General features: G+C 42.0%; 4 protein-coding genes, 1 non-coding gene and 1 pseudogene across 12 annotated transcripts in view; 4 read left to right on the top strand and 2 right to left on the bottom strand.

The window, feature by feature from the left end:
* BAG3 (BAG cochaperone 3) overlaps positions 1 to 20,489 on the top strand; it is a 23,574-nt gene extending 3,085 nt beyond the window's left edge. The window contains exons 2-4 of the mRNA XM_070363883.1: positions 13,364 to 13,687; positions 15,489 to 15,893; positions 19,094 to 20,489. Of these exons, the coding sequence (XP_070219984.1) occupies positions 13,364 to 13,687; positions 15,489 to 15,893; positions 19,094 to 19,933 (1,569 nt within the window). The 3' untranslated portion in view covers positions 19,934 to 20,489. The remainder of the gene's footprint in view (positions 1 to 13,363; positions 13,688 to 15,488; positions 15,894 to 19,093) is intronic.
* Positions 20,490 to 64,760: 44,271 nt separating this feature from the next.
* TRNAY-GUA (transfer RNA tyrosine (anticodon GUA)) lies at positions 64,761 to 64,832 on the bottom strand. The gene has a single exon. It is a non-coding gene; the product is annotated as a tRNA-Tyr (tRNA).
* A 9,945-nt stretch (positions 64,833 to 74,777) lies between these two features.
* On the top strand, positions 74,778 to 168,671 carry INPP5F (inositol polyphosphate-5-phosphatase F). Of its 3 annotated transcripts, none has more exons than XM_070363763.1 (20): positions 74,778 to 75,079; positions 99,266 to 99,346; positions 122,258 to 122,394; positions 136,580 to 136,708; positions 136,933 to 137,097; positions 137,215 to 137,271; positions 138,871 to 139,069; positions 140,196 to 140,375; positions 141,263 to 141,330; positions 146,989 to 147,113; positions 148,134 to 148,211; positions 149,117 to 149,237; positions 150,228 to 150,356; positions 154,410 to 154,527; positions 156,333 to 156,531; positions 162,384 to 162,455; positions 163,440 to 163,513; positions 163,967 to 164,095; positions 164,661 to 164,752; positions 166,407 to 166,535. In XM_070363763.1, exons 1-19 carry the CDS (start codon positions 74,983 to 74,985, stop codon positions 164,750 to 164,752), a joined length of 2,250 nt encoding a protein of 749 aa, XP_070219864.1. In that variant the 5' UTR covers positions 74,778 to 74,982; the 3' UTR covers positions 166,407 to 166,535. The 3 variants fall into 3 exon arrangements, with proteins under 3 accessions (XP_070219864.1, XP_070219863.1, XP_070219862.1); XM_070363761.1 differs by having other exon boundaries at positions 74,780 to 75,079; positions 164,661 to 164,748; positions 166,403 to 168,670; XM_070363762.1 differs by lacking the exon at positions 162,384 to 162,455 and having other exon boundaries at positions 74,779 to 75,079; positions 164,661 to 164,748; positions 166,403 to 168,671.
* Positions 128,947 to 129,086, top strand: LOC138985866 (U2 spliceosomal RNA; annotated as a pseudogene).
* Positions 168,672 to 169,232: 561 nt separating the features above from the next.
* Positions 169,233 to 209,023, bottom strand: MCMBP (minichromosome maintenance complex binding protein). Of its 3 annotated transcripts, none has more exons than XM_070363766.1 (16): positions 208,687 to 209,023; positions 192,753 to 192,838; positions 192,010 to 192,150; positions 191,849 to 191,890; positions 188,908 to 189,009; positions 188,318 to 188,462; positions 185,600 to 185,751; positions 184,095 to 184,195; positions 182,851 to 183,023; positions 182,381 to 182,504; positions 181,069 to 181,186; positions 176,848 to 177,013; positions 175,777 to 175,910; positions 174,738 to 174,902; positions 171,742 to 171,830; positions 169,233 to 171,110 (listed from the first exon to the last, which is right to left on the bottom strand). In XM_070363766.1, the coding sequence occupies exons 1-16, from the start codon at positions 208,742 to 208,744 to the stop codon at positions 170,984 to 170,986; spliced, it is 1,923 nt and encodes a 640-aa protein (XP_070219867.1). In that variant the 5' UTR covers positions 208,745 to 209,023; the 3' UTR covers positions 169,233 to 170,983. The 3 variants fall into 3 exon arrangements, with proteins under 3 accessions (XP_070219867.1, XP_070219866.1, XP_070219865.1); XM_070363765.1 differs by having other exon boundaries at positions 182,845 to 183,023; positions 208,687 to 209,021; XM_070363764.1 differs by lacking the exon at positions 208,687 to 209,023 and having other exon boundaries at positions 169,233 to 171,095; positions 182,845 to 183,023.
* Positions 209,024 to 224,428: 15,405 nt separating this feature from the next.
* On the top strand, positions 224,429 to 288,156 carry SEC23IP (SEC23 interacting protein). 4 transcript variants are annotated; one of them, XM_070363977.1, is made up of 19 exons: positions 224,429 to 224,657; positions 229,472 to 230,004; positions 232,150 to 232,372; positions 233,373 to 233,566; positions 236,440 to 236,529; positions 239,703 to 239,823; positions 240,424 to 240,513; positions 241,360 to 241,501; positions 242,914 to 243,122; positions 243,502 to 243,620; positions 244,018 to 244,170; positions 245,892 to 245,987; positions 250,676 to 250,873; positions 254,776 to 254,931; positions 255,313 to 255,415; positions 256,572 to 256,757; positions 257,630 to 257,792; positions 258,278 to 258,379; positions 288,138 to 288,156. In XM_070363977.1, exons 1-18 carry the CDS (start codon positions 224,495 to 224,497, stop codon positions 258,357 to 258,359), a joined length of 3,021 nt encoding a protein of 1,006 aa, XP_070220078.1. In that variant the 5' UTR covers positions 224,429 to 224,494; the 3' UTR covers positions 258,360 to 258,379; positions 288,138 to 288,156. The 4 variants fall into 4 exon arrangements, with proteins under 4 accessions (XP_070220078.1, XP_070220079.1, XP_070220077.1 ...); XM_070363978.1 differs by lacking the exon at positions 288,138 to 288,156 and adding an exon at positions 262,275 to 263,778 and having other exon boundaries at positions 257,633 to 257,792; XM_070363976.1 differs by lacking the exon at positions 288,138 to 288,156 and adding an exon at positions 260,644 to 261,707.
* Positions 288,157 to 288,358: the final 202 nt, after the last annotated feature.

Below are 288,358 nucleotides of genomic sequence, written 5' to 3'. Positions count from 1 at the left end.
TTCCTCCCGCCTTCAGTCTTTCCCAGAATCAGGGTCTTTTCCAGTGAGTCAGTTCTTCTCATCAGGTGGCCGAAGTATTGGAGTTTCAGTTTCAGCATCAGTCCTTCCAATGAACATTCAAGACTGATTTCCTTTAGGATGGACTGGTTGGATCTCCTTGCAGTCCAAGGGACTCTCAAGAGTGTTCTCCAACACCACAGTTCAAGAGCATCAATTCTTCGGTGCTCAGCTTTCTTTATAGTCCAACTTTCAAATCCATACATGACTATTGGAAAAACCATAGTCTTGACTAGAAGGACATTTGTTGGCAAAGTAATGTCTGTGCTTTTTAATATGCTGTCTAAGTTGATCGTAACTTTTCTTGCAAGGAGCAAGTGTCTTTTAACTTCATGGCTGCAGTCACCATCTGCAGTGATTTGGGAGCCCCCCTAAAACTTTAATATGCTGTCTAAGTTGGTCGTAACTTTTCTTCCAAGGAGCAAGTGTCTTTTAACTTCATGGCTGCAGTCACCATCTGCAGTGATTTGGGAGCCCCCCTAAAACAAAGTCCCTCACTGTTTCCATTTTTCCCCCATCTATTTGCCATGAAGTGAATATCCTTCACTAGCACTTTATATCAGAGATTGGTTTCTTAATGTGGATTGAGAAAATAATTCTGGCAAAAAACAAAGGGTGATTTTAGAGGAACTGAGCTAAGAGGATCCTCTGAGCATCCTTACCTTCCAGGGAAGATGCTGTCAGTCAATCAAGGGCTATTCACTGAACATGAAGAACAGAGAAAGCCCTCTTCAGGGGAAGACAGTTTCTGGGGTGTTTGCAGTTTAGTCATATGGGTAAATGAATGACTTTCTTGGAAAGAAGAAGACTAGAACTTTGTGTATGGTTTAGTTTTATTTGCTGTTGTCTTAGAGTTGATCCTCTCCCATTTCCCTGAGGTGTTTAGAGTGACCTTTCATCCCATTTTTAAAGAGGGGGCAAGTGAAAGTATCTTGCCCTTCACTGCAGAGGCAGGGCAGCTAAAGGCAAAGGCTTTGGGCTTACTCCAGCTCCACTCTGAGAATCTGAACCTTCCCACCTGCAGTCTTCCTGGATATCGATTTTCTGCACACGTTTCTTGGCAAGTTCCTACCAGTCCAGGCCCCTTCTCTGGCAGAGGGCTTGGCATCCTCTTTGAGACGTACAGTTTCTATGCGGGCCGCTCCTCTGGCTCGCCTTGTGAAATAAACAGAGGCCAGATGCTTTGGAGTGTGGTGCTGTGCCGCTCCCTCACAAACCTCCCTGGGCAGAGGAGCAGGGCGGTTCTAGCTTTTCCGGTCCCGGAGGTGCCTGGGCACGGATTCCCGAGCCTGGCAGTCTCCAGGGAAGCCTGAGGAGAACACAGGTTGCCAGCTGTGCGTACTCCCTTGTTGGATCCCGGTAGCTCAGGGTAGGACCCAGAAATCTGTATGTCAGAAAAAGCTGCCCTGTTGGTTCTTGATTCTGGCACCTGGGCACTTGAGAGTCACCAAAGGACAATGATCCCACATCCTAGAGGGGGTGGCGTGGGGGAGCTATGACTTTGTGTGCACCTGTGTGAGCCTTGGCATCCTCAAAGGATCCTGCTTCACATCTAGACCTGCAGAGCCATCTCCCGAGCCTCCCTTCCTTCCTGGTTAAACTCAGCAGGTGCCTGAGTTTCTGGGGATGATGATGGGGATGGTAGGGGGAGGGATGGACCTGGCAGGGTGCCAGTGCCAGGTGTGGGGAGGTGATCCCCAGACCCTTGGGAACCCCAGGAGAAGCAGGCCAGAGGCTTGCCCTGCCAGCTGAATCTCACCGCAGTCGTTTGACAGATTATCCTCAGGCCCTATAGGAAACAGATAGGAGCATCCTTGCAGAGGAACTCAGAGCTGGTTTGAGTTTCAGTTGAAGCAGAGACCCATTTGTTCCCCTTCACGTTCAGGAGAGCTTCCTGAATATTCCGAGAGATGAGATCATCTTGTGGTTTGCAGATCGATCGCAAGCTCTTGTGCCTCTTAGAATCAGAACACAGGAAAGGAGCGGCCATTCTTTCCTTTATATTTCCAGCCAGTTGCAGTGACTCTGGAGCAAATGTCTGTATCACAGATGAATAGCAATTTGCTGAGGGTTTAATAAAAACATGGCCAAACAAATGCCTTTGGAGCCCAGCTCATCCAGGACCTTCGTTCTCCCCTCTGAAGAACAGTCCATGTTTGGCCTATGCAAGACCTGACCAATAACTTGTCGCCTGTGTCGTGGTGTATATTTGCCCTTTACAGGGGGTAGAGACAGCGCGCAGGAACTGTGGCGGCGGTTGACGTTAGCCAGGGCCGGGAAGGCTTAGCTGTTTGATGCTGTTGGGGCTGCCTGTGAGTCAGGAAGCCTCATACCACCCATGAGGCTTGATTAGGTTGTCCTCGTTTCTGGAATGACACACAGCTGCCTTATATAAACCACTCTACACGTTGGTTCCTTCCCATTGACATTTAAAAACGACCTGGCATTTTTCGTAAAAATTAGGAAGCCATGCATCAATCCAAACCTACTCTTTCTGCTTCATAGTTCTGCTGTGTTAATGTTGCTCTTAACATGTTTAAGACGCCTTACATAGAGAAACTGGGAGCAGTAGCTGAAGGCTTTGCTTATTGGGAACCTCTGAGGATCCTCCAGTGCTGATGAACCGCAAGGAAACCTCTCTGATACCTGACAGAGTTCTCCAGGCCCTCCCGGCTCCCCATGGCTTGTGAATCAAGTCCGCGTGCCCATGATCCTTTTATGCCTCAGCTCTCAGACAAAAAGCTGGACTTGTGAAGCGAGGCTCCAAGTCCCCTCCTTTTGCAGATGTGAAAGTTGATCTCCAGCCCTTGTTTGGCATCGTGCGGCCTGGTGAGATAGTTGGTGTTGTTCAGTCTTCACATATTTCTAGGACGATTTCTTTGGGGGCCTTGGCAGCTTTTCAGCCAGTCAGGCAGCTCTCAAAAGCTTGATCAGAGAGAATTTCTGTAGGAAGGGAGGAACTGATTTTTGCCGTCTGTCAACACCTTTGTAGACATGTGCCAGACACAGGTGGGTGCTTTTACAAACCTTATCTCTTTAAACCCTCAAAGGCGCTCACGAAGGTGGAAGCTGTCAGATTCACCTTATACACGAGGAGACAGACGTGCAGAGAGGGGAGGTCCCTGGCCTGAAGCCTGTCAGCTGTGACAGAACAGACTGTTGTGAGCAGAGCTTTGCCCCCACCCCAGGTGACAGACTCGATGCTAGCGGGCCTAGCCGCTTCTTTAAACTTAGACCTTTATGCTCTGAGCTCGCCAGGCACAGCCCCGATTTTAAACAGCCTTGAGTCCATCTCCTACAGCTCGTCAGACACATTGGCTCCTTTCCTGAGCCTGGGTCTGAGCTGAGAAGACAAGCCCCAGTCTCCGCTCATTCATCTCTGCCGAAATTTTTTGACTGCCCGCTCTCTGCGAGTCATGGTGTTAAAATGTCACACAGAGGACAGTTCTGCCTCCTTCAGGGCCATTTTCCACAAAGCGTTTCCCCCATCTCTCCAGTTGGAAGCAGCCCATCCCGGCTCCAGATGCCACATTACTTCAATTTGAAACTTTCCTCTAAAAGGCAGCACGTTCCTGCGTTGCCTCAAGGTCACGTCCCTGTGGGCTGAGCGTCCCAGAGGCAGACTCTGCGACTCTTTCATCTCTCTGCCTCTTCAGGGCCTGGCAAGGTCCACGGGCTCAATATGTACAATTCTCTGTGGAGAAGAGGAAAACATGGGCCTGGGCTCCGGGCTGTTGAAGACAAGCGTCCCTTCCTGACGTGTGTGTTGCAGGAAGCCTTCTGTCGGTTCCTAAGCGGCGTCAGCCTCGTCCCCAAACGTCTCCCAGTTGCCGGTTCCTTTTTATTGAATTTCTGAATGGCCTTTTCTCCACAGGGGACTTGGGTATTGATTCCCTAAGTTCATCCTTACGTGTTTGGAGGCGGTCTTTTTTTTGTCCCCGCCAGTGACACAGCATCTTAGAGCCGGCCTGCCAGGGAGGTTGGTTGCTGTCAGCAGCCAGATGCCACTAAGCCAGGGCTGTGCGAGGAGTCTGTCTCCAGTTTTTCCGTTTGTGAGGCTGGCAGTAAGGTCAGACACTGCAGAGCGGCAAAGCCTCTTGCTCACTGTCGGTTCTGAAGACCAGGATTGCAGATTGTTTGCTGCCTCCATAATATTATGTATAGCGTGTGTGTGTACTCAGTCATGCCCGATTTTTTGCAACCCTGTGGACTGTAGCCCACCAGGCTCCTCTGTCCGTGGGATTCTCCAGGCAAGAATACTGGAGTGGGTTGCCATTTCCCACTCCAGGGGATCATCCCGACCCAGGGGTTGAACCCACATCTCTCGTGCCTCCTGCACTGGCAGGCGGATTCTTTACCCCTGTGCCAGCTGCGAAATCCTGTGTACATTAAGTGCCTCCTGAGAGCTCCCCTACCCAGAGCTGCGTCCTGAGTGGGGGAGATGAGACTTAGCCCTGAAAATTCCCTAGCATCCTGTTGAAGAACAGGCATTTCCTATTTTGAAGTAACTTCCTTGGTTTCTTGAAAATTTAAAGTAGAATTGTTGTAATTTTTTCAATTACGTTAAAAATTCTTTCTTGGACAAAGAATGAATGAATGAATGGTTTAGAAGTGGAAACGGCAGGAAGATAGGAAAGAACATGTGTGTAGCAGGGAAGGCAGCCACATGGCTTTTTTAAATGTTCCAGATTATCCCACGGAGCCTGAGGGTCAGAGTAGGACCCGGCTCTGCTGCTGGGCTGGACCTGGGTTCACTCCCAGCAGAGGCCCTGGGCTGGGCCTGAGGAGTCTCCGGTCTGTGGTGACTCAGAACTGAGTGCCCCACTCTCGCTGCCCTGCCTTAGCCAGGCGGTGACTCAGCATTGAGCCTTGGCTCCCTGGCCCGGAGCACACTTGAACTGAATGTTCCAGGTCTGTGCCTCAGCTCAGCTCCACCGGGTGAAATGAAATGCTTTCCCTCCTGCTGCGATTTCACCCCCAGGAAGACAAAGGGTTTGCAGATGTTCATTCGTCCTTAGCCATCAACAGTTATTAATCCCACAGTGTACAGGTGTGACAGGAATAGTGAAAGTGTTCACGTGTCCGGTGGTCTCAGGTAAAATCACTCACCTCCCCCCTGCCCAGCCTCAGTCTCCCCTTCTGAGAAATGGGCGTACACCAGTACTCATCCAGCGGGATTGTGAGGAGCCAGGGCCTGACCTGAGGCGTGTGTGCAATCTGTGGGCCCCAGCCTCCACCAAGAAGTCGGAGGGGATTCTCGGAGAGGCACTCGGCTTCCCCACACAGTAGAGAGTGCTGGCTGGATGTGGGTCTGCCGATTCCCAGATGGGCATGAAGTCGTTTCCTGAGGCAAGGCCTCTTATGGCCCCTGAACCACCTCAGCTGACTGTCCTTCCACCAGTGTCTTGACGCCCTCAGCACCCTTCCTTGGGGGTTCCTATGCCCCTCATGGGGGATACACAGGAGCTGGGCAGGAACTCAGTGCGGACGTCAGCCTTCTGGAGCCTCAGCCAGACCTGTAGCCCACAGCCCCAGCAGCTTGTAGCCTTGGCCCCAGATCCCTGCCCGAGACAGGCCAGGGCAGTTGTGTGTTCTGTGTTCTTCAGGGAGTGCTGTGTTTACCCTCAACCCTATGATCGAGGGGAGGGTCTCTGCCTGGGCCTGAGGACAGTGCCAGCAGGAACCAGATGCCCAAGGGTGTTGGGGGGTCATCAGCCGTGTGCACAGGTGGTCTGGACGCTACCCTAAGGGGCAGAAGGAGAGGGGGGGGGTTTCTAATTTTCACCACCCTCTTGAGGGAGTGTGGTTGTTGGGAAAGGAGTGCTTTGAGAAGCCGCTTAGGGTGGGGAAGGAGTCCCCCGCCCCAGAAACTCCTCCCAGGGCTGCCACCGTCTGTCAGTCTCCCCTTGCTTGAGCTGTGGTTGATGAATTGGAGATGTGACTTTTTTTCCTGTTGGGGAATTGTGTTTTGTGCAAAATGCATGTCCAGTAAAGCCAGCACCCTGCTACCAACAGATGCTATGCATGGCTGGCCTCTGAGACAGAACCTTGAGAAACCAATGGAAATGTACCCATGGGGGTAAAGGGGTCTCTTTATCTAAATTCAGACAAGAGTTTGCTTCCAGATACGGAGATTTCAGGTACTTTTCCGTCTGTGGCTTGTGGCTTTAGATTGATTAAAGCAGATCCCTACCTTTTTTAATTTTTTTCCTGAGGAGGAAGTAGGTAGTTTTTTAAATACCCTGAAGCCACTGAGTTCAGGAGCTGAACTCCCAGGATCCAGGGTTTTCTTCTTGGTTTTGCAGCCACTTCCCCTGTGACCTTGGGAACCCTTGAAGGGGGCTCCAGGGAGTGAGGAACTCTGAGCCCCAAGCACTCTCTCCAGCAGGGGACATACTCCGCTGTGGCCCACGACTTACATGCCATGGAGGGACACCCTGGGGATGTTGAAGGGACATTAGCAGACTTTCTACTCCTAGGCGACTCCTTCTGCCCCAGCCTGGCTTGACTCTTCCCCCTGGGCCTCAGGGGCACGTGTGCAGGCATTACAGTCACTGCAGACTGGGTGTTGATTGTCTGCAAGGCAGCCCCTCCAGGGTTGGGGGCCTCCTGAAGGCAGAGGAGAGTGTAGGGCTCAGAACTCTGGAGTTGTCTTTGGCTGTGTTTGCTTCCAGTATGAAACATTAGATAACATGTCTTAACAGAGAAAATGGCATCCCTGCTAATTAGTGCTCTTAGGACTCTCAGATAAAAGGGCTTCAAACTTTTAACAGGCTCATTACCAACTTGGGTGAGACCACTGAGGAATTAAACCTGAATTTACAACTTTCTGAACAGTAGGCCCAACCAGCAGTTGCTTGGGAGAAGCTGGGTCCATCAGTAGCTATTTGTGGGATGGAAGAGCGCGGTTATACAGGGCACAGGACCGCTCAGAGTTCACGGAGACTTTCTTGTGCCTTATTTCACTTAAATTTGGCAACAGGTCCTGGGAGGCAGGGGATTTTTATAAGCTAGGGGACCTGAGTCTCAGTAGGAAGGAGTCCTGTCCGAGAGCACGCAGTTGGCAAGCCACGGGGCGGGATTGGAGTCCAGGATGGCAGCTTGGAGATGGGGGCTCACGCTGGTTCATTCCTACCTGTTGGGACACAGCTGCAAAGAGAAGCAATGTCATGTTTTTTTAAAAAAGTTTTCCCTAGTAAAAGCGCATAGGGACACCCATCTCAGTAATCCCAGGATCAGGGCCACATACTTCTTTAAAAAAGTTGCTGTTGGAATATAGTTGATTGACAGTACTGTGTTAATTTCAGGTGTACAGCCAAATGGATGAGTTATACATTACCTATATCCACTCTTTTTTAGGTCTTTTCCCATGTAGGCCGTTACGGATGTATTGAGAAGAGTTCCTTGTGCCATTCAGTAGGTCCTTATTAGTTATCTGCTTTATGTACCATAATGTGTATATATCTTTTCAGTTTATCCCCCCTTCCCTGCCGGTGACCATAAGTTTATTTTGTACATCTGTAGCTCTGTTTTGTAGAGAAGTGTACATACTCTAATAACGGGTGTATTAGATAAAACCTTCGATCACCTGGGACTAGATCGCTTAGAGTGTAGACTCTTGTCCCACCAGGAGCGCTGTAAGCAGACTGTGGTGGGTGTGGACTTTGCTTATTATTCAGTTTGCCCAGTGTCTCTTATGGACTTTGCCTGTTATTCAGTTTGCCCAGTGTCTCTTATGTGCCCCCAAACAGGGTTGGGAGCAGTGGAAGAGACCCTTTACCACACTCTAGTGGGAGCTTCAAGTTTGGCTGTGGGAATGTAGGTATCTGTTTATATATCACATTGGCAATAATTCCTGCTTCTTTTCTGTGGCCTATAACACCAAACGGAAGGTTTTGTAGGACCTTGAAGCTCAGGTCTCTGTGTGCGCTTTAGAAGGAAGCTTTTCTTTTGTTTTGCTTCCTGCCTGAGAGAGGCAAGCCCAGGCCACTTTATTTTGATCCAGGTCCTCACTAAATGGGGAGTCCCAGGATTCTTATTTCCCTTCATCTTTTTTTCCCCCCTTGTTTTAGAAGTCTTGGAAGTATCATTAGTAAAAGTCACTAGCTGACAGGCATGAGGCTCTTTTGGCCTAAAAACCCAGTTAATAGAGTGTGTCCTACTTAAGACTCCAGGGCTGTCAAGGCGGTGGTGTTCCGGGTTGCCTTTGTGGCTGTTCCCCTTCATTCAGAGCGTCGTTTGTAGCTGCTCAGCCCACGTTTTAAAGAACACTGCGCTGTGGAGCTGAGGTTGGGGCTCATGGGGGCACGGTTTTCGGGGCTTATGGTCCCAGCCTGCTTTTCAGGTCCCGAGTCTACTGTATAGCACAGGGAACTCCTCCTCTTCCTGAAACTTCGGGGCACCTTGAGTTCCAGCGATTACTGATGTGATTTAACTGAGTACAGTTAAGAGTGATCATTTTTAGATTTCTGCAGCATCAATTTTTCCTTGTTTTTGAGCCTTATGTAGGTGTTTACAGCTAGGAGAGATCTTGGGATCAGAGGTCAGGGAGAAGGTCATCTGGAAGGACCCTCGTTTAGAGCTGTGCTCCCAGGGCCGTAGGGGCTAGGTTTCCCCACAGACCTTCTGAGTCAGACTTTGTTAGGACGGAACAGTGAATCTGCATTTTTTTTTTTTTTTTTAATTTCCTGGGTGTTCCACATGCCCCTAGTCTGAGAACCACCGCTTTATAGCACATCATTTCACAGCTCAGGAAATTGGGGGTGGGAGGGTAGGAGTAAGCTGCTTCCGTAGTGCCTCCTTAGGGGCAGAGCTGACTCTGGGACCATATGCAGTCTCTTTGCAAGTCTGCTAGCTGTCCCTTAGTGCCCACGCTGTTAACTAAAAACCAGTGGTGAAGCGTAGTCATCCTCTCAGAGTCTTTTGGACTGCAGGAGATCCAACCAGTCAATCCTAAAGAAAATCAACCCTGAATATCCACTGGAAGGACTAATACTGAAGCCAAAACTCCAGTACTTTGGCAACCTGATGCAAAGAGCTGACTCACTGGAAAAGACCCTGATGCTGGGAAAGATTGAGGGCCAAAGGAGATAGGGACCGCAGAGGATGAGATGGTCGGATGGCATCACCAACTCAATGGATGTGAGTTTAAGCAGACTCCAGAAATAATGGAGGAGGGAGGAGCCTGATGTGCTACAGTCCATGGAGTTGTAAAAGTTGGACACAACTTAGCGGCTGAACAACAACAATGAGTAAATAAGACCTGTTTGTAAGCCACACCCTCGTCCGAGCTCAGAACCTGACCCCAGGCTTATCTAGTAATAATACCTGATATTTGTGAGGGCAAGTTTTGGCTCATCTGAGGCGATTTTTCCCGCTTTTCATCCTGGCCTTCTCATGGAGTTGTTTGGCACCTGCAGAGGATTTTAACGTAATGCCCAAAGAAGAAGAATTGGCCGGTTCATTTTATAAATTAGTGCAGTGAGATAGGCAGTGGAGTCAGGCTCTGATTTCCTAATTGGATTTTGTATGAATGTATTCCTGATGGCTCTGCCCACAGATAAGGATAATGAGCTGAGCTGACTGGAGGGTAATTCTGTGATGCTGTCACCGCTCCTCAGGAAGCGAGGCAGGCGGTGATGGGGAGGCCGGGCCGGCCGTCGTCCGCTTGGTCATCTTGCTGGCACCCTGTCCCTGTCGCCCGGCCTCACAGAAGCGAAACCCCCAGGAGACGGAAGCCCCGTCCCCAGCGAAGTCAGGGCGGGGCAGGTAGTGCGTCTTCTATGAAAGATGCCGGCCAGCAGAACCAAGAGGCTTGGGCTTGAACTTGAGAACACTTCTTACGGGACTAAGGAGACACGTTCTAGACGTTTCCTAGGATAATTATAAACATTTATAATATATATTTATTATATATATTTGTATAGAAAGAAAGTGAAGTCACTCAGTCGTGTTCGACTGTTTGCGATCGCATGGACTGTAGCCCACCAGGCTCCTCCATCCATGGAATTTTCCAGGCAAGAGTGCTGGAGTGGGTTGCCATTTCCTTCTCCAGGGAATCTTCCTGACCCAGGGATCGAACCCAGGTCTCCCGCATTGCAGGCAGACGCTTTACCGTCTGAGCCACCGGGAAAGCCATTTGAATGTATACTTACTTTAAATACATAGTCATATAAATACTTTAATATAAATTAAACATTTTAAAGTCTTCCCCGCCCCCCACCCCGGAAAAAAAGTACATCTTTCCTTTCACTAGACTCTGATGAAACACCACAGAAGGTAAAAAGGGCAGTGTGGCTCTTTTGGGTCCTCAGTTTGGTTCGTAGACCTGAAGCATTTACTGCTGACAGGGCTCTAACAAGAGCAGAGTGGGAGCGGAGGCGGCATCAGCACCCCGTGCGGACCTTATCGCGGGCGGGTGTTTCACTCAGGTTTAAATTTTTGTTCACGTAGAAGTGTTAGTTTTCTAGTCCATAGACGTGAGATGGTTTTTTAAAACTTACCTCAGGCAGTGTTTTCTAAACAAAGCCCGCCACACACCCCCACCACCGCCCACCAGAGCATCAGGGCTGCCTGCCTTCTTTTAGATACGACAGTTGTGAAGAGATGCGTGGGGTTTTTATTAAACGGCATGAATGAGCCATTTGTTCACTCGGAACCGGGAGTACAGACCTCAGAACTATAGGAAAGCAGCCTCCGGGCCTCTCCCAGCCTCCCTTCTTTCCAGCTTGGGCCCCTGACGCCCCCGCCCCGGCCTACAGCGACCACGCGCTTCCCTCCACTGACCCCAGCGCCGCACTGCTCCCAAGACCCAGGCCGGGTATTGGCTGTGCTCTCACAGCCCCGGGGCAGGCAGGCTGTTCCTCTGCCCTCCTCCCCTTTTTCCTTCCCTTTTCTTCCCTTTCCATTTTCAATTGAGGCACAAAATATATTCAGCAAGGTGCATAAAATGTATTGGCAGGCCCGCCCTCAGACCTTCTGGATCCAGGGGCTTCCCCCAGGAGTGGCCAGGCCTCTCTAAGGTTTCCAGGCCCCGGAGGGTCTGAGGCGGAGGCACAGCTCACAGCAGGGTGGTGGGGGGTGGCCGCCCTCACGGGTTCAGCCTGGGTGGTGTGGGTGGACTGAGGCAGGAGATGGGCAGCGTGGGGGCTCCCGAGACGAGGAGACTGAGAGAGACTGCTCTTACATATGGGTGTACACATTTATCTCCACCACCCAGAGAGAGAGAGAGCTTTTGCATCTCCTCAGAGGGTCCCTTCCCAGACGATTACCATTTCCTCCAGGTGCGTCCACCTTCCTGACTCCGGTTACCACTGGTTAACTGAGTCCTTCAGATTTGATTCCTTTGACCCTTGGGCGTCTTGAGTCGAAGCATCCTGTGCCTGTGTAAGAAGGGACTGCCTTTCAGCCCCCTGGGCAAACCCCTCTCCATGGGCTCTCGTAACAGCTTACTACAGACCTGTAAAGTGGGTGTTGCTAGCTCCACTTTCTAGCAAAGGGGATTAAGGCTCAGAGAGGTGAAGAGACTTACCCCCAATGAAAGAATGGTTACTAACAGAGGTAAGAAAGAAGGCAAGCCTTCTTTAGGAAACCCCACCTTACTAGAAAAGCCCAGGTGGGCCCCTGTGCTCTCCAGGTGGTCATCCTGTTTGTTTCACGCAGACCCCGGCCTACAGGGATTGGGCCTTGCTGGTGTAAACCACGGTACCCAGTAGCTTGGGAGCAGGGTGTTCACCAGGGGCCAGCCAGCGGACGAGGGCGGCTAACTTGCCCATCTCTGCTCTAGTGTGTGGCCAGGAGGAGGCCAGCAGGGACACCGCCCCCCGCACTTGTCCAGGCTCCGCTCCAGGCTGGAGGGATGGTGCCCCAGGGCGAGGACGAGGTGCCCAGCCGGCCTGTGATGAGTCAGCACTCGGCAGCACAGGCCTCCTTCAGCGCTGCTGCCGCCTCCCTTCTGGTGCCCGTCTCGTGGCAGGAATGCGCTTCTGAATGTGACGCCTGGACCCACTCCCTGCTCTTGGGTGACCCTAAAGTTAAGCAGGCTAAAATAATGCCGCCACCCTGAGCACGTGGGTATTCTAATCTGAGAGTACCGCCTGTCTGCCGGTGTCCCCAAGGACATGGCAACACCCGGGCCTCTCCTGAGTGCTGGGAGGCCCGCTGGGGCGGCGGGCTCAGCAGGAGGGCAGAGAGAGGTTCACGGGTCTGAAAGATCTAAGGTCCAGGGCTTGCCCTCCTTGTGACCAGCTTCGCCTCAGCGGGAATAGAGCCTCAAGCCTTCTGGTGTTTGCCGTTCAGGGGCATGCCTCGTAAGGAGGCATAATAGTTTGTCCACTTGGATGCGTGGAAGTGGCACGAATCCTCAGCCCCCTCCTCTGTGAAAGGACCCTCTAGATGGTCAGGACAGGAAGCCACAGGGGTCCCTGGCTTCAGTCACCCAGCCTCTGCTTGGTGAGGAGTGACATTGCCTGGTGAGTGACTGGCCAGCCTTGTTGTCTGAAACAGGATCTTTCTCTGTGGTACATCTGGAACTTGGCCTTCTCAAGGGTCCCAAAATAGCCAGGCCACTGAAGGGAGAACTTCATGAGAGGACATAGGAGGGACCCCAGCCGCTCCTCGCCAAGCAAGCTTTGTTGGCATCACAAGACCGGCACAACTAATCCCCGGGTTTTGTTCTCATCCTGTGCCTCTTCTGCATTCCTTGGGTATCTCCCTTTCTTGCCTCTTGTTCTGAAAATATTCCTGAGGAAGCTGCCTGCCCGCCGCTACCCCTTCTCTGCAGATTTCTGGGCTGTGGCCTGTGTCAGGGTCCCACGTGAATCTGCGTTGTCAGGAAATGTGAGGACCGTTTAGGAAGCCGAGATGCTGGCTGTAATCCCCTTAGCAAGTTGGCATTGGACCCTCCTAGCATCTTCTGATCTGGGTCTCTGAAGGTTTGGGAGGTTGTCGGGAACTCTCCTGTATGCAAGGCTGCCTTGTCATCCAGAACAAAAACCTGTCTTACCAGTTCGGGAAACTGGAACTTCTCCTGTGCTCCACAGATACCTTACTTGTCTCTTACTTTCTCTTGATGCTTCTGATTCTTAAACTCCTGGGCCAACAGCAGCTTCAGCAAGGGAGGAGAGGTCTGGAAGAAGTAGGGGATCAGGGGAGGTACCCACAGTTTCTGTGCTCAGCTGTCCTAGCTGGCACTGTGGGGCCCAGAGTCACTCTGGAAGATCGGAGCACGTGGCATTATGCTTTCTCCTGCTCAGGGCTGTTTCCTTCCCAGTTTCTAACAGGTCTTTGTGTCTCCTCTCACTTTTAGGAAACCGCATCCTCTGCAAATGGGCCTTCGCGGGAGGGCGCCAGGCTGCTGCCCACTAGAGAAGGTCATGCCGTGTACCCCCAGCTCCGGCCAGGCTACATTCCCATCCCCGTCCTTCATGAAGGCGCCCCGAGCCGGCCGCACCCTGTCTTTGCATACTCCCAGCCCGGGACGCAGCGCTTCCAAACCGAGGCAGCTGCGGCGGCTCCCCCGAGATCCCAGTCGCCCCTGCGGGGTGTGGCGGAAGCCAGCCAGCCAGATAAACCGAGTGCACCGGCGGCAGCTGCTGCAGCGGCCCAGCCTCCAGCCTCCCATGGACCCGAGGTAAGGAGAGGCCTGGCTCACAGGCCTACATGACCGTGACCTGTGCAGGCAGGGGGAGGAGATGGCGGGGAGCTGGGTTTCGTGCTTCCTGGGCTGCCCCAGACCACAGATGACCCCAGACCCTCATGACAACCCCGTGAGATGTGGGGCATCCGGGCCTGGCCGGCGTCACCCAGCAAAGATCGCTTGCTGACAGCCCCATGTCCCCCCAGCATTTCACAGGCTGGTTTTTCAGGTGAGCAGAGATTGTAGTTTGTTTCTGAAGCTCCGGAACTGGGGCTCAAGAAGGGGTAACAGCTTGGTCCAAAAGCATAAAGTCGGAAGTGGCATTGCAGGGCCTGGAAGCCTTGCCTTCTGGCTCCTCCTATGACACCTCTCATTCCCACTGAGCTTTGTGTGTCAGAAACACAGAGAGGCTCTGTGTCATTTCACTCAGTTCAGTGTTCACGGGTGAGTGTTAACTGCTCGGAGCTACGCTGATGTGAAAATGAGACCGCATGCCTGTCCTCACAGTGTCTGCTGTTTAAAACAAAGCATAAAATTATTTTTTCAGGTTTTAAGCCTGAGGTCAGCACTTCCTTGTACTAACAGTTAAAGCATAGTCCTTAACCTGGTTCTTAGCTGAGACTTGAAGGCCAGTGGACCCCAGCAGGAATCCTGAGCCATAGGCCCTCTGGGTTTTCCTGTTGGGACACCATCCCACTGTGTCCCCCGCGCTGCTCTTGAGCACAAATGCTCACTCCACGTGAAAAACATAGTTAATAGAGGCATCAGGTGGTGCGGTGGTAAAGAACCTGCCTGGCAGTCAGTGCAGGAGAGGCAAGAGACGTGAGTCGGATCCCTGGTTTGGAAAGTTCCTCTGGAGAAGGAAATGGCAATCCACTCCAGTATTCTTGCCTGGAAAATTCCATCCACAGAGGAGCCTGATAGGCTACAATCCATGGGGTTGCAAAGAGTCGCACATGACTGAGCACACACTCACACAGGAGGCACTTACCCTTTCTTGGAGAGGCAGTACCTATATTTGTAATGTTTTTGGTGTAAAAATCAAAAGTGATGTGTCAGTCAGAGAAATCTTCACAAATTTAACCTAGCAGGGGCCTTAGAAGCCAGCTGGGGAAACACTCTTCTGCTCTTCCAAAATAGAAAGTAGGCTGTCAGGAAGGGAGAGGGGCCTGGCCTGCCTTGGTCCACATGGGGACGTGGTTCCCGCTGGCCCCTGGGTTCTCTGGGGATAAGCAGGAAAAGAGTTCAGGAAAGAGGAAAGGAAATGACAACAATAATTAAAACTTAGTGAGCACTTCCTGTGGGTGGTGCTGGTGCCAGACACACCCACTGATTCTTTTACAGAATCTTCAAGTTAGGTGAGGAGGGGTTACTCTTTTCTGTACTTTAAACGTAGCTCATTAACAGTAAAGAATCTGCCTGCAATGCAGGAGACCAAGGTTCAGTCCCTGGGTCCGGAAGATCCCCTGGATGAGGGCATGGCAACCCACTCCAATATTCTTGCCTGGAAAATCCCATGGACACAGAAGCCTGGTGGGCTTCAGCCCACGAGGTCACAAAGAGTCGGATGCGACTTTGTGACTGAAACAACAACAAAGCTGTCGGGCTGTTGAGAATTTGAGCCCAGGCCTCTTGACTCCTGAGTTCCCAGTCTGAACAGTACATGTGGACACTGGAAAGGCTTAACGGGAGGTTGTATTAAGCCTGCCACCCTGAGCAGGCACGTACTGCAGGCAGAGTCGGAGAGCCAGGCAAGGGTTCACAGGGCCATGTGTCTGCATTCTGTGTCTTGCAGCGGTCCCAGTCTCCAGCGGCCTCAGACTGCTCCTCGTCCTCCTCCTCAGCCAGCCTGCCCGCCTCCACTGGCAGGAGCAGCCTGGGTGGTCACCAGCTCCCCCGGGGCTACATTTCCATCCCTGTGATACACGAGCAGAATGTCACCCGGCCGGCAGCCCAGCCATCCTTCCACCAAGCCCAGAAGACACACTACCCAGCTCAGCAGGGCGAGTACCAGACGCACCAGCCCGTGTACCACAAGATCCAGGGGGATGACTGGGAGCCCCGGACCACGTGGACCGCATCCCCCTTCCGGCCTCCTGTCCGGAGTACGTCCAGCCGGGAGGGCTCTCCAGCCAGAAGCAGCACACCAGTGCCACCCCCGCCATCTGTCCGTGTGCAGACCACGGTCGACAGGCCTCAGGTATGGGAGTCGGTGTCGCAGATGGGCTGGGGTGGCATCTCTCCAGGGCCGGAGGAGCTCTGTGCAGGTGTCCTGGGTCCCCTGCCCTCATCAGCCCTTCCTGGGGAGACCGAGATCCCGGAAAAATGCTGGTCACCAGCAGATGTGGGCGAGGGCTGTGAACCTCTGGTGCCTTCTATAGCTTTTGCTTGTTCTTTGTAGCAGCTGCCTCAGGGGCAGAGTTCCAGCCACCGTGATGGGGAAAGGTGGGCAGAGCATGGCGTCACACATCTGGGGCCCTACCCTTTCAGGGCCCTGCCGCACCCCACTCCACACTCCAGCTGCAGCCTCCATCTCCTGCCTCACGGATGCCCCTTCTGCACCCTGCTGGCCCTTTCGTCTGTTGTCTCCTCTCTTGTTTCTTTGCTCACACTGAACCCACTTCCCGAGATGCCTCCACAATCTAAACTTTTCCCATCCTCCAAGGGACAAGCCAGTCTTGCCGCTTCCATGCAGCCTGATCTTTTCTCAGGGTGCCTAGTCTCTTACAGTTCAGCATCTGATTATTCTCTGCATTTCAGAAGTGTTCATCTGTTCTCTTCGGCTCTGCTCTGACCTTGACCACAGGCAGCATGTCTTACCCTTTGCAGTAAAGGACTGTGTTGCCCAGCTGATGCCCGGCCGGCTGGGTGGCTGGGAAACCTTCCTGCCTGTCTGGTGAAAGTCACAGGCAGTGCCCGTTTAACCTTCAGTAGAGGCATGCACTAGCTTTCCAGGTGGCACTAGTGGTAAAGAACCCAGCTGCCAATGCAGGAGATACGAGATGCAGGTTCAATCCCTGGGTCAGGAAGAGTCCCTGGAGGAGGGCATGGCAACCCACTCCAGTATTCTTCCCAGAGAATCTCATGGACAGAGGAGCCTGGTGGGCACAGTACATAGAGTTACAAAGAGTCGGTCGTGACTGAAGCGACTTAGCACAGCACACAGCACAGAGATGTGCAGGCACTGATTCCTAGGGGAAGCAGTCTTCTAGTTTTAGAGCCGCAGAATACCCAGCAGCCAGGGCCCCTCAGCTGCTGAGTGAATTCTTGACCACTGTTCTTGAAAGGAAAGTCCCCTGTAAACAAATGGAGGGCATCTTCTTCCTACAAATGGGGACACTGTCCAGGGCCCTCTAACAGAGTGCTTTCCTGTTACTGGCTTTTGTTTTTGTTTTGTTTTTGGCTTTTCTATTTGGAAATGATTCCAACCTTACAGAATGGAAGTCCAGTATACGTGAAGGTCATGAAAGCAAAGATTCAGCCATACTCACTGTTAATGTTTTACTCCACTTGCCTTGTCATTTTTCCTCTCTCCATATATTATCTATATTTTTGTTTGAGATTTAGTTATAAATAACATGCCCCTGTCCCCTAAACATGACAGCAGGTGTTTTCCTAAGAGAGCTACCTTCTCATTGATAACTACATTAGAGTGATCAGATGTAGTACAGTTAACATCCTTACGACATTACTGTCTCATACACAGTTTGTTTCCACATCTCCTGTAGAGCAGTTTCCCCTTTGTTCTAGGATGCAGTCTAGGATCGTGAGCATTGCATGCAGGTGTCATTTGCCTTTAGTCTCCTTTAATCTGGATCAGTTTCTCGGTCTTTTTCTGCTATCATGACCTTGAAAAGTTTTTGAAAAGTACAAGCCAGCGGGCACACCCCCTCTTAAGTGTTTCTAAAGTCACTTATTCAGCTATTGCTTTAAAGCCCAAGGAGAGGCGTGTGGCTAGTTCATGAATGCCAAGGGCCAAAGTTGAGGACTGCTGGTTGGCAGAAGAGATTTGATGGAAAAGGAGGCTAGTGGTGTTCAAACAGCCACGCGTCCATCAGATCTTTAACTTAAACTCAGTAATCCTTTCAAATGGGAAAGAAGTGCTCATTTGCCAAGCTGGCAATGTTTCCTCTCATATCTTTCCTATATATTTTGTGTAATTGGTGAAACAATATTTCATCCTATTTCCACTTAATCTTATTGTTTGTAGTGGCCTCCCTTTCACAGGTTATTCAGAGATCCCATGTTGGAGGCTTGCAAAGATTTGACCTAATTGAACATTATAGTGGGATATAATGTTTTTAATATGGAGTACTTTACAAGTATTATAGTCTAACTCCTGTTTCCCAGCTGATGAAATCAGAGTGTGTGAGTTTTTTTTAGATATTCACTTGAATGCTGGGTGAACCAAGTTACTTCTGTTGCAGGCATAGTTCATTTGTTAAAACACGCCTCTGGCTTATAGTCACATTAAAGAGCATCTCAGCCTCTGTAGCCGTGCGGTCAGTGTGGAGGTGCTGTGCTGTGCCAGTATCAGCTCTGGCACAAATGCGTCCAAGCAGAAGTCTTATAGGGTTACCCATTTGGGGCATCTTGCTTATTCTCAAAAAAATACATCAGTCTGGGCAGAAACCACAATGCTGTCATAGGTTTAAAAAAAAAAAAAAGACGATTATAACTTTGCTGAAACAGGAGATGGGAAGGTCACACCTTGAGCAGAGACTTTCACGCAGAAGGGGGCAAGTGGCAGTTATTACTCCACGGCTCCATCCCCTGAAAGTCTGAGTCACCCAGGACTTTGCTTTGAGCTGAAGTAACTCAGGAGTCAGCATGAGTTTGAGGTATTTTCCTTTTTGAAAAATTACGTTGGTTTTCTTTTCATTGCCGTAAGAATTCCATCTTCAGAAAAAGTCAGTAAGAGAGAACAGACTGAGAGACCAAGGTAACAAACGGAAGCGTAACAATGGTTTGGTTACATACAATGCATGTGTGCTTGTCATGCTAAGTGTCTTCAGTCATGTCTGATTCCTGGGGACCCCATGGACTGTGGCCTGCCAGGCTCCTCTGTCCATGGGATTCTCCAGGCAGGAATACTAAAGTGGGTTGCCATGCCCTCCTCCAGGGGATCTTCCTGATCCAGGGATCGAACTCAACATCTTTATGTCTCCTGCATTGGCAGCTGGGTTCTTTACCACTAGCCCCACCTGGGAAGCCCCATTATACATGATGAATACCATATTTTATTCTTGTAACTGGTGTCAGTTGACTTTGAAAATCTCTTTTATACTGTTAAACTTTTTAAAAGTCGTTCCCATTTCCTTCTAGTCAGTACTAGCTACAAATGACCACCTGTGACTCTCAGCCATTAAAATTGTCTGTGTCCTTGCCTCTTTCCCACAGCCCATGACCCATCGAGAACCTTCGCCTGTTCCCCAGCCTGAAAACAAGCCAGAAAGCAGGCCAGGCCCAACTGGACCAGATCTCCCTCCTGGACACATCCCGATCCAAGTGATCCGAAAGGAGGTGGATGCTCAACCTGTTTCGCAGAAGCCCCCGCCTCCCTCTGAGAAGGTGGAAATAAAGGTTCCTTCCGCTCCGGTGCCTTGTCCTCCTAGCCCCGCCCCTCCTACCGTCCCCTCTGCCGTTCCCTCTGCCGTCCCTTCTGCCGTCCCCTCTTCCCCCAAGAATGTGGCTGCAGAAGAGAGAGCAGCCCCTAGTCCTGCCCCTGCAGAAGCTGCACCCCCTAAACCAGGAGAAGCTGAAGTGCCCCCAAAGCATCCAGGTGTGCTGAAAGTAGAAGCCATCCTGGAGAAAGTGCAAGGGCTGGAACAGGCTGTGGACAACTTTGAAGGCAAGAAGACGGATAAAAAGTACCTGATGATAGAAGAGTATCTGACCAAAGAGCTACTGGCTCTGGATTCTGTAGACCCAGAAGGACGAGCTGATGTCCGCCAGGCCAGGAGAGATGGGGTCAGGAAGGTTCAGACCATCTTGGAAAAACTTGAACAGAAAGCAATAGATGTCCCGGGTCAAGTCCAGGTTTACGAACTCCAGCCCAGCTCGCTTGAGACCGATCAGCCGCTACAGGAGATCATGGAAATGGCTGCAGACAAGAGCAAGAAGAGTGCTGGAGACGGAGAAGACCCCAAAACCGAAACCCAGCCGCCGGAAGCCAAAGCAGCAGCAACTCCAAACCCCAGCAGCACAACAGACACAACTGCTAACCCGGCAGCACCATAGTCTCCACGAAGTGAAGAGTCACCCCGGAGACTGGGAACTGATTGTGTGCTTTAGGAATTATAAGTTGCATGCATTTCAGGGACTTAAAATCATTTGGTTTTTACTCTTCATAGCCGCTTGGTACGCAGTAACTTGGGTGGAGGCAAAACACACTAATAAAAGGGCTAAAAAGGAAAATGATGCTTTTCTTGTGTTCGTATTCTGTACAAATAAAGAAGTTGCTTGTTACAAGTTTAATAACCCCATAGCTTGTTTTGGAGCCTTCTCTGTATGGGCCCCATGTGTTAGCCATGGATGTGAACTGTCTTTCTAGCTCTGGATTGAAGGAGTTTTTTTTGGCAGGGGGAGTAGATGGGGAGTCAGTTTCTCATCACTAAATATGAAGCCCGTTTTTCAGAAATGTTGCCATTTTAATGGGATGATTTTTGTCATCTAATAGCTATGATACTTTAGATAGAATAAAATGTGTAAGGAGCCATAGAGATATCTGTATGTGGGATGGCTTTAATGCTATGTGTAAAAAAAAAGGAAAATAAAGTAATAATGTAACTCAAAATGTCTTCTGTGGTTTCTGAATTTTGAAGAGTGGCAGCATCAAGATAGACTTGCACTGGCTTCAGGAAAAATAAACAGCGGATGCATTTACAAGCCTGCTCTGGGATTTGTGACACCCCTACTGGTGTGGCCCATGAGAAAATGAGTCTTGGTCATTTTTCTGTCTCAGGTTGCAGCCGGAACCTGGGAAGACCCAGGGCTATAAACCCAGGTAATGGGAATGTGCCCATCACACCTCTCTGACTGCCGCAGCTGAGTGCATCTCTGCCCACTTGGCCCCAGGCCACCTGCAGGTCTCACCAAGCAGCTGCGTGGGTTCAAAAGTACACAGAGAAACCAGTTTCCAGTATTGCCTGAGGTTGGCCCACGCCTTCCTGGAGTCCAGGTCACTGGGGCTTGGGCACGTGTTCTGTGAGTGTCTTGGGGTCATCTTGATCTGACATTTCTCTGAGTCACCAAGCCAAGCTGGGACCAGGTATATCTTCCCAGATTGGGTTCCTCGAAGTCACTGGGGTTAGGGATCAGATGCACTGTGAAGCCACTGGAGGGGAAAGGATCTTTCTGGACTAATGTATTTTAAGAGCTTGGGAAGTATCCCAGCTCCAGAATGTGGAGATACGTTTTGTCACATAAGTGGAAATTGAGAAGAAAGAGAAAGATGGGCCTGAGATCTCAGCTGTGAGGAAGCCTGCTGAATCCCTGAGCTGAATTCCTCATGACTGTATTGAGTTTAATATTGGTGCCTGACAGTGCTGCACAAAAATACACGCTGGTGTGCTTGCCACTCAGCCTGATGAGAAAGGCTGAAGTCATTCGCATGGGAGTTCGCCAACATCTTTACGCGGTGAACTCATTTGAGGAGTATAAGCTGACGGCTAACAACAACAACGATTCTAGAAACACAAGTGTGTAAATAAAAAGAAGCAAAAAGCCTTCTGGACTGTTTTTCACTAGATGAATCAGTGTAAAGAATGCGACCATCTTTTTGATGACTTGGGCATCTATGCTCAGTTCAGTCGCTCAGTTGTGTCTGATTCTATTTGACCCCATGGACTGCAGCACGCCAGGCTTCCCTGTCCATCGCCAACTCCCGGAGCTTACTCAAACTCATGTCCATCAAGTCGGTGATGCCATCCAACCATCTCACCCTCTGTCGTTCACTTCTCCCTCTCCTTCAATCTTTCCCAGCATCAGGGTCTTTTCTAATGAGTCAGTTCTTCTCATCAGGTGGCCAAAGTACTGGAGTTTCAGGACTGATGCTGAAGCTGAAACTCCAATACTTTGGCCATCTGATACGAAGAACTGACTCATTGGAAAAGACCCTGATCCTATGCTCAGTGGATCTCAACGTAAAGGGTTCTTATGTGGTCACTGAATGAGGTGGATATTTTATCGCTGAAGATCATCAGCAGGTAGCCCTTTGGTGCAGTTAGAATGTTTTCAGCCATCAAAATTAGATGGCACGTGGGTATTGGGCAGGAGTTATCCAGCCTGTGTTGGCGGTCCCTTGGCCTTGCATGGTGGTGACAGGCTGAGTGTAGGGCTGGCTGCAAGGCTCTTGTTAATGTGCCTATCTTGCCTCTGTGGGAGTCAGGGACATAAAGCAACTGTCTTGCTAGTGTCAGAGGGGTTTGGCTTATTTAATTATGCCAATGCTTTTTAAGAGAACGTTTTAGTTCAGAACAGTCTTGATTTAGAACTCCTGGGATCAAAGCCTCATGGAAAAGCTCTGGAACAGTGGGCAGTTACAGAGCCTTTTCTTTCCTGGTTTCCTCAGCTGTAAAATAGGGGGTGGTTTAGTCACTAAACCACCTGGGAATCTTCCCCACCCAGGGACTGAACCCAGGTCTCCTGCATTGCAGGTGGATAGCTTAGTCCGTAAAGAATCTGCCTGCAATGTAGGAGACCTGGGTTCGATTCCTGGGTTGGGAAGATCCCCTGGAGAAGGAAATGACAATCCACTCCAGTATTGCCTGGAAAATTCCATGGACAGAGGACCCTGGCAGGCTGCAGTCCATGGAGTCGCAAAGAGTTAGACATGACAGCGACTAAACCAGTAAGCCAACACCATCTTTACCAACTGAGCCACCAAGGAAGCCCATAAATGGGAGGTGGGGTGATTAAATCAGACAAGGGAAGCAGTGAAAGTAGTGCGTGGCACATGACAGACGTTAGCTGTAATTGACGTCCTTGTGTGACGAGTGAGGGAAAAGGAAGTGACAGGTGCCCGCAGACCTAGGAGCAGGAGAAGGATTGAACCAGGCCCCAGGAGATGTGAAAGTGCACTCCGCTCTCCTCATCTTTAGCACCAAGACAGAAAGGACTCTGTGTAAGTACCACAAAAATTTGAGAATAATCCCTCACCTCTCCCTTGGTCAGAGAGTTGGTTCTTTTTTAAAATGTATTGTGTCAAAATCCTATGAAATTATTCCTGCTTCCCAGATAAGGGACTTGGAAATTTTATTTTTCCTTTTGGCTGTGCCAGGCATCTTGTCAGATCCTAATTCCCCCTCAGTGGTGAGAGCAAGGAGCCCTGACCACTGGGAATGCCCAACTTGAAACTATTCAGTAATGGTGTCTATGCTAGGGTCACTTGCTGCCCAGTGTTTCGTTTCCAAAGGTTCCTGGAGCTCCTCTCCCCCCTTCACCTTGCATCTGCTCCCCTCCAGGCATTCCCACCTGAGTCAACACCCAGCCTGGGGGCCCACCTCTCTGTGAGACCTTCTCTGCTGGGACAGAACCCTTCTTCTCAGACTTTATTTCCCAAAACTCCCACCAGCCTTCGGCTTGTTTGCCAGGGGTCAGTTGTCGTCCAGCTGTTTTAGCATCTAGTCATTTCCTAAGCAAGACTCTTAAGTCCCCTGAGGGCAGGTCCATTGTGACACCTTATACCCACCTTGTTGTCCAGACCTGGCACGTGGGCACCCTAGCTGACCACGAGGCCCTCAAACTTCCTTGACTTAGCATTCCAAGGCTAAAGGGATGATGACTTAGGAATAAACATCTGTATTAGCTACCAGGATACATTGTAAAACACAAGGAATATAGTCAGTTTTGTTTATAGTAACTATAAGGGGAGTAAAACCTTTAAAAGTTGTGAATCATTATACTGTACACCTGTAGTAAAAGTGTCCAACTCTTTGCGACCCCATGGTGTGTGTAGTCTATCAGGCTGCTCTGTCCATGGGATTCTCCAGGCAAGAATACTGGAGTGGGTTGTTATTCCCTTCTCCAGGGGATCTTCCCAACCCAGGGATCGAACACAGGTCTCCTGCATTGGTGGGCAGATTTTTTACCATCTGAGCCACCAGGGAAGCCTTAACACCCCACTTGTATCATATTGTACAGCAGCTATACTTGAATTTTAAAACAGGAAAAAAAAATCAGTATTATTTGATGAGCAATTAGGGCCAGCTCTTCCAACAGCTTTCTCTTGTAATCCCCAAACTGTAAGTTTGGGTGTACCACTTCCCTCTCTGGGTCTTTTTCTCCCCATCTATGTGAGGTAAGCACTGACCCAGGCCCTGCTCTGTGGGCTGGATGATTCTGGCGAGTCAGCACTTCTCCGTGTTGTGGTCTCTGCGCTTCCTTTTTCTACAGCACGGAGCCTCATCCTGGGCTGTGCATTCCTGCAACACCCATGTGAGTGTGGCCGCTGCCCTGTAACATTATACCAAAGTAATCATATGCCAAGGGACAGGATCCAGGGTTGCAGTTATTTTGGGACGAGCAGAAGCCTGTGGGAAAATGCTGGAACATGTCTGAGTCACCCAGGCAAATACCTTTCTTTCCGTGTTCCAGCGTGTTTTGAACTTTGAAGCTGTGCAAAAAAAAAAAAAGCCCCGGCGAGGGCACACGCCCTGTGTGTCTTTGAGCCCTTCCTGGGCTGCGCCTGTTTCTAGGCTGTGCCACCACATCCTCTGAGCTCTGAGCAGTGTGAGGCAGGGCTGGATCAAGCCCTCGGAGGCCCTAAATGCTGTGATGCCTCCCACAGTGAAATTTAAGATAAAAACTAAGCCACCAAAGAAGAGCAAGAATGATCCGAATCTGCCAGGTTATACGTTGTTACTTTTTAAAAAATCTCTCCATCTGTGTGTGTGTATGTGTGTGTGTGTGTGTGTGTGTGTGTGTGTGTGAGGTTGGGGCGTCCCTAACTTTCCCGATACTCAAACTGCCTGCTGTCTGACACTGCCCACTGAGAACCAGTGGAGATCAGGGGAGAGTGCGGAGCCGCTCGGCAGTGCAAGGAAGGTCCAGGAGCAGAGGAGAGGGCAGTTGAGGCCAGCACGGTGCCGTCTGCTTGCTGTGAAAGGGAGGAGGGGCAGCCACAGGTCATCTGCTGGGGTCCCCACACCTGGGAGCCCAGGACAGCGGTGTGGGGGGAGAGCAGAGTTCCCGAAGCATCTGGAAGGCAGCCTAAAGGAGGTACAAGGAAGTGGGGAGGGCACTGGAAAAAGAATTCCAGGCAGAAGGGACCTTTTTCTGGAACACGCCTGTCCTTCGCTGCCCTAGCCAGCACTTGGTCCTGACTGTCCTGGGCGGCCCATGTGGAGCTGTGCTTTCTTCTCAGCCCTGTTGCTGAGGGACAAGGTCTCCCCTCATCCACAAAGAAATCCCACCACTCTGTTCAATGTTATGTGGCAGTCTGGATGGGAGGGGAGTTCGGGGGAGAATGGATACATGGATACATGTGGCTGAGTCCCTTCGCTGTACATCTGAAACTATCAGGGCATTGTTAATCAGCTATACCCCGATATAAAATTAAAAGTTAAAAAAAAAATAAGACTAAGAGAAATCCGACTACCAGCCTCTCCGTTTCTACCTTTCCATTGCACCTCTCTTCCTCTCCCACCTGTCTCCTTCCTTCTCCTGAGCCTACAAAGTACAAATGAAAAAAACCACTTTCCCTCTGATCCTCAGTTTACCTTATTATTAAATATCTGGGAAGTGCGGATGAACTCACAGCCTGGTCTCCAGGCTCTGCCCCTCCCACAGTGATCCACTCCCCTGCCCGGTCCTTTCCAGGCTGCAGTCCCAGGGTGGCCCTCCCAGCAGAACTACCCAGACTCACCTTGGCCCCCGCCCACTCCTACTCTGAGGTCTCCCAAGCTCCTGTCCTCATCCCACTGCTCCCATCACGGCGTGACAGTTCTGTGTCAGCCAGGCTAGGTGATGGCACCTAGTTATTAAGCAGACGCTAGGCTAGGTGTTGCCGTACAGGTATTCCATACACGTGGAGGAATCACGACCGTCATTCATGTGCATGGACCTTATACAGTTGGTGGAAGGCCTTAACACCACTAACAGATTTCTTGGAAAACAAGACATCCTACTTCAAGATTGCAGGATCAGCTCCCGCTGAGGAGGTGGTGTATATGATGAGGGAGGTGTCTTTCCCATCAAAATCGCTTCCCATTCCCCTCCTGCCTGCTCTGCTTTTGGTCACTTCCAGAAAGCAAAGCGAGATAAAAAAACCAAAGCACCCATTTATTTCATAACTGCCTACCTGATAAAATCTAAAGCATCGGTATCCTCTCTTTACTAAATAATAGAAATAAATTTAGAAAATATATACACATAAGCACACACACATTTTCTGGAGAAGCCCAACTAATGATACATCCTGTTTACGTTCTCACTGGATACTGACTTCTGCTTCCCAAACCCCATTTACCGCTGGGTGTGTGTTTCTGGTACCTACTTCCTCCTGAACACCAAACTGCTATGTGCAGTTGCCTCCAGGGCACCTGGGAAAGTGAGCATTCACTTCTGCCTTCCAGGAACCCAGAATCCCGATTGCATGGTGCCTTCAGCCCCGTCAGCGCTCTCACACCACAAGCCTTCCAGGGGGCACAATCCCAAATGTTCACAGAGGCCACTGGCTGGAGGGACAGCAGACCCAGGTCCCACAGTGGCGGGTAGGGACATCCCTGCTCAGTCCAGCCCTCGGCTGCCACGGGAGGACGTGGGGCCAGTGTTGTAAGGGCTTTCTAACTTCCAAGAAAGCCATAAATCTGTTTTGTGTGTGTGTGTGTGTGTGTGTGAAATCTCTCAATTTTAAAATATTTTTAAATGTTTAAAAGTACAGGGAAGCCTGGCGTGCTGCAGTCCATGGGGGTCACAAAGAATCGGACGCGACTGAGTGACTGAACAACAAATGTTTAAAAAAAAAAAATTGGATCCAACAAAACCCATCTGCAGGCCAGATTTGGCCTCCAACTGCCCATGTGCGAGGCTCAAATCCTACTGTACTGTGAATACTTAATTCTGTCTCGGCCCCCTTCCTTCCCTGTATGCCTGGGAGTTGAGAGAGCAAAGCCCTGTGGCCTGGATTCTTGGAGCCCTGTGCCTGGGGTGGAATGCGTGACTGGGAGAAATGGCAGCAGAGACAGAGCTCGGCTCCCTGCTCCCCTCTCTGCATCTTGCTGAAGTCCTGTTTTATTCCCCACCACGTCCAAGCCTTTCATCCTACCCCTCAAGACCACGAATGGTGCCAGCAGTGTCTACTTCAGAGTTGGCCTGCCTTCGAGGTCCCCAGCCCCCGACCACGCTGTTCCAAAGAAGTCAGCAGGCTGCCTCCAGGTCCCCTTGTGCAAACACACTTTCGAGTCCGGCTCTTTTGCTGGCCCACGTGCTTCACACATGTTTTAGGGTCATCCACTGGGAGTCGGCTCTGGTGTCAGGTAGGCTGAGCCCCAGTCCCAGCTTCCTCACTCAGTAACTCTGCCTCCTTAAGACACGTTCTTGACCTTTATGAGACTGGTGTCTCCCTCAGTTAAAGTGAAAGTTGTCGCTGTTGGTCAGTTGCTCAGTCGAGTCCAGCTCTCTGCGACCCCATGAACTCCAAGACACCAGGCTTCCCTGACCTTCACCGTCACCCAGAGTTTGTTCAAGCTCATGTCCATTGAGTCAGTGATAAATACCTAATTCTATTTTGTAGTGATGTGGATGGACCTAGAGTCTGTCATACAAAGTGAAGTAAATCAGAAAGAGAAAACAAATATCATATTAACATATTGATGCATATTTATGGAATCTAGACTAATAGAGTTTTGCCAGGAAAAGGCACTGGTCATAGCAAATACCCTCTTCCAACAACACAAGAGAAGACTCTACACATGGACATCACCAGATAGTCAACACTGAAATCAGATTGATTATATTCTTTGCAGCCAAAGATGGAGAAGCTCTATACAATCAATAAAAACAAGACCAGGAGCTGACTGTGGTTCAGATCATGAACTCCTTATTGCCAAATTCAGACTGAAATTGAAGAAAGTAGGGAAAACCACTAGACCATTCAGGTATGACCTAAATCAAATCCCTTATGATTATACAGTGGAAGTGAGAAATAGATTTAAGGGACTAGATCTGATAGATAGAGTGCCTGATGAACTATGGACTGAGGTTCGTGACACTGTACAGGAGACAGGGATCAAGACCATCCCCGTGGAAAAGAAATGCAAAAAAGCAAAATGGCTGTCTGGGGAGGCCTTACAAATAGCTGTGAAAAGAAGAGAAGTGAAAAGCAAAGGGGAAAAGGAAGGATATAAGCATCTGAATGCAGAGTTCCAAAGAATAGCAAGAAGAGATAAGAAAGCCTTCCTCAGTGATCAATGCAAAGAAATAGAGGAAAACAACAGAATGGGAAAGACTAGGGATCTCTTCAAGAAAATTAGAGATACCAAAGGAACATTTCATGCAAAGAGGGCTCGATAAAGGACAGAAATGGCATGGACCTAACAGAAGCAGAAGATATTAAGAAGAGGTGGCAAGAATACACAGAAGAACTGTACAAAAAAGATCATCATGACCCAGATAATCACGATGGTGTGATCACTCACCTAGAGCCAGGCATCCTGGAATGTGAAGTCAAGTGGGCCTTAGAAAGCATCACTACGAACAAAGCTAGTGGAGGTGATGGAATTCCAGTTGAGCTATTTCAAATCCTGAAAGATGATGCTGTGAAAGTGCTGCACTCAATATGCCAGCACATTTGGAAAACTCAGCAGTGGCCACAGGACTGGAAAAGGTCAGTTTTCATTCCAATCCCAAAGAAAGGCAATGCCAAAGAATGCTCAAACTACCGCACAATTGCACTCATCTCACACGCTAGTAAAGTAATGCTCAAAATTCTCCAAGCCAGGCTTCAGCAATATGTGAACCGTGAACTTCCAGTTGTTCAAGCTGGTTTTAGAAAAGGCAGAGGAACCAGAGATCAAATTGCCAACATCCTCTGGATCATCGAAAAAGCAAGAGAGTTCCAGAAAAACATCTATTTCTGCTTTATTGACTATGCCAAAGCCTTTGACTGTGTGGATCACAATAAACTGTGGAAAATTCTGAAAGAGATGGGAATACCAGACCACCTGACCTGCCTCTTGAGAAATTTGTATGCAGGTCAGGAAGCAACAGTTAGAACTGGACATGGAACAACAGACTGGTTCCAAATAGGAAAAGGAGTACATCAAGGCTGTATATTGTCACCCTGCTTATTTAACTTATATGCAGAGTACATCATGAGAAATTCTGGGCTGGAAGAAGCACAAGCTGGAATCAAGATTGTCAGGAGAGATATCAATAACCTCAGATATGCAGATAACACCATCCTTATGGCAGAAAGTGAAGAGGAACTAAAAAGCCTCTTGATGAAAGTGAAAGTGGAGAGTGAAAAAGTTGGCTTAAAGCTCAACATTCAGAAAACGAAGATCATGGCATCTGGTCCCATCACTTCATGGGAAATAGATGGGGAAACAGTGCATATTCAAAAGCAGAGACATTACTTTGCCAAATAAGGTCCGTCTAGTCAGGGCTATGGTTTTTCCTGTGGTCATGTATGGATGTGAGAGTTGGACTGTGAAGAAGGCTGAGCGCCAAATAATTGATGCTTTTGAACTGTGGTGTTGGAGAAGACTCTTGAGAGTCCCTTGGACTGCAAGGAGATCCAACCAGTCCATTCTAAAGGAGATCAGTCCTGGGTGTTCTTTGGAAGGAATGATGCTAAAGCTGAAACTCCAGTACTTTGGCCACCTCATGTGAAGAGTTGACTCATTGGAAAAGACTCTGATGTTGGGAGGGATTGGGGGCAGGAGGAGAAGGGGACGACAGAGGATGAGATGGCTGGATGGCATCACTGACTTGATGGACGTGAGTTTGAGTGAACTCCGGGAGTTGGTGATGGACAGGGAGGCCTGGCGTGCTGTGATTCATGGGGTCGCAAAGAGTCGGACACGACTGAGCAACTGAACTGAACTGAACTGAACTGATGGATCTAGAAAAATGGTACAGATGAACCTATTTGCAGGGCAGGAATAGAGATACAAACATAGAGAACTGACATGTGGGCACAGCCAAGGAAGGGGCATGCATACTAAGTTGCTTCAACTGTGTCCAAATCTTGGCTACCGTATAGACTGTAGCCCACCAGGTTCCTCTGTCCATGGGATTCTCCAGGCAAGAATACTGGAGTGGGCTGCCATGCCCTTCTCCAAAGGAAGGGGAGGGTGGGACAAACTGGGAGAGTAGCGCTGACATATATACACTACCAGGTTAAGAGAGAGAGCTAGCAGGAAGCTGCTGTGCAGCGCAGAGGGCTCGGTTTAGTGGTTTGTGATGGGGGTGGAGGGACAGGAGGGAAGCTCAAGAGGGAAGGGATATGTGTATATGTATATATGCTTAGAGCTGATTCACTTTGTTGTACAGTAGAAACCAACACAACATTGTAAAGTGATCATACTCCAGTCAAAAATAAATTTCCTAAGTCTACACAAAGTAATACATTTAATCCTGGGGACAACCACTTGCCCAATTGGGAGCATTGTTTCTACCATCCTTCCCTACACATGCCCTGATGGCAAGGAGAAGAGGGCCAAGAACAGGTCCGCAGGTCCTTCTGCTCTGCAACCTCAAGATGGGATCTGGGCAGAGTCCAGGGGAGGAATAATTGCATACGCCTCGGTTTCCTCTCGCCCTGCCATCCCCATCCATCTCTGAAACCCCCTGCCCCCAACCACCACCACTCAGGCCTGGATGGCATCTTTTAAATTTATTTATTTATTATTATTTGGCTGTTTCAGGCCTTAGGTGTAGCACATAGGATCTCCTATCTTTGGTTGAAGTATCCGAACACTTAGTTGCAGCATGTGGGATCTAGTTCCCTGACCAGGGATTGAACCCAGGCCCCCCGCATTGGGAGTGTGGAGTCTTAACCACTGAACCACTAGGGAAGTCCCCAGATGACGTCTTTTTATAGTGAGTTCCAGGCAAAGATTCCCCAGTTCCCAGAAACTAGGAACTGACCCCTTCCCCTCATAGGACCTCAAGCAACAGGGTTTACTGCAACGATCTCTGATCCCTGGAACCCGGGAAACACCCAGGTCAGGCCTTGAGGCAATCAGGAGCTGGAGCAAGGCCGGGATCTGGAGAGGCCCAGGGTCTGCCATTGGAGTAGGCTGCCAGCTCTTTCTTAAACTGCTCTGCTGTTCTCTCCCCAACAAAGATTAGGACATAAGAATCAGGGCACATGATGCCATCAGGGAAGCACTCAGGCTGGCAACCACTGGCCATTCCAACCTCTGTGAGATGGAACCTTTGCAAAGAGTGACCTTGGCAAGGAGACCAGGAAACAGCATGGTTCCTGGGAGCTGGAATCTGCTGTTGGTAAACACAGGAATATACAAATGGGGGCTGGGCTGTACGAGCACACCCACCCTTAATGCCCCTGACAGTTGGTACCTAACCATGGCAGTCACCATTCAGGGCCCCTCAACTTCGTGTGTATGGAAGGGGACAGTCCAATTCCAAAACTGAGACACAAAAAGATGCCCCTTTATACTTTTCTAAACAAAATGTAACCAGTCAATCCCAGGTGGTGGCGTGTTGAGCCAGACAGAGCATGCATGAGGGCCAGCTCGTGACCTGGAATCTTCAAGGCATCCGTGCCCAAAACCCACCTGCTTTCCTAGCAGCCTCCCATGGATACAGGAAGGATGTGACAGAACAGACAAGTTTCCAGCAAAAAAGCCTTGGTCAGGAATCAGCCACCTGGAAATTCACAATGGACAAGCTCCAGGAATACCTATCATGAGACTTCTCGCTACCTATAGACTCTTGGAACTGCTTAGCTTCAAACAACCAAGCCAGTGTGGTAATAATGTGAACATCGGTGTGCATGCGTGCATGCATGCTCAGTCATGTCCAACTCTTTTGTGACTCTATGGACTGTAGCCTGCCAGGCTCCTCCGTCCATGGGACTTTCCCAGCAAGAATACTGGAGTGGGTTGCCATTTCCTCCTCCAAGGGATCTTCCCGGCCCAGGGATGGAACCTGATTCTTGGAGGATTTTTTACCACTTGAGTTATCAGGGAAGACCATGGACATGAGCATTAACTCTCACATGAGAAGGCTATTCTGGAGGACAAGGATGTACCTCTGCTGGCTCGCAGCCAGGTGAGACAGAGCACTGGAAAGTTGTAGAGGAGTCTTTAGAGATGGTGGCAACCGCACTGGGAGCAGTGAAGACTTAATCACGCACCTCCTCCTTTCACTTCTCCCTAGAGATTCAGCTTCTACACACTCACAGCTTCAGTTTACACAGGCTGCTCATGGCCAATTGGTCTTTCATTGTATGTGAGCCTTTTTGCTTCCTCTGCCACTGTTCACTGTTTCATTACCTACATAAGCTTTTTGGGTTTGTTTTATTCGGGAGCTCTGCTGGGTCTTCATTGCTGCGTGTGGGCTTTCTCTCATCCAAGCGAGCAGGGGGCTATTCTCCATTATGGTGAGGATGGTGCACGGGCTTCTCATTGCAGTGACTCCTCTTGTTGTAGAGCACAGGCTCTAGGCATACGGGCTTCAGTAGGTGCAGTGCATGGGCTTAGTTGCTCATGTAGAGTCTTCCCGAACCAAGAATCGAACCTGTGTCCCCTGCACTGGCAGGTGGATTCTTATTCACTGTACCACCAGAGAGGTCCAAGTTTGTTTTTTTTTTTTTTTTTAATAGTTACATTTTTATTTGACTGGGATGGGTCTTAGTTATGGCATGTGGGATCTAGTTCCCCAGATCAGATCAGATCAGTCGCTCAGTTGTGTCCGACTCTTTGCGACCCCATGAATCACAGCACGCCAGGCCTCCCTGTCCATCACCAACTCCCGGAGTTCACTCAGACTCACGTCCATCGAGTCAGTGATGCCATCCAGCCATCTCATCCTCTGTCGTCCCCTTCTCTTCCTGCCCCCAATCCCTCCCAGCATCAGAGTCTTTTCCAATGAGTCAACTCTTCGCATGAGGTGGCCAAAGTACTGGAGTTTCAGCTTTAGCATCATTCCTTCCAAAGAAATCCCAGGGCTGATCTCCTTCAGAATGGACTGGTTGGATCTCCTTGCAGTCCAAGGGAAACGCAAGAGTCTTCTCCAACACCACAGTTCAAAAGCATCAATTCTTCGGCACTCAGCCTTCTTCACAGTCCAACTCTCACATCCATACATGACCACTGGAAAAACCATAGCCTTGACTAGACGGACCTTTGTTGGCAAGGTAATATCTCTGTTTTTGAATATGCTATCTAGGTTGGTCATAACTTTCCTTCCAAGGAGTAAGCGTCTTTTAATTTCATGGCTGCAGTCACCATCTGTAGTGATTTTGGAGCCCCAGAAATAAAGTCTGACACTGTTTCCACTGTTTCCCCATCTATTTCCCATGAAGTGATGGGACCAGATGCCATGATCTTTGTTTTCTGAATGTTGAGCTTTAAGCCAACTTTGTCACTCTCCTCTTTCACTTTCATCAAGAGGCTTTTTAGTTCCTCTGCACTTTCTGCCATAAGGGTGGTGTCATCTGCATATCTGAGGTTATTGATATCTCTCCTGGCAATCTTGATTCCAGCTTGTGTTTCTTCCAGTCCAGCGTTTCTCATGATGTACTCTGCATATAAGTTAAATAAGCAGGGTGACAATATACAGCCTTGACGTACTCCTTTTCCTATTTGGAACCAGTCTGTTGTTCCATGTCCAGTTCTAACTGTTGCTTCCTGACCTGCATACAAATTTCTCAAGAGGCAGATCAGGTGGTCTGGTATTCCCATCTCTTTCAGAATTTTCCACAGTTTGTTGTGATCCACACAGTCAAAGGCTTTGGCATAGTCAATAAAGCAGAAATAGATGTTTTTCTGGAACTCTCTTGCTTTTTCGATGATCCAGCAGATGTTGGCAATTTGGTCTCTGGTTCCTCTGCCTTTTCTAAAACCAGCTTGAACAACTGGAAGTTCACGGTTCACGTATTGCTGAAGCCTGGCTTGGAGAATTTTGAGCATTACTTTACTAGCGTGTGAGATGAGTGCAATTGTGCGGTAGTTTGAGCATTCTTTGGCATTGCCTTTCTTTGGGATTGGAATGAAAACTGACCTTTTCCAGTCCTGTGGCCACTGCTGAGTTTTCCAAATGTGCTGGCATATTGAGTGCAGCACTTTCACAGCATCATCTTTCAGGATTTGGAATAGCTCAACTGGAATTCCATCACCTCCACTGGTTTTGTTTGTAGTGATGCTTTCTAAGGCCCACTTGACTTCACATTCCAGGATGTCTGGCTCTAGGTGAGTGATCACACCATCGTGATTATCTGGGTCGTGATGATCTTTTCTGTACAGTTCTTCTGTGTATTCTTGCCACCTCTTCTTAATATCTTCTGCTTCTGTTAGGTCCATACCATTTCTGTCCTTTATTGAGCCCTCTTTGCATGAAATGTTCCTTTGGTATCTCTGATTTTCTTGAAGAGATCTCTAGTCTTTCCCATTCTGTTGTTTTCCTCTATTTCTTTGCATTGATGGCTGAGGAAGGCTTTCTTATCTCTTCTTGCTATTCTTTGGAACTCTGCTTTCAGATGTTTATATCTTTCCTTTTCTCCTTTGCTTTTCACTTCTCTTCTTTTCACAGCTATTTGTAAGGCCTCCCCAGACAGCCATTTTGCTTTTTTGCATTTCTTTTCCATGGGTGAGATGATACCCTCGTCCAAGGTAAGGAGCAATGGCTGTGCTTTGCTGGAGCAGCTGTGAAGAGATACCCCACACCCAAGGTAAGAGAAACCCAAGTAAGATGGTAGGTGTTGCAAGAGGGCATCAGAGGGCCCCTTCTGAAACCATACTGAAGTACTGTTCCAGTTCTAACTGTTGCTTCCTGACATGCATATAGGTTTCTCAAGAGGCAGATCAGGTGGTCTGGTATTCCCATCTCTTTCAGAATTTTCCAGTTTGTTGTGATCCACACAGTCAAAGGCTTTGGCATAGTCAATAAAGCAGAAATAGATGTTTTTCTGGAACTCTCTTGCTTTTTCGATGATCCAGCGGATGTTGGCAATTTGATCTCTGGTTTCTCTGACTTTTCTAAAACTTTATTCATATATAATTCATGTACCATGTAATTATCTCATTTAAATGTACAATTCAGGTTTTTTAGTATATTCACGGAGTTGTGTGACCATAAACACAGTCAATATTAGAACATTTTCATTACCCCCTAAACGAAACTCCATACCCATTAGTATTACTCCCCATTTCCTCTTAACCCTCTCCCTACACCCAGCCCTTGGAAACCATTAATCTGCTTTCCGTCTCTGTAGATTCATCTCTTCTCAACATTTCATAGAAACGGAATCACTCAATATTTGATCTTTTGACTGGCTTCCTTCACAATGTAATGTTATCAAGATTCATCCATGTTGCAATATGAATCCAGACTTCCTTTTATTGCTGAAAAGCATCTATTGTGTGGATACACCACATTTTATTTATCCATTCCTCAGTTTGAGGACATTTAGGCTGTTTCCACTTTTGGGGCTATCATGAATAATGCTGCTATGAAGATTTGTGTGTAAATTTTTGTGCAGACATATGTTTTCATTTCACTTGAGTGAATATACTTGCTGGGTCACATGGTAACTCTTTAACTTCCTGAGGAACTGCCAGACTGTCTTCCAAAGTGGCTGCACCATTTTTACATTTCCACCAGCAGTGTAGAAAGGTTCCAGTTTCTCTGCATCTCATTCTCTATGTATCTTAGTTGCAATGTTTGAATATAGATTGGACTGACAGGGCATCTCTTACCACCAGGAGATACAGTTCACTGTCTAGTCCATGGAGTCTGCCTTAGGTTGGATACTCAGTGTTGGTCAAGTCACCTAGGGCCAGGGTGATGAAGCAGAGTAACATATTCAAAGTAAAGGTGCAGAGCGCCCATACCTTCAGCACAGCCCACAGGGAAGAAAAGAGGTTTGAACGATGTGATTCCCTAAAGACAGAGGCCTTGAAGATGAAACCAGCTTCATCTCAGGACCATTTGTGCACAGAGGGCAGCTGGCTACAGAAACAAAATGGTATTGCTTTTTCTTGAGACTCTCAACAAGGCAAATTAGGAGGCCTCATAATGAGTTTCATCTGCTTCAACCAATGCTGTGGAGTCTGCATACAGTCAGGTCTCTAATTTTTCCCTTAGTCGCTAAAGCATCTGCATGCCGTTGTGGGCAAGCAGCCCAGTGTCTCCATCGCAAGCCCTCTACTTTCCTCCCTGAGTTGTCCAAGAATCTCAGGGGGCTCTCACTCAGGTCAGGGGGGTCCATCCTGCTGCAGTTGCGGAAAGAGAGAGAGGACAAGGGGTTGGCTTTGTTTACCAGCTAGTGTCTCATAGGCACCTCAGCATCACCACTGAAAGCAGGCCTTCTTTACCGGGTGGACACTTGCTCCTTTTGCAGAGACCTGACCCAGAAGCCTAAGGCCACCACCTGCAGCTGCATTCCAGGCTCCAAGTTCAAGGCTGTCTTGGATCACACTGATACAACCAGCGGTTGAGTCCAGAGCTTCCTTCTCAGCCATACCTGCTGTGGGAACCAGCATGCGGTCCCCATGAAGATTCATCCCAGGATGAGGCCCAGGGCTTACGGACACGGACCTTTCCAGCTCACTGGATCACAGACTCACACAACTATTAGCATAAGCAGATAAACAGCTTACTTGTTGTTGTTCAGTCACTAAGTCATGTCCAAGTCTTTGTGACCCTGTGGACTGCAGCATGCCAGGCTCCTCTGTCTTCCACTGTCTCCCAGAATTTGCTGAGATTCACATTCATTGAGTTGGTAATGCTATCTAACCATCTCATCCTCTGTTTTCCCCTTCTCCTTCTGCTTTCAATCTTTCCCAGCATCAGGGTCCTTTCCAATGAGTCAGTTCTTCGCATCACGTGGCCAAAATATTGGAGCTTCAGCTTCAGCAACAGCTTTCCCAATGAATATTTAGGGTTGATTTCCTTTAGGATTGACAAATTTGATCTCCTTGAAGTCCGAGGGACTCTCAGGACTCTTCTCCAGCACCATAATTCAAAAGCATCAACTCTTCGGCACTCAGCCGTCTTTATGGTCCAGCTCTCACATCTGTGTACTTTGACATAAAGAATATGCCTGCTGAGAAGGGTACTAGGCAGATGTGCAGAACATGCTTCGCTCACAGACGAGAGTGGAAATTCATTACATTTGTCAAATGGCAAAACCAGGAGGGGCCCTGAGATACCCTCCCCTGGGCTGCACGTTGACTGTTTACCTTCCTTCCCAGGTGTGATGCAGAAGAGGTGTTTATCACCGTAAGAGGACTCTTCAAACAAACTCTGGGAGATGGTGAAGGACAGGAAAGCCTAGAGTGCTGCAGTCCCTGGTTTCGCAGAATCGTACATGACTTAGCAACTGAACACAACTCTTCTCAACACCTTCACCTGAACAAGCCTCTTAGCCAACTTCGACAGAACGCAGCTGAGAATAGTCAACCAGTTTTTCCTGTGGACCCCCACCTCTGGACCTCCAGGTATGTCCTCCTGTGAATCCTCGCTAAGCTCCTTGCAGTCTTCCAACCATTTCCCCATCCTCACACTCACACCTCTGGTCTCCAGTTCAGAACTCTCTTACACAGTTTCCCTTGGGGCTTTTGGTATTCTTTTCTGTCAGCAACCTTTCATTTATCCCAACAGGTTTTCCTGTCTTTGAATCTCAGAGAGAAAAGGCTGAGATTTGGAGATTTTGCCCTGACAAATCTCCTTTACTGTTGAGTGTGTGTGTGCTCAGTCATGTCTAACTGTTTGCGACCCTGATGGCAGCCCACCAGGCTCCTCTGTCCATGGGATTCTCCAGGCAAGGATACAGGAGTGGGCTGCCATCTCCTGGGGGACTCTGGGGGACCTTCCTGACCCAGGGATCGAATCTCCTGCATTGGCAGGTGAGCTCTTTACCACTAAGCCGCCTGGGAAGCCAGCCTCCTTTACTGTTGGGCAAGTTTATATTCTTTCTCCTCGGCTACTGGATTTGCTTATTAAGAGTTATTCAGGGAGAAATGGGCTTCATCAACCCTTTAAAAAAGCTTTATCACCTTCCACTAGGGCAATGAGCGCCTACTTGCTCAGAATTTTCATAACTGAAAGAATCTACATGAAGACTCTTGCCTGAAGATTCCACCCTGTGGCATAATCATAATTATGGCATAATTTATAAATTTCTCTCAATAGGTGCCCAGTTGTATTTTTCAAAATTTTTAGATAATTTTGACGAATTATTGTGTCGCAAAGTTCTTTCAGACAAAAAGAGACAAATGATCATTAATCTTCATATATTTTTTAACTCTCAGGATTTAAAAATACTAAAAAATATGGTAACTTCCATTTTGTTCATTATGTTTCACCCTAATGATCAAGATTTTTTTTCTAATGATCAAGATTTTATAAAATAGTTTAAAAATAAAACATTTCATAATCATATGATGAATGGTTTTAAGGATTAAGTTTCTTAGAATGAAAAACAAGAGAGAGATAAAAAGAGGGGAAGGGAGGAGGTAGGGGGGAAGGAGGAGAAAAAAGGGAGGGGGAGGGAAGGGGTCCCAAGAATAACTTTACTAATTAGTACAAAATGTATGGCTGAGATGGTTTACTTTATTATACATGTGATTTTATTTGTGGTACATTGGAATGCAAACCTTGAAATAGTTCTTTAAAGTAAGGCTTTACTAAAAGCTATTTGAAAGTTACAAATCTCCAGGGGAGTTAATTTACAAGCACAGGCTAAAGCTGGCAGCTACTGGCCTGGGTGGATGGACTGTGACTATTACATTAGGCCCTAGAGTCCTGAGATCTTGGCTCTTCATGCCAGAATCCTCAGTAACTCACTGTGTGTATTAGGGACTCGCTTCCCTTGGGCCCTTGAAATTCTGCTTCAGTTCCATGACCGCTAATACAAGACTCAACGCCACAAATAATCAAAATCTGAGGTCAAGGATTTCACCCCACTGAGCGATAGGGGGCGACTCATGACTATGCCTTTTGTTTTTACCCCGGCTGGAAGAAAACCTTTCCCGCTTTCACAGGAAGTCATTCCTGAGATCGTGGGCTCCATTTCAGAATGAATTCCTTCTTTCATTGTTTTTTATTTCTTATAGCACAATCGATCCACTAACAAAGACCAAAGCCTTATTTGAAGACCAAGTTAAAAAAAAAAAGTACAGGATGTGGTGCTGATCTAAGATTAGGACACCGCTCTAGGATGGGAGGGCTTCCCTTGTGGCTCAGCTGGTAAAGAATCCGCCCGCAATGCGGGAGACCTGGGTTCGATCCCTGGGTTGGGAAGATCCCCTGGAGAAGGGAACAGCTACCCACTCCAGTATTCCGACCTGGAGAATTCCATGGACTATATAGCCCATTGGGTCACAAAGAGTTGGACATGACTGAGTGACAGTCATTCATGCTTTCATTCCATGAATCAATGAGACACCCCCATTTTCTAAAATTGGAAAGATTTATGAATCAGAAAAAGTATACAGTCTGATTATAATTCTACTCCAATAATGAGAAGTGACCACTTGCATTTGAGATGATATATGGTATGTTATGGCCCATTCACATCTTGGTTGATTTTCTAGCAATGTAAGCCTGATTTTGAGGGAAAGGCAAGTGGTCTTCGCACTTCTGTTTTTGTCTTTTAGCTGCTAAGTCGTGTCCAACTCTCTTTTTCGACCTCATAGACTATAGCCCTCCAGGCTCCATGGGATTTTCCAGGCCAGAATACTGGAGTGGGTTGCCATTTCCTTAGGCCAGGCTTGTTCTTTCACAAAGAGCAGGGTCAAAATAAAATGTCTTTGTATGAGATGGGGCTATTTTATCCTTGTATGGGAATGGAAAAATTAATGAGTCACATTTATTTCTTAGATAACTAGTAAGAAACCCCATCACCCCACGGCTCTCTCCCATAGCTCTTGCTGGTGGCAGCAATTACAGGAAATCGTAGCATCCATCATCATTCTTCTACAGGGACTAGAGCTGTCCCTCTCCAGGCAAATGGACAAGGTTATGAGCAGAGAAGAATCTCAGCATCATGGCAAGGCCTAAAACCTGCATTTGAAAGACTGGAGAAAAATGAGAAGCAACTCCTTCCCCCTGGGGAAAGTGGTGAGTCCATAATGTCAGATGAGTTCTATTAAGAATAGTGAGGATTATTTGGCAAAACTAATACAATTATGTAAAGTTTAAAAAAAAAAAAAAAAAGAATAGTGAGGAAAGCTGAACAAAACATCGAAGATAAGGGTGTGAAGGTGAATTACCAAGGTGGTGAGGGTTTGAGGGCCAAGGTCCCAGAAAAAAGGGTTAGAGGAGAATTTACTTTTGAGATATTTGCCCATTCTTAAGAGGTAGAGACGTTTCCAGCCTCTTACGCTAAAGGGACAAAAATTGGAGTTCAGAGCCCCCAAGGAGGAGGAGCCCACGTGATCACCTGGGCATTCAGCTGGGGGTTCCAATGCGCTACACCAAGGACTGGGGTGAAAATAGAGAAACTCTCCCAAAGATTGAAACCCAGCTTCCAATCAGCTCAGTTTTTGATTGGGTTAAGGCAAGGTTTCTCAGCCTCAGTGTTATTATCATTTGGGGGCAGCTAATGGGCTTCCCCAGTAGCTCAGTGGGTAAAGAATCTGCCTGCAATACAGGAGATGAGGGTTCCATCCCTGGTTGAGAAGATCCCCCGGAGAAGGGCATGGCCACCCACTCCAGTATTCTTGCCTGGAGAATCCCCATGGACAGAGGAGCCTGGCAGGCTGCAGTCCATAGGGTCACAAAGGGTGGGACACGGCTGAAGCGACTTAGCACGCACACACAAATGGGACCAGCCTGTGCCTTGTAGGATGTTGAGCAGCCTCCCCTGGCTTCTACCCACTAGAGGCTAGCGGCACCCTCTGCCAAGTTCTGACAACCAGAGACATCTCCAGGCATTGCTAGTGTCCCTTGGTGAACAGAATCCTTTATGATTTAAAACCAGAGTGTGAGGGTATCTCCCTAGACCTTACTGCCTGCCAGAAACAAAAGTAAATCCTTCCATCATCCAAAGCCTCAAATTGTATCTGTAATTTTTTTATACATGATATCCAGTACCTAATAAAAATATCACTCTAAAACAGATGATAAAGTTGATAGACATGAAAGGAAATAGACAATCCACAATCATGGTGGGATATTTTAGAACACGTTTTTCAGGAATGGATGGAATAAATAGGAAAAAAAAAATCAACAAGGTTTGGGTAATGGGGTTAATAACCTGTGAAGAAGGGAGAGTTTCTGGAAGGAAAGAGGAAGGCAGTTCCACAAGGGTGAACGCGGGGGTGCTGGAGGAAAAGGAGGCATTAGGGAAGATGAACAGATGGCGAGCAAAGACACATCTTTGTGGCCCACTTATGCTGAAAGCCTAACGCTATAAGACCTCCTCACTGTGGGTGCTACAAGGGAACTGCCCAAGTGAAGAGTTTTTTTGTTCCTTCCTCTAAAGTCTATACTAGCTGCTCTGTGCGATCTCTGTTCATCTCAGTCCACAGCTGTGGCCTCCACTGTGTTCAGTGATGCTTGTGTTAGCAAAGACTGGTAAGGCAGGCAAAGCAGTGGTAAGCGCTTTCTGATCAACTGCAGAGTATGTCTCCAACACACCTGCAGCTGAATTCTCTTTTTCCCAGCCCCCTGCCATGGAGGCGCCACCAGGTATCACCAGACTTGGCATCCTATTGTCTCAGGGCTTTTTCCAAATTAGGGCACAGTAGGACTGACTATCTGATTCCTGTTTCAACCCTCCCCTCAAAAAGCCCTCCAGGACACAGAAGAGGGGCCTGTCCCACCTGGGTTTCACGGGTATTATTGATACGTGCTATATGGCAGACATTATTCTAATTGCTGCCGAGATGCAGAGAGTATAAGACCGGGACATAGAGATGGGTAAGACCAGCCCAGTGGGAGTGAAGGGGTGAGTGGAGCAAACCAAGTAAACCAGTAGCTTGAACACAGTGTGTGGAGGCTGTGCATGGCGGAACATAAATTGCTCATAAAATGCAGGTATAATCGGGACAAGTAGTTCATGGAGACAGAGGACAGTAGATCAGGGGAATCTGGCTTAAGCGTCTTCTGGGGAGCAGGAGTAATATGAACAAGAGTCTGCAGATGGAAAAGCAACAAGTTCATTCAGAGAAAATTTTTTCTTAATATTTATTTTTATTTATGTGGCTACACCAGGTCTTAGTTGCACATGGAGAATCTAGTTCACTGATCAAGGATTGAACCCAGGTCTCCTGCATCGGGCGTGTAGAGTCTTAGCCACTGCGCCACCAGGGAAGTCACCATTCAGGAAAACTTTTACCCAGTAGTCGTTGAGCACCTACTCTCTACCAGGCATTGTGCTAGGAGGGAGATGGACTTCGGCGAGCAAGACTCAGTCCTCCTCTCCAGGTTGCTTAGGGCTGATCCAGTAATGAAGTTTGAAAAGGAAACAAGAGATTTCCAAGCCTTGATGGGGAGAAGTTCTACAGCGAGCTGTCTGGAGTAGCTAGAGCATGGAATGCAGGCAAAGAAGAGGTGGGAGATAGTGAATCCATCTGTCAGGCTAGGCCTTAGGCTTCCCAGGTGGCACAGTGGTTAAGAATCCGCCTGCAGGAGGTGCCAGGAGTTGCAGGTTCGATCCCTGGGTGCAAAAGATCCCCTGGAGGAGGGCATGGCAACTCACTCCAGCATTCTTGCCTGGTAAATCCCATGAACAGAGGAGGCTGGGAGGCTACAGTCCATGGGGTCCCAAAGAGTCCGATACGATTGAGCATGCATGCATATTATGCCTTAAAACTTAAGGTGAAGGAATTCCCTGGTGGTCCAGTGGCTAAGACTCTGTTCCCAATGCAGGGGGCCTGGGCTCGATCTCTGGTCAGCAAGCTAGATCCCACATGCCATAACTAAGAGTTTGCAATGCTGCAACTAAATATCCCACATGCTGCCACGAAGACCTGGTGCAGCCAAATAAATAAATATTTACAAAAAACCCCTTAACTTTGTGTGTGTGTGTGTGTGTGTGTGTGTCAAATGATTGGTAATAGGGAGCAACTGATGTCTGTTGGACAGAGAATTTGTGCATTACACATGTGAATTCTTTAGGCAAGATGTCATCTTGTCCTTGATTCCTGCCTCTATCAAAGCCAAGTCAGAGGTCAAGGTGGAATGGACAGCAGCATGTGTGTGATTGACAGGGTGGATCTTGAGGCCTGAGTTCAAGCTTGTAGGGCATGGAGATCCCCTGTTAATATCCATCCTATTCCCACTGCCTGAGAAGATAAGATACATGGCTTGACAGAGAGTCGATACTCAGTAGCTGACACTCTCAGTTTTTTTTCTGGAAAAACCTTTTTTTTTAAAGCATGATCGCTCTTTATTGTCCCAACTCATCTGCTAAAACCAGCATTTATAGTACATATGTGAACTATGTATATAAACTGCCAGAACATAACCAACCCCATCTTTGAAGCTCTGTGTTAGAATCGGGTGCTACTGAAGTCCAACAGGAAGCATTCACATATAGCGGTCAAATGTTACTAGCCAGTGACTCAGCAAGCCTATGAGGCATTTCACATGATATATGATACCTTGAACCCAAGCTGCCAACAGCCTGCTAGAATGGCATGGTGGATTATGACAGAGCAGAGTCCTTGTGACTCCTCTCTTACTGGGAGGCATCGTTAGTGGGGCAGCTGAGAAGAGACTCACTCTGACCTGGGGAGCAGATGCTAGTCAGATGCATCCATGCTGATGACACTGGGCTCATGGGCTCTGTTCGTGGATGATCTCACCACACACCTCTTCTGAGACCTTTCTTTATCCATTATCTCAACACTCTTGTGTGTCCAGCTTCTGTCTCTCACTTGATTTTCCCATCAGCATTAAAATATCCTCAAGTCATCCTCATCCCTCTATTCAGTTACTGCTCCATCTCTCTCTTCCCTTGCAAAACCAAGTTTCTGGAGGGAGTTGTCTGTACTCACCACCTCTCCGTCTTCACCTCCTGTGTTGTTCAAGTTCCTTTAGAATAGAGACCCATCTGGCTGGCATGAGGGAGCTGCCTCTTGCAAGGGCACACGAGAAACCGTGTGCAAATCTAGAGTTAAGATAATGAAATAAAGCTAGTCCCATAGAAACTGGGAATAAGGATGGCACGTCCATCAGGATCAAATTCTCTTCACCTTTCCTCCCTTCCACTCCACTCCCTTCCCCTTCCCTCCTCTCCTCTCTCTCTCTGTTTCTCTCTGACCATCTCTTCTATTCTCCCATCTCTCTACAACTCACCTAGTGCCCTCTCGTAAGGATGTCATCAGCTCCAGCCAACCTCAGAATCTTTAGCCTGGCTCCTACTGTCAACAGACATATGCCCAAGAGAGATGCAATGTAATTAGCCTGGTAATTTCCTCAATAGAGGAGAGGAGTCAGGTCTCTGACCTCATATTACAGGATGTGACTATTTAGGGCCAAGGGATCGTGCACAGGGCAGCCTCCGTTAGAAGGGTCTGTGGAGGAGGAGAGCAGACCATCAGAAGCATCTTTGTTTTCCTCCCATTCACTCTTCAGCTCAAGGCAATTGGCTTATGTGCTCAGCAGCCCAGAAGCTGCCCTCACTGAGGTCATAAACAATGCCTTTGTGGTTGAATCCAATGGCTAGTATTCATTTATTTCTGTCTGTGAACGTTCCAGGGCTTTTAGACTCTTGACCCTTTTCTACTTCCTTTTCCTACAACTTCCGTGACATTTACACTCCTTAATTCTCCCCTTACTATTCTGGCTGCTCTTCTCCAGCCTGTCTTGTGGGCAGCTCTTTCTCCAGCTCTCCTTTCAATGTCGGCCTCCCCTGGGCCCAGATTTCCTTTCTTCTCAAGAGTCCTTCCTTCTCCAGGCCACCTGGTCCTCTGACACAGCCTCAGTCACCAGCTCTATACTAAGAGCTTCCAGTTTTCTGTACCTGCCTGACCTCCTCCCAGAACTCTTCACCAACTGGACTGCTCTACCTGGATGCCCCCACAGGTACCTCAAAGTCCCTGTGTGTACGTCTGAACTCACCACCTTCTCCCTCAAACTTTTTCCTCCTTGGATGTTTTCAAGTTCACAAGATGGCACCACCCCCTTGCTCAAGCCAGAAACTGGGCCTCATACTTTATGCCTCTCTCTACCTCACTCTCCGCACCCAACCAAATACCAAGCAAAAAAAAAATTGATAATAACCTTAATATAGCAAATACCCAGTATTCCACTTTCTAAGTGTCTCTCTGCTTTTTTTTTTTTTCATTTTCCCTCCTGCCATCACCGTTACTTCTAGGGTCATTCAAACAGCCTTGAACCCAGGCTTTCTACCTTCAGTTTTCCAACCTGTCCAATCTAGTCACCCCACTATGGCCAGGGTGTTCTTTTTCTTTTTCATCTTAAAAAAATATATAGTTTTAGTGCTTTTTAAATACTCAAAGACTCAAACCACTACAAAAATTGGAGGCAGGGGACTTCCCTTGTGGTCAAGTGGTTAAGACTAGGAGCTTCCACTGCAGGTGGCATGGATTCCATTCCTGGTGCCTGGATGGGGAATGAAAATCCCACATGGTGTTTGCACAGCCAAAAAAAAAATGGAGGCAGGCTGGCCTTAATATGAATATGTATATGTACTTTTATTACTTTTAAACTTTTTATTATGCAGAATTTTGAACATATATTAAAGAAGACAGAATACTATGATACTATATGTTCCTATCCCCCCACTCCCAACAGTCATCAGCCCAGGACAGGTCTGCTGAATTCCTGTCTCAATCTGCTCCCCACTCACATAATATTTTGAAGCAAACCCCATATAACCTATGATTTTATTCCTAAATAGTTAGTTCAGTTCAGTTCAGTCCCTCAGTCATGTCTGACTCTTTGCGACCCCACGAACTGCAGCACGCCAGGCCTCCCTGTCCATCACCAACTCCCGGAGTCCACCCAAACCCATGTCCATTGAGTCGGTGATGCCATCCAACCATCTCATCCTCTGTCGTCCCCTTCTCCTCCTGCCCTCAATCTTTCCCAGCATCAGGGTCTTTTGAAATGAGTTGGCACTTTGTATCAGGTGGCCAAAGTATTGGAATTTTAGCTTCAACATCAGTCCTTCCAATGAACACCCAGGACTGATCTCCTTTAGGATGGACTGGTTGGATCTCCCTGCAGTCCAAGGGACTCTCAAGAGTCTTCTCCAACACCACAGTTCAAAAGCATCAATTCTTCGGCACTCAGCTTTCTTCACAGTCCAACTTTCACATCCATACGTGACCACTGGAAAAACCATAGCCTTGACTAGATGGACTTTTGTTGGCAAAGTAATGTCTCTGCTTTTTAATATGCTGTCTAGGTTGGTCATAACTTTCCTTCCAAGGAGCAAGCATCTTTTAATTTCATGGCTGCAATAACCATCTTCAGTGATTTTGGAGCCTAAAAAAATAAAGTCAGCCACTGTTTTCCCATCTATTTGCCATGAGGTGATGGGACCAGATGCCATAATCTTAGTTTTCTGAATGTTGAGCTATAAGCCAACTTTTTCACTCTCCTCTTTCACTATCATCAAGAAGCTCTTTAGCTCCTCTTCACTTTCTGCCATAAGGGTGATGTCATCTGCATATCTGAGGTTATTGATATCTCTCACGGCAATCTTGATTCCAGCTTGTGCTTCCTGGATTTCTAAAAGATAAAAGATTTTTAAAATACCATTATCAGACTTAAAATAATAATATAATTCTTTAGCATTAAATATCTAAAATATCTAGTGTTCAGATTTCCAATTGCCTCATAAATGTCACAAGTTTTTAAAAACCTAGGATCTAAATGAAGTTTATACATTGTAATTATTGCTGTGTCTTTATCTTTTTAATTTTTTTTGCTTAAAAAATCTTTATTTGCTTGGCTGTGCCTGATCTTAATTCTGGCACGTGGGGTCTTTGATCTTCATTGCAGCATGCAGGATCTTTTAGTTTTGGGATGTGACCTCTCAGTTGCGGCTTGTGGGATCTAGTTCCCTGATCAGGGATTGGACCTGGGCCCCCTGAGTTGGGAGCAAGAAGGCTTAGCCACTGGACTACCAGGGAAATTCTTGCTGTGTCTTTAAATGTCTTTAAATCTGTTTCTTCTTCTCTCTCTTTCTTTTCCTTGCAGTTTATTTACTGAAATTAAGAGAAAAGAGACATATTGTAGTGATTCCCACATTCTGGGTTTTGCACCCCATGGTATTTAACTAGATGCTCAGTCTTTTGTATTTCCTATACATTGGCTATTGGACTTAGAAAATCTTTTAGTCAGTTAGGGCTGTCATAACAAAATACTGTAGACTGGTTGGCTTCAACAGTAGAAATCTATTCCTCACAGTTCTGGTAGCTGGCAAGTCCGGGATTAGGGTGCCAGCATTGCTGGGTTCTATGAGGACCCTATTCCTGGCTTCTTGCTGTGTCCTCACATGGTGGTGAGAGAGCTCTGATCTCTCCTCTTCTTATTAGGATGCTAATTTCATCATGGGGGCCCCACCCACATGACCTCACTTAAAGGGCCCACCTCCAAATAACATCACACTGGGAGTTAGGGCTTCAGCAAATAAATTTGGTGGGGAGGAAGGAAGGGAGAGAGGAGTACAAACATTCAGTCCATAACAGAGAATATATTTTTTTATTAGCAGCATCATTGCATCAGACTCTTAATATTTAGGATCTTAAGGTTGATTGGTTTTCCTTAGTAGTTTGAATTTCTTGGACAAGTAGACGTGTCTAAATCTTATTACATCCTCCCCTATTTAAAATCCTTGGGCAATGCTCCCCTTTTCCTCAGGTTAAAGGCCACAGGAATGATCTTGTTATTGTTCTCTGGCCACTGCAATTGGTCAAGGAATGATTATGTGACCAAGCCGTGCCAATCAGAGCCCTTTATCAGCTTTTTCTTCTGGAGCTGCTAAGACTCTCTTGTGCTGTTTACTGACCCTAGGTGAGGCACAGAGGAATTCTTGTGAAAGTTCTCTTGTTTCCATGAAGAGACTTTTGCACATGTTTCTTAATCCTGGCTGCACAACCAGAGAGATTTTAAAAAATACACTAGCCCATGAAAGAAGCCAGACACTAAAGACCGCATATTATGTGATTCCATTTTATGAAATGTCCAGCAAATCCATAGTGAAAGAAAGTAACTTAGTGCTTACCAGGGGTTAGAGATGAGGAGAAATGGATGGTGACTGTGAATGGATCTGAGGTTTTTTTGGGGGGATGATGAAAATGTTCTGAAATTAGACAGCAATCATAAATGTATGACTTTGTGAATATATTGCTGCTGCTGCTGCTGCTAAGTCGCTTCAGTTGTGTCTGACTCTGTGCGACCCCAGAGACGGCAGCCCACCAGGCTCCCCCACCCCTGGGACTCTCCAGGCAAGAACACCGGAGTGGGTTGCCATTTCCTTCTGCAACACATGAAAGTGAAAAGTGAAAAAAGTGAAAAGTGAAAGTGAAGTCACTCAGTATCACTTTTGTGGGGTTTTTGTTTGTTTGTTTGTTTTGTTTTTGGCTGCACCTTGCAGCTTGTGGCTTCTAGTTCTCTGACCAGGGATCGGGTTCAGGTGCTTGGTAAGTGAAAGTTCAGCATCCCAACCACTGGACCACCAGAGAATTCCCTGAGTTGTATACTTTCAAAAGCGCATCTTATAGTAAATGAACTATTTCTCAACAAAACAATTTATAAGCCTAGACTCCCCCCAGGCGTGGATACTTTTGGAAAGCTCCCCAGATCATTCTATTAGCAGCAAGGCTTGAGATCCACTGTTAGAGTAACACACCTACTCCCTCCCTTCCCCACTCTCTTGCCTCCAGGAGAAGTGGAGTAACTAGAGAGAGAGCTTTGAGTCTGTTTGCTTGACTCCCGTCTCTGTACTTTCCTCTCTCAGATCAGTTCTGCAGGAAAGATCTCAAGAAGCCCAGTTATGGCTGTAGATCTTAGTCTCTCTTATGGGCTGAATTGTATTTCTCCCCATTCACATGTATTCACTTGGTGTGAATGTCTTTGGGCATAGGGTCTTTAAGGGCTTCCCTGGTGGCTCAGTTGGTAAAGAATCCCCCTGCAATGCCGGAGACCTGGGTTCCATCCCTGGAAGATCCCCTGGAGAAGGGAAAGGCTACCCACTCCAGTATTATGGCCTGGAGAATTCCATGGACTGTATAGTCCATGGGGTTGCAAAGAGTCGAACACAACTGAGCAACTTTCACTTTCACTGGTGACTCAGCGGTAAGAAAAGAAATCCCCCTAAAGGAAGGTGGTTTTGATCCCTGGGTTGGAAAATCCCCTGAAGAAGGAAATGGCAATCCATTTTAGTATTCTTGCCCAGGAAATTTCATAGAGGAACCTGGTGAGCTACAGTCCATGGGGTCCCAAAGAGTCAGACATGACTGAATATGCACACAGGGCCTTTAAAGTGGTAACCTTGGTGGCTCAGTTGGTAAAGAATCTGCCTGTAATGCAGGAGATCCTGTTTTGATTCCTGGGTTGGGAAGATCTCCTAGAGAAGGGATAGGTTACCCACTCCAGTATTCATGGGCTTCCCTGGTGGCTCAGGTGGTAAAGAATCTGCCCACAATGTGGGAGACCTGGGTTCCATCCCTGAGTTGGGAAGATCCCCTGGAGGAGGGCATGGCAGCCCACTCCAATGGAGATTCTTGTCTGGAGAATCCCCATGGACAGAGGTGGCTGATGGTCTACAGTCCATGGGGTCGCAAAGAGTTGGACGGAGTGACTGAGAACACAGCACAAGGTTAAATGAAGTCATCAGGGTGGGGCCTTGTCTTCATCTAAAGAGGAAGACACACAAGGGATAAGTTCAAACAGAGAAAAGACCATATGAAGAAAGAGAGAGGGTGCCATCTGTAAGCCAAGGGGAAAGTCTCAGGAAAAATCAAATGTGCCGACACCAGCCTACAGCAGTCTGTTACTGCAGCCTTAGCAGACTAATACAGTCTCTAATCCAGTTGTTTTGGTAATAGCGCAGGAGGTAGGCAGTCATATCTGTATATAATGATAATTTTGTCTTATCTTTTCTAATTGTTATACCTCCAACTTTAAAAAATTGTGTTATTGTGGTGTCTAAACTTCCAGGAAAAATGCTGAATAATATGAGGAATAACAGACTTCCTTGTCCCGTTCCTTGACTTAATGAGACTGCCTCTAGTGTTTTATGGATAAATATGACGTTTGCTTTTCATTTTTAAGTCAGGTTGCTATAACAAAGTACCACAGACTGGGTAGCTTATAATCAACGAATATTTATTTCTCAGAATCCTGGAGGCTGAAAGTCAGGGTGCCAGCATGTTGGGATGATAGCTCTCTGCTGGGTCACAGAGTTCTTATTGTGGCTGAAGGTGTTAGAGATCTCTCTGGACCCTCTCTTAAAAGGGCACTAATCCCATTCATGAGGACTCCATCCTCATGACTTAACCACCTTCCAAAGACCTCACCTACTAATATCATCACTTTTGGAGGTTAAGATTTCAACATAAGAATTTGGGAAGGTCACAAACATTCAGACTGTAGCAGACACTTTTCTTCCAACTAACCCATCTTGACAAACCACCTTCTTCCTGCCGCCCTGTCTAGACACTTCTAAGGTTTCCTCTGCACACTCACCAGGCTATAAACAAAAGGAACTATGAGCTATTTTTTGGACTTGCCATGCCCTTTCATGGCTTCATGCCTTTGTACATCCTCTTCTTCATTCCAGGAACACCCTTAACAATATTCAAACATCTGGCAGATGAAGAAGAACCAGATAAAATTTTATTTCCTCTTTAGACCTAGAACATAAGGAAGAGGGGCTTCCCAGGTGGCGCTAGTGGTAAAGAACCCACCCGTCAAGGCAGAAGACTCAAGAGATGTAGGTTCAATCCCTTGGGAAGATTCCCTGGAAATCCCAAGGCAATGGAAACCCACTCCAGCATTCTTTCCTGGAGAATCCCATGGACAGAGAAGCCTGGTGGGCTACAGTCCACAGGATCGAACACAGCTGGCACAACTGAAGCAACTTAGCACAAGAAAGCACATAGGGAGAAAGATTCTTGCTTCTCTTCCCATTTGGGATAATATCAGAGGAAACAGTCTCATCACCCTTGCTCTCTCCCAGGGGAGAGGTGGACAGGCTGATGGCACCACTCTCATCAGTGAGTGGGGTGACTGGTCTTTAAGGCAGGGCCCAGGCTCCACCCTGCTTTCACTTCCTGAGTTCACATATGGTGCTGGCCACATGAGTATGGTTAGCACCTCCTGACAGGGCCACCTTCCTCAGGGAGGGGGAAGCAGGGATCTGTCTTTGTCTCTTTTCTAACATCTCCCTGAGACTGGATGGGTAGATCCAGTGACCCTGCTCTGTTCACTCAGCGGAGGGGTAGGAGGACTATGTCTCCCTTGGGCCTAGGTTTAAGCATGTTCAAGTTCAGCTTTTACTGGAACTTTGAATGAAGGCTGGTTTTCTATTTCCTGTTTGGCTGGAGATCCTCAGACATACCCTATTCAGTTGGTGTTCAGCCTGGTGTGCGGGGAAGGTGAGAGACTCTCACCCAGTGATCTCATCAAATGCTTGCTGGGTGAATGAGGGAACTGACGGAGGTACCCCAGGCTCTCCCTGCTCTAGTCATAGCTACTATTTACTGAGTAACTTCCATGATCTCACTGCATCCCCTCAACAAGTCTATTGGCTTCCCAGGTGGCTCTGTGGTAAAGAATCTGCCTGACAGTATAGAAGACTCAGGAGATGCAGGTTCAATCCCTGGCTGGGGAAGATCCCTTGGAGGAGGAAATGGCAACCCACTCCAGTGTTTGTGCTTGGGAAATCCCTGGCAGACTACAGTCCATGGGGTCACAAAGGGTTGGATGCAACCGAGCACGAGCATGCAACAACTCTATCAAATGTGTATCATTGTTTCTATTTTGTAAAAGAGGATATCCTCTATACCACTATCATATTAACTCTCCTAGAGAAATTCTTTTTTTTTTTTTTAGAAGCATCCTCCAATGTGGAGAGAAGGGAACCTTTCCATACTCTTGGTGGGAATGTAAATTGGTACAGCCACTATGGAGAACAGTATGAAGGTTCCCTAAAAAGTTAAAAATAGAGCTACTGTATGACCCTGCAATCCCACTTCTGGGCATATATCTAGAGAAAAACATGATCCAAAAGGATACATGCACCCCAGTGTTCATTGTAGTACTGTTTACAATAGCCAAGACGTGAAAGCAACCTAAATGACCTAAATGTCCATTGACATAGGAATGGACAAAGAAGATGTATGTATATATATATGTATGTATATATATATCCACACACACACACACACACACACACAATGGAATATTACTCTGCCATTAAAAAGAATGAAATAATGCCATTTGCAGCAACATGGATGGGACCTAGAAATTTTCATATTGAACAAAGTAAGTCAGACGGAGGAGAAACATCAAATGACATCCATTATATGTGGAAACTAAAAAGAAATTACTCTAATGAACTTACTACAAAATAGAAAAGATACTCACAGACTTAGAGAACAAACTTACAATTGCCGGGAGAAGGGATAGTTTGGGAGTTTGGGATGGACAGGTACACACTGCTATATTAAAAATGCTAACCAACAAGGACCTACTGTATAGCACACGCAACTCTTCTCAATGTTGCGTGGCAGCTTGGATGGGAGGGGAGTTCGGGTGAGTGGGATGACTGGTGTGTACATATAGCTGAATTCTTTTGCTGACAACCTGAAACTATCACAACATTGTAAATTGGCTATATATACCTCAATACAAAAGAAAAGGAGTACGTCAAGGCTGTATATTGTCACTCTACTTATTTAACTTCTATGCAGAGTACAGCATGTGAAATGCCAGGCTGGATGAAGCAAAAGCTAGAATCAAGATTGCTGGGAGAAATATCAATAACCTCAGATATGCAGATGACACCACCCTTATGGCAGAAAGTTAAGAAGAACTAAAGAGCCTCTTGATAAAAGTGAAAGAGGAGAGTGAAAAAGTTGGCTTAAAGCTCAACATTCAGAAAACGAAGATCATGGCATCCGGTCCCATCACTTCATGGCAAATAGATGGGGAAACAGTGGAAACAGTGGCTGACTTTATTTTCTGGGGTCCAAAATCACTGCAGATGGTGACTGCAGCCACGAAATTAAAAGATGCTTATTCCTTGGAAGGAAAGTTATGACCAATTTAGACAGCGTATTAAAAAGCAGAGACATTATTTTGCCAACAAAGGTCCATCTAGTCAAGGCTTTGGTTTTTCCAGTGGTCATGTATGGATGTGAGAGTTGGACTATAAAGAAAGCTGAGCTCAGAAGAATTGATGCTTTTGAACTGGGGTGTTGGAGAAGACTCTTGCGTTTCCCTTGGACTGAGAGGAGATCCAACCAGTCCATCCTAAAGGAGATCAGTCCTGGGTGTTCACTGGAAGGACTGATGTTGAAGCTGAAACTCCAATACCTTTGGCCACCTGATGAGAAGAGCTGACTCATTGGAAAAGGCCCTGATGCTGGGAAAGATTGAAGGTGGGAGAAGGGGACAAGAGAGGATGAGATGGTTGGATGGCATCACCGATTCAGTGGACATGAGTTTGAGTGGACTCCGGGAGTTGGTGATGGACAGGAAGGCCTGGCGTGCTGTGGTTCATGGGGTTGCAAAGAGTCGGACATGACTGAGCGACTGAACTGAACTGAACAATACAAAATAAAAAGTTTTTTAAGAAGCAGACCCCATTCCTCACAAAACCCAGCCCTAGTGCCATCAATCTTCATTTTGCCTGCTTTTTGGCAGCTCAGCAACTGCCTCACCTCTATACTGCCCTAGGTGTTACTGATCTTGCTGAAACATGCACTTTTCTGCCTTAGTTCCTGCTTGCATGCATTCACAGATATTTATTGAGCACCTACTATGTGCTTGGTACTCAACCAGGTGCTGAGGACATGGTGGGTCATGAAGAAAAATACAGTCTCTGCCCTCATGGGGCTTTCCTGGACCAGGCCCTCAGATTTGAACAAGCCCAGTGAGTGTTCCAAAGGAGAACTGGGGGCTGAGTGGGTGTGAGACAGAGGGACATACCGTAATTTGGCAAGCCAAGGAAGGCTGTTGTGAAGAAATGATGAGTTTAAGCCTAGTTTTCCATGTGCTTGCTCAGGCCACCCTGAATATCTGGTGAATGGAAGAAGCTCAAAACTGGGGACTCTGCCAACAGCAAGGTCCTACTGTACAGGGAACTATATTCAATATCCTATGATAAACCATAGTAGAAAAGAATATATGAATCACTTTGGTGTACAGCAGAAATTAACACAGCACTGGAAATTAACTATCCTTCAATAAAGTTTTTAAAAATTAAAAAAATAGAAAAACTGGGACTCTATTGTCATTGTTTAATTGCTAAGTCATATTTGATTCTTGCAACCCCATGAACTGTAGCCCTCGAGGCTCCTCTGCCCATGGGATTTTCCAGGCAAGAAAAATAGATCGATTTGCCATTTTCTTCTCCATAGGAGCTTCCCAACCCAAGGATCAAACCTGGGTCTCCTACATTGGCAGGCAGATTCTTTATCCCTGCGCCACCAGAGAAGTCCAGACTATTACTAGCTGGTAATACTGCTTTGGCCAAAAAGTTCATTTGGGTCCCCGAACAATCTTTCTGGCCAACACAGTATTTTTGTGCTGCTTTTCAAAATCAGAATTACAGGTAATTGCTGTTAAAAGAACCCTGAGCCCAGAGTTAAGGTCATCTTCCAGTTTAACTTTCTGTAGGCACATATCCATTTGCCTAGCATTTATTCGATGAAGAGTGTTGAGCACTTATGATGCGTGAAGAACTCTGAGGACTGTGGTGACGCCAGACTGAATAAAATTTGACCCCATCCTACAGAGCGGAAAATATTGTCTTTTCTCTGTTGATTGTAATTACTTGTTTGCTCTATAACCCAAATGTTTTATTGTTAAATTGTGTTCATGAGGGAAATTTATGAGCATACCATGAGTATATTTTTGAGTTGGTATAATTTCACTTCTTTCTTTCTCAAAACGTTTACTATTGATAACACTGCACCAAAATTTCCCCTTTTTTTTGAAAGCATGGCAGGGATATGGAAATTTCTTATATGAATGTGGAATTAGGTACAAAGAAGGAATCAGTGATTGTGATCAAGACACCTGGATTGTAGTGCCAGATCCACCCACAAATTAGCTGCATCACTTTGAGCAAATTCCTTAAATTCTGTAGACTTTGGCCCTTTTCTGTAAAATAAAGCTGTTAAACTAACCAAAAGTCCCCTCCCCTCTTAAATTTCTATGCTTTCATGATTCTAGAGAGAATCATAAGGAACAGAGAGTGAAACAGCTGGGACAATTAGGAAACTGTTCAGAGAAATAAAAAAAGAAAATGAGGGGAAAGGAAAATTCCAAGGACAAAGAGCCAATACAAAAAATTTAGAACAGCAGAAAGATAGAGAATCCACCTGCTAATTCAGAAGACTTGGGTTTGATCCCTGGGTCAGGATGATGCCCTGGAGAAAGAAATGGTAACCCACTTCAGTATTCTTGCCTGGAGAATTCCATAGACACAGGAGCCTGGCAGGCTACAGTCCATAGGGTCACAAAGAGTTGGACACACGCACATGCATGAAAAGTAAAACAAGGTAAAAAGGAGGAAATGGAAGCTAAAATGTCTTCAAAGGCATTGCAAATATACATCATATGAAACTTCATTTTTAAGCCAAAGAGGAAGAAGAAGTCTGGTTATTTATATTTCTCTTACACTGAGATGAAATCTTTAGAAGTTCCTATGACTTGCCTCTCTAAGCAATTCTAAAGAAAAAAAAAAAAAGCTGGTATTTTGTAGCTACTTTGAGCTCTCAGCTTGTTAATACTAGTACATAGCTGTTATTGAGTGAATAAATGGTTTTTAAGGAGAAGAGAGACAGAGAATGTTGTGGCTAAAATGAGACAAAGTGGGGTCACACGTGAATGAATCATTCAATTTTACTGGTTCTCCTCCAGACTAAGAAAGAACGATTACATTTCCCGACTTCCTTCAGCCTTCCAACAAAGCACAGTACAGAGGAGGGGAGTACGGCTTAGCTCACAGCCACCTGACCCGCATGACAATGGGGCCTGTTGCAGGGTGTTGTGTGAGTGGCTTACTCTGATTCCGTTGGTCCATCAGAGGCAAGACTGCACAAACAGCAACGGCAGTCCCTGAGCAAACCATCACTTGGTACAGAAAGGGGGAAGGAAGCATCTCTTCTGGGCTTTTCCCATCCTCTCTGCTCCTCTCTCGGTCCCAGTTATCTTGCTCTTGTGGTCAGAAATAGGGTATAGCTGTCTGTCTCCTTCATCCTCTTAGGGGCTCAGAGACCTTGACAAGTTCCTTGAGTCCTCTCTCTCTCATTTTCCACATCCCTAAATAGGGGTGCTCGTGTGCATCATCTGAGGGTGCCTACCACAGAGTCTCATGCAGAATGAATGCTCCAAAAGGTTAATCATTCTTAGAATATGTTTTCACTCCATGGACATTCTTTTTCCTTTTCAAAGAATAAGATGAATTGTTTGGAACAGAATACCACATTTTGAAAGAAGATTTCTCTGAAAAGTGCTGTTGCTAGCGTTGCTGCTGCTGCTGCTGCTAAGTCACTTCAGTCATGTCCGACTCTGTGCGACCCCATAGACGGAAGCCCACCAGGCTCCCCCGTCCCTGGGATTCTCCAGGCAAGAGCGCTGGAGTGGGTTGCCATTTCCTTCTCCAATGCATGAAAGTGAAAAGTGAAAGTGAAGTCATTCAGTCGTTTCCTACCCTCAGCGACCCCATGGACTGCAGCCTACCAGGCTTCTCCGTCCATGGGATTTTCCAGGCAAGAGTACTGGAGTGGGGTGCCATTGCCTTTTCCAGTTATTAGCATTAGGGACAGGAATATGTAATTTCTGTAATGGAAAAGTCATACAAGATATTACAGATAGATTCCATGGGACAATAAGTGTTAAGTCATAGAATCATGAATTTTGGATATGGGAAGAATAGAGAGCTTATTCAGAAAGGGATTCTAGGCCATTTCACCGGTAAATACATTGTTAATCTCCCTTTTGCTTTGGAGAATCATGGCTGTTGGTGGTTTTGAGTAAATTGACCCACAATAGATGTGATCAAGTTAAGATGGGGTCATACTGGAACCCTAATCCAATGGCTGATGCCTTTATAAGAAAAGGGACAATTGCATACAGACATACAGATCCACTTGGAAGAACATCACATGACAATAGAGGCAGAGTTTGGAGTGATGCATCTACAAGGCAAGGGACACCAAGGATTGCCGGCCAACACCAGGAGCTAAAAGGACAGGAAGGATTCTTCTCTAGAGCTTTCAGAGGGAGCATGTCCCTAACAGCACCTTGATTTTAGATTTAGTTTGCAAAACTGCAAGAGGATAAATTTCTGTTGCTTTAAGCCACTTGTTACGTGGTGCTTTGTTGCAACAGCCCCAAGAAACTAACACATTGACCAAATAATATTTGCTTGTCCCCTTTCTTGTCTATCAGTTCAGTTCAGTCGCTCAGTCATGCCCGACTCTTTGCGACCCCGTTGACTGCAGCACGCCAGGCCTCCCTGTCCATCACCAACTCCCGGAGTTTACTCACATTCATCTCCATTGAGTTGGTGATGCCATCCAACCATCTCATCCTCTGTTGTCCCCTTCTCCTCCCACCTTCAATCTTTCCCAGCATCAGGTCTTTTCAAATGAGTCAGCTCTTCCTATCAGGTGGCCAAAGTATTAGAGTTTCAGCTTCAACATCAGTCCTTCCAATGAATACCCAGGACTGATCTCCTTTAGGATGGACTGGTTGGATCTCCTTGGAGTCCAAGGGACTCTCAAGAGTCTTCTCCAACACCACAGTTCAAAAGCATCAATTCTTCTGAGCTCAGCTTTCTTTATAGTCCAACTCTCACATCCATACATGACTACTGGAAAAACCATAGTCTTGACTAGGTTGGCAAAGTAATGTCTCTGCTTTTTAATATGCTGTCTAGGTTGGTCAAAACTTTCCTTCCAAGGAGTGTCTTTTTGTTTCATGACTACAGTCATCATCTGCAGAGATTTTGGAGCCCCAAAAATAAAGTCTGCCACTATTTCCACTGTTTCTCCATTTATTTGCCATGAAGTGATGAGACCAGATGCCATGATCTTCGTTTTCTGAATGTTGAGCTTTAAGCCAACTTTTTCACTCTCCACTTTCACTTTCATCAAGAGGCTTTTGAGTTCCTCTTCACTTTCTGCCATAAGGGTGGTGTCATCTGCATATCTGAGGTTATTGATATTTCTCCCAGCAATCTTGATTCCAGCTTGTGCTTCTTCCAGTCCAGCATTTCTCATGATGTTCTCTGCATATAAGTTAAATAAGCAGGGTGGCAATATACAGCCTTGATGTACTCCTTTTCCTATTTGGAACCAGTCTGTTGTTCCATGACCAGTTCTAACTGTTGCTTCCTGACCTGCATACAGATTTCTCAAGAGGCAGGTCAGGTGGTCTGGTATTCCCATCTCTTTCAGAATTTTCCACAGTTTATTGTGATCCACACAGTCAAAGGCTTTGACATAGTCGATAAAGCAGAAATAGATATTTTTCTGGAACTCTCTTGCTTTTTCGATGATCCAGCAAATGTTGGCAATTTGATCTCTGGTTCCTCTGCCTTTTTTAAAACCAGCTTGAACATCTGGAAGTTCATGGTTCTCTTGTCTATAGAATAGGACTAATTCTTGTTCTCACTAGATGTGGGATTTCTGATGGAGATAATTATCAATACTTAGTATTTTATATTAGGATATTATACATTTGGGTTGGGGAACCTTTCAGATGGCTGAGTTGGTAAAAGCCCAGGAGAAAGCGAGACGCTCTCTCTACAAGCCCTCTTTTGTGCCGCTCCATTGAGGGCAGGAAACCCTGCCAGAAGAAGCCAGGCACCACAAAATCATCTGTGAAGGCTGCTGATATTTTCACCCTGCTACTTCAAAATAGGAGCTTCCCAGGTGTCGCAGTGCAAAAGAGTCTGCCTGCCAGTGCAGGAGAAGCAGGTTCTATACCTCAGTCAGGAAGATCCCCTGGAGAAGGAAGTGGCAACCCACTCCAGTATTCTTGCCTGGGAAATCCCATGGACATGGAAAAGCCTGGAGGGCTACAGTCCATGGGGTCGCAAAGAGTCCGGCACAACTTAGCAACTAAACAACAACCACCGCAAAATAAAAATACATGTTTTAAGTTGCTTGGAAAATCCCATGGACGGAGGAGCCTGGTAGGCTGCAATCCATGGGGTCGCTAAGAGTCGGACACGACTGAGCGACTTCACTTTCACTTTTCACTTTCATGCATTGGAGGAGGAAATGGCAGCCCACTCCAGTACTCTTGCCTGGAAAATCCCATGGATGGAGGAGCCTGGTAGGCTGCAATCCATGGGGTCGCACAGAGTCGGACACGACTGAAGTGACTTAGCATAGCATAACATAGAGACTGCTGTGGAAAATTAAAGGTAACAATATCTTCCTTTGCCTCCTTTTTTTTTTTTTAAACTGGATTTCCCCTCTTCGAGTTTGCTATTCATATCTTCCCCTCAAGACATCTTCTCCTTGGTACCTGGTGATAAATAATTCTTGTCCTGATGTCATTGGTGATTCCACAGCTGAGCAAAGGTATTATTTTTCCATTCTGTCAGGAACTCAGCTATTTATTTCCATTCATTCTAGACTTGTGGCTGAGAAGGATATTTTGATTGAATACATTCCCTAACTTGTTAGGTTGTAAAAATGAGTGTTAATGAAACACATCCCTAGTATTGTGGGCTTTTTTTAAAAAATGTGAAACCCTGTTTTACTATGTTAACCCCTGTTGACTTTATGCTTTTTTTTTTTTAAACATCTCTCACCACTTACATTGAGTCATATAGAACCTGGAACTGATACTAAGCCAATGATCCAAAAAGGATCTGTGGCTTAATTACATTAGTATTAGTGCTTTAACTCTCTGGTCTCACTTTCTAACTCCAAAAAAGGTTTTGTTTTGTCTGTTGAAGGAGGACTCCTCTCTCCTGGTGTTGAGAAAATTTTTCTGTGCTTACTTTCCAGCTTCAATGCTAATCCTCCCCTAGGACATTGCTAGTATTCTTTTTCTTTGAGCCCTAAAGAGAAATATGAATAGCTATTTGGTTTTCTTTTTTTCTCTCCACATGACCCTTTGGCTTTCATTCTTTATCTGAAATGTAGGCTCTTTTTTGGCCCATCATTAACCTTTTCTCATGGGCTTTAAGAAGATGCTTTCTCACATTAGGTGCTAGTTATGCTTGAGGATTTTATGATTTAAAAAAAGTGATATTCACACTCATCTTGTCATTCACACTCTGTGCTATTTTTTAGCAGACAGCAAGCTTGTTGTTTTAGATTTAATTAATAATGGAACTGAATTTCTCAACTCTATTTTTTTCCATTTTCTCAGTGAGATACTTGTAATAGGTCTCTAAAATCATCATTTTCAATAGATACTTTCATTTATCCAATAACCTTAGAGAACTTATCGCTTATGGGTGGAAGTGAAAGTTGCTCAGTTATATCCGACTTTTTGTGACCCCAGGGACTAAACAGTCCATGGAATTTTCCAGGCCAGAATACTGGAGTGGGTAGCCTTTCCCTTCTCCAGGGGATCTTCCAGACCCAGGAATTGAACCAGGGACTCCTGCATTGCAGGTGGATTCTTTACCAACTGAACTATGAGGGAAGCCCCATCACTTATGGGTAAATTGTTATAAGTATCTTGTTTATATGTGTCTATATTACTTTGTATGTTTCACATTATACTTAGAGAAAAGAGTCCACATCTTTTAGGGTGACTGGATGGACCCCAAGAATGGGAAGGGGGTGATGGGAAGAAGAGAGAAGAGTAGATAAGCTGATGATGAGCTCTTTGGCTGATATTAGTAGCTGAATTGTGTCCCCTGCAAATTCTTATGCTGAAGTCCTCAGATTGTGACTGTATTTAGATACAGGGCCTTTAAAGAAGTAGTCAAGGTAAAAATGAGGTTATGTGGGTGGGCCCTAATCCCAAATGAGTGGTGGCATCCTTATAACAAAAGAAGATTAAGACACATACAGGGACTCCCCTGGTGGTCCAGTGGTTAAGATTTCACCTTTCACTGCAGGGGGTGAGGGTCTGATGCCTTGTCAGGGAGCTAAGATCATACTTCTTGGTCAGCAAACCAAAAACATGAAACAGAAGCAACACTGTAACAAAGTCAATAAAGACTTTTAAAATGGTCCACATCAACATATCTTAAAAAAAAAAAAAAAAAAGACACATACAGCACACAACAGAGAGAGTTGTGTAAGGATACAGCAAGAAGGCAGCCAATTGCAAGCCAAGGAGAGAGACCTCAGAAGAAATGAACCCTGACGACACTTTGAGCTTGGACTTCCAATCTCCGCAGCTGAGGAAATAAATTTCTACTGTTTAAGCCACGCAGTCCGCAGTGCTTTGCTATGACAACCCGAACTACTCCCGCAGCTGGACACTGACTGCAAGGCCTTCCCTCCAGTGGAGCTCAGCTTGAAGGGCAGTGGGAGGGGCTTGGAGGAAAAGAGCAGTGGGAGGGGCTTGGAGGAGATGGGCAGTGGGAGGGGCTGAGTTGTCAATTTGGAGATCCGCTTAGAACAACCCTGAAAGCTCAACAAAGAGTGTCATCATGCATAGGCCAGCTTGCAGAAATGGGGCCCTCCTTGAGGGTAGAGAAAGGGAAACAGCGCAGGTAAGAAGAACATATCCTAGTATACAAATACACACTCCTGGGTCTAGGGGAGAGGGGTGGCTGAGGGGTGGCAGCAAATAGCAACCCACTCCAGTATTCTTGCCTGGAAAATCCCACGGACTGAGGAGCCTGGTAGGCTAAAGTCCCTGGGGTCCGCAAAGAGTCGGACAACACTGAGCCACTTCACTTTCACTTTCACTTTCCCTGGTGGTTCAGTGGTAAAGAATCTGTCTGACAATGCAGGAGACTCAGGTTCAATCTCCAGGTCGGGAAGATCCCCTGGAGAAGGAAATGGCAGCCCACAATCTCTCTGTCCATAGACAGAGGAGCCTGGCGGGCTGCAGTCCATGGGTTGGCAAAGAGTCGGACACGACTGAGTGACTAAACAACAATAAATTGGTTGCTGTCATACTCGAGTCCCTGATGACCGATGACTTTCCTAAGTAGTAAATAAATCTCGACTTTCTAAAAATAGAAGGAAACAATACAATTAATTTGTACAGGCTTCTGTTACTCTCTGTATAGCTCTTTCTTAGTGATATGAGGAATCAGTATATTAAAAGGGACAGTAAAAGAAAATCAAGCCGTCCCAAAGAGACCTGTAAACCTTCCTTGGGTAAGTGCACTTGGTTCAACAGCGTCCCTCTCTCCTCCAAATTCACATCCAGGAGGAAACTGTGAACGTGACCTTATTTGGAAACAGAGCTTTTGGCAGATATAACTAGTTGTTAAGATGATGTCATAGTGAGTTACAATGGGCCCTAAATCCCATATGACTGGAGTCCTTATAAGAAGAGAAGAACCCGAGAGAGACACAAAGAAGTGGAGCGGGAAAGGCCATGTGACAGCAGGGGCAGAGACTTGGAGTCCTGTAGCTGCAAGCCAAGAAATGTCAAGGATTGCCGGAAGTCACCAGAAGCTTCGAAGGCCCCAGGAAGGATGCACTTCCAAGCCTCTGGACAGCATGTAGACCTGCCAACATCTGGATTTTGGACTCCTAACATCAGGAGAGATGGATTTCTATTGTTTAAAACCTCCTAATTTGTGGGACCTGATTACAGGAGCATCAGGAAACGGATACAGAAGGTGAGTAGGGCAGAGACAAGCATAGCAATTGACAAGTGCTTGATGGCTTGAAAGTATCCTACAGGTCCCAGTGAGAAACTTCACACCTGTATTGCGTATTGTATATGTTGGAAAGTGTCTAGCACAGACCCTCAGAAATAGCTCTCCCCTTTCTTTCATCACGTAAATATGGTAAATGAAAACTGCAGATTGATGTTCCGTGAGGACACCTTGAGGGTATCCATTGTCTCAAATAAGATAACACATGTAAAGAATTTTAGGGGCTTCCCCTGGTGACTCAGTGGTAAAGGATCCACCTGCCAATGCAGGGGACATATGTTTGATTCCTGATCCGGGAAGATCCTCCACAGGACAGGACTAAGCCCATGTCCTGACTATTGAGCCTGTGCTCTAGAGCCTGGGAACCACAACAGCTGGGTCCACGTGCCACAAATACTGAAGCCCGCATGTCCTTGAGCCTGTACTCTGGAACAATAGAAGCCACTGTGGCGAAAAGCCTAAGCAATGAAGAGTAGCCCTCGCTCCCCGCAACTAGAGAGAGCCTGTGCAGCAACAAAGACCCAGCACAGCCAAAACACAAGTAAATTTTTTTTAAAGAATTTTAGAATCAGAATGCTTCACAAACTGGGAGGTGATTATTGCACTTCTAGCATAAAGAATCTTCTATATTCTCATACAGAATAGCTGCTTTGGGATGTAAAATCTGCTAACTTTTGAGAGAAATCTTTCCCTTTATGAGAAGAATTATCATTTAGCAAAAGGTACAGAAATGGAAGTATTTGGGACTGTACTGTTTTCTTACATCTTTCAGATGTAAATTTGAAACATGAAGCCCTGGTTTTAAAGTTTAGTGTACGATATGCTTGTCTTTTCTGCCAAAAGCAATTGTGTAAATATGAGTGAGGTGTATATTTGAAGTTGGTTGTGAATGAAATAGCATCGTCCCTAGGTAGGGAATTAGAGAGAGGCTAGGCGGTGTGGTGGGAATCATGCTGGATTAGAAAATCCAAGGTTGGTTTCTGTGAAGCCTGATGTTGAAATGTGCTGCCTGATCGTATGGCAAACTACTGCAGCTCGCTGAGGCTTCATTCAGTTCAGTTCAGTTCAGTCGCTCAGTTATGTCCAACTCTTTGTGACCCCATGGACTGCAGCACACCAGGCTTCCCTGTCCATCACCAACTCCCAGAGCTTGCTCAGACTCATGTCCATCAAGTTGGTGATGCCATCCAACCATTTCATCCTCTGTCATCCCCTTCTCTTCCTGCCTTCAATCTTTCCCAGCATCAGGGTCTTTTCCAGTGAGTCAGTTCTTTGCATCAGGTGGCCAAAATACTGGAGTTTCAGTTTCAGCATCAGTCCTTCCAATGAATATTGAGGATTGATTTCCTTTAGGATGGACTGGTTGGGTTTCCTTGCAGTCCAAGGGACTCTCAAGAATCTTCTCTAACACCACAGTTCAAAAACACCAACTCTTCGGCGCTCAGCTTTCTTTATTAGGCTAGGTGATTGCTAGAGCTCTATGTCATTCCACCACTGAGTGGGGAGGGGTCTGGCCATTGTAATGGATTGAATGTATGTGTGTGCTCAGTCACTAAGTTGTGTTCGACTCTTTTGCGACCCGTGGACTGTAGCCTGCCAGGCTCCTCTGTCTATGGAATTTCCCAGGCAAGAATACTGGAGTGGGTTGCCATTTCCTTCTCCAGGGGATCTTCCTGACCCAGGGATGGAATCCATGTCCTCTGCATTGTGAAAGTAAAAGCGAAAGTCGCTTAGTTGTCCAGACTCTTTGTGACCCTGTGGACTATACAGACCATGGAATTCTCCAGACCAGAATATTGGAGTGGGTAGCCTTTTCCTTCTCCAGGGGATCTTCCCAACCCAGGGATCAAACCCAAGTCTCCCGCATTGCAGGCGGATTCTTGGCCAGCTGAGCCACCAGGGAAGCCCAAGAATACTGGAGTGGGTAGCCTATCCCTCCTCCAGGGGATCTTCCTGACCCAGGAATTGAACCAGGGTCTCCTGCATTACAGGCAGATTCTTTACCAACTGAGCTAGCCGGGAAGCCCATCCTCTGCGTTGGCAGGTGGAAGGCAGGCGACAGACCCTCAAAAACGGGAGCGATGGAAAGGAGGGAACAGGGGGAACAGGTAGTGTCCATTCAGAGTATTCCCTGAAGGCCTAAACTGAGAGGCCTTGCCCTACCCACCCCAACCTTGAGTGGCAGGAGGACTAAACTAAGTTAGATGAAGGCAAGGCTTCCTGCCTTACTGCTGGACTGCTTTAGGTTGCTTATCCGACATTTCTGTAAAAGCTCAGTCTAAACCCCTGTAGCCGGCTATACCACAACAAATGCAATCACATGCATGCTATCAAGAAGGAGGTTGAGGTAGATCTTAAAAGTTCTCATCATGGGACTTCCCTGTTGGGAAGGATACATGTGATTGCATTTGTTGTTATTCAGTCACTAAGTCATGCCCAACTCTTTGCAATCCCATGGACTGCAGTCTGAGAGGCTCCTCTGTCCTCCACTATCTCCCAGAGTTTGCTCAGATTCAGGTGAGTTGAGTCAGTGATGCTACCTAACCACCTAAATGTGACCAGTGTAGGAGCCTTAATTACATCTCAAGATATCCTATCATACTTTCAAAGACACTTTTCTGTATACAGTAACATTTGCAAGTTCCAGGGATTGGGCTCTGACATCTGATATCGGTATAGCTGGCTACAGGGGTTTAGACTGAGCTTTTACAGAAATGTCAGATGAGCAACCTAAAGCGGTCCAGCAGTAAGGCTGGAAGCCTTGCCTTCATCTAACTTAGTCTAGTCCTCCTGCCACTCAAGGTTGGGGTGGGTAGGGCAAGGCCTCTCAGTTTAGGCCTTCAGAGAATACTCTGAATGGACACTACCTGTTCCCTCCTTTCCATCTCTCCCATTTTGGAGAGTCTGTTGCCTGCCTTTCTTTCTTTACTTTTTATATTTATTTGTTTCTTCTGGCTGCACTGAGTCATTGTGGTGGCATGCAGGATCGTTAGTTGCAGGATTTGAACTCTTAGCTACAGCACGTGGGATCTACTTCCCTGAACAGGGATTGAACCAAGGCCCCTTGCGTTGGGAAAATGGAGTCTTAGCCACTGGACCACCAGGGAAGTCCCCTGCTTCCTTTACTTCCCCTCCTGTCTGATGTCTCCCAGCTCCAGCTTTGAAAATTTCAACCCTTTCAACAGATTAGGACCTACACTACCTCCCCAAATACCCATCACTTCAGGTTTCATCCTGTTGTGACTTAGAATGTTCTTCTCTTGGCTCTGGGTTGTGTTTGGGGGGCTGGTGGGGAGTGAGCCTGGGTGCCTGTGAACCAGGGGAGGACCTGGTGCCTTGCTTGCTTCCAGAGATTTCCTTGACCAGGTGTTGTGTGACCAGGTTCCTTCTGAATTCCACAAAGTGAAGTACACCTGGCACATGGAGTGTTATGTTTCTTCCAAAGACAGTCTAGTCTATTATCACAAGATGAAAACAATTTCTTCCTATTAATAGTACTTCGGGATCCACTCCCGGAACATCTGCAACCCTAGCATTATTGAATGAAAGACTTCTTCCTAGCTCTATTTTCATGATAAGGGCTCCATATTTAACTGGGAATAGCTCTCTCTGAGTCATTTGGGATGAATGGTGCTATCCTTGAACATACTGTTTCTGATCTCTAAATTTATCTCTTGATAGAAGTGTGTGTGTTAACAGCTACACAACTGTTAGTGGATTAGAGAATTAAGGGTGGGACTTTGCTGGACTTGGGGAACTAAGATCCTGCATGCCACATGGCATAGCCAAAAAACAAGAAAAAAAAGACAGAGAGAGAGATTTAGGGGTAAGAGAAAGTATATCCAAATTTAGAAAGAGGGGAGGGGCTACAGTGACGCAAGAGAATGACCAAAGGGGGAAAGGCAAATCAAGAGACAAAGAGCAGGCCCCAAATTCTCCTGGCATGTAGAGCATAGAACATTCTTTTGTGCTAGTGTTGGGATCATGGTTTGTGGCACCGGAAGCTTTCCAACATATGGAGGTTCCTCTTTATAGAGAAGAATACAAAGTAATGAATACAGAATTATGCAGAGGGCTTTGGATGAAATCCAAAAGTCCTGAAAAGTGAAAGTGAAGTCGCTCAGTCATGTCCGACTCTTTGAAACCCCACGGACTGTAGCCTACCAGGCTCCTCTGTCCATGGGATGTTCCAGCAAGGGTACTGGAGTGGGTTGCCATTTCCTTCTCCAGGGGATCTTTTCAACCCAGGGATTGAATCCCGGTTTCCTGAATTGCAGGCAGATGCTTTACCATCTGAGCCACCAGGAAAGCCCCCAAAGTCCTGAAGCTTAATGTAAAATAAGTAAGCATCCAAGATATATATTATACGGTACAAGAAAACAGAGCCATTATTTTGGAATAACTTAAATGGAATACTAAAACAAACAAAAGTCCTGAAGCTTAAGTTTTATTAGCCCTAGGGCAGATCCTCTGTCTCTGGTGAGGAATTGTACAGTTAGGTCATGACAGATGGCTGTTCTCTTGCTTTCTGTACATGTCCCGCTTGACTAGGTCCTGCTTCTCTCATGTGATTATCCAATCCTCTTAATTTTAGGACTTAATTGGAACTGTCTACACGCTTGCCCCTGCTGCAGCCACTGGTTTGCCTGGTAACTGATAAACCAACCTGACATCAATCCTATATCTATATACTGAATCATACATACTAACATATTTCATCTTTAGTATATATTAATATACGGGCTTCACAGGTGGTGCAGTGGTAAAGAATCTGCCTGCCAAAGCAGGAGACACAGGAGACTCGGGTTCCATCTCTGGGTTGGGAAGATCCCCTGGGGAAGGAAATGGGAACCCACTCCAGTATTCTTGCCTGTATATTCTCATGGACAGAGGAGCGTGGTAGTAGGGCTACGGTCTGTGGGGTAGCAGTCAGCCATGACTGAGCACAGACACATGTATGTTAATATATACATAGTAGGTATATCATATATGTGTTAAAATATATGTAATATGTTAGAAATCTCTCAGTTGAGGTCTAGAGGGAAAAACTTTACACATAAAGTACATTTTTTGAAAGTTATACAGTAAGAATTCTTTAACACTTTATAGCTTAGGACACTGTTTCAAAGACGAATTCCCTTAATCCTCACAATAAACTTGTGAAGAAAGTTATATATATATATTTTTAATTAATTTATTTTTAATTTGAGGATAATTGCTTACAGTATTCTGTTGGTTTCTGCCATACAGCAATAGGAATCAGCCATAGGTATATATATGTTCCCTCCCTCCTACCTCCCACCCCACCCCACCCCTCTATGTTGTCATAGAGCATCAGATTTGAGCTCCCTGCTTCATACAGCAAATTCCCACTGGCTATCTGTTTACATATGGTAATGTATATGCTTCCATGTTACTCTCAATTTGTCTTATGACAGTTTTATATTTTATCTCTAGTCTACATAAGGGAAATTGACTTGGAGAGCTGGGAGATTTGCCCAAGTACATTAGGCTTCCATTAATAGGGGTAGTGGGCAGGGACCTAGGGCTCTGCTAGCTATCTGTTGGGGCTAGGATGGGGGTGAGGGTAGAGAGAACGAGGCAAAAGAGTTCATCTAAACTGCCTGACTCCTGACACGGATCCTTCCTGTCTGTCTCTCTCCATCCCTTTGGACTTCTCAGTTCCAAGCTGGACAGACAGAACAGTAAGTAATTTGCTCCAAATAGGCCAGGTCGGCAGAAAACAAGGGGCTGGTGTTGCTTTAGGGAATGCCTTCAGATCCAGAGCTTGTCCATCTCTGCAGGCAGAGTTCCCCGAAGCTTGCTCTCCTCCTCTGAGACAGACTTCCAAACATGAAATCACAACAGAAAGAAAATCCAGATATTAGTCAGTGGCCTTTAAATGTAAAAGCCCCAGATAAAATTGCTTATGGGCCATGATTTTTTCCCATCCAAAATAAAAATAGTTTTACAGAATCCCAAGGGAGAAATAGGCCCATGCAGAAGTGATGGCATAGACTTTTTAGTGTCTGAGTGTCCCCAGCCTGTCCCCTTTTTCCCACAGCTGGAGAGCTAGCCAGTTTAGCCTTCTATTTTTCCCCCCTCTCCCACCCTCCAAGGAGGGCCAGACCTCTCTTTGGGAAATAAGCCTGAGTCACCGTGTGAGCATGCTCAGTTGCTCAGTCGTGTCCTACTCTTTGCAAGCCCACGGACTGTGTAGTCCGTCAGGCTCCTCTGCCCATGGAATTCTCCAGGCAAGAAGAGTGGGTTGCCATTCCCTTCTCCAGGGGATTGTCCTGACCCAGGGATCGAACCCAAGTTGCCTGCATTGCAGGAGGATTCTTTACCATCTGAGCATGCGCCTCATTAAAAACATTACCTTGGAGACTCTGCAAATCACATTGTATTATTCGCTGCCCCACTCTCCAACCCTATATACCCCTCACTCCCTACGCTCATCCAGTTGGGAGCAGCCCAAACACCCTTTCCCCCAACACACACCCTTCACTGTGTTTCTGCAGGCTCTTTGAAGAATTGATGTAAAATTCAGGGTAAAGAATGGAGCAGTATTAGGAAAATCCAAACCCTCAATTTCCTTGTCACTAGTGCTACTCTCATGAAAAGGTGCAACACTGTGAGCGGTTATTATTTAACCAGCGGAAGAAACAATGGGTTGGAAATGCACTGGGCAGCTTTTCCAAAGGCGTACCAAATTTCTACAGTCTACAGTCCATGGGGTCGCAAAGAGTCGGACACGACTAAGCACACACACACAATTCCACCTCTACCCCACCCCCAGCCCTGTCGCCATTGTTTTCCCGTGCAGCACAAAGCCTTCTCTGAAAAACCTTTAAAATGACTATCTAACAGAAGGCATTATTGACAGTCGTTACTGATTTACAATGGTAAAGGCCCCAACAGGCCATCAGCTTGAGAATTACAATTGGCAGAGGCTGGACAAGCCACAGCTATTGCTGTGGTTTAAGTAAAGGTGCTAAAGGAAAAACTCTCCCTTATATTCTATTTAAAAGTGGATACAGGGCAGAAAAATGGCTTATATACTTAACCACAGCTCACTTTGACAGCATTTAAGGTGTTAGGAAAACTCAAAAATATTAAGTAGCATGTGTAGAATAAAAAGAGCTATGCCCTGGATTCCTGACTTGTCAAGGCAAAAGGTTCTAAATCCTTAGGTAATAAGTTACCTAAAAATACGTTTTTGTGTGCGGTGGAAGAATATGTTTTAGACACACACATATTTAACTCTGTATTTTAGTTTGAGGCATTAAAAACACATTAAAAAATCAAAAGAATATACAGAAATATAAAGTGAAAATTAAGTTTCTATTCTCTTTCATGCCATTTCTGAGTGTCCCCCCCAAGCCCTATTCCCATTCCTCAAAGGTAATCACACTTCCTGTGTTTTGTTTCAGAAATGTTTTGGGCTTATAAAAACATAATATCTCTCCCACTCTCCCCATTAAAAGCCCAAGTGGGATACATTCAAGTCTCTCTGCAACTTGGACCTTTTCTATTTAACAGTATCCTTTTTTTTTTTTAAATTAGCTTATTTAGAACTCTCTAATTTTTAAGCTATTTTTAAAATTGAAAAATAAATGCATAACAGAGAGGAAGTGAGAGACAGCTGTTTTTGGACAAATATGAAATTATCACTGTAAAAGGCTAATTTTCTTTCCTCTGGAAGGAGAAAGACGAGATACAGAAAACACATTCCATTCCCTCCCCCTCACCCCCCCCCCCGCCAACTCCCCCTCCCCTCACACACACACACACACACACACACACACACACACAAAAGCATCATCACTGGTTTAAACAATAATGTGGGTCCTTGACAAGTTTGTCAGACTGTGCAACTAAAAAGCAGAACTTATTAACCCCCAAAGTATAACAATGGAGGAGAGATGATCTTCTCTTTTAAACAAAAGTATCATTTAGACGAATGTTAACTGTTTCCAGAGGGACTTCAGGGACTTTCTTCTGGTGCTTCTCAAATGAACAATATTCAGTTCAGTTCACTTCATTTTAGTCACTCAGTCGTGTCCAACTCTTTGCAACCCCATGAATTGCAGCATGCCAGGCCTCCCTGCCCATCACCAACTCCTGGAGTTCACCCAAACTCATGTCCATAGAGTTAGTGATGCCATCCAGCCATCTCATCCTCTGTTGTCCCCTTTTCCTCCTGCCCCCAATCCCTCCCAGCATCAGTCTTTTCCAATGAGTCAACTCTTCACATGAGGTGGCCAGCGTATTGGAGTTTCAGCTTTAGCATCAGTCCTTCCAAAGTACACCCAGGACTGATCTCCTTTAGAATGGACTGGTTGGATCTCCTTGCAGTCTAAGGGACTCTCAAGAGTCTTCTCCAACACCACAGTTCAAAAGCATCAATTCTTTGGCACTCAGCTTTCTTGACAGTCCAATTCTCACATCCATACATGACCACTGGAAAAACCATAGCCTCGACTAGACAGACCTTTGTCGGCAAAGGAATGTCGCTGCTTTTGAATATGCTATCTAGGTTAGTTGTAACTTTCCTTCCAAGGAGTAAGCGTCTTTTATTATATATGTTAAAGTTCCAAAATGGTTGTTACAATTTCCAGTTGTCCTTCATAAAGTTATGGGAGGAGATATGGCAGTCAAATCTAGGAAACATTGGTGATGATTGGTTAAATGTGAAAACTTGGCTTGTGAGTATCTTAGGCTCTTTATGGTCCCAACTGCTGACTGAAGAAATCAGCAGTCTCCTGACAGGCAGAATATACATTTAACAAATATATATCTTCTCTGGAATATTTCTCATGTACAAATAAGACTGAAGAATGTTCTTGTAGACAAATAGCATACAAGACTGTAGACAAGTAGACAGAAGATGATGTTAAAAGCCCAATTTCACCATAGGACACTAGAATCTAATAAGAACCCTCAAATCTCAGAAACAGTAAATGTGAGAATGAAAGACAAATCAATAATCACAGTTGAGTCATTTACCATTAATATTTGTGTAAGTTTAACTATGTGGACACATGTCCTCACATTCACTGATTTTAAGGCTAGAAGAACACTCAGTGATCATCTCTTTTAAAAAAGTAAGGAAACCAACGCTATAATACAGAACAGGCTAGAACCTAACTTCCTAGTGGACATACTTAAATTAGTATAAATGTATGATACATGTAAAGATACATAATACACATGATGGTTATTCATTTTTAAAAAACAGCATCACATGAACCTTCTACCATAAACTGGGTGGCATCCTTCAAGTGCAGGAAGGTCTTGAATTAGGAAGTTGGGGGAGAGTGATGAAGGATGGGGAGACCAGCCAGGTCTGGTAGAGTTGGGAGCACCTGGCAGGTAAGCAGTATCCAAAGTTCAGGAAGTCTCTAGTGGACAAGGCAAGGCATCTGTGACTGGAAACTGAGGGACAACATGAGAGACACAGTGTTTACTCTTTCCACTCACTCTGCTTGGCCAGGCCCTGCTACCAGGTCCAGGCTCCAGCTACCCCAAAGTCAAGCATGCTTTCAGAGTGAGAAGAAGAGAGCCATGTGCATCTGCGTCAGATAGATTCCAGGAGCATCTTCAGCTTCTCTCTCCCTTTTAAGAGCTCTGCTTGTTAAACCTGGATTTACATACAGGTCATAAACCCCATTCCTGGGTATTAGTTGATAACTGACAGGTGTGTTCTACTAAGCTGCTGTCAGGCAGATTTTTTCCAATTAATTTCATTTAAAACAGTGGTGCTTAATCCTGGCTACACATCAGAATACTCTGGGGAGCTTAGAGAATGAAAATACTGCTGCCAGAGCCCATCTCAACTAAATTCTGCTTTAATTGTTCTGAGATCCATTGGTAAATTTGAAAAACTCCTTAGGTGATTCTAAAAAGTAGCCAGCGCTGGAATCACTGATTTAAAACATCAGAGAAAGTTTCAATCAACTAATCAGTTGACTCAAAATGGTTACAGTAGCATTATTTTCTTCACATCTGGCAATATGATTAAAAAAATAATGAAGTAATTTGCAGAACATCCTGTCTTCTTAAGACTTTCTCACTATCTATTCCCTGTTGCTAAGCAAAGTCCACACATGACTGAATTCAATAATAAATCTGACACTGATGGTTCCACCGAATCTTCACCATCTTACTGCCATTATCTTCTTTGTCCAACTCATCTCATTTGCCATAGTAATCACTCCTTTTGACCTGCAGGCTGAACTGTTTGGGCAGTCCAAAAGCCATAGTACTTACCAGAGATTCCAGGAGAGTTTGTCATCCTGGGACTTTCTGTACTATGAAAATTCAACAGAGAAATCAGTGTGGACTGGAATAATTAGTAATCTGGAACTCCTTCCTACTTTTGGGGCCTCTCACTTTTATCTGCTGCTGCTACTGCTAAGTCGCCTCAGTCGTGTCCAACTCTGTGCGACCCAATGGACAGCAGCTCACCAGGCTTCCCAGTCCCTGGGATTCTCCAGGCAAGAACACTGGAGTGAGTTGCCATTTCCTTCTCCAATGCATGAAAGTGAAAAGTGAAAGTGAAGTCGCTCAGTCGTGTCCGACCCTCAGCCCCCATGGACGGCAGCCTTCCAGGCTCCTCCATCCATGGGACCCTCCAGGCAAGAGCACTGGAGTGGGGTGCCATTGCCCTCTCACTTTTATCTAGCAGAAGGTTAAAAGAATTGCCTTTCTCTTCTACCTTTTGTTTGTTTTACTTGTTTTTTCCTTCTTCCTTTCTAAGGCATTAGAAAAGGCAGGAGATAGGCCTAGAAAGACTCACTGACTCATAAAAGTGTCTTTTAGTTCAGCACCATCTGAGACCAAGACATCTTCCCAAGATCACACAGCTAGATCACCCCTAGAGTGGGACATGGAACTGGGGATCTGACTCCCAAGCCCCATTCTGTTCAATAGACCACCTGGCCTTTCAAGAGAGATCAGATATTTGGGAGGGTCTCCATCTTCCACAAGATGTTCTCCAGACATCTCATCCCTGTCAAAATAGACCCCTTTTATTTCCTTGACATTAAGTCTTCTCACATGCATCCTTCTTAATTCGGGACATGATAGCTTATGAACTTTGCTCTCTTCTGCCTCGTTATTAGAGCCCTGTTTAGTATTCTTGCCTGGAGAATCCCAGGGACAGAGGAGCCTGGTAGGCTGCTGTCTATGGGGTCGCACAGAGTCGGACACAACTGAAGCGACTTAGCAGCAGCAGCAGCTGCTAATACTTAATTTCTATTGTTACATGCTTCTTGTTGATTTGCATTTATTGAATGTTTGCTGTTGTCAAATGTCACAAGGTTCTAAGAGGAAATTCCAAAAGAGAAGACGTTCCCGCTCGGAGGAGGAGAGTCTGGTTCTGGATAGACCCCTGCAGCCAGCCCTATGGGTCGCATTTCCCAGCTCTCCTAAGTCTAGGTCTCTGCAGCTCAGGCCGGGGAACGAGGGGATTTCAGGCTGTATTTGGGGATTCGGCCTGGCTTTTCTCAGAGCTGGTGAAAGTAACAAATAACCTGACGCATAGGAAGGAGAGGAGGTCCCAGGAGGGGGCTTCTGCCCCAAAGGCCGCAGAGCAGCTGCGCTGCCAGACTCAACCAGGCCCGAGGTTCTGACCGTATCAGCCAGGGGAGGGAAAGAGGGCCCGCCAGGGGCGGGGCTTGAGAGGAGCTGTAGGAGAAGGGGGCTGCCCGGAGGGGAGAGAAGAGGCAGGAGGAAGAGCCTCGAGGGAGGAACCAGGAGGAGAAAGCCAGAAGAAACCAGTGAAAAAGGCCGCGGGAAAGGGCAGCAAGAGGAACCGAAAGGTGAACTAGGCGAAAGGGGCGGGGAGGAAACGGGGAGGGGGCGGAGCCTGGGGGAAGTCGGGGGAGTGGCCGGGAAGGGGTGGGGCGAGGAGGAGCCAGGGGAGGTGCCGGGGGCGGGGCCGGGGAAGGGGCGGAGCCGGGGAGAGGCCTCCAAGGCCGCCGCCGCCGCCGCCCGGGCGCGTTCTCCACCCGCGGGTCGGGCAGCCGGGGCGCTTCCTCAGCCGCCGCTCCCTGAAGCGCGCGGGCTCAGGCGGCCCCGGCCAACGAAGACTGCCCGTGCGAGCCGCCGCCGCCGAGCCGCGGGCGCACCGGAGCCGCCGCCGCCTCCCTCGGCGTCCGGGGCCGGCATGGAGCTCTTCCAAGCTAAGGACCACTACATCCTGCAGCAGGGCGAGCGCGCGCTGTGGTGCAGCCGCCGCGACGGCGGCCTCCAGCTTCGACCGGGTGAGGCTGGCGGCGGGGGGCGGGGGTCGCCCTGGGCGGGTTGGCGGGGGCCGGTGAGGGGGCGCGGCCGGGCCCCTCAGCCGGAGGCTGCGGATCGGGCGCCGCCGGCGGCCGTGGCGGGCGGGGCGGGCGCGAGCGAGGGCGCGAGATCTGTCATTATTTCCTGAGGGGAGGGAGCGCTCGCCGGGCCCCTGCCCCTCCGCGGGGGACAAAGGGCCGGCGACCCTCGCCCCTCCGAGCGCGCTTCCTCGTCGAGATCCGCTCCGCTGTCCGGAGAGAGGGGAACCTGGGATGAGGCGCCCGCAGTCAGGGTCGGGCCGGCGCCCACCAGAAAGTTCGGGTGAGGTGCGCCTGGCTTTAAAGGCCGCCTCCTCTCTGGAGTGCCCTCTGACCCTCCTTCCGGGCAAGTTCTGGGTTCGAATCCCGGTCGCGCCAGTTTCCGTAGAAAGTCCTGCCGGAGCTTCAGTCCCTGTTGACATCTCTGTGTTTCTGGTCCCTTATCATTATGGGCATGGCTTCATTCTGATTACCTCATAAGCACTCGATTTACAGCACCTTTAAAAAAATTTTTAGTATTACAATTAACCTGTAATGTTCAACTTTTAATGTTTATATGTGACTCAGTATTGTGCGACACAGTCTCGTGGGTCCGTGTTTCGGTGTCGTGTAAGCTGTCATGATATGCCTCACTCTACAACATTAGTTTGCGTTAGGAAAACTAGGTCACAGTGGTGAGTTAAGCAGGACAGTCCCTGCCCTCAGAGAGCTGACAGTCCAGGGGGCGGTCCTCTGGAGGGGCTCAGTAGCCCCTCCCCGTCGAGGGTGCCGGTCCTTTTTCCTAATCCCGCAGAGATCTTTCCTTTTAGGAGATGTGAGAGAATAGAGTTCTTTAAGGAAATCGCGAGAGCATTTCGAGTTTACCTGTAGTTCTTGTGTGTAATCTAGACAAAGAATTACGTGGTATGAATTGGAAAGTATGAAAGGTACAAATCAACCTTTTGTATATATCATAGCAGTTACCGTATATAGGAGGGTTTCCAAGGATTTGATCCCTTATTATTCCCAATCCTCACAACAACCTTACCAGGCAGGTGGTGGTATCCTCATTTTCAAGTGAGGAGACAGGTGTGAAAGGTTGAGTAACTTGCTGGAGGTCACAGAGAGGAGAATTGGCCCCCAAGACACTTGCTGACCGGTTCTACTACTTGTCTTGGAAGCTCTGGTGGTTGATTTGCTAGAGCAGTGAAGGAGAACTTAGCTGTTTTCCGCCCCCCTGCCCCTAGTTTTGGGGTGTATTTTCTTGCTATTACATTTTATTTCCTCAATTCAGAATGGAAGAGAAACTACTGCACCCAGATAAGGCTCTTGATAATCTTGAGACAGACGGTGTTGTAGATAGGCTAATTTTGGCCAGTCTCCAGTCATTCTTTTCTGTTTTTCCTGATTTGATCATTTGCCTGGTCTTTCCCCCCATCCCTGCCCCCAATGTTTGGGGAAGGCTTCAAGTGCAAACTGAGGGAAGGTAGATTGCAAAATTCTCTAGGCTGCCAAAGATCCAGCTCTTTGGATTCTAAGAGCTTAAAATTAACTATTTCAGCTGGATAGAACTTGACATCATCTTTAACTCACTTCTGCACTTCATTTCCTCAGCTATAAAATGAGGGTTTGACTTTTTTGGTCTTTGTACATAATGAAACGTTTTTCAAACAATGCCAGTTTAAGTGTTTGGAATACCTCTTTGAGGACGAGAATTGACGTGTTTCATGGAAAACACTCAGGAAATCTCTAGGTCACTTGTGTATCAGTATAGTGAATTGAGGCAGATATTAGTAGAGGTGGGCGTGGTTGTCTCCATTTCTAGGGCTACTCTCTCCTTTTCTCTCAGCCCCTAAGATTTATAGAGATGAACCAGACTGGTGGAATTACATGAAAGGAGATAAGTCCTCTAAATAGACGACTTTAAGTGAATTATTTGTCATTCTGTTTGGTTTGTGTTCATTTCTTGTACACAGAAACCTGTCCAGTCCTAATAGCTTTAGGGATAAGTTGCTTCCCTCAAGTGAAGTAAGTCAGCCCTCTTCCAGGGTTTCCTTGGTGGTTCAGATGGTAAAGAATCTGCCCCCAGTGTGGGAGACCTGGGTTTGATCCCTGGGTCGGAAAGATCCCACAGAGAAGGAAATGGCTACCCACTCCATTATTCTTGCCTGGAGAATCCTATGGACAGAGGAGCCTGGCGGGCTACAGTCCATGGGATTGCAAAGAGTCGGACACGATTGAGCAATAAATGCTGATACTGATTAGAGATAAGTTGCTCCCCTCAAGTGAAGTAAGTCTACTCTTATAGGGTGCTGGCTAGTAGCTTACCTTTCTAGTGGAAGAATACTTAAACCCATATTTCTGAGCTGAGGAAGCTCAAACGGGCTATAGGCTTAAGACTTTAAGGAAAGTTAAGGGAAACCTGGGCCTAGATTTTGAATTAAGCTATGTAATTTGAGTTACCATTTATGTATCCAAAATCCCTATCAGAAGGCAAATTAACTTTTTTTCTGAGTAAATTGGTTGTAGTCTTGGCAATTAGGTTTATCTCACTTCTTAGGATATAGCCAACCACAGACTAAAGTAGACCAAAAATACAGAGGAAGGAAGAGGCCATTATCTTACAGAAAAGCCTGTTTTGATCTTCAGGTGTTCAAGTACATATAGCAAGCAAATAAAGAACCTCATGCTCTTGACTTTAAATAGTTTATCCTATCTAGTACTCAAGAGCCTTTCTAAAGAGTGACCGAAGAATAATGAGCCAGCTCATTGGAAAAGACCCTGATGCTGGGAAAGAGTGAAGGCAAAAGGAGATGGGGTCAGCAGAGGGTGAGATAGTTGGATGGAATCACTGACTCAGTGGAGACGAGTTTGAGCAAACTCTGGGAGATAGTGGAGGACAGAGGAGCCTAGTGTGTTGCAGTCCATGGGGTTGCAAAGAGTTGGACATGACTTAGCAACTGTACAACAACTACAAAATGGAATAATGGCTTTTTAATTGTTATCAGATCTCTGTACACTAACTTAAAATTCTCCATTTTATTGGATCATTTCCCTCTGCTTTTACAGCCAGTTTTGCTGTTGTTTATAATTAAAGCATTTATGATCTTTCATAGTTTCTTATTGATTATTCAACTGAATATATTACTAGCCAGCTCCCTTTTGTTTCTAAAGGGCAGTATCATAAAACCAAAAGAGCCTGTGAACATTGTGATTTTTATGTTTGTGGCTATTGAACAACCTGAAACAGTACTCTTTTCTAGTGGTATCAGACGGATCATTATTGATACTTAAGGTTAAAATGATCATTTTCTTAGCTTTGAATGTTTGTTACTGTTGGTCTCTTTTCCTTATTTTGTAAGATCCAGTTTGGGTGCCACCCCTTCTCTGTGCTCACCACACTCTGCATTCCTGGGGCAGAATTATTGGTCACCTTTTTGTGTTTCCAGGTGTTTTTTACACTTGGTACACATTTTGTTTGTAGCTCTTAACTGCTTCATATGAAAATAGTTTTCTTCTTCCCCAGTGGACAGAGCATTCCTCAAGCAAGGACTTTATTCTGCTTATCTTGGTATCTCTGAGCTTGAGTGTTAGGACACAGAAGGCATTTTTGGTTGAGTTGAACTGAGTTAAATTAAGTCCAGGTTTTCTCTCAGTAATATCATTGTCATAAATATAGGATATTGTGTTATACTCAGTCATTTCAGGGACTATTTTGAATATCTTCTAACCGGGGTGGAAAATCTCTGTCCAGCTGAATAAGGACATAAATGTGAGGAAAGATGCATTTCCGCTTGTGATGTTTTTCTGATTTAATGTCACTTAGAAAAATTCTTTGTGATGGTATTCCTTATTTTCTTCTTTAATGTTGTTTACATTTTTTCTTCTAAAGAGTTGAATATTTTTTCTGGTGTTTCCATTCTTTTAAGTATAATGTGTAGTCTGGGATCATACTTAGAACTGCTTTTTGGGTTAGGGGCTTCCCTGGTGGCTCATGCGGAAACCTGAATTCTATTCCTGGGTCAGGAAGATCCCCTAAAGAAGGGAATGGCTACCCACTCCAGTATTCTTGCCTTGAGGATTTCTCGGACAGAGGAGCCTGGCGGCCGACAATCCATGGGGTCATAGAGAGTCGGACACGACTGAACGACTTACCCTTTCACTTTTTCACTATGTCTCTCTCAGGGTAATGGCCACCAGAGGAAAGTATTTAGTTTTATTTTTAACCAGGGAAAATGGTAAAGTACTGTGTAAACATTCAGTAATCTTCTGAGAGTGGAGTTTCACTATCTGAGAATAAGGGCTGTAATTTAAAGACTTAAAAAGCAATGTAATACAGTCCACCGTTGGGGAAGGGTGATATGGTCTTATCTCTTTAATCTTAAAATTGCTTCCACTTGTCCTTGTAGGTTGTTCTGATAGAGAGTGTTATATAATTTACTGCTGTGTATTGCTTCATTCTGAGATGAAGTGACCACAAAAAGATGGTAGAGCATGTCATACACGTAACATTCATAAGCATGTAAACTATTTAGAGATGAAACTCGGATAAATACTGGTGAATGGTTATTGGGGGGGATGCTAGTTATCTGTTAGAATGCACAGAAGCATAAAAATGTGTTCATGTTTTTCCTAGTTATTTTTTGATAATGACATTATATTTAATATGTCATGAAAACTTTTTTGAATGAGAGATTAGCTACAGAACTGACATCTAAATAGAACTTTTATCTCCTTTGCAAAATTATATTTTATGAAACTGTTCAGTTAAGCATTTTGTGTTATTTAGTATTTACTTTGAAAAAAACTTTAACTTTACCTTTTAAAAAAATCATGTTTACTAAAAATTCACAAAGCACCATGACAAAATATAATAGGGCATTTTAATTTAACAATTAGTTGTTAAATATATTGTAAAAATCTTTTAAACCAATTTTGTTACTGTTGAATAATCAGTTTTTTCTGGTGTCTGTAGTTTTCAGTTTCTTTTAAAGCTCACCAGGTTTATACCTTGAACACTTCTTACCCCATATTTTATATTTCTAACAGGTCAGCAGTTGGATTGAGATCTGTAAACTTATTTTATGAATATTTATTGTTACACATGCAAAGTAGAAAACACATCTTTCCAAAAACTTTCACCCTTTCTTTGGCTTTCAAAAAAAATAGTCTTTGTAAGGTGAATGATGACAGTTTTCAGAATCAAGTTTTACAGATAGAGGGAAGTTTTTGTCAGCTAAGATTAATAGTAGGTAATAACACTCTGTGACAACCTAGAAAGTTGGGAGGTGGGAGGGAGGTTCAAGAGTGAGGGGACGTATATATACCTATGGCTGATTTGTGTTGATGTATGGCAGAAACCATACATGACTTCCCTGGTGGCTTAGAGGTTAAAGCGTCTGCCTGCAATGTGGGAGACCTGGGTTCGATCCCTGGGTCGGGAAGATCCCCTGGAGAAGGAAATGGCAACCCACTCCAGTATTCCTGCCTGGAGAATCCCATGGACGGAGGAGCCTGGTGGACTACAGTCCATGGGGTCGCAAAGAGTCGAACACAACTGAGCGACTTCACTCACTCACTCAACTCATGGCAGAAACCAACATAATATTGTAAAGCAATTATCCTCCAAGTAAAAATAAATGCATTAAAAATAGTAGCTAATAACAGCAGCTTTTATTTATTATTTTTCTGAACCAGACACTGTTCTAAGCCCTGTATGTGTACTGTTTCATGTCATCCTCACAATAAAATTTAGTTTTTTCTAATTCTTATTTTACAGGGACAGAGAAGTAATTTGCCCAAGTTTAAAGAATAAGAGGGAGAGCCAGACTTCCAACTCCATACTGACTCCAAAGCCAAGTTTTTCTCAATATTGACAAAAATGTTTTATAAACCTTTCTACCTTCTTGACTGCAAAGTTATAGGATTTATATATATATTTAATAATATTTATTTATGGCTGTGCTGGGTTTTCATTACTGCGTGGGCTTTTCTCTAGGTGCACAAGCCTCAGTGGTTGTGGCTCCTGGCCGCAGTCATTGTGTTACCAGGGGCTTAGTTGCTCCGTGGCATGTGGAATCTTCATAGATCAGGGATGGAACCTGTGTCTCCTTCGTTGGCAGGCGAATTCTTTACCACTGAGCCACCAGGGAAGCCCTGGGATTTATATTTTTATAGGGAATATCTGAAACATATTTGTAACAACCATACTCATTATCATGTAGTCTATGTAGAGAATAAAATAGCCTCTCAAATGTCAAAGTATGCTCATTGAGGAAGGATCTATGGATCGATAGAATAAAAGACTGATAATGGGACTACTGGCTCTTGGACATTTCACCTGTCCTGACTCTTTTCTTGTAAAACTAGTTTATATAGTTACAGGGAATATTGTTTTTGTAATAGATTGACTAGTTTTTCCAGTTATGGTCAGTTTATCAGGTTTCTCAAGTTTTTAGAACATTTGGGGGTTGGGGAGGGAATAGATAGAGGGAAGATCTTGAAGCAGAAACACTGATAAGTACTGGATGGGAACTATTTCAGCTGGTGATGAGCAACCTGAAGCCTTCCCAGTCTAGCTTTGCAAGAGTTCCAGATCCAGTTTCACAGACATCCTTTCAGAGCACATAAAGCAGAGAGGGAATGGAGGAGGAAAAGTCTTTAGGGCACCCGCCCCCGAAAAGGGGAGGGACTTTCCTAGCATCACTGACTCCGAGATGCTTATGTTCTGACCAGGCCATGACAGCAGAGACCAGGACTTGCCAAAGGCTGGCTTCAGAGGAGAGGCAATATGCAGGCCTTTAGGGCAGAGCATGAACGTGTCAGGAACCAGGGTGCCCAGAGAGCTTGGTCTTTCCAGAATGTGACTACATTGATGCTGTTCCAGGATGTCCAGCCATATGGCTTCCCTTGTCCCACCTGGCCAGCCTGACTCAGCCCACTCAGGGAGAGGGAGATGGAGATTCATTACTGTGTCCCTCCACGTGGCCCACTGCTGGTCTTCTGTAAAAATGGTAGGAATGAATTGAAGTAAGTCTAGTTTCTGGTTGACCCCACGTATCTTGAGCAGCAAAGAGGTTGTTGTGAGGATTAAATAGAGAACATAAGAACAGAGGACTAAAATGCTTCTGTCTTAAGCAGCTTTTTAAAAGATGCCAATTTCTCATCATTTTATTCAGGAAAGGGAGGAATCTGAATTTTAGTTCTGTGGGGTTCAACAGATCTTTTTTTGTTTTTAAATGAAAATAAATGAGACCCAAAGACATTTTTTATTTTTCTCTAGCTGGCCCTATGTCCAAAAAATTGCTTGTTGCTGATTTTGGTTTTTATGATTTATGACAAAATTAGCTGATATATTTGCAAATAGATACAAGGCTATTGGAAAATCAAACTAATTTGGGTATAGTATTGATTGAGTGTATTCTCAGAGCCATAGTCTAACCTTGGTGTGGTTTTCTGGGGATTTAAATGTATTAGGTCTTTATATTGGTGGGAATGCAAACTAGTACAGCCACTATGGAGAACAGTGTGGAGATTCCTTAAAAAACTGGAAATAGAACTGCCTTATGGTAGATGGGAGGCTCGGCCGGCGGGGGCAGGGGCCGCGCAGCCGGGGAGTTTCAGGAACTGGAGGAGCGGGGCGGCGGCTGGAGTCGCCCAGAAAAAAAAAAAAAGAACTGCCTTATGATCCAGCAATCCCACTGCTGGGCATACACACTGAGGAAACCAGAAGGGAAAGAGACACGTGTACCCCAATGTTCATCGCAGCACTGTTTATAATAGCCAGGACATGGAAGCAACCTAGATGTCCATCAACAGATGAATGGATAAGAAAGCTGTGGTACATATACACAATGGAGTATTACTCAGCCATTAAAAAGAATACATTTGAATCAGTTCTAATGAGGTGGATGAAACTGGAGCCTATTATACAGAGTGAAGTAAGCCAGAAGGAAAAACATCAATACAGTATACTAACGCATATATATGGAATTTAGAAAGATGGTAACAATAACCCGGTGTACGAGACAGCAAAAGAGACACTGATGTATAGAACAGTCTTACGGACTCTGTGGGAGAGGGAGAGGGTGGGAAGATTTGGGAGAATGACATTGAAACATGTAAAATATCATGTAAGAAACGAGATGCCAGTCCAGGTTCGATGCACGATACTGGATGCTTGGGGCTGGTGCAGTGGGACGACCCAGAGGGATGGTATGGGGAGGGAGGAGGGAGGAGGGTTCGGGATGGGGAACACATGTATACCTGTGGCGGATTCATTTTGATATTTGGCAAAACTAATACAATTATGTAAAGTTTAAAAATAAAATAAAAAAAGAAAATGTATTAGGTCTTTATAAGCTGTATTATTATCTCTTTGTGCACCTTTTTGTAAGCTGTATTATTCCTGTTCACATGTTTTAAGATATGACCTTTTACAATCTAGCAAACACAAGTCTAAGAAGTAACAGTAGTGTTTTAGAAAGTGAAAATCACTCAGTCGTGTCTGACTCTTTGTGACCCCATGGACTGTAGCCCGCTCCTCTGTCCGTAGAATTCTCCAGGCAAGAACACTGGAGTGGGTTGCCATTTCCTTTTCCAACAATGTCTTAGAATCTCTAACAAATTACTCCTTAGCTGGGTTAAGTCATAATCATATGTGTCAGCTGACCGTAAGTGAGCTGAGAATGTTTGAATTAGATTATGTTTACCAAAAATAGAGAAATAATACATTACTTTATTACCAGTAGCTGTTGATAATACATTAAGTGATATTGAAGTAGTATTTAAAAGGTGAGGGCTAACACTGAACATTCAGCATCATAGTACATCACAACACATAGTGGTAGTATCTTAATTAAATCCCATGCTCTGTTAAGATGGCTCATTTTCTGGTTGCTGCGAGACCCTTAAAGCAACTGCTATCATTCACAAAAAAGCATCCTCTCCTGACAGCTTTCTTTGAGGCTGGTTGAAGGAAGTACAGGTTGATTTTAGGTCAGTATTCCATGTGTTTTCTCTTAAGTTACCTCATTTTAATTGCAGATTCTTTCAAATTTAACCTTGAATTTCTTTAACTTTATAGTGGGATATTTAAAAATACAAAGTGCATTATTTTATCTTTATGAACATTTATGAATCTTATTCTTTGAAACCACATTTTTACTTATACTGAACTTCAAATTCCAGTTTCTGCAATGGTCAACATACATAATTTGAAATAGTCCTAACATCTAACTGAAATGTTGGGGCATTTTAAATATGCTACAGTGCTCTTAATTTTAGCGGTTTGCATGTATAATATTAATGATTCTTCATGGTGTCATTCATACATTGTTTTTATGCCAGATATAAACATTCTTCTCCCCATTTCCAGCATAATGGTCCTCCCCTCCCCCAGGAAACAGTTGTGGTGGGCAGAACAAAGAATTTGGCAGAGTTTCTAATTTGCTACTCTCTCTCTGGGCACTTGTTTTTCTTGACTTCCAGGATTCATCTCTTGTAGCTGTATTTATCCCCCTTTGCCGGAGAAGGCAATGGCACCCCACTCCAGTACTCTTGCCTGGAAAATCCCATGGACGGAGGAGCCTGGTAGGCTGCAGTCCATGGGGTCGCTGAGGGTCGGACACGAATGAGCGACTTCGATTTCACTTTTCACTTTCATGCATTGGAGAAGGAAATGGCAACCCACTCCAGTGTTCTTGCCTGGAGAATCCAGTCCCAGGGACAGGGGAGCCTGGTGGGCTGCCGTCTATGGGGTCGCACAGAGTCGGACACGACTGAAGCGACTTAGCAGCAGCAGCAGCACCTTTCAAAAACTCCCCACCCCAGCAACTAATTTAGTATTCTATTTTGTTCTCCATCCAAATTATATTACGTCTGAAATTCTGTTAAGTCATTTACTTATTATTTCAACAAACCTTTGTTGAAGATCTGACTTCTAGGCATTGTGCCTATATAAAAAGTTGGATAAAATATTCTCTCTGCCCTAGCCCAGGTAGTGGTCCAACAAGAGAAAGCCATACATAGGATTCTAGAGTGACAAAATCCCTTGGACTGCAAGAAGATCAAACCAGTCAATCCTAAAGGAAATCAGTCTTGAATATTAATTGAGAGGACTGATGCTGAAGCTGAAACTCCAATACTTGGGCCACCTGATGCAAAGAACTGACTCTTTGGAAAAGACCCTGATGCTGGGAAAGATTGAAGGCAGGAGGAGAAGGGGACAACAGAGGATGGGATGGTTGGATGTCATCACCGACTTGATGGACATGAGTTTGAGCAAGCTCTGGGAGTTGGTGATGGACAGGGAAGCCTGGTGTGCTGCAGTCCATGGGATCGCAAAGAGTCAGACACCACTGAGCAACTGAATTGAACTGACTCAGAGTGACAGATACTGTGATAGAGCTGAGTTCAGTGGGAGATTTTAACTGGGTCTTGACATTCAAAGCCTCTGCTTTTTTCTAAGATAATGCAAATATATTTTTCTCCCTAATAAAGAAATGGGAAGAAGGGAGTTCTTTGATTCCATGAAGTTCCTTCCAGCTGTAAATAGTCTGTGATTATTTCTTATCTAAGAGTGGAAAGTCTTGAAAGAAACTGTCTATGTGACTAGTGAACTTTAATGGATTTTTTTTTTTTTGTCTTGCCAGAAATAACTTTGTATGCACAGTGCCTTGGTTCTAACTAAGTACTCAAAAAAAAAAAAAAAAAATTATGGGGATGAATAGTGCCTAACTGGCCAGACTGAAATAGTACAGGTTCTCCCCTGTACTCCCACCCCCACAGAACACTCTGCTGTGGCCCCTGCTTGATCTAGAAGCGGTTCTTGACTTGAGGCCAATTAAAATAGACCTGCTGGTGTGTTTGAAGGTAGAGCTTTTTGGTGGTAAGGACCTATGGTATCAGAATGACTATACAGACAATCCTAGATGGAAGAGAATAAGTTTTGAACAGTTTTTGGGAAAGCTAGGAAGTTACTTAAACACTGACAGAGACAAAGGTTACTTCTGTTTTATGTTCAGAGTGCTAATTTTATGCTATTTTAATCTGTTACCAGCTCTAAAATGAGCTAAGGAAAATACCAATTGTTAGCTCCCCTGTGCTCTTATGTAGCTCTCAAATCCTATTTCTGAAAGTCATATTGTTCTGAAGAACAGTTTTTGGGAGAGCAGAGGTCAGGAGTGCATCACAACACACTGCCGTGTTTCTTGGGTGATGCCTTATGAATTTGTTATCCAAAGGTTTAGCTAAGCCTTCTTTGGACTGGTTATATTTTCAGTTTCCTAAGGTAATGAGTTGGGAAAGTTGTCATTTAAGCTTGTACTTCCCTTCATTTATTTTCAAACTGTGTCTTTTCAATCTCTGTGCCCTATACTGGTATTCTGAATGTACTGTAAAGCCCACATCTTTTATAATCTTATATATATTCATCAGATCCTCTCAGGACCTAAGTCTTTTTCTTTAGTTGTCCTCTGTCCTTTTTTTGAGTTGCACCGGGTCTTTCTTGAGATGTGACAATTAGAACTTTATACTTCAAATAGAGAATCATAACAATTTTTAGTTTGGATAGTATAGAGTTAAAAATTTTTTTTTAACTATTTTTACTTATTTATTTGACTGCCCCAGGTCTCAGTTGCAGCATATGGGATCTAGTTCCCTGACCAGGGATCAAACCCTGGGCCCCCTGCATTGGGAGCATGGAGTCTTAGCCACTGGACCACCAGGGAAATCCCCCTAAAAAAAACAATTTTTATTGAGGTATAGTTGATTTACAATGTTATGTTAATTTCTACGGTGTAGCAAAGTGACTCAGTTATATATTCTTTTTTTATATTCTTTTCCATTATAGTTTATCACAGGATATTGAATATGATTCCTGTGCTCTACAGTAGGACCTTGATGTTTATCCATCTTGTATATATCCTAGTTTGATGCAGGGTTGAGAAGATCCCCTGGAGGAGGGCATGGAAACTCTTTCCAGTATTCTTGGCTGGAGAATCCCATGGACAGAGGAGCCTGGCGGGCTACAGTCTATAGGGTCGCACAGAGCCAGACATGACTGAAGCAACTTAGCATGAACGCATGCATGCATATATTAGTTTACATTTGCTAATTCTAAACTCCCAGTGCTTCCTTTTTCCACCCCTCCTCTGACAGCCACAAGTCTTTTCCTCTGTGTTGGAGTCTATTTCTGTTCCGTAGATTTGTTCATTTGTGTTGTATTTTAGATTGCACATATAAGTGACATCAAATGGTATTTGTATTCTCTTTCTCTTTCTGACTTCCTTTGCTTAGTGTGATAATCTCTAGGTCCATCCATGTCGTAGTCCATGGTATTTATATATACACCACATCTTTTTATAACCATTCATCTGTTAACGGGCTTTCAGGTTGTCTCCGTGTCTTGGGTATTGTAAATAGTGCAGCTGTGAGCATAGGGGTGCCTGTGTCCCTTTGGATTATAGTTTTGTCAGGATGTATGCCCAGGAGTGGCTTACTGGATCATATGGCAACTGTATTTTTAGTTTTTTGAGGAACCTCCATGTTCTTTTCTATAATAGTTGCAGCAATTTACATTCCAATCAACAGTGTAAGAGGGTTCTCTTTTCTCCATACTCTCTCCAACATTTGTTATTTGTAGACTTTTTAATGATGGCCGTTCTGACCTGTGTGAGGTGGTACACCTTCTTGTAGTTCTCTAATAATTAGTGATGTTAAGGATCTATTCACATGCCTCTTGGTTACCTGTACGTCTTCTTTGGAGATGTGTCTATTTAGAACTTCTGCCCAAAAAAACACTTCCAAATATCCTTCATGATCAAAACTTTGTAGCCCTGTTGCTGCACTGTAATTATTAATAAATCCCTGTTTTAATGGAGAAGTCTAGAAATTCTTAGGATCCCTTTTCTTGGTATGTATCTCATCTTTTAACTATTCTGAGGTTTTTTTTTTTGTTTTTCTATTTTTCCCTTAGGGTTACTTTTTTAAATGTATATATTTTTTATATTAGCTTAACCAGCTTTTGCCAGTTCATTGTATTATGAGCTCTTTCTGCAGTTTATGGTACTTAATTATATGAAAATAGTTCAAAGCTGTATATGGACAGGCATCATCTTTGAATCAGACTGGTAGGATAAAACTAAGCTACTAATGCAGAGTCCAACTAGTAGCCTATAATCAGTTTGACCTGTAATTCTCAACCTAGCTTACCTTAGAATCATCTGGAAGAAATTTACAAAATACCTATGCCTGGGCCCCACCCTGACCAGCAGAGTCAGACTCTCCAGGTGTGGGGCCCAGGCATCAGTATTTATAAAGCTCCCAGATGACGACAATGATGGCCAGGGTCCAGGGCCACTGAGCTGGAGTTGACACTGGGAAAGCAGCAGCTGCTAGAACTTTTAAATTGGATTAGCTCTTTAGCTTGCTGAATGCTGGAAAATAATTACTGTTAGAGTTGAGAGAAATGTATATCAAATTTTGCATTTATAAGAAGGCAACTGAATCAGATTACTCCTTAACCTTTTCTTCTGGCCTAATTAAATTTTGAGAATTGAAGTATGGATGAGCTAACCACTGGACCTTCTAGTTCCTCATTGTAGAACCCTTTCCCTCATCTGTTTGACTTTGGCGTTGGTAATTGCCTTTTCAGAGCAATAATACCATTTGTCTTTAGCAGGAAATGAAACGAGTCAGATTATGTATGCATACCTTGGACCTTTTTTTTTTTTTTGACACGAGAGAAACTTCAGCAGCTGTGCAAAGCCCAGGGTTGTTCTTGGGCTCAGAGAGCAACATCAGTTATGGCTCTTGGAATGAGTGACTCATGCTGTCTGCAAGCACACAGTACTTAATCACTTGTTTTCTGTATACCAGGAGGAGGAGGGCACATGAAAATAGAAGCCATGGACTGCCAAATGGGATCTGAAATAAGAGTGGAAATGTTGACCTAATGGGTCAGACAGTTGAGCTTATGACAAAATACTTATGTTTTGTGTCTATGTTCCTTTAATGATTTCACTTATTAAAATTTGTCATTATTTCCCAAACCCTACGCTTTTGTAATTTGTAAGCAACTCTACTCTTTGCTAGATAATTTTGATAATCCTAAAATTTAAAACCTATTTACAAACTTCAAATGTTTCTTTTTTGAAATTGTGTGCCACGTTGGAATATGCCTTTCAAAGGAAGGATTAGAAAGCAGTACATTTGTTGGAGCAGATAAATTACCTGGCTATTCTTTGTGGAAGGACAAGCCCACTGGCCATTTTCACTGCCATTCCCATGCCTTCTGCCTCCAAGTAACCATTAATAATGGTGACAGGGTGTCCATTAACAAGCATATGCTAAGTTACTGCATGCAATCCATGGGGTCAAAAAGAGTTGGATGCAACTGAACTGAAGCTACTACATATGCTTAGACCAATATGGTTTATACTGATCTCTATGTGAACACCCTGCTAGTGCTTTTATTTTTATTTCCTTAGTAACAAAATAAAAACTACACACATATTTTGAAGTGTCTATTGTGTGTTAGACACTGTACCAGGCATAAAGTCATAGCAGCTCAAAAAGACACACTTAGCCTCCCTTCTTGTGCCAGTTACGTATCCTGCTTCAGACCTTCCTCCACTGGCTTGTCTCTTGTCTCGTTATTGGCTTGAGAAACTGTGAGCACTTCTTAGAGATTTTAAGATAATTTAAAGTTTCCCAAATTTTAGTTGTCTTTCATTGTTAGAAATCACATGAGAAATCATCATTTATTACATTTATTGAAAGAGAAACGCTTTTATTATTAAAAGTACCCACCTAGCAGAGACTTGTGTTTTGGGACTTTTCTTATTTTTTAATATTTATTTTTAATTGGAGGATAATTACTTTACAATGTTGTATTGATTTCTTTTGTACAGCAGTGTGAAGCAGGAGTTGACTCATTGGAAAAGACTCTGATGCTGGGAGGGATTGGGGGCAGGAGGAGAAGGGGACGACAGAGGATGAGATGGCTGGATGGCATCACCGACTCAATGCACATGAGTTTGGGTGAACTCTGGGAGTTGGTGATGGACAGGAAGGCCTGGCGTGCTGCAAGTCATGGGGTCGCAGAGTCAGACACGATTGAGCGACTGAACTGAATTGAACTGAGCCTCCCTCCCTGTCCCCCATCTCACCCTCTGTCGTTACAGAGCATCTTCCCACTGGCTGTCTGTTTTACACGTAGTAATGTATATATTTCAGTGGTACTCTCTTAGTTTGTTCCATCTTTTCCTTCCCTTCTGTGCCCAGAAGTCTGTTCTCTCTATCCACGTCCCTATTCCTGCCCTGCAAATAGGTTCACCAGTAACATTTTTCTAGATTCCGTATATATTTATTTTCTCTCTTTCTGACTTACTTTACTCTGTATAACAGGGGTCTAGGTTCATCCACCTCAGTTTAGCTGACTAAAATTTATTCCTTTTATGGCTGAGTAATACTCCTTTGTGCGATTCATGGGGTCGCAAAGAGTCGGACACGACTGAGGGACTGAACTGAACTGAATACTCCTTTGTATATATGTACCATAACTGCTTTATCCATTCATCTGTCGATGGACACATAGGTTGCTTCCATGTCCTGGCTATTGTAAATACTTATGCAATGAACATTGGGGTACACACATATTTTAGAATTGTGGGCTTTTTTCAGGGTATAGTCTCAGTAGTGGGATTGCTGGGTCGTATGGTAGTTTTATACTTAGTTTAAGGAATGTCCATACCGTTCTCCACAGTGACTGTATCAATTTGCATTCCCACCCACAGTGGTTCCCTTTTCTCCAAATCCTCTCCAGCATTTATTGTTTGTAGACTTTTTGATGATGGCCATTCTGACCAGTGTGAGATGATACTTCATTGTAGTTTTGATTTGCATTTCTCTAATCAAGAACAGTGTCAAGGGACTGTCTTTTAAAACAGCAAAAACTTAGGATGTTAGTCTTATTAAAAGTCAAAGACAATAAGCAATTGGTGGGAGAAGATCTCCAATTCACTCTTCCACGCTTGTTCCTATTTACTTGTTCATCTGGTAAGGTAACTATAAACGGTTCAGTAGCCGTTGAATGAGTCCCTGTTGTGTGTCAAACCCTGTGCTAGGCTGCAGGCATACATCCCATCCTTCCACGAACAACAGCCGTGTAATTGATCTGCTGCAACAAATGTATTGTTTCCTAATCTTCTTTTGAAAAGTATATTCTGTAAACAAAATAGGTCTAGAATTAAATTGATAGAAAAATTGAGATTTGATAGTCTTCTTTTTGAGTCTTTAAGAGTCTTTTAATTGGTAAGTTGAAATTTTACATTTATTATAATTAATAACAACAACACTGCTTCTTACTCATCTTTTCCATTTATTGTGCTTTTCTCAGTTTTTTGTTTTTTTTTTTTTTTGGTTCTATCACCTTTTACTGTGTTCCACTGGGTAGTATGATTTTTATTTTATTTTGTTTTTGTTTTTTGGATGGTGTGAAATTTTTCAGATGCCTTTCTGTTGCTGATTAGAAGTTACCCATCCTGTTTTTCATTCTTGTGTTTCTCAGAAATTCAGACCAGTACTTATTTTCACATATACAACTGAAGTCTACTGATGTCTGTAGCATATTAAAAAGCAGAGACAGTACTTTGCCAACAAAGGTCTGTCTAGTCAAAGCTATGGTTTTTCCAGTAGTCATGTATGGATGTGAGAGTTGGACTATAAAGAAAGCTGAGCGCTGAAGAATTGATACTTTTGAACTGTGGTGTTGGAAAAGACTCTTGAGAGTCCCTTGGACTGCAAGGAGATCCAACCAGTCCATCCTAAAGGAGATCAGTCCTGAATATTCATTGGAAGGACCGATGCTGAAGCTGAAACTCCAATACTTTGGCCACCTGATGGGAAGAACTAACTCACTGGAAAAGACCCTGATGCTGGGAAAGATTGAAGACAGGAGGAGAAGGGGATGACAGAGGATGAGATGGTTGGATGGCATCACTGACTCAATGGACATGGGTTTGAGTAAACTCCAGGAGTTGGTGATGGACAGGGAGGCCTGGCGTGCTGCAGTCCATAGGGTCACAAAGAATCGAACACGACTGAGGGACTGAACTGAACTGATGTCTGTGTCTTTTCCCAAGCGATATTTCAACCTCCATTTGGACTTTATCTCTTCTAGATTTTTCCTCTCCAGTGTAAGGAACTTCGGGGAGGGGAGGAAGCTGGCAGTCACGCTTGATTTGCCATTTGGACCTGAATTGTGTTGCTAAGACTGAGACTGCATGCCTAATTTTGAGCTGCATCAGAGCCCTGTATCTGTTTCACATTCTGAAGAAACAGAATTTTGGGGGCATACATAAGCATTGAGATATTTCATAAAACCTTTATTACTCTCAGAAAGCCTTTAGGGATTATGGCCTTACCATAAATTTTAATGCAAAAAAACATTATTGAAGTTGTTTTTTTAAATATCCTTTTCTTTAAAAAAGCCATATGTAGACCCTTGATATAAAAATCTATAGAGAGATTTATTGAGTGGTAGGAACCTGGAATTTTAAATGCATATACATTTCCCAACTTGAGGTAAAAGTTATTGAACATTTATGTGCCAGACATTGTGCTGGGTACTTTCACATAATTCTTTCATTTAATCCTCATGAAAATCCTGTAAGTTAGATGGATTCCTGCTTACGAAAGAGGAACCTGAAGTTGAAAGAGGTTCCGAGACTACAGTAGAGCTAGTGGGACTTTCTCTCGGGACGTGGACCGCAGGTTGTGCCTGCATCGTGTAGAATCTCTTGGCTCTCTCCAGCCTTTCATTTCCAGCCGTGGCGCCAGGCCGCCCTTGTGCACACTCCTGTCATTGGATCTCTGGCTTTAGGCTTGCCTCTTTGGGTCCACTCTGTACATAGTGGCCCTAAAGTTCAATCTCACATGCAAATCTGCCCTCTCTGGAGGAGAATTTACTGTCTGTGGTCCTCCTGAGTTGGTCCCTGTTTGGTTTTTCAACCTTATTCTTACAACTTCCTGCCTTTTACCTTAGGGCCTTACTGTACCAAACCATTTAGTCTACATTGCATTCAGTAAATATGTGAGTGCCTGTTATGTATTAAACAACCTGCTGGCTGTGAGGCTGCCCAGGGCTTTTCTCATGACCCAGGTAGGGGAGGTCCTAATTCCCAACAAGGACAGCAGCAGTGGGGGTGGAGAGAAGTGAAACATTAGATATGAGGAGGTGGAGTCAACAGGACTTGGTGAGGAAGGAAAGCATTTTGAATGTCTCCCAGGTTCTGGCTTGTGCAGCTGGAATGATGGTGGTAAGCTGGAAGACTCCATATACTTTTAAAATGAGAGCATCATATCTGAGTAATTACACCTGGTAGGGAAGCTTATGGTGTTAGAGGTATGATAGAGCACTGGACCGAGAGTGAGAAATGGGGTTTCGGTTTTCACAATATGGGTAGTAAGTATCAGACACTTTAACCCCTGCCAGCCATGATTATGTTTGTTTGAAATACTGCAGATAACTTTCACTTTCCCACTTCAGATACTGAACGCTTCTAATGTGATTCAATGCAAATTATCTGACTCCAACCTATTTCTTCATTCTGAGTCATATGTTCAGTCAGTTGTCCATTCAGCGTTTTGCAGCCTGCGGTGTATGTATCACGCACCTGAGACATAAAGCTGAATGAGACCAGGTCTCAATGAATTTTCTGTTCTCGATGGGCTTCCTGTTCAGTCAGAGAGACCGGCAAATCAATAATTAGGTGCATTAAACCAAAATGATAAGTCACAAAGGGTATATGAGCAGGGTCCAGGGGGCTCACAAAAGAGAGCCTGATCAGCTCTGCTGGGTGGGTGGAGAGGGGAATGTGTCAGGGAACACCAGTGACCCTTGTTCTGAGTCAGGAATGAAAAGCAGGCTGAAGTGGGTGGGGAGCAGCATTCCAGGCCCAGCCCTCGGACACTTCTGGAAGATGAAGGATGCTGGGGGTGGGGAGGCAGGAAGAGAGTAGACAGGAGCAACCCATGCACAGCCTTGCAAGCTTTTCCAAGGAATTTGGACTTTGTTTCTCAGGCTTGGGATGTAGGAGAAGTAATATGATTAGATTAACAGTGTTCTGTGTTGTATGTACTTATTTTTTTTAATGCCTGATATATTTCTTTTACAATATTAATCTTAGACAAACTAGACTTTAGGGCAAAAGAGCAGTATTTGAAATAAAGGCAGTTATTACATCCTGATGAGCAGAGCAGTTCACCAGGAAGATATGATAATTCTGAATCTGTGTGTGCCTGACAACATAGTTTCAAAAAATATAATGCAAAAATTACAAAGGAAAAATGGGAGGGGGGAATACATAAAGCATGAGATCTAAAAAACAAAGCAAAACAAAAAACCCTCTCAAACTGTCAATATTAGGCTAAGCAGTCAAATAATTAGCAAGTACATAGAGCAGTTGAAGAAAATAACAAAGTTGATAAAGAGCCCTTACCCCAGAGTTTAACAGTGTATTCTGTGTTTGAAGTAAGAAATACTTTAAATATCCTGACCTGAACAGACACGTATGTATGTATGTAGCGGAAACAAAAGTTTTGTGAAATGTTTTTCCTTATGTGGTGCAGTTTTTCTGTTTTCTGTTTCATTAGTGCTGATCTCATTGTACAAAACTGATAAAATGACCCGCTAATGGATTGAATTGATGCCCTTTTTCTTGAAAACACTAAGCAAATATACATGCGTTTCAAGTACACACAGAACATTTACAAACGGACTTTCTGGATTCTCCTCACCACGCCTAGCATCTGCTGCTACTCTTGTTCTGCCTCTGTCCTTCCCCCTGCATAGAAAAGATGACTTGGACTCCTATTTGTACTGAGTCAAGGCCATTCGATACATGCATCTGCTTCTCAGCTCCATTTCTGTATTTAGCCTTTTCATCTTTTCTTCCAGACTTAGTAAAAAGTAATATCTTCTCCCACTCCCCGGGTTCACTTTTATACCTGTACTTTTGATTTCCTTTTCTTCTGTTTTCTTTTCCTCCTTTAATATCTCCTCTGGTTCTTATACCTAAACATTTCCCCTTGACCATCCCATCATGAACTCAGTCTTAATGAACTTACCTGGTTCTCTCTTTGAATCTCAAAGATTATCAGTGACTATTATTTTTAGTCAATTAGACCACAAAATATAGCTTTTTCTGTTTTTTTTTTTTTTTTTTAGTGAAATTTAAATTTTCTTCAATGGCTGATATAGTCAAACAGTTCAAAATACCATAGGTGCAAAAGGGTATTATTTGAGTTAAGAGGTTTTCACCCGCCTTTTCTCCCAGCTCCTATATACACTGCTTTTTGTGCCTTGCTCCTTCTTACTCATCTCTGTCCTCATCTTATCCCTCTCTGGAGAGGATAGCTGTTTCACTGTCATTTGTAAGTTTACCCTCTTCCTGTCCTTAGTGTAGCTTCCTTTAAGGTGTTTCATGTTAATCTCCTTCTGTGCTTTCTTCACCTACTGCCCACCCTGCTCCCCAACTACCATATCCTTTCAAGCCAACACTCTTGTAATAAAAACCATCTAGCTCCTTTCCACCTCCTTTCAGTGCTGTCTTCTAATCCCTGGCTGCAGTCTTGTTTTACTTTTGTTATTATTTGCCTGCCAAGGCCTCTAGGAAGTAAGGTTCCTTAATGAGTCTTTTATTCAAGTCTCTCCTTATTGGCCTCAGTGTACTTTTTCTAGTCTTCCCAATGAAGATCTCCACCATACTCACCGTACTCCTTGGTCTTCTGATCTATATTGTTTGCTCCTTTATTTTCATATCTTCTCAGTACCTGGTTCCTGAAATGTACTTGATAAGTATTTCCCCAGTGAAGGAATGGATTCCAAAACAAACCTTGTACTTTCTTTCTGCCACATCATTCTTCTTTCTGATTTCCTTATGCTTGAAGTTCCACTTCCTCTGTGCAGCTGTTCTATGACTGCTTTAGCACTGACTTTTCATACTCCATATTCCTCAAGCTCATTTGATACCCAAGGGATAGAATCCTGCAACTGTGCTTGTTCATTTGGGGTCAGGGTGAGATTATGAATAGCTGGAGCTCTTTCCTTAGCAGGGGCATCAGTGTTGGCAGAGGTTGAGATGTGGCCTGCCTGATGGGGATTCTGGTTATTTGAAAAGAAATCAGGATACTTCTAGTTTATATACCAACATGAATTCCAGGGTTAGGGTTAGATTTTTATAAATTAACAAAGGGGTAAAATTAATAAATGATTGATAACAGATAAGGAACAACTTAGTGATCTTCCCTGTAGCTCAGATGGTAAAGAATCTGCCTGCAATGCAGAAGACTTGGGTTCGATCCCTGGGTGGGGAAGATCCTCTGGAGAAGGAAATGGCAGCCCACTCCTGTATTCTTGCCTGGAGAATCCCATGGACAGAGGAGCCCGGCAGGCCACAGTCCATGGGGTTGCAAAGAGTCAGACCCAACTGAGCGACTAACACTACTACCCCTAAGGAACAACTTGATAAGATAATAAGGGAAATAATGATGGATAATGAAAGTGATTTGTATAAAAATTTAAAACTGAAAGTATTTACAAACATGTCAGAGTTGATGTCCTTAGTATAAAAACTCATAAATCCATAAGGAACATAAAAAATTCTTAGGAGATCTGAATAAGGAAATCATAGAAGAAGAACCATAAGCAGCCAGTTTTATAATTAAATGTTTAATCTTACAAGCAATGAAAAGAAAGTAAACATCATTTAGGCAATGGATGCCATCAAAATAGCAAAATTTACAAAGAAATTCTAAATGATAGCAAGCATAAGAAGCATTTTTATATGCTTCTAGCAGAAATCTAACTTGGTGTATAACCTTTGTTGATAGTATTGAAAGCTTTGTTTTTAAGTTTTCACCTACTGATTTCATCCCTAAGAGTTTGTCCTAAAGCTATTAATTAGCAAATAAAATACTTGCATAATATTCATCATTTATCACAGCATTTTTTATAATAGGGAAAAACTGGAAATGACTTAAATGCCCAAGAGTGAGACAGTGCTTCCTTAAGTGGAAAATTAGACAGCTGTGAAGTTATAATTTTGAAGAATATTTTAAAGATGTGAGAAAATACTCATGAAATATTATAAGAAGTTAGCATATAGTGATATTGCAATATTGCAGTTGGATATGCACACAAATATATGATGTGAAATGTAGCAAAATAATATTCTCTCTGGATGACAGGATGGAAGTGATAAAGTGTTTTTTCCAATCTTACAGTGTATTACTTTTATAAGAATGCATGTTACTTAAAATGTAAATATTGTCTTATTGATTAGTTCCATGTGTGTATAGATTCTGTGTTTGGACGGTTAAGAGCACAGGCCATGTGGTGTAGACATGGCTTTGAATTGCAGCTCTGGCCTTGGCCCATTGTGTGATATGGCCACTTTACTTTTCTAAGGCTGCATTTCCTCATCTGTGATTTGGAACCTGGTACCTAACTCAGAGAAGGCAATGGCAACCCACTCCAGTACTCTTGCCTGGAAAATCCCATGGGTGGAGGAGCCCAGGCTGCAGTCCATGGGGCTGGGAAGAGTCAGACACGACTGAGCGACTTCACTTTCACTTTTCACTTTCATGCGTTGGAGAAGGAAATGGCAACCTACTCCAGTGTTCTTGCCTGGAGAATCCCAGGGACGGGGGAGCCTGGTGGGCTGCCGTCTTTGGGGTCGCATGGAGTCGGACACAACTGAAGCGACTTAGCAGCAGCAGCAGTACCTAACTGCTAGAGAGTCATCAGGATTAGAAATGATAGTATGTATAATAGCCTTTAAAAAATTAATTCTCTATTTTACTTTAATTCTTGCAATAAAAACAGGAGTCAACTTTTTTTTTTGCTTCCCACTGAATATATCATTAATAACAAAGATGTTCAAGATACAGTAGTCAAAACTCAAATGAATTTGGAGACTATTAAGTCTTTTGTAATTACCCACATGAGTTACAGATTGATTATACATTTCATTAAAATAAAATTTAAATGGTAGTAATTAAAATGTAATTTAAAATTTCTGCTAAGAGAAATAATGTTTTCATTCTTGCTAATCTTTTCCTGCTATTGAACCACCACTAATATTACCTTTATCTGCATGGGTATAACAGCCTTTTGTAGCCTGCGTTCCACAACAGAATTCAGCCCTAACGTCCTCAGGCATCTGTTGTGTGTAATGAATTAGCTTCTCTTCTGTGTGTCTAGAATGGTACAAATGATCTACCATCCTTGGGAGAATTGAGAATACAGTCATCCAAGTCATTGTCTTGTTCTGTGGTTCAGATGAGAAACCCTGACTGGGATGCCTGGCACATAGTAGGCACTCAGTATAGATAGAAGTGATTCCTGTTGTTGTTGCCATAGAAGTCACATGAAAGAGAACTGGCTTTCCGAATTTCTTTGTTTGGTGTTAGCTTCTTTGGGAAAGGATATTTTCCGGAGTGTGATTCAGTAAGTGGACATCTCTGGGGGGGTGGTTCTCAGTTCTTGTCTCTGGATCTGAGACTGGCTCTGGCAGTAGGACCTTGGATAACTCCTCTCTTTGCCCTCTTATATTGTACCAGCCTCCTTCCTCCACTGCAGGGCGCCAAAGTACTGCCTCCCATCCAAATAGAGTTTTAGAATGTCAGTTATCTTCCCATAACTGTCCTTATGTTAGAGAACTTACTCAGGCCTCGGATTTAATGCCTCTCTACAATGGCTTTTAGTAATGTATTCAGTTCTGGGTGTTGATACCTGCTCTTTTGGGTTGCTGATCATTTTTTAATACATTGCTAAAGACACTTTGTATTTTAAATCATTTTGTGACTTCTCTGTGACATTTATTTTAAAAATTTTTTATTTTTATACAGTGTTAAAGGTTACTTTCCATTTACAGTTATCAGGAAAGATTGGTTCTGTCCCGTGTGCTGTATTATATGATCCATCCTTGAGCCCTCTTACACCCCGTAGTTTGTGCCTCCCCTTCCCTCACCTTTATCTTGTCCCTTCTCTCCCCACTGGTAACCACTAGTTTGTTCTCTATAAAGATATTGTTTTAATGTTTTCCAATGAATACTTTCTCATGACTGCTTCTTATTTTATTTTAGCTACCGATCTGCTTCTTGCGTGGAATCCCATCTGTTTGGGGTTGGTAGAAGGTGTTATTGGAAAAATTCAGCTTCATTCAGGTATGTTTCTGTAAACTCTTTAAGCTTGTCAAATTTAATGTGGCATTCTGTGACGTTGTCTTCTTTGAGGATAAATGTAGATTCTGTAATGGCCTGGATTCCTTTACCTTAATTTTGGATCTACCCAAAGTGGGTATATTTCCGTGTTGCAGAAGCCAGTACTCGAGAAGCCAAGCACCACACTTGGAGAGTTGAAGAACTCAAGTTTATTATGCCAGCGGGCCCAGAGGAGTTAACACTCCAAGCTCTGAGCCCCGAACAAAAGGATTACAGAGCTTTTATAGACAGACTGTAGTGGGCAACACTAGCTGTTAATAGGCTGGTTTAAACTAAGGAGTTTCGTGAGCACAGGAACAGTGGTCAAGATGGGGAGGGGGATGCCTGACCTGGACAGGCATGATTAAGCAGGTTTGCAGAGGCTGGGAGATTGCAAAGAGCAGGACAAGGGTGAGTGAGATAAACTCCAGTTCCTAGTATTGCAAGTCCCCACTTTTTGAAACTACGTGACCTACGTGATCTAGACTTTGCAAGGGGCAAGCTGAGTTATAGAGGCAGAAGGAAAAGGAGGTTATGTAAAATTTTAACTTTTCCTCTTCATCCATATAAGGGAAACAAAAAAAACAGGCATCCCTCATTTTATTGTCCTTTGCAGATGTTGTGTTTTTTTACAGATTGAAGGTTTATGGCAATTCTGAGTCCAACAAATACATTGGTGCCATTTTTCCAGCAGCATTTGATCATTTCATGTCTCTGTGTTACATTTAGGTAATTCTTACAGTACTTCAAACTTTATATTTGTTATGGTGATCTGTGATCAGTGATCTTTGTTACTGTTATGATTCACTGAAGGCTCAGATGACGGTTAACATTTTTTAGTAAGAAAGTATTTTTTAATTGAAGGATATTTGATATACAGTGTTAGTTTCTGGTATACGGCAAAGTGATTGTTATGCATATATATACACACACACACACACACACACACTTCCATGTTCTTTTATATTATAGGTTAATATAAGATACTGAATATAGCTCCCTGTGTAATACAGTAGGATCTTGTTGTTTATCTATTTTATATTTATATATAGAAGTTTGTACCTGCTAATCCCAAACTCCTAGTTCATCCCTCCCCTATCCTTCTTCCCTCTGGTAACCGTAAGTTTGTTTTTTAAGTCTATGAGTCTTTCTCTATTTTGTAAATAAGTTCATTTGTGTTATATTTTAGATTCCATGGGTAAGTGATATCATATGGTGTTTGTCTTTCTCTTTCTGGCTTATTTACTTTATGATGATCTCTAGGTCTATCCATGTTGCTGCAAATGGCATTATTTCATTCTTTATTAAGGCTGAATAGTTTTCTATTGCCTATATACCACATCTTCTTTATCCATTCATCTGTTGATGGACATTTAATTGCTTCCATGTCTTGGCTGTTATATGAATAGTGCTGCTATGAACTTTGGTACATTGCTATGTATCTTTTCAAATTATAGTTTTCTCTGGATATGTCCCCCGGGGTGAGATTACTGGATCATGTGGCAACTGTATTTTTAGTTTTTAAAGAAACCTCCATACTGTTTTCTTTGTGGCTGCACCAATTTACATTCCCACCAACAGTGTTGGAAGGTTTCCTTTTCTCCACACCCTCTCCAACATTTGTTATTTGTGGACTTTTTAATAATGGCCATTCTGACTGGTGTGAGGTGGTCCCTCATTGTTTTGATTTGCATTTCTCTAATAATTAGCATTGCTGAGCATCTCTTTCAACTGCCGATTGGCCATCTGTATGTCGTCTTTGGAGAAATGTTAACTTAAGGTAATTTTTTGCCCATTTTTGACTGAGTTGTTTTTTTGTTACTGAGTTGTATGAGCTGTTTGTGGTATTTTGGAAATTAAGCCCTTGTCAGTGACATGGTTTGCAAATATTTTCTCCTATTCTATAGATTGTCTTTTCATTTTGTTTATGGCTTCCTTTGTTGTATAAAAGCTTATAAGTTTGGATTAAGTTCCATTTGTTTATTTTTGGTTTTATGTCTATAGCCTGGGGAGACTGACCTTAGAAAACAGTGGTATGCTTTATGTCAGAGAATGTTTTGTCTCTGTTCTCTTCTAGGAGTTTTATGGTGTCATCTTATACTTAAACCATTTTGAGTTTATTTTTGTGTAGAGTGTGAGGGTGTGTTTTAACTTCATTGATTTACATGAGCTGTCCAGCTTTTCCAACACCACTTGCTGAAGAACCTGTCTTTTCTCCATTGTAGTCAATATGTTCATTGAAGAAGTACTTTTAATTAAAGTATGTACATTTTTAGACATAATTCATTGCACACTTAGTAGACTACAGTTTGGTGTAAACAACTTTTATAGCCACTGGGAAACCAAAAAAATTTGTGTGACTTGTTTTATTGATGTATTTGCTTCATTGCAGTAGTCTGGAACTGATCTCCAAGGGATGCCTATAAAGCTTTAGAGAAAGGAGGCATAATATTAAAATCCTTTCTTCCTCTTAAACCCAACAACTTATTAAATGCCTACTCTCAGGAATTGCGTTAGTTGGTGGAATACAATAGTGAGCAAAAACTGACCTGTTCCCACTCTCATGGAGCTTTCGGTTTAAGAGGGAAGGCTAGACATTAGTGATTAATCACTGAAATAAATGTATAATTATTTGTTAATTGTGATAGGTGCTCTGACAAATACACCAACTTCAGTGGTTTTGAGGGAGAGAATAGTGGAAATAAGGCTGGAGAGGTAGGCAGGTGGCAGATTAGGACTGATGGGCTTTGGTCAGCTGTCTATTCCTCATATAGTCAACTCTGGCCAGGGAAGAGAAAGGGTCTGTTAGTACACAGTGCGGTGCTCCTGGGAGTCCTGTCCAGGAAAAGCAAATTGATGGAAGGTCTGGTTCATTCACCAGACCCTCCCTTGGCAGGACAGGCACCTGTGCCCTGAGTTCAGAGGGAGTTTTGTTAAAAGATAGGTGTAACATAGGCTTCCAAAAAGTCATGAAAAGGACTAACTGAAATATTTTAAGCACAAAATTTAAATATATATTTTTTCACTGTTATTGATTTTAATGTGAGTTAAGAGCTATAGGAAGCTTTGCTATTACTGCTATGCAATCAGGAGTGTAGCCACCCTTGTATGTTTTAAAAAATTCTTTTAAGGTAAAATTATTGCACATTTGGAAGCCAGGTTGATTTCTGAATATAAAGCACAAATTGCCATAGACAGTCTTAATTTCTTTTTGCTAATTTTTTTGTTTATTTAAAAAAATTGTTAAATATTTTATTGACACAAAGAGCTATTTGTCACCGATACACAGTATACTTGTTGTAAATTAAACACATTTATCTACCATGTAGATTAAGAAATGAAACCAATGTTTTTGGAACTCTTGCTGCCTTTCTCCAAGAGTCTTGTTCCCTTCAAGAGAACCTGTGATTTTGAATACTGTACTTATTAGCCCATTGATTTTCATTATTGCTTTTGTTACATATATACCCCTAAATAATATATTGCTAAGTTTTATATTTTGGAAATTTGGTATAAATGATGTTAAGCCACTTGTGTTCCTTCACTTGTTGCCCCTACCCACACAACTGGATACTTTTGAGATTTGTCCACTTTGATATATGAAACTTTAGTTCCTATCTTCACTATTGTATTACTATATCATAATTTGTCCTTTTCCCCATCATTGGGTAATTTTTATTTTTGGGGCTTTTTTTTGCCATTAGAAATGAGACCACTGTGAGTGTTCTTGTACATTCTGTCTTTGGTAGTTTTGAATTCTTTCAGTACAAAGGAGAAAAGCATTTAGACATTGTGTAACATGCTAATAAGTATTTTAGTCACACTCTCCTACCTGTCCACATTTACATACTTATATTTTTAATTCATTTATATGCTGACAGGATAATTTCACAGTTGAATGTTCTGAGCTAAAATTCATTTTCTATTGTTTAAGTGAAGCATATGAAACTTTTGAGTTATTTTTCTCCAATTTCAGTTACATCTTGAAACAATGAATAAATCACTGACATGAGTCAAGAGACCTAAATTCAAGCTTTATTTATTAGAGCTTTGAGATATGAGAGAAATTATATAACATCTGTTTCATCTGTTGCTGTGTAATAAACTGCCACAAAAGTTTTAAAGCCTTAAGTAACAGTTTAGAGTATCTCAAGTTCTGTGGGTTGACACATGGCTCTTCTGCCCTTTTTGCCTGTTGGCCAGGGTCATCTGAGTGGCAGCACTCAGCTAGGGGTTTGCCTGGGGCATCTTAGTTTTCCTTCATGTGGCATTTCTTCCATGTAGCTCATCTCACGAGGCCTCTTTTTGGGCCCTCTCTGTCTCCTGGATACCTGGACATCCTTTCAGGGTGCTGAGGTGACAAGTTCCAGTGTAGAAGGGCTTATCAAGCCTCTGCTTGCATCACTGACTTGCTAATATCCCATTGGTCAGAGGAGGTCACACAGCCAAACCCAGAACCAACATGGGAAGGGGCTTCGCAAGGGTTTGCATCCCAGGAGGCTAGTTCATTGGGGCCCCCAATGCCCCAGAGCCTCTACTTCCTTGTAAACTATAAAACAAGAATGAAAATAACTGCTCACTTTTTTTTTCCGGAGGGTATTGTGGGTCTCACGTGAGGTAGTATACCTAAAGGTGCTTAGTAAATTATCACTATTTTATCAATTCTTTTGGTTGCAAATACAAACCTATCAGTTTATGCAAACAAGTTTTTATTAGAATTCAAGGGAACAAAACCAAAAAGTTGATTTGTTCAGGATCTGAGATTACATTTTTTGGCAGACAGTCTCTGACCATCACTTGTGTCTGAACATCTCTTATACATTCTTGTCTTTTTTTGGGTTTCTCTGTGTTTGTGTATGTGGGATGAAATTTCTGTCCTTATGTGGTACTCAGACCGACCTTAGCCCTCAAGCCAACCAGCATCTGATGTTCCCTATAACTTCTGGAGATTGACGGGCTCTCTAGTTAAGACCCTAGGAAAGAGACCCTTTTTGGCTCAGTCTGAGTCAGGGGCCTCCCCTGGTCACAAAGTTCAAACATGCCCACTACACTAAGCAGGACAGTCGGTCAAAGCAGGAGGGTTTGAACTTGGCAAACAAACCCCAAGTCATTTCCTAAAACAGTGTACAAATATACTACTGGTTGGTGAGTTTGATGCAGTGAAAGTATGGTCTTTAGGCAGGTGGGGGCATTTCTTATGGTCTTTTGTGGTCAGCTCCTGTTTACATACACCTTCCCTCCTTGTAGGACCTTTCTTTGGACCAAAAAGAAGTTGGTAGGCAGTGTAGATACCTGTCATGTAGGATATTTTGGAAGAGGGAAAAGTGAGGGAATAGAGTGAACTAGAGAAAATAATAATAAAAAGAAGTAAATGGAGCTGGGAAAGTTTTTCACGCTCCTAATCTCTGTACTTCCCCCCCGCCCCCGCCCTGTCCCCTCTTGCCGCATCACTTCTAAGGTTTGGCTGTTAAGAAAGGATACAGGGGAAAAAAACAAAGGAAAATCTCTTTTCTGGGCCCCCTGCTGCTCTTTCCCTCACCCGGAGAACTGCAGCCCCACCCTGGGTACCACTCCACCCCGGCTTCCATGCTCTGAGCATCCAGCTTGCTCTTCCCGCCTTCTCTTTCTTCATCCTCTGTCCTGGGCATGCCTCATTTCCTCCCCACCCTGTGTTCCACCTAAGCTCTTGCTTTGACCACACTATCAACTTGCCCGCTGGGAGTGTGGTCCTGATATGTGTTAGAACTGAAATAATCACTCCAAGTGCACTTTCCCATGGGAGCATCTTACCTTCTGGGGTAGAAGATGAGGGGAAGAAAATGTCTGTACTTAAACTCTTTCTCACTCCTCTTTCCCTCCTACTTATTCTCTACATATTAATGCATGAATTTCTGTTCTTGCCTAGTGAGATGGGAACGAAGTTTACTTGAACAGTTGTCATTGACAGTCTAAAAGCGGCGTGGGTGAGCTGTGACTGTCATCAGGCAGTCGTGACTTTGGAACGGCATTAGTTTGCTAGGCTGCCGCAGCAAAGTTCCTCAAACTTGGGGGCTTAAACAAATTTATTTTCTTGTCGTTCTGGAGGCTTAAAGTCTAAGATCTAGTCATCAGGGTTGGTTTCTTCTGAGGCCTCTTTTGTTGGCTTGTAGATGGCTATCTTCTCCTTGTGTCTTCACATTATTTTCACTCTGTGTGTGTCTCCAGATTTCTTCTTATAAGGACACCGGTCATTAGGGATTAGAGTGCACCCTAATGACCTCATTTAACTTAATTACAGCTTTAAAGATCCCATTCTTTAAAACAGGCTCACATTCTGAGGCTCTGGGGGTTAGGACTCCAACATAATGAATTTTAAGGGGACCTAATTCAATCCATAATAGGAACCTAACATCCTCTGGAATGCTCACTACAAAAGCATGTCCAGGAGAATTCTCACCTTTGCATCTGCCCTTTTCTCTTATAGGCCATTCCCCAAATAGCACTGGGTAGGCACTGGCCCCAGCACTGGACTGACCTTGAGGTCACATGATTGCCTTGGATCAGGTTATTCATCCAAGCCTCGGTTGCTGGGTGATGATACCACCTAGATAGGGTTATGGTAAGTTTAATAAACTCTCATTAAGTGCTTAGCATGGCTTCTGATAATAGTAGGCATTCAGTAGATGCTGGCTATTATTATTTTTTTTTCCTTAGTTTTAAAGGTAAAACATATCACTAGAGAACACTTAAGTTCTGAATGTATAATTTTGAATAAATGTTAAACTTAGACTGTTTTTTCCAGTAACACTAATTTTTACTGAAACTAATGATACTAACATGTCACTAAAAGATGACATGGTGGGGATTATAAAAGCAATGTTTTTAGAAGTGAAATATTAGTAGCATTAATGAAGGTTATATTTTATAAGTTGTGTGCCCATTTAGAAAAATGTGTGGTAGAAAAGAGTTTAGAAGTATTATTTGGTTGTGGAATCCTTTGCTGATAATTGCCCTTCCTTTTATAGCAAGCTCTGCCCCTCAAATGGTTCTATTAACCCTGGTGCCTAGAAAGCAAACTATTTGGAATAGTTGGCCTTTCTTCATTTTGGAAGGTCTCTTCCCCCAGACATTTGCAGGCAGGTAGACTTTCAGCCAGGGTCTAATGAGTCTATCTTTGACAGCCTGAAAGTGTCTGACTCTGCTTTGATCGGTTGGGCTTTATTAGGATGAGGAACAGAAAGTCGAAGGAACATGTAATGTGCTAAATAGATGAAGGAAAGGTAAAGCTCCATGAAAAATCATTGTCTTCTATTCCTTGTAGTGTCCAGGAGGAAGTCAGAATGATAGTCAGCTCTTACCACAGTTGTAACGACACATGAATTTTTTGTTTTCTTCTTTTCTGTTTGTCTTCTTCTTCCCTCTCTAGAGGATAAGCTCCAAAACAGGGGCTGTGTTTGTTGTGCTCACTGCTGTATCCCCCTGTCCAGTGGCTATTCAAAAATATTCAGTACAGAATATTAATATTTAACAGATATTTACAGAGTGCCTGTTGTATGCTGGGGGCTACAGGGTGAACAAAATGCAAAGCTTCCAGGAGCATAGAGTCAAATCCAAGAGCTAGACATTAATTGCCTGATCAGAGTTTTATCATTAAACTTAAGCTTCTGAAGAAGACAAATGTGGGATATTGTGAAGCACGTAGCAGAGGGGCGTGACTGGTGGGGATGGGGTTCCTGGATGGAAGGCATCCCTGAGGAAGTGATGTCTCAGCTGAGGCCTGAAATGTGTTTTCTCAGTTACAGGGATCTTTTTGCACACGGCTTACTCTGCCAACAACTGCTCTCCTCTCACTTTCCTCACCCTGACCCTGTCCAAATTACCCTACTGAAATAGTTCTGACTTCAACTCAGACATCACCTCTGTAGGAATGCCCTCCATCCAGGAGATAGTATATCATCACACAGATAACCTTGAAAAGATGGCGTACATGCTAAGTCGCTTCAGTCATGTCTGACTCTGTGTGACTCTATGGAGTGTAGCCTGCCAGACCCCTCTGTCCATGGGATTCTCCAGGCAAGAATACTGGAGTGGGTTTCTATGCCCTTCTCCAAGGGGTTTTCCAAACCCAGAGATTGAACCGGCCTCTCTTATGTATCCTACACAAGCGACACCTGGGAAACCCCCAAGATGGCTGAGGCTGGAGGTTTTAAATGTATTACAAAAGCTCTTTAAAATATACAGTAGTCCTCCCCCTGCCACACCCGAGCCCGTAGTTTCCCTTTCTGAAGTTTCAGTTACCTGTGGTCAGCCATGGTCCAAAAATATTAAATGGGAAATTCCAGAAATAAACAATTCACGAGTTGTAAATTGCATGGTGTTCTGAGTGGTGTGATATCTCTGTGCCCTCTGGCCTGGGATATGAGTCATCCCTTTGTCCAGCGTATCCACACAGTATGCTTCCAGCCCATTTAGTCACATAATTGGTTCAGTTATCAGATTGGCTGTTGGTATCATAGTGCTGTATTCAAGTAACACTTATTTTACTTAGTAATGACCCCAGTGTTCAAGAAAGAATGTGTATATAAGGTTTGGTTCTATCTGCAGTTTCAGGCATCTGCTGAGAATCCTGGAATGTATCCCCTGTGGGTATGTGTCCTGAAGACTGTGCATGCATGGGTGCTAATTTGCTTTAGTCGTGTCTGACTCTTTGTGACCCCATGGACTGGAACCTGCCAGGCTCCTCTGTTCATGGTATTCTCCAGACAAGAATACCGGAGTGGGTTGCCATTTCCTCCTTCAAGGTATCTTCCCGACCTAGGGATCAAACCTGTGTCTCTTAGGTCTCCTGCATTGGCAGGTGGGTTCTTTACCACTAGCTCCACGAGGATAAGCTTGTTAGGGTATGAAATATCTGACTATAAAATGCAAATATATCCACCGTGTATTCAGAACTAGTTTGAAGAGAGAATTGTCAGGAATCCTGATTTATTTAGCAATAGGGGCTCTTCATTTAGTAGTTAGGAGAATTACTACTCCTAGTATTGAATAGCAACAGACACAATTCACTCAAGTCTCTCCCATTCATTAAAATAGTATCACCATCTGCTTCTCCACTTTTAAAGTGGTGAGGATATCGAGATCCTTAAAATGGCACAATGTATTATGTATATGATTTTAAAAGTGTGATTTTGGTCCCTTGCTGTCTGTGGGGACTTTGCTGTGACACTCATTGATATGAAATATTTTTATACCTACAGTGTGAATGAATGGAATTTCACTAGCATTGCTTTCATACTTTCCTAAAAAGCCATTAGAAAGGCCCACCCCTCAGGGGCACTAGAGAAAAGGGAAGAGAGGCCTGGCAGGGCCCCTGCTTGAGGCCTGCTTCTTGGGCACAGCCTTTAGATAGTACTGGTGTTTAAATATGAGTTTCATAGTCTGTGTACAGTTGCATTGTGGGAGAAGATTGTTTTATTGTCTACTGATGACTCATAGAAACATGTAAGGATTGTGATAATGGTTGCACAACTATAAATTCATTAAAATCATTGGCTTGTTTATATTTAAAATGAGTGAATTTTATGGTATATAAATTATATCTCAATAAAGCCACTGAAAATATTTGTCAGAATACTTTTTTGTATCCTTTTGTCACTACTTCTGATTTTATCTTATTTTAATAATCTACCTTTTGATACCTTAAAGGTGACTTTTTTCAAAAGGTCAATTTTCATTCCAATCCCAAAGAAAGGCAATGCCAAAGAATGCTCAAACTACTGCACAATTGCACTCATCTCACATGCTAGTAAAGTAATGCTCAAAATTATCCAAGCCAGGCTTCAGGAATACATGAACCGTGAACTTCCAAATGTTCAAGCTAGTTTTAGAAAAGGCAGAGGAACCGGAGATCAAATTGCCAACATCTGCTGGATCATCAAAAAGGCAAGAGAGTTCCAGAAAAACATCTATTTCTGCTTTATTGACTATGCCAAAGCCTTTGACTGTGTGGATCACAATAAACTGTGGAAAATTCTGAAAGAGATGGGAATACCAGACCACCTGACCTGCCTCTTGAGAAATTTGTATGCAGGTCAGGAAGCAACAGTTAGAACTGGACATGGAACAATAGACTGGTTCCAAATAGGAATAGGAGTACGTCAAGTCTGCATATTGTCACCCTGCTTATTTAACTTATATGCAGAGTACATCATGAGAAACGTTGGGCTGGAAGAAGCACAAGGTGGAATCAAGATTGGCGGGAGAAATATCAATAACCTCAGATATGCAGATGACACCATCCTTATGGCAGAAAGTGAAGAGGAACTAAAGAGCCTCTTGATGAAAGTGAAAGAGGAGACTGAAAAAATTGGCTTAAAGCTCAGCATTCAGAAAACGAAGATCATGGCATCCGGTCCCATCACTTCATGGGAAATAGATGGGGAAACAGTGGAAACAGTGTCAGACTTTATTTTTCTGGGCTCCAAAATCACTGCAGATGGTGACTGCAGCCATGAAATTAAAAGACGCTTACTCCTTGGAAGGAAAGTTATGACCAACCTAGATAGCATATTCAAAAGCAGAGACGTTACTTTGCCAACAAAGGTCCGTCTAGTCAAGGCTATGGTTTTTCCAGTGGTCATGTATGGATGTGAGAGTTGGACTGTGAAGAAAGCTGAGTGCCGAAGAATTGATGCTTTTGAACTATGGTGCTGGAGAAGACTCTTGAGAGTCCCTTAGACTGCAAGGAGATCCAACCAGTCCATTCTAAAGGAGACCAGTCCTGGGTGTTCATTGAAAAGACTAGTGCTGAGGCTGAAACTCCAATATGTTAGCCACCTCATGCGAAGAGTTGACTCATTGGAAAAGACCCTGATGCTGGAGGGATTGAGGGCAGGAGGAGAAGGGGACGACAGAGGATGAGATGGCTGGATGGTATCACCGACTCAATGCACATGAGTTTGGGGGAACTCCGGGAGTTTGTGATGGACAGGGAAGCCTGGCGTGCTGCGATTCATGGGGTCGCAAAGAGTCGGGCAACTGAGTAACTGAACTGAACTGAGCAACTGAACTGAACTGAAAGTTGCTTTGAGGGAAGAATCTTAAAGATTAACAGTATTATTTGTCATATAACATTTCTACCAGATAATCTAAAGTGTAATTGAAAAAGTCATTTTATATTCAGTTTTTCATTCATGGCTTCCCTTGTGGCTCAGCTGGTAAAGAATCTGCCTGCAATATGGGAGACCTGGGTTTGATCCCTGGGTTGGGAAGATGCCCTGGAGAAGGGAAAGGCTACCCACTCTAGTATTCTGGCCTGGAGAATCCCATGGACTGTATAGTCCATGGGATCACAAACAGTTGGACACGACTGAGCAACTTTGATTCATGAGGGTCTCAGAACTCATGAATTTTGGAGGTAAGATTCATGTTGGTTACTAGGTTCCTGGTTAACCCTTAAAAGATTCTTTCACTGTAGTTTAGCTGATCTATTCAGTTAATAGCTTTGGGTCTTGGAAGCAGGTGGGCTAAGCGGCGAGGGGCTCCTTTCTTTGGCATCTTTTGGTTGCTCTTTTTTGCTTCTGTCTTTTACTCTCTCCCCAGGTACCTAAGTGCTGAGTGACCCTTCCCTCCTCTCTTTGCTCCCCTCTGTCTGCTCCATTACTTTATGCTTCAGAATTTCCCATCACCTCCCTTGTCCCTGATCTGTGCTCCAGTCTCCTTGGTGTGGATGGTTCCACCTCCCTGGTAGGAGCAGTGCTTGAATGAGACACATGAAGGTGACCCACAGTTCTGAGCTTTCCCAAGGGCATCAGACAAGCATGCTGCTTAGTTCTGAGCATATCTCTAACTGACAGATTTTTATATCCTCAGGCAGAGAGATACGTTAGAGGTAGGCCAGCTTGCCTCTTCTGTTTCAGTCATTCTGCTGTCCAGTTATAAATGAATTTGTTCTTAAACTCCAGTTGTTTTCTCAGTGATTTCTATGGCAGTGATATTAAAAGTTCCTAACTCCATAAAGAGAAGAATCTTGTAAAGGTAAGAGTGACTGAGTGTATGTATGGGCCACCTATAAAGGTGTTTCCTGTATTTATATTATTTCCTCCTTTATATTCTTATTAAGGTTTTTATCTTACTGAACATTTTATCTTCCTGAACATTTTGAAATGATTACAATCAAATTATTATCAGGTCTAATTGTGTTTTAAAAAGGATATTTTTGATTAAAAAAAAAACCCTCACTTATCAGTATCAGCCATCCAGGGCAGAAAATGAAGGTTATTCATCTAATTGACTTTGACTTGGCTGTCAGGTTTGTTACAGCCTGTGGGCTTGTGTTCCTTCAAGCAGAGAGGCCTGTAACCTCCAGCCTCACAGCATACTTGTGTCACTCCTCAAAACAGTGGTTTATCTTCATGATGATAAACCTTCACCATAAATAACCCCAATTATATTTAGTATGCTGGGGTTTAATAGGTAAGAAAGTATGTAATACATTAACGTTTTAAATATGTAAAGAAGCATCTTAGAACTTTAGCAAGAGAAAGACACAGTTATATGGAAAATGTACTCTTGTAATAGAAACTCATTTTGCCCATTGATACTTAGACTTTTGTAGTTTCCTAGGACTGTTATAGATAGAAAAGCCTTTATATTTTTATAGATTATAATAGATTAATTTTATGGCAGGTCATTATTAGGGATTTTGTTATTAGGCTGAGTTTGAATTCGTAGGTTAAGCTGAGTATGCTTCTGATTGCACCATTTGGTACCTTTGAAAGGGACCCTAATAAATGTACCTCATGTCCCAGACACTCTCCTTATGAGTCACTGTCGGTTTTCTGTATGTGCAGACTTAGGACACTTTAGTAGGCAATAGAGCAATCAATTAAGAAACACTGAGTAGCTACTATGTTTGGAAGATGAACAAATTAATGACTGACTCTGGTCCCTGAGAATATTAGAAGCCCAATATTATGTACTTTTAACTACAGATATCTGACAGTGGAAAAAAACAGCATTGTTGTGTGGTAGTATTACTTGTATTTCTACTTACTTGATGTACAATGGTGTATGATGGTCCTTGAAATATAGTCAAAGGAATATACTACTTTATTTCTGTTCCTATTAGGAAAAGTATTTTTCTTGATATAGGTTTTTAAAAATAGAAAGGTCCTTAAATAGAAAGCAAAAGATTAAACATACCGTGAATCCATATCTTTTAGTAGAAATTTAAATTCATGCTGTTTAGTTGCTCAGTCACGTCCGACTCTTTGTGACCCCATGGATTGTAGCCTGCCAGGCTCCTCTGTCCATAGAATTCTCCGGGCAAGAATAGAGTGGATAGCCATTCCCTTCTCTAAGGGACCTTCCTGGTGCACGGATCGAACCCAGGTCTCCTGCATTGCAGGCAGATTCTTTGCCATCTGAGCATAAACTTACATACGATCTATAGACTTATGGTTATATTCATTTAAAAGTACTAAATGGCCAATTAATAGCTTATGCAATAGGTATCAATGAAACAGATTTTATGCACACAGTGGACTGAATTTAAATTCCTACCAAAGATTTATTTAAAAAAAAGAAAAGGCAGGATCCTTCAAATTGGAACATAATTTATCTTGAGATAAGCCATGGTGGCTCAGTAGTAAAGAATTGACTTGCCAATGCAGAAGATGCAGGTTCAACCCCTGGGTCAGGAATATCCCCTGCAGAAGAAGACGGCAACCCACTCCTGTTTTCTTGCCTGGGAAATCCCATAGACAGAAGAGCCTGGCAGGCTACAGTCCATGAGGTCACAAAAGAGTCGGAAATGACTTAGTGACTAAACAACAACAACAAAGCCATTAGGATATTACCCAATGATTAGATTCTCTTAGAATGCATAGTGTGTTACTGTGCTATATAACAGATCATTTAAAGATACTTGGTACATTTTAAAAAATGAGATCAAGAGAAACTAGTCAGAGATTGTTTCTTACAGTCACAATATCAAGAAATACTTTGAACTGCAAGAGGAAAAAATATGAAGAAAACCACACTTGAGCATCTCATAGCAAAACTGATAAAAGCTGAAGTCAAAACATCCTAAAGCAGCCAAAGAAAAGCTACACATTAAATTCAACGGTATTCAATAAAGCTTTGGTAGGAACAGTGGAAGCCAGAAGACAGTGGAATGATACCTTCAAAGTGCCTGTCTAGAATTTTATACCTTCAAAAATTAAGGAAAAAAAGACATTTTGAGCCAAACAAACTGAATTTGTCACCACCAGTACCTGCACTAAAATAAATACTAAGGAGTTCTTCAAGTAAAAGGGAAATGATTCCAGATAGGAGTGTGGAAATGTTGGAAGGAACAGAAAATAATGGAAAGAGTAAATGTTGGTAAATTTAAACAAAGTTAGCTTTATATGAGGCCTAAAATTAACACAGAATGAAAACACACAACAATAATAGGTCTTTTCCCTGTCCAGGAACTGGCAAAAGTACTTATTTACATTAGGTTTTTGTAAGTTAGGGCTCATGTTATCAGACCCTGCAATATAACCAGTAATAGAATAATAAAATATTATAAAAAACTAATAAAGGGAAGAAATGGAATAATAATTTTAACACTCAGTCCAAAAGAAGACAAGGAAAGAAAGTATATAGAACAGGTGAAGAAATGGTAAGACAGTAGAATGATTCTTAAATATTTTAACAATTACATTATATATAAATGGACTCGTTTAGTCACTAAGTCAAGTCTGACTCTGTGATTCCATGGAGTGTTGCCTGCCAAGCTCCTCTGTCCATGAGATTTCCCAGGCAAGATTACACCTGCTTTGGCAGGCAGGTTCTTTACCTCTGAGCCACCAGGGAAGCCCATGAATGGATTTAGTAGTTTAAAAGCAAAGCTTTTCATAATAGAAAAATAAAATTCATCTACAAGCTACTTTTAAGACAAATACCTTAAGTATATGTATATGTATAGAGAAAGGCCAAAAGTAAAAGGATAGAAAAAAGAGAAACCAAGCAAATGCTAACCTACTGAAAACTGATGTGCTCATAATAATATCAAAACAGACTTTAAGGCAAGAAGCATAAACAGATATACATTTCAAAAACAGCCAAAGTTCAAGTCACCAGAAAGATAAAGCAGTGTTAAATTTGTAAACACCTAAGCCTTAAAGTATAAAAGGAGCAGTGAGTCATTTGGCTTAAATTTATTAGTTCGGAGTGTCAACTTGAAATGGCAGAGAAACACATAAGTATTCTTATTGTCAGCTTGACACAGAAGAAAGGAAAAGTGAGCCAACTGTAATTGCCTTTCCTAATTCTCTTTTTCCTTCACAGCAGCACATTTCCATCCTCTGATTCGTCTGGTTCGAATGCAGACTCTAAGCTCTTCAGAGGCATAATCTGCAGAAGCTCTTCAATAAGTTACATATTGGTTATTGAATATTATGTTAGGACTTTGGAGTATGTAGTAAATAAATGTTAGTAATTTGGCATGTGGATATAATTGTAAATTCTTTTGTGTATAAGCTGGCTTGAAACTCAACATTAAAAAATATTAAGGTCATGGCATCTGGTCCCATCACTTTATAGCAAACTGAAGGGGAAAAATTGGAAGCAGTGACAGATTTTATTTTCTTGGGCTTCACGGTGACTGCAGCCATGAAATTAAAAGGCTCTTGTTCTTTGGAAGGGAAGCTGGACAGCGTATTAAAAAGCAGATACATCACTTTGCCAACAAAGGTCCATATAGACAAAGCTATGGTTTTTTCCAGTAGTTGTGTGTGGCTATGAGCATTGGACCATAAAGAAGGCTGAGTACCGAAGAAATGTTATTTTTGAATTGTCTTAAAAATCCTGCTGAACCGGTCAAATCAGAAACAGTCTTGGAAAAAGGCAAGCCAGAAGGAAAAAAAAAAATCAGAAAAATAAAATTATTTTCACACAGATACTTTACTCACTTCAAGTGTCTGGCACAGAGAATATGTATTGTGTATGTATTTCTGTCAGTAGGAGCTCTTTTAATTGAACCTCACTTGAGATTAACCAGCATTCCTCACTGCCTCTGTGGAATATATTGGTAGATGTGTTGGATGCTCTGAAGGCTGGTGGAGACTGGGTAGGAAGCCCTGTCTTCTGGTAGATTGTGGGTTGTGTTTATTTCCATACCTGTTCATACTTGTTTTACTTGATACTGTAATTACATAACTAAATAATCCCATCAACTGTAAATACAAAAGGAATGACTTCCGGTTTCTATGAAGACTAAATTGAATGCTTTGAAAAGATTAGATAAAGCTGTGTTGCATTAAAAAAAAAAATGCTAGGGGCTCATTCTCAAAGAACATAGGATTTTATTTCCTGGACTAGGGACTGAACTATGGCCCTTGTAATGGAAGCTCGGAGTTCTAACCACTAGACTGCTGGGAAATTCCCTAAATTATGCATGTTTAAAAAGTCATTGGTGGTACTTTCTCAGTGGTCCAGGGGTTGAGTCCATCTTCCAATGCAGGGGATGTGGGTTTGATCCTTGGTCAGGGAACTAATATCCCACATGCTGAGGAGTGACTGAGCCCTTGAGCTGAGACTACTGAGCCTGCACACTGCAACTAAGATCCAGTGCAACCATAAATAAGTAAATATTTTTAAAAAGTCGTTGTTAAGCTCAAGTAGGATTGGAAGGACTAATGCCAGCAGTGGTAACCAGTTGTTCTTTCTCTGCTAGTCTTCTTATATGAGAGAACTCATAAAATGGGGTTTGGATTAGATTTAAAGAATTTCCATGGAATGGGGAACACTGGTGAAAGGGAATATTAATTTTATATGTAATGTTTACATTTTTAAACATGTGGAATGTATTCCTTTATTTTCTGTATGATTAACATTAATAAAAATAAAGGATTGCTAGACATGCATTGTTGGATCAAATGCTTTTCTATTGATGCATGTCAGTAGAATGGGTAGCCATGTTGAGAAATATTAAATGCAGTACTTAGAGGTGAGGTGGTGAGTAGGGAGAAAAGATTTTCATACGGTGGTGGTTTAGTCACTAAGTTGTGTCCGACTCTTGCAACCCCATGGACTGTAGCCTGCCAGGCTCTTCTGTCCATGGTATTCTCCAGACAAGAATACTGGAGTGGGTTGCCATTTCCTTCTCCAGGGGATCTTCCTGACCCAGAAATCGAACCCAGGTCTCCTGCCTTGCAGGCAGTTGATTTATCGACTGAGCTATGAGGGAAGCCTCTAATTTTAATTTTAGAAAAAAAGGTTTTTTTGGATAAAAATCTTTCTCCTGCGATTGCTTACCCTAATTAACTGAGTCAGTTATTGTATATGGCAAGCAATTGAATCTTTTCCAGGACTATTGTTTTACTTGCCCTAACTGGTCATGCTTTTCAAGATAATCACTTCCTAGTTAGTTTTCTTATCTGCCTGGGAAAGTCACATTTTTTGTCTTTTTTTTTTTTTAAGGAGTCAGGGTTGCAAAATTGACCTTTATCCCCATTGTAATATATTTTAAAAGTTGAGGAAATATCTTTATACCAAAAGACCTTGCTAGAATAAATTACCTTTGACTCCTGTTTATACTACATAGCCAGATCTCAGTGTGATGGCTTTAATTAAGCCAAGTTTCTTTTTCTGGTGGGTGATATAAATTAATGCAGTAACCTGCTTTGGTGCCTTTAAAAGCTTCTTTACAAAATTGTGCTTGACTGGATATACAGTGCTAAACAATAGTAATGCTATACTTTTGCATTTTTCTTAGCTTAAAATTCAAACTAGAGAAAATATATTTGGACCATTTAACCCTGTAACTAACACTCATTTTTGCTGGATTTCCAGGCTTCTATGTGTTTACTGTTGTGTTTGTTTCACCTACGGCAAAATAGTTACAGGAATACTCCTTCTCCAGGGGAACTTCCCAACCCAGGGATCGAACCCCGGTCTCCCTCATTGCAGGCAGACGCTTTAACCTCTGAGCCACCAGGAAGCCCCTAACAGGAATACAGATTGCTGTTATTTCCCAAGAGGTTTTTTGTTTTGCTTTGTTTTCTAGAATCAACCTAGAAATATCTTAGTTTCCAATTCAAGTTTTACATTTTCTTTCCATTTTGATAATTTTACTTGTTTCTTTAAACACTATTTCAAGTACCTAAATCTCTGTGTTTGGTAGAAAATATACTTTTTAGTTTATTCACTGTTCTAGTAAGTAAGACTCCTAGCAAGTTTTTTTGTTCTTTAGAAGCTTTTTTTAAATTGAGATAAAATTCACACACCATAAAATTCACTCTTTTAACATTACAATTCACTGGGTTTTAGTATCATCGTAAGGTTGTATTATCCTACCATCACTGCTATGTAACTCCAGTGTATTTTCATCATTCCAAGTTACTTAGATTATAACTAGTATGTATCAGTTTTCTTGTCTATCTTTTAGTTTTTTTGTTTTGATCAGTGTGTGAGACTGAAAACAGTAAGGCAGGAAACTATAGTGAAAGACTTATGAGACATTAACCCAGTGCAATTTGTAGAGCTGGTTCCAAGTCAACTACAAAAAGGTGCTTTTATCCATCATCTCCATATTCCCAGCATCTAAATTATTTCAAAGTAGGTTCCAGGTAGATACATTTGTCTGCAGATACTTCAGTATGTATTTCAACACCAGTTATTGACATACCATACTTTCCCCCTCTTTATCATTGTTAACTTAGATGCCCATTTTCACACGGGTCTCTGTCTGTTTTCTTTTCTAGTACTCATTTGTCCATTCCTATACCAGTACCACATTGTTTTCTTTACCATAGCTTTGTAGTATGTTTTGCTACCTGGTAAACATTAACTCTTATGCAGAGTACATCATGAGAAATGCTGGGCTGGAAGAAGCACAAGCTGGAATCAAGATTGCAGGGACAAATGTCAATAACCTCAGATATGCAGATGACACCATCCTTATGGCAGAAAGTGAAGAGGAACTAAAAAGCCTCTTTATGAAAATGAAAGAGGAGAGTGAAAAGGTTGGCTTAAAGCTCAACATTCAGAAAACGAAGATCATGGCATCTGGTCCCATCACTTCATGGGAAATAGATGGGGAAACAGTGGAAACAGTGTCAGACTTTATTTTGGGGGCTTCAAAACCACTACAGATGGTGACTGCAGCCATGAAATTAAAAGACGTTTACTCCTTGAAAGGAAAGTTATGACCAACCTAGATAGCATATTGAAAAGCAGAGACATTACTTTGCCAACAAAGGTCCATCTAGTTAAGACTTTGGTTTTTCCAGTGATCATCTATGGATGTGAGAGTTGGACTGTGAAGAAGCCTGAGCGCCGAGGAATTGATGCTTTTGAACTCTGGTGTTGGAGAAGACTCTTGAGAGTCCCTTAGACTGCAAGGAGATCCAACCAGTCCATTCTAAAGGAGATCAGCCCTGGGATTTCTTTGGAAGGACTGATGCTAAAGCTGAAACTCCAGTACTTTGGCCACCTCATGTGAAGAGTTGACTCATTGGAAAAGACTCTGATGCTGGGAGGGATTGGGGGCAGGAGGAGAAGGGGACAACAGAGGATGAGATGGCTGGATGGCATCGCTGACTCGATGGATGTGAGTCTGGGTGAACTCCGGGAGTTGGTGATGGACAGGGAGGCCTGGCGTGCTGTGATTCATGGGGTCGCAAAGAGTTGGACACGACTGAGCGACTGAACTGAACTGACATAGTGGAGCTAAAATTTGAGTCTGAGTTCTGACGTCTAAGTCAGAACACATTGAGGCTTTTCTGAAAAGGGAAACTATTGTTCACAAATTTTGTTCCTTGTTGTTTGAGATCATTTACATTGTATTTTCTCAGTTTTAATCTTCATTATAACCCCTTAGGTATTTTGAACTTAAGTCTGTAATGTTTTAAGTGATTTTAAGTTTGTAAGTTGAATTTCAGTATTGACAATACCAGCATTTTCGTGTAAAAAGCGTGCTTTTTGTTTTCCCAAGTGAGTCTATGTATGGGGTAAAACCTCTGTGTTTGAAATTTGGTATTTTTGGTACTATGCCATGAGATGGCATATGAGAAAGACATTTATCACATTTGATTATGCACATTGTGTTTTTGTCATTGCTGTAATTTTTTAAAATTGCAGTTCATAATGTTAATAAGAAGACAAGAAGGCATAAACTAGGAAGAGGGCTTCCTAATGTTGGCTTGTCTTATCCTCTGCCAACACTCTAAATTGTTCCATGTAAAATAAAAGTTATTCTTGTAAGGTTAAGAGATTTGTGGTAAGGGCTTCCTTTTACTCAGCTGACTGCAGTAACATTCAAGTGTTCTGTGCATTATGTGCTTTATTATGTGTTGGGTTTACTGTGTGTTAAATGCTTGGTAACCTTAATCCGTGCCTGACGTACTTCCCAGCACATGGTGGGTCCTTGGTTAAAGTTTAATGATCGTGAATAATGAAATGACTTATAAAAGCCTTGAAACTTTGGAGTGAATTTCCACTCTACTTTATAAAGACTTATGAAACATTTCCAAACTCTTGTATTTATGAAATGTTTAATGCACATCTCCAAAGCACTATGCCTAAAATGAAAGTGGATTAGTATTTGGGAGAAAAATGGAAGAAATTAAAATACTGTGTCTTTTTAAAAAATATTTTTTCATAAGCACAATATATATCCACCATGTTGTTTTTCTATAATAAATTTCTGAAACATTGTTTCAATAGTTTTGGGTGTTTTTTTTTTTGGTAGTAATTAGGTAGTATTTTTAAAGGGTATAGTCTCAGAATGAAAAATTGCTTTTACATGCTGGCTTTCATAGACTGTTTCTTATTTAAATAAAAACCTTTTGTGAAAAGTAGAAATTCAGATTGAAAAGATAACTGTTGGGCCTCTAAGCATTTTCTTTCCTTTCTTTCTTATATTTATTAAGTATTTCTTTGTTTTATACCCCTCTCCCACTTACATCAATATGTTTACTTATTTGCTCAGTCCTAGTGTGCACATGAAGTAGTTCTGGAATTGCTAACCCATACTCTTCTGACAAATAACTTGCTTCAGTTCAGTTCAGTTCAGTCGCTCAGTCGTGTCCGACTCTTTGCGACCCCATGAATCGCAGCACGCCAGGCCTCCCTGTCCATCACCAACTCCCGGAGTTCACTCAGACTCAGGTCCATCGAGTCTGGATTGATGCCATCCAGCCATCTCATCCTCTGTCGTCCCCTTCTCCTCCTGCCCCCAATCCCTCCCAGCATCAGAGTCTTTTCCAATGAGTCAACTCTTCTCATGAGTTGGCCAAAGTACTGGAGTTTCAGCTTTAGCATCATTCCTTCCAAAGAAATCCCAGGGCTGATCTTCAGAATGGACTGGTTGGATCTCCTTGCAGTCCAAGGGATTCTCAAGAGTCTTCTCCAACACCACAGTTCAAAAACATCAATAATTTGCTTACCAGAGTACAATATTGTATACAGTTCTTTTTGTCTTTATCTCTACAAAATACTGTTTTCCAAAGTTACTTAATTTTTTTCTTCCTTGTCTCCTACATAGGTTACATTTTCCATTTGTAACAGAGTTGGGTTACATTTCATCTTGGGTTCATTTCATATTCTGATTAATTTGAACCATTTATTTTTGAGGAGATGTAAAACATTATCGTGGTTCAGAGTCAGAAGTATGTCAAAGGGTGTACTTGGAGAGCTGTCAGTTCCAGTCCCTTTTATCTCATTCCTGTTTTCTCTTCCTTCCATCTCATTTCCACCTACCCCTTGTTAGGTAACCAACCTCGTTAATTTCTAATTTATCTCTCCTCTCTTTTTCTATACAAATGAGCAAATATGTTTTTCTCTTTCTTTTTTTTTTCCCAGAAAGGGTAGTGTACTCTAGCTACTCCATTGTGCTTTGATTTAATACTATATCTTATTATATTAATAATAAAGATATTAATACATGAATAATATATCCAGTTTATCCCCTTATCAGTTTCTAGAATGCTTTGAATTCTTTTTAAGAGCTAATTCTTTATAGTACTCTGTTCCATAGATGTGCCATAGTTTGTTCAACCATTCTTTGTTGAAGAATGGGGCATTCTTTGTTGAAGAATTTGGGCATTCAAGTTGTTTCCAGTAGTTTGCAGTTAGACTGCTGCAGTGAATAGATTTGAGTGTATATATTTTTGTTTAGTTGAGATGTATTTTCAGGGTAAATTCACAAGCGTGGGATTGCTGGGTAAAACAGTAAGTGGGTATGTTTTAATGTTAGTTATAGTAAAATTAACATCTGAAAAAGTTGTATCTCTTTGTGTTCTCACAAGCGCTATGAGGGTGCCTGGTTCCCACAGCCTTGTCAGAATGTGCTGTCCTAACAATACTTTTTTATTATCCCCAAGCTGATGGGTGAGAATGGTATTAAAACATTTTAATTTACATCTCCATTGAACATCTTTTCATAGGTTTTAGGGCCATTTTTCTGTCTTTGTTGTGCTCTTTACCAAAGGACTGTGGGCTTCCCTGGTGGCTCAGTTGGTAAAGAATCCACCTGCAATGCAGGAGATCCCGGTTTGACTCCTGGGTTGTGAAGATCCACTGGAGAAGGGATAGGCTACTCACTCCAGTGTTCTTGGGCTTCCCTGGTGGTTCAGCTGGTAAAGAATCCACCTGCAATGCGGGAGACCTGGGTTTGATCCCTGGGTTGGGAAGATGCCCTGGAGAAGGGAAAGGCTACCCACTCCAGTATTGTGGCCTGGAGAATTCCTGCATCTGGAGGATCACAGATGGACACGACTGAGCCACTTGGACTTTCACTTTCACCAAAGGACTGTACTGTTTGCATACTGTGTTACTCAGCTTCAGCTTGCTAGGACAGCAGTACTTTATAGAAACCAGACACTCAATATGCCTTTTCTCTTTCAGATCTTCCGTGGTGGCTTATTTTAATTCGGCAGAAAGCCTTGGTGGGCAAACTTCCAGGAGACCATGAAGTCTGTAAAGTAACCAAAATTGCTGTACTATCACTTTCTGAAATGGAACCTCAGGATCTTGAGCTAGAGGTAAGGTGAAGTTTCAGGAAATTTCATGGCAACTTGATATGGGTGTAATGGCAACCATGAGGATTTGATTTAATAGACCAGAATCATAGAGTTCTAGCGCTGGGTATCTTTAGAGTAATTGAGTCCTGTGTTTTCAGACTTTGGTGTGGAACCTTTGTTTTAAAATCTATGAAAGCCAGTAAGTTAAGATGCATAGAAGCAGAGTTGCACTGGTTGAGGTGGTGATGGGGGAAGAGCTTCTCCTTGGGGCCCTTCCTACTTTGCCTTTGCTGGAAACCCACCTCTGCTTCTGGGGACTCCTGTGTGTGTTAGGCACGCAGTTGTGTCTGACTCTTTGCAACACCATGGACTGAAGCCCACCGGACTCCTCTGTCCATGGGATTCTCCAGTCAAGAATACTGGAGTGGGTTGCCATTTCCTTTTCCAGGGGATCTTCCCGACCCAGGGATCGAACTCAGGTCTCCCGCATTGCAGGCAGATTCTTGACCGTCTGAGTCACTATAGCACAATTTGAAAACTGATTTAGGGTGAGGAGAGTCAAGAGGTTAGATTTAACTTCTACTGTACCTTCTTTTGGAGAAGGCAATGGCACCCCACTCCAGTACTCTTGCTTGGAAAATCCCACGGACGGAGGAGCCTGTTAGGCTGCAGTCCATGGGGTCACTAAGAGTCAGACACGACTGAGTGACTTCACTTTCACTTTTCACTTTCATGCATTGGAGAAGGAAATGGCAGCCCACTCCAGTGTTCTTGCCTGGAGAATCCCAGGGACGGGGGAGCCTGGTTGGCTGCCATCTCTGGGTTCGCACAGAGTCAGACACAACTGAAGTGACTTAGCATAGTATCTTCTTTTATCTATATGTCTTGAAATTTTTCTAAAGCTATATTTCTCTTGTAATTTTTTTTCTTAAAGTTGGGTTTTTGTTTGTTTTTTTTTTTTAAAGAAGAAAAAAAAAAAACCCTGACCTATTAGACTTTCATTTTCTAAAAGGAAACCAGGCCCACAAGTTGAGTAAGTTAGGGCCAAGATAATGAGATTGCCCGGGGCCAGTGTTTGTCTCCACACTGGCAGAAATAACCCCTGAAAGCACTTGTATCATGCCTACTATCAGTGTGGGGATGTGGCATCTAGGGGTGTCATCACACTGTCATAGCCCTGGCCTAATTTGATCACTGTGTGGTGTACCAGACAGGCCCTGAGGGTTAAATGGATAATCACATTTCATCCGTTGGGCCATCCTGTGAAGTAGGCATTGTTAGAATCCATGTTGCACAGGTGAAGAGAGAAGGCTTGGCAAGGATTAACCACACAGCTGGCTCGTGGTGCATCCAGACCTGGACTTAGGCCGTCTGTTCTTGGATCCCTCTGCTGGGCTTGCCTCCCTGTTACCTGAACCGCAGGTAACAGGTAGCATAGTGTCCACTGCCCCACAACTCAGTATGTGTTTTCTAGGCTGAATGTTGGGGAAGGAAATTGAGGCACAGGGTTAAATTATTTAAAAAAATACATACAGGCATATCTTGGAGATACTATGAGTTTGGTTCCAGACCATTGCAATAAAGCAAATAATTATAATAACATGACTTTTTTGGTTTTTCAGTGCATATGTGAGATATGTATATATTACACTATAGTCTGTTAAGTGTACAAGAGCATTATGCCTAAAAAAAAAAATACCTTAATTTAAAAATACTACTGCTAAGATACTAAATGTGTGCTTAGTCACTCAGTCATGTCTGACTGTTTGTGATCCCATGAACTACAGCCTGCCAGGCTCCTCTGTCCATGGGGATTCTCCAGGCAAGAATACTGGAGTGGGTTGCCATGCCCTCCTCCAAGGAATCTTCCCAACCCAGGGATTGAACCCACGTCTCCCACATTGTACACGGATTCTTTACCATCTGAGCTACCAGAGAAGCCCTCACCACCATCTGAGTTTTCAGGGAGTCAGTCTTTTCACAGTAATATCAAAGATCACCATAACAAATATGATGATAATGAGAAAGTTTGAAATCTTGTGGGAAATTACCAAAATGGGAGACGCATGAAGTGACCAAATGCTGCTGGAAAAACAGTACCAGTAAACCTGTTCATTGTGATTGCCACAAACCTCTTTTTTTTTTTCTCTTAAAAAGCATCTGTAAAGCACAATAAAACAGGGTATGCGGTAACAATATAGTAATTTTTGTGCTTCAGATCTTTCTGGAAGTTTGACAGTCTAACAGACCAGTATTAAAATGAATTTAGGAGGACACTGATACTCTGTTATAGGAATAAAAAAAAAAAGATTCAAGTACTTATTTCCTTTGATTGGTACTAGAGATAGAATACTATTTACTATTGCTGATCCTCAGACAAGTAACTTTGGTGGCAGTTGGGCCTGTTAAAAACAAGTGTTTTGCAGTTTTTGTTTTCATTTTATTTTAGCAAAGAGCAGACTAAAAAAATTTTATGCGTTGATTAAGCCAGTAAACTTGTGTCTTTTGGATGACTGCTGACAAATTGAAAGATCAGCCTGGCTTCTGTCACCAGTCTTGGCCTTGAGTGTGAGCACTCCTTGGGTAGCGTGCTGGTTTGAGCAGTAAGCTGGGGGCCTGGACAGTTAGAGCAGAGACCAGCTCCTCAGCACCTTGGTCACCTGTTAGTCATCAGTTTGCACATCTGGCACCCCCAATTCTGGGGAAATGAACTATCCTCACCCAGAGGCCTGCATAGGATGCCTAGTGGACTTTTCAGGAAGATGCTCTTCGTGGCCATCAGTCTGTATCATTTGAGATTGTTGTTGTTCAGTCACTAAGTCATGTCCGACTCTTTGCAGTCCCATGGACTGCAGCTCACCAGACTTTGCTGTCCTTCACCATCTCCCAGAGTTTGTTCAAACTCATGTCTGTTGAATCAGTGATGCTATCTAACCATCTCATCCTCTGCCACCCCCCCTCTCCTTTTGCTTCCAGTCTTTCCCAGAATCAGGGTTTTTTCCAGTGAATTGGGTCTTCGCATCAGGTGGCCAAAGCATTGGAGCTTCAGCTGACTATTGTATAGATGGTGGGTGGTGGAGGGGGAGGAATCTTTAGGTAATAACATTTAGTGGAATTTTAAAACAACAAAAAAAATGTGACCGTGATGAGAGCTTTTAAAATGTCTTCATTCTGAAGACTTTTCCTTTTTTTTCTTGACACTCTCAAGTGAATGAGATCATCTTCACATGCAAATGAAAATGAGATAGTCCCACATAGCTGAGTGTTTTTACTGTACTGTTGGACAGTCTGAGCGATGGCATTTGCCAGGGTACTAAAGGTACAGTCCATGTTAAGAGCTGGAAATATATAATGACCCTTGCTAATTAGGGATAAACGTGATTATAGATAAAGTATTTCCAGATCCCAATTTAGTGATAGTTTGGCATTGGTTTCTCTCAAGAGAATATAATTTCAGGAATTTGCATTTAAGCCTTTTTTCCCCTTCCTTTAATCCTGTTTTCTGTTAATGCAGCTTTATGACAGTGAACAATAGAAGGGCAAAGAACAGCTCTGTTGAAAATCACAAACTGCTTATTTTCTGACATGTTAATTTAAATTTTTGGTATTCTTATTCTAGTTTCCATATAATGCCAGTTAAAAAGAGCATTTAGAAGCATGATAAATTTTTGTGGGGCTTTTTATTTTTGATTATATAGTAATTGTAACTGAGGAGGAGGAAAAATATTCTCCCACATAGAAATGATCAATGTCAATATTCTGGTTTTTAAAAACAATTTAGTTTTAATTGAAGGATAATAGCTTTACAATATTGTATTGGTTTCTGTCATAGGGATACATATGTTCCCTGCTTTCCATTTGTCTCCAGCTCTTTGGAGGAGCAATATTTCAAATTTTCAGGGTAGTTTTTATATTTTGCATCTTTGTATATTTTTCCTACTTCTATTAGTTAAAAAATTCCTGTTATTTTTCATGACCATATGTATCTTATGCACAGAAGACTTTCTTAAATGAAGCTGACTCTTAGGTCTTCTTGAAAGTGAAAGTTGTTCAGTCATACTCAACCCTTTGGAACCCCATGGACTACACAGTCCATGGAGTTCTCCAGGCCAGAATACTGGGGTGTGTAGCCTTTCCCTTCTCCAGGGGATCTTCCCAATCCAGGGATCAAACCCAAGTCTCCTGCATTGCAGGCAGATTCTTTACCAGCTGAGCCACAGGGGAAGACCAAGAATACTGGAATGGGTAGCCTATCCCTTCTCCAGTGGCTTCCCAACCCAGGAATCAAACTGGGATCTCCTTCATTGCAGGCAGATTCTTTACCAATCCTGCATTACAGGTGGATTCTTTACCAACTGAGCTATCAGGGAAGTCTAGGGCTTCTTAGTATGTCTTTATAATTTGGACATCTGTGTCTGTGTTTGAATACCCACTGCTTTCTACCTTTCCCCTCAGGACCCCTGGGCTCTTTATTGTGGTCACTGTTCTCAGATTTTCAAGGACCTCATCTGTCTTCTGTCATTGGAGCAGAAGCATTTTGTAACAGAGTTGGGAATTACTAGTATTTCAAGTTTTCTACCCCAGTAGACTTTTTACTTTACTTGTATGGCTTATTATGTTTGCCAATTCTTAAAATAATTTTCATACTATACAGTTCATCCATTTAAAGCACATAATTCAGTGGTGTTTAGTATATTCACAGATTTGTAACCATCACTGCAGTTAATTTTAGAACATTTTCATGACTATAAAAATAACCCTGCACTCATTAGCAGTCACTCATTTTCCTCCAAACCCCAGGCAAATCCTAGGCAACCACTAATCTACTTTCTGTATCTATATAAATTTGCCTGTTCTGAACAGTTCTTCTACATGGCATAAAATATGTAGCCTTTTGTGCCCAGTTTCTTTTATTTAGCACCGTGTTTTCAAGGTTCATGCTTGTTGTAGCATGGGTCAGTACTTAATTTCTTCTTCTCCCTTTGTATGGATATACCACATTTTATTTATCCTTTCATCAGTTGATGGACGTTGGGGTTGTTTTCACTTTGGAGCTGTTTGTGAATAATATTGCTGTATATTTATATACAAGTTTCTGTACATAACAAAACTTGTACATTTACGTATAAGTTTTGGGTGGACATTGTTTTCATTTCTCTAGTGAGAAAAAGAAATTCTATACCTAGGAATGGAATTGCTGTATTATATAGTAACTCTGGGTTTAACCTTTTGAGGATCTGCCAGACTGTTTTTCAAAGCAGTGTGCCATTTAAAAAAGAAAAGATCTATACAAGGATATGAAGAATCTTTGGAGTTCAAATAGATGAGAACATAGATATTCTTTCTTTTGGAAAAACATCCTTTAAAGTTTTATAGGCTTATGTTCCATGTCTGCATATCTTATTTGCTGTATCTCGTTGCTCTAATAGATAACTGTATCATTTTCCATATTTGGTTTCCCATTAGACATCTGTTTAAAATTTTAGCTCCTGATGGACATAAATAGATATCAACTTATAAAGTAAAATCATTTATTTTCCTTTCCCTATACAGCAGCAGCAGCAACATCAGCCCTTAATCTTGGTTGTGAACTCTAAGTGGTTAGAGCAGTAGAAATACTAGGGGAGCACTGTGGTGCTGTGGTTGTGGTTTTCTTTTTGAGATTGTGTGTATCGATGTTGTGATAAGGGCCTAAGCACATATTATGCAGAACTGGCTGGGCCTCTGGAAAAGGGAAGGTGATCTTACTGTACACGCTGTGTGTTGTAATCCCAAGAGTTCTGTCTAAACAAAGCATTTTAGGACTGGAAGGAATTCCAAGAAGTTATTTTCTATATTCTTATTTCTTGGTAGGACTGAACTTAACCTTTAAAAAAAGATAGTGAACCTGTTTGCAGTGCAGCAACGGAGAGCCAGCCAGAGCACAGATGTGTGGACATGGTGTGGGGGTCGGGGGAGGAGAGGGTGGGATGAAAGGAGAGAGTAGCAAAGAAACACATACGTTACCATACACAAAATAGATAGATGGGAATTTGCTGTGTGATTCAGGGAACTCAAACCAGGGTTCTGGGGCAACCTAGAGGGTTAGGGTAGGGTGGGAGGTGGGAGGGAAGTTCAAGAGGGAGGGGACATATGTATACCTGTGGCTGAGTCATATTGATATATGGCAGAAACAACACGATGTTATAAAGCAATTATCCTTCAATTAAAAATAAATGAATTTATAAAATGAGATAGTGGTCATGCTTTCTTTTCTAAAGTTAACTATATATATATGCTGACTGTCACAAGTGCTCAGTCATGTCCGACTCTTTGCAACCCCATAGACTGTAGCCCACCAGGCTCCTCTGTCCATGGGATTTTTTCCCAGGCAAGAATACTGGAGTGGGTTGGCATTTCCTTCTTCAGGGGATCTTCCTGAACTAGGGATTGAACCTGGGTCTCTTGCATCTCCTGCATTGGCAGGCAGGCAGATTCTTTACCACTATCTATATATATGGGTGATTCTAAAATATTAATTGAAAATTTTTATGTTTAAAGTAATTTTAAATTTCTCTTTAGAAAAATCACCTTATCGCTTCTCGGCCTTTTGGCTAAGATCAAGTGTAGTACAGTAAACTACATTTTTAACTTTTCAAAAAAAAAAAAGAAAAATCAACTTTAAGAGAGATGGTGTGGTGACTTTATGCTCTGCTGTGCATATCACAATCCTTATCTGAAACCTTTGAGGCTAAATTTAGTTTAGAATTCAGATTTTGAGGGCTTTCCAAAAGGTTATTCCATGTATTTTATTATATGGGCAGTTAGTCTGGGATGTTACCCTACAAAACTACACATTCATATTTCTTAAAGAATCAGATAAATGTTCATTCTGAGGAAGGTAAATGATGACTATAAATAGCCTCTCTTTTGGGGTTATTTTATCATTAGATGAGCTTGTAGCAAACTTTAAAAATACCCTTTCAAGTTTTAGCATTTTTTGAAGTTGTTGATAAGGAAGTTAAGGGATATTGAGCCTCTGTCAGCTCTGTTCCAAGCCCAGGAGGAGAGTAGATTAAAAAAAGAGAAAAGAAAAACAAGGAAGACATTGCCAGGCCTAGAGGGAAACTGCATCTTATCTTCATGGACCAAAAATGGAATAGCAGCTTAAATAGAGGCCATAGGCCTCCTAGGTTCTGGGTCCATAAGTAGGCAGTGGTGGGTGGAGATTTGGTCTACACAGTGAAAAAAAGTGAAAGTGTTAGTCACTCAGTCTTGTGACTCTTTGCGACCCTATGGACTGTAGCCCACCAGGCTCCTCTGTCCATAGGATTCTCTAGGCAAGAATACTGAAGTGGGTAACCATTCCCTTCTCCAGGTGATCTCTACACAATAAAGGGAACTAAATGGAAGCCTGGAACCCTTTTCAGTACTTGAAGCCTGGAGTGCTTCAAGTGGTGCTGGAGTGGACTCCCCAGTTCATGAAAGGAGGCTGTTAGGTTTTGTGCTCTAAGTGGGATGATTGTGCATAAAAGAAGTCTGTTAAGCCAGTAGCACCTCCCTCGAGAAGCAATGGTTTAGGCAAAAGATACGGATCTGAATTAACACAATAGCAATCAACATGAAATAGTTGGGGTTGATAGAAGAAACTTTATCAGGGAGAGTAACGGAAGATGACTCGAAGGTTTCTTGCTTAAGTGGTACAGTTGGTGGTATTGCCTGAGATAGGGCATACCAGAGAAGGAACAAGATTTGTGAAATAGATGTTGGTCAGTTTTGGAGATGCTGAACTTGAGAGACTAGTGTCAATAGTGGGGAAATGTATTTTGGGGTCATGAGCTCAGAGCAAAAGAGTAGAGTTAGAAATGTGGAGTTAAACATCAGTTCAGTTCAGTCACTCAGTTGTATCCGACTCTTTGTGACCCCATGAATTGCAACATGCCAGGCCTCCTTGTCCATCACCAACTCCCGGAGTTCACCCAAACTCATGTCCATCGAGTCGGTGATGCCATCCAGCCATCTCATCCTCTGTCGTCCCCTTCTCCTCCTGCCCCCAATCCCTCCCAGCATCAGAGTCTTTTCCAATGAGTCAACTCTTCTCATGAGGTGGCCAAAGTACTGGAGTTTCAGCTTTAGTATCAGTCCTTCCAGTGAACACCCAGGACTGATTTCCTTTAGAATGGACTGGTTGGATCTCCTTGCAGTCCAAGGGACTCTCAAGAGTCTTCTCTAACACCACAGTTCAAAAGCATCAATTCTTCATCGCTCAGCTTTCTTGACAGTCCAACTCTCACATCCATACATGACCACTGGAAAAACCGTAGACTTGACTAGACAGACCTTTATTGGCAAAGTAATGTCTCTGCTTTTCAATATGCTATCTAGGTTGGTCATAACTTTCCTTCCAAGGAGTGAGCGTCTTTTAATTTCGTGGCTGCAGTCACCATCTGCAGTGATTTTGGAGCCCCAAAAAATAAAGTCTGACACTGTTTCCACTGCTTCCCCATCTATTTGCCGTGAAGTGATGGGACCAGATGCCATGATCTTCATTTTCTGAATGTTGAGCTTTAAGCCAACTTTTTCACTCTCCTCTTTCACCTTTATCAAGAGGCTTTTTAGTTCCTCTTCACCTTCTGCCATAAGGATGGTGTCATCTGCATATCTGAGATTATTGATATTTCTCCCGGCAATCTTGATTCCAGCTTGTGCTTCTTCCAGCCCAGCGTTTCTCATGATGTACTCTGCATATAAGTTAAATAAGTAGGGTGACAATATACAGCCCTGATGTACTCCTTTTCCTATTTGGAACCAGTCTGTTGTTCCATGTCCAGTTCTAACTGTTGCTTCCTGACCTGCATATAGGTTTCTCAAGAGGCAGGTCAGGTGGTCTGGTATTCCCATCTCTTTCAGAATTTTCTACAGTTTATTGTGATCCACGCAGTCAAAGGCTTTGGCATAGTCAATAAAGCAGAAATAGATGTTTTTCTGGAACTCTCTTGCTTTTTGATGATCCAGCGGATGTTGGCAATTTGATCTCTGGTTCCTCTGCCTTTTCTAAAACCAGCTTGAACATCTGGAAGTTCACAGTTCACGTATTGCTGAAGCCTGGCTTGGAGAATTTTGAGCATGACTTTACTAGCATGTGAGATAAGTGCAGTTGTGCAGTAGTTTGAGCATTCTTTGGCATTGCCTTTCTTTGGGATTGGAATGAAAACTGACCTTTTCCAGTCCTGTGGCCACTGCTGAGTTTTCCAAATTTGCTGGCATACTGAGTGCAGCACTTTCACAGCATCATCTTTCAGGATTTGAAATAACTCAACTGGAATTCCATCACCTCCACTAGCTTTGTTCGTAGTGATGCTTTCTAAGGCCCACTTGACTTCACATTCCAGGGTGTCTGGCTCTAGGTGAGTGATCACACCATCGTGATTATCTGGGTCGTGAAGCTCTTTTTTGTACAGTTCTTCTTTGTATTCTTACCACCTCTTCTTAATATCTTCTGCTTCTGTTAGGTCCATATCATTTCTGTCCTTTATCGAGCCCATCTTTGGATGAAATGTTCCCTGGGTATCTCTAATTTTCTTGAAGAGATCTCTAGTCTTTCCCATTCTGTTGTTTTCCTCTATTTCTTTTCATTGATCGCTGAGGAAGGCTTTCTTATCTCTCCTTGCTATTCTTTGGAACTCTGTATTCAGATGCTTATATCTTTCCTTTTCTCCTTTGCTTTTCACTTCTCTTCTTTTCACAGCTATTTGTAAGGCCTCCCCAGACAGCCATTTTGCTTTTTTGCATTTCTTTTCCATGGGGATGGTCTTGATCCCTGTCTCCTGTACAGTGTCATGAACCTCAGTCCATAGTTCATCAGGCACTCTTATCTATCAGATCTAGTCCCTTAACTCTATTTCTCACTTCCACTGTATAATCATAAGGGATTTGATTTAGGTCATACCTGAATGGTCTAGTGGTTTTCCCTGCTTTCTTCAATTTAAGTCTGAATTTGGCAATAAGGAGTTAAATATAGTAGTAGTTAAAATGAAGATGTGTGTGTTAGTCGCTCAGTCATGTCCGACTCTTTGCGACCCTACGGACTATAGCTCACCAGGCTTCTCTGTCCATGGGATTCTCCATGCAAGAATACTGGAGTGGGTTGCCATTCCCTTCTCCAGAGGATAGAGGATGAAATTTTCTCAGCAGAGCATGAAGGATGGGCAGAGAGCTAAGGATGGAATGTCAGGAACCACCATCATGTTTAGAGGTAGAGATGCTAGACAGAGAAGGAACAGTCAGAGGTCTGGTAAGAGCCCAGAGAGATGGGTTTCATGGGGACCAGAGGAAGAGACAGCAGGAAGTGATCATTACTGCCACATTCTTTGATTTGTCCTTTTCAGTGTTGGGGGGCGAGGGGTCCTTGTTTCACTCTGCCTCAGGAATTTCACTGGGCCATCACTCCTTGATCTACCCCAATTAGACTAGCATCCTCACAGTTCCAAGGACTATGGCATAGAGATTTCAGGGTTGAGGAATGATTAAAAAAAAAAAGATTCAGCAAACTTCAGTAGTGTTAAAAGGTGATAGGAAAGGGGCCAGTGGAGGGAGTTTGCAATAGAGTAAAGGGGAATGGATGATGGGACAAGGCCCCAGTCCTTAAGGGGAGACAGTGGGAAGCCAGCCTTGCAGAGAAAAACAACTCCCGTCCTTCTGCAAATGAGGGGAGTGTGGGTGTAGGCTAGGTGTGCTGCTACAAGATTACTTTAGAATAGCTCGATATTTAGAATAATCATCTTTGATGTATTCCTGGGGGAAAATCTTGCTGGCTTGAATGCTCTTAAGGAATAACTGTATCTGACAGATGCATAACATTCTGTTGGAACATTAAAATTGTAATAACTTATACCTAGGTTTGAGGCATGTTTTCAGACTTTTTTAAAAAAGAAAGTGCAGCAGCAGCAGGGGACTAACAGAGCTTCTTGGCTGTCTCAGGAGCTCTGCACTAACCAACGTCGAGGGGCGTGAGGTGTATTCATGGGAGAAGGGGAGTGATGGTTTCCCAAGACTACTCTTATGACCTGTGTGTGAATCTGGAGGTTACCACTTCACATTTGTAACATCAGAGCCCATTCATTCATTTAACAAAGGTTTTTTTGTGTGACCTCCTGTACCAGGTACTGCTAAGGTCCTTGGAGATGAGTCAATAAAGCAAAGGTGTCTGGGGAACATGGGGCAGGCAGTAAACATTAAGATGATTATGTTATGTCTTATGTTGAAAAGTAATCATTGCTATGGGAAATAAAAATTGAGTGCAGTAAGAGTGGTTGGTGGAGTGCCAGGGGCGGAGATTATGGTGAGATATCTCGGGAGATATCTGGAGGGCATCACTGACTCAATGGACATGAGTTTGAGCAAACTCTGGGAGATGGTGAAGGACAGGAAACCTGGATTGCTGCCAGTCCACGGGGTCGCAAGGAGTCAGACAAGACTGAGCAACTGAACAACATTTGGGAAGAGGACGAACAGCTAGAACAAAGGCCCCGAGGTGGAAGTAGCCCTGACGTGTGGGGAACAGCAGGTAGCTGATGTGGGTGGAGCGGAGTAAGCAAAGGGAAGAGAGCCACAGGAGATGAAGGCAGGGAGGGAAGATGAGGGTCTGGTTTTGGATGTGTTGAGTGTAAGGTGCCTGATGGAAATCCGAGTGGAAATGTTGGCGTTTGTGGTTCTAGAATTTGGGAGGAGAGCAGAGCTAGAAATATACTATTGAGAGAGAAGGATTGGTATGTCGATGGTATTTGAAGCCAGGAGACTGGATGAAATTGCTGAGAAAGTGAATGCAGATAGGACTGAACCTGGAGGTGCCAAGATGTTAGGAAGTGAAATGGTTGGGAAGGAACCAGTAAGAGAGGTAAAGAGTGCCAGTGGAAGTCAGGTGAGACAGTGTATCAGAGAGGACGAGGGACAGAGGAACTGTGTCAGATGCTACTGATCAGTTAAGATGAGGACCAGGAATCCACATTGCATTTAGCCAAGGAGACCACATGGGTCACACTGAAGATAGGTTAAGGTGGAGTGGTGAGGGCCAAAGCCAAGTTGCAGTGGGCTGGGGAGAGAACAGGAGGAGAGGAATTGGAGGCAGTGAGGGTTGTAAAGACATAGGATCCTAGCTGGCACACGAAGGTGTTAGAGGAGAGAAATATCTATGTTTCTGTGCTGGTTGAGTGATCAGGCAGAAAGAAGGGAACAGGGAGAACTGCTGGAGCAACATCCATATGCTTTTTCTCTCTCCTTCCCCATCATGTCATGATCTGGTTAGTTTTGCTTGTGTGTGTGCTAAGTTGCTTCAGTTGTGTTTGACTCTTTGGGACCCCACAGACTATAGCCCACCAGGCTCCTCTGTCCATGGGATTCTCCAGGCAAGAATACTGGAGTGGGTTGCCATTCCCTCCTCCTCGGGATCTTCCTGACCCAGGGATCAAACCAGAATCTGGTGTGGCGCCTGCGCTGCAGGTGGATTCTTTACCTCTGAGCCACCAAGGAAAGCCTTGGAAGAAAATTTAAGTTAGTTTGAGTTTCAGCAGGATGACTGTAGATCTTTTTTACTTCCCCTTGGGTTCCCTTGTCTTCCCCTGGTAGGCCAGGAGGAATGTAAAGTTGTAGTCATGTTGTGAAACCCATGTAAATTGAGTGTTTGATAGCCAGAGCTTTAAAAAGACATAAACCCCATAAGATTGCATTACATGTAAATTCTTGGTTCAATTATCAGTCTCCATTTCCAATCTGATAAAACAGGAACAGCCTCCTTCCTTTTTTTAAAAAAATAACTTACTATCAGAACTTGAACTAGGACTTCTCTGGTGGTCCAGTGGTTAAGAATTCGCTTTGCAGTGCAGGGGACACAGGTTCAGTCCCTGGTCTGGGATGAGCCTGTGCTCTGCAACAAGAGAAGTGACCACGATGAGAAACCTGTGCACCGCAACTAGAGAGCAGGCCCAGCTCGCTGCAACTCGAGAAAGCACCCCCCCCCCCGCCCCCGCCAATACAGCAGTGAAGATGCAGCACAGCCAAAAACAAATAGTTAATAATTAAAGGAAAAAACCCAACTTGGACTAGTTTTTGCTCTCCTTGTTTTTCTCATCCTATTATCTAGTAATAGTTATTTTGTAAGTAAGACACTACTAATAATAAGCATATAGTAAATGTTACCTCCTAACAGGGTTCTGGCACTTAGCACAGCAATACAACCAGTGTATTGAAAAAATGGCATTAGTCTGCATATGGTTAATAGAATCCATGTGTCCCCTTTAGAATGTTTGGTTTGTGTGTTGAGTCACATGAAATTATATGTAAAATGCTCGACTCTAACCAGATAGTTGTCTCTAGAACCTTTGTGCCTTTCTCTTGTCTAAACCTTTCCATCCTCTTCCTCACCTTTGTGGGCTGCTCATTTCCTGCAGCTCCAACTTTTTGGTTCTTCAAATTTAATCTCTGGACCCAACGAGTGTGTTTTTATGCTGATTTTATCAGTATGTATGTGAGGATAGAAGGGGAAAGAGTAGTTGAAATGTCCAGATTTTAAGATTCCTAATAGAGCAGACTCTTGGCATCTTCTCACCCAAAACACTCCACTAACTAGCATTAATATTTAGCACGTATTGCTGTAAAGAAATGTTCCTAGAGCATAGAAAATGTGTATATTGCAATAATTTTAATCTTGTGTGCCTGTACATACTCAATTCTCTTCAGTCGTGTTCAACTCTGCAACCCCATGGACTGTAGCCCACCAGCCTCCCCTGTCCATAGGATTTATCCATGGCAAGTATACTCAAGTGGGTTGCCATGCCTTCCTCTAGGGGATCTTCTCTACCCCGGAGCCTCCTGCCATTGGCAGGCAGATTCTTTGCCACTGAGCCACGTGGGAAATCTTAAATGCCAGTTTGTAAAGCTTTGATGAACCCCAACCAGAGCATTTTATTCTTCAGTTATATTAGATAAGAGCTTACTATAACCCCCAAGTATGTCCTGCCCTGTATTTTTCGCCTGTGCTCTGCTGTAGCTTTCTAATCCTTGAAACCACAGCTGTGTTTTCTAATATCAGTGGACTGCTTGGTCATTTTACTTGCTCTTGAGGTTTTAACCACAATGCTTGAGCAGTAGCTACACTTGTGCACTCATGCTAGAACATTTAGCAAGCAGATATTAGTAATAATGAATTCTCTTTCTCTTCCTAATTATGTAGCTCTGTAAGAAGCATCATTTTGGAATTAACAAACCAGAGAAGATTATACCATCTCCTGATGACTCAAAGTTTCTACTGAAGACCTTTACGCATATTAAATCCAATGTGTCTGCTCCTAATAAAAAGAAAGTAAGAGTTTGACTGATATGGGCTTAGAATTCATCTTCGATTAGTTTTAAATGGAGGGGTGACTTTCCTGCTGGGAGACTTATTTTCAGACTACTCATCATCTTAAAGCACTGTCCCTGCATGTCCTTGGGATTATTTTTCACTTTTCTCCTAGGGAGTTGTGTGGTATCCACATAATGTCTTGCATTTAATTCCTGCAGTAATAGTGGATACATTTCTTATAGGTTAAGGAAAGTAAAGAAAAGGAGAAGCTGGAGAGAAGATTACTCGAGGAGTTGCTGAAGATGTTCATGGACTCGGAATCCTTTTACTATAGCTTGACCTACGACCTGACCAATTCAGTGCAAAGGCAAAGCGCTGGGGAGGACCCCCGTCCCCTCTGGCAAAAGGTACACCTCACAGCTCAGAGCAGGGTTTGCTCCCAGAGCAATTTATGGACCTGTGTGGCCTCTGTGGGAAAACCGAAGCAACGTGTTTCTGACCTATTTGTTTTCTACCTTTTCCAGGTTGATGACCGATTTTTTTGGAATAAATACATGATACAAGACCTTACTGAGATTGGTGTGAGTAGTTGTTTCTGAAATATTCTAAGGTAGTTATAATTGTTAAGCAAATATTTTTAAGTTGTACTAAAAGAAATTTAAAAACTCACATAATGTTTTACCCTGTAGAATGGGAATCATTTAGCTAGGGAAAACCAAGGTACTGTTTTAAGGCGATTCACAGTTCAGCTATATGGCCACAGACTTATCTTTTTAGCAGGTTCCCATAGGACATTCGTAATTTAAAGATATGGAACTAAATCCATAGAGTTCCTCTAAAAGATATTTTGTTTTTACCCACTGGAAATGTTGAAGCCCAGTTTTCCTTTAATGAGATAGTGAAGTGAAATCGCTCAGTTATGTCTGACACTTTGTGACCCCATGGACTGTAGCCTGCCAGGCTCCTCCATCTGTGGGATTTTCCAGGCAAAAATACTGGAGTGGGTTGCCATTTTCTTCTCCAGAGGATCTTCACAGCCCAGGGATCAAACCTAGATCTCCTGCATTGCAGGCAGACTCTTTTACCGTCTGAGCCACTAGGGAATCCCAGTTATTAAATGTTCCTGTTTCCTCATTTGCATTTATTGCTGGAACAAAATTATAAATAATGAGAATGGTAATGAAAATAATGAATGTGGATAGATTCTTCGCCTCACTGTTTTCAACTCTAATCACCTTCCTGAGATCCTGTCTACAGGCTCCATAAAACAGAACTGTGAGGGGACTTGGAAGATACGGTTGTAAAAAAAAAAAAGGGGGTGGATTTGAAGTTGATGCTGAAATCTGTATCAAGGGTAGATACAGATATGGAGACAGGGGAGAAAGAGGGACAAAGAACAACTTCTCTGGAGCACTTTTCATCCTTTACTGTCCCCGGATACAGTCAGTTGAGAAATTTTCTGAGTATTTTTAGTCTTAAAGACTAAGAGGAGATCTTTGCCTTTAATTAATACTTACCTAATTACATTGGATGACTTTTTAAATATTTATGGAAATGATTTTTTTTTGGTTCATTGACTGCGATTTTAGCTGGGCACAAAGCAAGACTTTGTCTAAACTAGAAAGTAGAATAGACCTTTGTGTTTCATAACTAAGTGATCAAAGTTGGTTTTACTAAAGGCTTAATACAATTGTGAGTTGAAAAGCAACCTTTAAGCTATATCTTCTTTTATACCAACAGGAATTAGCTACATTTGTTAAATCCTTACTTTAAGCAGGCAGGCATTTTAGATTTTACTCATTTAATCTTCACAGTAACCTTATGAGGTTGTTGTCTTATTTCACAAAGCAGAATGTCTGGAGGCCTGGAGAGGTTAAGTCATTCTCCTGAGTGAGGCAGTAAGTGGTGGAGCCTGAATTTGTACCTAGCCATCCAGCTCCTATGTTCTGGTCCCTCTCAGGCAGCTCTTCTTGAATGACCACCATAAAGGAAATGAAAGGCTCTGCCCCCTCCCTCCCTTCATTCCTCAGTGTTCTCCAGTAAGCAGAAAATATGATTAAAGAATGGAAAGTTTCTGCTTCTAATAAACTAGCAAGTGTGTGATGTCCACTGCTTGGATTTAAGGAAGTATAGCAGTGCTGTACAGAATAGAAATAACATGGTGTTCATATTATTTTCAGACACGAGATGTGGACTTTTGGATCATCCCCATCATCCAAGGTTTTGTGCAGATTGAAGAGCTTGTGGTTAATTATAATGAGTCATCTGACGATGAGAAAAGCAGCCCAGAGACCCCACCTCAGGAGTCCACCTGTGTAGATGACATTTACCCACGATTTCTAGTGGCTCTCATTTCACGCCGAAGTAGACACAGAGCAGGTAAGTGGAGGGCTGTAATAGTGTGCAAATCAGATCCAAGCGAGAATGGAACATTGCAGATGAATTGAAATGCTAATGGCAATAATGGATTTGGAAAAACAGTTTCAAAGTGCTCAGTGACTCTCAGTAGTGTGGTGTAATTGGGGACCAATTTTTTGGAGAGAAGTGAATGGGAGAGTGTTAACAAAAGGGGAAAGAAAAGGAGGTATATTGTGGAAAAGAGCAGTAAGTCACTTGGGATGTGCTTCTAAATACCGTTGTTCTCACTGACAGCTTGTATCACTGTAATAAATCCTTAGCGCTAGCACCTTTGGGAAAACCCTCCTCTTTTAGTTTACAGGCATTATCTCAGCTTCAACTTTTAAAAAACACTAGCGAATACAGGCATAATTTTGGGGTAAGTTGATACTGTGCTGCCAAGCAGTTGCATGTTAGATCCCCAAGGCTATCCTGAAAGACAAATGTTTTTTTTTTTTAATTTTATTTTATTTTTAAACTTTACATAATTGTATTAGTTTTGCCAAATATCAAAATGAATCCACCACAGGTATACATGTGTTCCCCATCCTGAACCCTCCTCCCTCCTCCCTCCCCATACCATCCCTCTGGGTCGTCCCAGTGCACTAGCCCCAAGCATCCAGTATCGTGCATCGAACCTGGACTGGCAACTCATTTCTTACATGATATTTTACATGTTTCAATGTCATTCTCCCAAATCTTCCCACCCTCTCCCTCTCCCACAGAGTCCATAAGACTGTTCTATACATCAGTGTCTCTTTTGCTGTCTCGTACACCGGGTTATTGTTACCATCTTTCTAAATTCCATATATATGCGTTAGTATACTGTATTGATGTTTTTCCTTCTGGCTTACTTCACTCTGTATAATAGGCTCCAGTTTCATCCACCTCATTAGAACTGATTCAAATGTATTCTTTTTAATGGCTGAGTAATACTCCATTAAATTTTTTAAAAAACTTTTGATTTGGTATCGGGCTGTAGCCAATTAACAGTATTGTGATAGTTTCAGGTGAACAGTGAAGGGGCTTGGTCATGCATGTACATGTATCCATTCTCCCCCAAACCAGACTAATTTTTAAAATTTTTGCTGTTTTAATTTTTTTTTAGGAATGCGTTATAAGCGAAGAGGAGTGGATAAAAATGGAAATGTTGCAAATTATGTGGAGACTGAGCAGTTAATTCATGTGCATAATCACACTCTGTCATTTATTCAGACACGAGGCTCTGTGCCTGTCTTCTGGAGCCAGGTTGGGTATAGATATAATCCAAGACCTCGGCTGGACAGAAGTAAGCCTGTCAGTTATTTGGTTTGCAAATGATGATTTCAGAGGAGATGTTTTTAAAATCCTAGATACTTCATAGGTTTGGATTTATTTTGCCAGATAGTTCATTTAAGATGGTAGCTGGTACACTGAGATTTAATAGTGATACAATAATCTTAAAAGCATTAATAATAGTGGTTGCTGACAATTTAAGTAATTAACAATAAAAAATTGCAAAGTAGAGCATCACATAGCTTATTTCACAGATTTTAATTTGTTGTTTCTTTGAAGAATACTTTACTACAGTGCTTAATTTTGGAAAAGTGTAAATATAGCCAGTATGTGTAGAAGCAGGAAATACCTTAACGAGACAGTGTCTTCATGGAATAAGTAAAATCTCTTTTCAGATGTTTGCTGTGAAAGGTTTGTTGTTTGAAATATTAAGGATTTAATTTCTTCAAGTATTTTAACCGGAATAGCTAAATCATATTAATATAATTAGATTACTCAAAGGGGCTGATTTTAAAATTGTTTACAGAATATTGTTCACTCAAAACTTAATTCATATTTGTGAGACTTCAGTAAACTTTAATTTTTAATATCCTTGCTTTAAGGGGTTTTTATTAATTTATTATAAACCACATGAAACCTTTTCTGACAAGTTGGTTGAATATATAGATTAAATGCCACAGTTTCATAGTTGACATCTTCAGTATGTTTCAGTTTAGTCTAATTGGGGGAAAAAGAGAAATCAAATCTTTAGCTTAGCACTTCATTTAAAAATACTAGTTTTAGACAATCTTGGTTACATTTGGGCTGTCAGTGTTTAAAGTAAGTGTAAAGATGAAATAGACACTAAACTCTGTCTTAAACATGGGAAGGAAAAATAGATTTTGTATCACTTTTTCATAGGTGAAAAGGACACGGTTCCCTATTTCTGTGCCCATTTCGAAGAACAACTGAAAATTTACAAAAAACAGGTGGGATTTCATCTGTAGTAATGTGTTCCTTCATATTTTTAGAAATGGTTGTGCATCTGTTTAAATTTGAAGATAACGACATACGGCTCATAATTAAGTAAAATGGCATTTGTCATGACGTTAAGAAACACATAAGCTAAGAGTATTCTTTAACAATTATTAAGTCAGCTACTTTAAACTGTTTTAGATGAGATTAGTCTACTATCAGTTATCACAATCTGAGATATGTCTAGAGTAAGATATGAAAGGCATCTTTCAGGTCCACCTCTTTGAGGTAACAATTAGAAATAACCTTCAGTATCTTTTTTTCTTTGCACACCTTTCTTATGTATTCATACAGTCAATATGTAGATATGTGAACATATAAACCAAAATCATTTGAGAACTGTTGGGTGAAATACAATTTCAATAAGATGACCAGATTTCATATAGATTAATATAAAATAATCAGTGACTCTTCTTATCTATTAGCAGTGACCAGTCTGAAGGTATAACGCCATGGGATGCATTTTTATAACCATAGCACAAATAGGAAGAAATAGCGTAAAATCTATTGAACATACAAAAAAGATAGCATATATATGAGGGGAGGGGTTTGTTGGGAAGGAAAGTCTACTGGAGAACATAGAAGAAAACCTGAATAAACAGAGAGACAATACCATGTTCCTGGATGGAAAGACTCAATATTGAATAGACTTCAGTTCTTGCAAAATTAATATATAAATGTTTTGCAGTCCCAAAGATAGTCCCAGCAGGGAAATAAAAAGGAAATCCTCACATTGGAAAAAATTATATAAAGTGTGAAAAGAAGAAATAAAGGCAGGTAACTGGGGAAATGAGAACTGCCACACATTGCTGTGTGGAGATCAAACCAATCAATCCTAAAGGAAATCAGTCCTGAATATTCATTAGAAGGACTACTGGATGCTGAAGCTCCAGTACTTTGGCCAACTGATGTGAAGAGCTGACTCATTGCAAAAGTCCCTGATGCTGGGAAAGATCAAGGGCAAGAGGAGAAGGGGGCAAGAGAGGATGAGATGGTTGGATGACGTCACCATCTCAGTGGACGTGAATTTGAGCAAACTCTGAGAGCTAGAGAAGGACGGGGAAGCCTGGCATGCTGCAGTCCATGGGGTTGCAGAGTTGAATATGATTTAGCAACTGAACAGCAACAACACTTCGCTGGGAGGAGCATAAATTGCTGTGGCCATTTTTGAATGGTATTATCAATCAAAATAAAATACTCTTGTACTGTTAGTATAGTAATTTGGTTTTTGGCCCTTCATGCCATATACAGAAATCAGTTCCAGATAGATATGGATCTAAATAATAAAGGTTAAACAATAAGCCTTTTAAAGGAAAATATTGTTAGACTGTCTTTTGACCTTAAATCTTTTAAACAAGGTTTTAAAAGAACTAACAGTAATAAAAAAGTAGACTTTACTAAATTTTTGATTTTTATTAAAACTTTATTATCATATATTTTCAATATTAAAGCACTACAAGTGGTATATTATTTATTAAAATGAAATAAGACTTTAAAAGTACCAACCATAATGAAAAATTGGTAATTTGACTTTACTAAAATAAAGAAATTCTTGATTATTAAAAAGCACCATTAAGAGAATGGAAAGGCAATTCAGAAAGTTGCAGAAGACATATATATGACAAAGGGCTTATATCTAGAGTACATTAAGAATGCCTTCAAATTCATAAAAGGTGTACAACCCAAAGAAAACTGGACAAAAGACTTGAGCAGATTCTTCCTGTACAAGGATAGTCCAAGTACAATAAACTGGACAAGGTACTCCACTTTCTTAATCATTGGGGAAATGCAAATTAAAACCACTGCTCACACACTAGGATGACTAAAATAAAAAAGATGGAAAATACAAGTTTTGTCAAGGATGTGGAGCAGTGATAACTCTAATACAAATTAAACAAAAAACTTAAATCTCCTTGAGAGAAACGTGTTCAATCAAGGAGGCATGTATAAACCTTCTTTATTGCAGCATTAAAAAAACCCTGATTGTTCATTAGGCGTTCAATGGATAAAGCACAGCATGTCTAAAGTGTTGAATACAAATAGTTAAAAATGCTGAGATGCATCTGTGTGTACTAATGTGAAAATATCTTAATATAGTAGAGTGAGAGGAAGACTATATAACAGCATATGGCATGTTACCACTTAAAAAATCCCACAAAACAAAACTGCCGTTTATACATATGCAGTTCTCTTCCATATATACGTGTGTTCTCACCTACATATGGCATACACATTTTTTTAGGGACGTGCTTAGGTGGCCTGAAAGGGTATACTTCAAACTTGTAGCAGGAGTTACCTTTAGGGAAAGGTAAGGAAGGATGTGACCTTTATCCACATTTGAATTTTTTACAATCTGAAAAAAATTTCATGTATTTGCAGTATGTGTAGTTAGAAGTAGTATTGTGGGCTTCCCAGGTGGCTCTCAGAGAAGGCAGTGGCACCCCACTCCAGTACTCTTGCCTGGAGAATCCCATGGACAGAGGAGCCTGGTAGGCTGCAGTCCATGGGGTCGCTAAGAGTAGGACACGACTGAGCGACTTCACTTTCACTTTTCACTTTCCTGCATTGGAGAAGGAAATGGCAACCCACTCCAGTGTTCTTGCCTGGAGAATCCTAGGGATGGAGGAGCCTGGTGGGCTGCCATCTATGGGGTCGCACAGAGTCGGACACGACTGAAGCGACTTAGCAGCAGCAGCAGCAGCAGCAGCAGGCTCTAGTGGTAAAGAACCCCCTGCCAATGCAGGAGACACAAGAGATGTGGGTTTGATCTCTGAGTCAAGTTCCAAAAAAATCCCCTGGAGGAGGAAATGGCAACACACTCCAGTATTCTTGCCTGGAAAATTCCATGGACAGGGGAGCTTGGCAGACTACAGTCCATGGGGCTAAGAGTCAGACACGACTAAGCTCAACAGAGCCAATAAGTAGTATCACCTACTTACAGTGGTAACAGCTAATTGTTATAAAAATTGAAGTAATACTGAGGTATGTAAAGAAAGTAGAAGAAATAACCTCTTGACCACCCTTCCTGCTTCCTGCTGACTTTCACGACCTGTTTGTACACATCAAATTTACGGGCATAGGTATTAGCAGTCACCTGTTCCTTTCTAACGGTACCCCAAAGATATGCTTTTATCCAGCCTCATCTCTTGGGTAATTGTCCTGGGAGGTAGTCCTGTGGTTGGTCTGACTCAGTCATGGTGTCAGAACTGTTGCTCTTGCCTGTGGTTGGTATAGGTGTGGGCCAATGTATGTTTTTGGCACTTTGACCAATGAGGTCTGATGTGAAGAGAAGTCTGTTGGGAGGCTCCAGGCAAGATTTCCTGCTCTAATAAAAAGAGATGCAGGAACCCACAGTCCTTCTGTAGTGGTTGTGTCTGGATTTGACTGGTAACTGCTGCAACTTTAACCAGGCTAGTTCATTAGCTTGAGGATTGATCAATATGTGAAAGATGGTAGAACAAAAGAGCTGGTATTGGTAACTACTGAATAAAGCAGTTCCAGAACCATGCAACCTCCAGACTTCTGAGGTTCAAAACAGACTCTGTCCTGAGATTTGAGTCAGGGATTTGTTATTTGCAGCAAAGAAACATCTTGACATATGCATATATATGCATTCAAAATTTAAGTCAAAAGAAGGCTATAAGCTATACCATATACACTGTTCTGCAACTATTTTCACATAGTAGCTGATAGCTGTTATTCAACCACTTCTCCACTGGTGGACCTTTAGGATATAGTTTCTGCTTGCTATTCTAAAATTCCCCAGAGAACACCTTTTACACGTTTTAAAATATGTGTGTGCTGTATAGAATAAATTTCTAGAAGTGATATGGCTGGATCAAACATTCAGTTCAGTCGCTCAGTTGTGTCTGACTCTTTGCGACCCCATAGACTGCAGTATGCCAGGCGTCCCTGTCCATCACCAACTCCCGGAGCTTGCTCAAACTCATGTACATCAAGTTGGTAATGCCATCAAACCATCTCATCCTCTGTCGTCCCCTTCTCCTCCTGTCTTCAGTCTTTCCCAGCATCAGGGTATTTTCCTATGAGTCAGTTCTTTGTATCAGGCAGCCAGAGTATTGGAGCTTCAGCATCAGTCCTTCCAATGAATGTTCAGGACTGATTTCCTTTACGATTGACTGGTTTGATCTCCTTGCAGTCTAAGGGATCACACATTAGATTAACTTTAGGTTGATACCCACCACTCAGTTGCTTCCAAAAAGATCATTCCAGTTTATACTCTTAGCAGCGAGAGCCGGTATCCATTTCTCCACATATTCACCATGCTGTTCATATTTAGTATTCGGTTTTTGCCTGTCTATAGATTAAAACTGATTTTCTGTTTTAAAATTTATGTATCATTTTTAACAAAGTTGCAAATCTCATGTATATTGGCTATTTGTCTATTTTCTCTTCTGAATATCTTCTGAATCCTTTACCTGTATTTTCTTACTGAATTTATAGCACTCTGTATTTTAATGGTTTTGTGTTGCAGGTATAATTCCCCTAGGTAGTCGTCTGTTTTTCTTAATGTTTGCTTATACTGTCATTTGGTACACAAAGGTTTTAAATGTTCATGTTGTCGCATCTGTCCATCTTTTTCTTTATGCTCTCTGGTTTTTATTATGCTTGGAAAGTCCTGTGACATCCTACAATTAGGGAAAAATCATGCCAACATTCTTCTTGCTTTTTTATAACTTGAAGAAAAAATATTTAGATCATTAATGCATCTAGAATTTCTTTTATATATAACGAAGGGGCTAACTTAAGTCCCCCCATGTAAATAGACAGTTATCCCAATATCATTTATAGTATGCTACTATAGTATATTACAGTATAGTAATATACAGTATCTGCAGTACAGTCTGTGTATAGTATAGTCCATATTCTCTGAGAATAATATCATTGTAGTTTAGATTCCTCAGTGTTCATAGGTCTGTCTTGGCCATCTGTCTTGTTCTGTTGAGTTGTTCATTTTTCTGCACACATACCATAGTTTTAATCACTAGATTTAACCTATGTTTTGCTCTTCAGTGGGACAAGTTCTTTATTGTTTTTCACAAATTTCCCCATATTATTCACTTTTCCAGAAAAACTTTAGAATTAACTTGCCAAGTCTGTACAAAGACCCTGTTTGAATTTTGACTGGAATTGTTGAGTGTGTAGATTAACCCGGGGAGCCCTGACATCTTTACAGTATTGAGTCTTGCCATCCAGCACCATGGTGTCTCTCTCCATTTACTCAGGTTTTCCTTTATGTGTTTCAGCAACGTTTCGTAGTGTCTAACATGTAGGTCTTGTATATTTCTTTAAAAATTATTCTAGAGATTTAAAATATCATAAAGGAACTTGTTTTCATTATGTATTCTAATAGGTTATTGCACATGTATAATGTGTAAAATTATTCTTGCCATTGATGTAAATTCTTATAAACCTAAAAAAGTGTAACAAATGAAAATCTAATTTTATAGGGGAAAAAACTGATGCTTGAGTGGATTAATTTCTAAGTCTGGGTACAAAATATTTCTAAAACATAACTCTAAATAGATTCAGTGAAAACATGAGTCTCAGATCTGATTAACTGAACTTTTTCTTTTCCCCCACTCTCACAGGTTATTATTAATTTGGTAGACCAGGCAGGAAGAGAGAAAATAATTGGTGATGCTTACCTGAAACAGGTGTTGCTCTTTAACAACTCACACCTCACCTATGTTTCATTTGATTTCCATGAGCACTGGTAAGATGGCTTCCTGAAAAATTGTATAAATCTTAATTATGTTAAATTGGTTCATAGTGCTTTTCAGGTCAACTGTATCCTTCTACTTTTCTGTCTATTCATTCTATTAATTTTTGAGAGTTTGACATTGAAACTCCAAATATAAATCTTAATTTCTCTACTTAAAAGAATTGTAAAGTATAGTAGAACTATGTAACTTTGTTCTGTATTTTCCAAGTCTCCTGTAAATGTGTTATCATATTTTCATAATTTAAAAAAAAGAGAAAAAAAAAAGATTGCTTCCTGAGATGAGTTTTGATCAGGTCCAGTATTTGTAGTAGTTGCTGCCACAGAGACCTTAGTTTTTCTTCTCTTTTCTTATTGGGAAGGAAATCTTGTTCTCATTGTTAGAAAGAAGACGATCATTTCTTAGTTCCATTTCCATATTTGTTTTATTTTGCCTAAAAAAGTTAATTCTTCCTGAAATATTCAGTCTTTTTGTTCCAAAATGACTTCAAGATTTAGAGTTCCTTTTATCCTTCACTTAATTAATGGAGCTTTTTCTTTCTGCTTGAGTTTGAGCCTGGCAGGAGTAATAGCATTCCCTTACTTAAAACTTATCCTGCTGGCTCGTCTTCACACTCTGTTAGTAATAATGCTCTCCCTTGGGATAAGTTCACTAGTTATCTGGAAAACAATGATCATTTTGATGGTAATTTTAACTTGTGTGTATTCTGAAAGCACATTTCTTTTGTCATAAGCCTGGCTCTAGTGTTGGTTCATTTACCTAGGTATTGAAAACTTTGGTGGGGAAAGAAGCTTCCAGCCACTGTGATGTGTTTCAGTGTATTCTTAAGCATATTTTCTTTCATAATGCAGATTACTTGTAAATATTTATATAATTTCCCATATAATTTAAAGTAGTATTAATCTCATATTTACAGTAATAATTTTAATTTTTCCAAGCAATCTTAGATATCATATCTTAAGCTTAAAAAATATTCTTAAAGATGTTTTTCTTTCTTTTGGCATATATTTTAGCCGAGGAATGAAGTTTGAGAATGTCCAAACACTAACAGATGCCATTCATGACATTATTCTTGACATGAAGTGGTGTTGGTAGGTATTTCATAAGAAATCAGTTTGACAAACTCTTGGTCTGTCAGATCATATGTTTTTTGTCTAGTACCAGTAAGCGTTAAAATAATAGCAGGCTGGAAAAGACTTTTTGTTTTTCTTGTTTCAACCCCAGATTCCTATTCTCCTTTTCAAAAGTATTAGTCGTTAGGCATTGTTAGCTTTGAACAGGAAGAAGGTGTCAGATGATTAGCAAAATGGAGCAAAGTGCTCTATGACTGTTCTTTAATTCCTTCTAATACTCTGTCCTCTACATTTCTTCTTGGTCCCTAACATGGGAAGGAACGCTTAGAGGTATTTGGTCTCAGTTTTGAGACATTTAAAAATTGCTGGAGAAGAAAGATAATTCTCAGACTATAGGAGGGAGAAGTAGGAAGGAGAAATTGGCTTAAAGGACAGAAGAGAACATTTGATTAGATTTTAAGGCCACAGGTGGCCAGACGAATTAGATGAGTGAGGCAAGCGTCATGATTCCACCCCGGGTGGTAGAGTGAATTAGTCTGTACAAGCTCATTTAGATGCATTTCTGCTTGAAGTCAAAAAGCAGGGAACAGGATGTTGTTTTAAAATGCCTTCTGGTTTTGAATGTGTAGATAAGCATAGCTGGGGTTGTGTCAGCTCTGCCTAGTAATTGTGTGACTCAGGAAAGTCACTCTGCATCTCAATTGTTTTTTTTTTTCAAAATGAGGGTAATATTTTCCTTGTCAGGTTGTTGTATAAATTAATAATAATGTTTACAAAGGTCTCAGTAATGCCTGCCACATGATATTCCAAGCAAATAGATAACCAATGTTGCTGTTGTTATCATTATACTGTAAAGAATTGTGGGTTTTGAAAACTTTTTAAGTATTTCCTTTGTAAAGTAATTCTATACTGTTTTTGAAAAGGGTTGATCAAGCTGGAGTAATATGTAAACAAGAAGGGATTTTTCGAGTTAATTGCATGGACTGCCTGGATCGCACCAATGTGGTCCAAGCTGCCATTGCACGAGTGGTCATGGAACAACAGGTAATTTGGAGTCCACTGGATTGTAAATATTCATTTCTAAGAAGACTGTGAGGCTGAAGGAGGACAAAGGGACAAGTTTGTTCACCTGTGTTATATTCCCATCATCAGTACCCTCTCTGGGGCTCTGGGTCCTTTGGCATCACAGAACCAGCCTCTTCCCTTTGTGCCCCAACCCTCCTGGTGGCACCTGTTTCCTGTAGTTATTACATCTCTTACCTCTGTGTCTCCTTTTAGAGCTTTCATCCTTCCAACACCTGGGTAATGAATTCCTAAGGTTGATATTCCTTGCATGGTGTTTTGTTTTGTTTTCCTGAATCGAGCCTTGTGACTGTCCTTAGAGGAAGTCTTCTACTGTTGCATTGAAGCAGCTAGGCTTTGGTGATGAAGCCCTGGCCCTACCACATACTAGGTGTTTTGACCCCATGCAAAAAACTGAGCCTCTCCAAACTTCTTTCTTTTCATCCATAAATGAGGATACTAAAATGGATAGTCTAGACAGGATAGTCTAGATAGTTTAGACAGGATACTAAAAAGGATACATCCAAAAATGAGCGTACTAAAGAGTATTGATTGCATAGACTTGTTATGAGGAATAAAAGATCATTTATTTTAGAAAGCTCTTAGCATATGGCACCAGACTTAACCTTTACTGAGCACTTACTGCTGTGCTACTATTTATGTTATTGTTGTTTCTATATGATTTTTTTGATAGCTTTACTTCGTAGCCAAATTTAAAAGAAAGATAAAATAGTATGAGTATATACATTAAAAATGACACCAGAACAGTATGAATGTTTTATTCTATTTATTCAGATGTAGCAGTTCATAAAGCTGTCTCTCAAGTGGTACTTAACTTTGAAAAAAGTCTGCAAACATTTCTTGAAGGGTCCTAAATTGTACGTGCATATGCTTCCTTTTCTCTGCAGTATATGTTTTATACTATGGTTTCCTGGCTTATCTGCAGTTAATCTACCAATGCATTCATTTTAGCTGAAAAAATTAGGTGTGATGCCCCCGGAGCAGCCATTACCAGTGAAATGCAATCGGATTTATCAGATAATGTGGGCCAACAATGGTGACTCCATTAGCAGACAGTATGCTGGGACAGCTGCTCTGAAGGTAAGTGTCTATAGCCAGCATCTGGGGGACGCAGGGTGTGGTTTAAAACCAACTTGGTTTTTGAGAAAAAAGCATGTGGGTTTCAGATGGTAGGTCTACATAGTTGACTCTGGAATGTTTGGGTAAGGCAGGGGTCACACTTCCAAATTCCTGCAGGTACCAAGTCGTGTGACTTGAACTGGCCACTCGTTAGCTTAAAGGGAGAGATGGGCGATGTGTACCTGAGAAAGAGCATACGATGACTCAGGAAGGTGCTGCTCTGCTACTTCCTAATGGGGCTAGAGGCCCAGTGTTGCCGGAGCTCCCAGTTCTCAAGGGAGTTTGGAAAACTACAATTTTATATGTAATAGCTTGTTTTTAAAACTTTATATAGACAAAATAAAACGTGTCGGTTGGTGCAATTTGGATCCCTAGTATAATTTGCCTCCTCTAATTTTGAATCCCAACCCTGCCTTTTGCTAGCTCTGTGACTGTGGGCAAGTCACTTAAATTCTCTGTGCCTGTCTCTTCTTTTATAAAACAGGAATAATTCTAGGCCCACTTCAAAAAAAGTGGTGTGGGATTATACGAGCTAATACGTTAGAGCTTAGATTGTTCCCTGACACACGGTAAATGGTGAAGAAATATTTTATTATCTTTTTGTGATTGTTTTACATAAAGTCCTTTGAGGATCCTACCAAGCTGATCTTCACAGAATTTAATGTAAATGTAAAATACAGTCACTGGTTACTAGATACTCCGTCTCTTGGCAATAGGAAGTGGTTGAATTAGTTTAAATTAGGTTTATAGTTATTTTCCTTCAAGGTAAATAGTTCACCCCAGAATATTTGTTATAACAAATTCTGAATAAAATCCTAAAGACTCCATCAGAAAACTGTTAGAACTAATAAATTAATTCAGTGAAGTTGCAGGATACAAAATCAACCTATGAAAATCGGTTATTTCTATATACTAATAGAGATTATCTAAAAAAGAAATAAAACAATCCCATTTATAATAGCATCAAAAACAATAAAATACTAAGGAATAAATTTAAACAAGAAGGTAAAAGATCTGTACACTAAAAACTAAGACCTTGATAAAAGAAATTGAAAGCACAAATAAGTGGAAGATAGCCCAGGTTGATGGCTTAGAAAAATTAGTATTAAAATATTACCCAAAGCTGTCTTCAGATTCAGTGTAATCTATCAAAATTCCATTGGCATTTTCTACTAGAATAGAAAAAACAGTACTAAAATTCATTTGGCAACACATAAGACCCCTAACAGCCAAAGCAGTCTTGAGAAAGAACAAAACTGGATGCATCCTACTTCTGATTTCAAACTATATTGCCAAGTTGTAGTAATCAACACAGTATAGTACTGGCGTAAAAACAGGCACAGAGACCAATGGAATAGAACCGAGAGCCCAGAAATAAACCTGCATGTGTACAGTCAACTGGTAATTTGACAAGGGAGCCAAGAATAGTCAATAGGGAAATGATAGTCTCTTCACTAAATGCTGTTGGGAAACTGAAATATTCACATGCACAATAATTAAACTGGACACCATTCACAAAAATTGAATTGAAATAGGTTAAAGACTTAAATGTAAGACCTGAAACTTTACTCCTACAAGAAAACATAGGAAAACATTTCATGACATTGGTCTTAGCAATAATTTTTTTGACTGACACCAAAAGCACAAGAAGAAAAGTGAAAATAAACAAGTGGGACAACATCAAACGAAAAATGTTTTGCATAGCAAAATAAGTAATCAACAGAATGAAAAGACAGCTCATGGAATGGGGGAAAATATTTGCAAACCATATGTCTGAGAAAGGGTTAATATCCAAAATATGTAAAGAAGTAATGCCACTCAATAGCAAAAAAAAAAAAACAACTGATTTTAAAATGGGCAAAGGATTTGAACATTTTTCCAAAGAAGATATACAAATGGCCAGCAGGTACATAAAAAGGTGCTCAATGTCAGCAGTCCTCAGGGAAATGCAAATCAAAACCACAATGAGCTATCACCTGTTGGGATGGCTGTTATCTAAAAGACACGAGATAACAAGGTTGGCAGAAAAGCTCACCCTTGTGCATTGTTGGTGGGAATGTGAATTGGCAAAGCCATTATGGGAAATGGTAAGGAAGTTCCTCAAAACATTAAAAATGGAACTACCATATGATCCAGCAACCCTATTTTATAAATATGTATCCAGAGAAAATGACATCAATATCTGGAAGAAATACCTGTACTTTTGTGTTCATTGTAGCATTATTCATAGTAGTCAAGATCTGGGAAGAACCTAAGTGTCTGATGCCAAATGAATGGCTAAAGAATATGTTGACAAGGGAAGCAGCCATACAAAGTTTTATATATATATATATAAAATGGAATATTCAGTCATAAAAGGAAGAAAGTCCTGGGATTTCTCTGGGGGTCCAGTGGTAGGGAGTCTGCTTGCCAGTGCAAAGCATACAAGTTTGATCCTGGTCCAAGAAGATCCCACCTGCCAAGGAGGAACCAAGCCCATTTGCCACAACTCCAGAACCCACTCGGTAGAGCCTGTGAATCGCATCTACTGAAGCCCAGGTGCCTAGAGCCCATGCTCCACAACAAGAGAACCACTGCAACGGGAAGCCTGCACACAGCAATGTAGACCTAGCGCAGCCAGAAATAAATAAATAAGTAGTTTATTTATTTAAAAGAAGGAAATCCTGACATTTTTAGCAACATGGATGAACCTTGAGGGTATTATGTTAAGTGAAAAAGTGAAATCAGGCAAACAGAGAAAGACAAGTAAGTAATGCATGATCTCTGAACTTCCCTGGTGGTCCAGTGGTTAAGAATCTGCCTGCCAGTCAATGCAAGGGACATGGGTTCAATTCTTGGTCCAGGAAAATCCCACAGGCCATGAAGCATCTAAGCCCGTGTGCCTCAACTACTGACACTGGCCCCTGGAGCCCATGCTCTGCAACAAGGGAAGTCTGCACAGAAACTCTAGAAAGCCTGCGTGCAGCAATGAAGACGCAGCATAGCCAAAATAAATAAAAATAATGCATGATCTCACTTGTATGTGGAATTTTAAAAAGTCAGACTCACAGAAACACTGAGACTGATGGTTACCAGAGGATGGGGTAAATGGGGAGAGACTGGTCAGAGTACAAACTTTCACTTCTAAGTTCTGGGGATCTAAAGTACAGCATGGTGACTATAATTAACAATACTATATACACACACAAAATATCATATTGTACACCTTAAACTTATGCAGGGGTACTTTTTAATTATACAAAGCTGGACAAAGAGGAATACTTTTTTCCATTGATATTAAACTTCTTTGGATGCAGCATTCATGTCTCTCTTTTCCATAATAGATTCCTGTTGCTAAATTAATATTTTCTGTGAATGACCTAATTGGCAACATGTTCTTCCTAAATTGTCAATTTTAGGATAGGGCCTATTTCTAAGATTGCCTTGGATGAAAATAGTGGGATTGGGATGGGGGAAAAAAGAGACTGTGCTTTCCCTACCTCTCTAGGGACTTGCTCTGACATCTTTGTTGTGAAAACCAAGAGAAACAAAACAATTAAATCTTCACTGGATCATTCTACAGGGATTGTAATGTGCAGCAAGGTATGGAAACCTCTGCTCTGTCTGTATATACACACAACCACATACACAGGTTAAATACGGTTGTAATAAGCTCTAGGGAACTGTCCACATTTTCCCACATCAGATATTTGTGTGTTTTGAATATCATACCAATTGGAGGCTTGAAAATCTTTTTGTTTTGTTATATATAAGTTTTGACCTATAAGTTCTAGATATTCTACAGACTGCCAAGAATGGCTTTACCTTAAAGCACCATCTAACTGTGAAGGTGGATAACACCAATAGCGTGTTTAGTTATTTGACATGCTTGGATCTGGGTCAAATACTAGTAGATATTTTAATTACATTATTTGGAAATTGTAAAAGCCTGTAGAATTCCAGTCTTGAATCAAAAGCCTACTGACTTCAGGAACATTTTTGTGTTTGGTGTCAAAGTGACTTTTTTATTGACAGGGTGACTTTACAAGGACAGGAGAAAGGAAGTTAGCAGGAGTTATGAAAGATGGTGTTAACTCGGCAAATAGGTATTACCTGAATCGATTTAAGGATGCTTACAGGCAAGCTGTTATAGGTAAGGAACACAGATGTCTTTAAAATTTGTTATACTTTCTGTGACTAACATTTTACAGTAACCAACTTCATTAACATAATCCATATGTTTTATAATACACTTGTGTTTCTACATTGAACATCTTACCCGATAAATCAAATTTTTACAAGATTAGAATCTGACAAATTTTTTAGGCTTGGAGCAGCAAAAGAAACTGCTCACTTTCTTACATATTTGTCAGTTTGTTATTTATGTAACAGAAGGCAAGGTTGAGGCTCCTGGATTATGGAATATGGTGCCCTAAAACCTCATCAAGTAAAAACTCAATATTCTGTTTTCCTATTACTCAAGCCTGAGAGATAAAACAAAATGATTTTCTTTCTTTGTCTGATGTTTATCATGTGTTCTTGCTGTGGACAAATACACTATCCTTCCTTATAAGCATGATTTAACAGGGTGTTAGGATATCAGACTATCCTAACCAATTCTTATCATTATTTAAGAGAAAAAACGGAGGGTGAATTGCCCAGTGGCATTCATCCCACAGCATATTTTTTTAAAATGTGACTTTAAATTTAATTTCCATGCAAGTATTACCTTTTAGGATTAACGTAAATGTAGAGTATTCTGGATTAGAACCAAACATAACATTGTCATATGGTCTCTAGGAATATTTTTAAAATCCTATTTTCTTAACCTGATTATTTATTATATATGAAATAGTAGGGCCCACACATAGGCAATTTAGGAATTTGAGAAGTCTGATGTAATTAAGTTTGGTTCATTTGCCACAGATATGGTATGTACTGATAGGAAAATTGGATTTTAGCAGTTTTTTAAAGGAAAAATTGATACATTTTTTTCTGTTGGTTGATCTAGCAATTCAGTTAGGTCACTGAGGACCCAGATTCTGTTCCTTTCTCATTTTGACCATCAAAAATATCAGCTTCATCCTAACCCTGAAGCTAAATCTCTTCCAAGTTTGAGAGAGACGGGCTAGTAGCAGTCTGGGTTCACTGCTTCTCCATAAAAGGCCAGTGGCTGGCAGTTCTCTCCCAGAAGTCTCACTGTCCCAAATGCGTGTAAGGAGTGGGATTACAAGGATTTTGTTAGTAAGCCTTGAGCTGCATCCTACACCAGGAAGAAGTTAACTTGTCTGTTCAGTTTCTTTGCTCAATTGAAAATTGGCTTATTTGTCTTTTTATTATTGAGTTGTAAGAATTCTTTTATTATTGATAATAATTAATAATAATTCTTTTATTATTGAGTTGTAGGGCTTTCCTAGTAGCTCAGTTGGTAAAGAATCTGCCTGCAATGCAAGAGACCTGGGTTCGATCCCTGGGTGGGGAAGATCCCCTGGAGAAGGAAATGGCAACCCACTCCAGTTATCTTGCCTGGAGAATCCCATGGACAGAGGAGCCTGATGGGCTACAGTCCCTGGGATCGCAGAGAGTCAGACATGACTGCAACTAACTTTCACTTTCAGGAATTCTTTATATATTCGTGGATACAGGTCCCTTATAGATGATTTTTAAATATTCACTTCTACTCTATGGGTTGCCTTTTAACTTTCATGGCATTTTCCTTTGAAACACAAAAGTTTCTGATTTTGATGGTGTCCAGTTTGTCTTTTTGTTGCTTGTGACTTTAGTTCCATATGGGAAAAAAAAAACAAAACAAAACATGCCTAGTGCAAGGTCACAAAGATTTATGCCTGTTTTTAAAAATGAGAGTCTTATTGTTTTAGGCCTTGTATTCTCTTTTGCTTTTAAAAAAATGTATTAGTAAACTAAGAAGATGATAGATATCAATACTTTCTACTCTAGATTTGATGCAAGGCATTCCAGTGACAGAAGATCTTTATTCCATATTTACCAAGGAAAAAGAGCATGAAGCTTTGCATAAGGAAAATCAGAGAAGCCACCAGGAACTAATTAGCCAACTCTTACAGAGTTACATGAAGTTACTACTGCCTGATAATGAAAAGTTCCATGGTGGCTGGGCCCTTATTGACTGCGACCCCAGGTAAGTTGGAGTGATGTCCTGGTGACTAATGTGCTTAAATTTCTGATGTTAAGCTGTCCTAATTATTGCTAGCAGTTGTCCATAAAGCTGTGGGGCATGGATGCAAAGTGCATGGCAGTTCTCAAATACATGGTTGGTACTAAGGCAAGCTGACAAGGCATTCAACTTCGGCTGTAAAATTAAAGGGGCACGAAAAACTCAGTAATGAGGTAAAATATGATAAAACCCAAATTGTGAAACTATAATTCAAAGCTTGTTTCATGGGTCCTCCCCTGCCCCCAGCCCCAACCCATGCCCCAGAAGCTAGGTTTATTGTATTAATGCACAGAACCACGTGCACCAGGAGGTTTAATGATGCTAGTTACCTTGATGGGTTGTTAAGTGGTCCTGGTCTTTCATAAAATAAATAGGCCAACTAATACTCAACATTCTTTTTTAAACAAAAACCATCCACTTTCAAGTGGTTCTTTAAAATATCAGCTGAATGGCAGGATCCAAATTTATCCACCAGATTGCTTGCTTTCAGGCTAAAATCTAAAATTATAATTTTCAATATTATGAATCAGAAACAATTCAGAAAATTCTAAATCAAGCTTTAAGAGTAAAAGGCTCTATTTAGATTTTATCTTCTTTTACATTTCATATGTTTTTTTAATAAAAGGGGCATAAAACAAGCTTGCAAGAACAACAGAATGCAAGGGAGTATTTACATATATGATAATGAATAAAAAACGATACTGACCGTAGGTTCATAAGGAGTCCTTCCATGATTTCAAGTTCATGGATTATTTCACTTTGATAGTCAGTACTGTATGTATGGATGCAATTTTGGGATCCATAAGAGATGAGGTTTTCTGCCCATTTGGATTTCCAAAGTTAATTATATGCCTCCATCTTTTTTGTTGTTGTTGTCGGATATTTATCAGGCTGCCTTGGGCCTTAGTTGCCACACATGGGTTCTTCATTGTGTCACATGGGAGCTTTTGTTGTAGCACGTGGACTCTCTAGTTGTAGAGTGAGGGCTTAGTTGCCTGACCAGGGATCGAACCTGTATTCTCCACAATGCAAAGCAGATTTGTAACCACTAGACTACCAGGGAAGTCCCTATATTGCCATTTTGATTAGTTCTTTAAGAACTGTCCTTCTTATGAGAGATGCTTTGTGGTTATCATCCTTTCTATTACTGCTAAAATTTCTTTAAATTTGCTACTGGTATTTATCATTTGCAAGGCTTAAAGATTTTCTGGATGGTGGATAGCTTTCCTTTTCTCTTGAAGGGAGATGTTTGGAAACCTGCCGTTGGGCTATCTGAGGTTGCTAGAGAGCCTTTGTACAGTCTGTCTACTGAGCCAGAGGTGTGGACCCAGAACAGGTACCCCCTGGTTGAGGACAGCAAGAGTAGCTCTGGGAGTGGCTTTGCAGGCTCAGATCCTGGACAGCGTGTGATGGCCTCAGTCCCTCAGGCTTGGGGGTGCGGCAGTTGGCACCTGTCTGCCTCCAGCTGCATGTATGGTTTTTAAAAACATGTGTATGTGTGTGAAGTTGCTTCAGTCATGTCTGACTCTGCGACCCCGTGGACTGTAGCCTGCCAGGCTCCTCTGTCCATGGGATTCTCCAGGCAAGAATACTAGGGTGGTTTGCCATGCCCTCCTCCAGGGGATCTTCTTGACCCGGGGATTGAACTTGTGTCTCTTATGTCTCCTGCAGTGGCAGGGGGGTTCTTTACCACGGCTGCCACCCAGAAAGCCCCAAAATATCTTTACTGAGATGTAATTCTTATAGCATACATTTCATCCATTTTAAGTATATAATTGGGTGGGTTTTAGAATATGCTCAGTATTGTAAGACTATCATTTTGGTCAGTTTTAGAACATTTTTATCACCACAAAGAGAATCCTTGTACTCTATCCCCAGCCTCACCCCCTAAACAACCACTAATCTACTTTTATCTCTCTGGATATGTGCATTCTGGACACTTCATATAAACGTAATCATGTAATATGTGGCCTTTGTGACTGGCTTCATTCACTTAGCATAATGTTTCATGGTTCATGGGTATTGTGCCATGTAGCAGAACTTCACTCCTTTTCATGGCTGAATAGTATTTCATTGTATGTCTAGACCATATTTTCTTTTTTTACTCTTCTTTTGGGCATTTATGTTTCCACCTTCTGGCTCTTCTGTTGCAAACAGTGATGCTGTGAATACTTATAAACAAGTTTTTGTTTGAACACCCATTTTTCTTTTGGGTATATACCTAGGAGAGGAGATTGCCAGGCTACTGTGCTTAACTTTCAAAACACCACCGAACTATTTTCTTTGGTGGCTGCACCATTTCACATTTCCACAAGTAATGTGGGAGGGTTCCAGTTTTTCCATGTCCTCACCCACACTTTTTTTCCCCATTTTTTTTATTGTCATCATCCTAGTGGATGTGAAGTACTGTCACATTGCGGTTTTGATTTGCATTTCCCTCATGACAAATGATGTTGAAGATTTTTTCTTGGGTTTGTTGGATATTTATGTCTTCCTCAGAAAAATGTCTATTCAAATCCTTTGCTCATTTAAAAAACTGGGTTGTTTTTTTGTTGTTAAGTTGGGCCACATGTTTTTGTCAATAAAGCTTTATAGGAACGGAGCTGGGATTAGGGTGAGGCAAGTGAGACGGGGTTGGACAGTTTGCAGAGTCGGATCCTATCTTTATTTGACATGTTGGATGTTTTGTTTATCATGGTATATTTGCATTAATTTTGACTTTTAAAAAATACGGCATTAAAAACTTTCGTTGATGTCAGGCTTTTTTTTTGGCACCCCCATAAATTTTGCGCCAGAAACCAGTGCCTCACTGACTTCACTGCAGTTATGGTCCTGTTTAATTTTAAACATGGCAGAAAAAGTTACGGCGAGCTGTTTACAAATGCTCAGTATTGCGCAGGCAGCAAGAATGGCTGCCCTTCCCTTTTCCTTGATCTCCCAGGGCTCCAGTTGGAACTGTCCAGCCACCTGGAGCCCACCCTCGGGCCTTTTTATGTTAAACCCCCGAGCACAGCTCAGTTAATTCCCTACAGACAGCCGCTGGCGTACACAGATCACACCTCCTGGTCGTCCCGCGGCCAGAGCTGACTCGAGTGACAGCCCCTAAGCGCCGGGTGGTGCACTTGTGGCTGGGGGAATATTTAATGTGACAGGAAATCGGGGGACCGTCCAGGTGCCCTTCAGCATCTGCACAAAGCCCCCTCTTTATTTGGTCCAACTCGGACTCGCTTTTTCTTACACCGAGAGCAGCTGACTACTGGTACTCGTACTAGCGGACTCACAAGGCACGCGGCAACCTCTCTCAGGCGCGCGGCAGTGCGGGCAGGCGCTTAGTCACGGTGCCGCAGGCCCGCGCCAGTGGCCCTCCGGGCGGGAGGGACGGCTCTTCACCAAGGTGTTTGTGCATGCACTCTCCCCGGACCCGGGCCAGGGCTGAGCCCACCTCAGCATCCCTCCGGGATCGGGGGCCGCACCCTCCTCTTGATGTAGGCGGTGCTGGATGGGCTGCGCCTGCGCACTGGGCGCGCACCGCGGCGAGCGTGGGCGGCGGAAGTGCGCTGTATTTGGGGGCTGGACTTGGCACGGCCGCGGTGCAGTTGCCGCAGTGGCTGCAGGCGTAAGGTTTGGCACAGGTGGCTCTAACTGAGCTTCGACTACTTGACGGACGGACTGACGGACTGACTGATCGACCAGATGCCGCGCTCCCACCGGCCTCCTCCAACCGCTCAGCGGCAGGCGAACGCCACAGGCAATGCCGCGGGCAACGCTGCCGAGCCCAAGCCCGAAGGCGGCAGCCTGGCGACCACTTTCAAGATTTTTCTCCTTTTTGCAGGACTGATGGTTAAAGTTCCTGTGGGGTTGTATTTTTCCTGCAAATTGCTGCTTTTCCAAAGCCTCCTGTTAATGTCCCCCGATGACAGTGGCTTTTACGCAACCATTGTCGCGGTGGTGGGGCTGCATGTGGTGCTGGCGGTGTTTGTGTTCATCGTGTGGAAGGAGGGCATGCCTGACTGGCGGGAAGAGAAAAACGAGTAGCAGCCCTTCCCTCCAAGCTGCAGGCGAGGGGTGGGGGAGTACCAAAAGGGGTTTTCTTTGTGTTTAAAAAAAAAAAATGGGGGTTAGGTTTTATTTCTGTTTAAGTGGGGCAGAGGGTGGTGGGGAGGGAAATTAAGTATTCACTGCAGCTTATACTTAAGTAAAAATGCGGGTGGGGGGAGGGCTGACTTCTTTCTTGATTGCCTGTGACGTGCCAAGTGCTTTTTCTTTCTGGACGTAATGCTTTTGACTGAGATCATGTTTGACCAATGTAAATATTCGTGTCAAAATAGAAGCTATGATAAAGTAGCACTACTTAGTAGGTGTAGAAATTTTTTTTCATATTAAACTACGTGTCGTGACGTAATTTTTATGGCTTGGCTCAAGTGACAGTTTTAAGAGTGCAGGTAAGCACCAACGCGCAAAAACTAAATTGTATGTTACAGTGTTCGTCTACGGTATTCTCGGTGAGGTTGCCGAGATCGTAGAATAGATGGTTTTCTCTTTCCGGTTGGTTGGTTAGTTATTGCTCGTATTTTGGATCAATCTGTGTATTAATTGGGTTCTGACTTCTTCAATCTAATTAGTTGTATTTGGGGGGCATGTTTTTGGTGAAAATTGAGGTCAGTTTGTTATTTTAGATTAAAATTGTTCTAGTTATGGTGCAGCAAGATGCCCCTGATGTAAAATACTGCAATTTAAGATCTTGGTGAAATTTTCTCTGCAGTACCTGTTAAACAGTGACCTCATTCTTAGGCAGATTATGTACGTGACTTTACTTAAATTCCATCTACTAGTCATTTTTCCCCCTATTGTTTTCCATTTGTTTTTCAGTAGCATTTGGTCAGGTTTTTCAAATATCTCTGAAATTCTAAGATTTCTAAGATAGAAATATCTACTCCAGCAGTGGAATTTTGAGAACCAATATAAGTGTGCAGATTAATTTTCATCTTTTGATTGGAAAGCTGTTTTAATAGTAGATGAATATTTATTTAAAAGGTTGAGTTCAGATTCTGCCCATGTTACCTGTTGAGTATTTGTGGATTTCATATGTTGACCTTTTTAAAAAAAGTAGTATTTGGTTTAATGGTTCATCAGTACTCGGTTTTTAACCCTTACACTGGTATTTGACTTTACAGTGGAGATAAAATACAGCAAAGTGGACTTAGAATAAGGAAATGTTTACTCATTCTCTAAAAGCTGTGTAAATTAATCTGTAGTTTAAAAAAAAAAAGCAAGATAGTTTGGGCTTGGTTCCGTTTTTGCACATAAATGTTATATTTACGTAAAAGTCTTTCAAAGGATACTTTCTGCATGAGTATAAACATATGGTAAATGTGCAGTGTAACTTGAAGATTAGGCCATGTGAGATGATCTAGATTTCTCTTTTCTCAGTCTGATATTTTCCTTTCTTTACAATCCTTGCCCCCTCCACCATCATGCAATTCCCCCTCCTCCCCGCATACCATTATCCTATTTTCCCTGAACCCTCCCTTCTCCTTGGCTACTCAACTCCAGTCCTTCCCTCCACCTACCCCACCTACCTAAACTGTGTTCCTGGTTTGATTTTGTTTTTTTAAATCTCCAAATGGATAGACTGTGTACATTTAACTTCAGAAGTAGGACTCATTGATTACTTGATATTTTTCTCCCCATCCTAGCCCCCACCATAAGGTGATAAAGATCATGATAAAGATCCCCTTTATCATTAAGGGGATCTGCTATAGAAAAACTGTAGATGAAAATGAAAATATTTAATTCCTTGTGTCATGTTTGTTTAGCCTCATTGATGCTACTCACAGAGATGTGGATGTGCTGTTACTGCTTTCTAACTCTGCGTACTACGTGGCCTAGTAAGTTGCTTATTGATTTAAAGCTTTTACTCTTTTAATGCGAGTAAATATCCTTTTTAGATTCTATAACACAAAAAGTTAAGAATCTAGTTTTGCTATATATTTTAAGAAATTTCACTGCTTTATCTTACATAATTGTTACATCACTTTTATCAATTTGAAAAAGTGATTTTAGAGTTATTTATAATAGTGTTGAGTTTTTGATAGTATCTCCTATAGATCTCAAGTTCTGATGTATTCTACATATTTTTATTGTAATTGACCATATACCATGATTTTTTATTACGATACCATAGTTAATGTTTCCCCATTGTTAGGTATTAACATACTTTTATCTTTTTTGCTATGAGGAATGAGACAGCTGTGTGCAGATAATTGTGTATGTGTTCACATGCACTTCTCTGATTATAAGGATATGATGAATTACTACTTTTTATGCCTTAGAAATGACACCCAGTTAACAATGCCACTAGCAGAAATGCAAGTACTTCCTCATAGCCTTCACCAGAATAATTTTTCTCAAATACACAGTCACTTCTTGGTCTGGTATGAGCTATCATTTTTCAGCCCTTGGCCCCGGTGCCTGTTGGCACTGATCATTTTTTATTTTGGATATCAGATTTACCTGCCAAATCAGGAATATGTAGCTCAGTATCTGTTTTGCTTTCCTTTTAGGTTAAGTTTTAGGCTTGTTGGTTTTCGTTTTTGTAAGAGCTTTTATAAAACTGAATTTAATTTTCCTTTGTGATTTCCTTTAGTGTAAGATCTATAAACTGATTTTCATTTAGCTATTGAACTATATATATATATATATATATATATAAAATTTCATCTAGTTTTTTAAATATTTAACTCTTTACCCCAGAATGTATTGTGTTGTGGAAGACTTTGCCTGCATAATGGTTGTTGCTATTATGCCTCAGCCGACCAGCCAAATATGCTTTTGATTTTAATCCTCTTCTTACTCCCTTTCCCTTTGTCTAGTTATGATGATGAAGTTGACAAAGTAAACCAGTATCAACGACTGAGTCTTGAAGACCTGGAAAAAATAGAAATAGGTAAATTTTTAAGATACTAACCAGGTCCTAGAAAGCAAATACTGTTTCTTCCAAGAGTGGGTTGTTATTTAAGCAACTGGTATAATAACATCTTACTGGAATCAGAAAGGAGTAGTCTAAGTAGTCCATTTCTTAAGATTCCCTTCTATGTTTTAGAGATGAGTGGTGGATATAGTCTAATAATAATTGTTTATTACTTGTCCTGTGAAGATTAAGCCTAGGGTCTAGAAAGTTTAAATATTTGAGACTGAAGAGTTTTTATTTATAGTCTTATTAGACCAAGTCATCATGGTAAACGTGTGTGCTTATTCAGATGAAAAAAAGTGCTAAATTGATGAATCAATCATCAATATTTTGAAGTATTTGGATAATATCAAAATATCAGTATTTTGAAGATACAGAAGAAAGTTAATGTTATGTGAAAGATTAACATATATTCTTTTGGGTTCTTAGGTCCTGAACCCACTCTTTTTGGTAAGCCAAAGTTCTCCTGCATGCGACTGCACTACAGATATAAAGAAGCAAGTGGCTATTTCCATACACTGAGAGCTGTAATGCGCAACCCAGAAGAGGATGGGAAGGGTAAGAGAGGTGAAAGTATTCAGTTACAACTTAATCTGCTTTTATAAGCCCAAGTGCAGCTGGGGACTGCACATACCATTATACAAGTGAGTGATCAGGAAAAATACCTTTGTGATTTGAGATCTTGAAATAGCAGCTTTGTTCCCGGCAGTGCAGGGACACAAATTGATTAGTTTGGGCAAGATCTATTATGGGAATCTTCAGTGTGCTTGGCCATTTGAGTGTGATGACTTTTCCTACCACATACGCCTCTCATGGAAAAGTCAGGAACAACGCCTGTCTTGTTCGTGCCTATTATCTCAGCGTCTGGCACAGTGTTTGGACAGATGTGAGTTTCCGAATAAACTTTTAATTCCAATTGATTTGGTTCTTTTGTTGTTCATTTAGTTTTCTGTTAACATTTTAGAACATTTTGAATTAGGGGAGTGAAGAACAAGTAGTGTGTTTCTGTAAATTATAACAAGCTTTTATTATAAGATTAAAATCCCATTTTGAGTTCTGAGTTAGAACTGCTAGTTTTTAAATGTTTTTGCTCAAGTGGCAAGCAATTACATTTGGGTTTCAGATACCCTTCAGTGCATTGCGGAGATGCTGCAGATCACCAAGCAAGCCATGGGATTAGATGTACCTATAATAGAGAAAAAGCTTGAGAGGTAAGTATACCACTTTGCACAGAGTGTCTTTATTCTACAGAGAAAATAAAGTTTTACTTCTTTTAAAGTCTCTGCAAAAAGGAGAGAAATCACATTATGATACTGTGTTGATTAATTTAGAGGGGGAAGGCTATCTTTGTGGATCAAAAAGTAGTAATTTTATTATTGTTGTTGTTGTTAAAACAAGTGATATGTTTTAAAACTCCTGACAGGGAACATTCAAATTTAAATAACATTTTAGAGAAAATAAACAGCCAGTATATTTTAAACACTAGGTTAATTTGGGAAAAGAAAGCCTATAAACAAATTATATTTTAAATTTGTGGTTTTTCCATCTAATGAGCAGGTTTTAAGTTCCAAATTCCACTAGAAAGGAGGACCATCTGGTCATCTAGATAAAAATTTTCAGTCTTCTGTTAGAAATAACTATTTCAGTAGCTTTTTAAAAAAGCAGTACTGTATTTAATAACTCTTTAACATAATTTTTATGAAATATTCTCATGACCAGTGATCCTGTATGACCAAGTGTTGAACTCGTGTACTGAGATGTGCTGTAAATAGGACTGCCTTTTTTCTCATTTTTAGCAACCAGGAGGGCTGGCTAAGGAGAAAACACAGATTGTTTATGTTAAATGTCCCAAGTTTTCTCAAATAAATTCAGATAACCCACGGGAAGCATAAGGAAATGGAGCTCTTTCCCCTCTTCTCTGCCTGAATTCAACCAAAGTGCAATGTGTGTAGATCAGCTTTAGTTAAAATGCTGTAAATATCCATTTATAGTCAGTGTCTCCTTTGCTGGTGGTTTAGATCATGGATGTAGTAGATCTGTGCTCCCCCAGATTGTAGTGAGTCACCACATATGGCTGTTTTGAAATGTGAATAGTTCGAATTTTGGGGTGTGAGGTTTTTGGGGAAAGATTCTCAGAATAATGCAAAAACAGAGGTTGAGGCTACCATTAGGCTTCCCTGCCTCCTCCCCGGCCTCCCCTCCTCTCTGAATGCCAGGGAGAACAGTTGAAGGAAGCGTGCCATCACAAGTGATGATTTGTAAAGACAAAAGGTCTGGTCCAAGAGAACAGAACTCATCTAATTACTATGAAGAGCTTCAGGAGGTGGGATAGAGACTGGAGGTAGTGTTCCTCCAGGGTGGTTCTTCAGTACCCCGTGTGTCCGGCTTGAGAGAGAAGACCGCTCACTCGGGAGATGTCTGTGGCCTGCTTGCTGACCTGGGGTTAAAGTCACATAGCGTGCCACCTCTTCCCTCTCAGTGCCTGCAGGTGACTCATCCGTGTCACTTAACAAAGGCTTCTGCCCTTTTATGAAATATATGTATTTTATGAAATATAAAATACTTCATTTGTTGTTTCAAAGACTTTAAGTTTGAGAAAGATGAAGATACCTGATTAATCATCTCTTTAATACTAATTATGTGTTGAAATGACAAATTTTTGTATATAAAATTGTATTTAGCCCACATATTTGTATTGGACATTAATGCTGTAGCATCAAGTCAAAGAAGTTATTCAGATTTGTCATTAAGCAGTATGCTACTTTTAAGGAATTGAGGCCAACTTGAGTTTTCACTTACATTAATAATCGGAACTGTCATATTGGATTCCATGGGAAATTAACTTTTTTCTTTTCTAATCTGTAGGAAGAGCAGTAAACCTCATGAAGACATCATTGGCATCAGATCTCAAAACCAAGGCTCTTTGGCCCAGGGAAAAAAATTTTTAATGAGCAAATTTTCATCTCTAAATCAAAAAGTGAAACAGACCAAATCCAATGTAAACATTGGCAATCTGCGAAAGCTAGGAAACTTCACAAAACCTGAAATGAAAGTTAACTTTCTAAAACCAAACTTAAAAGTAAATCTTTGGAAATCAGATAGTAGTCTTGAAACCATGGAAAACACAAGTGTGATGGATAATAAAGCCCAGGCAGAGTCAGAAGGGGAAATCTCTTCAGATAATGACTCATATCACTCTGATGAATTTCTTACAAATTCCAAGTCTGATGAAGACAGGCAGCTAACTAACTCTTCAGAGAATGTAGGGCCAATAGACTATGTTCTTCCTAGTTGTGGTATTATTGCTTCGGCACCTCGGTTAGGCAGTCGATCCCAGTCTATTAGCAGCACTGATATCAGCATTCATGTTCCTTCAGAGGTTACTATTGCTCATGACAGTGGGCTTGGAAAAGGCCACGAGTCTTCTTTGAAGAAAAGTCCTTCTGCTGACAACATACACACATTGACTGGATTTGCTAAGCCTGTGGATATTTACTGCCACAGATTTGTTCAAGATGCACAAAACAAAATGACCCAGCCATCAGAAACCAGCTCTGTTTCTCAGCAGGCTAGTGAGGAAGGAAATCAAATGACCAATCAAGTTTCTAGCGAAGAAACTCAGTTTGAATCGACGGAACAGCTACCGTCTCGACCTTCTCAATTAGACGTGTCTTTTTCTGCATCAGGCCCACAGTTTTTGTCAGTTGAACCAGTGCATTCAGTTGTATCTCAAAAGACCCCCGGCTCTGAATCTGGCACGCTTGAACTTGAGAGAGGGCTTCATGTAACTCCTTCTCCTTCAGAGAGCTGTAGCAGCAGAGCAGTCTCTCCTTTTGCAAAGATTCGAAGTTCTATGGTCCAGGTTGCTAACATTACCCAGGCTGGGTTAACCCAGGGGATAAACTTTGCAGTGGCAAAGGTTCAGAAGAGCCCTGCAGATCCTGAAGTAGTTAATGAAGTCCAGCAAAATGAACTTAAAAATATGTTTACACAATGCCAGACACGAATAATTCAGATTTAGTTTTTAGTCACATAGAATCCTGTGGCTTTTATTTAACCCCCTCAAAAAAAGGTGTCACAGAGCGTGTACTATATGTGAATCTAGGGATCACAAATTCTAATTACGTTAATTTGGAAAGGTTTAAAAGACTGAACCTGAGCAGATTTCCAAATTTGAGAGCTAGGACAGTGGAAGTGCATCATCCTAGAATAGGACCTAAGTAGCTTATACACTACAGAGCAGTTTGTCTCTTCACAAGTAATTCAGGAATAGATTACTTTGGGACATAATAATATGAAACCTTTTGGAGTGGGGTGGGTGGGTAGAATGTATGAAGTAGACTCAAAGGGTGGACACGATCCTTTTAGATGAGTAGCATTGTTCGTAATTGTTACTGTTCTGTCAGCTCATTTCTGTGTGTTAACCTCTACAAGTTAAATTCTTAGTTTAGTGACTCTTAAGTGTTACTAGTATGGAGAAACATTTTAATGTAAAAACTTGGTTTAATTTTTGATGGCTTAACCATTCCCTATAGAGTTAGGGCTAATGGCACTGGAATCAAGGAATGTATGCCCATTTGATCCTAATTTTCCCCACATTCTACTTAAATTTTAAATATTCCTACCCTGTACACCCCAAAGTCTAAGAGCATTAAGACCTGTCTGCCATGAAACCTGAGATATCAGATGTGATTACCAGCACCTATTAATTTTGTTCTCTCTTCAGAAATGTTAAAAATATACACATTGGATACTAGTAAAGCTTGAAAGAAGTTTTCAAGTTGTAACTTTTTGCAGGGTGCAGTCCATAATATCTTGTATAGGCTCTCAAAACTGCTGAAAATTTTAGCCTGAAGCACGACTGTAATGTCGACCACGTGGAACCAGGGCCTCGTCTGTAAGCCCATACAGTAAGAAAGTTGCACATCTTATTCCAAACAAGTATTGGTTTGTCTGGTATCTTTAGAGCCTTACTCTGTTGAAGTGATTGTCAGCTAAACATTATGTCTGTTGTAACTTTGATAAGTATTTCCACTTTTGTTATTTATTAGTGGTATCTTTTTTTTAAGTGTCAGATGTGACTATTTAAAATAAAATGTCATTATAATTTAAAGTGACGATGTGTATGAGAATTCCTTGAATAACATTTTGAAGATTAGGATTTAAGTCAGACTGAAGAATTCAGAAGCAGAGGTTAGTATGTTAGCCATAACTGAAACTCTTGGTCCCAGCCTTTCCAAATACTTCATTTTTAAAGTGTTATCATGATTTTAAAAACTAAACATCAAAACTGAACATGTACTCTTACCATCTTTTCTTGAAACTATTAAGGTGTCCTACAACATGAGAGAAAATAAGGTCAGGTGATAAAAATGTATTTTAAGCTCCAAGGAAATTAATTCCACAGAGATTTTTGAAAACTAAAATTAAGGAGGTGATGTTTAAATCCAATGAGGGTAATACAGATGCCTGTTCATTTTCCCAGTGCTTCAAATCGGGTTACTATTGCATTAGATCAACAAATTGCCCCATGGAGAAAAGGACTTATGAAACCCAGAGTACCAATCTCTTACCTGAGTGGGCCCTCAGAGGGGGACACCATGCTGTATCATCTCATACTGAAGTTTCATCTCTGGTAATTTTCCACACAGATCACATGGGGTGAGTCTCATAATTCATGAAAAACAGCCCAAAGTACTAGTAATTTGGTAAGTTTTATTTATTTGAAAGAGGGTTTTCCTTTCAAGGGAACTTTTCTGTAAGACCAGGCAAATTCTGTACTTCTCTTTGGTAAATTACAATCCACATTGGCACAGTAAACGCACAGGAACTAACCTACTCTGTTGAAGTTTATTCTCACAAATCCAGCTGAGCCTTTGTTTTATTTCTAAAAGTTTAAGGAAAGTCTAGTCTACCAGTTATAAAAATGAAAACCAGTTAGAATTCTAAGTATAAACAGATTATTTACATTAGTTTATAAAAATAGATTTGAGTTTAGGAAAAGTTAAAGAACTAATAATTTCCACTTCAGTTCATGAGGCATAGTAGATTGCTCCATTTTCAAGGCTGACCCTGTTTTCTCAGTTTAGGCTCCGGGGCTAGGGGAATGCCAAATTTAACTAATCATTTAACTGATCTCTAATGTTCCTACATTACTGACTAAAGAAACTAATTTTTATATGTAACCAGTGGTAGTGTAACAAAGTAATGTTCTAACCTTTCCAAAGATTCTCGATGCCACAATTATACTACTATGCTGTATCAATTTGCATTCTAGCTATGGATAATATTTTTGTTCCTTTAAAAATTTGTTAAAACTGTAATTTGGTGATAACCTACCTACATACAGTTTTATCAGGGCATTCCTGGACTAGCAGATAATGTTAGTTGATCTAATACGTCTGAACTAATGGATAAACATATAAGAAGTTCAAAATGCAAGGTAATCATCAAAGCAACTAAATGACATTTATTAGGAAAAGAATAAAAACCAATTTTTTTTCTGAAGAAGGCATTTTTTTTAAAAGTTAAATTATTTTGTTCTCTTCCTCTTTGAGCAAAACAACTTCACAGGGCAGGCAGCATTCCCTTTAAGTGAGTCCCATAAACAGTGGTTCCCAAATGCACTGGAGTAGAATGAGAAAAATAAGGACAATATAGTGTGTTTTTTTCCTTCCAAAATAGCTACATTTATTCCATTTAAAGGACTCTCTTGTTCTGAGACTGTTCTTTTATGGAAAAAAAAAAGATAATACAGTGACTTCTTTCATTACTTGGCAAAATAAATTGGCAACTCTCAATCCCCCACAATTTTTGGAAATATTACTGGTCCATGAAACCCAAAAGTCTGGGAACCACTGCCATTTAAAGACTTGCTTTTCATGTTGTTAACAACTATTAAATAAATGGAAAAAAGATGTGGTCCAATGTCTGGGAAATGATACTACATATGTGAATTAACGGCAAGTATGCTCCATTCCCCAAACTTGGACCACTATACATATTCAGACCCACTGTTCATTGGAGAGACAAAAATCTGAAGTGAACAATTCCTTTGACTTTGGAATTGCAAGTTTTCTTCAAATGATGTTCACATTTCTTATTTCAACAGAGTCTGGCCTATGACTTAGCTGAAGCTAAGGAAACTAAGGAAATGGTATATCAGCAACATTATCAATATTAAATTTTTAATATCAAATACATTTTTGTACATTGTTACTAATTTATATAATTATAAAACAAAATTCAAAAGCTCCATAAAATCAGTAAGGTAAAAGCCCTTACTGAATATTATATAAACTTTAGATGTTACCAGGCGTGATTTCAGGAAAAGTCATCAGTTTCTTTGATACAAATTATCTACAAAACAATGTGATATAAATGATATTTGAATTTTACAATAATGTGGCTAGAATTTGCCCATTACTCTCTATAGATGTCAGACCTTTAAAGTTCATTTCCATTGACACATTTCTGCTGTTGAAGCCTGGCTCTTCTTAAAGACTCCAGCTGCTTGGCTCTTAGCCATCGTTCTCTTGACAGCGTTGTCTGACCAGCACTGAGAGACAGAAACCTGGTTTGAAATACAGAAACAAATTACAGACTCTAGACCTAGAATAAAGCCTTTGGGGGGAAAAAAAAATTGGTTTAGAAGTTTTAAAAAAAAATGTTGTTGTGGGAGACAAGACCATCTGGTAGCTACCCAGCTCAACAGCCAAGTTAAGACTTCTACAGAGGAATCCTTTCAGAGTCAGATTTGGAGGGTGATTCCCTCTCTGAGTGGGGCGTCCCTGGTGGCTCACGTGGTGAAGAATCTGCCTGCAATGCACGAGACTGGGGTTCGATCCGTGGGTCAGGAAGATCCTCTGGAGAAGTGAATGGCTACCCACTCCAGTATTCTTGACTGGAGAATTCCATGGACAGAGGAGCCTGGCAGGCTACAGTCCACAGGGTTGCAGAGAGTCAGATACAAATGCGTGACTAATACTTTCACTTTCTTCCCTTTGAGTGGAGAACAAGGAGCATGCCTTGTCCACTGAAGTGACTCTGGCCAAACGTAAGTCCCCCTCCGTGAGCCATTTCACAAGGGGGTTTTCAGAAGCGAACAGTTCATTTCCATTTTGTAAGTCTGCCTCAGTTATCCTAAATAAGGAGAGTTAGCCACAGGTCGCTGAAAAGGCAACAGTGGACGGGGACTGACTCACCGAGCTACGATGAGTAACTGGTGGAGATCGTCGGCAGTGATGCTCTGAGGATCGTTCTTGCGCATCTCCACAAAGTCGTCTTCAACTGCCTTTATCAAAAGAGTAAATCAACTTTAAAGTTATTCCTTATGAGGAAATGATATTTGCATTTTGTAGGGAAAAGGATTCTTCACCAAGCTCAAGTAAGACGGTCCTTGCCCAATGTGAAAATGAGGTCAGCCCTGCACCTTGGACAAATGAGGCAGTATGGGTAAAAGGACCCAAACCAAACTTTACACCTAAATTATACCACTGAGGAGAGTGCTGGAAACAACAAAACTCGACTCATTTGAGGTCAGACAGACAGATGCAAACCAGCAATTTGCATAGCAAAACACGATGCCTTTAAATACAGGGAAGAGAGATGTCAGCAACACTGGCCAAGTCAGGACCTCTGAAAACTCCCCCACCATTAAAGAGAACAAGAACACTGGTAAAAATGATCACAATCAGCTCCTTCAATACCAGAAATTAACCAGACCCCTGAAATAAACTGGGGAGCACTTTCTCCAAGAAAGACAAAAGAACATAGTGCTTTGAGGCATTTAAATTTGCCCTATTCCCTCCCCATCTCCAAGCAGCCGTGAAAACGGTCAGGCAACCACTGGAGGGGCTGGTGGGGCTGGAGTGTCAAAGCACCATGCCCAGAGAATTGTCATTACTTGACTGCCTGGTGGTTCCTCCCAAGAACACATTCACAAGGCTGGCTTTTTTTTTTTTAATTGAAGAATAATTGCTTTACTGTCTTGCTATCTTTATTTTACCTGACTGGGAGCTTGTTCAATGTGAACAGCTTGTCTCCCCCCACTCCACCCCCCACTGAATGTTTATCAGAAACAATCAGAAGCAATTATCGACCACCTCAGCTGCCCCAGACCCTGGACAGTAGATGGGGCAAACAGCAGGCTAATCTAAACCATTAAAAAGAAAATCTAGGAATGAAATGTCCATATATTCCCCTGACCACCAGGAATTCACACGGCCACACACAGGCCCAGGGCTGTGCACGTGCTCAGGAGATCTGAGCCTGAGCAGGCAGGCCGTACGCGCTCACTCCTCACAACCCTGTCAGGAGATCTGAGCCTGAGCAGGCAGGCGTACGCGCTCACTCCTCACAGCCCTGTCAGGAGATCTGAGCCTGAGCAGGCAGGCGTACGCGCTCACTCCTCACAGCCCTGTCAGGAGATCTGAGCCTGAGCAGGCAGGCGTACGCGCTCACTCCTCACAGCCCTGTCAGGAGATCTGAGCCTGAGCAGGCAGGCCGTACGCGCTCACTCCTCACAGCCCTGAGGCCCTGTGCGAGCAGAAGGCAAAGGCCAGGGCAGCGCTGTCAACTGCATGGCTCAGTGCCCAAGACTGGCCCCACCATGGACATAGGGTCCCCTGGCTTATAGTGGGAGACTACTTGCAAGCATCTAAGGAAATTAAATTTCTCTCCAATCACTGACCACTGAACTGAGGGAGACTTCTGTGCCCACATACAACTAAGAATACAGACTTAGAAATCAATTCAGAAAAGTCACTAAACAACAAACCCTAGGGCAGGGGAGAATCTGCCAGAGCAGAGGTGCCAGATTATATTATTTAAAGCACCAGGCTTCCAACACAAAAACTGGAAGATCTACAAAGAAACAAGAATGCCTGGCCCGCTTTGTGGGAAAAGAAGAAGTCCTTGAGGAAACCTAAACATTGGAGTTACTACACAAAGACCTTAACTCAGGTATTTTAAATATATTCAGAGAACTAAAGGGAAACAGTTCTTTAACTGAAAGCATGTGAATGATATCAAATAGAAAATATCAATAAAGAGAAATTACTTAAAACATATTCTGAAGTTGAAAAATACAGCTCAAATTAAAAATTCACTTGAAAGGCTCAACAGCAGAATTTAACTGGCAGAAGATTCAGAAAATCTGTAGACAGGCTGACCAACATTATTGAACAGAACCTCAAAGACCCGTGGGACCCATCGAGTGTACCACATACACACCTGGGAATGCCAGGGAGGAGGGAGAAAGGGGCAGGAAGAAACTTAAATAATGGTCAGAGATGTACCAAATGTCTTGAAAACCTCCCCAAAGTATGCATTAATCTGCATATCCAAGAAACTCAATAAACTGCAAGCAGGGTAAACTCAGAGATCCACATCTAGACACATCACAGCCCAACTGTCAAGAGCCAGAGAGAATCCTGAAAGGACAAGAGAGAAATGACTCACTAATGTACAAAGAATCCTCTCACTGGAAACTCACTTCTTATCACAAAGTCCAAAAGGCAGCTGGAGGACTTAATCGAAGTGCTGACAGAACAAGCCTATGAACTAAGAATTTCACACCTAGCAAAATTAGTTCACTTTCAAAAATTAAGGAGAAATTAAGACATTCCCAGATAAGCAAAAACACAGAATTTGTCACAAGCAGATCTCCCTTACAGAATAACCCTGAGAAATATGAAAGTTCTCCAGGCTGAAGTGAAAGTAACTTGGATCTATACTGGTAAGGGTATCGACACGGGTAAATACAAAAGGCAGTACAAATGTCTTTAAAGACAACTGCATAAAGCAATACTCATAAATGTGTTGACAGACATACAATATAAGATGTAATCTGAATGATAATAAAGCACAAAGGAAGAAATGGAATTATGAAGGAGCAAAGCTTTTGCATACTATTATAAGTAAATCGGCATTAATCCTAAATTAATCCCAGATTATCATAATTAAGATGTTAATATAGCTCCCAAGGCAACTACTAACAAAAAAAAATTTGTGTCATAGAAGACAAAATTAAAGTTGTACACTAGTAATATCTATTTCAAACAAAAGACATTAACAGAGGAACAAAAGACATTATGACATAGAAAACAAAAGCAAAATTACCTTATCAGTAATTACAGTAAATGTAAATTGATTATTCCAATTCAACACAGAGAAATCCTTTGTTTTAACCCAAACACACCTTGGTTATTTCATCAGAGATGCTATAATCCAGGAACCTCAAAAGGGTCAGATAGATGCGGAATTTATTCAGCACAGAGGGCAGCACTGCTGAGAGAAGGCTGTTCATGTACTCCTCCATGTTTGGTGGCATTAGCTGTGGCTGTAAGTGGATCTGGCAGTCTGCCTAAAAAGAGAAACAGTACACAGTATTTTCCAAGTTCCTAAATTAATCTAAATTTTTAGGGGATGCTTCAGCTCTATCAGATCCCTGAGGGAAATAGGAAATGTGATTTATTATTAGGGGGAGGTCACTTTTTAATATTAACTTATGTGAACTGTAACTACACAGCGATAATTACCAAAGCTAGCCTTTTCTTGGTTACTTATGTTTCCCCAGTTATCAGTAAGCATATAGAAAGAGAGTGCATCTCTACAAAGTGGCTAATTAAAACGTTTTAGATGTTTCCTTCGTCATGGAATATACTGGATTTCTAGACACCACATAAAGCAAATCACACTTTCACCACAGAAGCTCACCACTGGGCCACCTCGTTCTCATTCACAGGCAGTCCTCAAACATCACGGGTGAGCACATTAGATGCGAGCAACTAGATGTCTTTCAAGCAACTGGGCATATTTCTCATCATTAAAAGACTCAGAAGTAAAGGTGCTCTTCCATGAACCACTCAAGTAACCAGGTTGATTAGAAACATTCTAAAGGGAACTCTCAAATATTTCTCACGAAAGATTCGCAGAAAACAGTGGAACAGAGGCAACAAGAACCAAGGTCTGGATGTTAATCAGGCAATTTACAGACAGCTGCTTCTCCCCACATGTGGGGGTTTCTGCCGCCAACAGCTTTCTTTCCTTGCCTATAATTTTCTAGATACTAGGTGTTCATCCCAGAGAACCAAAATATTCAATTTCCTCATTAATAATCAGCAGCCACAATTTTGAAACAAGCTAAGCTTATTGATAATATGCAGTGCCAAGAAACAAAGCAGAAGTCCCAATCTCTCTCCAATAACTGCCCTCCATTTCAAAACGACCCCTCGTACCGGCAGGAGCGATCTCCCCTCTGAAGTAATAAAAACATTAATGTTGCAGGGAAATTCCATCTGGTGGTAGCTGAAGTCATAATCCACCTTCTGCCAAGTTATTAGGTTGCTCAGGGCAGTCACATTATGAACACCTACAAAAGCAAGAAAACAATTTTTCAGTCGCTTGATTTTAATTACTTAACCAAATTAGTTTTGCTGACACTGATAAGAAGACATGAGATTTCTACTGCTTTAAAAAAGTATGAGAGGCACTGTCCAATTTTCTAAATGACCATTAACTAAGAGGGTTCACAGAAAGTATTTGTCAAGATAGATAAAACATATTTCTGGAGCCAAGATTCCCCACCTACCCACCCAAAATTTACTATCAAGCATATGGTGTGCAATTAGACAGAAAACAGTTTCCAAAAAAATAAGATTACTTTGTATGTGATGTGTTCACAGGGCTAAAATAATCTGGCAGGACCAAAATGGTTTTTATACAGAGATGAGGTTATTGAACTTTAATGAATTTATACTCATTTTTGCCTTAATTCTACCCCATCTAACACTGCTTTTTCTACCTTTACCTCTTGAACTGATTACTAGCAAAGTGTCTTCTGCATTCTCATTTGAGCACAGGTAAAGCAATCTGCTTTCTTATAATTTCATAACACGTTCCATAACATTTTAGTTCAAGCCATTTGATCTTCTAAATATTTTGATTCTTTGGGAAAGAAGTTTAATCACATTGGTTGGTAAAAAAAATGTTTTATTAGGTCTTTTCTACAAGTTTTCTTTTCAGATAATATAGGATTAAAGGCAAAGCCTCCTTCCTTGCAGCCTTTAAAAAGCTATATCACTTACCTGTATCATGGTACAATTTTCATACGATCATAAAACACAGCTGATGTACACAACTTATTTGTTTACCATATAAGCTTTAACTAAATTCACAGAGCAAGCCTTTATCTTAAATATCTGTGAAGTGTGAATCTGCCCTTGTTCACGGTTATATTTTTAGAAAACCATTACCCAGCCTGGCCTCACTGGGACTTAGAAACGGTGGGGAAACGTCGGTGCACACACCTGGTGTGTCCAGCTGCCCCTGCTCCAGGAGAGTCTCGTCAATTACAAGCGAAGTGTTGCTGGGCAGCTGCAGGAGCCCGCTGACCAAGCGATTGGCTGTATAGTCTTTGTGGGGAATGAACTTCAAGTGGTTCATGTTCTCTATAGTCATCTGTAGACGAAAAGACTGCAAAGAGAAATTTCCTAGTTAACAAGTTTCGCTCTTTTAAGAAAATATGTATTCGGAGTTAAACACTACCTTTTATATGGAGAGAAAGATCTTATCAATTTTTAAGGGAGTAGGCTCATGGTTTCTGGAGCTCTCAGAAACAAAAATTTCTACATCCTCAGTAAGAATTTCTCTGATTCTATGAGCTGGTTTATTCTCAACTGTCCTGTTCCGTATTCCTGGAGAATAGTTTTTATTTTACTAGTGAACCAGAAACAAATCATAGACCACTGAGATATATATTGGTATATGTATCTCAAATACACAGAGGCTTAAAAAAAAAGATATCGCCAGAAGCTTGCTAAGACCCGTTTATGGGGTCCCATGAGGTCAAAATCCCGGATAAAGGATCCATTCAGTGTGCAAGAGAGACCAACGAATTTATGACAGCAGAGCATAAAAAGCTCACTGATGAGATCTCAGATTTCACACTTGCAACTCTTTTTGAAGAAAATACCACATGGACAGTTTTTTGTTCAGTATCAGAACATCCACAAAGAACATCCACAGTTATCTGAAAAGGCTGTTGACACAGTCCTTCCTTCGCCAACTACGTTTTCATCTGTTTGAGGCTAGCTTTCCTTCATATACTTCAGTCAAAACATCATGTTACGATAGACTGAATGCAGAAACAGATATGCCAATCCAGCTGTTTATTAATCCAGACATTACAGAGACTGGCAAAAATTTAAAACAACGTCACTTTTATCACTGATTTTTTTTTGTTTGGGAAAAATAGCTATTTTCACAATTTTACTTATGTTCATATATAATTGGTTTGTTTTCAATGACTATCTTAGTATGTTTTAATTTCTAAGATGGTAAATTGAGGATACAAACGACCCACACAAACCATTTCTCTCTGAGGCCTCAGTGAGTTTTTAAGAGAGTAAAGTCAGTCATGAAGACCTATAAGACCTTTTAGAACTAACACCCAAAAAAGATGTCCTTTTCATTATAGGCGACTGGAACGCAAAAGTAGTAAGTCAAGAAACACCTGGAGTAACAGGCAAATTTGGCCTTGGAATACGGGATAAAGCAGGGCAAAGACTAATAAGAGTTCTGCCAAGAGAATGCATTGGTCATAACAAACACCCTCTTCCAACAACACAAGAGAAGACTCTATACAAGGACATCACCAGATGGTCAACACCGAAATCAGATTGATTATATTCTTTGCAGCCAAAGATGGAGAAGCTCTATACAGTCAGCAAAAACAAGACCAGGAGCTGACTGTGGCTCAGACCATGAACTGCTTATTGCCAAATTCAGACTGAAATTGAAGAAAGTAGGGAAAACCATGAGACCATTCAGGTATGACCTAAATCAAATTCCTTATGATTATACAGTGGAAGTGAGAAATAGATTTAAGGGCCTAGATCTGATAGATAGAGTGCCTGATGAACTATGGACTGAGGTTCTTGACACTGTACAGGAGACAGGGATCAAGACCATCCCCATGGAAAAGAAAAGCAAAAAAGCAAAATCGCTGTCTGGGGAGGACTTACAAATAGCTGTGAAAAGAAGAGAAGCAAAAAACCAAAGGAGAAAAGGAAAGATACAAACATCTGAATGCAGACTTCCAAAGAATAGCAAGAAGAGATAAGAAAGCCTTCTTCAGCAATCAATGCAAAGAAATAGAGGAAAACAACAGAATCCAAAGGAACATTTCATGCAAAGATGGGCTCGATAAAGGACACAAATGGTATGGACCTAACAGAAGCAGAAGATATTAAGAAGATATGGCAAGAATACACAGAAGAACTGTACAAAAAAGATCTTCACGACCCAGATAATCACGATGGTGTGGTCACTCACCTAGAGCCAGACATCCTGGAATGTGAAGTCAAGTGGGCCTTAGAAAGCATCACTATGAACAAAGCTAGTGGAGGTGATGGAATTCCAGTTGAGCTCTTTCAAATCCTGAAAGATGATGCTGTGAAAGTGCTGCACTCAATATGCCAGCACATTTGGAAAACTCAGCAGTGGCCACAGGACTGGAAAAGGTCAGTTTTCATTCCAATCCCAAAGAAAGGCAATGCCAAAGAATGCTCAAACTACTGCACAATTGCACTCATCTCACACGCTAGTAAAGTAATGCTTAAGATTCTCCAAGCCAGGCTTCAGCAATATGTGAACCGTGAATTTCCTCATGTTCAAGCTGGTTTTAGAAAAGGAAGAGGAACCAGAGATCAAATTGCCAACATCTGCTGGATCACGGAAAAAGCAAGAGAGTTCCAGAAAAACATCTATTTCTGCTTTATTGACTATGCCAAAGCCTTTGACTGTGTGGATCACAATAAACTGTGGAAAATTCTGAAAGAGATGGGAACACCAGACCACCTGACCTGCCTCTTGAGAAATCTGTATGTAGGTCAGGAAGCAACAGTTAGAACTGGACATGGAACAACAGACTGGTTCCAAATAGGAAAAGGAGTATGTCAAGGCTGTGTATTGTCACCCTGCTTATTTAATTTATATGCAGAGTACATCATGAGAAACGCTGGACTGGAAGAAGCACAAGCTGGAATCAAGATTGCCGGGAGAAATATCAATAACCTCAGATATGCAGATGACACCACCCTTATGGCAGAAAGTGAAGAGGTACTAAAAAGCCTCTTGATGAAGGTGAAAGTGGAGAGTGAAAAAGTTGGCTTAAACCTCAACATTCAGAAAATGAAGATCATGGCATGAGGTCCCATCACTTCATGGGAAATAGATGGGGAAACAGTGGAAACAGTGTCAGACTTTATTTTTCTGGGCTCCAAAATCACTGCAGATGGTGACTGCAGCCATGAAATTAAAAGACGCTTACTCCTTGGAAGGAAAGTTATGACCAACCTAGATAGCATATTGAAAAGCAGAGACATTACTTTGCCAACAAAGGTCCGTCTAGTCAAGGCTATGGTTTTTCCAGTGGTCATGTATGGATATGAGAGTTGGACTGTGAAGAAAGCTGAGTGCCGAAGAATTGAAGCTTTTGAACTGTGGTGTTGGAGAAGACTCTTGAGAGTCCCTTGGTTTGCAAGGAGATCCAACCAGTCCATTCTGAAGGAGATCAGCCCTGGGATTTCTTTGGAAGAAATGATGCTAAAGCTGAAACTCCAGTACTCTGGCCACCTCACGAGAAGAGTTGACTCATTGGAAAAGACTCTGATGCTGGGAGGGATTAGGGGCAAGAGGAGAAGCAGACGACAGAGGATGAGATGGCTGGATGGCATCACTGACTCGATGGACATGAGTCTGAGTGAACTCGGGGAGTTGGTGATGGACAGGGAGGCCTGGCGTGCTGCGATTCATGGGGTCACAAAGAGTCGGACACGACTGAGTGACTGATCTGATCTGATCTGAAAGTCAAGGACAGTGAGGAATGCTGGTCTACTTGGTCTATTGCTGTGTTTCTTAAGGGCCCAGAAGACACTGAATAAACTGGGTAAATGAATGATCAGTTAACACTGGATAAATGAATGATCTACTTCAATCTGTTAAATTTCCAAAGTAAGGTGTGATCAGCATTGCCAGGCACACAACTAATCAGAAGCTATTCCCCTAAGATCTTACCACCACACAAACACTTCATTCCAGATGCCCTGGCAAATAAAGGTAGCTTGACTTTCAAACAGGAATTACACTTGGGCAGCAGAGATAAAGTTATTTCCTCAACTAAAAAGAATTATACTCCTACAATTTAGAGTTAATTGACATTTAAAATCTTAAGGCATACAAAGGATACCAAATAGTACAAACGAACTGGCATCAAAGGAGAGTACAATGTTAAAGGAATTACTACAGTTGTATTAACTGTTATTCAAAGAAATTCATGCTAAGGCAACAAAGGAAAAGTGAAATGTTTAAAGGTAAGTACATTTTAAATTATGAAACTGGCAGGCTTTGTTTCCCCTTAATGAGATCTATTAAAATCTCAAAGTTAAATATTTGGGTTGAATGAAAGACCATTAGATGGACTTTTAAAGTGTGCTTAGGTTTATAACACGTGTTTATATTGATCTTACTGCTGGAACCAGATGTTGAATAATTCGATATAAGTGTTCCGTGAAGGTACTATTCCGTGGACAACCACTCAAGTTAACCGTAAATTTTCCTAGTGGAAGAACATCTCTTCTTGTGTATCTAAAAAAAAAAAAAAAGGTTTAAACCAATAAGACACTCAGGTGATTTCCTGATCTCCATCAAAAGGCAAACAAAGAAAAATTAGCTTAATACTGTCATTACAAATAAAGCAGATTGCTCTCATCAGCTTTTTTAAAAAACAGAAACAATAATGAAAATAACAGCCAATACTTAAATGCTGGTGTTGTTCTTCTACCCTGTGCCAGGTACTGTTCTAAGTACTTTATCACTTAATTCCCAAACACTCTGAGGTAGGTAATATTATTTTCATCTTACAGATGAGAGATATGAGGCGTTTAAATCGTACGCTGACACTCATACAGCCATGAAGCGGTAGGGCTGGACCTGAACACAGCCCATTCGGTCCCCGCATCCGCCCATTCCACCATTATGTACTACTGTCCCAACCCTGCCTGAGCAAAGGGTTATTAGCACAAACATGTCTACTACAGAGTTATTTAAACAGAGAAAAACTAGGGAAGCCTAACATTTAGGGGAAAGGTACAATTGTCTATAACGAAAGATACTGTACAGCCATTAAAAGGCTCAAGGAGAGTTATGATGGGAGAATGTCTACTATTTATTAATGATAAAAGCAAGCTAATGATCTATTTAGAGTATAACTGAGACCACGTAGGGAGGTATACACACACAAACAGAAAGAGCTGACATCATCAGCTACCAAGGTCTGTTAACTGACACCATCTCTAAGTGGTGAGATTGCAGGCAGTTTCTGCTTTCTTCTTTATGCCCTTGGAGCTTACTGAAGGCACGCACATTACTTTGAAATCGGGAAACAAAGACCTATAGCGAGGTGAGAGGAAGAGGGGCTCACGTCCATGGACAAGTGAGGCCACCCAGTGGCCTCGCGGACTGTAGACACAGAGCCTCAGGAGGTATAAACAGGGGACTTACAGACTGCAAAAATGACAAGACAGCTTATTTTACTCATCAGCTAGGTTCTATGCCTAGTTTTAGCTCTTAAATTTAAGGAGATACAATCAAAATGCTACACGTGACCCTGAGAAAAGCTGAAAAAAGGAATATCTGAGATTAGGTGTAACAGCTGTTGCACTGAACAAATAAAAACCATCTGGGGATGAAGCCTAATGAACAAAACAAATTATCTCAGAAACCTTCCTCTTCTTTGTCCCTCTCAACAAAATACCCAACTCCCAGGAACACAGCACTTACACTGTAGAGATGAGATGTAGTATAAGGTACTCAGCGGCCAAGCTGTCTCCCAGAAGGGCATGAGTGAGGAAGCCAAGCAGTTCTGCTCTGACTGGAGACAACTCGGACATGAAACCGGAAACAACTGGAGAGAGAAGGGCGACCAGATTGAGCAGACACGCCAGGCCCTCGCGTGCCTCTGGCTAAAAAGTAACTATGCAACAAAGCAGTGCACACCAGCAGACAACTGGACGGACTTCTAACACTGGCCCGTGAGTGATGCCAACTGTCAAAACAAGACAAGGGTATACCTTTTGGGAGGGGCCTCATTTTAATGAAGAGAATTAACACACAGGAAAACGGGCAAAGTGATGGTGACCGCTGGAGGAACTTTTCCTAACAGCTGAGCACCTGACCGACAGCTCCACAAAACGCAGCTCCCGCACGCCGGGTGAGTCTCTGGGCCACGAGGCGTCAGCACTTACACTTACAGGTCTTGCTCTCCTCTTTGTTAAGGCAAGCAGGCAGTAAGGGGTTGATGTGCTGCAGCTTCTGGGCCAGGACCACGTGGATTCTTGGCACTAAGGAGGCAGGAGGACTGTGCACCCTCTGTTCCTCAGCCATGTCCGTGCACTCCATCGGGTCCAGCAGCGAAGAGGCGTCCCTGCCGAGAGAAGACAGAGCTCGGTTCAGAGGCGGCAGCTGTACACACGAAAAAGTAACATCCGTGTCTGAAAATGAGATGGGAACTCAACCAAGGACAGTTCCACCTGCACTTCTCCTGAGAGAACAGAAAATGCTCCTCGTCTTCGTAAACTGTTACATGACAGATTTCAGGCTACCTACATATGTCACATTATGATAAAGGTATACGTATGTACACGTGTGTACCAAATATAACAAAGTGATCAAAAAGAACTTCACTAGTAAGAGGACACTGCACCTCCAGAAGTGATGCACTGAGAAGAATGTATCACTTTGTAGTTTTCTGCCCCAAATGCATAGCTGGAATCTAATCACAATCTAATCTGATGTGACCTAATTTGTCACATCAGATAAACCCAAACGGACAGACATCCTACAGAATAACTGGTCTGTACTCTTCAGTGCAGCGAGTCTGCTCTGCCATGTAAGGACACAGCAAGAAGACAGCCATCTACAAGCCAGGAAATGGGCCCTCACTAAATGCTGGTGTCTCAACCTTGGTGCCTCCGTACTATGAAAAATGAACTTTCTCAGTGTCAAGGAAAGTGTCAATACATTGAAGGACAGGGGAAAAAAAAAAAAGAAAAGAGAAGTATCAAGGCCTTGAAGGACAACTAAGAGCTGGAGACTGCTGCAGGTTAATGCAGAGAGCGATCCTATGGATCCTGGACAGAGAAAAAGACTGCCAGAAAGAACAGCGCTGAGACACTTGGAGAAGTTTGGCGTGGCCTACGGTTACTGCACTGTGTATTCACGCAAATTCCCAAACTGTGTAGCTATACTCTGATTATATATGAAATATGGACACAGCAAGTACTTAGGATATGAATACACAACTTACTCTCAAGTGTTTGCAAAAACTACACATGTATAAAAATGTATGTATATACAAATAAGCACAAATGAATGACAAAACAGACGGAGCTGAAGTGTTAACACCTGTAAATCTGAATGAAGCGAAAAGGGAGTTCTTTATATAACCATCCTCCAACTTTTCTCAAAGTTTGAAATTATTTCAAAATAGACTCACCTTTCATCATTATTCAGTATACTTAGCACAGGATCCACAGAGAGTATGCCATATAACTCAAGAACATCGTTTACTTTAAAACAATCCCAGTCTTCATAGACCTAACAAGAGGCCACACAAAATCACAGTTAGGACTCAATGGCATCAAAAAAGCATAAGATATTAGCCTTGAAGTAATAATAATCACAAAATGAACCTTACAGCATCTCCTTTATTTGATAAATGGAGACCAAGGAGGTAAGGCTCTTACCTGAAGCCATTTTGCTGGTTAGCAAATACCAACTAAAACACAGGACTCCTGACCAATGTCTGTTTTCCCACTACTTCAGAGAAAAGCTTTTCCCAAAGGATGAACTAAAACCAGAAACATGAGTTATCTCAAAATCTATTAACTCCATTGAGAGATGGGGGAAACTGAGTATTATTAACTTTGGACTTATTCACAAGCTATGCAGTATTAGGAGGACTGACACAGACTTCAAATGGCCATGAGGCCTCTCACAATAAAGAGCCAAACCTCCAAAGCCGTCTATCAAGATGGACATTAGAAACTGTCACAGCTGCTTACTGGGGAGACCTAAGAGAAGCACAGAAGGAAAAATGGGCTAATTCTAGTTCCTGTGCTACATAGCTGAAGTGCCATTTAACTTAAAACCATAACAACTAAGAATGGAAATTCTCACTGATCATTTCTGAAACTTGTATCACTTGTTCTCTGCTCACGATTAAAAAACCAGAATGAGCAAAATAGGGGAACAAACTGTTAACAGATTTTCTTCTACCTTATTTTAAATCTAATTGATAAGAAAAGAAAGAATGGTGAAAATAAAGCAGAAATTAGTAACTTAGAAATGATACAGGAAGAATATAGATATCAATTTAAATTCTGTTTCACCTCTATTTGAAATATTCATTTTTAAAAAAATAAAGACAATGCTGTGGTAGATAAAATGCCCCCTCCCCGCCATACACATATCCACATCTCACTGGAATCCTTGAATATGTTACCTTACATGTAAAAGGGACTTATATAAATTAAAGGACCTTAAGATGGGGAGATTACTCTGGACTGCATGAGTGGGCTCGATCTATAATTACTCATGTCCTTAAAATTAGAGAACCTGTCCTACCTATGGCCAGAGGGAGATAAGACTATGAAAAAATGGTCAGAGGGCTGTATTACTGCTGCCCTGGAAGATGGAAGAAGGGGTCACAAGCCTCTGGAAGCTGGAAAAGGCTAGAAGAGAGATTGCCCCCTGGAGTCTTCAGAGAGGAACCAGTCTTGCAGCCACTTTCATTTTATCCCCAGTGAGATTCACATTGGACTTCTGGCCTAAAGCCTCTAAGATGATAAATTTTGTTATTTTAAGCCACCTAAATTTGTAGCAATTTGTTACAGCAGCAAGAGAAAACTCGCTAACACAAATGCTAAGACTTTTCTGTTTTAATTTCTGAGACACTTAGCACATCTTTGTCAGCATCAGACCCGTCAAAGACTTTCTTACCTTCACGAGACATGCAGGGCCCTTCTCTCCTGGCAATGGAAAATTCAGATCAAAAGGAGAAGAGAGGTTTAGGGAGCTCAGCTGTTGTCCAGAAGAAGCTTCAGTTTCTAAACGTTTTGGCTCGCCACACCATTGAAGACCACCAACATTCCCTAAATTCAAAGGGACAGCATTGCACATCGTCATTTTAAAGGCTTCCTGGAGATAAAGAACATTCCTAAACAGCCTTTTGCATTTGACTGAAATGATATATTTCTGAGCTTGCAAACTTCAAGTTGTTCCCATTTTAAAGGAAGTAACACACACTAGAAGCCACCTATAAAGGGAACAAAGATTACAAAGATCTGGAAGTGTGATCACCTTCCCTTACAATAAAACAGCAACAGATTCCCGCCCCTCCCCACTATCAAATCTCCTAGATGTAACTTTAAAAGTTAATATTTAATAGGGTTATTTAACATCTTTGACCCAATGAGTATATGGGTCTACAGACAATAAAAACACTTTGGTAGAATATAGTTCTTTCTACTTACTAAGAAGAATAAAACCACATAGCAATAAACTTATTTACTGAACAACTACTAACTTCCACTATGTACCAGGAATTAGACTAATTGTTGGGGCTACAAAGATCATTTAAAGATAGCCTGTACCCCTAAAGTAGTTACAATTTAGGACTGATAACTAGTTAGAATTAAAATATAGCTTGCCATACCACACTACACTGCTCAGCAATCAAAAGAATAAACTACTGATATAAACAATAACTTGGTCAGAAAGGAAATTATGCCAAATGACAAAAGCTAATCTATAAGGTCTATATACTGTATCATTCCATTTATGTAACATTCATAAATGACAAAATTTAGGGATGAAGAACAAATTAGTCATTGCCAGAGGGGAGGCAGAGAGGCAGGAGAGGTAGATTGATTCTAAAAGGGCAACAGAAGAGATCCAGGAAATGAACTGTCCTGTATTCTGACTGTGGTCGTGGTCACATGAATCTACATATGTGATCAAACTGCACAGACTAATGCACAAAAACAAGTGCATGTAAAAATGTGAATTCTGAGTGACGTCTATGGACCATATCAATATCCGTTTCCTGGTTATGACATTCTACTATAATTATGCAAGATGTTATAATTATATAAGATGCTGACCCACTTGAAACTGCATCAAGGATATATGGGGATCTCTCTGTATTATTTTTTTTTGGTAAGTGCATGTGAATCTACACTTATCTCCAAAACAGCTTAATATATACATATATAAACACAACACAGTCTGATAGATTGCCTAGAAACCAACAAACAAGGTTAAATGTTAGTCGCTCAGTTGTGTCCGACTCTTTATGACACCATGAACTATAGCCCTCAAGGCTCCTCTGTCCGTGGAATTCTCCTGGCAATAATACTGGAGTGGGTTGCCATTCCCTTCTCCAGGGGATCTTCCCAACCCAGGCATTGAACCCAGGTCTCCCATATTACAGGCAGATTCTTTACTGTTTGAAACACAAGGGAAGACACAAACAAGGTAAAACTTTACACAACTAATGCACTCAGATGTATGCAAAAGCCCCGAAGTATGACATGCAAACCAAAGGGGCAAGAAACAGAAAGAAGCATCAACAGCTTAAATGTCAAGAAAGAGAATTACCATGTGCCCTGGATTCTAATATGTATTTAGGTTACTGTTATGATGCACCATTAATTTGAATAAACATTTGGGGGTGAGTAGAGAAAAAGAAAGAATACTATTACATTTGCATATATTTGGTGTAAAACATTCCAATTTTAAAAATATGCCTTAGCTTAAAGAAATACAGTAATATGAACTTATAAAGTAGAATAATATATGGTTAAATGAAACTCAGTAATAAATCTTTGTTTACCATTGATTGCTATATTTGCTCTCTTAACCCACTCTTCAAATTAAATTAATTCATTTGTTTTACTTCCTCTGCCTTTAAGAAGTGACAGGACATAAAAGGAGAAATAAAGACAAACTTATTTACCTGCCATATGAAGGAATTCACTGCTCATAAAAACTGTGATTGGCAAATCAATAATGATATATACCAATTTTGAAATTCTCTTAGAAAATTTCAACTTTTGGCTTCCTTGTATAATCAGAATTACTTGCGTTTTAATTATATTTTAATACATAAACTACTACAAACCTACTTTAAATAGAACAAACAGAACTGTGACTATTCTAAGGGTTACTTGCTTTAAAGTTTAGGAATAAGTAATCCAGCGTACCAAAACTTCACGTTTTTCCTCCAATGTGCTTAGTCTTACTAAATTAGAGCATCATTATCCCAAAAAGAAAATAAGAAAGGATGTTTTCAGATATAAATAAGTCATTTTTAGAGTAGAGTACTATGCTTTCGTATTACTTAAAGGCCGAGATGAAAAATAAACATGAAGAAACACAAAAGCCCTTTCCTAGCTTCCCAACTTGAGACCCTTCACACCTGCCAGCAGAGCAGCCCCTTCCGAGTGACGCCTAACCGCTCAGTTACGAAGCGCAGGCTGACCAGAGCACGACTGTTACAACTCTCAGAACTGCCTATGATTCTGGTAAACCTGAAAGCACAGCTGTCCAATCACTGCCAGCCCCTAAATCTACAGCTGCTTAGAGAACTATGAATTCTGAATATGAATCCACTGCAAGAGAGCAGAAGTCTCCAGAACGCGGGACGGCACACGCTACCTGCTTGTCTGGCGCCCATATGCTGGTCTTTCTGTTTACTGGGCTGCAGATCCATATCTTCGTCATCTTCATAGCTTCTCTTGTGACGGCTGGGGGTGTAAGACGTTGAAGGGCTGACTCGAGCTTGGTTGGCATTAACATAGGCGTTAAATGAAGGGTTAAGGAAAGATTTCCATGAACCGGGGAATATCCTAAAATTATGCTACCTCTATGACTAATAAAAGACTACTACTTTGGTAGCTTGGTTAAAATAAAGATTTTTTTTTTAAAAGACGACTGATGTATACAAAAAATAAGCTACAAAGATATATTGCATAGCACAACAAATTAATATGAAGTAAAATCTACCAAAATTTTTGAATCATTATGTTGTACCTGAAATTAATACACTATTGTAAACCAACTACACCTCAATATATTAAAAAAAAAAAAAGAAAGAAACAAGGATAAAGAAATTATTTTTTCCAGCTAACTTCATTGATGTAAAAAGACTAAGCTTAAAAAAAAAAATCAATATGAATTGTGGTTTCTTCAATTAAGAAAATTATCAGGAAGCATTCAACACATGAGAAGGTTCAGATAAAGGATATTTCTTTTACCCACATAGATTCTCCAGGCACTGGAACACAATAGAATGTCTGTCTCTCCAAAGTAGTAGTTCGTGGAGAGTTTAAATCAACTTCTTGTTGAGGCTGTGATGTTCACAAAATTTATTAAAAAACTTTAAAAAATTAGCAACTGTGTTTTCAGGTTGTTTATAAAATCACAGTAAATACTTCATACTGAGTTAATTAACAAGCGACTACTAAATCTAAACTATCATTTTTGAAATGAAAACTGACTAAAATCACTTCAGACGCAATCATCAATACAGCGTGTACAGCCTGAGACGGTATGTATAAGCACGGTGGGTTTTGTTTCTTTCTTTCTTTCCTTCCAGGGCCAAAGTCCCCTTTTCCTGGTACGGTGGTCTTACGACTCTTCAGCAACACAGCACCACCTCTTGCTCAGTGTGTCCGACTCTGCGACCCCATGGACCGTAGCCTGCCAGGCTCCTCTGTCCATGGGATTTCTCCAGGCAAGAATACTGGAGTGGGTTGCCATGCTCTCCTCCAGGGGATCTTCCCAACCTAAGGATCGAATGCAGGTCTCCTGCACTGCAAGTGGATTCTTTACTGTCTGAGCCACCAGGGAAGCCCAATTAATACTGCACCTTCCTTCAAATCCAAAATACACAATACCCTAGGTTACAAAATTAAATCCCTAAACACACTATTTTGTTAAATTTTTTTCAAAGACAACACTCATGGTAATCCCACTGTCTCTCTCACAGGAATGCTATCAACATTAGCCTATCAAATAGGAATTTAATGATATACTTCTTATGAGGTTGCTCTGAGATGAGATTTAAAAATCAGGTATTGTTCATTACAAAAGGCATATTCTCTGTTTCAAATCTACTTAGAAAGTCTTAAGTATAGATAGGTAGAGGACCCAAGACGTAATATTAAAAAGAAATTATTTCAAGATACTCATATTACTTTTTTTTTATGTGTGCATTTAATTATTTTTTTATTTTTTTAATTTTATTTTATTTTTAAACTTTACATAATTGTTCATATTACTTTTTTTCTTTCTTTTTTTTTTTCTTCATATTACTTTTATAGTACAAAAAAAATTCCCTTACAAGTAAACAAAATCTATATTCTATCTTATAAGAGAAAAACAGAAAAGAAAGAAAGAATTCCAGAGACATCAACTGAATCTGAGATGGTATGTGTAAGCAAAGTGGCTTTTCTTTCTTTCTTTCTTTCCAGGGCCAAAGTCCCCTTTTCCTGGTATGGTGTTCTTACTTATGACTCTTCAGAAACACAGCACAAGCTCTTTGCCTTTGGGAATATTACAGATGGACACCCTCATCTATTTTATTTTCCCATTTCTAGATGTTGAGATTACTGAGTTAGAGAGACACTGCATTATTGTGTCCTAGAAGAAAACTTCTGTATTAATTTATCAGCCTAATATAACTTAGGGCTCCATAAACAGGAATGCAGGAAACATTTATAAAGCTGATTCATTAGACTCAGCACAACAATGTATTACTATGTCATGGAAACACCCTTAAAAGAAAAAAAGACACTGGGAGACCTGGAGGTCATCAAAAGATTAAACGAATTCATCTTTCACGAGTCCATTACTCTAAGTAAGTGCAGGAAGTTATATTTCTTTCTCTACAGAAACTTTCCTAATTAGGGCCATTCTTCCATACAGATCAGCCTGCTGAGCTAGAATATTTATTTCAGGATTTTGTCTTCTTTCTTCTTCCCTTTCCCATTATTGATATGTAGGAGAGTTTCTATTACTTCCTTTTATCAAAGAAGGCTTAAATTTACTTTTTTCTTCCCAGGAAAAGAGGGCAGGATTTAATCAAATTTAATTAAGCACATGTAGGGGCTTCCCTGGCAGTTCAGGGGTTAGGTGTGGATTTGCTCCCTGGTCAGGGAACTAAGATCCCACATGCTGTGCAGCATGGCCAAAAGAAAAAAAAAAAAGGTATAAAAAAATTAAGCGCATGCAAAGCCTTTAAAGTAATATTCTTTCATTTTTCTTCTACTTTTCATTTTAAAAGAACTTAGGTAATTTTTAAAAGCAAGTATGTAGACATTAGGAAAAGAAAGGAAGTAACTTGTCATTTACAATATTCCACCTTCTAAGACATTTTTAGAAGATCAAAAAAAAATCGTATCAGAGAAACTCAAGTAAAAGGCAAATAAACAAAACATTTCACATGACTTCTTAGAACTTATATACAAGATAAGTAAATTTATGATCCACCAAAGGAAAATAATATTCCCTGCCCAGGAAAAAATGCTCATTAAAAAGTTTTTTATAAGCCCCATGTTCCTCCCCGCGTCCCTCCGGCACCTGGCGCTTCGTAGCGCCCAAAAGCTGAGAGGGGTTAGAGGCGCCTATCACATCCTAGAGGTTGTTTATGTCGAGCTGTGGATGTTACACGCGTTGTTTGGCCAGGACAGCGAGATGCTGGCGGCCTTCTACGGGTGGTTCAGGGTCTCTTTCGTGGTCAGCGCAGTCCCAGGATGCGGAGTCCTGGTCTTCAACATCGGATCGCCCCTTTACCAGTATGTGACCAAGTTCCTCATCGTAGCAATGTGTTTCCAGCTTCGGATCCGCCAAAATCAAGCCAGAGCTCGGACCAGACAGCTGCTAAATTCTACGCGGGCCTGGAGGTGCTCGGGTTAAGGCGGGGCCGACCCCGGCCCCCTAATCCAGAGGACAGGGAAAGCACGGCTTGTGCGAATGCTGACCTGGAGGTCTGGAGGCCAAGGCTCCACCCAGTTCTGTGAGCACCATGAAAGATGCCGATGAGGGTAGGGATGGGGGCACCTGTTCTTAATTCTGTCCCTTTTGAGTGACTGCAAGCTCCATCTTCTAAGGAAATTTTCTATGGTTTTATAATAAATGATTTTTGTTGGAAAAAAAAAGTTTTTTATATATTTTAAGTATACATACCCCACACTCTGCTACATCTCTATATTTTCCAAAATGAAGAACCTATGAACAAAACAAAAAATAACAGTATTATATCAACATTATCAGAATCAAAACTGCCATAGACAAAGCTAATCCTACTAATTGTGAACACTAAGTTTAACGAAAAAGGCAATACATACACGTGCTTTTGTGTTTCGGTTAACAGTTTCATACACTCCCATGTAAAATTCAGGGTCAAACATATCCTGAACCATGCAACGAAACTTCACAAAACTGTTAGGTTTCAAATAATGAAGAGGAACTTCATTCAGTGATGGTACCTTAAAGGAAAACAATCAATCAAGTCAAAATAGTCTGTGTATAAGACGTTAAGCACGTACACATATATATCCAGACAAACCACCGTCCCCACCTACCCACCCCACATACAAAATCAGGCCCTAACAGGGAGCCAAATGATTTCAACGCTCAACAACACAAATGCTGAACATAAGTCCTTTCCGCGTTCTTGCAAATTCAGTTCGTATGATGACATTTGATTATAATGTCAAAGGATGCTTTTCCTTCAGAACACTTTCCACTTAGCAGAAAGGTATTGGCTTTGTTGAGCTCATCTCTTAAAACTCGTACAAGTAATTCTTTAAAATGAAGGTAATAAAAAATCATCGAAGCTCGCACAATTACCCTTTTTTTCACGGTCAGTTACTGCCACCTACAGGTGCCAGTACAGAAGCACTTATTTGCTTGAATTTAAATTGCAAGAGAACAAAATCTTTTAATACATATGCACTTAAGGCAGAGGGCGGTACATGTTAATTTATATATTTTTAAGTTATATGTGGATCACTACTGCGAGAACCTGGAAGTCTGCCCAACCCTCGCCCACCCACCCACCTCCAGCAAACAGCATTAATAAGCTTACCCATTTAGGAGCATTATTCTCCTTCAGCTTTTCCTTAAAATATTCTATTACTTTCTTCTCCCAGTCAGGATTAACTCCATTTTGAGCTGAAAGAAAAATATACTTTTCAAAGCTGAAGGTACATTAGTTTAGGGTGCCTTATTGGAAGCGCTGCGCAAGACACCAGAAGCTGCCGGGTAGGGGGCTGGATATTACAGTCGGGGTGAGGCCGAGCCCCTGTGGGCTCTCAGGTGCTAACAGTCTCCCGAGAGCTCTTCCACAGTGAGAGATGAGGCCCCAGACACAGCAGCACAGGAACCATCGCCTGAAAGGCACTCTGCTGCTTGAAAACATTTTAATACAGATTTAAAACACTTTTACAATTACCCTGAAATGAAAAGAGAACATGTTCTTCTTCTACTGTTTTTTTAAATTTTTTATTTGGGAATAATTTCAAACTTCCAAAAAGTCACAATGAAAATTACAAAGAACACCTGTACCCTCACCCCCATTTACTTTATTATTTGCTTGCTCTCTCTCTCTCTCCCACATTTTTCTCACTTGACCTTACATTACACACACATCATTTATTTTTATCTTTAAATAGTACTTGGGCTTCCCTGGTGGCTCAGCTGGTAAAGAATTTGTCTGCAATGCAGGAGACCTGGGTTTGATCCCTGAGTTGCGAAGATCCCCTGGAGAAGGGAAAGGGTACCCAACTCTCCAGTATTCTGGCCTGGAGAATTCCATGGACTGTAGAGTCCAAGGGGCTGCAAAGAGTCGGATACGACTGAGCGACTTTCACTTAAATAGTACAGTGTGTTTCCTAAGAATAAGGAGATTATCTTACATAACCACGGTACTTGCTATCAATCTCAGGAAGTTTGAAATCAATACCAAACTTTTTTTTATCAAGTCTACCACGCATATTTCAACTTGTCTCCTGACCTGACACTATTGTTTATTGTACTTTTTCCACTTCAGTACAGATCCAGTTTAGGATCACATGCTGCTTTCTGCTATCTTTTTTTTTCCTTTTAATCTTTTTTTATTCCGGAACAGTTCCTCAATCTTTATCTTTTATGACACTGATAATGAAGAATACAAACCCATTATAAAAAACAGAATGTTCCTCCCTGGGTCTGTCTGATGTCTCCTTATGCGTAGAGTGCAGTTACACGTTCCCAGTCAGTGCTACATAAGCGTGCGGTGTCCTTGAACGGCTGTACGTGCTTCGCTGAGACAGGAGATGTTCATCTTCTCTTCGTGCATGTTAATTTTCACCACCCAGTAAAACTGACAGCCAAGTTCTCCACAGTAGTCACTTTCCCCCTCTCTCCTCTAGTAAGCAATCTACAGGAGATACCTCAGGACCAAACAAGTAATTTTCATGAAACTTGCCCTGCTCCCAAGATTTAGCACACCTCTTGCAATGATGATTGCAAAATAAGAGAAAGGTGTTTTTAATGTCATATTAAAGATAAGAAACCAGCTTTTAAAAAATTATGGGAACTGGCCAAGACTAAAAAGTGAATCATCAAAAAAAAAACAAAAACAAAACCCCAGGAATATATATATACGCATGTTTTCATGAATTAGAACTACCTGAGTGAACTCCGGGAGTTGGTGATGGACAGGGAGGCCTGGGGTGCTGCGATTCATGGGGTCGCAAAGAGTCGGACAAGACTGAGCAACTGATCTGATCTGATCTGAACCAGACCTTTGCCAACAAAGGTCCATTTGGTCAAGGTTATGGTTTTTCCAGTGGTCATGTATGGATGTGAGAGTTGGGACTGTGAAGAAAGCTGAGGACTGAAGAATTGATGCTTTTGAACTATGGTGTTGGAGAAGACTCTTGAGAGTCTCCTGGACTGCAAGGAGATCCAACCAGTCCATTCTAAAGGAGATCAATCCTGGGTGTTCTTTGGAAGGAATGATGCTGAAGCTGAAACTCCAATACTTTGGCCACCTCATGCAAAGAGCTGACTTATTGGAAAAGACCCTGATGCTGGGAGGGATTGGGGGCAGGAGGAGAAGGGGACAACAGAGGATGAGATGGCTGGATGGCATCACTGACTCGATGGACGTGAGTCTGGGTGAACTCCAGGAGTTGGTGATGGACAGGGAGGCCTGGCATGCTGCAATTCATGGGGTCGCAAAGAGTCGGACACGACTCAGCGACTGAACTGAACTGACCCACTGCTGGTCAATACTTCCAACAATGCATGGGTACCATATACATCACACAAGTGATATGGAAATGTGATGTAAAGGGATTTTGTCTTTATTTGTTATGCAGCTGGTTCTGTTAGAAACACTCATAAGATCCTGCTAACACCTGCTGTAGCAGAGATTCCGAATGCTTTCACTTAACTGAGCAAAAGACAGTTATTAAAAAGCACTCGTGGAGGTGAAAGCGCCCTCAGTGATTCTGATTGCAATGAGGGTTAAATCACTGTGTGTGTATGTCAGTCATCACGTCCACCGCTTTGCAACCCCGTGGACTGTAGGCCACCAGGCTCCTCTATCCATGGGATTTCCCAGACAAGAATACTAGAGTGGGTTGCTATTTCCTTCTCCAGGGCATCTTCTCAATCCAGGTCTCTTGCACTGTAGATGGACTCTTTACCAACTGAGCTACAGCAATGCCCCCAAGGGTTAAATCTACTACTAGTAAACTGGTCCTCAAAGTGTGGCTTCCCAGACCAGCAGCACTAGCACCACCTGAGCAGTTGTTAGCAAGGCAGTTCTTCAGCCCATCCCAGAACTACTGAATGAGAAACTCTGGAGGTGAGGCCTAGCAATTCATACTTTAAAATACCCTCTAGGGATTCTGATGCACACTGAAATTTGAGAAGCAGTGGTCGACTAAATGCATGCCAATAAAGGATCACTGAATGGGGATGGGAGGTGGGGAGACTAGACTGGGTATTTCTGGTTCTAGTCAAAATGGATGTTTGCTACAAGCAGACATGACCGCCAACACCACTATTCTGACTGCATCTGTGTAAGAAGGTTGAATATACCACATCAGAGGCAATGAAGCTACATCAAAGAGTGACTAGGAAGCAGCAAGTTACTTCGAAGTACCTTACATGTTATGAAACGTTAAACAAAACATCTGGTATTGCTGAACAATTTAAGGACTGCAGTAGAGAATTCCAAAATTCTCAGAAGTACAGTAACTACCCATTATGTATTAAGCCTACTTTATGCCCAGCACTCTGCCAGGTGCTATCAGGATCCTTAGAATTGAAGGAACTTAGTGACTTCACTTTCACTTTTCACTTTCATGCATTGGAGAAGGAAATGGCGACCCACTCCCGTGTTCTTGCCTGGAGAATCCCAGGCACGGGGGAGCCTGGTGGGCTGCCGTCTATGGGGTCGCACAGAGTCAGACACGACTGTAGTGACTTAGCAGCAAGCAGCAGAGCTAAGACAGGGCTTCCCAGGTGGCTCAGTGGTAAAGAATCCTCCTGCCAATGCAGGAGACGTGGGTTTGATCCCTAGGTTGGGAAGATCTCCTGGAGGTGCATGCAAGCACATGACAGCTAAGATAAGCTATGAGCAGAAAAACAGGCAAAAGCAAATAGGAGAAAATAATGAAGGTCAAAATATCTCAGAGAGGGCTTCTGAAAGAGGTGGTGTTTGAGCCAGGCCTGGGAAGAGAGGCAGAATGGAACCATGTTGAGGTATGAGGGGTGGGCATATTGCAGACACAGGGCATTCTAGAGGAGGGAACAGTAATAGTAAGCCAAAGACAAGGACGGACATACCAGAAATTCAAATACGCGAGCACAAAGTGGCTGGAAAAGAACAAAGCTAACGAACAAAAGGAAGATGAGACCAAACAGATCACAGAGTTTTCAATGCCAGGCTACAGATCCACTCTCTGTTCATCAACAATTCACCTTTACATTCCCAGGCTCTAGCAAGCGCCTGGGACACAGCTACTAGAGTCAGAGAAATAAACATTAAATAGACAAAACACTGAGAAAAATAAGCTGTTTCGAAAGACTAGCACCCATTTCCCCTTTTTCTAGCAACAGTGCCTCTTCTGAGGAGGAACCACAGCACCCTCACTCTCAGCCCCGGGGCGGACCTGACGGAGGCCTCACAGAAGTTCTAATGATCAGGTTAGGGGGGCCTCAGTCAAGGACAACCCCGGGTATAAGGCTCAGCAGCTGGGTCCAACAAATCCCAGAGCTGCCTGTGGCCACAATGACAGAGGTCTGTCTGAAAACGAAGCCATCCCAGGGGAAAGTGGAGTAGAGAGCCTGATTTCTGAAGTATTTGGCTGTAGTTGAGCCAGACGTTAGCCCACTCTGGAACTGTTACCTCAAACAATGTGTTCATCTTCCTCGGTTTAAGCAGAATCGACCTGGGCCACGGGCAACCGAGAATCCTGCTGAGCACATATATATCACTATCATCTTTCTCACGAATTCCCCGCCATCTGAACGTGGGCACCCCTGCACTCTCTTGCCCTAGTTTAAGTGGTCAGAGGAACTGAGGAACAAAAGACAGACACACTTTTACACTCTCACCAACAGCCTATGAGAGGTCCAATGCTCTGCCTCAATACTTCATCTGGTCAATCTTTTCAATACGCATCATATACCAAATTAATGTTTTTGTTTCTAGTGTGACATAGACATCAAGGCTCATTTTTTTCCAGAAAGATATCTATTTGTTCCAGCCTTATTTAAAAGACTTTCTAGCGGTAAACTGCTTTGGCAAACAGAGTAACAATTAACTGTCACACAATTACCAATGAGAAAACATGCCACAAAACCATGGTCAAAGATGAGGAACTTCACTCATACACTGTCAATCTTTCCTCCTATAGAATTAGCAAACTTGCATGGGTCCAAGTCCATCACTGATGAGAAACAGATGCTGTTAAGTGGGGAAAGTCTTCTCGCTGGCCCTCAGCAGCAACAGATGGGATTTTTTTGCTGTGGTACTACTGTCAAACTCAACTCCTGTTTTTGTTACTGTATTCTGTTAACCTGGTAAGAGTTGTCTATCCTTATGCCAATACCATATTGTCTTAATCACTATAGACTGATAGCGAGTCTTAAAATTAGGTAGTGATGTTCTTCATCTTTGCTTTCAAGTTTGTCTTGATTATTCTAGACTCTCAACATTTCTAAGTAATTCTGAGGAACACTTGAAAACGACTGCTGAAATTTCTATCAGATTATATTTTGATGTTTAAATTTCAATTTGATTATATACTGCATATATAGATTTGAGGAGAACTAAGATGTAAGTCCCTTGGACTGCAGGGAGATCCAATCAGTCCATCCTAAAGGAGACTAGTCCCGGGTGTTCATTGGAAGGACTGATGCTGGAGCTGAAACTCCAATACTTTGGCCACCTCATGCGAAAGACCCTGATGCTGGGAGGGACTGCGGGCAGGAGGAGAAGGGAACGACAGAGGATGAGATGGCTGGATGGCATCACCGACTCGACGGACATGAGTTTGGGTGAACCCCAGGAGTTTGTGATGGACAGGAAGGCCTGGTGTGCTACGATTCATGGGGTTGCAAAGAGTCAGACACGACTGAGCGACTGAACTGAACTGAAGATGTAGAAAGAAACCGACCTGCTGTTGCTGACTTTGAAAACCGAAGGGGCCGCAACACAAGAAATCAGCCCAACTCTAGAAGCAGTAAAAAAGGCAAGGAGATAAGAGTATCCCCTAGAGGCTGCAGAAAGGAGGGCAGACCTATGGACAACTTGACTTTATCCCAGTGACACCCACATCAGACTTCTGGCCTCCAGAACTGTAAGAGAATACATTTGTATAACAAACGCTGGAGACGGTGTGGAGAAAAGGGAGCCCTCTTAGACTGTTGGTGGGAATGTTAAGTTGGTGTAGCCACTATGGAAAACAGTTAGGAGGTTTTTTAAAAAAAAAAAACTAAAAATTAGAGTTGCCACATAAACCAGCAATCCCACTCCTGGGCATATACTGGGACAAACCTACAGTTCAAAAAGATACAGTATCCTGTGACAAATCATAATGGAAAAGAATATTAAAAATATATATATTATGTATATAACTGAATCATTTTCCTATACAGCAGAAATTAACACAACACTGTAAACCAACCATATTACAATAAAAAAATAAATTTATGTTGTTTTAAGCAATTAAATTTGTGGTAATTATTACAGCAGAAATCGGAAATTAATAGTGTATTTTTTAAAGAACTGGTCTATTGCATCCAAGCTGTTGAATTTATACCTAGAGCTGTTTGTGTCACACTCTCCCTGTCTGTACTGCCCTTTCACATGTCTCCAATGGTACCTGCTCTTTCAAAACATTACAGCAACTCTGGAACGCAGTTTGGCAGTTTCATACAGGGGCTTCCCAGGTGGCGCTAGTGATAAAGAACCCGCCTTCCAATGCAGGAGGCACAGAGACACAGGTTCAATCCCTGAGCCAGGAAGATCCTCTGGAGGAGGACATGGCAAAAAAAAAAAAAGGATTATCTTATTATTCCCATTTTACAGATGGTAAAATCCAGGTAAAGAAAGGTTAATTGACATGTTCACCCTCAAGGTTAGGAAGTGGGAGGGGCCAAGCAGTGACCCACTACAGAAGTGCTAAAAAAAAAAAAAAGGATTATCTTATTATTCCCATTTTACAGATGGTAAAATCCAGGTAAAGAAAGGTTAATTGACATGTTCACCCCCAAGGTTAGGAAGTGGGAGGGGCCAAGCAGTGACCCACTACAGAAGTGCTAAAAAAAAAAAGAGGATTATCTTATTATTCCCATTTTACAGATGGTAAAATCCAGGTAAAGAAAGGTTAATTGACATGTTCACCCCCAAGGTTAGGAAGTGGGAGGGCCAAGCAGCGAACACTACAGAGGCTAAGAGTGGTCTAGCCTAAGCACTAGCAATAGGAGATACCTTTGCTGCAGAGAATCTAAAAATAATAAAACCAACTAAAATCCATTCCACTTCTACCATCACTATGAATTAACCATTCTAAACAATGTCAGTGATAAACTATTTTTCCTTTGAAAATCTTCTGCTGGTATAAATCCTAAACAACTGTTGACTACTGCTGAGTTTTAACACAGACTTCCCCAGTGGCTCAGATGGTAAAGAATCTGCCCACAACGCAGGAGACCCAAATTCGATCCCTGGGTCGGGAAGATCCCCTGGGGAAGGGAATGGCTGCCCACTCCAGTATTCTTGCCTGGAGAATTCCACAGACAGAGAAGCCTGGACAGCCTACAGTCCACAGGGCTGCAATTACTACATTTTTACTATTTACCCTTTAATAAATATTTCATTAGACACAGGAGTTTATTTGAAGAACCTCTGTTACATTTTGTGACCCCATGGACGGGCTCCTCTGTCCTTCACTATCTCCCAGAATTTGCTCAAAATTCATGTACACTGAGTTGGTGATGCTATCTAACTACCCCATCCTCTGTTATATACTTAGCTCCCAAAACAGACTCAGCCACATGCATTTGTCTGGACAGTAAATTTCTCAGTGGTACGTGTGTGCATGCCCAGTCATGGCTGACCCTTTGCGACCCCAGGGACTGTAGCCTGCCAGGCTCCTCTGCCTGTGTAAATTTTCCAGACAAGAATACTGGAGTGGGTAGCCATTTCCTTCTCCAGGGGACCTTCCCAACTGAGGGCTTAAACCTGCATCTCCTGCATTGGCAGACGGATTCTGTACCACTGAGCCACCTGGGAAGCCCTCTAAGTGATACAGAATAGTCCAAACTTGGTTAGAGCAGTGAGCATCCCCCAAGCCCTATGGTACTCTAGAGTCCTACAGGTATACGAAAGATTTTAAATAAACAAACAATAACCCAGTGACTGTAAAGATGAAGGAGAACTTGAATTACTTCAATTCTATCTTCCATGGGACAACTTGAACAACTTTTTGTGTTTAACATTTTAAGCAGTGAAACAGTATGAAGTGAGAGGTGCAGTTGGTGCAAATTTTGCTCGTAAGTGAACATTTTACTGAATTTGAATCGTATCTTAATATAGAAATATATCCTTCTTAAGGGCTTGCTTCCCTGGTAGCTCACCTGGTAAAGAATCCACCTGCAATGCAGGAGACCCCGGCTGATTCCTGGGTTGCAAAGATACCCTGCAGAAGGGATACCCACTCCACCCTGGTGGCCCAGACCGTAAAGAATCTGCCTGCAATGTGGGAAACCCGGGTTCGATCCCTGGGTCAGGAAGATCCCCTGGAGGAGGGCATGGCAACCCACTCCAGTATTCTTGCTTGGACAATCCCCATGGACAGAGGAGCCTGGTGGGCTACAGTCCATGGGGTCGCAAAGAGTCAGACATCACTGGGCAATTAAGCATAGCACATTTTCTTAAACAGCTATTTGTTTTATAGTAAAGAATGAATCAATAAAATATCAGTAACATCAGTGGAAAGATTTCTAGTTTGTGTCTTTTGTAGATGTTTCAGTTTTATCAAAATTCATTTATAATTAAACTGTTTATATAAAATATTATTATATTGAATAACTAAAAGACCAAAATTCAAACGATTTAGTAGGTATAAACACTATTCAGTAAATAGTTTAGCTTTTTGTCTATAGAAACGTGTTACTCTTAATACAAAAAATTCATTAATTATACAATTAATACAAGATTATTCAAATCTAAAGTGTGGTACCTGTACCAACATGAAACAATGTCGTCATAACAGAACTCAACCACCACAAAAAAATTCTAAAATAAGCAGGGTTGAGGAAGAAGTTGATAGAAGCAATGTCTAGATTGAAATATGTAATTACCTTAAACACTGCACATAGCTTCATTTCATGATTATTACTGAAAATAATTATATAGTATAAAGAAACGAAGTATTAAAAAATGATTAGAGCTAAATGCCCTGGGTATGGCCCTGTAGCTAAGCAGCAGTTTGGCTTTAGAATCTGAAATCTTTACTATTCTCTATTACCCAAAGAACTAAATGCACTACAGATTCAATGCAATCCCCACCATAATGCCAACTGCCTTTTTTGCAGCAATGACAGATTCTAAATTCATATGGAAATACAAGGGATTCTGAAGAGTCAAAACAATCTTTAAAAAAAAGAATGAGGACAAAGTTGGAGGACTCATGCTTCATCATTTTAAAACTTGCTACAAAGTTACAGTAATCAACACAACACAGTACTGGCAGAAGGGTAAGCATACAGAGCAACAGAATGGAACTGAGAGTTCAGAAATAACGCTATACATCAATGGTCAACTGATACACACACAGACACACACACAGTTAAAAAAAAAAAAAGCTGCCAAACTGAATCAGTGGGGAAAGAATAGTCTTTTTTAACAAAAAGTGCTGGGGGAGCTTCCAGGATGGTGGAGGCAAGCACGTGCTCAGAAGGCAGCACAGCGAAGTTCCCTGCAGACAGAAGCTGCCCACAAGCGACCCTACCAGACCTTGCCCTACGCTCCTTTTCATCTGCGTACTTTATGAGATGCTTCAAAATAAACGGGCAGATGTTCAAACACACATACACAAGGTGCTGTGACAACTAGATGTGCACATGCAAAAGAAGGAATTTGAATCCCGACCTCATACCATCATCCACAAAAATTACTTCAAAATGGATCCAAGACCTAAATGTAAGGAGCTAAACCTACAAAATTCTAAGAAAGAACACAGATATATATCTTTGTGACCTTGCATCAGACAATGGTTTCTTAAATATGGTACCAAAAGCATAAGCAACTAAAGGAAAAAGAAATTGGACATCATCAAAATGAAAAATCTACATCAGAAGATGTTATCAAGAAAGCGAAAAGGCAATTTATACAACAGGTGAAAATATTTCTAAAACATATATCTGATAAGGGTCTAATATACAGAATATATAAAGAACCCTTATAATGCAACAATACAAGCAAAACCCCAATTTAAAAATCTGCAAAAGGGAATTCCCTGGAGGTGCAGTGGTTAGGATTCTGGGCTTTCACTGCCAAGGGCATGGGTTCAATCCCTGGTCAGGGAACTAAGATTTGGGAAAAGCTGCATGGTGTGGTCAAAAAATAAAAATCTGCAAAGAATTTGAAAAGTTGTTTCTCCAAATGAGATATACAAAAGGTCTATATGCATGTGAACAGATACAATATACTATTACATTACAGTAATGCAAACTGAAATCATAATGAGATATCACTTCACCCCCATTAGGATGGCTATTATTAAGACGCTGAAGTGGACTGGAGAAACTGGAACCCTCATACTTTGCTGGTGGAAGCATAAAATGGTGCCAATACTTTGGGGAAAGTTCTAACATGAAATTACCACATGGCCCAGCAATCACACGCAGAGGCATATACCCAAGAGAACTGAAAACATGTATTCACACAAAAACCATGTGTATTCATAGCAGCACTACTCACAACAGCCAAGTGTCCACCTATGGAGAAATGGATAAACCACACATGGCATATTCACGCTATGGAGCACTGTTTGCAGTCGCGGAAAGGAATGTAGTACTGACACACGCTACAACACGGATGAACCTTGACGACATTATGCCAAGTTAAAGAAACCAGACACAAGAGGCCAGAAGTTGCATGATCCCATTTATATGAAATGTCCAGACTGGGTAAACCATGGACAGAAGTCCTCGAGTGGTTTTAAGAGGATGGTGGATGGGGCAATCGGGAGCGACTGCTAACACATACGGGCTTCTTTCTGGGGTAACAGTAACAATGTGCTGATGGCTGCACGTTCACAATGAATAAACTGAAAACCACTGAACTGTACATTTTTAAACGGTGAATTTTATGTTATATCTCAATGCAAAAAAAAAAAAGAACTATAATCAGAAACAGTTAAAGAAGTGGGACCCTCAGTGGGAGAAAAGCAGCACATGCTTACTCATTTTATACTGTAACACTGTTTTTTTAACCATATGCAAGTTATTATTCAATAATTTAAAAATTCATATACATACACATGTATGTATCTATACATATGCATGTGTGTGTGTGTGTCTGCTGCTGCTGCTGCTAAGTCACTTCAGTGGTGTCCGACTCTATGCGACCCCACAGACGGCAGCCCACCAGGCTCCGCCATCCCTGGGATTCTCCAGCCAAGAACACTGGAGTGGGCTGCCATTTCCTTCCATGTGTGTATATATACATGCCTTTTGCCATGGCTCGCCAATCCATTCCTCCCTGAGAACTTCCCCCAGTGGGGAGGTGTGAGCCTCAATAGTTATGACCATCCATTACATAACACTGCCCTGGCAGTGGCTGACTGGCCCCTGAGTGAACCACTGACTCCATGCTGGGCCAATCAGATCCTCTAACCCTAAAATCTGGGATTAAGATAAAGATGCTGGAACTTCTCTGGTGGTTCATCTGCTAAGACTCTGCCCTCCCCATACAGGGTGCCCAGGTTTGAACCCTGGTCAGGGAACTAGATCCCACATGCCTCAGCTGAAGACTTGCATGCCGAAACAAATACTGAAGGTCCTACATGCTGCAACTGAGAGCAGGCATAGCCAAAAAAATATTTTTTGAAAAAATAAAGATGCTAGGTCAAGCAGGTTGGAACTGACAAGTGAAACTGGGAGCCCTGGACTAGAGAAAGGTAAAGTTTGTGCGCAAAAATGAACATAGCCTAGGGGAGAAAACTGAGATGTGCTGCTTGGTTGGATTTCTGCTAGCTTTCCAATTTCACTCAGTAGTCTCCTGGGTTATCAAACCACTTGCCCTGCCTTTGGGTTCTACAGCCTTAAAATAAATTACTTTTTTTTCAATGGCCTAACAGGGGCCTGAATATTCACTGGAAGGACTGATGCTGAAGCTGAAACTCCAATACTTTGCCCACCTGATGTGAAGAACTGACTCATTTGAAAAGACCCTGATGCTGGGAAAGACTGAAGGTGGGAGGAGAAGGGGATGACAGAGGATGAGATGGCTGGATGGCATCACTGACTAATGGACATGAGTTTGAGTAAGGTTCGGGAGTTGGTGATGGAAAGGGAAGCCTGGCGTGCTGCAGTCCATGGGGCTGCAGAGTTGGACACGACTGAGCGACTGAACAAGGGCCAGGTGGCAGGGAGGTCCAAGGTGGGCACAGACAAAGAGGAATGAATCACGGTGACAGCAAAACATCAGACAGACTTTTAGATGATTTTACTATTGCTTTAAATTCTCTAAAATGCTAGTGATAAGATACTACTCCCTTCTCTCCTCCACACATCAGTGACCTTTTTCTTCTAAGAGCTAGTCTAATTCTCGTTCTGTTAGATATGACCAAAGTGCCTTGAATATAACTGAAACTAACGATCTTGACCCAACCAACAATCTGAACATAAAGAAATCTATGTTGATAAGCATTCCTACTTATTCTGAAATTAAAGCAGTTATTAATTCAAGTGAAAAAAAATTTTTTTTAAAATAAAAAACAGATTGAAAGAAAAAAGTATACAAAACTTTTTTTTTTTCTCTCTCTCATTTACAACGCCTGCTTCTGTTTAAGGGAAGCAAGTTGTTACAGGTTACTAATGAACAATCACTGCGGGGACCAAGCCATCAGCATTATGCACATACTCAAGCTCAATATGAGCTTCCCCGGTGGCTCAGACTGTAAAGAATGCGCCTGCAATGCAGGAGACTGGGGTTTGATCCCTGGGTTGGGAAGTTGCCCTGGAGAAGGAAACAGCAACCCACTCCAGAATCCCATGAACAGAGGAGCCTGGTGGGCTACAGTCCATGAAGTCGCAGAGTTGGACACGACTGAGCAATTAACACACACACACACACACACACACAGCTCAATAAAGTATTTCTAAATCTTAAGTCTATGGACCTCAATGTTCTGCATATAAAATCTTTTAGAAACTGGAATAGAAACAGAAAAAGCATTTTATGAAAGCTTACAGGGAAAAATTTACATACAAACAATCGTAATATGGCAGATACAAATTCAAAATACGCACTGGTTCACAAAGATGAATTATGATTCATATAGTTGTGATTGTGGTCACTAACACAATTTCCAAGTTTCTTATTTGAACCAAGAAAAAAGAATTAGGATTTGCATGTGAAAGTAACTCATACCTGGTATGATCATATTCTCTGAACCAATATAATGTCCACCAAGACTGTTTTTAGTTAAGTTTGTGGTGACAGTAACCACCCCAGTTTACACCATTTCTGACTGATTAATCAGTCTTTTCACTGCCTCTGCTCAACAAACATTCACAGAGCACTCTTTTTAAAAAAATCTTATTTTAGTTTTTGGCTGAGGAGCATGTGGGATCTTGGTCCCCTAACCAGGGATTGAACCTGTGCCCTGGACATTGCAACTGCGGAGCTTTAACCACTGGACCACCAGAAAATCCCTCATGGAGCATTTTCGATGTACAGGTATATTCTAGGCAAATAAAACAGATACACATCCTAAAACCCCCAGGATTAAAACATAGCCAAGGAACCCAGGAAACAAGTGATTTCAACAACATGCTTTACAAGTTAATTTTCAGGCTTCATAGGATCCTATAATTACATGCAGCAGAAGTTACCTAACTCAGGTTCCCAAAGAAGAGTAAGATTTAGCCAGGAAAACAGAAGTGGGAGAGGAAGTCGTGACCAGACAAACGGAACAGCCTATGCAGAAAGCCGAGTGGCATGGTTTAGGATCAGAGAACTGGAAGAAGGTTCAGTGTGAGGGGGAATACAGTGATGAGGTCTGAGAGCTGGGCAATGTGCCTGCCCAGTTGTGTCTGACTTTTTGCGACCCTATGGACTGCAGACCGCCAGCCTTCTTGGTCCACGGGATTTTGCCAGGAAGAATACCGGAGTGGGGTTGCCATTTCCTTCTCCAAGGGATGTTCCTGATCCCAGGATCGAACCTTCGTCTCCAGGGTCGCCTGCATCACAGGTGAATTCTTTACCACTGAGACACCAGAGCTTGGCAGGGGCGGGGCCAAAACGCCTCATAAACCACAAAAGATGAGTATTATTTTTCTCTCTGGGGGAAAAATGGATTTAAAACAATTTCCTATTAGACCAAAGAGTCTACAAGTTTAACACCTCACTTCTCACACAAACATACCTGTAATGTTGTTATTATAAAGCTATCCAATGCCATATATTCACAGTGATAGGAAAATATAGCAAAAATATGCATTATACATCAAAGCAGCTTCTACAAAAATATCATGACTATAAGACAGGATTAGTTTCTTCTCTGCAAGACACAACCTGTATGAGAATAAGACATTCTAGAGGAAAAACACATCAACAAGGTCCAGGTCACAAACAATACACAAACTTCACAAAATACTGTACAGCCAGAGTTTTATATCCAAATTACACCTATTATACTATAATGAGTTGTTTGCCTCTTAGGGTCCTACAAGCAGGAGACAAAATCTGACACAAACAGATTCAAATATATACCAAATATAAAACCATCTCATTTATCCAGCCAGACTAGGACACGGATATTTCTCATAAATTTTCTAAACATCAATTAAGCACCGAAACTTACTTACTTTTGAATGATTTTCCCTAAAAAACGTCTCTGTGTCTGCACCCTCTTAAACCTACTGTGCAATTTAATCTTCACTCCACATTTTAAGGCCATTATTTCGGAAAACAATTATGGGTTCTAGTATTCATTATGAGCATCAATTACTAGGATTTAGTAGAGAGACATACGCCCCTTTTTGAAAAGGGCCCTGGATGGATATACAGGGATTAAAAAAATTTTTTTAAAACACTATATACGTAGTTTGAAATTTCTCCTTTAATAGGTTGTCAGTGTTCACTAACTACAATCTGGATGCCTACCCAGGGCTTTTCCTAATTTGCTGCCTTTAGTTTCAGCCTGGGAAACCGGAAAACTGAACAAGTTCAAATCACAAGGAAAACGAATCAAGAGTTGCTGAGTGAGCCTTTCCTGCAAGAAATGCATTTTCTGGCATCCGTTTTGGCTGCTGGGGACTACTTAGCTTCTTAATAAGAGTTCACACTAATATTCCACAAGGTCTTAAGTGAGGAAGGCCACTTTACAAGTTCAAGTTACCTCCTGACAAGTCAGGTGTTCTGATCTTACACACTGATTCCTGGTTGGGTTTGCCTCCACCACTCCTAAGTGCAAAAGACATGCGGGGTGGGGCCAAAATGCCTAGTGAACGGCAACCAGACCTAAATTTTCCTTACTGTACCCTACCCGAAAAGTGTCATTAACCATGACTGCAAGTGCAATTTCCTGAGCTTGCCTGCCACATGCTAAGCTCTTTCCATGCAGGAACGCATCTGAGTTCGTTCACCATTTCTTGCAAGCTCTGGCCCAAGAGGAGATGGGGAGACGAGACAGGTTTTCGTCCTAACGGAAAAAATCTAAGTTATCACACTAAATCTTATCTCGAAAATAGAAGATGTGTGTAATACGGGAGTTACAGCCAACTTCTGCAGCGAGCGAGCAAGCAAGAGAGCACTCCCCCCACACACCGGAAGTTTTGAAATGTCCTGCGGGCTTCCCATAGGCAAAGTGCTTTTCGCTACAGCCCATCTCTGCGGGTCCTCCCGAAAGCTTCGAGGACCCCCAACCTCAGAGTCCGGCCGCACGCGGGGCTCGGGGGCCGCCCGCGGGGCCACGAAAGGGGAAGCGAGGCCGTCAGTCACGGCCGGCCGCCGGCTCCTGGCGGCGTAACCTTGGCCGCTCGCGAGTCGCGAATCGGGCAGGTGGGAGGCACCTGCGGCCCGGGCCCGGGCAGCCGCGGCCCGGAGTCTCCGGGCGGGAGGGGGTTGCCAAGAGCCGGCGGCGCAGGCCCGGCTGACCGTCTCGGCCGCTCGAGCCCTCGAGGCGGCCCCGCCTGGGCGCCGCGCGGCAGGGTCCGGGCCCCGGGGGCTCGGTGAACTCGGCGGCCCGCCCGGCCCCCGCCCGCCCCCCGGCGCCGCCACTCACCGAAGAAGCCCTGCACGATGCCCAGCGGGTGGCTGAGCCAATCCTCCCCACAGGGCATCTCGCCGACGGGCCGGAGCCGGCGCGGCCCGGGCGTCCCGCGCGCCTCTGCTCCTCGTCGGGGGCTCGGCCGCTCCTCGCCCGCGCCCTCCCACGCAGGGGAAGCCTCGCGGCACGGGCCGCCCGGCCTCCCCGCGCCTCAGGGAACGGCGGCGGCGGCGGCGGCTGTGAGGCGCTGCCGGCGACTGGCAGGCGGCGCGTGCGGGCCCCCAGCCTCCACTTCGCACAATGGCGGGAAATAGGCGCCGCCGCCGCCGACCGCGCTGCCGGCGACCTGGGTGGAGCTCGTGCGGGGAGGGGCAGCGGGAGCGCGCGGCGCGGCCCCGCGGCGGGGAGGCGGGGCGGCCTTGCTCCGGGGAGGGGGGCGGGGCTCGGCGGGGCGGGGCCGCGGCGGCGACGCGGCGGCAGGGCGGTCGCCATCTTGGAGACGGGCGAGGGAAAGCAGGGTTGGCCTCGCGAGTATGCCGCGTGGTTTCTTGAGGGCTGCATTTTGCTAGGTGTCCCTCTGCAGACTCGGAAGGAGAAATTCCCGAAGTGTGGTTTGTCTGTTTATAGTGGCGAGGCCTTGCGCAGGTTGGAGACCTCAACAGTCCAAAAGCACAAGCGCAAAGAGACCTCAAAGTTATCTCTGGGCAAAATTAGAAGGTAACGTTGCCTCTGGTGTCTGCCCACCTCGTCCCGCCTCTTGGTGTTTTTTTTGTTTTGTTTTGTTTGGCCAATGGCAACTCTTTTGTTTGGTTCCGTGCTAGAAACCCTCTGTAGTGATTTTCCTCCCCTGGATCAAGTCTTCCCTCGACTGGATCAAAACAGTGGTATCTGTACACAGAAAAGATCTGGTTAATAGTAACCTTTGATGAGGAAATTTGGAAAATATCCCAGTTCTGTAATGAAACAGCCCCTAGATCTGGAATATATCGGGGAAAAACCTCCCTCTCATAACCTGAAATACAGCGTATTAACAGAAGGATGATCTGAATGCGATCATCTTCACTCCCTAAAAAGTGGGGAGCTGGAGAACTGAACTCAGATCTCAAGCCCTCCTTAGGGCAAAAGGGTTTATTTTGTATCTGTCACTGTGAACTAATTACATTCCTCTGAATCTGGTGGTCAAGGCTGGTTGAATCCCCAGATAAGGAAACTGAAGCTATGGAGACCTGATCACGCAGGGCCTTCTGTACTGGCATCCACAGATATCTGTTCCTGGAACCAATTCCCTGCAATTGATACCAGGGAATGACTGTGATTGGTATATTATACTCTGCATCTGGCTCTTGTGAGTTTGGGTGAGCTGAGAAAATGGTTTCAAATCTTTGGCATTACTACTTCTTTCATTCATTCATTTAGCAGAGAAGGGCTCGAGATTCCTGGTATTGAATAGAGAAATCTCCTATTTAGCTTTGTGGCCAGTAAAATGCAAATTAAATGTATGTCATGGACATCTGCTTTTAAATTATAATTTCAATTTGCTGTATATGAAATTGCAGCTGGACACCAATTCAGCAGTGGCTAAGAACACTTCAGCTTTTGGTTTCTCCCTCTGTAGTCAGTGATTTGTAGACAATTGTTCAGATTTAACTTTAAGAGACACTGTGATCCTACTGAAATGTAATTACTTTATAATGTGAATAATTTCACCCTCTAATTTTCCTGTTTTGACACTACTAATGAGTGGTTATGAAAACTTAAAAGGCCAAGGGAAGGTCCTTAAGAGTACTTCTCTATGGCAAGATTTATTTTCCCACTGCTGTCAATCACACTTCCCCCACTCTCAAGTCTGTATTTTTAAGAAGGGCATTAAGGGACTTCTGTGATGGTCCAATGGTTAAGAATTTGTCTCCCAGTGCAGGGGACCCAAGTTGATCCTTCGTGGGGAAACTAAAACTCCACATGCTGAGGGGCAGCTAAGCTGGTGGGCTACAACTACTGAGCCCATGTACTCTAGAGCCTGTGTTCCACAACGAGAGAAGCCCCCATGGACTGCAAAAAAGACCCACTGCCTTCATGTTATGTACAGTTCAGTGAGAGACTTATGACTGAATAATTATCCATTTACAACCATGATAGATACCAGGAAAGAAAAAGTGAAGTTCTGTAAAAGGAATGAATAGCACCATCTAGTCTAGAGAGGGAGGGTTTTGGGGAAAGGATCCTTCAGGGATTTCCTGAAAATGTGACATTTTCCACTAGGACTTGAAAGATAAATAAGAGTTAGCTAGGTGAAAAGCGTGAGGGAAAATTATTCCAAGTCTTAAGGCAAGGAAAACAAAAACTTGAATAGAAAATTAAGAGTCACAATTTATGTCATGACAAAGCTCTCAAGAGTATTTAACAGCATAATAATGTTAAATTAGAATATTTATCTAAGCAACATTATAATTCAACTTTAGGAAGCTAAGGGGATGAGGATGTATAGGATTCATATATGTGATAGGATAAATAAGATTTAAACCTCATCTTAAACCTGGGAAGTCAACACATAATTCAAAGGAGGAAAAAAGGAAAACTCAGAAGTGACAATATAATGTTAATTTGAAAATACAGAAATACTGAAACAATCAGCAGAAAGAACTGAATGTTGTTGCCTCCAGGATGGGGTAAAAGTTTCTTGTAAACATTTGCTTATTTTCTATGTACTTAGCATGAATTCAGCCTCAGCTGCACTGGAATTTCCACTGGATTATGAGATCTTTGAAGCAGTGATTTTGGTATTTTTATGCTGTATTGTTCCCAAGTACCTAGAACAGTGTCTGATGTCATAGATGTGCAATAAATAGTTGCTGAATGGATAATGCATACTTTCCATTAATTGCCTAAATCTCCTTTCTAAATAGACGCATTGAGCATTTTTTAATTAATTAATAAATTATAATTTTGGCTGCTCTGGGTCTTCATTGTGGCGGGCGGGGCCCTTCTCTAGTTGAGGTGTGTGGGCTCATCGTGGTGGCTTCTCTTGTGGTAGAGCACAGGCCCTAGCGTGTGCAGGGTCAGTGACTGTGGCTGCCCAGTGGCACATGGAATCTTCCTGGAACAGGTTTCAAACCTGTGCCCCTGCATTGGCAAGCGGCTTCTTAACCACTTCCCCAGGGAAGTCACATCAGGTATTTTATATACATTATTTTCCTAAAGTCCTTTGTCGTATTCTGATCTGGTTTGTTGCCCTCTACTTCTGGTGCAAAACTGTCTTCTTAGGGTCTCCCACCACCATTATCCTAAAGATTCTCTTCTTTAGGTTCATCTTTTCATTGAGACTTCAAAAAAATATGTTTTCTCCTTTCAGGGTTGTGGAAAGTTTGTCCTGCGAAGAACTGCATTTCCTAACTACGAAGTGTAGGGGAAGTTTGTTGCCTGGCTAGGAACTACATTTCCCAGGCTTCTTTGATGCTAGGCAGGGATATATGACTAGGTTTACCAAAGCAGCCAAGGGAAAGTGTATCTGGAACTTCCACTTCAATTTCTTAAGAATTTGGCCTTGGATATGTTCTTTGTTCTTTCCTGATGGATGGGGTGGTGATGTCTAGAATGACCTTGTGCTAAAGCCAGCCTAGATTTTCATATGAACATTGCATTCTGAGATAGCTTTTTTTTTTTTTTTTTACAGCTGCTAGCATTACTGTAAATAATACAGAAATTATTTTCAGAAGTGATGTGCTACCGTAACAAAGACAAAATGCATAACGTGGCTCTAGTTTAGTGCTTGGATAGTGGATGACAATAGATGAAAGACAAAATGCCCCTGGGAATGCAGAAGATCATTTATTTGGGCTGTTGGCAATAGAGAGAACACACATTCAGGAGAGGTGTTTTTTTTTGCACTGGGTCTGTGTTGCTGTACATGAAGTTTCTCTAGTTGCAGGGAGTGGGGACTACTCTGTAGTTGTGCTGAGCAGGCTTCTCACTGTGGTGGTGACTTCTTTTGTTACAGAGCACAGGCTCTAGGGTACGTGAGCTCAATAGTTGTGGCGCTCAGGCTTACTTGCCCCAAGGCATGTGGAATCTTCTAGGACCGGGGATGAACCCACATCCCCTGCAATGGCAGGGAGATTTTTAACCTCTGGACCACCCGTGACCTCCCTCAGGAACATTTTAAAGAGTTAAAATTGGAGATTTTATAAAAGAGTCACTGAGGATGGGGTCAGTCTTATTTTGGTAAGTGCAAGAGCCTCCTTTACAGTTAGCCCTTTCTTAGAAAACAAAAGGGAGGAGTAATTTTCTTTATTTTTTGACCATGCTGTATGGCTTGCAGGATCTTAGTTTCCTGACCAGGGATTGAACCTAGGCCCCTGCAGTGAAAGCGCCAAATGCTAACCACTGGACCGCCAGGGAATTTCCAAGGAGGCATTTCTAACCATCCCTATTTTCTGGGGAGTGAGGGAAACAAATAGGAAAGTTGGCACGTACCAATCCATTGCTCTACTGTCAGAGGATATGGGTCAGAGTTCTATTGTTAAATGCAGTCTGGCCATTGTTTGTGTGTTCAGTCTCCCAGATGTATTGTGCAAACCACATATGTAATTTAAAAGTTAAATTTTAAAAAGTAAAAAGAAACAAGTAACACTTTTTTTTTTTTTTAAATGAGCTGACTTTCTGGATACATTTAAAAGGATAAATAGTCCTTTCAATCAGAGAAGGCAATGGCACCTCACTCCAGTACTCTTGCCTGGAAAATCCCATGGATGGAGGAGCCTGTTAGGCTGCAGTCCATGGGGTTGCTAGGAGTTGGACACGACTGAGCGACTTCACTTTCACTTTTCACTTTCATGCATTGGAGAAGGAAATGGCAACCCACTCCACTATTCTTGCCTGGAAAATCCCAGGGACGGGGGAGCCTGGTGGGCTGCCATCTGTGGGGTCGCACAGAGTCAGACATGACTGAAGCGATTTAGCAGCAGCAGCAGCAGCGGTCCTTTCAATGGAGAGAAAAAGAATAGACATTGCTCTGGCACAGAGTGGTAACACTAATTTTAATAATATATTTAACCCAATATGGATTTCCCTTGTGTCTCAGCTGGTAAAGAATCTGCCTGCAATGTGGGAGACCTGGGTTCGATCCCTAGGTTGAGAAGATCCCCTGGAGAAGGGAAAGGCTACCCGCTCCATCGTTGAAGCTGGTTTTAGAAAAGGCAGAGGAACCGGAGATCAAATTGACAACATCCGCTGGATCATTGAAAAAGCAAGAGAGTTTCAGAAAAACATCTATTTCTGCTTTATTGACTATGCCAAAGCCTTTGACTGTGTGGATCACAATAAACTGTGGAAAATTCTGAAAGAGATGGGAACACCAGACCACCTGACCTGCCTCTTGAGAAACCCACATGCAGGTCAGGAAGCAACAGCTAGAACTGGACATGGAACAACAGACTGGTTCCAAATAGGAAAAGGAGTACGTCAAGGCTGTATATTGTCACCCTGCTTATTTAATTTCTATGCAGAGTACATCATGAGAAACGCTGGACTGGAAGAAGCACAAGATGGAATCAAGATTGCCGGGAGAAATATCAATAACCTCAGATATGCAGATGACACCACCCTTATGGCAGAAAGTGAAGAGGAACTAAAAGGCCTCTTGATGAAAGTGAAGGAGATGAGTGAAAAGTTGGCTTAAAGCTCAACATTCAGAAAACTAAGATCATGGCATCTGGTCCCATCACTTCATGGGAAATAGATGGGGAAACAGTGGAAACAGTGTCAGACTTTATTTTTTGGGCTCCAGAATCACTGCAGATGGTGATTGCAGCCATGAAATTAAAAGACGCTCACTCCTTGGAAGGAAAGTTATGACCAACCTAGATAGCATATTAAAAAGCAGAGATATTACTTTGTCAACAAAGTCCGTCTAGTCAAGGCTATAGTTTTTCCAGTGGTCATGTATGGGTGTGAGAGTTGGACTGTGAAGAAAGCTGAGTGCCGAAGAATTGATGCTTTTGAACTGTGGAGTTGGAGAAGACTCTTGAGAGTCCCTTGGACTGCAAAGAGATCTAACCAGTCCAACCTAAAGGAGACCAGTCCTGGGTGTTCATTGGAAGGACTGATGCTGAGGCTGAAACTCCAGTACGTTGGCCACCTCATGCGAAGAGTTGACTCATTGGAAAAGACCCTGATGCTGGGAGGGATTGGGGGCAGGAGGAGAAGGGGACAACAGAGGATGAGATGGCTGGATGGCATCACTGACTCGATGGACATGATTTTGAGTGAACTCCAGGAGTTGGTGATGGACAGGGAGGCCTGGTGTGCTGCGATTCATGGGGTTGCAGAGTTGGACACTACTGATTGACTGAACTGAACTGAACCTACTCTATTATTCTGGCCTGGAGAATTCCATGGACTGTATAGTCCATAGAGTCACAAAGAGTCAGACACGACTGAGTGACTTTTACTTTCACTTTAACCCAACATATAAAAATATTGTAATCTGTACAAATAATCCATGTGAAGACTATTATCTTTTTTTAATTTAATTCATCAAAATCCAGAGTGTATTATATACTGATAGCACATCTCAATTCAAATAGCCACATTTCTAATATTTAGTAACCACAGCTGGGCACAGCTACAAAATCAGGAGATCTGTAAGCACAGGAGAAATTGGGGCTTTCCTGGATTGAAAAAAAAAAAAAAAAAAAAACAACAACAACGTGGTATTCAAACTCAAGGAGAATTTATTCAAAGGTGTTTTCAAGGATAGGTCCTTTAAGGCTTCTCAGGTAAACTAAAGAATCTAGCTTTGTAGCAAAGGTCAGATCAGGATTGTAGCTTGGTTTTAAATGACCTCAAGTTAACCACCATTGAAAGTCACTCAGTCGTGAGCTACTCTTTTTGACCCCCATGGACTATACAGTCTGTAGAATTCTCTAGGCCAGAATACTGGAGTGGGTAGCCTTTCCCTTCGCCAAAGAATCTTCCTAACCCAGGGATCGAACCCAGGTCTCCTGCACTGCAGGCGGATTCTTCACTAGCTGAGCCACAAGGGAAGCCCAAGAATTCTGGAGTGGGTAAGCCTATCCCTTCTCCAGTGGATCTTCCCCAGCCAGGAATTGAACTGGGGTCTCCTGCATTGCAGGCAGATTCTTTACCAACTGAGCTATCAGGGAAGCCACAGTAACCACTGTTACGCTCAGAGAAAAAAGAGCTCAGGTCAGACACGGAAGTTACTTTACTGGAAACAGCAAACCAGGGGCTGGCCTGAAAGAGTCTGTAACTGTTCAAGCCTGAAAGCAAGTTTCAGGCTGCAAACTCATACCAACAGGAAGTAAACTGCCAAAGCTGTACTGCCCCTAACGAGGATGTACTTCCCAGTGCCACTTCACTTACGGCCTTAGATGACCACCATCAAGGAGAAGCCCCCCAGAGGGCAAAGCCAGGGCCAGTAAGGACTGTGGATGGGGGTGGGGGTTATTTACAGAGAACCAAACCAAAGACAGCCAGGACTAACCACAAATACTCTCCACTGTCAGGGCAGGGGTATTTTCAGTTTTTGTCTAGAAGGACTCAGTCATTTCTACAAAACAGAGAGTACTGTGCTTTCCATTCCTCTTTGATTCCTAGCGGAAGTCTCCATTGCAGTTACCCTGTTGTTGCTCCACAACCATCTATTGAGTGTCTCGTAGTCATAGCTCCTGAGGAACCACATCCAGAATCACTGGGAAAAGCTGAGCTGCCCAGGATCCTGGACTTTTAAGCTGAAGGCAGCTGGTTGCCACCCTTGGGGCACGAGTATGTTCCATTTGGGAAGAAGGCTTGGTAAATGGTGGCCAGAGGGATAGACTGCCATGGCAATTATCATTTGCCCACCAAAACCTTCTTCCTCCATTGTTATAGGACTGTAGTCACCAGAATTGTGGTTACCCAAGTGTGGAGTGTTATTTCCCAGCTCTACTTGTACCCAAAGGGAGTGCCTTTTGTCGAAGTTCACACTAGTGGAATGTGACCCAAAGTGATGTGTGTTAACTTCTGTCTCATTTCTCTTAAGGGACATTTGGACTTGTGGCGGTCCAGTGGCTAAGACTCCGTGCTTTCACTGCAGGGGCCATGGGTTGTATCCTGGTTGGGGAACTAAGATCCCACACACCTCACAGTTTGGCCAGAAAAACAACATGGGACATTTGTCTCTGAACTGAGCTCACCTCTTTTTATTGCCTTGGGGGGCAGCCTCAGAAGTGCTATGTTGAAGACAAAAGCTGGTCACCAACATGTACTCTTGTTTGAGTGAGAAAGGAACATCTGTTTGAACCATTGCATTTTTGGGTCTTTTTGTTAGGGAATGTGCTTGAATTCCCCTGTACACCTGTGTTGGATATCCTGTTACTTGCAGCCCATATAGGAAGACTTAGCCTTATTCCTTTATTTTTGGTGGTGCCCCTCCATCATATTCTTAGAAAGTCTGCTTGAGAGGTAAATATTTTGGGAGCTGAATTTCTGTGCATCTGACCTGTTTTTATACTTCTGGAATCTGTATGGATCTTTGTCTCCTGTGCTCAGATGTGTTTTTTCAGCTATTGTGCTGAATACTGAAGCACCCCCCTACCCCCTACCCCCTTTTTTTTTAAGATAAAATTTTTTTTTTTTTTTTGGCTGTGCTGGGTCTTCCTTGCTTTGCTCAGGCTTTCTGTAGTTGTGGTGAGTGGGGGCTACTTTTCTTTGCAGCGCACGGGCTTTAGGGGCGTGGCCTTCAGTCGTTGCAGCACAAAGGCTCAGCGGTTGCAGTGTGATGACTTAGTTGTTTCTCGGCTTGTGGAAGCTTCCTGGACCAGAGATTGAACTCTGTCCCAGGTGGTGTTAGTGGTAAAGAATCTGCTTGCCAATGCAGGAGACGAAAGAGACACGAGTTCAATCCCTGGGTCGAGATGATCCCCTGGAGAAGGAAATGGCAACCCACTCCACTATTCTTGCCTGGAGAATCCCTTGGACAGAGGAGCCTGGCTGGCTACAGTCCATGGGGTTGCAATGAGTTGGAGACTACTGAGTAACAGAGCACAGCAGTGTCACTAGGGAAGTCCGAAGATTTATTTTTTAATGGATCATTTTTAAAGTCTTTCCCGGATTTATTACAATATGGCTTCTGTTTTATGTTTTGATTTTTTGGCCATGAGGCATGTGGGATCTCCGCTTCCTGACCAGAGATCAAACCAGCACCCCCTGCATTGAAATGTGAAGTCTGAACCACTGGACTGCCAGGGAAGTCCCACTAAACTCTTTTAATTTGGAAACCGGTATCCTTCATTTCTGGATATAAATTTTTTTCTTGATGATTCCCTCCCCTGCATGTTCTGTCTTTTTTAGCAGAGCTCTTAAAATGCAAATACTGGTTTTTCTTGCCTGGTACTCTTAATTTTCTTAGGTTTCTCGCCTAGCTTCCATCTGTTTGTCTTTTTGTTTTCCTTTTTGAGAAAATTTCTCGTATTTATTTTCCTTATACTTTCTTGTTTGTTCCCTAAATATTTCTTTTCTTTCTCGAACAGCACCCTGATCCTGTTTCTTGGTTGCAGATCCCTCTGAAGATATTACTGATAGATTTTTTAAAAGTCCCTGCCTTCCTGTGTAGGTTATTTCTTCTAAATTGCCATTTCCTGTTCCTTTTGTGGGTTATGTTTGGATCACTGTCTTTCAGGTTAATGACTTTTCTCAATCATGTGGTAAATAAACTTAAAGTGTGGGGACGGCCTCCCACCTGTGCTTCTTCTGATCACACCTGTCAGCCTGAATTAACACCCAGCATGTCACCTTGTATAGAAAGCAACACAAACCCTCCTCCAAAAGAATGGCCATTTCTGATATCGACAGAGCATGAGGCTCTCTGCCCACTACCCCCAACTTCCAAATCAGTCACATGTGAGCTGATGCCTCCTACATCTCGTTTTAAGCCCGGACTTCTTTCTTCAGTTTTAGAGCCATCTAATTGCTGGGTATCTCCATTTTTATGTTCCACTTTGTCCGCCTGTTGCTCTGTGTTCCCTGAATCAGAAATTAGCACACTTTCCATCCAGTCTCCTGTGCCTCGTCTCCCTGTTTACCTGCCTTGCCAGGTGGACGTGAGTGTGGAAGAGAGGGCTGCTGCTCCCCAGGGTATGAACTGTCAGGACTCTGCTGGTCTGGCCATTCTTGTATCCCCCATATCTGGCACAAGGGCAAGTTCACGTAATAGAATTTGCTGAAGGAATGCCTGAACAAAAAAGTGTGGGGACTAAAAAGGTGTTTGGGAGCTCAGAGCAGGTAAATGGGTCTGGTGGTTATTTTTTGTCTAGATGAGTTTATTTTTATATGAATCAGTTCAGTCGCTCAATCGTGTCTGACTCTTTGTGACCCCATGGACTGCAGCATACCAGGCTTCACTGTCCATTACCAACTCCCAGAGCTTGCTCAAACTCATGTCCATTGAGTCGGTGATGCCATCCAACCATCTCATCCTCTGTCATCCCCTTCTCCTCCTGCCTTCATTCTTTCCCAGCATCAGGGTCTTTTCTAATGAGTCAGTTCTTCACCTTAGGTGGCCAAAGTATTGGAGCTTCGGCTTCAGCATCCATCCTTCCAATGAATATTCAGAACTGATTTCCTTTAGGATTGACTGGTTTGATCTCCTTGCAGTCCATGGGACTCTCAAGAGTCTTCTCCAATACCACAGTTCAAAAGCATTAATTTGTATAAAAATATTTATACGAATATTTCATGGAAATGGGAATGTAGCAAGAGGGTCTGGGTAGTAGAATAAAAAATTGTAAGTGGAGATTCGTAGGTGTTTCTCTATTTACATCTGGGATCAGGCTTTCCCAACACTGGGCTCAGCATCGGCCCATTTCTGCTGCCCATATGCAGATGCACCCCTGGGCACACTTGGCGTTGCCCACAGGGCAGCGGGAGCAGTAGCTCTGATTTGCAGGAGGTGCGTTTGCAGGAGCAAATACTAAGTGGGGGCAGGTGCAGGAACCACCAGAGGCTCACGAGCACTTAGGGTTCATTTTGAGCTGAGTTGAGGCTAGATGTCCAAATCAGTGGCTAAGAAGACATTTGGGCTAGTGGCAGGGGAATTCTGGGCTAGCTGATTGTGAGGTAAATTATGGGGTGATCTGCCTGGGCTTCCCAGTTAGCTCAGTGGTAAAGAACCTGCCTGCCAATGCCAGAGATGCAGGTTTGATCCCTGTGTCTGGAAGATCCTCTGGAGGAGTAAATGACAACCCACTCCAGTATTCTTGCCTGGAAAATTCCATGGACAGAAGAGCCTGGCGGGCTACAGTCCATGGCATTGCAAAGAGCCGGATACGACTGAACAACTGAGCACATCACATGCTGCCTGGGCTGTCTTACTGGGGAACCCTGATTTAATTATCTCTAGATGTTTGGCACCCCACTCCAGTACTCTTGCCTGGAAAATCCCATAGATGGAGGAGCCTGGTGGGCTGAAGTCCATGGGGTTGCGGAGGGTCGGACACGACTGAGCGACTTCACTTTCACTTTTCACTTTCATGCATTGGAGAAGGAAATGGCAACCCACTCCAGTGTTCTTGCCTGGAGAATCCCAGGGACTGCGGAGCCTGGTGGGCTGCCATCTATGGGGTCACACAGAGTCAGACACGACTGAAGTGAGTTAGCAGTAAGCAGATGTTTGTTCACATGACCCCAAGAAGAGTCTGCTAATCTCCTGCCAAGAGGTTGAAGACCTGGCATCTAGTGTTTTCGGAGCTAAGTGGAAAATTGGGCTGGGATTGTGGAAGAGAGTGTTTTATTATTCAGTATGTACATATTTGCTCAATCTTCCTCCTGTTTTGGGCTTCCCTGGTGACTCAGACAGTAAAGAATCTGCCTGCAATGCAGGAGACCCAGGTTTGATCCCTGGGTGGGGAAGATCCCTTGGAGAAGGGAATGGCAGCCAACTCCAATATTCTTGCCTGGGAAATCCATGGACAGAGAAGCCTGGCAGACTACAGTCTAAGGCTGTGGAAGTGTTTTATTACTTACTATGTACACAGTTGCTTAATCTTCCTTCTGTTTTACCCTGTCCAGAAGGAAAACTCAGTCTTTTTCCTTTAAGGGGGATGGTCAGTAGTCTAGAGTGGAGGGGTCAGAGCAGGGGGAGGGGATCTGTTTAAAAAGTTTTCTCCAATCCTAATTCCAGGACCTCTGTTTTCCACTGGACCGCCACTTCCAGAGGTGTCTGAGGTTATCAGGTCCTAAACTTTTTGGTGATCCTATGGTGCAAATAATGCTGCTTTTGAGCTCTCCCCATTACTGGTTTGCTAAATCATCTACTACTTGCCCTTTGTTTTTTTTGGTAAAATCTTGTTGCTGTCAAATCGTCCCACATTCTCCTCATCCTTACGGGTGTATGCCTAAAAAAACAACAACAACAAATCAAACAAACCTGTTTGTGCTTTCAACAGAGTTTTAGGAAGAAAATGAAGATCCAGCTGCTCAGTCTGACATCTTTACCCAGAAATCACTCCTATTTCTGTTCACTCCGACTGCAATTGCTCTCCTTTGAGTCACCATCATTGCTCAGCTGGCCACTGCAGCAGGCTGCCAACTGTTTTTTCTATGCTCAGGTTTGCTCTTTCCTTATCTATTTTATTACACTGAAGTCAGAGTGAACTTTCTGCAGAACAAATATTATTTCTCCACCCGCCTTTAATCCTTTCTTTCAGTCCCTTTTGTTCTTAACTTGTAAGGACCGTGTATCAGCTGGCCTTGATCTACTTTTCATTCTTATCTCCAGGCTCTCTCCCACTTGTTCACTGGGCTCCAGCCATGCTGTAACCCAGGTTTCTTTTATTACATTCAAATATGACATCTTAAGGCATCCCTACATACTGTAATTTTATCTGTTAGTTGTCTCTTCCCACATCCTCCAACCCCTCTCCTCCAGCTTTTCTGGTTAACTTCTACTCATTCACTTTCAGGTTTCAACTTAAATATGTTTTCTTCAGGAAAGCCTTTCATGTGGCTCCAGACAAGGTAAGCCCTTTGTTGATGGTCTGATTGTTCTAAATACTTGCTATCCCTCCCCCCCCTAGAAAGGTTACAACTCCCTCTCCTGATGGTGTCAATATTCCACATAAGACACTTTTGGAAATTTCACATTATCACTTTCATCACACTTCATTGTTATTGTGTGTTTAGTTGTCTGTCTTTCTGACCAGACTGTAAGCTGCAAGAAGGAAACGTCCTGTGTCTATCTTATGTACCATGGTATCCCCAGGGTTTAGTATACCACCTTGACCACTCACAGTAATGGCAAAGTCCCCTTGACCAAACTCTACCATGGCTACTAACAGCATAAGGCCATGTCCCCAGGATGAACCCTGTCCCCCTTAAAATGCCTGCATGAGAAAGCTCAACAATGCAGGGAGAAGTGACAGTTTCGACCTAAACCAGGTGATAGGCATAGAGGCCCCTGATCCTCCCTTAAGTAGTTACTTTAGACAGTTAGCTACTATAAATCTTCTTTCTGCCCCTTTGAGATATAAAGCTTTTGTCACACAGAACTGTATTCTCAAGGACTTGACAGCCCCTCCCAGCCTCGTGGGTGCCAGCATGCATGCCATGTCACTTAGTCGTGTCTGACTCTTTGCGACCCCATGGACTGTAACCTGCCAGGCTCCTCTGTCCATGGGATTCTTCAGGCAAGAATATTGGAGTGGGTTGCCATGCCAACCTCCAGGGGATCTTTCCCACCCGGGGACCAAACCCACATCTCTTATGCCTTCTGCATTGGCAGGTGGGTTCTTTACCAGTAGTGCTACCTGGGAAGCCTGGTGGGTACCTTGCTTTAACTTGTACCACTGCCTGTCATGAAGATATGAAAAAGTTAATTCCTCCTCCACATAAGTACAAATTAACAAACCTGGGTGGCCTAGTCACATGTACCAGCAACCCATGACACCCTTCAGTGCTTTCCTTAGCTTTTTGTTTTTTTTCTCTTGACAGTAAGCATGCTGCTGCTGCTAAGTCACTTCAGTCGTGTCCGACTCTGTGCGACCCCATAGACAGCAGCCCACCAGGTTCTGCCATCCCTGGGATTCTCAGGCAAGAACACTGGAGTGGGTTGTCATTTCCTTCTCCAATGCATGAAAGTGAAAAGTTAAAGTGAAGTCACTCGGTCATGTCCGACCTTCAGCAACCCCATGGACTGCAGCCTTCCTGGCTCCTCCATCCATGGGATTTTCCAGGCAAGAGTACTGGAGTGGGGTGCCATTGCCTTCTTTGACAGTAAGCATACTAAATAGTTATTAGGTAATAAATGGGTACTATGTTAAAAAGCAGACATTACTTTCCCGACAAAGCTCCATCTAGTCAAAGCTATGGTTTTTCCAATAGTCATGTATGGATGTGAGAGTTGGACCATAAAGAAAGCTGAGCGCCAAAGAATTGATGCTTTTGAACTGTGGTGTTGGAGAAGACTCTTGAGAGTCCCTTGGACTGCAAGGAGATCCAACAAGTCAATCTAAAGGAAATCAGTCCTAAATATTCATTGGAAAGACTGATGCCGAAGCTCCGATATTTTGGCCACCTCTTTTGAAGAACTGACTCATTGGAAAAGACCCTGATGCTGGGAAAGATTGAAGGTGGGAGGAGAAGGGGAGGACAGAGGATGAGATGGTTGGATGGCATCACGGACTCAATGGACATGAGTTTGAGCAAGCTCTGGGAGTTGGTAATGGACAGGGAAGCCTGGCGTGCTGCAGTCCATGGGGTCGCAAAGAGTTGGACATGACTGAGCGACTGAACAGCTGAGGGACATGATAGTTTCGTTATTTCAAAGCTTTCTTTGGGCTTTCTCCTATAGCCTTCTCCTATCCTCCAATAAGTTATTTTTTTCTTTCATAATCTAACTATATGAAAGATAATCATACCCAAATTATCCACAATAAACTAGTCAGATTATTGTGGATGGGTAGAGGTGGACACGACTTAGCCACTAAACCAGCACCACCACTATAGAAAGCTGTTAAAAAGTCACACACCCAAACATCGATTCTCTCTTTTCGCTTTTTGGCTTAAAATCTTCAAAAGTTTTACCATTTCTTTTTTTTTCCCTTCTGGTGAAAACAAAAACCATCCAAACTTTATTCTCCAACAGACAGTAGCAGCAGGTAAAAACTACAGGGGTTTCTCCGCGGATCATGCATTCAGGAGACATTATTAGCTAACAAATGAGAAATCCTCTGGTGTATTTTCTGTAAGTTTTACCATTTCAGTTTCTGGACCAATGACAAGAATTCAGTTCAGTGCAGAAAGTGTGGATGGGTAAGATGCGGATATCTAGTCAGAGCGGGTGAGCTGGTCTATACCTTGGCCACAAATGGCCCACACACCTCTAGTCCTCCCTTGGTCTGCTGCTAGCAATATGTTTACCTACACGTGCAGGCTTTCGCACTTCCTCAAAATCTTACCTAGTTAAACGCTCCTGTGGGTACTTTATGGAAGCACAGAGCGCCGCCCGCAACCCGAGACTTGCAGTGTCGATTCGTACTTTTATTTACAAACATTAGCACCCCGTCTCCCACGCTCCAGCCCCAGTCTGTCCGGCCCCGCCCGGGCAGTGGCCGACGTTGTCACTTGCTAGGACCCGGGCGCGAGGCCGCCGCCGCCATGTTACTTTCTGGCGGCCCCGTTGGAGAAGGCAAAGGGAAGCTGAGCGGCCGCCCGGAGTTCCGGCCCTTGTGCGCAAGTGCGGAAGTGTGTTGGCCCCGACTGCGCTCAAGTTTCCGGCCGGTGTTTCCGCACCGGCCGCCCGTAGACGTGTAACGGACGGTGGGCCGCAGCCATGGCCGAGAGGAAACCTAACGGTGGCGGTGGCGCCGTCTCGGCCTCCTCGTCGGGCACTAACTTACTTTTCTCCTCCTCGGCCACGGAGTTCAGCTTCAACGTGCCCTTTATCCCAGTCACCCAAGCCGCCGCTGCCTCGGCCTCCCTGCTCTTGCCCGGAGGTAGTAAGGAGATGGAGATCCGGGTGGGCAAGTGTGGGCGGGGGGCGTGAGGTGAAGGGTCGGACAAGAGGTTTTCCTTTGCCTGGATCAGACCCTCTGCTACCTTGTCAGGGCAGTTAGTGGCCAGATTTGAGTAGCTTCGGGACTTTGGGGTCTTGGGGGCGGGGGCCAAGCTCTTCGTCAAAGGGACTGTTCAAGTGCTGGCCACTCCTGCACTGGCATTCCTCACGTTTTTGTTAAACATTTCCTGGTGAGCCAGGTGCTTGCAAGGAAGGTAAAATAAATTATTACCGCCTCTCCTCGGATACAGTAGACTATCTCTTAGGGTAGGCTCGTAATACTTGCAAAGCAGAGGTATAGAACACAGTCATCTTTCAAGGCCGTGCCTCATTTTCTGTTAGAAGCTCTTGCTTGTTCTCTTAGGTACCCACTCCTATGTTCATCTTAGCACTTTGTACGTATCTTTATTAGTGTGTGCGGAGCTTGCGTTTTCATGATTATGCGGCATAACCCAGAGCTGGTGTTAGGAGCACCGACTGTATTCCAACCCTAGCCCTGGCAGTAACTTGCTGTGTGATCTCAGGCATGTTACTTCACCCCTCTGTGCTTCGTTTTCCATACATGCACAGCCTCCCAGGGCTGTCATGAGAATTGAATTGATTTTTGTGAAGCACTGAATATAGCGTCTGGCACATTATGTTGCATAAACGTTTGTAAAGTAAGCGTGTCTGCCTGTTTGGACTGTGAGCTGTGTGAAGTTTGCAGCTATGACTTATTTACCTTTTTATTTCTAGGATCTTGTTTAGTGCCCAGCACATAGCTCCTCAGGAAATGGTGAATATTTTTCTCTTGAATAATTTGTTCTTATTTGGAGGACCAAGGAAAGTTTCATGGAGAGGTGAAAAAAGGCGAAGCGGAGCAGTACACGATGGTTCTTCTTCTCTGGTGTCATGTTTCTTCTTGGTGCTTACCTCCTGACGTGTCCACATCTTTTGTTTATCTTGTTGCACTAGCATGTAAGCTCCATGAGAGAGCAGGAGCTTATACCTAGAACACATCTTGATGTGCTGTAGGCACATTTTTATTTCTATAGAAACGTGAATGAATGAAGGGGTGGGAGTTCGGAGTATGTTTGTCTTGTTTTGATAGTGTGGCTGAAAGGTTCCACGTTGCCATTTTTGGTGGAGGACCAGCGTGGCTGGAGCAGAATGCTTTTGGAGGTTGCAGGCTGTAACCAAATGAATACGGCTGTACGTGGGGCTCTCTTACCATCCTCTGCTTCACAAATGTTTGGTTCATGCCTATGTTCCTTTATAATATTTTGTTTGTGTCTGTCACTGTCAATAAATGGTTAACATCTTCATTGTCAAGTATAGGGTAACTTACCTGTCTTGAAAGCTATTGTTTCTTGGAGATGGTTTATTTTTTAATCAGAAAATTAGTTTTAGAACTAAAATTCTTTCACAAGTATTTTTCTACCTTTAACAAAGATTTGATCATTAGAAGTCCATTCAGTGAATTTCCAGAGACAAAAGGAGAACCGATGGCATTGGAAGCAGCGATGAATTAGTGTCAGTGAAAGAGGCATACAGGACGCAGTTTCATTCACTCAGCAAACCTGGACTGAGCAGCTTGTTTGCCAGGCCCTGTTCCCGGTGTCAGAGAGACAGAGAGGAGCAGATAGCATTGTCCCCGGTGACTGCACACTTTTACACACTGTGCCCAGCTGTGTAAGTGGTTGTGGTCCAGGTTTGTGATGGCTAAAAAGAGGGATTGATGGGCTGCTGTGAGAGCCGTGGCTGTCAGGCTGGCTGACCAGGGAGCAGACATCCCTTAGATCTTTAGAACTTTACAGAGGGGGTGATTCTTAAGCTGAGTGTTGAAGGATACATAGGAATTAGGAAGTCTGGGGAGACAGGCATTTGTAAAAGTCTGGAGGTGTGAGAGAAACCTGCAGATTTGGTGGGATTTTGAGGTACGTGCTCACATTCTCTCGCCCCCTCTTTCCTTCTTGGCCAGTCCTCCTGCCTCCCACCCCGCCACTCCCCCAGGTCCATGTGACTAGAGTGAATGCAGGGGAGTGGCTCAAGTGGTTAGTGGGGGAACCAGGTCATGAAGGGCCTCATACAGCACGTTAAGGAGTTCATAGTACATCCTGTGTGGTGTGCGGGTGCCCTTAAAGGGTTCTAAACAGGGCAGTGACATTAGAGATATGTTTAGTCTTTCTGAGATTGCACCAGAGTAAAGCTGACTGTAGCAGAAGTGTCCAGTCTGGACGCCACTGTGAGTCAGGCAGGAGCGAGTGGCACTCTAGCCCTGGTCAGCCAGGTGTAGGTGAAGAGCAGGAAACAGAAGTAAGAGATTTTTACACCGTCAAATTATTGGGACCTTTCATGCATTGGAGAAGGAAATGGCAACCCACTCCAGTATTCTTGCCTAGAGAATCCCAGGGGCGGGGGAGCCTGGTGGGCTGCTGTCTATGGGGTCGAACAGAGTCTGACACGACTGAAGCAACTTAGCAGCAGCAGCAGCAGTGACTCACTGAGGGCCAGACTGTCCAGTGTACAGGCTCTTTATCTGTTCAGTTTCAGCTCCAAGGTACAGCTCCACCTGGCATATAATAGATACTGTGTACTTACTTCTTTAATTGAAGATCTAAATGATTAAATGGAAAAGAGGGAGGAGTCTCAGGAGGTTTCTGGTTTTCATGTCTGGATGGATGTTGGTAGACATCCATTGAGGTAGTGAGATTGTAAAAGGAGCACATGAAGGGGGACCGTTAAGATGATGGTCGAGGTTTACTAAGCTTGAGATGTATGTGTCTGAACCTGCCAAAAGTACTGAGGAGGCAGTTGGGAAATAGGTTCTGGGGCACATACGATCAGTCTCAGTTTGGGACAGAGTTGGGAGTGTCACAAGTATACAGGCGCTTATTAAAGATATGGTCTTGATGCCAAAGGTGTCCACATGTAATTAGAAAGTGCCCCTGTGAGCTTGTTGAGATCAGTATTTTGTTTGTAAAGGATGGTAATCAGAGAAAAGTTTGTTGTATCAGATTGATCCCAAGTTGCTTTATAGGATGAAGGACACAGAGGTTTTCCCCCTGCTTTCAGATGTTGAGAGATGAACTGAAGTCTGAGTCCAGGTGAGGTTCATGGGAATGGAGAGAGAGGATAGGAACCGGAAATGTTATCAGAGAAGTAGAATGATAAAAGCAGAAAGGGAGCCTTGCTCAGGAAATGATATTTTAATTACAAAGAAACAGTTCAGAGGGGTATTTTGAATAGTGGAGTATCTCAGTTAAATTGATGTGTGAAATATAACTGGGAGCAGCCTAACAGCTGAAGGCCACGTTCAGCAGCAGAGGTCAAGAAGGAGCTCTGAGCTTGAAAGGTCACACTTTGGCAGGTTTCAGGGACAGGGACCACAGCCTGCCTGTGTGTTGGGAAGCGGTCCACCATTCTGATCTGCTCTGTGCCTCCAGTGGTGGGAGATTAGAGAGATTTGAAGAAAAGGGGTTGAGATGGGAGAAAGAAAAGATTAGGAAGAGAAAGGTGATGTTCCAAGCTAAGGACTCATAAGTTTCTAAGGAAAACTAGACGACTTTTTAGGCCTTGTAGAAGGAAAATCAGAGAAGGCAATGGCACCCCACTCCAGTACTCTTGCCTGGAAAATCCCATGGATGGAGGAGCCTGGTAGGCTGCAGTCCGTGGGGTTGCTAGGAGTTGGACACGACTGAGCAACTTCACTTTCACTTTTCACTTTCATGCATTGGAGAAGGAAATGGCAACCCACTCCAGTATTCTTGGCTGGAGAATCCCAGGGACAGAGGAGCCTAGTGGGCTGCCGTCTGTGGGGTCACACAGAGTCGGACACAACTGAAGCGACGTAGCAGCAGCAGCAGAAGGAAAATATTATTTTACAACTTGGTAGCGAAAGAGAGAATAAAATAATACAGTTTGGTGCCAAAATACCAACAGTGAAGATCATGTTTGGCAAAGGGAAGTGAGGAGACCTTCCCTTTGTTAGAAATGACTTTTTTTTTATACTGATTGTCATTCTAATGATGATTACCTGGTTGTGATACTGTGTGGTTTTAGGGATGGTAGTGAATGGTTGACCTACTTTGCCTCGAGAATGCCAGCGCCTCATGTTCACTTGTATAATGAGTGCTTTGTAGGTAAGAGCCCTGACACACCTTTTCTTGTCAACAGAGTTAATATCTGTACTTTAGCTTCTTGTTGTTACTGTATAAATAAAGTTCTGTGTATTTGGGTAGTGGAATAATGTTTGAATTGTTTCTTACTAGGAAAAAAAATCGTTCAAAATAACATCTAAAAGTAGTAGGTACAAATTTTGTTTGCATTTTTTGAAAAATTCTCTTGTATACAAATGTGGGCTTCCCTGGTGGCTCAGATGGTAAAGAATCTGCAGGAATGCAGGAAACCAGGGTTATATACAAATATGTCTACATAATTTATACATATTTACCAAATAAATAGTATGTAACTATATTTATTTTAAAAGTATGGAAAGGTATGTATCAACATATTAACAGCATTAACAGTGATTGTCTCTGGGAGGTGAGCTTACCAATGAGTGCAAGGTTTCCCTCCTTTTGTTGTTTCTTACTGGTATTTTCTAGTTTTTCATTTCAAAGAAAAAAGAAAAACAAGTTTTTCATTATTGTCTTTAAGGCAGAAATGTAAGTTTGAACAACAAAATAAGAGGTATAATTGCTAGACCTGCCATATAGAATCTAGTCCAGAGTGACATCATCCCTTTAAACCATGTGCCCTCCTGTTCCCTTGCAGAGGATTCCACCGATGTGGGTGAGGAGGACAGCTTCCTTGGGCAGACTTCTGCTCACACATCTACCCCACAGACATTTAGTTACTTCTCTCAGGTATCAAGCAGTAGTGATCCTTTTGGGAATATTGGACAGTCCCTGTTAACAACTGCAGCAGCATCAGCTGGACAATCAGCCTACTCCAAGCCCCCAACGTCTCTGCCTTTTACAACTGGATCCCAAGATGTGTCGAATGCATTTTCATCATCCATTTCGAAGGCGCAATATGGTGCTCCACCTGCTTCACAAATCGGAATAAATCCTTACCCGCCTTCTCAGCCTAGTAATCTCCCTCCTTCGAATTTTGGGAGCCCACCACAAGGAACGCCCCAACAAGGATACAATCCGTATCGCCACACGGCTGTAAGCAGCAGGGCTAATCCTTACATTGCACCACCGCAGCTGCAGCAGTGCCAGACACCAGCTCATCCTTCCCATCCTCCGCCCTCCACACCCCCTGTTCAGATGTACCAGGTGCCTCCAGGATCTTTGCCGCCGGTATGAAGACATACTTTATATCTTTATATCATTCACTGTAATTCTAATCCCTCTCATTTTTACCTGTGCTTTGATGACAAATTATTTTCAGATGGTTTTTTTTTTTCTGTAAGCTATATGTTTTGAAGTAAACAATCTTTTAAAAGTAGGTCATTGAATGGTTCATGTTTTAGGTTATATTTTGTATTTATGGAAGTAGTAATTTATTTCAATGCATTAACCGTATGCCAGTATTACCAGATTTAATATAAGATAGCAATAACAAATGTCATCTGGAGATATGTGAGAGTCGAAGGAACTATTATCAGCTTCTCTTTTTTTAATTATACTGCCTGATCAAAACGCTTAATTACTGGGACTAAAATTGATTACTCCAATAATTTATTTACATTTATAAAGTTTGAATCTAGACAGACTATCTCAGACAGATGATGGAATAACTTTTGCCTTGGGTAAATTTTATGAAATTCCTTTATGCTTCCCCCCCCTCCCCGCCCCTAATTTTTCAGCTGACTTCCAAAGGGAAGTGAACTGAATCAGAAAAAGGGAAATGATTGAAAAAAAGAGTCAAGAACCCAGTGTGGCAGGGATAATGGTACTGTAGTCAGTGGCAATAGAGAATGGGCTCCATTTTACCAACTAATCTAAATCATACCAGTATACAAATTCTTGGTAACGGTGGATTTCAGCAGATTGGTAGCATGTAATGTAAGTTAGTATACTTGTTTGCGGATGAAACTTTGAAGAGTTCTGATTAAAAATGTTTAAATAATTTTAAGTAAACCGTTGCAAGAATAAAAAATAGGACAAAGAACACCCCAGTGCTCTAACCCAGGTTCCCTGTCATGAACATTTGTTCTCTCCTTCGTGAACATGCACACTGACACGTGTGGGGGCATCCTCTCCTCCCTCGTTCCTTTCTCACGCTGTGTATGTGCAGTTTTGGGGGGAAACATTTGAAGATCAATTACATACATTATAGGGCTTCCCTGGTGGCTCAGCTGGGGAAGAATCCACCTGCAATGCAGGAGACCTGGGTTTGATCCCTGGGTTGGGAAGATCCCCTGGAGAAGGGAGAGGCTACCCACTCCAGTATTCTGGCGTGGAGAATTCCATGGACTGTGTAGTCCATCGGGTCGCAAAGAGTTGTATACAGCTGAGCGACTTTCACTTACATACATTATGATTCTTTACTCCTAGATACTTTAGTGTGTATTAATATTTCCTAAGAATAAGAATATTCTTTTGCTTGACCACAGTAATCAACCTCAGTAAATGGAATATTTTGAAATCATTTTTTAATAAAAAATTGTATTCTGTTTTTAAAAGTATTTTTACTGCACAGAACTTGAGAAATGACTAATAGCCAAATGAGTAAAAATTGCCACGAGAAAACCTTGTTTTTAGTTTTTATGTCTTTCTTATCTTTTTTCTTGATAAACATAATTTTTCCTCGACAAGCATTATGTATCTTTACTTACATAAACTATGTCAAGATAGTTTAGATGTTAAGATTTTTTTCTAAAACATTTTTAATCTTTCTAGAGAATTCTAGTATATGAGTAAAAGATGATTTATTTAATCAGGTTTCTGGTAGGTCTTTGGATTGTATCCAGTGATTGTTATAAATAATCTTTTGGTATTCGTTCTTGTGGGTGAATTTTTACAGTTATGTCTTTAGGATGAATTCTTAGAAATGGAATAGGTAGGTCAAGGAATATGCATTATATTTTATTTTATTTTTGGCCATGCCTCATGGCTTGTGGGATCTTGGTTCCCGAACCAGGGATGACCCCAGACCCTTAGCAGTGAAAGCAGCAAGTTCTAACCACTGGACTGCCACAGAATTCTCGAGCATTATGCGTGTGTTAAAGATGGAATAAATGACAGGAGGTGTACTGCTGGATTGATTCTATAAAGGTATTAGTTTACTTTGCCATCAGTGTGAGAAAGCCCTGTTCACTTTCCAGCTGGCATGGGGTTTTGTTATATTTTTAAAAAAATTTAATTGCTCTGGAGCTTAGTTATTAAATAGCTGTCTAGAGAAATATTAAGAATAATTATTACTAATGTCAGTTTGGGTCTGCATCATACACAGAATTGTTCCTTTGGACTGACTGGTGGTCCTGTCTTTTATACCCCCAGATCCCTCCTCCAGCGCAGGCAGGGTTGCCCCCTCCAATCCAGCAGCAGGCACCTGCCAGACCTGCAGGACCCCCTTTGCAAGCGCCACCTCCTTTTCTACTTCAAAACCAGTATGAACCTGTCCAGCCCCACTGGTTTTACTGCAAGGAGATAGAATACAAACAACTATGGATGCCTTTCAGTGTTTTTGACTCTTTGAATCTTGAAGAAATCTATAATTCAGGTAAGTGTGGGTCCTGTATCATTTGTATCTGATTTGAGGAAGAGTGGAATGAAGAGTAAGTATCCATGGCCTCCTTTTTATGAATGTCATTTTCTTTAATCCTGTAGACCTCACCAGCCTCTGTACCTTAAGGTGATGATACTTTTAATAATACACTTGTATTATTAAGTTCTGGGTTATGTGAGTAAGGTATTTGAAGACATGTTTTAGTAATTTTTTTGTTTAAAGGTATTTTAAATCCAAGAACTAAAGTAGTTCGTATAATCCAGGTGTCAGTTTTCTTATTTCCTTTATTTGTTTGTAGCTAGAGGGCAATGCAGGAGACCTGGGTTCAATCCCTGGGTTGGGAAGATCTCCTGGAGAAGGGAAAGGCTACCTACTCCAGTATTTTTGGCCTGGAGAATTCCATGGACTGTATAGCCCATGGGGTCACAAAGAGCTGGACATGACTGAGTGACTTTCACTTTCACTTCATAGGGCATTTATAAAGCATTTTCTATGGAACTCTTGTTCCTTCAGATAAGAGTTTTAAAAATGCTATAACTACATCCATCTCTCTCTCTCTCTTTTTTTTTTTTTTCCTGGAGCAAGAACATCCATCTCTTGAGGCGATGTACAGGAGTAAGTTAAGACTCTGAGAAGTTTCACTATAGAAATAGGTTTTTTTGTTTATCCTGAAGGTATTTCATCTTAGGACTTAAAAATAACCTATTCTTTAGAAGTATGTTCATGGAGCATTTTCTGCTTTGATACATAGAGAAAAAGCCTACCAGTTATTGGAATTATTTCATGATGCTTTTATATTTTACTCTGGTTATTTCTTCTCCACTTAAAAGAGTCATCATTTTGAGCAGCACAGATTAATCTTAAAATTCTGTTTTTGAATAGAAATGAGCTTTGTTCTTTGTCTTTAATGTTAGACGAGTCACCATATTCATTATTTATTACTTTTAAGTCTACCTTGTAACTGTTCAGTTAAAATGTGGACTTTGTTTTCCAGTCCAGCCAGACCCTGAGAGTGTGGTCCTTGGCACTGATGGAGGGCGCTACGACGTCTACCTCTATGACCGGATGCGGAAAGCCGTGTACTGGGAAGAGGAGCCAGCCGAAGTGAGACGCTGTACTTGGTTCTACAAAGGTGACACAGACAGCAGATTTATTCCCTATACAGAGGAGTTCAGTGAAAAGCTAGAGGTACGTGGGCTTTATTCTTTTATGCCTTTCTTTAAAACACATAGACTCTGTATACATTGGAGCCTCATGTAACACCTCTCACAGTGGAGCGGACTTTATTTACAGGACACCTCATCTTGATCCTATTCACAAAGAAGACTACTTTTTAAGTAATGTCATCTTTTTTGAAGTGCTAATTGTGGTCTTGGTGTCTGAAGATAGAATGTAGTTCAGGGGAACATTACAGATTTAATATAATAAGATATTGTATCAAACCTTCAAAAGAACTTAGGCTGCTGGGATCTGCTGTACTAATACATGCCAAGCATATGGATGTTTTTCAAATTAATATTCAGTAAAAGGGTTTATGAAAATAAACATAAGAATAGGAATAGATGTTGTCAGACTTTTTAACCATTGTAAAACTGGTGGTTAATGTTGCTTTACATAATAGTGTTAATTTATTGTTGTTAAAATTTTCTTAATAATTGAGTATTTAAATATTTGAAATGTTAATTTATCTGCATACATGGGCATGATAAAGGACAGAAATGAAAAAGCCCTAACAGAAGCAGAAGAGATTATGAAGAGGTGGCAGGAACATAGAGAAGAACTGTACAAGAAAGATCTTAATGACCTGGATAACCACTATGGTGTGTTTACTCACCTAGAGCCAGACATCCTGTAGTGTGAAGTCAAGTGGGCTTCAGGTAGCATTAGAAGTATAATTGACAGGCAAGGAACTATATATATTTATGATACATATATGTTTCAAAAAGTTTGGGCATATCCATACACCTGTGAAACCACCACCACAAACAAGTTAGTAAACCTGTCTGTTGTCCCTTTTTGTCTTTTCATACTGTTCATGGGGATCTCCTGGCAAGAGTACTGGAATGGGTTGCTATTCCCTCCTCCGGTGGGCCATGTTTTGTCAGAACTCTTCACTCTGACTTATCTGTCTTGGGTGACCCTGCATGGCATGCCTCACTGAATTATGCAAGCCCCTTTCCCAGGACAGGGCTGTGATCTGTGAAGGGGGTCTTTTAAGAAGAGGTGGCAAGAATACACAGAAGAACTGTACAAAAAAGGTCTGATGACCTGGATAACCATGATGGTGTGGTCACTTACCTAGAGCCGGACATCCTGGAGTGTGAAGTCACGTGGGCCTTAGGAAGCATTACTATGAACAAGGCTAGTGGAGGTGATGGAATTTCAGCTGAGTTATTTCAAATCCAAAAAGGTAATGCTGTTTAAATGCTGTATCAAATATGTTAGCAAATTTGAAAAACTGATCAGTGGCCACAAGACTGGAAAATGTCACTCCAATCCCAAAGAAGGACAATGCCAAAGAATGCTCAAACTGCCATACAGTTGCTCTCATTTTACATGCTAGTGAGGTTGTGCTTAAAATCCTTCAAGCCAGGCTTCAGTAGTATGTGAACCGAGAACTTCCAGATGTACAGGCTGGATTTAGAAAAGGCAGAGGAACCAGAGATCAAATTGCCAACATTTGTTGGATCATGGAGAAAGCAAGGGAATTCTAGTAAAACATCTGCTTCTGCTTTGTTGACTCAGCTAAAGCATTTGACTGTGTGGATCACAGCAAACTGGAAAATCTTAAAGAAATGAGAATATCAGACCACCCTACCTGTCTCCTAAGAAACCTGTATTTGGGTTAAGAAGCGATAGTTAGAACCAGATATAGAACAGTGGACTGGTTCAGAATACACAACAAGGCTGTGTATTGTCACCCTGCTTATTTAACTTATAAACAGAGTACATTATGCACAATGCTGGGCTAGATGAAGCACAGACTGGAATCAAGATTGCTGGGAGAAACATCAACAACCTCAGATATACAGATGATACCACTTTAATGGCAGCAGAAAGTGAAGAAGAAATAGAGAGTCTCTTGAAGAGGGTGAAAGAGGAGAGTGAAAAACCTGGCTTAAAACTCAGCATTCAACAAACTAAGATGATGGCATCTGGTCCTATCACTTCACAGCAAATAGAAGAGGAAAAAGTGGAAGCAGTGGCAGATTTTATTTTCTTGGGCTCCAAAATCACTGTGGGTGGTGACTGCAGCCGTGAAATTAAAATACTGTTGCTCCTTGGAAGGAAAGCTATGACAAATCTAGGCAGTGTCTTAAAAAGCAGAGACATCACTTTGCCGACAAAGGTCTGTCTGGGCAAAGCTATGATTTTTCTAGTAGTCATATATGAATGTGAGAGTTGGACCATAAAGAAGGCTGAGCACTGAAGACTTGATGCTTTCAAATTGTGATGCTGGAGAAGACTCTTTTTTTTTTTTTTTTTGGAGAAGACTCTTGAGAGTCCCTTGGACAGCAAGGAGATCAAACCAGTCAATCCTAAAGGAAAACAACCCTGAGTATTCATTGGAAAGACTGATTCTGAAGCTTCAGTACTTTGGCCATGTGATATGAAGGGCTGACACATTGGAAACAATCCTGATGCTGGGAAAGATTGAAGGCAGAAGGAGAAGGGGAGGCAGAGGATGGGATGGTTTGATAGCATCACTGACTCATGAGCAAATTCAGGAGATGGTGAAGGACAGGGCATCCTGTTGTGCTGCCGTCTGTAGGGCTGCAAAGAGTCAGATTAGCAACTGAACAACAACAACAAAGAAATTAGTAGACAACTCTAAGCTTTGGTTTTCACCTCTGTGTAATGGGAATAATGTTATTTAGGGCTGATTAAAAGCAGTTGATCAAATGAGGTACCATATGTAAAATGTTAAGTTTGGTAACCACTTAATAAATGAGATCTGCCATTATTATTTTTATTACTATCATTGTTAATCATTTTCTTCCACACTTCTCTTAATGTGACGCAGATTTATCTTACTGGATTGTGTATTGTTTCCATTGTAGGCTGAATATAAGAAAGCTGTAACCACAAATCAGTGGCACCGAAGATTAGAGTTTCCAAGTGGAGAGACGATTGTTATGCACAATCCAAAGGTAGTGATATTGTTTAAGATATTAAAATGTTTAGGTTTTAAAAAATTATTTTGCTGAATGTGTTTGATAAGTGTTCATTTTTATTCTGCAGTAGGGAATATTTATAATAAGTGCATTGCATGGATGATAGAAAAATAAATGAAATTTAAATTTCTCTCACTAAGTTTCTGTTTATGGTAGCACATTAGCTAAAGCTTAGTATGCATCATTGAAATTAAGCTTGACAAGTTTTTGTACTTGACCCAAGGTCAGCAGACTTTTCTGTGAAGGGTCTGAGAGTAAATATTTAAGGCTTTGTAGGCCATGTAGTCCGGAGAAGGCAATGGCATCCCACTCCAGTACTCTTGCCTGGAAAATCCCATGGATGGAGGAGCCTGGAATGCTGCAGTCCATGGGGTCGCTGAGGGTCGGACATGACTGAGCGACTTCACTTTCACTTTTCACTTTCATGCACTGGAGAAGGAAATGGCTACCCACTCCAGTGTTCTTGCCTGGAGAATCCCAGGGACGGGGGAGCCTGGTGGGCTGCCGTCCATTGGGTTGCATAGAGTCGGACACGACTGAAGTGACTTAGCAGCAGCAGCAGGCAGCCATGTAGTCTCTGAAAGTGTATTGGTATTTAGGCAGTATGTAAACCAACAGGCATGGCTATTTTCAATAAAACAAACAATATTTCAATTAAAACAATATTTCAGTGTTTTCATTTGCTTATAAAGATGAGTGGGAGGCCAGGTTTGACCTGCAGCAATAGTTTGCCTACCTTACCCTTGAGAGTAGTTTGTTTCAACCTTTACAGTAAAAATACATTCTTCCTCTTTTTATTTATATTGTCTCCAGGAACCTTGCTTGTTTCTTTAAAGATACCGGGTGTGGTGTTCAAATTCTTCCATTTACCATCCTTAATCTAAGCTCCAGGTCTCTCACCTGCAACAGTGAGAGGTGTTTTTAGATAGGGTCTATTTTAGGGTCATATTTTAGATGAAGTGAGGTGGTTTGTGCAAGAGCATCTAGCACGGTGCATATGTCATTTCTCAGGACATAGGCTGTTTATTACAGAAAAATGTAAAAGAAAAAAATAATCTGTGTCTGACCACCTCTATAGTCCTTACTGATACATTGAAATAAGTAAATAAAAACACCCATAGCCCATCAAAATTTAAAGTGTTGAAGGGTATTAAATGAAAAATAAAAGCCTTTTACTTCTACATTCCCCTAGTTTTGCCTCTTAATGGTAACCATGCTTACTCTCTTTAAATTTTTTTTTTTAACTCTTGTTTTTATGCAACACACAGAACTTTGCATACCGTCTTACATGCATTCATTTTTTTGGGGGGAGTGAGAGACTGATGTTAAACTATCATTTTACTTTTTTAATTGAAGTATAGTTGATCTATACAATATATTAATTTCAGGTGTACAGCATTGCGACTCAGTAATTGTATAGATTATTATACTCCATTGCAAGTTATTACAAGATAGTGTCTGTAATTCCTTGTGCTGTGCAATATATCCTTATAGCTTATCTATTTTATATACAGTAGATTGTGTCTCTTAATCCCCTACCTCTATCTTGCGTTACTCCTTTCCCTCTCCCTAGTTGTTAAACTGCTTTGCTTTTTTTGTTTTTTTTTAATCTATGAGTCTTTCTGTTTTTCTATATACATGAATTTGTTTTATTTTTTAGAGTCCACAGATAAGTATTTGTTTTGTATTTATCTTTTCTGACTTAATTTCACTACACGTGTTTTCTAGGTCCATCCATGTTGCTGTAGATGGAAGAATTTCATTCTTTTTTTATGGCTAATATTCCATTGTATGTGTGTATTTCTCTATATCTGTGTGTCTGTCCAACATCTTCTTTATCCACTTGTCTGTTGATGGACACTTGGATTGCCTCCATATCTTAGCTGGTGTGATTAGAACTGTTGTGACCTTTTAAGTTTTTTGGTTTAAGTTTATTACTAGGTATTTTATTTTCGAAGAGATTTTAAGCAGAATTTTTTCTTTTACTTCCTCTTTTAGTTCATTATTAGTGTATAGAAAAGCAACAGGGTTCTGTATATTAATTCTTGTATTCTGCCACTTTACTGAATTCATATATCAGTTCTAGTAGTTTTTGGTGGAGACTTTAGGATTTTCTGTATACAGTGTCATGTCATGTGCAAATAGTGACAGTTTTACTTCTTTCTTTTCAGTTTGGACGCCTTTTGTTTCTTTTTCTAATCTGATTGCTGTGGCCAGACTTCCAATACTATGTTCAATAGAGTGGGCATCTTTGTCTTGTTTCTAGTTTGGAGGAAATACTGTCAGCTTTTCACCACTGAGTATGATATTAGTGGTGGGTTTTTTCATAAATGGCCTTTGTTATGTTGAGATACGTTCTCTCTGTACCAACTTTGATGAGAGTTTTGTCAGGAATGGGTGTTGAATTTTGGTTGTTATTTCTCCTTTTTCATTTCTTATTTTGTTTAGTTGTGTCCTCTTCTTGGTAAACCTGCTCAACGGTTCATCAGTTTTGTTCTTTTTTCAAAAAATCAGCTCTTGGTTTCATTGCTCTTTCTTATTGTTTATTTTAGTCTCTGTTTTATTTATTTCCTCTCTCATCTTAATTAGTTCTTTCCTTCTGCTAACTTTGGACTTCATTTTTTCTTCTTTTTCTGATTCCTTTAGATGGTAGATTAGGTTGTTTGAGATTTTTCCATATGACACTGGGCTAAATTTAATACAGTTGGTTTAACAGAATAGTGTATGTCTTCCTGAAAAGTGGTAGGTAAGTCCGTTTTTGACATTGAAATTGAATTTGCACTTTGTTATTTAGAGGAGTTTGTGTTTATAAAACAAAGATTCCTCTACTGCAGGTGACTTTTCTTTAATTTCTTACATGTAAACCTGGAAGTTTGTTATATTTTTAAATCAAGACAAACTACTTCTCATTTAGTTGTATTATTTTTCAACACAAGCATTGGAAATAATGGTATTGACTTGCTTAATCTTAATGGTTACTGAACACCAGCAAGACTGCTAGAAAACTGATTTTGGAGGAGCAGTGTAAGTACTTGATTTATAAGCTATACTATAAAGTAGTTTATCGTGTACGGAAATAAATCATTTAATTTATAGTGGAAATGGATTTGGTAGTGAGCTCTGTCATAATCCTTCTCTGTATCTTGAAGGTTATTGTTCAGTTCCAGCCTTCCTCAGTGCCTGATGAATGGGGGACCACGCAAGATGGACAGACAAGGCCTAGGGTTGTAAAGCGCGGAATTGATGATAACCTGGATGAAATTCCTGATGGTGTGTATAATTTGTTTAGGATCAAGATCATTTTTAAACTTTTCTACTTTAAAATGATGAGAAAAGCAAACAGCTATTAGGATTACCTGCCATATTTGAATTAAATAATGAATGAAATGAAACAATCTGAATGATTATTCAGATTAAATAATCTGAATCAATCTACAATCTAAATGAAATAATCAGTAAAATAGTGGATTTAGCTTGAAAATGTTCATTATAGTGTGTATAAATTTAACAAAGAGAAGGATTTTGGGAAAAGATTGTAAATTTTATATTGGCAGGTTGCTTCTCCACGTGGGGCTTAGTGCCCTGGGCAGTTCTGGAGAAATGACAAGGTTAATGGAGCCCCTAGAGGTACAAAACCGATGGTTGTCATTGGCTCATAGCTTCTCCAGTGAGCTGCTTTCTCCACTCCTTGGTCTCGTTCACTGATTTATGCCAGGATGGACTTTGAGCTCTGTTCATCTAATTTTGGCAAGTTTGTGATGACAAAAGGGATATTGAATATTGCTACTCGTTTAATAAAACCTAAACCAGTCTCCAGCTTGTGTATGTTTGTATGTATGGATGTGTGCATGTCTTGTCTGTCTTTTGCAGGAGAAATGCCTCAGGTTGACCATTTGGTGTTCATGGTACATGGCATTGGACCTGTGTGTGACTTGCGCTTTAGAAGCATTATTGAATGTGGTAAGTGTTCATGAAATGATTTGAAAACTATTAGAAGAACTTTAAGCCTTTATTTTAAAGTGTTTCCAGCTGTGTACTGTTAGCTGATGTACTGTCAGGAGAGATTGAACTGAACACTGGGCAATACTAATTTGTACTTGTTTTGCTCTTATGACATTTGTAACTCATAAAATCCTAGACTGTGAAGAATGAGCAGGGATCTTGGAAATAATTTAGCCCTTCTGACAGCCTCTGCCTGAACACTTTTCAGCTATTAGGAGCACCTACATGTTGAACTGATTTTTGGTGGATTAGTTGTGAGAAGTTGTTTAAAGGAACTATGAATTTGTCTGTTTTACATAAATAAAAAGCTATGAATTTTCTTTTTTTATTTGTAGTAATAGTTCATATTTATTGAATCCTTGGTATGTGCCAAGTATCTTACATGTTTTGTATCATTTAACCCTCATAATAACCTTTTGAGGTATAGGTGCTGTTACTATCATCTTTACTGTTAGGTAAGGAACTGAGGCCCAGAGTGTGAGTTAACCTCTCCTGTGTCTCAGTCTGGGAGGTTCTGGAGCAGGTCAGTTTGATTCCTGAGTCTACCCACAGTGCATTTCTGCCTGCCAGTAGTGGTAGTTGAGCTAATATTTTTCAGTCATTTATCTATTTCTGTAAAATAATGTAAGAACTTCTTAAAGATTGTTTTTTTTTTCTTCTCTGAACTAAATTTTGTCATTTTTTTCCTTTGAAAAGTTAGTGTTACAAAAAATTCTGGTATAATTGAGGTGATTGCTGACTGCTTACCAAGGTAGGAAAATTTAATCCAGTACATTTGTCTTCCCTGATTTTTTTTTCTTTAAGTGGATGATTTTAGGGTGGTTTCTCTAAAATTGCTGCAGACACACTTCAAGAAATCTTTAGATGATCGGAAAGTAAGCAGAGTGGAGTTCCTTCCAGTTCACTGGCACAGTTCCTTGGGTGGAGATGCCACAGGTGTTGACAGGTTTGTGGATTTTGATAACTTGGTTTTCAGATTAGTCAAACTTAGACTCAGATTTTAAACTGTCATATAAAGTAGTTTATTATGACTTCAACAAGTACATTAAAAAGCTTTGATTATATATTTGCTCTTATGCATTATTAAATACTGTTAGGTTTATATGCTACTTTGTATGTGTGCATGCCTGATTGTGTATGTATGTGGTGTGTATATTTCTATTGTAAATATTTAAGAGAATCTAAGAAACTTAAACTGGTTTAAAAATACTTACCTATAGTGGTTTTTTCCTTGTATAGTGGCTCAGACATGGGGCTGTCCTGTACATTGTAGCATGTTGAACGGTACCCTTGGCTTCTATCCTCCAGATAAGAGTAACACAACCTAACCTCTAATTTAATAACCAAAAATGTCTCTAGTCACTGCCAGATGTGCCCTGGTGGCAGAGTTGCCCCTAGTTGAGAACCACTGGTTTAGATGATTGTTTCTCAGTGGAGACTCTTCTGGCAGGACAGTTGTCATGAAAGACTGTTGTGTGTATTGTAGGCCATTTAATATCCTTAGTCTAAATGCCACTAACTGCCAGCAGCACTTACCAGGCACTGTGACAACTAAAAAGGCCTCCACTCAATTTTGATTGCTTCCAGTTGGGAACCACAGATTTAGGAAGTATTTCTTCTAGGGACACAGAGCTGATAACATACTTGGATTTTAGTGAACGTCATGATGTTTCAGGGCACGTGTGTTAATAAAACCAACCTATGAACATTTTATCATGTAAGGCCCTGTACAGAGGATGAGCTGGTTGGACAGTATCACCGACTCCATGGACATGAGTTTGAGTAAACTCTGGGAGTTAGTGATGGACAGGGAGGCCTGGCATGCTGTAGTCCATGAGTCGCAAAGAGCTGGACACGACTGAGCGACTGAACTGAGCTGAGGCCCTGTTACAGGGCTGTTTTCTTTCTCTGGGTGTTCCTGAAGTATGCTGTGCTGTGTCCTGAAATATGACCATCTCAAATCAGGAAAGATTTTCATTCCCTTAAACTCCTTTCTTAGTTTCTTGCCACATTCTCTGTTGTCTTTTGCCACCTACAATTTTTGTCAGGTATCCTGATTTCCAGTAAATTGGAAGAAAAAGGTAGGCTTTCCTCTTTAAAAACGAAGTAAAGATCTTTGTTTTGGCCTTATTTTATATGATAACTTTAGAGAATCCACAAATTCACAGGATAGTTATAGGCACAAGTTGATAATGTTTTTGGTTTATCTTGATTTATTGACAATAACTCTGACTGAAATCCACTCATAATTAGTCTGTGAGTTTTTTTTTCTCAGTGTATTTTCAGAATTCAAAATAAAAACTTTTATAAACTCATATTTAAGGTGGTTACTAAGTATACTTTTTTCTTTCCAAACAGGAATATTAAGAAAATCACTTTACCAAGTATTGGTCGGTTTCGTCACTTTACCAACGAGACCTTGCTAGACATTTTATTTTACAACAGCCCCACCTACTGTCAGATGATTGTGGAGAAAGTGGGGTTGGAGATAAACCGTCTGTATGCACTCTTCATGAGTCGGAACCCAGACTTCAAAGGCGGGGTCTCCGTTGCTGGTCACAGCTTAGGTGAACCTTTTAAATTTCCACATTTAAAGTACAATTTTTGTTGAGTCATCACTGTTTTCATTGTGGGTGACATGGTTCGTAAGAGATCTAGAATTATAGATTTTCAATTTTATAAAGGGTAGAAGTGAATGCTTTGAGTTTACATTCTGCCTTTTGCTATTCACCTTTCCTGTTGCCTAGGAATGCTTTATATTTTAATTTATTCTGCTATTTGGTAAAGCAAGAATATTGATTATCACATCTTGATTAGCATCTAACTTTACGTGACTTCCGCTTGGGACTTTGAACAAAAAGAGTAGGAGAATTTAATTAATGTTATAGAAGCACCTAGTACATTATGAAACAAAAAAGCAAAATGCTTCTTCTTTTTTTTTTAAAGGCTCTTTAATATTGTTTGACATCCTGTCTAATCAAAAAGATTTGAGCTTATCAAAGTCTCCTGTGCCTTTTGCTGTTGCTAATGGAGTTGTGAAGCAACCACATTTTCAGGAAAAGCAGGTATGGCCCACTAACATCTAGATTTAGAGTTTGAGCCAAAGAGCTTTTCAAAATCTGAACTGATTTTATGTAGTAAAACTCCTTGAGGTTTACAACTTTGATGGAACCACAGAGCTCGTTTGAGTTTTTCTCACTTGTCTTCCTTATGGATTATACATTTAAATGTGATAGAATGTTTATGGTTTGTTTGAAAAATGTGAAGTAAATTATTGTAGAAAATGAGGGCATACAAATTTAGTAATTTTAGTAATTTTCTGAATATTCAAACTTGGAATAACAAACTGCCCAGAATTAGGATTTATGTATGGGACAGAATTAAGATTTTTCCATAGATCAGAAGATATTTTATGGGAGTTTTTCTGAACTTTGTAATATTCTCCCAACTTTTTTTTAAAAGATACCTGAAGAGCCAAAGCTGACGTTGGATGAGTCTTGTGACCTTGATGTTGAAAATGAAGAAGTCCTGACTTTGCAAGAAACTCTGGAAGCACTTAGTCTCTCTGAATATGTTAGCACTTTTGAAAAGGAAAAGATTGATATGGAATCTCTGGTACTGATGATAGTTTGATTCATTTTTATCTGAAACTGTTTTTCCTTTGTATGAGATGGAAAATTATTAAGGTTTAACCTAACCTTTTACATCACTGGAGAAGGAAATGGCAACCCACTTCAGTATTCTTGCCTGGAGAATCCCATGGATGGAGGAGCTTGGTGGGCTACAGTCCACGGGTCACAAAGAATCGGACACGACTGAACGACTTCACTTTACATCACAGTGAAAGCAGAGACTTAAATGTTTAAAAAATTGAAAAAATCAGGAGAACTTTAAAAAAATAATAATCTGGGAAGACTTTTCTAAGTAAAGCAAAACCCACAAGCCATGAGGAAGAAAAAAAATTGTGTAGTAGGGGATGCCATAAACAATATCTAAAGGCCAATGATAGGTTAAGAAGACAATTTGGAGCACACCTTATAGACAAAGCATTTATTTCCTTATTATTCAAAGTTGCTACAAATTAACTACATGAAAACCATCAACACAATAGGAAAATAGGCAAAGGATATGAACAGATGTATATGGAAAATAAAATAAGCAACGTCTTATCAAGAAACTCAAGAAAAATATGAATTAAAAGTACAATGAGATTTTTTTTATCCTGTCAGTTTGGCAAGAATATTAAGAGTTTGATGTTCATACACTGTGTGGCCGGGATAACGGGAAATAGGTACTGATACATACTGGAGTAAGAGCATAAATTGGTACAACCTCTGTGGAGGGCAGTCCACCAATATCTTTGATTATTTTTAAAGAATTTATTTATTTGGCTGCACCAGGTTTAGTTGCAGTATGTGGGATCTTGTTCCCTGACCAGGGATCAAACCCGGGCACCCTGCATTGGGAGCATGGAGTTTCAGCCACTAGGCCACCAGGGAAGTCCTGTCTTTTAAAATACAAAGAATGCATGCACTTACCCCAGCAATTTCACTGCGAAGGGTATTTCCTATGAAAAAATACTCACATGGGAGTACGTCCAAGGATACTCACTGTAGCACTATTTGTGATAGCAGCACCTTAGGAACACCTGTGTCCGCTAGTAGGGCGCCAGTGAAATCATTTATGGTGTATGCACACAGTGGTGAACCCAGCTGTTGAGTGAACGAGGCAGTGCCAGAGGGATTGGTGTGGAATGATCTCTAAGGTTTGTTATGTGAAAAGACCAAAATTCAGACCTGTTTGTGTATAGGTTTGTTGTTCAGTCACTAAGTCATGTCCTACTCTTTGTGATTCCTTGGACTGTAGCGCACCAGGCTTCCCTGTCCTACACTATCTCCCAGAGTTGCTCAAATTCATGTCCATTGAGTTGGTGATGCGTAAAAGTCACACACATGGAAAAACATGGGATGCTGTGTATACATAAGAGATCTCTGGATGGAGAGGAAGTTGCCTGCAGTATCTGCTCAGAGGACTGGGTGGTTCGGGTGGGTGGAGGGAGACGACTTCATTTTACACTTGACATAACTTCTGACCATACAACCGTGTGTGTATTTTCTGTTAAAAATTAAGAGAATGATTTAGATGTGGAGGCTGAAGAGTTTACCACCTAAATTAGTTCGTAATTAAAAATTACTGAGGGTGGGGGTAAAAAAATTAAGTTGACTAGGATATTCAATTACCTTAGATGATATAGTTTCTTTTCATAATTTCCTTTTTTCAATTTCAGTTCATGTATCATTAGATTGACTAATGTGCTTGTCTGTTTTCTTTTAAAGCTTATGTGTACAGTGGATGATCTGAAGGAAATGGGGATACCACTTGGACCCAGAAAGAAGATAGCTAACTTTGTAAAACATAAAGCTGTCAAACTGGTAAGGTTCATTTCTGCTCCTAAAAGAAAACACAGCTTATCTCTGACTGCTGCTGCTAAGTCACCTCAGTCGTGTCCGACTCTGTGTGACCCCAGAGACGTCAGCCCATGAGGCTCCTCCGTCCCTGGGATTCTCCAGGCAAGAACACTGGAGTGGGTTGCCATTTCCTTCTCCAATGCAGGAAAGTGAAAAGTGAGAGTGAAGTCGCTCAGTTGTGTCCGACTCTTAGCGACCCCATGGACTGCAGCCCACCAGGCTTCTTCGTCCATGGGATTTTCCAGGCAAGAGTACTGGAGTGGGTTGCCATTGCCTTCTCCATATCTCTGACTAGCTTGTTTATATTTTGGAAATTTTTTGTTCATACCATTATGGTTAGGCCAGTTACTGTGCTCCCTGCTCAAGGGAACAGTAATGAAGTTGATGGAAGCCCAGACGTGGGAGTCAGCCAGAACTGGGTTTAAATTCTAATTAAATTCCAATTCATGGTTTTCCTGGGGCTGGTCAAAGTTCAGGTTAAAAGGACTTTAAGTTTTTAAATTGGTATTTGCATATTCCCAGTGCGACACTGGATAAGTCCTAGACAAATAGATGAGCTGGTGACCCTAATTTCCAGTTCAACTACTCATTAACTATATATTCATGAGCAATTTGCTTAACTTTTCTGGTCCTTGGTTTCCTTCATTTCTACAGTGGGAGTGATAATGCCTTCCTTACAGGATTGCAGAGTGGATGAAGCCATGCATGTATAGCTAATCACCCAATAAATATTAGCTCATTTTCTGTCTTTATAATCCTTCTCACCCTCTAAAGGATAAAAAGAACACACACATACATCTCATTAAATAATAACCAAAAAGCAAAAATTGTCAGCAATCCAAAACACAGCAATAACAGCAACAACTAAAAAGCATTTAAGAAGAAGTAAAACAATTGGGAATAAATCACTTGTTTTATTTAATTTTCATTAAGTTAACTATACAGAGATTTTCTGTAAACTTAGAAAAAGTTGGTAGCATTTAGAGTAGGTATTTTGTTTTTATTGTATATTAATTAACATGATCTTCATTGACCCTTCCATCATTTAAACTTCTGTGGTTCTTTACTTTGGAAGGACTTAACATGCCCCTTTATGTGTAATACGGTTATAAAGTCATAGGACAGAGCTGTTGTGATTAGCTAAGCAGTTGAGTTGTTCAGCATTTTCCGAGTGTATCTTTTGGATCAGGCACGTGCTGGATCCTTGGGACCTGGAGATGAACTGTGCGGTCTGTGGTCTAGCTAGAGGGGAGATTTGACCACAGAGAAAGTATTGGTCCCCTGACAGTGCTGTCTCTGCTGTCAGAGCCAGGTGAGGCCTGGTCATGGGAGAAGGGACGGGCTGGTGAGGGAACACTTCCCCCAGCTGTTGGTGAATGAACTTGAAGGAGGGGTGGGGTCAGGGGAAATGGCTTTCCAGGAGGGGGCAAGTATTTTTCTGCGGTGGAAACAGCAAGGGGACTGAGAATAGGGTAGGGGAGAGTCCCAAAGGCCCGAACGGCAGAAGTGGCAGCTGGTCCTCAAATGTATTCTCATGCCCGGGAAGGGCATGGTGCTTTTTAAACTAACACCATGAAATGCTGACTTGCTTATTAATTTTTGTCACAAATTATGATTTAGCACCAAATCATTTATTTAGTCTAAATTTTAATTTTTTACTTCAAAAATGTTAAAATTTAAAGCTATGTGCTCTAAGCCACATTATCAGGGTCTTCTGCATTGCAGGCAGATTCTTTACCAACTGAGCTATAAGGGAAGTCCCTATAAAATTTCAACCATGAGCAAATGTGCTTATAATAAATAGTAAATGAGTTTTTAGACATTGATTCCTTCCTGGTTTTTCCATTAATATTTGCTGTCTTTTGCTATTGGTTAGGGCCTACTGGCTGATATGCAGTACTAAAGGAAGAAAAAGTTGGAGCAAATCTTAAAGTTGAGACAATTCCATTATCAACCTGAATTTTATGTTAATGTGTGTGTGTGTGTGTGAGAGAGAGAGAGAGCGCGAGAACTGGGCTACATTTTAGCAGCAGTGTAAAGCCACTGGGTCAGTTCTAAGGGACACGATGTGAGAGCCACTGCTGTGGGTCAGTGGAGCAGTCAGGGCACTTCCATGACTGGGCTGGTGTTTTAGAGTTCACTTGGTTACAATGTGGGCATGGAGTTAGAAGGGGGTGAAGCTAGAGGCTGTTGGGAATCTCAGCATTGTCACTGTGATTATGCAGTGACTCAGAAATGGTTGGGGTGTAGTAGAAAATGGAAAAGAAGGTGCAACTCAAAACACATGTTAGGCACAGGATAGTGTTTGTGATGGTTGGTTGAAGGTGATGAAGACCGAGTAGAGAGGCAGCATCTCTGGTGAGCATAGTGGTCACACCAAAACCAGGACACCACAGGTGTGTCCACGCTGGACACCAGCCTGTGTTCTCCACGTGTTCATAGTTCAATAAAAGGAAGAAATGTCTTCTGTTTATAGTTCTTGAAAAGTCTCTAGAAGGAGTTTGGTTTGGCTCCTGTAGTAGCTTGGCTGTATCAGTTATGGCACTTATAAGAATGTTTTGACAGGGTAAAAACCTATAAAGTCATCTTATTTTTTAAATTCAAAAATAATTGCCTCTGAATGAACTGTGACACTTTCTCAGCCATGTTACCATTGATTGCTCTGTTTTTCATCATTAACAAGGTGCTGCTGGATCAATAATGAGATAAAATGGTGCATCCTATTGATTTACTGTAACTGAAAAGTTAGCCCATTATTTTTAATAAGGAGATCAGGTATTTGTAACCTGAACTTTTCTTTCCCCTTTGTAAACCATCTTAATCATTTTCCTTTGAAAAGAAATAATTCTTAGTGCTGGGAATGTTGGCTCACTTTGTTTTCCAGTTACTGCCTCTGTCTAAGAGGGAAACAAAACAACAGTTTGCAGTAGGAAGGTTTAGGATCTATTTAGACCGTTCTCTTAGCAGTTTAGATTGTTAAGTTGTGTGACTGTAATGGGAGGTACCTCGAAGTAAGAAAGCAAATTTAAACTGAAAATCCTGTGGTGTCTCCAAAGGGCAGAGATAACAAGGCCAACCCAGACCTTCATGGTGGGATCAGTTCCCAAATGGCTGGTGGAGAGCTTTCTTTTTGCTATATCATCTTTTGAATTAACCAGTTGGACTGGTTTCCAGGTTTCCTAGTATTTGAAATGCACTGATGGACAAGAGCAGTTAGACCAGCTGTTGGGTTTAGGCACTGTCAGTAATGTTCAAACAGAGACTTAGCCAGGCATTCACAGCTTGGGGAGTGAGGACCATGAGACCTGTGCCCATGGGAAGTCAGCAAATCCACCGTGACGGTCGTTCACATTTCCCTGACATTGTTGCCGCTGTACTGGGGCGCAATCACAAACCAACACGGGCGGATTTTGTCTCATTACTATAGTGATACAGCTGTTCTCTTGATGCTCCCAGAGATTTTCTTTACTGACTTATTTATGAAACGCATAGATCTTGAGCGTTCTGTTCAATAAACTTTGACAATTTTTGCACCTGTGTAATCACCAGCCAAAACCAGAAATAGAACATTTTGTCACTCAGTTCTCTCATGCTTCTTTCTAATCAGCTCCTCCTGCCACACAGCTCCTCTTCTGAATCTGATCACTATCCAATAGTTTTGCCTGTTCTAGAGGTTTATATAAATGGAACCAACACTGAAAATTCTTTTGTATCTTTCTTCTTTTACTCAAAAGAGTGTTTTTAAGATCCGTGCAGTTGTAGTTTTATTTGCAGTTTACTTCTTTTTATTTCTGAGTAGTTATCCCACTGTATGAACGTACCACAATGTGTTCTTTATAGAATGCTTTTGAGGAAAACTTGGTGGCTTCATATAGACGTAAGAATGTAAACATGTTGAAGGAATAAATTTCTTAAGTTTACACCCCTTATGCTATGCTATGCTATGCTAAGTCACTTCAGTCGTGTCCGACTCTGTGCGACCCCATAGACGGCAGCCCACCAGGCTCCCCCGTCCCTGGGATTCTCCAGGCAAGAACACTGGAGTGGGTTGCCATTTCCTTCTCCAATGCAGGAAAGTGAAAAGTGAAAGTGAAGTCGCTCAGTCGTGTCCGACTCTTCTCGACCCCATGGACTGCAGCCTACCAGGCTCCTCCGTCCATGGGATTTTCCAGGCAAGAGTACTGGAGTGGGGTGCCATTGCCTTCTCCGACACCTCTTTATAGGAAGTATATATTTTACAGTTACATAAGTACTTCTAAAATTATCTGGCTAAAGTTGAGATCATAAAGGAGGAAGTTGGTATTTTAAAAAAAAACTTCTATTAAAATTTTAAATTACATAAAAAGTGTAGGGCACAGAGTATAATAATAGCTAATATTTAGATTTAATTGTAGCTGTTTCGCCACATTTTTCTTTGTTCTTAATTTTCTTTTTCTTAAGAATTTTAAAGTAGCTTATAGACATCATGGCATTTTTTTCCTTGACTATTTAGTATGTGTCTCTAAAAGGACATTTCTCTAATTGACCACAATGCTTTCATTCTTAGGCCTAAGAAATTACTAATCATTCCTTAATATTGATATGGGTATTTCATAGTGATAGCTGATAACTTTTCCCCCTTAGTTATGTTATGAAATTTTGGTATTTCACAGGAAGAGAAAAAAGCAGCATCGGAAAAGAAGGCAGCGGTGGCCACTTCAGCAAAAGGACAGGAGGAAAGTGCTCAGAAAGCTAAAGACATGGCTTCTCCTCCCTCAGACTCGAACGAGTCCAAGAGGAGACTCCCGCTTGGAGCGTCCGTCTCTTCTGTGCGTGTTGATTATGAGGCCTTTGAAGTTGGCACCGGACAGGTAAGTCAACACACTGACTCAGGCTGTGTGGTTTATGTTGGAATCACTTACCTGGGTTATTTGGGCAACTTTAAATTCTTTAAATATTTATTCAACAATTTTTTCAGGGGAGGATGGAGAAAACTGATTTTCTCTTAATAAAAACAGTATGCTTTCATAATGTTAGAAATAAAGAATTGAATGTGTACTGAACATATCACCTCGCCTTTGAAATTGTCTCTATTTAAATCTTTTCACCTCTCGGTTTTATAGCATTCAGTGTCTCAGCCACTAGAAATAGAAGTGGTGATAGAAAATTATTTTCAGAGTATGCTTAAGCTTTTTTATTACTCACAGTTCTTCCCTGAGGGAAATAGTTTCTGTAAAAACCTACCAAGTAGTTGATAATGCTGCATTTAATGATAAACTTGTTTCACAGTGGCTTAAAAGTAGTAAAATCTTTTTAGAGAAGGTTACTTTCAATTTATTTATAGTTGTATGGTTCTAATCTCTTAAGTGAGTTCATGACTGATTTAAAGAAGGCAGAAAATATTGCTGGATGTTTGATACAACCTATTCAAGCTTTTAAGCCTAATTCATTCATAAAATTTGCATTTAAAAGGATTTTTATTTATTTCTTTAACTTACTTATTGGCTTGCCTACTCCAGAGTGAACGAGCTTGGTAGTTACAACTGGCAGGCTCAGTTGCCCCACGGCATGTGGGATCTTAGTTCCCTGATCAGGGATCAAACCTGCCTTCCCCACATTGCAAGGCTTGCAGGGTGGATCCTTAACCACTGGATCACCAGTGAAGTGAAAGTTGTTCAAGCGTGTCTGACCTCTTGCGGCCCCATGGACTGTTGCCTGCCAGGCTCCTCTGTCTATGGAATTCTCCAGGCCAGAGTCCTAGAGTGGGTAGCTGTTCCCTTCTCCAGGGGATCTTCCCAACCCAGGTCTCCCACATTATAGGTGGGTTCTTTACCATCTGAGCCACCAGGAAAGTCCCCAAAAATGTCTTCTTAAAACATGAGCAAACTTTAACAGACTCTAGGCAATAAGAAAGGACAGATACTTTCTTAGCTGCATGTAAAGGCTGAAGAGGAGGTTTGTGGAAACAGGGCTTCCCCATCACCAGGACACTCTCACCGCCTGCTTCTCCTTGGAAGTGTTGGCATCTGTGAACATGGAATTGTGGGTGTTGGTGGTCTGGACTCCCCTCTTCATAGCTTCATCACCACAGAGGTAAAGGAATCTACCTAATAGGTCCAGTTAAGAAACTTTAAAGGAAGGATTTTATTTGACCTGACTTGAGTCTTAAGTCCATTCTGGACCAATTCTTATTGCCTGGGGAGTGGGGCATGGTTTGATTGACCCCGTCCAGGTCCCATGCCATCTCCTTTGTTACCCAGAGGGTTGTTGTGGTAATCCACAGTGTGCATCATTCATGCCAGAAGGCCAAAAAGTACTGATTAAGGAAAAGATAAGGGGAAAAAAAAAATCTCATAATCTCCTTAACCATGACTAATTACCATAAGCAGTTTGAACAAGGCCTTCTGGACTCTTGAGCATATATTTACATATCTATTTTAATAAAAATGGAAAATACTAGAACATTATACAGGTCTCCCTTGACTTATGATGGGGTTACGTCCTGATTAACCCATTATAACCTGAAAATACCCAAAGTCAAAAATGGATTTAATACACCTAACCTGCCCAGCATCAGAACATTAAACATTAAATATGCTCAGAACACTTAACATTAGCCTACAGTTGGGCAGAATTATCCAACACAAAGCCCATTTTTTAAATAGGCTGCCATAACAAACTATCACAAGCTGGGTGGTCTTAATCACCATAAATTTACTGTCTCACAGTTCTGGAGGCTGGAAGTCCATGACTCAGGTGTCAGCAGGGCCTTGCTCCCCGCTGAAGCCCTGTAGGGGCACCCTTCCCTGCCTCTTTCCCTTCTGATGGTTTGCCAGCACTGGTTAGCGTCCTTTGGTATAAGTGTGCTTCAGCCCCCCACCCCATTCTTCCATTTTCACGTGGTCACCTCCCTTTGTGTTCACATCACTTCCCTGTCTCTGTGTCCAGGTTTCTCCTTTTTATAATGACACCAGTCACTGGATTTAGGGCCCACATTAATGCTGTAATGATTCTGTTTGCAAAGAAAGCCTGAGGTACTGGTACAGTTCTCTTTGGGGGGAACACATTCAATCCATAATATTGGACCTGTAGGCAGTTTTTCACTCTATTAAGCAGTCCAGTGATAAACAGTTTTAAACTAATTTTCTGTGAACATTTTTTATTCTTTCTTGCAGTTATATAACTGGAAATATTTATAGCTGGGCCAAAAGCCGTGAACACAAGAATGTTAATAGTTATTGCTACTTGCCCCTGGAAAGTTTGTACTCCCACTGGCAGCTTATAAGACTGCCTCTCTCTCTTCTCCCTTGCTAGTACTATCATTCTTGTTTAAAAATGTCATATTCTAAAAAAAAAAAAAAAATGTCATATTCTTACTTTTATGACTTCTTCTAAAGAAATAATTTTTTCACATGCAAACAGGAGTTTTTAATTTTTTTTTTTTAGTATTTATACCTGTGCTAACTGTATCTCACTGTATTTCTTTGAGCACTAGAGAAGTTAGATGTTTTGTCATCTGTTTTTTATGCTTTTTTTCAATGATGTACTAGTGTTCCTGTTTTTCTATTGGGTTGCTTTTCTCTTTACTGGTACTGAAGAATTCTTTATATATTAGGGATGTTGGCCCCTTCATGTAAATATTTTTTCCAATTTATAATTTTTTTAACCTTATTTTTTTTTCTGGAACTGAGGGAAAATGCATAATCTTGAGAGCACCTCCTTTGTGGTCCCCATCAGTAGCATAAACTATTGAATTTGCAAATTAGGAGCAAACCAAGGGATGTGAAGTCTAGACTTCGTTAGAAGGGCAGCCTAGTTAGTAGAAAGAGCTTTGCATTTGGAGTTAGACGTCATTCTGCCACTCACCATGTGCTCCTGGTAAGTGTCGTCACCTACTTGGGCTTCACTGTCTTCGTCTGATACGTGGGCATGAAGGTCCCTGCCATGCCCTCTGCTCTCAGTGGACCTCTGTCATGCCCTTGATTATGCCATTCCTTGTTCTTCATTCTCAGGATACTGAAATGATGGAGACAGAATTTCTGTCACTGAGCAGCAAACGAAAGAGCTTTGTAAAGTACAGAGAGCTGTCCGAATGTGGGTGCTTTCTCTTATGCTAACAGTTCTCTGTGAGCTGAAAGGCTACATGTGAGCTTCCCCCACACAGGAGCTCTTTGGGGATAAATCATCTTTTAATGGAGAGAAACATGCCGAATGAATGAGGATGGTAGTTGTAATAGAAGTCATAGTCATTGGATGCTTAAAATATGCTAAGCACCTTATGTGGATTTGATTATTAAGTGTGGTTTTTCAACCACATTATGAGTTTGGCATTGTTATGATTCCCATTTTATAGATGAGGAAACTGAGGTGGAGGCAAGAGAGATTGAGAAACTTGCCTGAAGACACAGAGTGAGGAGTGGAGTCAGGGCTCAAACCCAGGTAGTTTGATTCTAGAGTCTGCAGCTTTGACCACATTTATAACTAACATAGGGATGATACTTATGTACACTGTATATTTTATGCTTTATACAATAAGTGAAAGTCTAGTTAGAGGATGTAATTGTGGATAAAGATTTCAGAGGGAAATTTTTTGGTCCTTTTGTGCTAGTAGCAGCTGTCCATTACAGTGATCATTAGCATCGTAAGCCACACCTTGCAGAGCATCATCTGTATTGGGGTGCTTTTAATTAAGTGAAGTTTTAGTTGAACCTTTGATATTTGTCTTTCATGACATTGAAATGACTGTCTTTCATTGTTTTCTGATTCTTCCTAGGTTTCTGTTGTTTACAGCTCCTTAGACTTTGAACCAGAGATTTTCTTTGCCTTGGGATCTCCAATTGGTATGTTTCTCACTATTCGAGGAGTGGATAGGATAGATGAAAACTACAGGCTTCCTACCTGCAAAGGATTCTTCAATATTTATCACCCAGTGAGTAACCTGCATTTACTTCCGCTTTGAAGAAGACAAAGCACTAGTCCTCTTTATCCTGATAGAGTCTCAGATTCTTATTTCTTGGGAATTAAAACTGATTTTGATTTTGTACAACTCAGCCCTCTGACCTAAACAATACAGTCTGATAGTTTGCAATAAACTTTTCTACCAGAAAGCCTTTGTTCAGGGAAATGATTCTTTTGTTTGCAAAGTAATTTTCTCCACAAACTGAAAAGTCGTCTTATAAAATTACCAGTATTTGAATAAGGTGTGAAAAAAAATAAAAATCTCTGGTTTGCCAGTTATCTGTTTTCTCACTTAACTAAGATACATAACTCAAAACAGCTTTTCATAAATTTCTAATTCTTCGGTTTATAGCTTGATCCAGTGGCGTATCGATTAGAACCTATGATTGTACCAGATTTGGACCTGAAGGCAGTTCTCATTCCACATCACAAAGGCAGAAAAAGACTGCATTTAGGTAAAGAGAAAATGCTATAAAAACTCATTTCCTTCCTGTCATTTTGTGACCTGTCATTTAATGATTTGGGTTCTTCCTGTCATTTGCATTTTAACACTAAGCTCTTATTTAAGTGCCTACTATGTTCAGAACCTGTTTACTAAATATTTGGAGGAGCTATAAAGTTACAAAAGAGTTTCTTCTCCTTGATGATTTCTTGATAATATTTGATATTTGTTGATACAATTGATATAATTGTTGATATAATGAGGAATGGGGGAAGTTGGTGATAAAGTGAGATGCATACATTTTGATAAAACTTGGCAAAAGTTTTTGGAATTGGGAAGCAGAGTTAATTTTGAACTAAAGACCAAACCATCAAGAAATAAATTTGATGCTCAGTCAAGTGAGCTGTTTTTTCCTTGGTAACTATAAACAAACGTTTTCTTTTAAATAAATTTTATTGAACAAAATGGATTGATAATATTCCAAGTAGGGTTTAGGTTTCTTTTATGTCTATTAATGGTGTATATTACTTCTTATTCATAGGTTTAAAAGAAGGAAAAGTAATCATGCCCTCTTAAAATTTTTTTTTTTCTTTAAGCTTGCATCATGCTTTTCAAACATAACTTTTGAAGTTAAAATGAGAAATTTGATACTTTGATATTCTTAAGATTTTGAATTAAAATGTGATTTATTAGACAAAAGTAGAGAAAGTAAAGGGGCAGTAGTTTCTTCGTTTTGAAATTAGGAGTTTAAATTGTGATTATATCAGAATCTCAAATTCTCAAAACCATTCACCAATACATATTAGAAAAACAGTCATCTTTTTAGTCTTGTGGGCCCATTTTTTGACTTATAAAAAAAGGCCCTTAAATGTGCTTATACATTTTTATGGTATTTGAATTACGTCTTTTTTTTTTTTGGAGAGAGAAAATATATAGGTTTAGGCTGGATCAAGTTTAGTCATTAAGAAAATGGTAGAGTAAGACTCCACAGAACATTTTAACATGTTGAGCGTTCTTGGCTGAGAAACTCCCATGTATTTATTTGACATTTAAGAGACGAGTAAGAGGTCTTATCCAGTCTGAGGATAGTGTAACTTGTGTTTTAATTTTTGTGGTGCAGAATTTTACCCAGTAACTAATACCTTGTTATGTCGTCTTAATCTCTTTAGAGTTGAAAGAAAGTCTGTCTCGTATGGGATCTGATTTGAAGCAGGGTTTCATTAGCTCTCTGAAAAGTGCTTGGCAGACATTAAACGAATTTGCCCGTGCTCATACCTCTTCAACTCAGTTGCAAGAAGAATTGGAGAAGGTAGCCAATCAGATCAAAGAAGAAGAAGAAAAGCAAGTAGTTGAAGGTAAATTTAACATTTAAGGCATTTTCCAGTGCAAAAATTATTTGTGAACAAAGCACACATGAATTATTTGATGCTGTTTTTCCATTATAGTCCTTTTTGTTGAAATGTAGAGGCTCTTCCTATAAAGGAAAAACTGTTTGTACAAACTGTACTTCAAAATGCATGGCATCCTTTCTTTTTAAACTAGGTTTTGGGCTGATAGTTGCAGGTTTTACTCTGCTGCTGTTTAGTTGCAACCCCATGGACTGTAGCCCATCAGGCTCCTGTCCACAGGATTCTCCAGGCAAGAATACTAGGGTGGGTTGCCATTTCCTCCTCCAGGGGATCTTCCTGATCCAGGGATTGAGCCTGCTTCTCCTGCATCTCCTACACTGGCATGAAGATTCTTTACCACTGAGCCACCTGGGAAGCCCAGGTTTTACTGTACAGGCTTTAAATTTTGTTGAGATTCATAAGGCCAGAATGGAATGTCGGAGTTGAGAACTAAGTTGGTATTCAGGCATCTGAACGGCCCCCTGTGAGGAAAGCTCTTCTGTGTCTGACTGTGTCACTGTAGACTATACGTGCAATGTCAAGTCGTTGTGCCGTGATGTTTTTGATTCTTTCAGGTTCTAATTCTATTTCCTTTCTCTCTGCAATGCTCTCTTACCCCTTTTCTTCAAAACTCCTGTCAACTGGTTGGCTCTCTCTCCTCTCTCCCGGGCAGCCAGCCCCTCTCCCCCGGGCTCTTTGGAGGAATGGGAAGTGAGCCTGGTAGCTCCCCAGGCTGCTGCGTTTGTCAAGCAATTTTCTCTTGAGCCCAGAAAGTCAGCTAAAGTCAAAGGATAATGATTAAGTGATTGACTTTGATATTGAAATGGTTTGAATTCTAGCAGAAAAGATTGTTGAAAGTCCAGATTTTTCCAAGGATGAGGACTACTTAGGAAAGGTTGGAATGTTGAATGGAGGCCGTCGAATTGACTACGTTCTTCAAGAAAAGCCAATAGAGAGTTTTAATGAATATCTTTTCGCTCTTCAGAGTCACTTATGCTATTGGTAAGTATTTTCACCTTTGAAAGTGTTCATGTGGCCTTTAGGTGCCAGTACATACTGCAGTTCCGTGAGATTCTTGCTGAATTAGCATTTGTTACGGAGTATTAATTTGAACGCCCATATATTCAAAATCAGTCTTTTCCCCCATTAGCTTAGTTATCCACAAGATGGCAGCGTGTCACCTGCGTTTGACCAAAGGCCTTGGTACTTGCACATATTGTTGGGATGCCTTTCAGATCGGGAATGGTGGGGACTTTGAACGCCATCCTTTCATATATCCGGTGTCACCAGGGAGAACGGCAGCACAGCTGTTTTGTTGCTGATCAGTCTTTATCCATTTTTTAAGGACAGCTCTGAGATTACACAACTTTGTTTTCATTTGCCCTCCTTAGGTAGAGATGAATAGAACCAAAGCTGCCTTTCCACCTTTATGCATAGAGGTTAATTTCTCATTATCTCTTAAGTAAATGTGCTTTTCTTTTTAATAGGGAATCAGAAGATACTGCTTTGTTATTACTTAAAGAAATTTATCGAACAATGAACATTAGTCCAGAACAGCCCCAGCGTTGATTGGACTTCAGCTTAACTGTGTGAGTTTATTTTGTGTATAAATTCTGAAGGCTTCATTCTGAGGCTTGTTTTTTTTTTTTTGGGTGCACCCTGCAGCATGTAGGATCTTAGTTTCTTGACCATGGATCAAACCTGGGCCCCCTTTGTTGGGAGCAGAGTCTTAACTCCTGGACTATCAGGGGAGTCCCATGTCTTTCTCTTCCTCTCTTAGTCACCTGGCAAAAACCTTAATCCTAGGAGACCCAGTTGTCTCTTACTCTGAACCTCACCCGAGTTGCAGCACATGGCCAGAGAAAAGTCAGGCAATTGTGTTAACCATACTCGCTTCAAATCTATGACCAAAACATCCAGTGGGCAGTAAAGCCTGCAGTATGGTTCTGCCACACTTGTGCTGGTAAATTCCCTTCCCCACACCCTGAGGTGACTGTTATTTTGCTCCTCTCTCTCCTCACGTTTCCCACAGCCCTTGACCATGACCCTACTCTCACACACTTTGGAGAGAAGCCAGAGAACCCTGCTCTGACCACCGCCAACTTTACCCACTCTTCTCACCTTTGTATCTTTGTGATTTTCCCGCATCCACCCACCCATCCATTCATCCACCCACCCACCCACCCACCCACCCAGCATCTATCCATCATTTGCTGCGCACCTTACTTACCTGCTAAGTGCCTAGGCCCTGAGGGTCACAGCAATGGACTACACAGTGTCTGCCCTCAAGGATCTTCTTTCCTGTAGGGGAGGACAGACAATAAATAAACAATGGAAGTGAGTCAGATGGTTAAAAATAGAGCAGTAGGATAAGGGGGAGAGGGAATACCTTTGAGATGGGAACAAGTTGCTGTTGTATATAAAATGGCAGGGGACATCCTAAATGATAGAATGTCATTGGAGCAACTGAGCCAGCTGGATATCTGGGGAAAGAAGATCATCTCAGACAGACAGAATATATATCAGAACAAAAGAGCTGCCTCATCCTTTTTAGTGATTGTGTCGTATTTCATTGACTGTTACACCACAATTTGTTTTAACCATTCCTTACTGTTGGGCATATAGGTTTACTAGTATGAACAGTGCTTCAGAGATACATTATATTTAAAAGTTGTATTTCATTCATAGTTCTTTTTATTAAAATCCTTAATTTATCTACCACTGTGGCATGTTTAGGTGATTTTCCAGTTTTTCTCTATTATAAAAAATTCTTAACATGTAGTTGTATGTACTTTTTGTGCATCTGTTTGCTTGGCCTAAATTCCTAGAAGAAGCATTGTTAAATCTAAGAGTTGTCACATTTTAAAAAGATTTTTGATCTGTATTTATTGGGAAGTTATATTTCAGAAGGGTTGCAGAAGTTTCATAGCTACTGTCAATATAAGTGCTAGTTTTTCTCTACCCTTGTCCATATTGGTTATTACTATTTTTTAAAGCTAATTTGATAGCTAGAAATTGTTATGCGTACATGCTAAGTCACTTCATGTCCAACTCTGCAGTCCTATGGACTGTGGCCCTCCAGTCTCCTCTGTTCATGGTATTCTCCAGGCAAAAATACTGGAGTGGGGTGCCATGCCTTCCTCCAGGAGATCTTCCCCACCCACGGGTCTTCTGTCTCCTTCATTGGCAGGCAGGCTCTTTACTACTAGCGCCACCTGGGAAGCCCAGAGGTTGTTTGATCATTGTTTCATTTTGCGTTTCTGTTACTAGTGAAATTAAGTATGTTTAAGTGTTTTTAACTGGCTATTTCTTCTTTTGTCAATTGCCTGTTTTTGACCTTTATGCTTTTTTCTGGAGGTGGGGGGTATGATATTTTTGCTTCTTATTGATTTATAGTTTTGATAGTCAAATTAACGTTTTGTCATTACAGTTTTTTTTTGAGTTTGGCATTTGCCTTCTAATAAATAAATACCCCCTTTTATTTTTTGGGGGTAGGATCAGGGAGCATGTTTTAAAAATGTGCAGTCTTTTAATATTATTTAGATAATTACATTTTTTTTTTTTTTTTAGTTTTTATATGGTTTTGTTTTTTTACCTGACTTTATAGTTTTGAAGGATATGGTATAGAGAAGAATTTAACTTTTTTCTTAAATATTTCATCTTTTGCCTGTGCCATATATTGAATAATGTACCTTTTTGTTGTTGGTTTGATGATTTTATCATGTGCTGTTGACTTTTTTTTATTCATACACCCAGTATTTGTTTTCTAGGTTTTCTGACATCTTTTCTATTGACTTATTTGTCTGTCTGCCATATTTTACTGATTTCAAGTTACATATTTTTTGCATTTCAGCATCTTCACATTTGGAATGCATCTTAAAAAGCAGCTGTTGCCTTAATGAAAGTTGAGTTGTCCCTGAGAGGGTTTGAGTTTTCTTCTACCAGTCACTGGGGGGCACTGTTCGTCTGAGTCTGATGAAACTAACTTCTCTGCTTCAGATTTTCTTGGCCTGTGCTGATAGTGTGCACTCAGGTCATAAAATCTGCAGGCTGGTGGGGGTGGAGGCACCAGGTCAATATCAAGGAATTTCCCCTCCTTCCTGTTGTCAGAGAAGTGGTCTTCAGCGTCTTTGCTTTCTTTCTGGAGGACGCATTATTATTTTTATTATTATATTTTTACCCCTCACTGAGGCTGTTTGGGATTTGATATCCCCACTTTTTGTGAGGGGCTCTGTGCCTTTTAGACTCCCCACCCCAGGCATCTTTTTTTGCATGATGATGCATAAAACAGTGTTGCATATTATAATTGATGCTGTCTTAGATTTAGTGAAAGTTTTTTTTTTTTTAAATTTTTTTTTTTTTCTAATTTTATTTTATTTTTAAACTTTACATAATTGTATTAGTTTTGCCAAATATCAAAATGAATCCGCCACAGGTATACATGTGTTCCCCATCCTGAACCCTCCTCCCTCCTCCCTCCCCATACCATCCCTCTGGGTCGTCCCAGTGCACTAGCCCCAAGCATCCAGTATCGTGCATCAAACCTGGACTGGCAACTCGTTTCTTACATGATATTTTACATGTTTCAATGCCATTCTCCCAAATCTTCCCACCCTCCCCCTCTCCCACAGAGTCCATAAGACTGTTCTATACATCAGTGTCTCTTTTGCTGTCTCGTACACCGGGTTATTGTTACCATCTTTCTAAATTCCATATATATGCGTTAGTATACTGTATTTATGTTTTTCCTTCTGGCTTACTTCACTCTGTATAATAGGCTGAAAGTTTTTAATATCTGGTAGTCCAGTTTCTTAGGATACCATAGTCTTGGCTATTATTCCAAATGAATTTTGAAATGATTTAAATTCCCCTGACATTCTTTCTGCACAAAACAAAGCAGAACAAACAAAATCCGAACCATAGCAGTTCTAGGACTGTGACATCATCACCTGCTATGAAAAATTAAGACCCTTTCAGCTTGCACATGATTTGTTCACTGTAATTGTTTTATTTCTTCTTATACATGGTTGTAAAACTTAGGCAAGAGCTTAGTTCCTAACAGTATACTGACACTATAAAATAATTTGAAATCGTAACAGTCCCTCTATACATGGTTCATTCAGGCATCGACAGTTTTGCTGAATTTTTTTTCTGTCCTTTAATTTTAGAATCGCTCTTTAAAAAGCCTCAGATTAACCTGACAGATAATTCACTATGTTTTGTCTTATATTTTTTGTACTCATTTTGTTTTGAAGATTATTAAGCTAGTTAACCTCACTGAACACTCCCTGATGGCCTTCTGTCCCTCCAGAAGGCCTGTCTGAGGACTTGGTGTTCACGGGCCTTGTTCTTCCAGGCAGTTTGCAGTGTTTGCTTGTCGCTTGACAGTGTGTTCTTTTATTTTAGAAAGGAATGACAGTGAGTTTTTGTGTTATGTCTGTAAGTTTGTAAAGTTGACCGAGGACTCTCTTTTTTCTTTTCAAGACTCTTGTCTTTACAGAAGCTTGCAGTCTAAATTTCTGTGCTGAGAAAATCCTCGGAGGACATTCCCAGTCCGCTCCTGGGATGGCTGACAGAAAAGTGATTCATTGACAGTTCCTGTGCTGTCATTCTCAGATGTAGGGGTTCATTTTAAAGAAAATATGCAGGACAAAAAGACAGTGCAAAAAATCAGTACCACATTTGGACTGTGTAGGTGAGAAAAAGAAATGTTTAAAATGACGCAGTTTAAAACTCCTCAGATCAGTTTAATTGTACAGTTGTCAAAGTAATATGTGATATCAATGAAGAATATTTGTTGCATGCAAACGGTTGTTTCTTTTTCCTAAAAAACTACTGTCATTGGTCTATTAAACGTGCATTTTAAAAATAATGTAGTATGTTCTACAGACTTCTCAAGAAACTATAATAATACAGTTTTTAAAAAATTTATGTTCAACTTTTTAAATGTGAATTATAGTTTGGGCTGCTTCAATGCAGGGTTATTTGTATTTGTTAAGCAGAAGTAACCAAAATCACTTCTGTTCCAAGCTCCGCTGTGGTCTTGGAGCCTTCCAGGCTGTTGCTGGGAGGAGAGTGGTGAGAGGGAGTGAGACGCTCTGCACTCACGCAAGTCCTGTGAATGCTCTCCCGGTGTCGCTTCCGCTAGTAGCGGTGAGCAAGCAAGAAGTTTCTCCATTTTGTCACCTTTGGTAGCTGTGCGGTCGCCTTATTGCTGAAGTTGCAGTTAATATGAGAACCACAGTAGAATTTTTCTGGGTTTGGGTTTTTTTGCCTTGTATTAATTTCACTTATACCAAAGTATTGGGAAGTATGAACTTCTAGACTGTAGCTGTACTTCATGAAAAGACTGTTCTGTGATATTTTACTTTGTTTTGCTGTAGCTTCAGATTATCTGAATATTTTCCTAATAGTCTGTGGGAATGCTGATCTGCTTTTGTTACGCAGTAGGAACGTTTGACACTGTTTACATAGTTCTCATGGAACGTAGAATTTTTGGAAAGCCACATATGATACACATTTTTTGTGTATATATATTAGTGTGAATAAAACAGTAACATCAGTGCATTTTTCTAAAGCAGAAAACTTCTGTAATTTTCTTGTCTTCCTTAAAAGTATTCCTTTGAGTTCAGTGTTCATTTACTTTTCATTGTGAGCATCTGCTCTATGGTTAATGTCTAACTATAGCATTTGCTCCTAATAATAGAATTAGGACAGTAGAGTTTTTGAACTGCAGCTGACCCCAGACAGCATATGTTCCAACCACCTTATTCTGCATCCAAGGACACGACACTAAATGCCTTTCTCAGGCTGCTGGTGGCAGATCTGGGCTGGAGTATGGTTCTACCCACTCCCTTTTGGCCTTCATTTCTCGACACCAGTGCTATTACTTTTCACTTAATTTCCTCCTAACTTCCCCAACTGATGAAATAAAAATAAGAGTTATTTATGTATATTTTAATAAAATCCTGTTCGATTTTTCAACTTACAGCTGGTTTTGTCTGTATTATTCAACTTATGTTTTCTGAACATTGAGCAGAGGAGAAACCCTTGAACCAGTGTCCATAGTAGAAACATACACCAGAGCAGTTTTAGGAGTCTTGTGATTTTAACCCTTCAGAAGATAAAACGTAGAATTTGGGGGCATATATTTATATCCATCTTCAGTTTCTTAAAAAAAACAAACCTAAAGTCAAAACAGTAAGTAGGTCTGAGGGCAGAGTCTCTTTATCAGCGTGTTGCTCACTGTTATAACCACCCTGCCTAGCACAGTCTCGTCACAAAGTGAGGCACTTGCCAAATATTTGTTGAATAAAACAATTCAGAAAATCAGAAGTAGAATTAAATAAGAGACCTTAGAATGACTGTTCAGACCAAACCCTTTACAAATTACGTATTTTCTTTAATTTTGCTTTCTGTTTAATATATTTATTGTTTGTTGCTGCTCTTGGGCCTTCTCTAGTTGCGGTGCAAGGGCTTCTCGCTGTTGTGACTTCTCTTGTTGCAGAGCATGGACCCTAGGTGCTCAGGCTTCAGTAGTTGGGGCCCACGGGCTTAGTTGCCCTGAGGCATGTGGAATCTTTCCAGACCAGGGATCGAACCTGTGTTCCCTGCACTGCAGAGATGAATTTTTAAGCCCTGTACCACCAGGAAAGCTCCCCATTTAAACATTTTAGATGAGGGTATAGCTGTTGAGTAAAGCTTGACCTCCTTTTCCCCAGCAGCTCGTCCTCTCCAAGGACCCTCCTACCCATTCCTAACCTGGGTTGATGCTCTCATTTTCTTCCAATGAGGGAAGTCAAGTCTCTAGTGATTCTGAAATTGTTTCATATGTAGAGTTCGGGACTAACGTTAAAAAGCTCCAGTGTCTGAAATTGAAGGTCAAAGGGTTGTTGTAAAACCGGTAAGGACAACCTAGGTCTGGTTTGTTAGGTCTAGGGTGCTTTGAGCTGCAGGCACTGAATGCTCTGATTTTACTCCAAGTTAATGGTTCTCATTGTGCCAATGATTTGGCACTGGTTAGTATGAGTTATTAATAGTTCCCCAGGGCAGGTCCTCTAAGGCGAGTTGATAGAATTTAGTTCTGTTACGAGTTATGACAAACCTAGGCAGCATATTAAAAATAAGGGACATTACTTTGCTGACAAAGTGTCTGTCTAGTCAGAGCTATGGTTTTTCCAGTAGTCATGTATGAATGTGAGAGTTGGACCATAAAGAAGGGTGAACACCAAAGAATTGATACTTTTGAGCTGTGGTGTTGGAGAAGATGCTTGTGAGTCCCTTGGACTGCAAGGAGACCAAACCAGTCAGTCCTAAAGGAAATCAGTCCTGAATGTTCATTGGAAGGACTGATGCTGAAGCTGAGGCTTCAGTACTTTGGCCACCTGATGCGAAGAGCCAATTCATTAGAAAAGACTCTGCTGGGAAAGGTTGAAGTCGGGAGGAAAAGGGGATGACAGAGGATGAGATGGTTGGATGACATCACCGACTCCATGAACACGAGTTTGAGCAAGCTCTGGGAGATGGTGAAGGACAGGGAAGCCTGGCGTGCTGCAGTCCGTGGGATCACAAAGAGTCACATGGCTGAGCGACTGAACAACAAGCTGAGGTGCTGACATGGCATTTCTGCTCTTGTCCGTCTCCCTGCAAAGCACCGGATGGACCGTCAGTTGATTTGACTCCTTGCTATTTCTATAAGACTTCCAACAGGTATCAGTCTTTTTCTGGTATTTCACCTCTAAAGTGAGCTTACCAGAATCTTGACAGTGTGTTAGAGAGCACTGGTGCCCACCTGCCGTTGTGTCCAAGCTCTCTGCCTCTTAGCTGTGGGACCCACGCAAGATCATTTTCGCCTAAGCTCTTGGCACAGTGTTTCTGGTCAGTTTCTTCTTTGATGAAATTCCTCAACCTCACAGTTGTGAAGCTTAAACAAAAATATGAGTAAAGAGAATATAGTGGTTCTGGGCTTTAGTAAGCACTCAGAACAGTAGCTAATTATCACTACTGTTGCTCTTTTTATCATGAACACTCAGATTCAGGGAAGACCCACGTCTTTGTGCCACTTGCAGTCCTCCCTGGGCTGTACCCGGCCAGGTTTCTTGTCTCTGAGGGATGCGGGAGGTCTGAACGTTCTCCAGATGCCAGGTGTCTGCAGGTGTGCAGGCCTAGAGGTGGAGGTGACGGGAGGACGCAGGAGATGTGGAGCCAGTTGGGGTGGGGCTAGCGGCGGGGGTGGTAGTGCTCATGAGTCTGTCTTCATGCAGGTCAGTGGGACTCTGAGAAGGCACCTTTGAAGAACTTCTACGTGCCCTGATTCTCTAAGCTCCTTTTGGTATAAGGATCGAAAAAACACGTTTTCCTTCCTAAATTCTGCCTTCTTTTCTCCCTGATATTTTATTTTCCTGCTTTAAAACACCAACTATGCTGCAGATTTTCTCAAACCTATTGGCTCCATGGACAGAGGAGCCTGATGGGCTACATCCCATGGGGTTGCAGAGTCAGACATGACAAGTGACTTGGCATGCATGCAGCATTGGCCCCACAGAGCTCTGAGGGTGACTTCCTGTTGTTAACACTAGTGGGCACTCGTGAGACAGTGCAGCCTCTTCATTTAATGCTTCCTTCTTGCAAGTCTCAAAGCAACTGAAATGCGTTTAGATGGTATTCACACTTCGTGACAGTAAGTGGTCAAGGTATATGTTTAATACAGGAAACCTCAGAGTGACCTGTAGAACAGACCGGGGATTAGCGAGGACGCATCCTGGAGACAGTGGCCAGTGCTGCATATTTGCTAGGGGCTGAGCTGCAGTTCAGGTTCACGGACAGGTGGAGTCGGTGTACCTGGGGTGACCCACTGTGTTTTTCTTTCACTTATCCTGTTAAAGAGCAATGTTTGAAAACTTTTATTGTAGAGATTTTCATATACTCCAAAGTGTGGAGAATGGTGTAATGAATTGCCATGGATGGACCCCTGCCCTCGCCTCTGGTGATGCCAGGGTCTGCCTCTCTGTAACCTAAAAGACAGGTGAGCAGTGGCAGCCAGGGCCAAGCGGGAAAAGTGCGTTCAAGACGTGGAAAGACCTGAGCGGGAAAACGGCATCACACAGTGGGGCGACTGGAAGAAAGTAAGTTGTGCGTGAAGCACAATAAGAGCTGTTTGAATGTGTTGAGTATGGTTTTCATTAAAATTGTTTTAAAGACAACATTTCTAGTGGTGCTTTTTCTTTTTGTAAGCCACTTGCTGGCATTCACTCTTGCTGAAAGGAACGTGGTTTGGAATATTGGAAAGTGCTCACTACCACCCAAGAGGCATTCTTTTTTTCCTGTGCCTCTCAGAGCGTGTGCCCAGCTGTATCTCCGAGACCTGCCTGCTTCTCTTTCCAAGGAACTGTCTAAATGCGTTTCAGTTGCTTTGAGACTTGCAAGAAGGAAGCATTACATGAAGAGGCTGCACTGTCTCATTAGTCAGTAGGTAAAAAACTGTTTTGGAGAGTACTTCCCACTCTTGGAGAAGCTTCTCATGAAGGCGGCTGTAATAGTTCTGAATGTTACTCCTTAGAATAGAACTGGGGAGAGGAATTTGTGTTTTGGGGCATGGACTGTGTTTCAGGCGCTGTGCAAACTCTTTTGTGTCTTTACAGAAACCCCATGGAAGTAGGTTTATTTTTCCATTTTACAGATAAGAGAACCGAGGCTCACAGAAGCTAGCCATCTTGCCAGGGCCACACAGTTAATGGCAGGGAAGTATAGAGTGTACTTAAGACTCAAAAAATAGGAGGAGATCTCTGCTATAGGAAGATACTTGCAAATTGCCTCTTTTTGAAATACCCAGGCAGTCACAACACTACCTCCCCTGCTTGTTTTTTTTCCCTCCCACAAGCAAAAGCATTTTCAAAGGATCCTTTGAAAGAAAAGGGTAAGTTTTAGGAGGTGTGGATTATAATTTGCTTTGTTGTTTGCACCTGGAGTGCTTTTTCTTTTTAACGTAGAGGGTAAAAGCCTCTTGTTAGTGGAGATTCCCAAATATTGGTCTGAACAGGACCTAAATGTTTGAATAACTACCCTTTGAACTGAAAAGAGAAATAAAAAGATGGTCCTTTGTCCTTAAAAAAAGAGTGTAGAGGTGTCCTAGCTTGTGTGCCCACCTGAATGTCTCAGTGACCGGTCCCAGGTTTTAGATGTTCCCTTGGGGTTGGTTCTCCATTCTCACTGCCATCACCCTGGCTTTCCTTTAGCCCAGGCCACCGAGACACCGTGCAACCCTCCAGCATCCTCTGCCCTCCCCTCTCCCTTTTGGGGGCTTTCTCTGGTTCAGAATTTCCTGTCCTCCTCTCTCCACTGCCCCAGCCTCTCTGCTGCCTTTCCTGCTGCTCCCGCAGTATGAGCCAAGCTGGCTATTCATTTTCCCAGTTTGCTCTTCCTTCATCATCCCCTCCTGGCCTCTGCAGGAGACCAGAGCCTCGGGCTCCCACCTTCTCCACAAAGCCTCTGCCCTCCAGAAATCCTAAATAGGGCTGCTTCCCCAGTGCTGCTTGGTGATGTTGAATCGACATTTTACCCTGGTTTGGTCGCAGATGTCTTAAAGAGCATCATTCAACAGGGGAGAATGACTAGCACGGGATTCTAGCCTCCACATCAGAGGGAGGCAAAGCCCCCGGGCACAGAAAAGCCGATAAGAATGCCTTTCCTCTCTTCTCTGAGGCCGGCGGCCTCTGCCTCTCTGTCTTCCACCTGCACCCCTCCCCAAACACAGTGGGAACGTGAGTTTCTCATCTCACAGCTACATCTTGACCCTTGTGGGCACCCATCAGGTAAGAGGAAGACTTCATGTGTAGATTTCAGCAAGTGGCTGGCAGGGAAGGAGGTGCATGGTTCTAAACATGCAGTTACCTGGTAAGGTGTCCTTTATAGGCTGGAATTTCATATTAAGGATCTGGATTTAATGCTTTCTGTTCTCACTATTTAATAAAAAAAAAAGCACCCTATTACAAAACTTCCTGTGAAAAGGTACATTATAAAATCCCCTCCCCACTCAATCAGTTCAGTTCAGTCCAGTCGCACAGTTGTGTCCAACTTTGCGAGTTGTGCCCGTGGACTGCAGCACGCCAGGCTTCCCTGTCCATCACCAACTCCCAGAGTTTACCCAAACTTATGTCCATCGAGTCAGTGATGCCATCCAACGGTCTCATTCTCTGTCGTCCCCTTTTCCTCCCGCCTTTGATCTTTCCCAGCATCAGGGTCTTTTACAGTCAGTCAGTTCTTTGCATCAGGTGGCCAGAGTATTGGAGTTTCAGCTTCAGCATCAGTCCTTCCAATGAACACTGATCTCATTTAGGATGGACTGGTTGGATCTCCTTGCAGTCTAAGGGGCTCTCGAGTCTTTTCCAACACCACAGTTCAAAAGCATCAATTCTTCAGTGCTTAGCTTTCTTTATAGTCAAACTCTCACATCCGTACATGACTACTGGAAAAACCATAGCTTTGACTAGATGGACCTTTGTTGGTGAAGTACTGTCTCTGCTTTTTAATATGCTGTCTTGGTTGGTCATAGCTTTTCTTCCAAGGAGCAAGCATCTTTTAATTTCATGGCTGCAGTTACCATCTGCAGTGATTTTGAAGCCCCCCAAAATAAAGTCTCACTGTTTCCATTGTTTCCTCATCTATTTGCCACGAAATGATGGGACCAGATGCCATGATCTTAGTTCTCTGAATGTTGAGCTTTAAGCCAACTTTTTCACTCTCCTCTTTCACTTTCATCAAGAGGCTCTTTAGTTCTTCACTTTCTGCCATAAGGATGGTGTCATCTGCATATCTGAGGTTATTGATATTTCTCCCGGCAATCTTGATTTTAGCTTGTGCTTCATCCAGCCTGGCGTTTCACATGCTGTACTCTTTATATAAGTTAAATAAGCTGGGTGAAAACATACAGCTTTGATGTACTCCTTTCCCGATTTGGAACCAGTCTGTTGTTCCATGACCAGTTCTAACTGTTGCTTCTTGACCTGCATACAGATTTCTCAAGAGGCAGGTCAGGTGGTCTGGTATTCTCATGTCTTTAAACTAATTTTTCCCAAAGTATCATCTCAGGTCAAAATACTTAGTTTCTTTAAATAATATCTGTGATACCGTTTATTAGATGGACTTTTCTGGATACATTCAGAAATTCTTGTCTGTTTTGAAGGTTTCTGTCATTTTCATTAGAAATTCTTTAGGTAGGTCATGGGTGTGAGAGGGAGGGAGTTTATTTTATTCAGCATTCGCTAGGCCAACTCTTCAGTCTTATAATTCAAAACATATACTTGTAATAGAAAGTTGTTTATTTTTTGAGGCTGTGTTTCATTTCTTTTAGCTCAAGTACCTTTCACTGAACTTCCATTAAAATTCATTTTCTGATGCCACTTTTCATTTTTCAACAAATTTCAGAATCAAGCCCTCAGTGCCTCCACTTTCTTTCCTCTTTTCCCAGTCAGTTTTGTCAACACCTGAGTCTACTCAGGCTGTGGTCTTTGGATGACTGTGTGTGATTATCTCCCTCTATCATTACTTCTTATTGCCTGGGGCCTGTGGAGTTTTATTCTCTAGAAAATGACAATATTTTGCCAACTGAAAATTAGAGTTTACTTCTACTGTACATGATGAGCTTTGAATGGGTGAATTTGAGTCTCAGTCCCCTCCAGATGAAATCTGTAAAGAGGAAGGTTTCTGAATCCTTGGGCATCGATAGTTGAACATGTGCTGCTTATCTGCAGAGAATTAAATCCAGTCTGCTGGCTGGATTGTAGAGTCACGTCTGTCATCACTTTCTTTGGAGCTGAAAGAGGAGCATGAAGTCTCCTCTTGGCATATCTTAAAGTTCTGGAAAGAACTTTCTTGAATTGCAAGAGTGAATGTGTGCAGTTAGCTGGAACTAAATTCCCATTTGCCAGGCCCCAAAGGGAAATGAATATTTAAAGAAGTTTTTATTTTATAGCTGTTTAGCTCTGCAAAGTGCAGATCCCAACCAACTTTAAAGTGTTCAGTTTTATTTTTTTTGCTTTTGAATTTTATTTCATTTTAAGAGTGTCACATCTAAAGAAAAGACACCGTTGTTCATAAGACATATTTAGTATGGTGAAGTAGAGAACAAGATCAGTTTTTCCTAAACCTGCTTTAAGTCAAGAAAACATTTCACAAAAATAAGTATATATGCTTTAATTTCTATAAACAATGGGTGTGTTAACAATATTTGGCTAAAATGTTCATTTCACATTAATCAATTTCATAGTTTTAACTTTTGTCTGGAATTAACTGTCCCGTCCTTTTTAGCTGTGGAAGAAAGTACTCCACAGATTTTTCTTTGATGAATTGTTAGCAAGTTAAAATATCTGAAAAGGTCACGAACAGATAAGTCAGTAAAACAGACTCATACACTTGAAATAAAATTTTCATCCTCATTACTTACCTTAAAAAATACAAATTAAAATGTAAAAGAAGGGACTTGTTTTTTTTAACTGCTCATAATGCCAAATTAAAAAAAGATTGGCTTGAAAGCTCATCCATTGCTGGCAGAAATATCAACTGGATACTTCTTTTCCAGAAGACAATTTGGTATAATATGTATCAAGAGCCTTAAAATGGTCTGTACCTTTTAACCCAGTAATTTCACTCTGAGAAACAGAGTCTTTGAAAAAATGGACAAAGATTTATATATCCTGGATTGTTCATCCTGGGAGAGTTACAGAGTGAAAGTCTGGAAACAAATGTTCAGGGTAGTTTAAACAAAATTACATGGTCAGTTTGGGAAGAAGTTGGAGGAGAAGTGGGAAGAAGACTTGGAAATTCACAAATTTCTAGTTTTGGCCACAAAGAGTCTTATTGGACAATAAGAGCCCATGGACAGTTCGATGTAAGTCTGTATTTCTGTAACTATAACAATAGCCCAGTTGTATTGCTGCCAGGCAGGCTGGCAGCACTACCTGTACAAGGTCAGCTTGTCAGACAGGGTTGCTATCCTAGCTCAGATGACGCTAGCTAGAAATAGCCCAGTCTAGGAGATCAGTGAATGTGCAGAGCTTGAACTGTGGCTGGAGCTGGGGGCACAGGACTCCTCCTAACAAGTCCTTGGCAATCTGAGGATCAGAAAGGGGAGGGAGCCTGGTCAGGGTCGCAGATAGTGACAAAACCAGCGTTGCAGTCTCCCGAGCCCAAGTTCATCTGTGTCCATTTTGAATCCCAAAGAGAATAGCTCCTTTTTATGTAACTTTGGCATTTGTGGCGTCAGAATGGCATTGGCCCATTTTATAGATAAGGAAACTGAGATCAGCAACATGGAGTGACTATCCAAGATCACAGTATAAGTAACTGGTGGCTTTGTGGTCAGAGTAGAGAAAAGAAAATTTTTTAAAAAATGAGATGAAAATTCAAGCTTTTAGTTTTCCTCCAGTGTTTGGACAAAGTCTTGGAGGTTGCTGACCAATATTCTTTAGTGGATTTGGAAGAGAGAGGAGTGTGTTATCATCTGAAAAAAAATCCTCCTATTCTTCACATGTGGCTGGGTCTCCCACAGTATCCTTCCCTTGTCTTTTTCTGCCTCATGTAACTGTTGATAAGGTACCACTGGGGACCTGGGACAGCTGTTTCTTCACTCTAGTGACTTGTGAGAACATTTTGTTTTTTCTCCCTATGGGCGGATACTACCTACCTGTCCACCACTCCTGCTTTGGTGCTTTGTCAGGATCCCACATTTGTCCCACCTGAGGGAACATGTGTGGTGGTGATGATGGATATTTTTTTTTCCGATGCAAAATACAGTCTTAAAACTTTATAAACTTGAGTCAGATCCATAAAAAAAACTTTACAAGCAGCTTTAATAGTTAGCGTTACTCCTTTTGCTGAACCTCACTTTCCTCTTGGCAGAAGACTTTCATGAACTTTTTGCATTTGATATTTGCACTAATTAAGGGAGGGAGACAAGCTGGGGATGAGCATCTCCATCTTTAATTAGATGAGAGAACCGAAATTCCCAGAGGTGCTGTGACTTGTCTGAAGTGACTCAGAGCAGTGAGCGGTGAAGCTGGGACTTGAACTCAAGTCTTCTCCCTCAAAGTCCAGTCCTCTGACTGTGGCATCATTCTGTTTCTGTGTGGAAATACATTATTTACCAGTACAGGCAATTCTCACGGTCCTTGAAATTTATAAACATGAAATAGCTCTCAGCATTGTGTTGGACTGAAAATTTGGAAAATGCAGAGAAGCATAAATGAGAAAATAACAATCACATATTCTGCTCTCACCATTTTGCATTTTTCCTTAGTAAAATTGGGTCACATTATAATATTTGGAACTTCCTTTTTTCATTTACTGTTTCTTGATTTTTGTCTGTTATGGAAACAATTTTCTATAAAGTCAAATTGATTTTTACTTTCACTTATTTTTTGTTGTTTTCAGTTTTCCATATACATATGCATATGTGTGTGTGTGTGGATAGATGTAGATCTATCTATCTACATACATCTAGATACACCATACATACATCATAGAGGTTGATCAACTTTTTTTTTTTACTGTTTAAAAAAAATGAATTATTTATTTTTGGCTATGCTGGGTGTTTGTTACTGCGAGGGCTTTTCTCTAGTGGTGCTTGAGCTTCTTATTGCCGTGGCTTCTCTTGTTGCAGAGCGCAGGCTCTAGGGCTCGTGGGCTTCAATAGTGTGGCTCCCAGCTCTAGAGCGCAGACTCAGTAGCTGTGGCACGTGGGCTTAGTTGCCCCGAGGCATGTGGGATTTTTCTGGATCAGGAATGGAACCTGTGTCTCCTGCAATGGCAGGTGGATTCTTTTAGCACTGAGCCACCAGGGAAGCCCCTGGTGATGAACCTTTTGATGAACCTCCTTTCAGAGAAAGCTTCGTGAACATGTGAATTAGATTTTAAATTCAATCACTGAATAGGTTTAAGATTTCTCAGAGGTCAAATGATATAGGAAGTTGCTAAGGAAATAAGACTTTGTTCCCTTGATTTTATTTGAGTCTTTGTACAACCTCTTTTCAACCTTAAAATCACCTTCAAGATTCTGTTTCCTGAATGATAGTTTTGGTATTTCCCAACCTGTATGTTTCAAGTAGATTTAACTCAGTCACTTAGCTACCTAGTAAAGTGGTGGTTCTATTTTTTTCACGCCAAAAATAATTCTGCTAAAAAACTAAATTAAAAAAAAAATGAGACAGTGATGGGAAATATGAATTCTAGAAGACATTCCTCTGTTAGAACATACTGGCCTTTTTGTTCTTTAACCAAAAGGGGGTAAATTGTTTCTAAACTACAAACTGGTTTTACCAGTGGATGCCATTTAAGTATGGCTTACATATATGATCGTGTAAGCCTAATGATTCTGTTTCTGACCTTTTAGAATCTTCTGGAAAGGCTTCCTAGTTCAGGAAGTTTTGAGTTGTCTTGTTTATGCTGTATATTTGATGTATATTGCATTCATTTGTTTTCATTTGGGACATACATCTTACTTTAGAACTTGATCTGACTTATGTAGCTAATGTTAGCAATTTTTTAAATCTCTTTTGTAGTATTTGTTAATTTTACTTATTTGCTGCTGCTGCTAAGTTGCTTCAGTTGTGTCTGACTCTGTGTGACCCCATAGACGGCAGCCCAACAGGCTCCCCCGTCCCTGGGATTCTCCAGGCAAGAACACTGGAGTGGGTTGCCATTTCCTTCTCTGATGCAGGAAAATGAAAAGTGAAAGTGAAGTCGCTCAGTCACGTCCGACTCTTCGAGACCCCATGGACTGCAGCCTACCAGGCTCCTCCGTCTATGGGGTTTTCCAGGCAAGAGTACTGGAGTGGGGTGCCATCGCCTTCTCCGTTCACTTATTTACTCATTTAAAAATGAAAATTGTTGAATTTGAAAAATAGATAAATGTATGTGGATAACTGAATCAGTTTGGTGTCCACCTGAAACCCACAACATGGTTAATCAACTATGTGCTGTGCTGTGCTTAGTCGTTTAGTCTAGTCCAGCTCTTTGCGACCCCATAGACTGTAGCCTGCCAGGCTTCTTTGTCCATGGGATTCTCCAGATAAGAATACTGGAGTGGGTTGCCATGCCCTCCTCCTAACCCAGGGATTGAACCCAGGTCTCCCAAGTTGTAGGTGGATTCTTTACCATCTGAGCCACCAAGGAAGCCCAAGAATACTGCAGTGGGTAGCCCATCCCTTCTCCAGGGGATCTGCCTGACCCAGGAATCGAACCAGGGTCTCCTGCATTGCAGGTGGATTCTTTACCAGTTGAGCTACCAGGGAAGACCCTAATCAACTATACTCCAATATAAAATAAAAAGTTAAAATTTTTAACTTGAAATTTGCCTTTGATCATAAAACTTTAATTTCAGAACATGTAATTATTGGCTTTAGTGTATTGTTTCCTCACAAATCTGTTCAGACTCTCTATTTACATTCTAAAAGCCTTAAATCCAAATTATGTATATAAGAAGGGAAGAAGGGGAGCAGAGTAACCCACCTAATGTTGTCTCTCACCAAGCAATAGTATCTTCCAGAATATTCTTGTTCCTTTTTAGCTTTTTTCCCCACCCAATTTTTATCATCCAACTCATAACGTTTTTCAGTTGTGATGCCGTAAGGGAGACTTCCACTTTCAGTGATGGTAGACTAGCTGATTGTATACCAACCCTCCCACTAAAAACAACTAGAAAATATACGGAAAAAGTGTTTGAAGGTAGCAGAGACCTACCAAAGAAGCGAGGTACAAGGGATTCTGAAAAAGACCCCCACCATTTCAACTGGGACTTCTAACAAGCTATTCCTTCAGACGGGGATAAAACAGAAGTAGAGCAGCCTTCACAAGGACTATGGTCCAGATTTACATTGGCTTAATCCTTGATTCGGAGAAGGCGATGGCACCTCACTCCAGTACTCTTGCCTGGAAAATCCCATGGATGGAGGAGCCTGGTAGGCTGCAGTCCATGGGGTCGAGAAGAGTCGGACACGACTGAGCGACTTCACTTTCACTTTTCACTTTCCTCCATTGGAGAAGGAAATGGCAACCCACTCCAGTGTTCTTGCCTGGAGAATCCCAGGGACGGGGAAGCCTGGTGGGCTGCCATCTCTAGGGTTGCACAGAGTCGGACATGACTGAAGTGACTTAGCAGCAGCAGCAGCAGCATAGTACATCCAGACATTGGAGTTTCTTAGACACAGATTTAAAATAACGGCGATTAATATTGTCAAGAAATAGGATGACAATTTGGAGACTTCTTTCAGAGAACTGGGCTTCCCTTGTGGCTCAGACAGTAAAGGATCCAGGTTCAATCCCAGGGTTGGGCAGATTGCCTGGAGAAAGGAATGGCTAACCACTCCAGTATTCTTGCCTGGAGAATTCCATTGACAGAGGAGCCTGGTGGGCTACAGTCCATGGGGTCGCCAAGAGTTGGACATGACTGAGTGACTAACAATTTTAGAGAACTATATATGTATATAGTTCTAAATATATATATATAAACTACACACACACACACACACACACATATATAACTGAATGGAGATTCTAGAACTGAGCACTATAGTAATGGAAGGTAAGAATTCGGTAGTGAATTTCATACCAGGTAGGACATAACTGAAGAGATGAATAGTGGATTGGTAAGAAAGTCAGAAAGAAATAGATTGAAACTCACAGAGGAAAAAGATAGAAAGCACAGGAAAGAGTGTAAGAGATACATGGAATATGGTGGAAAATCTAAATATGTGTAATTGGGGTCCACAAAGCAAGGAGGACAGAGAGAGAGCATTATTTGAAGAGATAATGAGGATTTTCCAAAACTGGTAAATGGTTTCAAGAAACACTGTAAACCCTTGTCTGGACACAAAGAAAGCCACACACTGAGGCACATCGTGGTAAAATGCTAGGTGGCTTGAAATCACTCCTTCAGTTGCTATTTGGCAAGAATGTCTTCAGCTCAGTGGACAGCACTGTGGCTATGAATTCCCACAACTGCTTCCAGAGCTTTGCCTTTAAATTCTTACCACACACGTCTCTCTTTGGGGGTACAGTTTCTAAGGACCAGCTTTCGGTCTTTGGTCTTCGTAAGAGCTCTGCGCACCCAGCGGTGGAGTTCTCCTCTCGCTGCGCTTTTGTCTGTGGCCCCAGGGGAGCACACTCAGTGCCTTGTGTGTCCTCGCTGGCCTCCTGCTGAGGGGCTGGAAACACATTACCATTTTTTTTTCCTTTGGCTGTGCCTCTCAGCTTGTGGGATCTTAGTTCCCCGACCAGAGATTGAAACCGGTCAGCAGTGAAAGCGTGGAGTCCTAACCACTGGACCACCACGGAATTACCAGGTTTCCTATCTTTGTTCCACCACTTACTCATCATGTGATCTCACTTCTTGAAGCTTTCAGTCCTAAAATGTACAATTAAGATGATAATGGTTATTTACACTTTTTAGGGGTATTATGAGAATTAGATGAGTTCATGGATGTAAAAGTTTTGACATACAGGAATTAATGGAATTAGTGAATGAGTTTATTTTTAAATCTCCTCAACCCATGTCTTCAGTCTGATTGGCAGCCACATATTCCTTCCTTAATAATAGCTGAGGCTTCTTCAGATTTTTGTGCCTGGCTCATCCCAGTGGGAAGTAACATGAAAGGAGAGGAGGTGGTATACATTTTGTATCAGAGGAGAGAGCTTAAAAATTAATCTCCTTAAGTATGTACAAGAGTTGGTGAACTTCACCTTTCAAAAGAAGTGAACATTCACAAGGAGTTAGAAAAGTTTCTGAAGAACCAGAGAAATCAGATCCTGAAAAGATCAAATAAGCCACCTAGATTGTTAAACATTGCCACTCTTACTACCCTGACCCAATTTAAATTTGGTTCCTGTTTCTGCCTTAAAAAAAAAAAAAAAGATGCATAAAATATATACCATTTTCTCTATCAGAAAATTCTTTAATAACAATTCCATTAATTTGGACCCTGTATCCCTGATTCAGCTGCCTTCTGACTACTGTTAACTCCTTGACTGATGCATTTTAATATATGCATGTAAGTCAAGAAACACCAGGAGTAACAGGCAAATTTGGCCTTGGAGTACGGAATGAAGCAGGGCACAGGCTAATAGACTTCTGTCGAGAGAATGCACTGGTCATAGTAAATACCCTCTTCCAACAACACAAGACAAGACTCTACATATGGACATCACCAGATGGTTGACACCAAAATCAGAAAATTATATTCTTTGCAGCCAAAGATGGAGAAGCTCTATACAGTCAGCAAAAACAAGATCAGGAGCTGACTGTGGCTCAGATCATGAACTCCTTATTGCCAAATTCAGACTGAAATTGAAGAAAGTGGAGAAAACCACTAGACCATTCAGGTACGATCTAAACCAAATCCCTTATGACTCTACAGTGGAAGTGAGAAATAGATTTAAGGGACTAGATCTGATAGACAGAGTGCCTGATGAACTATGGATGGAGGTTTGTGACATTGTACAGGAGACAGGAATCAAGACCATCCTCAAGAAAAAGAAATGCAAAAAAGCAAAATGGCTTTCTGAGGAAGCGTTACAAATAGCTGTGAAAAGAAGGGAAGCAAAAAGCAAAGGAGAAAAGGAAAGATACACCCATTTGAATGCAGAGCTACAAAGAATAGCAAGGAGCAATAAGAAAGCCTTCCTCAGTGATCAATGCAAAGAAAAAGAGGAAAACAATAGAATGGGAAAGACTAGAGATCTCTTCAAGAAAATTAGAGATACCAAGGGAACATTTCATGCAAAGATGGGCTCGATGAAGGACAGAAATGGTATGGACCTAACAGAAGCAGAAAATATTAAGAAGAGGTGGCAAGAATACACAGAAGAACTGTACAGAAAAGATCTTCATGACCCAGATAATCACGACGGTATGATCACTCACCTAGAGCCAGACATCGTAGAATGTGAAGTCAAGTGGGCCTTAGGAAGCATCACTATGAACAAAGCTAGTGGAGGTGGTAGAATTCCAGTTGAGCTATTTCAAATCCTGAAAGATTATGCTGTGAAAGTGCTGCACTCAATATGCCGGCAAATTTGGAAAACTCAGCAGTGGCCACAGGACTGGAAAAGGTCAGTTTTCATTCCAGTACAAAGAAAGACAATGCCAAAGAATGCTCAAACTACAATTACACTCATCTCACACACTAGTAAAGTGATGCTTAAAATTCTCCAAGCCAGGCTTCAGCAATACGTGAGCTGTGAACTTCCAGATGTTCAAGCTGGTTTTAGAAAAGGCAGAGGAACCAGGGATCAAATTGCTAACATCCACTGGATCATCGAAAAAGCAAGAGAGTTCCAGAAAAACATCTATTTCTGCTTTATTGACTATGCCAAAGCCTTTGACTGTGTGGATCACAATAGACTGTGGAAAATTCTTAAAGAGATGAGAATACCAGACCACCTGACCTGCCTTTTGAGAAACCTGTATGCAGGTTAGGAAGTAACAGTTAGAACTGGACTTGGAACAACAGACTGGTTCCAAAAAGGAAAAGGAGTACGTAAGGCTGTATATTGTCACCCTGCTTATTTAACTTATACGCAGAGTACAGCATGAGAAACGCTGGGCTGGATGAAGCACAAGCTGGAATCAAGATTGCCGGGAGAAATATCAGTAACCTCAGATATGCAAATGACATCACCCTTATGGCAGAAAGTGAAGAAGAACTAAAGAGCCTCTTGATGAAAGTGAAAAAGTTGGCTTAAAGATCAACATTCAGAGAACTAAGATCATGGCATCTGGTCCCATCACGTCATGGCAAAAAGATGGAGAAACAGTGGAAACAGTGTCAGACTTTATTTTTCTGGGCTCCAAAATCACTGCAGGTGGTGATTGCAGCCATGAAATTAAAAGACGCTTACTCCTTGGAAGGAAAGTTATGACCAACCTAGACAGCATATCAAAAAGCAGAGACATTACTTTGTCAACAAATGTCCGTCTAGTCAAGGCTATGGTTTTTTCTGTGGTCATGTATGGATGTGAGACTTGGAGTATAAAGAAAGCTGAGTGCCGAAGAATTGAAGCTTTTGAACTGTGGTGTTGGAGAAAACTCTTGAGAGTCCTTGGACTGCAAGGAGATCCAACCAGTCCATCCTAAAGGAGATTAGTCCGGTGTTCATTGGAAGGACTGATGTTGAAGCTGAAACTCCAATACTTTGGCCACCTGATGCGAAGAGCTGACTCATTTGAAAAGACCCTGATTCTGGGAAAGACTGAAGGCAGGAGGAGAAGGGAATGACAGAGGATAAGAAGGTTGGATGGCATCACCGACTCAATGGGTTTGGGTGGACTTCGGGAGTTGGTGATGGACAGGGAGGCCTGGCGTGCTGCGGTTCATGGGGTCACAAAGAGTCAGACACGACTGAGTGACTGAACTGAACTGATGAACTCATACACATTTTCTGTAATTATTATACTGCAAAATATTTTATTCTCATTGTGTTCTTTTTATTTAGGTAAATATATAGTTATACAAAAAAATTGTTGCATAAAATTGGAAATTAAAATCTTACTCAAAGAGTATTTCTAACCACTATTAGCATCAACTTGTCTGATATTTGGCTCTCCATTCAGAGAATTAAGAGAAATCTCCATCCACAGAGCACTTATTTTATCAGGCACCAGGAGAAGCCATCACTGTGCTAGATCTCATTTGGTCTTCACAGCAACCTGGAGAGGTCTTTAGGCCCAGGGCATCATTTTTTTTTTTTTTTCACTAGGCAGAAATTTCATTTTAATACAATATAAAATTACTATTATTTTTGGCTTCACTGCAAAAGATCATGCCCTGTGGGATCTTAGTTCACCAACCAGGGATTGAACCCATATCCCCTACAGAGGAAACATGGAGTCATCACCACTGGACCACCAAGGAAGTCCCATGAATATAAAATTGTACAGAAGTAATATGAGATATCTTAGTCTGTTGGACTGCTATAGAAACTACCACGGACTGTGTGTATTATAAACAACAGAAATTTATTTCTCACAGTTTTAGAAGCTGAGAAGTCCAAGATGAAGGTGTCAGTAGATTCAGTATCTTGTGAGAGCCCACTTTCCTGATTTGTAGACAGCTGTCTTCTCACTGTGTCCTCACATGTCAGAAGGGTGAAGGAGCTCCCTGTGGTCTTTTTCATAAGGGTACTAATCCCTTTTGTGAGGGCTCCACCCTTGTGACCTAATTACCTTCTAAAGGCTCCACCTCCTAATATCATCACATTCAGTTCAGTTCAGTTCAGTCACTCAGTCGTGTCCGACTCTTTGCGACCCCATGAACCACAGCATGCCAGGCGGGAGGCCTGGTGATGGACAGGGAGTGTCCATCACCAACTCTCAGAGCCTACCCAAACTCTTGTCCATTGAGTCAGTGATGCTATCCAACCATCTCATCCTCTGTCGTCCCCTTCTCCTTCTGCCCTCAATCTTTCCCAGCATCAGGGTCTTTTCAAATGAATCAGCTCTTCGCATCAGGTGGCCAAAGTATTGGAGTTTCAGCTTTAGCATCAGTCCTTCCAATGAACACCCAGGACTGATCTCCTTTAGAATGGACTGGTTGGGTCTCTGCAGTCCAAGGGACTCTCAAGAGTCTTCTCCAACACCACAGTTCAAAAGTGTCAATTCTTTGGTGCTCAGCTTTCTTTACAGTCCAACTCTCACATCCATACATGACCACTGGAAAAACCATAGACTTGACTAGATGGACCTTTGTTTGCAAAGTTGGAGGTTATGATTTCAACATTTGGACTTGGGGGAAACATACATGTTCAGTCTGTTGCACCAGGTAAAAAGTGAATTTTTCACTCTATCCCCTTGTCCTAGTCCCTCTCTTATTTATATTTCTTTATAGTGTTTCCTCAGTATTTTGTAATTTTTGTTGCTGTGTATGTGATGATTTTTTAAAAACAATTTCAAGTTGGATATTGTTAGTACATGGGCAAGTATTGATTATTATTCATAATCTTATGTTAGTTGCCTAACTCTTCACTCTTATGAGTACTAATAATTTTCAGTTGTTTTTCTTTTGTATTTACTGAACATCAGTTTTCTCATCTGTGAAATGAAGATAGTGTGACAGAGCTTTAATAAGGACTGAATGAGATAAAGAAGCTGAGCTTAGTGCCCAGCTCAGTGGGGGCTTGATTAATATTAATTTGCAGTCTCACTTGCACCATCCTCACGATAAGATCTTTTCTTCATGATTCCCTTCACTGATTGTGGGAAAAGGATCATGGAGAAATGATTTGATCAGAAAAGGCTCTACTTACAGTTGCTGATACTGAAAGACCGACATCAATCAAGAGGCTACTAATAGTTCTTTTTTTTTCACTCTTTACGTGCTTAAAAAATTGTGGCAAAATTCACCTAACATAAAATGTACCATCTTAACCATTTTAAGTGTAGTACTGTCTCATGAAATATTTTCACATTGTTGTGCAACCATCGGCTTCATCCATCTCCAGAACTCTTTTCATCATGCAAAACTGAAACTCCGTACCCATCAGCAGTAACTTGCCACTCCCTTCCAAATGCTGGCAGGCACTGTTCTGCTTTCTGTGTCTATGAATTTGATGACTCTAGGTACCTCATGTAAGCAGAAACATACATTATTTGTCCTTTTGTGTCTGGCTTATTTCATTGAACACAATGTCCAGGCTTCCCTGGTGGCTCAGACGTTAAAGAATCTGCCTGCAATGCAGGAGACCTAATTTCAATCCCTGGGTGGGGAAGTTCCCCTGGAGAAAGGAATGGCTACCCACTCCAGTATTCTTGCCTGGAGGATTCCATGGACGAGGAGCCTGAAAGGCCGCAGTCCCTGGGGTCATGAAGAATTGAACATAACTGAACAACTAACACTTTAATGTCCTCAAGGTTCATCCATATTGTAGCATTTGTCAGACTACCCTACCTTTTTAAAGCTGAAAAACATCCCAGTGTATTAATATGTACATACTATGTTTTGTTTATCCATTCATCTGTCAGTAAACACTGGGGTTGTCCCACACCTTGGGTATTGTGAATACTTCCGCTTTGATTGTAGGTGAACAAATAGCACTTTGAGTCCTTGCTTTCAATTCTTTGATGTGTATATGCCAGTGGGTTTTTGAAAGCTAGAGCACATTAAGGATAAAATTCGTGTGTGCCTTCTTTGGTTTCTGTAGCCCTTGGAAGAACGGCCTGACCAGCAAACCCTGGGCATCTTAGGCTGCCGAGGCAGAAAGGAGGGGTCTTCAGTTGACTGCCACCGTGTGTTGAGCTTTCAAAACCCCCACCAGCTTGCCGTCTCAGCACTCGTGGCTGCAGAAAGCGCTGGACAAATGCAAGATTTGCTGCTGTTGTTGCTACTCACAAATGTACATTTTTCTATTTTATTGTGTAATTCCAACCACTAAAATGACCCTGTACAATGTGGAAGCTCCAATCAAGCATTCACATGTGGCTTCCAGGAAAATAAAAATGCAGCAGGAAGCAGCAGCAGCAAGAGAAAGAAATTACTGGGAAAGACTCACAATATGAAATGCCGTGGCTGTTTTTTTCCCTCCCTCTCACCTTCATTTAAATGCCCTGTATTATTAAATGCAGCATTGTTTGTAATGGCAGAGACTATAAACAACCTCGATGTCTATCAGTGGGAAATGCTTAGATAAATCACACTTCTCCACGCCGTGTGAGATTGTAGTGCTGTAAAAAAGGTGCTCGACCTTTTTGTAGAGAAAGATCTCCCAGATAGTTAAGTGAAATAACATAGGTGAAATGCTGGTTAGATTGTAGAGTATGCTGTACTTTGCAGAAAAAATGAGCATTAAGACTGTGTGTTGTGTATTTATATGTATAATACATTCTTACTCTTGTTTGTGTGTGTGTGTGTGTATACTCTTGCTTATATAATGAAACTCTGGAATGATGACAAACCATTATCAGTGGTTATATTTGGGGATGGGAAGATTTTCACAGTATCACTTTTTAGATATACTTTTTATTCCGAAACCTTGTGAATAGATCATTTTTTGAAAATCAAGAGAGAGAGAGTTTGTATTTTCCTACCAGCCTGACCATGCTGCTACTGCTGCTAAGTCGCTTCAGTCATGTCCAACTCTGTGCGACTGCATAGACGGCAGCCCACCAGGCTCCCCGTCCCTGGGATTCTCCAGGCAAGAACACTGGAGTGGGTTGCCATTTCCTTCTCCAGTGGAGGAAAGTGAAAAGTGAAAGTGAAGTCGCTCAGTCCTGTCTGATTCTAAGCGGCCCCATGGACTGCAGCCTACCAGGCTCTTCTGTCCATGGGATTTTCCAGGCAAGGGTACTGGAGTGGGGTGCCATTGCCTTCTCCAGCCTGACCATGGGAGAGGCTAAATATCTAAATTAAGTTGATTTACAGGCAACAAACAGTTGCATAATATCTTGCAAGAAAAAACACATCTCTGTTATGGGCTATTGAGAATTTATTTTCTGGTCAAGGAAACCAATAACTTCTGAATCTGATCCTAGAGATGTTGAGAGAGTTAGGGAGGGATTGGTGCTCAAAACCTCCCTCTACAGCTGACCCTAAACTCTTGGGAGAAAGGGGAGAGATGGGTTCAAGGTAGGAAGCCAAAGCCATGGTGGACTGGTTATACTTGGGCTTTCTCGCTCTCTTACATCACCCTGGTGAGCCAGGGCAATTAGCAAACCTTTGATTTATATGGCTGGATCCGAACTCTGGTTGTTTGAAACTCTGAAATCTCAATCAGCTCATAAATTAGCAGGCAGATGAACATGCTGATTGACTGAGTGCCCACTGCCATGTGTCCAGAGCACCTATCACTGCTCTCCCTGCAGGGTGACCAGGCAGGAATTGCTTGAGTTTGGAAAGCCCCAGTTGGGACTTCCTGTCTCTGTATCTCCAACTCACCTGGAGAAGCACAAGGTAGGGCTTATTCTCCCTACCAGAGAGCCATCACTAGCCAAGGAATAGTTAGTCTTAAGGGAATAACGGTGAACGCAGAAGAACAATTAAGAGACTTTTGAGGAGAAGCCACCTAAATGTCCATTGACAGAGGAATGGATAAAGAAGCTGTGGTACATATATACAATGGAATATTACTCAGCCATTAAAAAGAATGAAATAATGCCATTTGCAGCAACATGGATGGATCTAGAGATTGTCATACTGAGTGAAGAAAGACAGAGAAAGAGAAATATCCTATGATATCCTTTATATGTGGAATCTAAAAAGAAATGATACAAATGAATTTAAATGATACTAATGAACTTATTTACAAAACAGGAACAGACTCACAGACTTAGAGAATGAACTTATGGTTCAGGGCGGGGAAGAATGGGGGTAAGGGATAGTTAGGGAGTTTGGGATAGACATGTACACATTGCTATATCTAAAGTGATAACCAACAAGGACCTACTGTATAGAACATGGAACTCTGCTCAGTGTCATGCGGCAGCCTGGAAGGGAGGGGAGTTTGGGGGAAAATGGATACATGTATATGTATGGCTGGTTGCTTTGCTGTGCACCTGAAACAGCATTGTTAATTGGCTATACCCAACATAAAATAAATGGTTTAAGTAATTTTAAAAACGAGACTTCTGAGAAGCAAGAGTCCTGTGAAAGAGGGATGACTGCCGAAGTCAGAGATTCTGGGATGAGAAAATCCCGAGATCTAGTGACATATTATCTACCAAATTACACTTGAAACAGAAGGACACAGAAATACTGAAAAGAAAGAGATGAAAAGAGATACATGAGGCAACTAAAGCTCAAGGAACAGTTTTAGTATCAAAATGATTTTATGGAAAAACATCAAAGATAAAGAGTTGCATGCTGAAGAAAGGCACGATAAACCAAGAAGATCTAATGATTATAGACATATGCTCCTCATCCCATACCCTTGAAATATATAAAGCAAAATACAGTAGAATTAAGATGCTGCTGCTGCTGCTGCTAAGACACTTCAGTCGTGTCCGACTCTGTGTGACCCCATAGACGGCAGCCCACCAGGCCCTTCTGTCCCTGGGATTCTCCAGGCAAGAACACTGGAGTGGGTTGCCATTTCCTTCTCCAATGCACCGAAGTGGAAAGTGAAAGTGAAATCGTTCAGTCATGCCCGACTCTTAGCGACCCCATGGACTGAAGCCCACCAGGCTCCTCCATCCATGGGATTTTCCAGGCAAGAGTACTGGAGTGGGGTGCCATTGCCTTCTCTGGGAATTAAGATGAGAGGTATATAAATCAAGAGTTATAGTTGGAGATTTTAACATATGCTCAAAAGCTGATAAGCAGAAAAAATTACCAAGAATGTAGAAGAGTTTAAGAACATGGTTAGTTAATCCAGATTAACGGAGATGAATTTAAGCAACACAGAATATACAATCTTTTGAGCACACACAGAATAAGCACACAGTGATTTATGTACCATAGCACAAAGGAAATCTCAGTGAATTTGAAAGAAATTGGGTACAAAATCAATATTAATAGCATCTTCTTACTCTAGAAATAACTCATTATAAAATGAAAACAAAAACAATTAGAAGCTCCACAGACCTTTACATTTTCTAGGAGTTAACATAATAAAAAGCCTCAAGATCTTTATGAAGAAAAGTTTGAAACTCTATTAGACAATATAAAATAAAATGTAAATGAAAGAAGAGCTGTGGACAGGATAACATTATAAAACTATTAATTTCACTTAATTTGTAAATTCAATGCGATTCCAAATAAAATTCCAAGAGTATTTTGAGAGTACTTAATAATAAACTGATTCTGAAAATTAGATAGATGAATAAAACTTCAAGAATAGCTGAGATATCTTGGGGACAAAAAGGAGCAAAGAAAGATGACTAACACTACCAGATATTAATATATATTACAGAACCAGACATAAAACCAGGCCTGATTGAACAGAAAAGCATCTAGAAATAGACCCCATATAAATGGGGTTTTGGTATTTTATAGAGCTAGGGGAGAAGGGGATGACAGAGGATGAGATGGCTGGATGGCATCACTGACTGGATGGACGTGAGTCTCAGTGAACTCCGGGAGTTGGTGATGGACAGGGAAGCCTGGCGTGCTGCAATTCATGGGGTCTCAAAGAGTCAGATACGACTGAGTGACCTGATCTGATCTGATCTGAGAGCTAGGGAAAAGATGGATTATTTGGCAATTAATCTTGGCTTATTATCTGGAGATAAAGTTGGATCCTCATCTCTACTATATACAGAAGTAAACTCCTGGTGGATTAAAGACCTGACTTTAAAGATAAAAGCGCTGTGTTATAGAAAACAATGTAGCTAATTCTTTATGATCTTGAGTGGTGGAGGATTTCTTAATAGGATGCTCAAAGTGTATACACTAAAGAAAACAATAGACTCGAACGTATTTAAAACAGACTTCTTTGGCTGCTGTTAATAGGCAGATATTATCAAAGTAAATAGATGACAGCTGGTAATATGCATGTGCAACATCGACGACTGGAAAGCAATTAACTTCTAGAGTGTAGGGGAAAACATCTAAAACTCAGTATAGAAAAAGGGAAATAAATTAGGAAAAAGAATTAAAAGGGAAATTACATGAATGGACAAGTTATGGAAGAGGAAGCCTGAATGAATGACACATATCCAAAGAGATGCTCAACATCAGTCAGAAAAACACAAATTGAAATAGTGATGAGACCCCATGTCCATTTGATACCAAAAAAAAAAAAAGTTTTTAAGTTTATGTCACTCCCCTGTGTTAAAACTTTCACACACACCCATGCCACTTGCCCGATGGACCACACACTCACCTCTCCACTTTCCTCCTTTGCTTCATCTCATCAGACTTGCCTTTTAGTATAACTCTAGTAACTGTGGAGATTGGAGAGAGAAGATACTAGAAAAAGAATGACTACTTAGAAGCCCACTGAAATAGAACAGGAAAGAGATGCCTAGACTGGGATGCCAAAGAGAGGGTCAAAGTGAAGAAACACTGAGAGAGAAGGAAGGATGTGCAGACCTTTGTTGGGGGGCAAGGAGTGGTTGTGAATGGCTTCTAAGTTTTGTCTCCCAACTTGTCCCATGGTGGTGCCATTCGTCAAGATGGAAAGGAGAAAGTCTAGGTTTATTTTCACTATGATGAGGCTGAGATAGCCATGGTACCTTCAGGAGGAGCTGTAGAGTTGTGGTTGGCTATGAAGGCTTGGCATCTAGAAGGGTGACCTGGGCAGAGGTGTCAGTTCACTCCATAGGAAGTGGTTAACATCATTTCGTTCAGTGAGACTGAGCCATAAAGCACAATAGCTTCCCTTTGTTGCTAAAGATGCCTTCTAACTACTGGCATTTTTTTTTTTTTGTAGGGCTAGGATGACCCCTCACCCCCAATTTGACCACCTCATTTTATTTTTTGTCACATGATAAAGCTCACCTCTTGTTTTAGAGTCACACTTCATTGTTTGAAAAACTACTGATTGACATCAGTGGTGAAGATAATTAAACTGCTTTACTTGGAGTTCAAATTCATGACTTTGGCCTCTTTAGTACTGTTGCTTTAACCAGCCAGAGACTTAATATCTGACTC

This window comes from Bos mutus, chromosome 26, assembly GCF_027580195.1.
Source record: "Bos mutus isolate GX-2022 chromosome 26, NWIPB_WYAK_1.1, whole genome shotgun sequence".
Lineage (NCBI taxonomy): Eukaryota > Metazoa > Chordata > Mammalia > Artiodactyla > Bovidae > Bos > Bos mutus.
This window is presented reverse-complemented; position numbering and strand designations above follow the sequence as displayed.

Coding starts and splice junctions, on each gene's coding strand:
- MCMBP (XM_070363765.1), bottom strand. CDS start 208,744: ATGCCCTGTGGGGAGGATTGGCTCAGCCACCCGCTGGGCATCGTGCAG. Junction 188,463..188,907: donor AATCTATGTGGGTAAAAGAA/ATATCCTTTATC, acceptor CCTTCATTTAAC/GCCTATGTTAATGCCAACCA. Junction 177,014..181,068: donor TTCAACATCTGGTTCCAGCA/GTAAGATCAATA, acceptor TTCTCTTTGCAG/TCTTTTCGTCTACAGATGAC.
- INPP5F (XM_070363761.1), top strand. CDS start 74,983: ATGGAGCTCTTCCAAGCTAAGGACCACTACATCCTGCAGCAGGGCGAG. Junction 141,331..146,988: donor TGAAAATTTACAAAAAACAG/GTGGGATTTCAT, acceptor CCACTCTCACAG/GTTATTATTAATTTGGTAGA. Junction 164,749..166,402: donor ATAGAGAAAAAGCTTGAGAG/GTAAGTATACCA, acceptor TCTAATCTGTAG/GAAGAGCAGTAAACCTCATG.
- SEC23IP (XM_070363977.1), top strand. CDS start 224,495: ATGGCCGAGAGGAAACCTAACGGTGGCGGTGGCGCCGTCTCGGCCTCC. Junction 239,824..240,423: donor CCTGGATGAAATTCCTGATG/GTGTGTATAATT, acceptor TGTCTTTTGCAG/GAGAAATGCCTCAGGTTGAC. Junction 241,502..242,913: donor GATGCCACAGGTGTTGACAG/GTTTGTGGATTT, acceptor CTTTCCAAACAG/GAATATTAAGAAAATCACTT.